This window comes from Ochotona curzoniae, unplaced genomic scaffold (assembly GCF_017591425.1).
Source record: "Ochotona curzoniae isolate NIBS_2020 unplaced genomic scaffold, NIBS_Ocur_1.0 contig_43, whole genome shotgun sequence".
NCBI lineage: Eukaryota > Metazoa > Chordata > Mammalia > Lagomorpha > Ochotonidae > Ochotona > Ochotona curzoniae.
In genome coordinates this window covers 27,951,705-28,240,062 of record NW_024466218.1, presented here as the reverse complement: position 1 = coordinate 28,240,062, position 288,358 = coordinate 27,951,705, and the positions used below count along the sequence as shown (strand labels likewise).

General features: G+C 44.7%; 1 protein-coding gene across 1 annotated transcript; it reads left to right on the top strand.

Moving 5' to 3' along the window:
* The first annotated feature begins 81,032 nt into the window (after nucleotides 1-81,032).
* On the top strand, nucleotides 81,033-277,039 carry CCBE1 (collagen and calcium binding EGF domains 1). Its single transcript, XM_040985072.1, has 11 exons — nucleotides 81,033-81,166; nucleotides 81,564-81,644; nucleotides 247,195-247,247; nucleotides 252,130-252,264; nucleotides 254,748-254,900; nucleotides 259,211-259,314; nucleotides 265,624-265,744; nucleotides 273,342-273,481; nucleotides 273,581-273,616; nucleotides 274,480-274,515; nucleotides 276,755-277,039. The coding sequence occupies exons 1-11, from the start codon at nucleotides 81,033-81,035 to the stop codon at nucleotides 276,950-276,952; spliced, it is 1,191 nt and encodes a 396-aa protein (XP_040841006.1). The 3' UTR covers nucleotides 276,953-277,039.
* The last annotated feature ends 11,319 nt before the right edge of the window (nucleotides 277,040-288,358 follow it).

Here is a 288,358-nt window from a genome sequence, read left to right as displayed (position 1 = left end):
CAGTTAATATGAGGGGCTTCCAGCTGTCAGTTTTTTAGTCATTTTTGCCAGTCAGTTGTTGTTCAGTCCTGTAACGCTCTCAACCTGAAAAGCCCCCATGGCTTCACTGAATCGTTGCATTGTCTTTCTGTGCCCTTGATGGGAAGCTCATGCATTTTTCAAAACCCACGGTGTGAAAATGACGTGGAGTGTTTGGTTATGAAGTTGCCTCCATTCTCTTTGCTTCTCAGTAATAGCCACTTGGAAGCCACCTGAGGGTGAATGTAGCCTTTCTCTCCTGGTGTTGCCTTGTAACACACTGTGTAGTGTTTAATGGGTGAGAAGAACTGTGCTGTGCTTTAAATGTTTGTGTCCCCTCCAAATCCCTTAGTCAAAATCCTCAGCCCTAAGATGATGGCACTGGAATATGGGCCCTTTGGGAGGAGATTTGGTCCTTGGTGTGCGCCTGCCTGATTGGGATTAGTGCTATAGGAAAGAGGCTGCCAAGAGTTGCCTCACCTCTTCCCCCATGTGAAGTCCCAGGGAATGCCAGCCTGGGGAAGCAGGCCCTCACTGGACATTCGATCTTAGACTTCCTAGGGTCATGAACTGTGAGAAATAAATGTCTCTTGCTTATTAGTTACTCAGGTTATGATGCTTTGTTGCAACAACCTAGATGGATTGCAACAGGCAGTGACCATAAACTTCAGGTGGCCATATACAGTGACCACCAATAAGACTGTCTTCTATGCTGCCTGCTCCCTCTGTGTACTGAGTATGTATTTTCAAACTTTCAGCACCACCTAGGGCATCTTCACTCTTAACAACCTTGCTTCTTACTTCTGAGCAACAAAGAAGCCATCAGAAGAGCCCTCCATATTTTTTTTAAAAAGATCTATTTATTTTTATTGCAAAGTCAGATATACAGAGAGGAGGAGAGACAGAGAGGGAGATCTTCTGTTTGATGATTTACTTCCCAAGTGACCAAAACAGTCGGTCCTGCACCGATCTGAAGCCAGGAGCTAGGAACTTGTTTCAGGTCTCCCACGTGGGTGCAGGATCCCAAGGTTTTGGACTATCCTCGACTGCTTTCCCAGGCCACAAGCAGGGAGCTGGATGGGAAGCAGGGCTGCCAGGATTAGAACCAGTGCCCATATGGGAGCCCGGCACGTGCAAAGCGAGGACTTTAGCCACTAGGCCACCGCACTGGGCCTGGACCCTCTACATTTTCCATACACTTCATCTGCTTCATCTAAATTGGTGCCTACACACTGCTTTCCTTCATCGTGACACCAGCGAGCTGTCCACGCTGTCACCACAAACACATCCAGATCTTTCCACCTTCCCTCAAAACACTGCGTTAGGGCTGTCCTCCTAGCTCTGCTGCAGTATCAAGTCTATTATGTTAAGTCTAAACTCAGACATTATTATCAGAATGCAATGATGTTGCTGCTTCTCCCAGCTGAAATGAAGCTCTCCTCCTTAGCTTGATGCCTCCCACTCAGCAAGCACCCTATTTCTCCTGTGGGGAAAGAGTTGGGAAGAGGAGTCTGCTCGTCTTCTCATCCCGTTCTTCCTTACATTCCCTCTAATGTGGCTCCCCTTCACGAGCCTGCCTTCATGAGCTTGCCGTGACCTCTCTGTTGCTAACTATAAGGATTTCAAGCTGCATGCATGACCTGTGCACAGCATCAGCACGGTTGATCATTGTAATCCCCTTTTCTGGCTTCCAGAATGCCTCCCACACCCTTGACCGGTCTCGGATCTGTAAGCTTTGCGGAACCAAACCTGTGCTTGTCTTCTCTGCAGCCTGTCCGGCAGCTCACGCGCTTTGCAGTTGACATAGCTTCATCCTTCAAGACAAAAGTTTTGGCGTCATCCATGACTCTTGTCACTCCACATGGGATCTCAAGGTGAATCCCAGCTGCTCTGCCTCTAAAATACATGCAGAACACACCCGACTCTCAGGAGTTCCTCTTTTACTGCTCAGCGGAGCGCACTTTAGGTCCTCATGGCTCCCTACCCGGTCTCAGTGATGCCCCGCGCTCCTGCCTTCTTCCTCTCTGGTCCCAGGATTGACTGCTGCCAATCCAGCCGTCACCTCCCTCCCCATCCCTGCCTTTCCTACCTCCAGCACTTCTTTGGTCACCTTGACCTTTTCGGTGTTTCCTGAATACCTGCCATGCTCCCACCTTTCAGCCCTCGTCTGGGTTAGAGACCCCAGGCTGCCTCCCCACAGCCCTTCTCACCTTTGCTCAGTTATGACTTTCTCAATGAGACTTCTCTGATAATTTTATCGCAACTTGTCATCCTTCCATTCCACCTGCTATTGATCACCTTTACTCAGTCCCACTTTGTAGAATACTACATAAGGTGTCTTTCTGATCAATCATGTAATGTCTACTTATTTCACAAGGATGCAACTGAGCTAGGCTAGGGCTCTATTGATATGTCCCTAACGAGGTCTCAACAAATAAATGTTAGGTAAATGAGTGAATAGAAGTATCCTCTTCTGTTCATTTCTTATTAAATCATTTTAATCAATTTGCGAGACAGAGATTTTTAGACAATACCTCACAAATTGAATTTAAAAGTCACGTATAAAGCAAGCCACACTCTAATTCAGAAAGCAAACTTTTATAGTTAATTTACACTTTTAATTAAATTTATACATGCACAGTTTTCCAAGTTAAATAGTTTTGTGTTGCTCAAAATGAGAATCTTCATTTCCTATGTGGATTCGCAGTCTTCTAATATTCTAACAACCTTGGTTATTTTTTCTGTTTCTGTGTTTTTTCTTATCGCTATACAAATATATTTTTACAATGCTAATTCCTGTTTAATATGTTTTAGATGTTCTCGGTGACTTCTTCATTTGCAAGATGAGGATTTATTGCTTTTCAGCTGTTTCTTCTTTTCAATATTTCTCCTCCCTGCTCCACCCTTCTTACTGCTATAAATATGTCATAGGTTTTGGTTAAATCAATATTTGCGTGCACAGATGAGGCATTTAATAGACTTTTCGTACAGCCTTTTATTTTCCTTGGAAATAAAAATGCCTCATTCTTTTCATTTGTCTCATGTTCTTTGTATCATTAATCTGCCCTCCAGCGCTCTGCCAGAAGAGTTCATCTTGCTTCAGTGACTTAAAACATCTCTCAATTTCTTGGTTTCTTTTTATATCATTATTATTTTTTTTTCACTGAGACATTCTTTCTGAAGCCCTTGATTCCAGCACCCTTTACAGGAGGCCTTGGGCAAAGCTGGATGCAGAGTCGTGGTCCTGGCCTCTTGCTTTCCTTTTGTTCTGGGACTTTTCTTAGCTTTTCTGCTGGGTTTGTCTTGTAGCCTGCGTCCTTTATCATCTTTTTTGCTTTCCTCTGTTCTGCAGGAGTTCATACTCCATGCCTCCTGGAAAATGAAGTGGGAGGTTAGTATTTTGAGATCCTTCATGTATAAAAATGTCTTTAATCTATCTGCATACGTGACTGACACTATTTTTTTATAAGAGTGAGAAAAAAAAGGAGAGTTGAGAGAGAAGGAGAGCGCATGTGAGTACGAAAGGTGGAAAACAGGGAGCAGGAGAGAGAAGCCAGATATCGTCCATCTGTCGGTTCAGTCCCCAAGTCCCTGCAACCACTGGGACTGGCTGAGGCCAAAAGCAGGAGCCAGGAGTTCCATCTAGGTCCCCCACATGGGCGGCAGGGCCCAAGCCATGGATTAGTGTTTGGTGTCTCCTGGTTACATTAATGAAAACTTGGGTTGGCAGTGGAGGCGGGCTTTTATCCTACACATTCGACGCAGGATTTGGGCATCCCAAGCAGTGGTTTAACCTGCAGCACTGCACTAACTGCTCCCGGGTCTTCTGTTATTGAAGAAGTTGGTAGTACCTGATGTAGCTGTTAGGATTCTCTCATCGCAGAGCCTGGATCACTCTGGACTTTGCTTCTCAGTCTAGCTTCTTGTTAGTCATGCCTTGAGAGGCAGCAAATGATGGTGCAGGTGCTTGGATCTGCCACACTCCTGGCACACCTGGCTTGGATGTTGGCTCCTGGCCTGAACCAGGCTTGAACCCAGCTGTGACAAACATTTGGGGTGTGAACTAGATTTCTCCATCTGTCTTTCTCTTTGCCTTTCAACTAAAAACAAACGAATAAATGAAAAAAATCTGAAGATGTCACCTCTTCTGGACTGGACTCAACTTTTAACCATCTTTCTCACATTTCCCAATATTTTAACTTCATGTCTTTTATGACTTTTCCCCAAGCCTTTTCTTCAGTTCTTTTATTGAATTTTCTTTTCTTTTCTTTTCTTTTTTGCTTAATACTTTAAATTCCCAACAGTATTTTCTTTATAATTGCTTGAAAATGTCTTTTTTTCTATAGGTTCTGGTTTTCGTTCTTGATTGCAATATTTGTTCTTGTCTTTGTGCTGTAGTTTTTCTGGAAATTTCTCCTTTTTCTGAACTTTCCCTCTTACTCTGACTCCTTTATTTTCTTGGTGTGGCCCTGCCCTTTTGTAAAGATAACATCCTCACATATTTAGCCACCATCACCTGTTTTTTCATAATTGGAGGGCCTTGAGAACGTGACTAGGAACTCTGTGTAGGAGCTTAAAAACCTATAATAAGGGCCCAGTGCGATGGCGCAAGTGGTTAGATCCTTTGCCTTGCATGTGCCAGGATTCCATATCAGCACCCATTTCTGTTCCAGCTGCTCCACTTCCCATCCAGCTCCCTGCTTGTGGCCTGGGAAAGCAGTCAAGGATGAGCCAAAGCCTTAAGACCTGCACCTATGTTGGAAGCCTGGAAAAATCTCTTGGCTTGTTGCTTCAGATTGGTTCAACTCTGGCCATTGCGGCCACTTGGAGAGTGAACCAGCGGAGAGGATCTTTCTCCTTTTCTCTGTATGTCTGACTTTCCAATAAAAATTAAAAATAAAAATCTTAAAATCTGTAATCAATTCTTTTTGTTTTGCAAGTGGTAGATTCCTTCTAGTATTTGGATACATGGATTATTAAGAAGGGAGTTAATAAGACATATCCGTTTATTCCCCTTCTAAACTGCAAAGCAGCATACAACTGGAGATCAAAATCAAACTTTCTTTTGGACAGCAGTAATTGGAAAATGTGACTTCAGAGACCCCCTTTAGTTGGAACAGCATGCATTCCTGCTAACCAGCACGGGTATAAAGCATGTGGGTGTTCCTCTCTCTCTCTCACCTCTTCTCTTTTCCCTTTTTCAGGTCTTTTCTCTGCACAGGAAAAGCTTGAGTGTAAATCTCAACACAAAGTGAAAAGCAATTCTCTGTATTTTCTTGGCAGAATGCTGTGGTTCAAGCAGGTCTCCCATTCTGTGTTTTGGAAAATCAATCCCTAAAGCGACAACATTGATAACAGGAGTCTGAGACAGGTGATCAGGCCATGAAGGGTGATGCTGTGGGAGTGGGTTCCTTGTTTAGAAAACAAGTTTATGAGTGAGGCTTTCTTTGTGTCCTCTCACTTGCCCTTCTGTCTTCCACCAGGGGATGAGACAGCAGAAAGAGCCTCACCAAGTATAGACCTGCAACCTTGGACCTGTTGGAAGTGCAAGAAATATATCTCCAGGCTTCATAAATCACACAGTCTTAAAAGTTATAACAGCACAGATCAGACCAAGGCAACTTCTGCAAGATTCATATACTCATGGTCCTCCTGTTTTCCAGCAAATCTTTTTTGGCTTCAGATTTTTTTTTTTTTAATTTGAAAGGCAAAGAGAGACAGGACAGAAAGATCTTCCATCTTCCATCTGATTCACTCTCCAATTCACTGCAACAGCTAGTTCTGAAAGGCATGATCCAGGAGTTGGGAACCCAGTCCAGGTCCCGCACATGGGAATGAAAGGCCCAAGGACTTAAGCTGTCACCTGCTCCTTCCTAGGGTGTACATTAGCATGCAATTGGAACTGGAAGCAGAGCTGGAACTTGAAATCACGCACTCTTATGTTGGATGTGGGCATCCTAAGCATCCAGTTTGAACTGCTGTCCAAACACCTTCCTCAAAAGCTTCTTGGAAAAAGTTATTATTAACAAACCCTTGCCTTAATCTAACTGGATTCTAGCTCAAACTGTGCTTCTATTGTTTCAAGCCAACGTCATCCCTTCAGTTCAAAGCATAAGAACCAACTTTTAAAGTTAATTCTCATGGCCCTTTTCAGGCTACAAGCATCCAACTCCGTGCTTTATTTTGATCTCCAAGGTCAATTACAGTTTTCTAGCCAAAAGCACTCAGATGTTGTTGAGATGTGAAAGTGCCATAAGTGTTTTCACCCAAATGAGAAACAAGACAAAGGAGACAAATGAATAGAGACCAAAATGTCAACATTTATTACGGATTGAGGAGATAGAGACTGTGATGTCACATCTGGTGTCAGATCCATCCAGCCAGGCCCTGAAAGAGAAGGACAGCCAGGGTTCCACACTGCGGTGAGCAGTGCACAAAGTGCCCTCACTGTTGGCAGACAGGTCTAAAAGAAAAATCCAGAAAAGACAGAGTTCAGAATTCATGCCAGTCACTCCTCTTCTCACCCAGATAAGGTCAAGGACAGAGAGAAGCCAGTCTTCCTCCACGCTTTTCCCATCTGGAGTGTGATGTAGAAATAGGTGGGGTAGGGAAGAATGTTACTGCTTATATATATACATCCTGGATTTTTCTCTAATTGAAATCAGATATAAAAACTTCATAAATGATGGTATAGAGGGACAGTCATGAGAGGGATTGGGAACTGTGTTGGTAGTACTGCAAGATGATGCGCATTTCCCAGAACTACCGAGAGACATTGGGATTCAGTGCTGCCTTGGGTTAGCAGCCTGCAATGATGGCCAGCGTATTTCCGCTACCTGGATTGCGGGGTTCTATTTCTAAAGCAGCCGCTCTCAGGCAGCCACACTTCTATGGCTCTTTCTCTCCACATCCTCTAGTTTTTCCATAATGAGAAGAGAAAGAGAGGAAAATAAAATTTGTATTTTAGTGTTTTGTATGTATAAATGAAAGAAAATTCAACCTGTAATTAATTTTCTGTGGTAATCTAAATATTATCTATTAAGAAAGATATGTTGTGTGTGTGCATGTATGTGTGTAGAGACAGAAAAAATGTAGAGTTTTGCAGTTATTAGGACAGCATAGCTTATTTATCTTTGTTCTAAATTTGTGTGGATCTTGGTCCTGGACCACATGAAAACAGTCCTTGATCAGCTACAAAGCCACCAAGAACCTATTCCCAGATGCTTAAAGCAAAAACAGTCTCCAGAAGGCTATTGACTATTAATACATTTTACAATTGGGGAGATTTTTATTTTCTTTTTTCATTTCCTGTTTCTTATCACAGGGTCTCAGGTTGAGGCCATTCCTTGGCCAGCAGCATGCATTTCTGCATGAGCTGCCTTCTGCCATTTATCAAAACTCTGTCATGACCCTTTCAGTAAATCAAAACCAGGAGGCAACAGTTCGCAAAAGGACAGAGCCTTTTTTTTTTTTTAACATGAGTCACACCGGGCGCCTGTGCAAGCATGTGTGTGCAGTGTATGTGTCTGTATGTGATTGTGAATGGTGTTGGTGAAAATATAAAGAAAATGTGTAGGGCCTTGGTCAGTGAGAATTAAGGACTTTTAACGTAGTGCCGAGGTAGCGTTGATCTTGACTCCTGGGGAAGCATTTGTGAGTTTCCAGACCTGGCAGGGTGACAGATCACACTAATGCTAGGATCCTTGATCACAATAATAAAGTTCAACAACATCAACCCAAACAACTATTTTATTATTGAACTTGCTTTGTTTTCCACTAAATAAAAGGAGGTGGACTTAAGCTTTCATTTGCGGTTTTCAAAAAGAAAGCAATGTGGCAATGCCAGTTTCCTGCTGAGTGCAAATACTTCATGCCATGACATGAACCTAGATTCATTCTCATCAGTGGGGGTTGCCATAGGTCAGCCAGGGCAGTCTAATGTGGCTGCATCAGAAGATTCCTGACTGGTGGCTGTGACCATAGTAACCATTACAATTCATGGGTACATTCCTTCCGGCTTAGACTATTTGGGGAACCAGTGATCACTCTGGAAAACAGAGCATATCCTTCCTTCTGAAGAATCCCTGATGGGTAGGCAGAGCAGGGGGACGATGATGCTCGTGAACCTCAAGGCATTCCCTTCAAGGCACAACCACAACACTCCGCACACAAAATGTCATCTATTTCTCCCAGCTCTGCCATGTTACAAAAGAGTCAGAGACATTAAACATCTTTCCAAGGTCATAGAGATGTTGGGGTTAGATATGGGAGTCTAACTTGGACTTATTGAAAGACTAAACACCTTGGCAGTGAGCATGGCACGTTCCCTACTGGTTACAATGCTTGCATCCCAGGTCCAAATGTCTGGGTTCCAGTTTCCCAGCAAGGCAGACCTTGGGAGGCAGCAAGTGATAGCACAAACACTTGTGTCCCTGGCACCCACACTGAAAGACTTGGACTGAGTTTCCAGCTTCTGGCCTCAGCTCAGCTCAGCCCCACTATTGAGGCCATTGTGGGAGTGAACTGATGAGGCATTTCTCAGTTTCTCTGTGTCTGTCTCTGTGTTTGCCTCTGAATTAGATACAAATGTTAAGACTGACTCCACACTGCCTTCTCATCCTGCTGAAGAATGATCATCATTTTCTTTCTTCCCCCGTTGGAGCCACATCACTCACTGGGGAACACACTATCTTGCTATTTCCCATTGGGATCATTGTACCACATCCCTACAGGTCTGCTTACCTTTACAGTCCTCCCTTTCAGGTTGTCTTGTACAACACTGTCAGAGCATTTGCCTTTAGTCACTGTAACATCCAATGTCCTAATTAGACACTAAGCATCCATTTTATGCCTAGCTTCATTCTGGATGGACTTCAGGCATAAGGAACTCATTGGCAAGTTCATAAAGTCAATCCTATATATTACCACCACCAGAGGTCTGTGTTTTCAGGACCATCCGTAATCCCATCCAATTCATGTACCTTTATATCCAGATGCAGCTCTCAGCCAACTAATCTACAGAGAACAAATTGATAAGGTTTAAATTTGCCAAAGTTATTAGTTACTAAAGCAGCACTTTTCACATTTGTGTAACAAATGTTTATTGAGTTCCTAACGTTTCTATTATTTGGTATTATATGTTTCCAATAATGTTCAAAGCTGTAAAGTCAAACAAAAATCTTTATTTTTTATATAAAGATTTATTTTTATTATTATTTTTTTCATTGGAAAGGCGGATATACAGAGAGGAAGATCTTCCGTCCGATGATTCACTCCCCAAGTGAGCGCAACGGCCGAGCCGAGCCGAAGCCAGGAGCCTCTTCCGGGTCTCCCACGCGGGTGCAGGGTCCCAAAGCTTTGGGCTGTCCTCGACTGCTTTCCCAGGCCACAGGCAGGGAGCTGGAAGGGAAGCAGGGCTGCCGGGATTAGAACCGGTGCCCATATGGGATCCCGGGCGTGCAAGGTGAGGACCTTAACCACTTGCGCCACCGCGCCGGGCCCAAAATCTTTATTTTTTAAAAAGATTTTTTTTTTTTATTGCAAAGTCAGATATACAGAGAGGACAGACAGAGAGAAAGAACTTCTGTCTGATGATACACTCCCCAAGTGGCCACAATCTCCAGAGCTGAGCCAATCTGAAGCCAGGAACCAAAAACTTCTACCAGGTCTCCCACAAGGGTGCAGGATCCCAAGGCTTTGCGCTGTCCTCAACTGCTCTTCTAGGCCACAGACCGGGAGCTGGATGTGAAGCAGGGCCACCAGGATTGAAACCAGCGACCATTTGGGATCCCAGTGCTTGCAAGCCAAGGGCTTTAGCCGCTAGGCCACCATGCTGGGCCCAAAATACTTCTTTTTAATGGAAGAATTAACCCATCATCTGTGTGCTTTTTAGTTTTGTTCTGCAGATTCTTTGGTGTCTCCCATCCTCCATGCCAGATCACGAGTATCTCTAGATCAACTTGGGACTCTTCTGCTTGTCTGGCTAAGCAGCAAATCTCACTTTTCTTTTTGCTACAAAAAATTGCAGAGTGTTGATAATACTTTCAGCTTACAGAAACAATGCAAATTTTTATCAAACCTTAAAGAAATAATTTACAAAAAATTAGCAAGGAAAATGGCAAAAGGCATACCGCCAGGTGACTCCTGGGACCATGTGACTGGGGCAGGACTCTAATGGCAGCCCAGGTCCCATCCTTGTCCTGTTAACTCCCTTCTCCTTTTTTAAAAGTTTTAAAATATTTTAAATTTAGCAATTTTTAACATTTTGTCACATTCACTTCATATGTAGACATGGTATACATACATATATGTACTACTTTTTCTTTTTTTTAAAGATTTATTTTTATTGCAAAGTCAGATATACAGAGGAGGAAAAACAGAAAAGAAGCTCTTTTATCTGATGATTCACTCCCCAAGTGACTGCAATGGCTGTGGCTGAGCCAATCTGAAGCCAGGAGCTTGGAACTTCCTCTAGGTCTTCCATGCAGGTGCAGGGCCCTAAGACTTTGGGCTATCCTTGACTGCTTTCTCAGGGCACAAGCAGGGAGCTGGATGGCAAGCAGGCCACCAGGATTAGAACTGGCGCCCATACGGGATCCCAGCACGTTCAAGATGAGACTTTAGCCGCTGGCCACCGCTCCGGACCTTATACTACTTTTTCTTTTTGTGCATCTTTAATTTGAACTCATGTTGGTCGCCCTGGTGTTCGCCTACATGAAACTGTGCACTGCAGATTCTGCAAAGTAAACAATTGGGTCAACATAATGCTAACATATTTCTCTTCTAGAACAAAGTGTTGAGAAGAGCTGCAAATGAGCAGAAGTTTACCCAATTCCCTATCAAATGAGTGCACTGTGGGTTCCTGGCGAGCTCAGAGCTTCAGCTGTGTTTCGTCAGCGCACTTCACTTACCAGATGAAGTGTTTTAGCAGTACCATCCCTTCCATCCTTGAAGCAAGGATTTGTCTTTTGTTTGGGAAATATGCGACTGTCATAAAAACAGAACACAATGTCCTTGGTTTAGTTGCTCTCTGGAGAAGTAGCTGTTATTGTAGTAAATGCCAACAATATTGAAAAGGGAAAAGCTGACTATGGTGGGCTTATTTCAGTCATGAGAGACTGGAAGACATTTGCGCAGACAGGTTAGGAGCATAAAAGCCATAGCTCCACTCACAGGTGCCAATATCCATGGGAGAAACCCCAGAAGGTATTCAATCACAATGCCTTTTTCTCATGTCCAGTGTTCCCTAAAGGTAGAACTGGCGAAGAATTGGGGACCGACCTCAGCAGCATGCTTGACTTACTGTTTTAGAGACCAAAAGTTATAGAGGAATTGGGAACTAATCTAGACATAAAACAGAACCTTTGGGTTTTTTCTCAAACTTGTGCAGTTTTGTGTGCACAGTTCTCTTTAAGGTTCCTTCTGGTTGGATGCAATCCAGACTAAATTTTCTCCAAAGAGAAGGAAGGACACAAGACACTCTGCACAGGCAGTGGCACAGCGGGAGGTGCAGAAGCATAGAAACCAGGGCTTGGGAAGTTCCCGGGGAGTTCCCAGGGGCTCGGAGCTGCCGCAAGGCTGTGGCTGGGGAGTGTAGACACTCAGAAGACACACACCTGAGGACTCCCGAGAGGCTGTTAGTACAGAAAGGGCCATGAAGGATGGAGCAAACAGCAGAAAAGACAGCGGCAACACTGTTGGGCACGCCCGTTGGTCGGCTGTAACTTTTATATTTTCTAAAACATCAATTGAGAAACAAGCAGAAGGATAAAAGCAAAACCCATGATGTTCCAGAAATAGTAGGCCCAACATTCCAATGCAACAATGACAATCAGAGCCCAGATTCCTTTCTTGTGTGTAACACTTTCATACTATTGGTGAATATTTAAAATGCAGTAGTTAAAACAATCAAGAATGATACTTTGAATTACTCGTGATAACTAATTGCATATTACCATATAATTAAAATACAATGAAATATTGTTGGAATTCTGTGCCAGCCAGGCTCAGCCAGGTATGCAGAAGCCCATGTCATCAGGTTACTGTGCATCAGCTCTGTCCAGGGACTGAGTGGTGGAGCCATCAAAAGCCTCAAATTGGGCACAACCCTTGACATAGCGTTGCCCATCACAGGAACTGCTCCTAAGCAAGACATTAAGAGTGTGTTATTTATGTAATTTATAAAGAGCAGACATTTCTTAGTTCCAGAGGCTAGGAAGACTAGGATTAGGAACTGGCAGTTTGCTGTCTGGTGAGAGTCCTTCCTTTGTGACCAGGCTGGTACCAGGGCTCTGTGTCGTCCATAGAAACACCTGCTCTGGGATTCTTAGTGGAGGAGGACGAGCCAAATTCTGGGCTTCTCTCTCTGGCCAGCTTGAATCTTCCATCAAGAATGCTTCAAATTTGATTTCATCTTCCTGTAGCCAGCAACATAGAAAACTAAATTATATTTCATACTTTTGATGTTTGTTTTTATACATATTAGAGCTTTTAATTCAGCATGGGCACGGAGTGAACACACTTACCTCTGTGCAAGAGATTGAAATATATTTGTGTTTCTCAAATTGTGTCCTAAAACCGAAAGACAGAAGAGGCCTCCAGTTGTACCATCTGCATGGTCATCTATTGAGACTACTTTGGGATCAGCTGCGTGAAGTCTAATAGTAATTGGCAGACAGTTTCATTTGCATCCTAGGCAGATTATTGAAAGCACCCTAATCAGGAAGCAACGTGAGGAACAGCTACATGCACTTCAAGTTCCACCAACAGTTTCCTAATCTGCCTGGAGTGGTTGAGATTGGATGGCTGAAACGTGTAATAGCAGGTAAGCATCAGCTGGAGCTTTTGTGTGCTTCCTGTGGGCAAGGTGTGTGCGTGGCAGGGATCTCAGTGGGCCCAGAAGCAATCAGATTCCAGAACCCTGCACTTACTCAGACCTCACCAGAGACTATCACTGACCCAGCTGGGGCACTGGCAGATCCTATTGTCAGAACGCCAGAGAATGATTCCGGAGCAAAATTCCTGTTGCAACCAGTTCAAGAGCAGGGACTTTGCAGAGCTCTCGGCAGTGGGTTCTGTGGCAGCTTTTGTCTGCTAGTAAACCAATATTTCACAAGTGGTGAAAATCAGCCTGCTGTCCCTGTAGCATACATCCAATAGATACCTGCGCACCTGTTGGTTCAGAGTCAATGGCCAATGATACTCCTACCCTAATCCTCAGAACCTGTGATTACAGCCTGCTTTATGAGCCTGGTGAAAGGGGTGCAGGTGATGTGATTAAGTTAAGGGGTCTGGCGTGGGAAGATTATGTTGGTATTCTGAGTGAGCCACTGTACTCTCCAAAGTCCTCCTCAGAGGTAGACGAGACAGTCAGAGTTAGAGGCAGCAACAGTGGCAGAAGCCATGTGGGGTCGTGTACCAAGCAACAGTAAGCATTTAGAAGCCAAAAAACCAGACGTGAACTCTTCCTGCCGGGCTTTCAGATGGAGGTCAGGTCTGCTGACTTGCTTTGGACTTTCAACCTCTGGCACGGTAAGGTAACGGGTTCTGTTGTTTTACGTTTCCAGGGAACTGACTCTTACGAACACGGGCCCTGCTCACATTTAAGCGGTGATGACTACTGACATTCATCAAAGGAGGACTTGGACGATTTCGTACCATCTGGGGCGACTTCTCCCTTGATTGAAACGGGAGGGAACATACCAGTGGACATCTCTGATTCAGTATCAGTGGAGCAGTGTCATTTACTAACCCTGAGTCCCACTCCTCTGGAAAGAGACCACATCACAGTATGACTGTCACCAAGCCAGAGATGTTGTTGGGGGCTCCTCTCTGAGGCACAGGTGAAAGCAAAGCCTTCTCCAACAACTAGTGCTCTGAAAAGCCTCCCTGAATATCATGTGTGTGGGGCCGAACCGGCTTTGGTAGGAGGTCCAGTAATAGAAGTTTCTGCCTGAAAGTGGTGATGGGAGAGCAGTGCAGACCTAAGCCACAGGAAGGTACTGTGTGTGTGTGTGTGTGTGTGTGTGTGTGTGTGTGTGTGTGTGTGTGTGTGTGTGTTGTGTGTGTGTGTGTGTGTGTATACATGATTAAGGAAGAAATGCTGAAAATAAAAATTAGGAGGGGGTGCTTTCAGCTCTTAAGTTCAGGGAGATTTTAAGGGGAAAAAAGGCATCTTGATCTTAGGTTTAAACTGTCAAATTTAGAGAGTGTGGGGTGAGAGTTATATTCAGTTTTTTTTCTTGATGACCAAAGGAAAGCATGACCTTTCCACAATGCAGAAACTAAAAGGAAAAGTTATCCATCTTCACATTAGTCAGATAATATATTTTTAAAAGTATTGCTTGAGAAAATCTTTAAAATAGGCAAAGCAGAGTAGCAGAATATAAACTTCTACACCCAAATTGTTGAATCAAATCTCCCCATAATTCTCTCCTTTCCAGTGTTGTTCCAAAGCTTATCACAGGCGTTACATCATTTTCAGTTGTAAATGCTTATGTGTCTCTGAAATAGAATGACTCAGAGAAAACAGCCACAACTGCACCATCACACCTAAGAATTTGGAATCTCTTCAGATCTTATGTTCAACTATCAAGATATGTTGTATGTCACTTGTAATGCCAAAGACCACTGTTTCTACTTGAAATCTGTTGAAGAGGCGAGGCTATTTGACCTGTAGGGTTTCCACAGTGTGATATTTGCTCTCTTTGCTTTCCCATGGTAGTATTTGTGTGTTCTGCTGGCCTTTGTGTTTTCTGTAAATCAGTTGTTAGTTTTATAGGTAGATCATGCTCAGGTTCAATTATTACTTTTTTAAGTCAACATCATGGATGATGGCATTTTCTGCCTTAAGTTTGTACCTACATGCTTTGTGTTATATTAGCAGTGATTGATGTAAGATTTTGGCCCAAAAGGGCATGTTCTAATGTTAGCATTATGTACTTATTTATTATGTATAATACTCCCAAGAAAAGAAATTCCTCTTGATAGGATATTTGGTGATTCATGATCGTAATTCTTACAGTATATACATGATAAATGTTTGATTTTTTCCCCTTCAGTCATACATGTTTATTTTTTAAAGTTTATTTTTTATTCAAAAAGCAGAGAGAGAGAGAGAGAAAGCTCTCTCAAGTACCGATTTACTCCCCCCAATCCTATAAGAGTTGGGGCTAGGCAAAAGCCATGAGTGTAATGCACATTTCCCATGTGGGACACAGCAGCCCGGTTGCTTGAATCACCACCTGCTACCTGACACAGTGTGCATTACAGAAAGCAGGAATTGGAAGTAGAGTCAGAGTTTGAACCTAGGCATTCTGATCTGGGCTGTAGATATCCCCAACAGCACCTTAGCCGCTGTATCAAATACCTGCACCAAATTGTAGATATTTAAGATAGGGAGATGGAGCCAGTGTCATACTGCCTCAGGTTGATATCCCATATTGCTGATATCCCATATTGGAGTTCTGTGTTTTTGTCTCATTACTCCATGCTTCCAATCCAGCTTCCTATCAATGTGCCTGGGGAGGCAACAGAAGATGGCCTGCTACCTGTGGGAAACCAGAAGGGAGTTCCTGGATCCTAGCTGTTGCAACCATTTGAGGAGTGAACCAGTGGGAGGAAAATTTCTTTCCATCTCTTCTTATGTCACTGTCATTCTCTCTGCGTTTAAAAGCAACCCTTTTCTTAAAAAAAATTGAGTTGTTCTGCATAGGGTGTTGATAGGTTGAATGGAATATTCTAAATGTGTTGGAGGTAAGTTGGAAGGTTTTGCTGGGTGTCCAGAGAAAAAGAACCAATACAAATCACACATAAACATAAATAGGTCTATATGTCTATCCCCCATTGATACCTATAAATAGATGAAAAATGATTTATTACAAAGAATTAGTCCATGGAGTTATGGAAATTGAGTGCCAAGACCTACAGTGGGCAGGTTGGAGACCCTGGGGAGCTGCCAATTTAGGAAAGGCCTTCACAGTATTCACACAGAAATGCACATATTTTAAATATATTTTCTACAATCTTCATGAAGTTGCCCCACAATTTCAGTCTATGTTCACAAGTCTGAAAGCGAGGAGTGTGGAGGGTAGAAGTTCAGGCCTGGCATGACTCCCAAGGCGGGAGTGGACCGGTCCACTGAAGGCAGCCAGGTGGAGAGTGCCCATACTTCCTTCACTCTTTTGATCTCCTCAGGCCTTCAGTGGGATGGGAAAGGCCCACACCATGGGGAGGGCCACCTGCTCTCCCCAGTCTACTGCCTGATGGCATCCAGATGTACATTCAGAAAAGAACATTCACTGAATCTCTGTGCACCCTGGGACTCGGTCAAGCGGACCTAAAGTAAGCATCACAAGCTGCCATGATAAAGTATCAGAGACCACATGACGTGAACAAGAGAGATTCACTTATTCCCAATTATGGAGGCCAGTAATCTTAGGGATTGGAATTTCAGCCTGGTTGTTGAGCATGCTACGAAGAAAATAGGATGAAGCATCATGCACATGCTGGCAAGAATACAGTTACATTCATTTTCAAGGTGCCACCCACAGAGGCAGTGAATATTGGGGATCAGGAGGCCGGGGGGTGGCTGTGGCCTTTAGCTTCACATTTCTTCTATTTTTTTTTTTCATTGGTGTGAAAATTAAAGACAAGGAACCGTGTACAGGTTAGAGCTGTTTCTGTATAAATCCCTGCAGCTGAGCTGGTGTGGAAGTGCAGAGAGCTGGAGTGGAAGTGTACAGAGCTGGAGTGGAAGTGTACAGAGCTGGGGTGGAAGTGTACAGAGCTGGAGTGGAAGTACATAGAGCTGGAGTGGAAGTGTACAGAGCTGAGTGGAAGTGTACAGAGCTGGAGTGGAAGTACATGCAGCTGGAGTAGAAGTGCATGCAGCTGGAGTGGAAGTACACAGAGCTGGAGTGGAAGTGTACAGAGCTGGAGTAGAAGTGCATGCAGCTGGAGTGGAAGTACATAGAGCTGGAGTGGAAGTGCGTAGAGCTGGAGTGGAAGTGCACAGAGCTGGAGTGGAAGTGTACAGAGCTGGAGTAGAAGTGCATGCAGCTGGAGTGGAAGTCATTTGCCAGGACTGTGTTCAGTGCCGTTTACCCTGTGGTCCATCGGCCCTGCCTGTGGGATTATACCTTAAAGGCCCCCATGCCCTTTGTCCCATGTAAACACTTTTTGTTGGATCCATAGCAGTCATTTGGTTTCAGCCTGGGTCAGCACAAATATTTCCCATTAAATCCAGAAAAAAAGAAAATCAGTAAGATAACTTTGACCATAGTGATTTTACAGGTCCCCTGATAGCATCTGTGCAATTTTCAATGTAGCACAAAGACACCAGTAAGGAGACCTGGTCAGCAGTTGGCTTCTGCCCTGCTGATCTCAGCACACAAATGACAACAGATGTTTCTCTTTAAGGTTTGTGGGAACCTTGCTCTCCTCCCCAGTCCACTTCTCCCTCACGTCAGAACAAGTGCCAACAAGGTCCAGCTATGCCGACTCTGCGCCTGGCCTCCTAGTGTTGTTAGAGCAGCCCAAGGCAAGACTGCCTATTGTCACACTCAAGCAGCAGACGCCAAACCCAAAGCACAGATCTGCTTTCATGCATACACTTAGGATACTGTGTTATGCTATACAGCTATTGTGAATTCCTTGGAAGCCAAAGGAGGAGTAAGAGTGAAAACAGTCAGACACGGGGAAGAGTGCTTTGGACTGGGATGTTGCTGATGGGTTCTGATCTATCCAGAGTGGAGCCAGTTGGCAACTGGCTTCCATGGGATCTCTGTGTCACTGTCTGGCTTTGAGCTGCACCATGGAATTAAGACTGGATTTAAAGATGAAAGTGCTTCTGCAAACTCTTTTTGGAAGGGGGGATTTATAAGGAGCAGCACACATCTCTTTGCAGGACTTATATTTCTAAGATGATTACTAACATAAAAAGCCACAGGGAGGCAGATTTATGACTTTTCTTCCGCCAAACTCCTTTAAAAGTCGTTTCTCAGTTGGTGATGCTAAAACAGTGGGAAAATGTATCATTAAGTCCAGAGAACGTGCATATTAGGGGGAGGGGAAGGGAGTTTTGAGAATGTGCCGACAGTTCAGCGAAAGAAGGCTGGTAAGGAGCCTGTAAGTAGGATGGGATGTTGGGTGTCACGGATAAGATGTGAGTGCCTCCATTCACTGTCCCAGTTCAGCACTTAACCCCAGTGTCCCTTCGAGGAAACAAGTGATGGCTGAGTGGCCAAGTCCCTGCCACCCATGAGAGAGACCTGGGTTGAGTTCTTGGCTCCTGGATTGACCCTGACTCAGCTTAGTATGTGAACGTTTGGGGAATGGACCTATAAAGACAAGATCCCCCCTCCCTTTGTAGTAAATGAAATACATTCCTAAAAATGAAAAAAAAAATCCAGCTCTTGAGAAAAGGAGCTGCTTCCTACAGTTTAGGACTGTGGGAAATGAAGTTGGAAGAATTCCCTTATAACACAATCAAAAACATCAGCGATAGACAACTACTTTTACAGACTGAAAGTAGCTCCTGCTGGGTATCACAGCAGCATCTACAGCAAGAGCGTGCGTTTCAGAGCTGGAGGTACCTGATCGCCCTGGCTTCCTGGCCCTCTTGGCTTCTCCACTGGGCACCTTCTCTCCCTGTGTTCTATGGATTCACAGAGGAATGTAGCCATCATAGGTGGCACACACGACTTTGTACTGGGTGAGAAAATGAAAACCAGGAATGCTCTTCAGGCCCTGCCGAAGTGCTGCCGGTTGATTGAAGGATAGGACTTGCTACCCTTCTGAGCCCCAAACACTGCAAGAAAGGACAGTAGATTGCAAGAAAGGGGCAGGTGCTTCCCAGAGTAAAGGTTCAGTGAGCTGTAGGTGAGGGCTTTCTGGTGGACCCCAGGTCTCTGCTGGCAATCTCTCCTCTTAGCTGATCTGTTTCAAATGAGACAGCTCCTAGAATCTACTGGGAGGCATTTGAGGGGTGAGGTGCCATCCATCTTTTTCAAGTTTTCATTTGAGTCTTTTGTTTTGGTATAAAATGCTAGCCTTTGACAAGGAAATGAAGTACCCAACCCATGTCTCATTTTTAGTGGCCCTGTAGTCCTTAATCTCCCCATCCACATACCCCGTCGCTCCATCTCCCCAATCCCTCCACTCACACTGGCCATCCTCATATCCACGCCACTTGCTGCTGAGTATCCAATGACCCATGTGGGTGGTCTCTGCTTTTGCCTGCCATGCCCTCCCCACACCACCTACAAGCAACTCAGTGTCTACTATGTTTTTTAATTTCCTGCTAATTAACAACTATTCCTTTCACCATTGGCTCAGAGTGGGAATAATGGACCAGACAAGGTATCAGGGAAACAAAGACTGTCCAGGTTTATATTGCAGAGATTGAGTCCAGATGCATGGCACCTGTGGTGACGTGGAGTGCAAACATGGCCAGATGACTGCCAGGAGAGGATAGAAGGAAGGGTCCTAACCAGACTACAGAGGAAGCAGAAGGGAAGGAGTGAATATTTGAGCCATCAGGTGCCATCTTGGAGCAACTGTTCCCTAGCTGTGCCTTTTGGTTTGAATGTAAATAAGCTTCTGGTACCAAGTTCCCAAGACTCTAGTAACATGGAATCTATCACACATGTATCTTCCTGAGAGTTATATGTAATTATACCAGTAATGTTTGTGTGCTCATTTTCAACGTTTTTCCTGGGTTGTGGCAACAGTTTGGATTTTTTTTTTAAGATTTATTTATTTATTGATTGATTTTATTTGAAAGGCAGATTTTACAGAGAGAGGAGGAGAGACAGAGAGATCTTCCATCTGCTGGTTCACTTCCCTAATGACTGCAACTACCAGGGCTAAGCTATCCAATGCCAGGAGCCAGGAGGCCTTGGGACCTGCACCCACTTGGGAGACCCAGAAGAAGCTCCTGGCTTCTGTCTTTGGATTGGCTCAGTCTCAGACGTTGCGGCCACTTGGAGGTCAGCAGATGGAGGTCTTTCTCCGTGTATCTCCTTATTTCTGCATATCTGCCTTAAATATTAAAAATAAAAGTAAGTCTTAAAAAGAAAAAACAAAAATGTGAAACCCATGCATTGTTCATTCATGACAACACTTCCCAAGAACTTTCTGAAGGTCTTCTGTACTTTGTAGATAGACAGGCACCAGCTGCGACCAACATTTTGTGTAGTGCCATGTCTTCACTGCATGCTACCCAAGGGCCTGACAATGGCAAGTACCAGAAGAAAACACAACCATGAATTTCCATCCGCCCTCGTTTGTTTGCTCATTATTTCCCTCTGTAACAGTTGTGTTCCCGCAGTAGCAGCAGAAGCCTGCATGGAACAGAGATTTCCCTTGACCCTTGATGTGACTGGGAAACTGCCTACCACCCCGGCACTAACCATCTCAATACACCTGCTTGCTATTTAATGATATATTTTGCTGACATTCATTTTGCAAAACTGAGAAACATAAAATGCAAGATAGAGACTTTCATCCTGGACAAACTGGGACTATCATGTGTGGTTCAAGGAGATGAAAATATCTGCTTTTCTCACTGTCCCTGCACCAACTGCTTCATAATTTCAGGGCAGCAGAGACTACGCAGCTCAATTTCTCTGTTTCAGTTTCCTAATCATTTCCACCTGTGGGCTTTGTCAGCCTGACCCATTCATGAGCAGGTATTGCAGCTGAGGCGATTCTTCTAAGCCATAAATTGTTCCTCACCTTGCCAAAGTCTGAACAACATGTCCTGGTGATTACCAGAGCAGGAAGGAATCTCTCTGAATCCAATATTGCCAAAATGAAACAGGGCTGAAAATGTAGAGCTATTTATTGCAGCAATAGCTACACAAGATCATTTATTAACATTTTTACTGTAAAATTTAGTCTGGTCTTGACGTATGTGCTGCTTTACATAATAAACGTATCTGATACTCTGATACAGTCTACCTCTTGTCCATTTTTCATTTCCGGATCCAATACTGTCCAATGCAGAGAGAACAGGCCATTTTGGTGGAAAATACTGATTTTTATTTTTAAGATTTTTCTGGTTTTTTTTTTTGTTGTTGTTTGAAAGGCAGATTTACAGAGAGAGAGATCTTCCTCCTGTGGCTCACTCCCCAAGTGGCTGCAATGGGTGGAGCTGAGCTGATCCAAAGCCAGGAACCTGGAGCTTCTTCTGGGTCTCCCACATGCAGGGGCCCAACAGTGAACTACTGTGCCAGCCTTGGAAAATAACATTATAAATAAATGCATAAAATGCATGAAATAATCTAAAGCCTTTTATGATTAATGTTCACGTAACTGACACTGCATATTGCAGCACTGAATGTTAGGACATGTTAAATGCAGATTCAGTATGACTAAAAATATGCCAAGATGGAAAAGCAAAATAAATGAAAAAATAGAATATCTATTAACATTAGCTTCAGAATATGAATTTATTTATTTATGTTATATTTTTATTTTTCATTTTTGAATTTCACGGTACAATTTCGTATAGACTGGGATTTCCCTCAAACTCCCACCCTCTGACAGATTTTCCCCAGGTTGTCCTTCATAAGGAGTCATAGTTCCGTCAGTCTCTTATTTAAGTGTGCCCCGACATTGCTGGTACTGACTATGTCAGACAGTCCTACGCGTTTCCAGAATATGAACTTATACAGTTTCCCTGCTATTTATTTTACATTTTTATCTGGGAAGGGTGTGGTGGCATTTCAGGCTAATCCTCTACCTACAGTGACTGTTCAAGTCCCAGCTGTTCCACTTTCCATGCAGTTCCCTGCTGATGGCCTAGGAGGCAGCAGAGGGAACCCAAGGCTTGGGGGACCTGTGCCCACCTTGGAGACCCAGAGCAAGCTACTGGATCCTGACGTCAAGTGAGCACAGCTCTGACAATTGTGATTGTTTGGAGCATGAACCAGTAGAAGGAGAATCTCTCGCTCCCTCTGTAACTCTGGCATTCAAGTAAAATAAATACATCTTTAATACTTTTATCTATTTGTGTTCATTTAATTTGAAAGACAGAGACAGAGAGGGAGACATCTTGCATCCTGTGGTTCCTCCCCCAAATGCCTGAAGTAATCGGAGCTGGGCGAGGCTGCCAACCTGGGTGGCAGGAACTTGGGTCACTGAGCCCTCACTAGCTGCCTGTCAGCGTGAGCATCTGTGGGCAGCTGGAACAGAAGTGGAGCCAGCATTGAAATCCACACACTCCAAAGCTGCGTCTGATCTGCTGCTCCACATGCTGTCATTCCAAATATATATAATTTAATATATATATGTCATGTGACTTCTAAAAACAGATTTGAACAAAAGTTGGAAAGTCTTTAGGAAAGGTTCAAACTGATTTCTCCTGGAATATATTATTTTTAATATATATACATATATATATATTTGGCATTGTTTGACATATATGTATACACCCCAGTTCCCTCCACAACCAGTAGGGACATGGACACTGAAAGTCTCCTGTCAAGCTGTGTGCAGCAACTGGGACAATGCCATGGGGGACACAAAGAGGTAGTTTCTCAGTCCTTCCATTACAATGGAAAGACCAAGTGCAGGTGGGAAAAGCGAGAACCCATTGGGAATGACACGGGCCGCCCAGGCCGTGAGGGGGCCTGAGTCATGCAGCCCTAGGCCTGGGGCCCAGAACCCAAAGCCAGTGGCTGCTGACTTGCTTGAAACTGACCAGTGGACTTACACAGGGCCTGTTGGCTTCCAGCCTGAGAGCAGTAAGGATGACTTCATGAATCACCTCCCACTTCTCCTCTCCTATGGACTCTGCAGTTCTGGGACCCATGATGGGGACGTTGGAGTCCATCCGGCTTTGAGTGGTGCCTTCTCTGAGGCTACTGGGAGCAGTACAGGCTGTTGTGCTCTGGCTTCTCTGCCCTTGAGGCAGGGCCCATCGTGGAGTCACTGCATCCTCTGGTCCTGAGTTGTGTAGTTTTTCCAAAGGTTGGTGTTTGGATCGTGGTTGAAGGGAGTTGAAGCGGATCCCGCAGGACCCTACAGCAGGCAGCTTTACCCATCATGTGTGCAGGCAGTCCTGGAACGCGACTCCCACACAGCCCTCTCCCCAGGGGAATAAGGCTGCCAGCTTCCAAAAGTCAACTCTAAAACCACATCTCTAATCTAAAACCCACTTCTCTCCAGGGTCTGGTTTTATTTGAACTTCAATAACCAGTATGAAGAATGCACAAAGTAGGCACTTAATAGAAGTTTCTGGAATGAACACATTACAAGAAGTAGGAAATTTTCAAATTGTAAATACTTGGTTTTAAATTCTATTTTGCTTTATATCATTCAAATGATTATTTCAAATACTAAGATGACTTTAATATTTTAAACAGAATGCTATTGCATTACTATTTATCTTGGAGAAAGCAAATCCAAAAAGTTAAGCCTTCTGAATTGAACATACAGGGAACTTGTTTTGAGGTTTGTTTTTTAAAAATATTATTTTGATTGGAAAGGCAGATTTTGTAGAGAGAAAGAGAAACAGAGAGAGAGATCTTCTATCCACTTATTCACCCACCAAATGGGTGTAACGGCTGGAGCTGAGCCAATTCATAGCCAGGGGCCAGGGGCCTCTCCTGGGTCTCCCATACAGGTACAGTGTCCCAGACCTTGGGCCATCTTCCACTGTTGTCCAAGGCTGTAAGAAAGAAACTGGATTAGAACTGGAGCAGCTGGGAAATGAATCTGTGCCCATTTGGGATACTGGCACTTCCAGATGGAGGATTAACCAGTTGAGCCATTGTGCCGGCCCCTTCTTTTGTTGTTGTTTTTAATTCATCTGGTAAGAAAATGCTTTTTCCCCATGTTTTTCTTCTATTTTATTTTTAATTTTATGATACAATTCCATAGGCTCTGGGATTTCCCTTGCCCTCTCCCCGAATCCCATCCCTACCCCATGCCCGCACTGGTTTTTCCCATAGTATCACAATAGTATAGTCCTTCATAAACAGTTATAAGTCCATCACTCTGCTATTTAAATGTATCCTGACTTTGCAGGTACAGACAATGGCAGACAGTCCAGCATTCTGTTGTCAATATATATCCAACAGGTTTGGGTTTATTTTATTTAATTAATTAATTAATTAATTTATTATTGGCAATGAATCCACAGAAAGGGCCGTACTATTCGGTATGTGTCCTCACAAATTCATTGCATACTATCTACTTAGGAGATAACCGATTCTGTTTATATTGCTAACTTTTTAGAAGGTGTTTCAAAATAGATTTATGTGTTTGAAAGGCAGAATGATGGAGAGAGATGGAGAGACAGAAAGAGAAATCATCTTTCAACCACTGGTTCACTCTCCAATTAGCTGCAACTCCAGGTGCGTCTTTCATGAGAGTGGCAGCAACCCTAGCACGGAGGCCATCACCCACTGCCTTCCCAGGTCCAGCAGGGGGAGCTTAGCTGGAAGCCAAGCAGCAAAGACCTCTTGACTGCTAATGTATGTGAGAGACTCAAATGTGTAAGGCGTGTTCAGAATCTAGCATGGTGTGTTTAGTCTCTATTACAGTGCCTAGTGATAAACAATTACAGAAGGGAGGAAAGAAGAAGCGGGGAGAGGTGGGCAATGAAGGGAGAGAAAAGGAGAGGAGCAAAGGGAAGAAAGTCAAGTTGATGGCCAAACTGAAGCTCATTGCCCTCCCAGACTGGATCTCTGAGGCTGCTAACTGTGGCAGCCACTCTGCCAAGTTCTCAAGCTTCCCCAGTTCCTTCTCTGCCATCAGAACTTGCTATGGATTCCCTCACGGCTCAGTTTCCCCTGATTTCTTCTCTGTCACCAAAGCTGGCCCTTATTCACAACGGGTCTCTGCAGTGTGACTTACTAATTTGGTAACCGAATGAGAGGCGGCGTAACTGACTGGTAAGATCGGCCCATCCCATCCAGTCACAGTTACACTCTGAGGCCCGAAATGCCTTGTTCACAAAGGGATGGCTCTGCAGGGATCTGGTGACCCGGGAGACCCAGTGAGAACAACACTGTGATGCCAATCATCGCTGGTGGCTGCTGCCGCTCAGGTGGGAAGCAGACACCTGCCTCTCCCAGAGCAGGCACTGGGTGTTCTTCTGAAGCTCCTCTGGGGATGGGAAAGCCACGGAACCACAGGCTTAATTTTCCAAGATTAATAAACCCAAATATTTAATTAAAACATCCTTTGAAATGTGAGCTCCATTTCTTCTGTTTATATCTCAGGGAAGCTGGTTAGAAACCAGACACGAACTTTCCCATTAGGCTCGCTTTGTTCATTTGAAGAGAATAGCTAAATATTATCCTCTCCAGGCAATCTATCCTTGATTTTTCATCTTGTCTTAGTCAGCATCCCTTTTGCACCACTTGCACGCTTTCCTAACCTTTGTCTGGGTTTGTTTCATTCTTCCATGGGATTCCTAAAGTGTTAGCTGTGCTTAGTTGCTCTGTTATTGCTCCACTGGGAAGCTAAAAGCCTGGGCAGTGCACATGTGGCTAACAGAACTGTCGCTCTGCACTCTGTTGTAGTCGGTTTGTTACTTTAACTAAAATGCCTGAGAGATGCTTCTTGGGAAAGGAAAGGTTTTTTTCCTGCTCACAGTTGGGAAGCGATGGGTCGGGAATGGGTGGTCCCAGCCTCTGACAAAGCTGGCCATGGAGGTGAAACATTAACAAGTGAAGAAGCGTGGAGGAAACTGACTTTGAATTGAAATAATGAACCATCTCCACAGACATACATCTAATCATCCAAAGACCTCTCACCAGATCCACCTCTCGGAGGCCCTCATTAGACCACATGGAACAGATGGAGAAAATCTGGACTCCAACTCCTTCATACTGATTACTCAGGGCTTAATCTCGTATTTCCGAGTCAGTTTTTTGAAAGGCTTATTTTTTTTTCCTATTTGGGAGATAGAGTTATAACAGAAAAATAAAGAGAAAGAGAGACAGGGAAAAATCTTCCATCTTCTGATTCATTCCCCAAAGAACCATAAGGGCCAGAGCTGGACCAATCCAAAGCCAGGAGCCTTGAACTTCTCCCATCTCTCCTACATGAGTACAGGAGCCCAAGCTCTTGGGTCATTCTTTGTTGCTTTCCCAGGACATTAACAAAAAGCTGAATCAAAAAATGGGCACTTGAACCAGTTCCCACAGGAGATGCTGGTGCCGCAGGCAGAAGCTTGGCTTCCTCCGCCCAGGCACCAGCACCTCATGCTCACTTTGAGTCAATTTTTTAAGCACCCGAATTATAGGTCAGGGGTGATTGTCTTGCATGAGAGCCACTGCTCTTGGGAGTGTGAGTTTGGGAGACACTAGAGACTCCTCACCATATTGGAGCAAGGTTATCACTTCCTCCAAGGGTGAGTTCTCAGAGTAGAGTGAACTTCTCAGCACATTCATGCATTCTTCCAGGTTCTGGGAGGTACAGAAACCACAGCAACTGCTTTGAGGAAGAGGTGAGAACGTGAACAAACATACAACTATGAACCATAGTAGAATGAGAAGGGTCACAATTTTTGATTTGTGGTTTCCTTCCTCGAGGTGCTGACTGTCTTTCAGGGGGCAATGGTTTCTGGTCCAATGCACCCATCACACAGGCTCCACCTCCCTGGGAGAAGCCTACAGGTTTCCCACTGTGCAACAGTGTTTAGAAACCCCAAGTCATATCACCTTACTCTCTAAAACTCCACTGTGGATATTCTTGAAAAAATAAAATACTCTCTTACATAACCACAGCACAATATCAACTTCAAACAAGTGAATGCTAATAGCGCTAATTCCGTGGAAGGCACCAGCTGAACGCCAGCGTTTGCTGCCTTCAGCGTGTCCGTCAGAGCTCTGCTCTTGCTTCGGCCTGGGTCCAGCCCAGGACCAGGACTGCAGATGGTTGTCAGCGAGTCTCCATTGCTCCATCCCAGGCTTCTTTGCTCTTTTTATGACACTGACATTTTGAAAAACACAAGTCACTGACTTTACAGCAACTTCCTGCAGGTAACTTTGACTGGTGTTGCTTTATGATGCTGGCCAAGTAGATCCTGAGAAGTTTTTCCATGGGAAAATCATGCACTGTTTTAATGTTTTCCCTTTTCACTTGGAATGAAATGTGCACCCTTTGCAAAGTCCCACATGCCCCCACAAGGTCTTCTCTGAGCTCTTCCTCACCTGTCCTTGCCGGATCCTCCTGCCTCACCTCTGTCCCTGTTCTTTCCATTTCCTGCTTCGTCCTTCTCCCAGGACCAGCGCTTTGGCTTGCTCCCTTGCTTATCCACATAGATTTCACAAACAAAATGATCTCAGAACCCCCTTCACACATGCTTTCAGTGATGGCAAGCCTTGCTTCTCATCAAACTGGTGACAGCGTGTCACTTTCTGGTCCTGACCCCTAGACTGCAAGTGTTAGCGAGGACTCAGACTCCGCTCTTTGAAACTAACCAGGTGTCACTTCAGTGCCTGGTGACATTCTATATTTAGGTGAGGGTGACATCTAGTGGATAGTGAGGACAGTCTCTGGTCCAAAGGCGGTCCAAGGAGAGCAAATCTGAAAACAATTACCAACGAGCCCACCCTGATTCCAGCCAGATCCTGATGTGAGATGCCTGTTGATGCTAGACATGGCCCGTGAAAGCTGAAGACATCTTCAAGCTCATGTTTCTACAATGTGTGTTGGGAGGCAAGAGAAAGATTAGAGACACGCTGGAATGTGGAACAGCTTGAGCCGCTGGATATCCATCTTCCAAGAGGCTGCTTTATCACTCAGAAAGCATGAAATGAGCGTATGCTGTCACTAACTAGCAGGAATGATTCAAAACTAAAGGCTTTTCTTATTGTCTTTTGTTGAGCGGGAAAAATCAGTGAATTTTCCTACTCATAATACATTGAAAGATAAGCACATTAAATGCTTGAATATTGAAATTTATCTGAAAATTCAACTTTAAAATGCAAAATATGGTGGCAGTTAGCCTAGCTAGAAGATACCTGTTCCCCCATAGGTGCTACCTGATTCACCTGCCAGCTCTGGAATCTGATTCTGGTTTCCTTACAGTGCAGACCTTTGCAGGCAATGGAGAAAGCTCAAGTAATTGGCTTCTTAACACATCATGTAGTTCCTATCTCGTGGCTCCTTCCTCAGTCCAGCCCAGTCTGGGGAGGACCTTCACGGAATGTGCCACTGGATGGGAGAGAGCCCTCTTCCTCGTTGTCTCTCTAATAAGGTTTAAAAGATACAAGATAGAGGAACATTTTAGTCATCACGAGTTCCAGCAATTTTCTGGTCCATGCATAATTTACAAAAGTACATCTTCCCCTCACATACCAGTAAATTATATTATTATAAAAGTCTTTGCTTTAGTATCTGTTTGATAAATAAAAGTTACATTATTTTCATTTTGCAGTGCTTCTATTATGTGTCTTATTTTAATATTGATTACAAAGGTGAGTTAAAGATGGTCAAGGCTGAGAGTTGGTGCTTAGGTGCCTAGGAACATCCTTCCTCCTTTACCATGTTTTGTCAGGCAGCTGTGCTATGACCGGGAAAAGTCTGTCCTATGCAACAATGGAGGAGACTTTTTCAAATACATTTTATTTATTTGAAAAGCAGAGTAACAGAAAGAGGAAGAGATACAGAGACAATTGATAGTTTATTCTGCAAGTGGTCGCAAAGGCTGGAACTGCACTAGGCTGTCAGGAGCCAGGAGCTCCCTTGGGTCAGCTTGCATTGCCTTTCCATCCATATTATCAGGAAGCTGGATCAGAAACATACCAACTGCCCGTGATGGAGGCTGCGGCTTACCTGCTGCATCACAGTGGAAACATTTTTAGTGATGCTTTCTCTACAGAAAGCTAGGCTGAGGGCTAAAGATAACAGCACATTTACATGTTTGCAAGGTCTTCAATTGTGTGCCAATTATTTCCTGCCTGTTATCTGAAAAAAAAAAAAGCTTTCTCTTTTGATTGGAAAAAAAAAGGGAAAAGTGAAATTAGTAGATTAAAGAATGTCCAGAAAACAAAGTAGGCAAAAGCATACTTTAAACATTTTCCCAAACATATTTAAGCATTTTATCTAGAAAATCTTCCCAGCATTTATGAAAGTGTCTAGCCATTAGTTCCAGCACTAACCTTGAATGTACAAATTTATAACTGAGTTGTGTGATGTGGCCAACTGGGTTGGGAATGGAAACCTTTTTTAAATGGCTTTATTGGTAAATTGTTCTGTGGCTGAATTATTTATCTGGGACTTGGGATTACTCAATCAATGAAGCGTTTATTGGGTAACCTGATAACCAATGGAGAAATTAGATGTGGATCATGTTGTATTCCATACTGTTGTGCAGGATACATGTGCATTAACGTGTAAAAGCATCTGAAATCACAAATGCTCATCTTTGCTTTGGAGTGTAGAGAAGCCAGTGGGCTAGAAAAGGAGATACATACACACAAGCAAATACATACTGAGAACATTTGGCAAATAAAAATCCACGTTCAATTGTCATCTCAGTGTCTATTTTTATTGTATTTACCCATATGGACTGTTTTTCTCTCTCATATGTCAATAGTGCCAATGACATCCATTTGAAATTGAGCTTAGATTTCTTAGAAAATCAAGCTTCAGAAATCAAACTTAGAAATCAGACTTCAGTGTATAATTAACTGTAGGAATAGAGAGTGTGCCAGAGACAGTAGACTCTATAACTCCTAGAGACTATAAGTCCAACATAAACAATGTGTGTGTTGAAAGGAGAATGTACACACATATGTTTTTGTTAAATGAGTGTTATGGGAGTCATTAGTGCTATTGACCGGTACATTACTTCTTCTGGAGACTGGGAAAATTTCCCTTTTTGCCCGTTTGTTTGGGGTGAGCCATCTGGCTTGCCTTAACCAATTAAATGTGAATAGAAATGATGAACAGATTCTCAGCTTCCATGTCCCTTTCCACCCTTCCTGGGTACTAGAGATGCTCAGGTGGGGAGAATCGTCCCACCTTGGGTTCCTGAGGGAGAATAACACACAGGCATGCTCTCCTCTGACCAGAGCTGGACACACGACAGAGAGGCAAATGATAAATGACTCTCAACTAGTGAGGTGTTAGTGTTGTTCTTTTCCTGCTGCAGGATCTTGCAGATACTAGATGATACGGACATTGGTGCCTGGACATGGGCTGCTGCTGCAACAGACGACTGAAGATAAGTGATACTGGCTTTCTGGTTGGACAGTGGGTGGCAAGAAACTGTGCCTGTAGGAATCTGGGGTGTGGCCTATGTTCCAGATGAACTGTCTCCAGGGGAAGATTCCTATTACAAGCATGTACTGTTTGTGGATGGCTGGATGGCTGCATTGGCAAGATGTCCCCCCCCTTTTTTTTAAGACATCCATTCAAAACAGAACTGGTTCATTTTTGAGCAGAAATGAAGGGAATAGAATTCAGGCATTTAAAACCTAAAAGAAGTCTCAATTCTAAATAGAAAAAGATAAAACTAAGGAAAAAAATCAATGTCAAAAACCAATGAAAATTCAACCTTGCATCATGGAAAACATGAAGAGTGTTTTCATCACAGCCATTGTTAAAGCCTGTGAGTAAGTTAAGAAGTGTCTCTACAGCAGTCCAGCCAATGTCCAAATGCATCCTTTCAAATACACATGATGGCTTAGCAGGTGGAACTGTCATGGAAGCCTGATAGCTACAAGGAATCAACATTAAACTGATAAAGACAAGCATGGGAACAAGAAAGCAAAAAGTATACATAGTAAATATGAGAGTTCTATCTCAAAACCTTGGCATATGGAGCTGATTAGAATAAGCAACTCTGTTTTTGACAGTTGTAATGACGACAAAAGGTATCAATCATTTTAAATAAGACGTGCCAATTGCTGAACACATGAAATCACACAGGAGCTCCAATCATCTGACAACAGGAGGTGGCCTGGCAGGGCCACCCATCCCAAGCAGGACACTGGCTCTTTGTCTTCTGTTTCGGTCTGTTCAGGCTGCCATAACTGGACACTGATGGACAGCAGATGTCCATTTATCCCAGTTCTGGAATCTGAGAACTCCCAAATCAAGGCACCTGCAGATTCTGTGAGAGCCCACTTCCTCATCGCATCATCTTGCTGTGTCCTCACCCAGTGGAAGGGCAAAGGCCATTCTGTGGGTTCTCTTTATAAGGCCATTGATGCCAATCAATAGGGCTTCACCCTCATGACCTGATAAACCCCAAGCAGTCCCTTCCCCTCATATGTGGCGACAGAGACTAATGAAAAAACAGCCCTTCAGAATGGATAACAGGGCTCTTCCCAAGGAGCAGAAGTGTGCTAAATCTGATAAAAGAATTTTCTGACTCCAGTGGGAACCCTAAAATTATTTGCTCACTGATATTTGGAACTCTGAATCAGTTTCTGTGGTGTTTCATCCTCCCTGCTTCCAAATGGTTGTCTTTAGGGTTAGCTATTCCTGTCCCAGTATTCAAGGCAGATTGATAGAATCATGAGGTCTCAGAATCAACAGGTGCCGTATCAAGACCTGATGCCCATGTAATTCCCCAATTTTAGGTTTAGAATAAAGCAGGCTGAGTGTACACTTGGAGGAGTGGTTGAGGATATTTTGCAATCAGAAAGGAAATTAAACTGAATTTTAATAACCCAAAGGGAAAGTTCTAGTAATCATTGGGACTGCTCATCAACACGCCAGACTGTCCTTCTTCCAAATCTCAGAAGGCAACAATCCCCGTTCACCTCTATGTTCAGTGGGTGCGTGTTTTCTATGGCCAATGAAACACAATGCAACATGTGCCTTTCAGAAGATTTAGAAATGTAATAACTGACTTGCCATTTACACTTTCACAGCCAGGCCAACCATCAGTGTTCTGGAAATTAGAGTCTCTGATTTCTCACACATTTCTGTTGAAAACTTTGTGAGTACAGAACCTACTATCTTGAATTGTTCCATTCTAGAACATCATAGATTCAGATATATGTTGATTCTCACTATCAAGTAACATTTTTTCCCCCACCTCCTGACTCTTGTATTAAACCAAGATTCAATGTTATGCTCTGTTGTTTTTGCTTCACACTCATCTACTCCAAGAAAGGGCATAAGTTTTTTGAGCAAGTCAGTTTTTAAATTTTTTAATTTATTTTTACTTTATCTGAAAGGAAGAGAGGATAGAGGGAGAAAATGATCTTCCATCTGCTGTTTACTCCTCAGATGTACACAACAGCATCTAGGGAGTAACTCAGTCTCCCATGTGGAAGGTAGTGACCCAAGTGTCGCCTGCATCCTTCTATCATGCACATCAGTGGATCCGGAACTCCAACCCAGGCATTCCAACATGGGATGTAAGCTTTTCAGCAGCGCGTCAGCCATGACGTCAAACTTCTCTTCTCTGCAACAACAACAACAAAAAGCCAAGAACACTTATTTTTATTTATTTAAGAGTAGAAGAAGGATTTCTTTCCTTCAGCGTTTGGTATGAATTAGATTTCTGCTATTGAGCACTAAATTGTCTCCAGGCATTGGGTTCTGATACTGTCCCTGAATGCACAAAGCAAGTGCAAAGATTCATCTAAGGAAAGTCTTTTTCAGACTGTGTATGGATGGGTAATGGGTAGCCTTGTCTGCACTCATGATTTTGCAAAAGATAGGAAAATGTTTTGTAAGTTGATGTTTTGTTCTCTCCTACAAATCTAAGGACACAACATTAATCTTAACTCTATGAGAACTACTCTGTGGGGAGTTCAGATAATAGAGTTCAGGTTGTGGCTGTCTGATGGTCTAATTTACTTCAGAGACAAGTGAACAGAACCTAGAGAAACACAGAAATAACAGATTAGTTCTACATTCCAGATGTTTCAGGAAAACTATTGGGAAGTGCTGAGCCACAGTTGGTTTGTGAATGAGTGCTTCTGGAAGTGTCTGAAGTGTGCACTTCATTGTCTTCTGTTCCTTGGTTAAAGCATGCCCCTTCGTGTCACCGCATCCACACCCAGGCCATAGGTCCAAGCCCTAAGCCTCCAGAGGATGGGATTTCAACCCTGCTTTTAGCTGCAGTTTCTCTTCCATGGCTTCGGCTGCCCCTGTTGACCAGCACCATCATGGCGCATCCTGCTTCTGACAAGTGGTTGGAAATAGCAGCTTAATGCCCATTACACTGCCTACATCATTCACCTCATCTCACCTCCCCAAGAGTCTGTTGGATCATCTCACATTATCAGGAGACGGGTGAGTACAGCACAATAAGATATACAGTTTTTGTCCTATGACCTATTCCATTTGTTGTTAGTTACTGTTTTTCAACTCTTATTTTACATAATTTATAAATTGAACTTTATGACAGTATGTTGGTATAGGAAAAGTTATATCTATTTAGGATACAGTACTACCCATGGTTTCTGGCATCCACTGGGAGTCTCAGAACCTAACCCCTACAGATTAGGGGGGATAATTATGTTAGAGATGAGTCTTTTGGAAATAATTGGGTTTAAATATTGTGTTAATCAGATTTTAACTGCTTCTTTTTAAACATGTATTTTATTCTCATTAGAAAGGCAGAGCCACAGAGAGAAGGAAATAAAAAGAGAGAGATCCTCCATCTGCTGGCCCAATACCCAAGTGGTTGTAATGGCCAGAGCTGAGCTGATCTGAAGCCAGGATCCAGGAGCCTCCTAAGGTTCTCCCACATGGGTGCAGGGTCCCAAGCCCTCTGGCCGTCCTGTACCGCCCTCCCAGGCCACAAGCAGGGAGCTGAATGGAAACTGGAGCATGAACTGGACATGAACTGGCACCCACATGGGATCTTGAGGCATACAATGTGAGGATCTAGCCATCAAGACAGGCCCCAGATTCTAACTACTTTTAAACACCTCAGGGATCAGTATTGTGGCACAGTGGGTGCAAGTACCACCTGCTATGCCAGAATCCCAAATGAATGCTAGTTCAAACCCTGGCTGTTCCACTTCCAATTTGGTTCTTTGCTAATGCACCTAAGAAGGCAGCAGAAGATGGTGCAACTAGCTGGGCCCCTGCCAGCCTAGTGGGAGATCTGAATGGAGTTTTCAGCTCCTGATTTCAGCCTGCCAACCCTGGCTGTTGAAGCCATTTGGAGAATGAACCAATGAATGAAAAGACCTCTTACTCTCTAGCCTCTCTCTGTCACTCTGTCTTTCAAATACAAAGTATGAAATATATATATGTATATATTTCATATATATATGATAGAGATACTCATGAGGAAGGTTTATTTCTGAGGACAGTTTGGAAAATGAATATGCAAGACTGGGTCAATCTCTGAATCTGGCATCTGATGGGAGTAATGAATTGTGAAATGTGTGCAGAGGAAGGATGACATGGATGTGCCTCCCAGATCAGGTCACAAGCAGGGAGCTGGATGGGAAGTGGGACAGGTGGAACACGAGCCGGAATCCATATGGGATCCTGGTGCATGTAAAGTGAGGACTTTAACCACAGGGCTACTACGTCGCGCCTGAGTTCACTCTTTCTGCCTCGTGAGGACACAGTGAGAAGCAGCCAGCAGCAAGCCCGGAAGAGAACCCTGAGCAGGAGCCATATCCTCTGGCACCATGTTCTTGCACTTCCAGTCTTCAGCACTGTGAGAAATAAGTGTCTGTTGCTTCATATCTGTGATTTCCGTTGTAGCCACCCAAGCTGACTAGGACATCAATCATCCATGTTTTTCCCAGGTCCAGCTAAATTGCTAATCCTTCTTGGAACATTTGATAGAGACATTAATGGTAATAATAGATTATCTTTTTATCAGGAGTAAAACAGTAATATTTAGGTTCCCATGTGTCTGATACTGAGTAAATGAGTTGGGTGATTATCTCATAGTTCTCATCGTAAGCTTATGACTGACTTGAAACTGTTATTATCCACATTAGACATTCTTTGGCTCAGAATTCCATAAAACAGACATGTTCTATTAATGATCCTTGCATCAGACGTCCACGGGTTGGATTTCTAACTTTAAAACTCGTTAGACTGGTGGGTGACATGAAAACATTATTTAGCTTTTCTACATGTTCAAGAATGAAAATATTAATAATAATGACAATAAACATAACAAGCCGTGCCACTGGGTTATTCCTTCATTAACAACCTAGGCTGCCTTGTCCCTCCCTTCCTTTAGCATTGCATCCCATGTCATCTCCGTTTTTGGCCTCTTCTTTGGGTTTGTTGGAACGTGTCCTCCAGATGCGTTCCGACAAAGTAAACATGAGCCAGAGGGTTGTGTTTATGAGACTTCACATGGCTGAGCTTTTATTTATTTGCTTCTTTAAGAGGCGCCTGGTGCCTTGTCTTCCCAAACTCTTCTGGGCTGCATCAATGCTAATCAGTTTGCTCTAGGTTTTTCCATTGCCAACATGAGCTCTGATTTTCCCTAGTTTTCCAAAGTAGCTTCTCTTTATCCCTGTAGTTCCTACCTTCTAAAATTGCATAGCTGACCTCTCCTTGCAGTCCTTGGACCTACGGTTGTATGCTTCTTTCCTAATCCTTTTATTGTAATGTGATTTTTTTTTGGGGGGGGTGGGCTTTAAGAAGGAACACAGTTGCCCACAACAACAATCTAACATGTTATACTTGATGAGAAGCAGAAATGATAGTAATCTTGACATGAGACTTTCGAAGAATGACTATGATTCTCATCTATATAGAAAGCCATGTCTCTTTTACATAAAGGTTAGTAAACAAAATGTAGGTTTGGGATGGGAAGTTAATGATTTCTATTTGGGCAAGTTGATGTTGAAGTTCCTAAGGGACATTCAAGTGTGGACTTCTTGGAGCCTTTGCAGAGAAGAGACTGTCCCTTACCAGATAACTGTGGGTTAGATAAGGATAGATGCAAGTCATCAGTAGGGAAGAGGCAGGAAGGAGCATGTGCAAGGAGAGCAATGGCTGGAGGACAGAGTACACTGAGTCACAAGAGCATTTTGTAGAGATTACTCCCCGAGGTTTTCTTTGGCTTTGCTATTTCCCCAGTTCCTGAGATTAGAGAAAATTAAAGTTCCAAATGCTCCTATTTTTAATTTTTTAAACAGACTTCAGTTTTTTAAAAGAACAATTTTAGATTCACAACAAAATGGATTGGAAAGTACGGAGAGCTCCTTTGATTGCACATACACAGTCTACCCAAGGCCTAACATCCACACCAGAAGAGAACATTTGCTACAACTTATGAACCTACGTGGACACTCAAAGTCCACAGTTTATACGAGGGCTCATTCTTGGTGCTGTACATTCTGTGCGTTGAGAAGAATGTATAATGGTGTGTATTCTCATTATACATGTTGTAAAAAGTATTTTTGTTGCCCTACAAATCTCCCAGGCTCAACTCTTCTTTTAAGGAGCAATATCACTCACGGTGCTCTCTGATACTGCTTTGCAAATCACGGAATGTGACCAATAGGATAACAGAGATGTGAAGGCTAAACTGGATGTGTAGTTACTCCAAACACTGTGAATGACCTTAAAAAGTCCAAATGATTTTCTAGCACATTGCTCAAACCATCTTCCTCTTTAAACACCCATAGACTATGAACAGGTTAGAACCAGCAATCTCACTACAGAAAGAGGTTCTGCTAACTTGTGATCCAATAAATCCTGACAGGAAAGACAAAAATCAACATTAGCATGACAGTGCTTCAGAATTAGTAGGCAAAGTCATGCATGTACTTGCTACATTCAAATACAGCATAAATAATGTCCTTTGAGGTTAAAAAAAAGTTAATAAAGAATAAAGTTAGGACTCATAGCCCATGGTATGGACTCTGTGGAAGAAATACAGCACTCTGCTGATGGAATATAAATGCTTTTAAAGAAAGAGTTTGGAGTCTGCATAGAGATGTGGCTACATATTCATATTACGAAACAAGAGCCAAGTTTGATCCAAAACAATTAAGAGCAAGTATTACCAGTTAGTTACCAAGATAGTAAGAAGATCAATAAGGAACCTTGTACACCACCTGATTTTGAGCAAGAGTATCTAACACATATACCATATCTCTGGTAGGATGTTGGTTTTCCATCTTGGCTGCTCACTGCAATTACCTGGGGGAATGTTCAATAAGCATTGGTTCTTCAGGTGCCATGGGTAGACTTTCAGTGTCTTTGGAGTGAGTGGGATCTGAGCACATCTCTACCCCGGATTTCCTTTCAGGGTTTCTGCATACGAGTAAGAATGAGACCCTCCATGTTAGTTGGCTTTACCTGTTGCCACAGAACCTGTATACAAGATCAGAATGACGGAGTCTGGGGCACCTTTCAGGCATCAGCATCTGCTGATAGAAGTGACTCCGTCACAAGATCACAATAATGTGATCTTGAGAAATAAAACTCCCACTACAGATAAAGAGCCAAGGCTGAGGGAAGTGAGGACTTTTGCTCAGATACTTGATTAATGTAGACACAAAAGGCAAGAGCTATACAAGGCTCAAATGAAACAATATCCCAGTGACTAGACTTGGTGCTTTTTATTTTTTCTAACATTTCATTCTATAAAATATGGCAAATGAGCTCTGTGAATAGGCTTCTAAAAACATGGCATTTTTCCACTGCCAGAGACTTCAGTGTCCAGGAGTTCCTAAGTGTCTGCAGGGACTTGTGTCATACAGAGCTGATGAGGAAAGCAGGGCATAACGGGAAGCAGCAGGATGGATGAGGATTTGGAACCTGCTGTGGCTTTACTTGTGTTATACTTTGGTCTTCCACAGGAAAAAAAAAAAGGTCCTAAGAAGAAGCTTCAATGTGAAGAAATAGGAAAATGATATAAAAAAATAATGGTTTAGTTCAAACAATTCTTTAATCTTAGAAAACAGAAAACTTTTAGTCAAGAAGTTAATAGATAGGTCCAAGTGTGATGGTCCAGTGAAAAGTAGCCTTTTACTCAGTTTCCATATTTTTACACTTGATCTTAGCCAAAAGACCGAGAAGTGATCAGTTTCCATATTTTTATAGTAACTACAAGAAGAATTTTAAAAACAGTGATACTGAGCATCCTGCATTAGTATTGACTTGACTAAAAACAACTATAAGATGGGACTAGCATTATATCAGGTGAACCTGCTGCCTGTGACACCAAGGTTTCATGTGGGCAATGATATGTGTCCCAGCTGTTCCACTTTTGATCCAATTCTCTGCCAAGACACCAGGAAGCAATGAAAGATGGCCTAAGTGTATGAGCTCCTGCCACCCATGTGGGAGACCTGGATGAAGCTCCTGGCTGTTGACCTTGGCCCAGCCCAGGCATGGCCATTAGAAACAATTTGGGGATTGAACCAATGGATTGGAACTTGTGCTCTCTTTCTCTCTCTCTCTCTTTCCCTCCATGCCTCTGGAATTCTGCCCTTCAAACAAATAAGTAAATCTTAAAAAAAAAACCCTTTAATGTTTGAGTGTTAAGGCTTTTTGTTATCAAGATGGGTCTTTTTGGTAAGAAATAAAAAGCCTACTTCAAGAGAGTAAATTAGTATTAATGAGAGCATTTAAACATCTGGAAAAAAAATCATATGCTCTATCTTATTTCACTTCTAAGAGTGAAATATTAATAGTTTTCCAAATGCCATTTTTCCTTGTGTTTCCAGGAGAGTTCATCTTGGTTGTGGTGGTGTATTCTTTCAGTACAGTTTTTGGGTTTTATTTTTTCATTTTGAAATAATGTTAAGTACAGAGGAAGTTGAAGACGCAACACAAAGTGGTCCCAAGTTCCCTTCACTTAGTTTCTCCCAGTGGTCACACCTTATGTGACTAGAGCAGAGCAATAAAATCAGCAACTTGACATTGACACAAATGAGTATATGCATTCCTTGTGCGCTCTGCTCTTTCATATTTTTCTTTAGTTTGCTAGTATTTTAAGCAAATTTTAATGGCAAAACACACATAACACAAAGTTGACCTTTTAAAATCATTTTTATTTGTGCAATTGAGTGATATTAGGTGCACATTTCATGTTGTCACTATCACCAGTAGCCATTTCCAGAACCTCTGTACCCACTTAATACTAACTCCATCCTGCTGCCTACCCCACAGGAACCACAAATCTATTTTTTAAAATGTATTTTATTTATGTCAAAGAAAGAGTTATAGAGAGAAGGAAAGAGAGAAAGATCCTCCACCTGCTGGTTCATTCCCCGAATGGCTGCAATAGCCAGAGTTGAGCCAATCCAAAGCTAAGAGCCAGGAGCTTCTTCTATATCTCCCCTGTGGGTGTAGGGGCCCAAAGACTGAGCCATTCTCCACTACCTACTGAGACCATTAGCAAGGAGCTAGATGGGAAGTGGAGAGACGGGGACATGAACTGACACCCCAAATGGGGTGGTGGTGCTGCAGGCAGAGGCTTATCTTATTACACCACAGTGCTAACCGCCACAAATTTATTTTTGTGTCTCTCTAAATGTGCCTGTTCTAATTCTTTCTCTGATACTTTCAATAAAAGTCCAGCTTTCCCCAGATGTTGCTCTTTGTATAGCTATGTCATTTCATGCCTTATCAAACATTGTTAGAGAATGTGTAGTTGTATAAACTGAACTTGGTAGTTTTCCACTGCCTTCTGCTTTCTGGAACAATATGTGTAGTATTGGAATTGCCTGTTGTTTGAAACTTAAAAGAAACCCCAAGGAAATATCATCTGGCCTAAATGATTTTAAAAAGTACTTTCTTAAACTTTTGTTGGGCATGATCCACACTTGAGTTAGCTCATCCCAGACATCGGTTATGAGAAAAGTTGGGTCGGAATGCACACAGGGAGAATCATAGAAACACTAGAAGTGTAAGCGGGCTAGGGAGGGGAGAGACCTCGGAGGTCTCCCTGTCTCATTTTCTGATTTACAGGCAAGGACTCTGTTCCTCAGAGAGGACAAGGGACTTTTTCCAAAATGGACTTGAGACAAACAACCAACACTCCTGACTGCCCTCCAAAAGCAGGATGTGCCATTTGAGTCTCCATCTTCCATGGAGGTGAGACAACATAATCAGACTGATGCAAGAGAAAGATAGTGTCAGAGGGTTTTCTTCCCCCTCACCCCAGGAATTTGTAGTTGTTTCTCCTCCTAAGAGTCCTTTTCAAAGGGCTTAAATGGTCTGAATTTCCCTTACCTGTTGAGAGGGAGCTTGGCCAAGGTCAGAGCCGTGTCAGGTTCAATGTCTTTGGCTCAGACCCCCTGAAGGTGCTGAGAGTCCAGACAGGAGCACCAGTGACCAGGACGTGGCAGCAGGCTAGGTAAGTCACATCACCTAGAAAAAGCAGAGTCAGCCGTGGAAGGCCAGGGAGACAGACAAAACAGCTGAGTTCTGAGAGATGCACAGCACAAGGTCTAGGGGGTAGGTAAGCAGAAGGGGGAGACATGACAGGACAGTGTGCTTGCTCATGGCGTTTAGGGAACTCCGTGTGATCACACCAGCAATAACCAACTCAGTCACCTGACTGCTCTCAGGAGTAAACCCGAGGCTGGGCCACACTGAGGGCCCCTCTCTTAGCATAACCTTCTTCCCCTCCGCTTGCCTTGGTCCATGTGGATTGGTAGGAGGTCCAGTCTGTTTTCAGCAAGAGTATTGCTGTCTGTGTCCTTGAGTTTTGATTCCCTACTGCAGCAGAATCCAAATGTTTTGGGGACTAAACTATTCATTCTCTTGAGAAAAATGTTGGCCTTGAATCAAAAGTGTCATTAAAATGAGATTAGAAAAACTTTTCAAAAGCATTGCAGAAAAGAACAAAATTATAAAATAAAATAGGGTAAGAAGTAGATAAAAATAAAAGTTCCAAAGAAATAGAAAGTTTGAAATAAAATGGTCAAGCAATGCACCTCAGAGAGCTGTAAGTTTTCTGATGGCAGGTAAGCGGACTGGATTTCCTGCCTGGAGAGAGCTCAGGGGAATGTGGGATGCTTGAAACTCTGGCTGTGGTCACTACCAAAGGAATGAGTCCCCAGGCCTGAGTGGAGTCTATTTAAGAAGACACAGGTTCTGCTGGGAGAGTCACTTCTAGCTGACCCCAGCTGATCCAGCAAGCAAGCAGTTCTTCCCTGGTGTTACGCCCTGACTTCCGCTTCACTGGTTACTGTTTGATTTAGGGGCCTCCATTCTTTCAGATGATGAAGATACAGTGCAGCACATGCAAGTATTCTTTATGATATAGAACATGTGCTTCCTGGAGCAAAGGGTCAAGGAGCTCCCTTCCAATCTGGAATCTCTGCTGTGTGAGATCCCAAGGAGGAAGGAATTCACAACCCCGGCTGCACGTTGGAATAAGCAGGGAGCTCTCAACAGCTCCAGCTGCCCGGGACTCACCACGGGACCATTAGATCAGACCTGCAGGGAGCACACAGCCTCAGGTGTCCACTGGTTAGGCTCTACATGAGAAGCAGGATTGGGAACCACTAAATCAGCAATCAGGAGAATTCTGGCTTGCGCTTTCACTGGGAAATGTGTGGTATGGCAGCTGGGGCTCACAGGCCGGTATTCTTTTCCTGGGGACATTCGTAGGTTCACGAGCCCACTTTCATGATTGGGATCTGCAGGGGCAAAGGGTCTGGGCGTGGTTGGGAGAGCGTCCAGGCACTGGGTGCCCAGGGCTCTCAAATTCACTACTCTGTGGTAGGTTCAGGGAGGCTCTAGTAGAGCTGTGGGCAGCATCAGGTGCCCCTTGCAGGTCAGGTACTGGCTGCCAGCAGTTGAGGGCAGTACCAGATACACCAAGACAGATTGAAACGAACAACCGAAAGTCCAAACGAAGCTAGCGCCTTGCTTATTTCTTTCCCTTTTACAAGAAAGAGATTTCGTTTCTCCTCATGCAGGTAGCTCGCTTGCATTTATCACTATCAGGCATGTCTCAAGCAGGCCAAGGGAGACATATCACATTCCATTTTTATGGGCTTGGAATTGATATGTAGCTGCTTTGCTTTACAAGAAAGTGGAAACTGTCCTATTGGTTAGCTGCAATAATGGCTTGTGGAAGCAACTTTAATGAATAGACACCAGAGGACAGTTTATTTACCCGACTCTGCTGTCCTAGGTTAGGGATCCTCAGGATTTTAGTTGCTTATTCAGTCTCATAAATAATGTGTGCTTTTCCTGTCCTAATGGCAATATTCCTCCTAGCTGTTTTATGACCCGTAAGGAGGACGGAACATTATAACATGGCTAGTATTTTCCACAATGTATTCCAATAGATGTTGTAGAAAAAAAGGAAAATTCTGTGGTCAAATACATTTGGGAAACATTGGATGAGGCACATTGAGACAGGTTTCTCTGCCACATGATTTTTCAAATACACCATGTGTGCTGCAAATTTCTGTTAAGTGGCATGTAGCCTGCACTTCTTCCACAACATAAAATTCCTGCTTCAAATGCCTCATAGAAAACAATTCCTTTTCCAAAAATCAGCGAATAGGCCAGGAGACTCTTTTTCAAGAACATACCTTCAGGAAATCAAAATTAGACTAAGAGAAAATAATCAACAAAAGACTATTTTAATGTGTTTGAAACCAGTACACTAAGTTAATTGACTTTACCAGTAATGTTAGATATTGGATATTAGAGGATATATTGTGTTGAAAATACAGTAGAAGACTAGAATATGATGCCAACAGAAAGGATTTGGCTGCTTAGTAACGAAGCAAAAAGAGCTGAATCTATCACTCAGATGTAAACCCATTTATAATTTTCCTGGGACTATAATAAAGCTGCATTATTGCATAAAACTTATACAAAGATTTACAACAAAAAGTTCAATAGATTTATTGACTTGGGTCTCACATTAGAAAAGAGGCACTTGAGGAGTTTTGTGAGCATCCTCAATAAATGAAGTAGAGCAGGTGTCATGGCACACTGGGCCAGCTGCTTGGGGCTCCTGAGTCCCATCTCAGAATACTGGTTTGAGTTCTGGCCATCCTGCTTCCAGCCCAGCTCCCTGAGGACGCACCTAAGGAAACACAGATGAGGGTTGAGCACCTGACCCCCTGCATCTGTGTGAAGGGCTGAGCTAGAGTTCCTGGTTCTTATCTCTTTCTCCTCCTTTCCTTCTTCTCCAATCTCCCACTTTTCTCTGCTAGTATACCTTTTCAAATAAATAAATAAATAAATCTTTAAGAGACCGTTATTAAAATAATTGAAATAAAACTTCTATATTCAGAAAATAATCACTGTTATCTAAAAGCAGTCCTTAAAAGTAGTAAAATGTGAAAGGTACTGTTGAGGCTCTTCAGACACAGAACCAACAACTTGCAAATGTAGAGAGAAAGAGAGTGTAGATGCATGAGCTGATTGACTTAGAGGAAGGGTCTCACATAACTGTGGCATGGCAGAGATGGCACTACAGGCAGGGGTGGCACTGCAGGCAGGGGTGGCACTGCAGGCAGGGGTGGCACTGCAGGCAGGGGTGGCACTGTGATGGCGAATCTGCTGCTAGGATGGCAGGTTGGAGACTCAGCAAAGAGGTAGTGATGAAGCTGAGCCCACAGTCTCCTGGCAGGAGTCTCTCTTTGTAGAGGGAGGTGGGAGAGGTCAGTCTTTTCCCTCCTTAAGATCTTGACCTAACGGAGGGAGGCCTATTATGTTGGAAGGTGTTCTGGTTTATTCAGTTCTGTGAATTTACATAGTAATGTCAACCAAAACATACCTTTGGAGGAATAACTAGCCAATGTTTGACCGAATATCTAGGCACTGTGTCCTGGCCAAGCTAACACACAGTGAACCACCCTAGTAACTTGTAAACTGCCAAAGTTACACAAGCCCCAAGCATCACATCAGCTTCCTACTGGGACCCTGAAGTATCTTGAAAATGAAAACAAAACAGTCAGTGAACATATTCTGTGACTCAGCCAACTATTCCATCGAATCATTTAGATAAGGAATGGACAAAGTGTGGTCTGTGGGCCAACTCCAGCCCTGTTTTCATATGGTCTGAACAAGAAGAATGAGTTTCACATTTTTTAAATGGGGAAAATCATCAATAGTAGACTAGCATTTCATAACCCAAAAAGACAATATAAAGTTCAATATAAATGTTTATCAAAATACTGGTCCTAGAATTCAGACACCCATGCTCATTCGACTGAATTCTCTGTGGTGGATTTGGATGGCCATGGTAGAACGGAGTGGCTTCAAAAACATTACATGGTTTGGGCCCGGCGCGATGGCACAGTGGTTAAGGTCCTTGCCTTACACGCCCGAGATCCCATATGGGCACTCACTTGGGGAGTGAATCATCAGACGGAAGATCTTCCTCTCTGTCTCTCCTCTCTGTATATCCGCCTTTCCAATAAAAATAAAATAAATCTTTAAAAAAAAACATTACATGGTTTGCAAACCCTAAAATATTTACATTTAATCCACAAAAGGTTTGTTGACCTATGGTTTATACGAAAACCCGATAAAATAAATTTTAAATATGTTGCTAGACTGAACAAGCACCTTATGTTTAAAGCATGAAGATAAAGTAGGTATAAGAGATTATTTCCAAGGGATAGTCTCCCTTTGGTAGGATAAATTCCGAAACACTGCTTTAATGCTATCTCTATGCTTTCCATCAGGAAGAGCAAGAAAAACAATTTCTTCGTCTGTTCATCATTTGAAAACAGAAAGACAATTATTGGGCTCTAAATGGTGTTCCAGAAATGCATGGGAATATTGAAAATTATGCCTTCTTTCATTAAGAAAGCACTTGAATAGTTACAATTTGAAACTGATCCACAGGAATGTGTTAGGAACTGCTGACAGAGTCCTTCAAGTCAGATCGTGACTGGGATGAGACAGGCAAGTCCTCTCACTATCCACTGCTCAGTGGATTTCTGAGAAGAATCCTAATATTTGTTTAAAGGACATTGACCCTCAAATTTGGGTGCTGAAGGCTGGGAAAAAAGAGGCAGCTTTTAAGAGGCATTTTCAGATGTAGAAGAGTTTCTGAAACTGAGGGGTACTAGCTACAAAGGTAAAGTTTTTCTTTTAAATTGCTAGTCAGTATTGAGGGACATTAATATAGAATATTAGTTTCTTATGTCAGTGTTCTTCACTTTGTCCAAATAACTGAGTAATAGACAATGGTATCAGCAATTCACAAGAATTTCTGGTTTGGCTATTAAAAATAATCTGTGTTACTTTTGCTTAATGCACTGTCCAGATGGCTGCGTTGCAGGGACAGGACCAAGAGAATATATTTGTTCTGCCTGAGATGAAGGAACCTATCCCATCAGATGAGCTGTCCTAGCAGTGCCTCTCCACAGGGAGCCACAGGTCCCTGATCCAGGAAGCACTTTGCCTTTCATGTGACAATGCATGCAAGGTGATGAGCACACTGCTTGGCACAGAGTAAATAGTAAAAATGAATGATGAGGAGTACCATATAGTTTAGTGTAGATGTGTTATGTGTGTGTATGTGTGTGTGTGTGCTCTGCATTGTTCAGTCTCTAACAAGCGCAACTGCTAGTTTCATTCTCTAAGCATTTAAAGAGACAAGAATACTCAGAACTAGAACAGGCTATCCTCAATTGCTTTTTCTCCTTTTAGTAATACAAGGGTTGCAGGAAATCAACTAGTGTAGAAAGTAAAACAAACTCCTCAACAGGTGCAGTAATTAAGGAAGCAAAAGCTAAGTTGGAAGTATACAAATATAAACAGGTCACTTTCTATCTCTGGGCCTTGTTTCTCTCATCTGTGCAAACAAGGTTATATACCAAATGATTCTCTAATCTATTTTAACCACAAAACTCTAAATAATATGCAGTAACAACAGAGAGGATAAAAGAGAGTTACTTTCTCATGTGCATTCATATTGTGAGGTATATTACAAGATACCATGGAGCATTGCCTAGTGCAATGCTTGGCACACAGTGAAAATCATCAGTTAAAAATCGAGTGCTTCCTAAAGGCAAGGCACTGTGCTGAACATCTTACATGCATTCATTCAGAGAAATCTTATAAATAACCTAGGAAGAAACTGTATCATCTCTAGTAGGTGAAAAAGCTGAGAATGTGCAACTTGGGTAAGTAATTTACTCATGTGGGTTATAAGTGATGCAGTTGAAAGTGTAGATGTTTGAAAATTATTTGTTAAGTGAATAGATAAATCAATTTAAGAGACCTGCTTAATTAAGTGAACTCCAGGCTATTAATAGTTAGATGCTTTCTTCTAGTCCAGCTAACCAATGGGGACAATAAAAATGATTCTAGCTTACCTGTCTCTCATTCTTATTGGCTGGTCAAGAAAGTAGGTTTCTTCCAAGTCAGGCAACTTTGTTGTGTCTCAGGCTGGATCTCCCAGAATCGGAGCCTCAGGCTGTGAGGCTTCTACTCATGGGAAGATGGCTGTATCATTGTGACTCAACTCTTTCTGGAATTGTAACATGTAAGTTGTTTGACTTGTTGGAGCTCTGGAAAGTGCCAGGTGGCATGCATTTACTTATTAACTGATGTTCATTTCATTTTGAAAAAAATGTGATTCAGTGTAATTTGGGTTATAAACATAGTTCCTTTCTGAACTTTGTTCATCTTGATCTTCTCCAGAAAGAACAATTCCTGCATTATTTCACTTGTTGGTAAAATTGATACACTTGAATGCATGAAGCCACATATTCACTTTTATGAGAGCATTTTTAAAATTTCAGTTCCTTATTGCTATCCTATGACAACAACACAGTTTGGTGTGGCTTCTTGCAGGGAGGTGAGTCACAAGCAGACTGCTTTTCAAAACCGAAGACTAACACAAGGCAGCCCCAAGACCCCGCTGTCGCAGGTTGTTTAACCAACTAGGCTTTCTGGAAAGACTTTTTGGCTCATCCCATTCTCCACCCCTGCGTTTTCGTGGAAACTAACACAATTCCTAGTTGCCCTGGCTCAAATGTTAAATAGGGTCTCTCAAAGATTTGGATGTTCAGCTAATTAAACCACAGCAAATGCTTTCACTCTACTAAGGATAAAGGAGACCCATACCAAGTACAAGGATTGTTTCAAACCTTGCATGAGTCACCTACCACATAGGATCATTTTTCTTATCTGTGAATGCAGAGAAGTGTGATGTGAAGGATAGCGTCTTAGCACAGCAGCACAAAATCCAGCTCTTTTTACAAAGTATTTTATTTAATGAACTGATTCATTTTAAAGGTGGAGTGACAGAGAGGGAGGAACAAAGTGATCTTCCATCCAGTGGTCCACACCCCAGATGACTGCAATAGGTAGGTCAGGGCCAGGCCCAAGCTGGCAGTCAGGGACTCTACCTAGGTCGGCATGTGGATGGCAGGGACCTAAATATTTGGGCCATCATCTACTGTTTTCCTTAGCGTATTAGTGTGATGCTGAGTTGGAGTCAAAGCAGCAAATGCTCCAACTGGCATGCCAACATGGCATACTTGCAGGAGTGTTGCAAGTGACAGCTTCACCTACTATGCCTCTATATCCAGTTCGTGACATGACAAGATACCTGAGTAAACTACCCTGTACCGAGGAGGATGAGGGCCGTGGAAATCCTTGCGTCTGAAGAAGCCAGGCTTAGCCTGAGCACAGAAACACCTTGGAAAATGAGATACTTATTTTTCTTGTAAGAGGCTTTAGACAGGAAAGGTGTTATATTCTCAAACATAGTTCAAGGGAAGACAGAGTAATACAAAGATAAGTTTTCATTTATTTTCACAAAGATTTTTTCAATGATCAGATGTATTTTTAAGAAATGATATGCACTGATGATGAGGTAGTTCATTTCCCTTCCCCCTCAGAAGGGCCATTTGAAGACAGTTTGCATGACCACTTGCAAGTGTATTTATATTCCAATAGGAGATAGGATTGAAAGATATTAAGATGCCATTTAACCTGGAAATTCAAATTTTCTATACCTGCCATGATATTTTTATTTTATTAAAATATGTAATTATGTATGAGAATAAAAATTTGGGGGCTATCAAGTGAGATCAATGATAATGATATAAGCAGCAAGAGAGAATTTCAAGCTCATGCCCATATATAGAGGTGGTCTGTGGTAAAAGTTGAGTGAGCAAAAATGCAAGCTGTAAAACAAAGTGCATTTGACAATTTGCACTAGTACTCCCAAAATTTGCAATTGAATTTGGCAGTCACCCAAAATGAAATGCTGTATTGTAAATCAAACAAAATACACACAAGACTTATATGAGGAGAACTACAAAACTCTGCTGAAAGAAATGAAGTAACAGAAATGGAGACATTCCACACTCATGATTAGCACAACTCAATATCATCCAGATGTTAGGGTTTTTTTTAAACTTGATCTATCAATTCAATATAATCTCCATCAAAATCTTAATGAGGAATGGGCATTTGGCCCAGCAGTTAAGACATTGGTAAAGATGTCTGAATCCTATATTAATCAGAGTTCTAGGTTTGAGTTCTGCCACTCATTTGCAGCTTCCTGCTGATGTGGACGTTGGGCAGCAGGAGGCAATGACTCAAGTCACCGGGTTTTCCCATCCACATGGAAGATCTGGATTGAGTTTCTCATCTCTGGTTTTTTCTTAACCCAGTCCCAGCCATGCTGAGCACTTAGAAAATGAAACAGAAGATTCTCCTCTCCCTCTCCTCCCATCCTCTCTCCATACCCAAGTAAAATAAGTTCCAGAGAATTATTTTGTAGATATTGATGAGCTAATTCTACAGTTTATATGGAGAGACAAATGAGCCAACCCATTCCTGATGGGGAAGAACAAAGATGGAGGAGTGGCACTCCCCAGTCTTGGATTTACTATAAAGTTACAGTAATCAAGACTGTGAAACTGACAAAAGAATAGACAGGTAGGGCGCTAAGTCAGAATAGAAAGTCCAGAAATAGATCCACACAAATAAGACTGATTGATCTGTGACAAGGGAGTAAGGGAAGAACAATGGAGAAAAAATAGTCTTTTCAACAAATGGTATTAGAAAACATCTATATGTTTAGAAAATTAATCTAGACACAAGTATTATTTTTCATGAACATTAATTCCAAGTAGATCATAGATTTAAGTGTAAGACACAAAACTGCCCAACTCCTTGAAGATAATTGAGAAAAATAGCTGAGCTTGAATGTAGCAAAGGACTCTTTAAACATGACACTGAAGGTATAATCCATTAATTTAGAGGGTGACTCGATCAAAATGAAAAGTGTCTAATGTGCAAAAGGGATCATCAAGAATGAGAAAACAGGGCCTGACATGATAGCCTAGTGGCTAATGTTCTTGCCTTTTATGCCTGGGATCCCATATGGCTGCAGGTTCCTGTCAAGCTGTTCTACTTCCCATCCAGCTTCCTGCTTGTGGCCTGGGAGAGCAGTCGAGGATGGGTCAAAGACTTGGGACCTTGTACCTGTGTGGGAGACCTAGAAGAGACTCCTGGCATGGATTCACTCATCTCCAGTTGTTGCAGCCACTTGGGGAGTGAAACAGCGGATGGAGGGTCTTTGTCTCCTCTCTTGGTATGTCTGCCTTTTCAATAAAAATAAGTAAGTTGCCTATGGAATTCTATCAAAAAAGAAAATAAATAAATTTTAAAAAGAATGAGAAAATACACCATTGACTGGGAGAAGATATTTGCAGAAGACATTTGATAAAGGATTGTTGCCTAAAATATAGAAAGATCTCTCAAAGTTCAGCAATTCAAAACAACTCAGTTCTGCAGTTGGGCCCACGGCGCTGTAGACAGGTTAACCCACATCTTGGAATCTTGGAATGCAAGTTAAAGTCCTGGCTTCTCTGTTTCTAATCCAGCTTCTTGTTTATATGTCTTGAAAAGCAGCACTAGATGGCCCGAGTTCTTGGGCTCCTGCCCGAGGAACACAGGAGACCCGGATGGAGTTCCAGGCCCCTGGCTTTGGCTTGACCCTCCCCCAGCCACTGAGAACATTTAGGAATGGGATCAGCTGATGATCTCTCTCTTTTTCTCTCTGTCTCTCTCCTTGTCACTTTGTCTTTCAAATAAACAGAAAAAAATCACTAAAAAAAAAAAAATGGGCAAGTCATCTTAGTAGCCAAATCATCAAAAAAGTCATTCAGATGGTAAATAGCAACTGAAAAGATGTTCCAAATCATATGTCTTCTGGGAAATGAACATCAAAACAAGACACACCACACACCTACTAGAATGCCCCAAATCCAAAGCACAGACAACACCAAATAACGGAGACAGAATGGAGCAACATGGAGCTGATTTATTGCTGATGAGGATACAAAATAGTACAGACACTTTGAAAGCCGGTTTGACAGCTTTTTACAAAACTAAACATATCTTTATCACACAGTGTAGCAGTCACACTCTTTGGTATTTATCCAAAGGAATTGAAAACTTAGATCCATACAAAACTCTGCACGCAGATGTTTATAGCAGCTTCATTTGTAATTGTCAAAACTTGGAAATGAGTTGATGTCTTTCAGTACGTGAATGGATAAACAAGCTGTGTTGTATCCACAGCACTGGAATATTGCTCAGTGCTACAATGCAACGAGCTATCAAGTCATGAAAAGACATAGAAGAACTTAAATAAGTATCAATAAGTGAAAGAGTTCAATCTAGGAAGATTACGGGTTATGCACTGTGTGTTGATGTATAGTAAGTGACATTCTAGAAAAGGCAAAACTGTGGGGAAAGCAACAGCAACTGATCAAAAGAGAGGCATTGAAAGAAAGAGTTCATGGAATTTATTCTATATGACATCATAATGGTGGATATATAGCACGGCCCTAAAGTAAGTTATGGTCTTTGGATGATAACAATTCAATGCAGTCTCACTGATTATGACCAACGTGTTGCCTCTGTGTGGGACAGTGACTGTGGGAATATTATCTATTTGTGCAATTGGTGGGGGGGGGTGGGCGGGCTAAGAGGGCCATCTGTGCTTTTCATTGAACTTTAGTATGAAACTAGAATTGCTCTGAAAAATATAGTCTAGTCTACTACAAATAGCAATCCCCACTCTTGCTTTGGTACCAAGAAATTGCTTCTACAAGAGAAAAAAGCTACAGTGTTTAACCACCAGAAGAAACTTGTCTTCGATATGTACATTTTTTAGGATATGGCTGGGAAGAAAAATAGGGAAAGTAAGACAGGATAAAGGGAAAGGAAGAGTCATCAATATTTGTGGAAAAAATGACTAGAACTAAACTCTCCCTGTAACAAGAAAGAACTCCTGGGTCTTGTCTTTGCTCTACTATTCAACGGTCAGCATTTAGGGGCCACAGAGTCATCATGAATATTCATGATGAGGAAGAAGCTGCGTTTTACCCATGTATTAACAATTCTCAGAGATCCCTGCTCAGGGCCCTGAAGCAGAGCCCAAGAACACATCCTACACAGAGCTGGCTAGTGAAGGCTCTTGGATTGTCACAACTCACAGGCCATGTGAGTTTTCCTTATCCATGTGAGTTTCAAGTGAGTATGTATTTTATACAGATGGCAAAAATATTAACGCAAACTTTAGTTCTGGAAACATTTTTGTATTTCAACAGATCTATTCACCATTAGGCAACTGATGTGTCACTAGCCTTGTCCAGCAATTAGCGTTCACAATTTCCTCAGAACAGTGACCACATACATGCAGACTCACTCAACTGGAGCATTATTTAAAGATGTGACATCTCACCTACATTGTGTCCAGTTTTTATTCTTATTGAAAATGTCAGGATGTCCCTCCCTGGTGGATAAACTCATTTGTTTGGACTACCTAGAAAAGAAAAAAAATTTTTTTGGCAAGATGAACAAAGTTTATGATGACTTCCATCAACTCTCCAACAAATTCTTATCCTGATGATAATTAAGAGTGTAACCTAATATCTGACCACTTGAATATGAGGCCAAATTGTTTAATGATTCCAGAAAACTCCTGTGGGCAACAGCTCTAAAGATGATGCAGAGATCAGGAAGCGAAAGACTTCAGACCCACGTCACAGACTTAGTTCAGCCTGGGAAATCACGGCCTTCAGCTGCAGAAACCCAAGAACAAGCACGAAGACCACAGCCAAGATGACTCAAAAGAGCTGATGAACAAGCCGAGGCTTAGAGCAGTCTTCTTTCATTTTCCAAATGAAGAAACATGTGGCCAGGAAGTGTTCCAAGCAGTCCAAGTCCATGAGAGACTGGAGTGAGGAAATAGGGAACATGGTTTTAAAAGATGGTAAACTTTGAAAAGGGAGAAAAATTCAGTACATGTTTATGATAACAATGATATCAATTTGAAACATGAAGCCCACGGCTTAGGAATTCCAATTTCTCTCCTAAGTGATCACTTGGAATCTTCCTCCCATTTATTTAGCAGAGATAAATCATAACCTTATCTAATAGAATTAGGGATGGAGACAGTGAGAAAAAAAACTGTTTAACACAAAGCTCTTCTCACCGCTCTAGAGACCTGCTTTATCATCTTCTGTGAGGGGACGGTGATGTGAGCAATCTGCATGTGACACAGGATAGTCTTGCCTGGCAGGGTAAATGTCATTGAGTAAGATTTGAGCTCCCAAGGGAAAGAGAATCTCAGAGGTCAGTTAAGGAGGGATTCCCTGACAGCTTTCAGGTACAAGCAGCCCCGCAGCTCCCTGCAGGACCACAGAACAGCCTGTGGATCCCGCATTTTCCTCTTCTCCATAAGGAAAAGAAATACAAGATCTCTTGGCTGAGGTTAAGACATCTCAAATACAATAGAGACCGATTGAGATGGACTCCCATAGAGCTTTTCTTGATCTGAAGACTTTCCCTCTCTTGCAACTTAGCAAGGTAATTCAACAATGGCAAAGCAGCAATCACACAGCCTTGATACTCCAAAAGGAAATGGTGGGAAAGGTGAGGCATGGGAATCAGAAGTTCAGCCCAAACAGCCATAAGGGAGAAAGATTTCCTGGCTGCCCTGACCACTCTGAGGAGCCAGTGATGTCAACATCTTGTAAAGCTCTTAGTGGCTTCTATAGGAGTAGTCCCGGCCACAATCCCATCAGTAAGCCCAGGAGCAGTCAAGAGACACCGACAGGGCTCTCGTTCAAATTGTTGGGCTGTTCTGGATCGTCCACAGAAAACTGTGGAAGACACAGCTGTATCCAGTGCAATCTCAAAGCTGCAAATGTGAGGTAATGAAAGAGCAGCATCTGTGATTGTCTGAGCTTCAGTTTCAGGCTAAGTAAGTGCTCCAGTGATCTCTAGCTCTGGCCTTATCCCAAATGTTTAAGGTTGAGGTGCAAACCTCATCTGCGTGTTATGTAAACTAGAATCATATGGTCATTGCAAAACCGGTCATGCAAAGTGCACCGTGTGTGGGATGTAGGCAGTGTTCTGACAATGGCAGGGATTAATGGAAGGAGAAGGGAGGCGGCCAAGTGAGCACGTTCTCCGTCCTGAAGCATAGATGGGCCACCTACCTTTGCTTTCTCGAACTCTGTGAAGGGTTTCAGGAGCATGGAACTAATTTACCAAGGGAAAGGACAATTGTGATTTATTGAACATGTGTCTCTGCCTGATTCTGTGGGTAAGATGAGAGAGAGAAAAATGTGTCTTTGGGAGAATAGTCTAATTTGTAACTTATGGTTTGGTTTGAAACATGACAGAAGACAAAATGGCTTTATACAAGTGAGAGGATTTAGGGGGTCAGTATTATATAGTGACAGAGGGCGTGGGTTAGACTCATAATGTTGGATCATGTTCAAGTTCAGGCTGTGTGGCAAGGGGAAAGGGAGAGGATTTGTGTGGCTGGAGCATAAAACAACTCATCTCACAAGACAAGAGAAGTCATTTGATTACAATGTTCCTATTGTAATTAGGATCATGGGTTTGAATTTGAATTTAAATCCTGGCTCCATTTGCTCATGGATGTGTGATATTGAGAAGTTATTTAAACTCATAATCTCAGTGTCTACATCTGTAATATGGACTGTATGAGGGGAGTTCAAAAAGCTCATGAAAAATGGTAGAAAAAGTTTATTTTGGTACAAGACATTTTGGAAACCATACATTGTGTGTTTAGGCTTTTATTTTAAATATACATGTTCCATTAACTTTTTGCAGACTCTTTCGCTCAAATTGGGCTGTGAGAATTGAGAGACAACCCCTGTTAAGTATCAAGCTCAGCATCTGTAAACATAATTTTGACTGCAATCTGTGTAAAGGTGGGGCTCTATCTGTCGTGTCATTGTTTCCTAAAATGGCACATAGTAGGTTGTCAATGCACACTTGAATTAAGGAAGAAGTGACTGAATAGAGGATGTGAGAGAGCAAAGAAACACAAGTGAACATAGCTCTCCTTAGGTCTCCATCAAGTGCACCACATCTCTTCATAGCTGTTGTCACGTTGATTAGGGTAGAGTTTCTGTGGGACTGTTTCCTCCTTAGGTCATGGGAAAAGCAAACAAACATGATACCAAGAACCTGATATCTCAGTGATGGCATCGTAAAGAAAAAGGGGCATTATCCAAAGGACTTACGCATGGTAACATTATCATGGTAAAATAAATCCCATTATTCATTTGTTAAAAGTTCTGTGTGTATTCAGGGTTCTCTATAGAAAAACACCAATCCTGTTCATTCTACAAAATCCTTGCTAATTTGTTCAGGCACACAATAGAGGGAGCTGTGACACAGTTTTAATGGCAGTATTTCTTTACTTGTACATGATGCCCCCTACAATTACAATTTGTTACAAGAGATTGGAAATCAAAGTGCCATTCCAATCGGCTGGTTAGTGATTATAACATAAGATCATTGGCATTCCATGACTAAAGTCTAACTCTAAGTGGGCTTACCTGGTGAATCCCAAGAAGTGTGAAGAATGTTCTCCTCACATTCTCTGAGTACCTCTTTGTTTTGTTTTGTTTTGATTTTGATTTACTTTTATTGGAAAGGCAGATATGCAGAAAGGAGGACAGAGAGAAAGATCTTCTGTCCGATGGCTCACTCCCCAAGTGATCACAACTGTGCTGATCTGAAGCCAGGCACCAGGAGCTTCTTTTGGGTCTCCAACTTGGGTGCAGGGTCCCAAGGCTTTGGGCTGTGCTTGACTGCTTTCCCAGGCTACAAGCAGGGAAATGGATGGGAAGTAGAGTCACCAGGATTAGAACTGGTGCCCATATGGAATCCTAGCGCGTTCAAAACGAAGACTTTAGCCGCTAAGGCACCATGCCAGGCCCAGGACTTCTGTCTTAATGTGTCAGGCACTTGTGGGAACTTCAATTATATTTACTCCTCAGGCATTCACATTTTATACGTGGAAAGGCCAGGAACAGGGCATTTAAGGGACTCACTCAAGGACTTGAGTGCTGTCTCCAGCACTCTCTGCTGGACCTGTCCACCCCCAGCTGCTCTCTCTGTGAGGATTGTGTGCAACCAAGCAGGTAGAGTAACAGCTCATGGATTTTTATTCATCTCCACAGTGAAGAATCAGAGACCGTTCCGAAGGAAGACAGACAGAACTCCTACAGGGGATGGTTCTGAGTCACCTTGTTAGCAAATGTCGCTGCATTTGAATCTTGTGGACATCTCATTGGGAAAGATTCTAGAGTTTAACTCAATAGGTCTGGAGTTGGATTTAAATGTTTATTTCTTATTGGTTCCACAGAGGGTGCTGACACATTCCATCCCTAGCCACAGTTTAAGAACTCTTGTCTAATCTGCTTAAAAATTCCCTCTCATCTTTCACAAATGGTTAATCTATGATAAATGTGTAGCTTTAAATTTTTCAGGACTACAACATTTTTTTTTTTTAAAGAACAAGGAACCCTAATTTAAGTTGCATGCCTGATATATCGCCAAAATTTAGATCTTGTACCCAGTGGTTGAGAGCCCTGTGTTGTGAAACAATTTATCATACATTCAGCAGCTAAAGATAACATCCTTTTACTCTCAGAGTTTTGTAAGGTCACATGTGTTAGTGGATCAAAGGGCTGGTTTGTGTAGGTCCCAAGGAAGCCAAAATCAAGATATTGGCTAGCTTGGGCTCTAAAACGGTGACTGGGAAAATGCTTGCTCCCAAGCTCACTTGGGTTTTGGAACTGAATCCCTCACACCTGTAGAATTAAAGTGCTTTTCCAGGCAGGCTGTCACTGAGGCCATCAACTCCCATGGACCCTTTTATCCTCATTGTGTCTGTCTTCTTACCAATAGCTGGGTGCTGATCCCTTTCAGGTCTCCCATCTCTCTGAGTTGCCCTGTGACCATCAGCTGGAGAAAGCTCTTGTAATTATTTGGGGACTTGGAGATAACCTCTTTTTGATTAGCTCAACATCGGCTGATTAATGAACTTAATTACATCTGCAAGATGTTTTTTGCCAGAAATGATATCTCATTGAATCCAAAGTTCTGGGGATTAGGGCAGGAAGTCTGGGGGGACCATCTTGGCATTATGTCTTCCATTAGCCCTCACTGTTACCCATGCATCTTGCTCATCCATTGTCTGTCTGCTGTCTCCACAGACAGGTCCTCTTTTATAAATTCTCTTTGCCTATCTTCTCCAGACAATGCTGGATTCCAGTCTCTTTGAAATTGGCCTGGACAAACATTCTAAAATCTATCTAATTTGTGTATCTTTAAACTATGCCCCAGATCCCTGGTTAAGAGAATTGAAATCATTATTTTGTTTGAAACACTATTTCACCTGACCTCATTATTAATCACAGAGTTATGCGTAATGAGTTTTTGAGTTATGATGTCAGCTTACTTCTCAGCTAATGCTATTCCATGCACCCCAAAATCATTCAGTTGATGCAAATTGGAATTGGAATTGGAAAAACTTTTGGCCAATTTGTAGCAGGTTTTCCAGAGAAATATTTTTCACTGACATTGTGGAAATCTAAATCGACTTCTCCCCTAGGATCCTTCTAAGAGTCTGGAAACATCAATCAGGCCTTACATTCAGGCCAAGATTTTATGTTTTCTGGTTTCTACAAGCTGTCGGTTTTGATTTTTTATTGAGCAACAAGAAGTTTAGTTGTTTACAGAAATAAACAAGGCCAGCAACAATTCTTTCCAAGGGCTTGATCTTTCCATTCACTTAAACTAAATAAAGTATTTCTGGTATGCCCCTAAGAGGCAGGCCCCAGAAAGAAAACACAGTGCCTCCCTGGGGTTATTTTCCCCTGATCAGTCTGTTTGTATTTTATTTTATTTTTCAAATACAAATTGGATACAAATTCTAATTCCCTTTTAGTAGAAGTGGAAGATAGGAGAGGAGTTGAGAACCCGTGACAGTGTCTTCCTTTCCAAAGGGGATAAACCTCACAGCAGTAAGAGCAAACAGTTTACCTGTTGTGAATATGAATACTGCCAGCCTGCAGAGGTGAGGGCAGGTGGAGAGAGGCTGTGGGAGCCTGGGCTGGTGGTCAGCCCTGGACGGTGATGAACGATTGGCACCTGGGCTGGTGTGGGGCCGGTGGTCAGCTCAGGCTTTCTCTTCACTAACTGAAGGGCTCATCCATCACAACCACTGGCATTTCCTTCTCCTTTGTTGAGTAATTTGGTAATATTAACATACAACCCTTCTCCACTTTTGTTTTAAGGGATTTTCTTTCTGCCTTCCTATTTTCTCATTCTTTTCTTTAAATCTGTTAATTTCCCAATGACAAATCAATGAAGATTTCGCTCTGCTCCCTTGCTGCCTCTTCACTGGCTCTCTTGAAAGACCTCCAAAGAGACTGGAAGGAATCACTCTGTCGGGTGTATGATTTGCTGCTTTATGTGAAGATCCTCTTGGGAAAGTTCTTCAAGCAGAAGTCAAACCTCATTAGAAGAAACTCCCCCATACTGTCTGCTTTGTTGTGTGGGATCTGGCGCTCACTGACAAATGAACTGTCGTGCGGCTCAAAGGATATTTTAGAGAAAGGATAAACAGCCCCATCCTCTCATCCAGCAGGTGGGGAAAAGTGGAGAGTCTAGTATTTTAATGAGTGTGAACTCAAATTGCAGTAAAAATTTAAAGTTTTTTTACACTAGTGTTTCCAATGTCAAGGGAATTGGATTGCAGTGAGGATTTGAAAAATTGTAATTTCCAATGCTGAACTCCATGAAAGTGGCGAAATCACGAAAGCAAGTGTTTTTCTAAGGCTTATTTTAAACACATGTCCCACAATCCAGTTTAACACTTAACTGGCGCTTACCCGCATTCCTTTTCAAATATATAAACCAACAGAAAATGAAATTTTTGCTTCACCCCTTTTTGGAGAGAATTGGAATCTTTGAGGAAGGTAACATTGCAAGTTCCTCCCTGAGGTTAAATGATGGATATTCCCTGCTCATTTGTATGAAGTTGGTTATCATGCTGTGCTCTGAACAGTATTGACCAGTTTATTGCCAGGCTGTTGCCCATCTCATTAAGCTGACTGTTAGCATGTGGAGCAGGGAAGGGTTGGCCTGACTTCAGAGTGGGTGGAAGTAGTTTCATAAATCTACCAGAGATACCACAAACACCTTTTTTGGCTTTGTCCCATATCTGTGGTTACCATTAACAATATACCTGTGGTTATCATTCACATAGGAGTTTTGGAGTTTAGGATTGTGTCTTTAGGATCTGGCTATTTGTACTCCCATCTGAATTATACTCTAGACTTTGCCACATGGCCAGATGGTCTCTCACCACAAATCTATCTCACCCAAACTCGAATCCCAATTTGCTCTAAAGCAGTATTTATGAACTCTGCATGGTTTGGCTTCTTCCTCACCTGTCTAGGTCCATCTAGAAGCAGCTGAAGATGTTTTTGATTCACACAACCAGTAGTGGTCATGAACTACTCTCATTGAGTGGGTAGAGGTTAGGGATCCTGTTAAACATATTATCATGTATAAGACAGTTTCCCCAGCAAAGAATGATCTGTCTCAAAATGCCAAAAGCATTGAAACCCCGGAACCTTGTTCTTAAAAAGAGAGAGAATGCAAGTTTGCTTACTAATGAGTAGTGTAATATGGCCAATATTCTTAGGGGAAATTGCCAAATAAACATCCACGATGATAGCCCTCACTATCATTTTTCTGTGAAAACCAGTGTATGCCATACTCAAAGATGTGTGCTTATTGGGTGTAACCAAAGGCCATAAGACAACTAAGTGTAAACACAGTGCTATATGGGGAGGGTCACTGCATTCACATTTTGCAAACAATGTGGAAATTGAGATGCATGCACACAAATATCCATTCATTAAGATTCAGTGGGTAATAAAGGGCTATCTACATTTTTAAGACACAATCCATGTACAAAGCAGTTTTCAGGAGGGTCTTTTTTATGCAGCCTAATATCACCAATGAAATTTTATCAGTTAGTTTTGCTGTATACTGAACCACCTACAAACTCAAAGCTGTTACCAATAGACATTCAGTCTTCTGTTCTTGGGCTGATTGAATGAGCTCCTTCTAGCCAGACTCAGCAGGTGGCTCTGCAGAACTCTTTCCTGTGGGCTGGAATCGACTTTGCTCCACGTGAGTTCTTTCTTCCAGGCTTTAGGAATAGCAGCTACTCTTGTGAGGTTCTTCTCAGGCAGGTGTGCAGGTCAGGGAACAGATGCTTGTATCTGTCACACTGTCACTTCTGTCCCTGTGTGTGGAAGTCACATGTGATATCAACTCAAAAACTTACTGGGTTAAAGTAAAGAAATCAGGAAAACTTGCAAATACAGTCACAGCTAGGGCATCTGTAAATTCATTTAATTTTTTTAGAAAGTGTATTTTTTCTCAATTTGAAGCCTTTAAGTATTTTTCATTGTGAAATTTAAGAATGTTAGAATAAGAGGAAAGTAAAAGTCTAAAGAAAAAGTCAGCCGTATTTTATAAGCTATAGATAATTGCTTTCTGTTAGATAAATTTATTTTTATTGTTTTTGGATTATAGAAGAATTTTTACCTATTTTGGGAATTTAGAAAACAATAAAAGTTATAAAACGTGTTTGAAATCCTGCAATATGATAATCTGTTAATATTCTTCCATATATAGATTTTGCTTTGGGATAACACTATATATGAATTTCTCTTTCTGATTTTTTTCCTCACAGAAATAGCTATTAAGCATTTCTCATGTTTTTAAATACACTGTGAACAAATGGTACAAACGAATATTCCACTATATAGTCATCCAATAACTATTTTTGTTTTCATCTTTTAAGCCTGCACTATTTTTAAAAAGCATTGCTTGAAAAACAAATATTTAGAGTATGTTCCAGACATTGTTAAAATTCTGGTTTTATACAAGTTTCACTAGCAAAAAGTGGAATTGAGACAACTTGTTTTTCAATTTTTAAAGTTCATATAAAGGGAACAAATTTCATGTATTTTTATACGCAATTTTAAGATCATCATGAAACATCCCATCCTCCCCTCACTGTCCCCTACCAGAGTCGATTGTTTCTAGCAAGGCCAACCAGGACAGGAGCCAGAATTCACCAGTGCCAACAAAAGTCCCCTTAGAAGTCTATACCTGGCTTATGTATTTTCCTGGAAACAAAAGTCAGCTTGATTCCAGTGATATTTTCCAGTGATTTCTTCTAAGGACAAGACAGTATGATAAATATTCCATTTGGTGGTTGTGTAGGAAGACAGAGACAAGCTAAGACTTTAAATCATACGGTTAAGACAGTTGACAAAGTCCATGGCATCCATTGTAAGTACTTCCAGGCCTGCTGCATGTACTGTTCTAAGGATACCCGTGAAATCAGCCCTCTGGGTGACCACCTTGGATGCAACACTACATATATATTGCTGAGGCTTAATGTGTTAACAGACCCAAATAGTTTAAGGATTAAATTTTGAGCATTTACTCTAACTAGCTTTCTGTATTCTCCAAACTGACACTGGATAGAGTTCAAAGGATTGTACACAGCAGGTAGATTTGTTTCCTAGAGCTGCTGTAAGGTACCACTGATGGGTAACTGGGTGACTGGTGGCTTCAGTCCTCAGTATATTATTAGTTCATAGATGCTGCAGGGACACCAAGGACCAAGGTGGTAGCATGACCATGCTTACTCTGAAATCTTTACTAAAAGACTCTATTTTTTTTGACATTTTCTGCAACCCTTGAGATTCCCGGGCGATGCAATGCTGTAGTCCGTCTGACATCTGTGTGTGCTCTTCTATGTGGAACATCAGTCATGTTGGGTAAGGACCCATCTCGCTCCAGTCTAACTTCATCTTAATGACCTTGTTTTTAAATAAGGCCACATTGTGAAGCACAAGGATTAAGGGCTTCAACATGTCTCTCTGAGGGACACAATTCAACTTCCTGACACTGGGCAATACGAAATTAAAGTCCTTTGTGATTGAAATACCCCCGATGAGTATTCATCCCTATTGCTTAGCTGGAAACAGTGAATACATAATGAAAACATGTTTCTGCAACTGTGGAATGGCTTTAATTAGCAGTCCAATGGAAAGTTCCCCTTTGGTGACTTACCAACACATATTTTGTTTAAATTCCATGCTTCAAGAACATCACATTAGCATTCGGAGAGCGTGACTTCTCTCCATGCGATGGTTCCCCTGTTAGGAAGGTAACCTGCAGAGGCAGGCATTGTCATTTGCAGATTCCCCAACTTGCCCCAAATTTCAGTACTTGTGACATGACTCAGCAGCTCTGTATGATATAGGCAGATAGGGTCAGAATGTGCACATTTCCCCCAAGCCCTTGTAGGATACTGCTTTGGCTGAACGAGTTTGTTTCGGTTGCAAATGAGCCAAAAGAAGATGTTTCCCAGAATGTGGCTTGATTAGAAAAGTCTGTCCCAGTATGTTTCAAATGCAGGCCGACTGACCAAGTCCTGAGTCACCAGAGCAGTGCACATGCGGGTTTCCTAGCCTTTCATGTGCTCTCCTCGCCATTGTTGGCCACTAGGGACTTCCAGTTCACTGATGGATTGTCTGCTGATAAATCAACTACAAGAAGTCATTGTCTGCGGCTGAATTATAAAGATTTATTCAATTATCTATGCTTAGAATACCCTGGTAGTATGAAGAATTTGTGATAAATACAACAAACTCATTGGTGACATGCAGTTATGAACCACTTCTAGAACACAGTCAATGTGGATGCTTACAAAGGTTAATGTTCCTCTTAAGATAATCTGTCTTTACATTAGGACTGATGATAGCAGAATGACATACAGAGTTCAAAATGTACCTTTCAATAGAACTTGAAACAACATATGAATGTCATTTAATTACCTCATCCTTGAAATAGGAACATCATTTTCTAAGGAAAATCTGAGAGACAGAAATGACCTATCTTCTTATGATCCTTGGACAAAATTAGGCTTATTATTTATGATTTCTGTAGTTACTAAGTATATACTCTCAGAAACCCACATCTAGTATGCCTAGCAAGAACAGGTTTATATACTCAATCTTGCAGGACTTTCACCTATTTTCTAACCTCATGGTAGTGGTATTTTTAAAAAATATATATATTTATTTTTATTTGAAAGGCAGATTTCCAGTGAAGGAGAGGCACAGAAAGAGAGAGAAAGAGATCCTCTATCCACTGGTTCAGTCCCCAGATGGATGGAACTTCCCCAGATGGTCAGGAGCTTCTTCTGTGTCTCCCACATGGGTGTAAGAGCCCATGTGCTTGGGCTATGCTCTGCTGCTTTCCCAGGCCATAAGCAGGGAGCTGCATATGAAGGGGAGCAGCCAGAACATGTAAGCATTCTTACAGGATGCCAGAGCTTAAACACAGAGGATTATTAAGCCACCACACTGACCCCTGTAGTGGCAATTGTTGGGATCCCTCTTTGCAGATCAGGAAACAGAGAACTACAAAGTTCACATAACTTGGCCATGGTCCCGAGCAGCATTGGTGTGAACCCCTGAGTAAACACCAGAATCCATGCACTTCTTAGACCTGGTTCATTCCCACAGTCCTGAATAGTATCTGTAAGTGGTGTTTTCTTTCCTTCTTGAAGGCATCCTCTAGGAGTATTTTGTGCCAATGCTCATTCCAGAGTTTTCCACTGATTCCAAGGTGAGCTTAGCTATGTGAGCAAACAAGGATGCTACAAGTAACGCTTCACTGGATCAGAGCCATCTGTCTCAATCCCAAAGCCTTGATAGAGATTGCCCTTGACGTCACTGCTGTAGGTCAAGGATGCCCAGAAGAGGGTGGCACTGGCTGAAGCACAGGCTCAGAGAAGTTTGTGTGGTGGAGCCTTTGTTTCGTAGCCACCCCCACCCAGAAAGCTTGTAATTTGGACCCAGATTGGAGGCGTAGAGGGGAGGGGGCAGTGAGTACCTTCCTCGCGTCCTCCAACCTGACTCCAGCAAGCACCAGTGATTGATTGCTCTTTCCATGCAAAGCAACCACTGCATGTGTTCCACGTGAGAGTGAGGATTCTGTGTGATTATAAATAGCATCCTTCCCCCACCCCTTCCATGAGCATATTCCAGGAAAACATGTTGGGAGCCTGGAGGAAGATGAGTAAGGAAAAAGCAACCTTGGCCAGCTGCAATGATTGCCAAAGCAAAAGTTTTGAGGTCAAAACCCTGCCATGGAACCCTGTACTGGTAAGCCGCAGTGAAGACCCCTGTTGCTTTCGGCCCTGTTTCTGACATGTACCATGTATGCACCCCCCGAAAGCACGATAGCATAGAAGAACCACAGCTGCACCTCGTGATTGCCTTATATGAAGTGTCAGAAAACTGTTTGGATAGCATTCCTTGATGGGAAACAAGAGCGACGGAGACAAATAGCTGACTAAAGCCATCACCATTAAATTGTTTTCCAGGCTCTCTCCTAGCATTTCGTGGAGGGTGGGGAGGGATGAGGAGGGTGGGGAGGGTGTCCACTGGCTCATTGACTCTGGAGGAGGGGGTAGTGCTGCTGCTTTCTGACACTCATAAAAGGCTTGTGTTATCTTGAGCCTTTAGGTGAGGCCAGGTCTCCCTAAGAGGCAGTGCTGCCTGCACAGGGGGTCGCCAGAGCTGAGCACACAGATGCTTCTGCCCCGATCATCCATGCTGCTCTGCTCCCCACAGCTACTGACTTCGTCCTGATTACAGTAACTTCCCAGTGGGGACCAGGCCACCTCTAACAACCACAACACCTCGTTAAGCCTTCACATCGAATCTCTTCCCCCACTCGGCTATTCTAGTAGGACTGTGCCAATAGGAAAACTATCTGTAGATTTTGGATCGAATTTCCTTTCTCTCCTTAGCCTGGGAGGATCTGATGAGGCAGCTCAGCTGAGAAGTACTTAGGGACAACTGGAATCTAGAGGGTCTTCAAATCCCCTAGCTAGTGGTCAGTTACATGAATGATCAATTACTGCCTGAGCCATGGCCACTGGCCCAATTTCATGGACAGGGGATGGAATCCTTGTAAGGTCTTGTCCTCAGAGCTGTTGGCAGATTGAGCATGTGTCCTGTGCCTGTGCAGAAGCCAGCTCTCTCAGCCCCTGCCTGAATGGAGTCCATCTTATATATAACTTACTACCCAATTCTCTACATTTCAAATTGATGAGCAATAATTGCATGTATTTGTGGGGTCCGAGACACTATTTTGGTAGACACCATGTGTAGGGAATAACTCATATCCATATCCCTAAATGTTTCCCATTGCTTGGAGATGAGCTCATCCAACATCCTCCTCTGTCATTATTTTTACTCAGATGGTACAATACTGTTACTTGTTATTGCCCTTCTGTCGCTGTCAACTTCTGCCTCCAGGGTTCTGTTGAGTCCTCTGACTCAGGACATCCCCATACCCAGTCAGCCTCCTGCTGATGTTTCTTCCTGGGAATTCCAGTTCTAGCTGGAGCTCTTCAGAAGATAGCTGGGTGGAAAAGACCGAGAAACATCAAAAACAGAAAGCTGAGCAAGGCAGCTGAGCCATGTGACAGCTGCCAGCTGCTGGTCTGGCTGGCCTGATATTCATGCAGCCTGTTTTCACACTAAGAGCTGGTCTCCTATCTGTAACAGTGATGATGGGGAGGAAGGGAAGAACAGTGATGATGAGATTGCATTTAGCTTCATAGCAGAAATGAGTACGATCTGACTTTGTCTCCATGATGGAAGCATTTCACAAATGGATATCTTCAGGTCTATCCTGGCTGAAGAATGCAAGAAAGTGAGAACTAAACTTTTTTTTTTTTAATTTATTTATCAGAAAATTCATTGAAGAGGATAGGTACAGGCCTCAATGAAACATCCAAAGGCCTAAAGTCCCAGCTCTTCAGTCTTACACGGGGGCTCTGGACTCACAGGGATGACTGGCTCATGCAATGACTGCCCTTTGATTCTTGGCATCAGGAATCACCCACCTAGGCCAACAAATCACGACTGGCAAGAAATCATTGCAAGGCATCGTGTTGAATGGAATTCTTTTTAACTTCTCTCTCTAAACTCAGCCTGTTTGCAGGTGAAACACAGACTGCCCAGCTGGCTGATCAGGCCACTAAGGCTCTCTAAGAGGCTGTTGAAGACTTATCAGTGATACAATAACAGACCAGGTAAGATTTCTTAGATAGGCCCATAGAGTAATCGAGCTGAATTGCCCCTTTGGCTCAACAAGGAAGCCAGTCCAGTCAGCTATGGGAGTAGTCTGGCATTCTACGTGCTGTCCCAGAGGAGGCAGTTTCTTTCTGATCCCAGATGCCACTTCTTCTGTCTATGTGAGTCTTGATAAGTCACTGCCATCTTATTCCTCAGCTTTGTCATCTATAAAATGGGAATAATGAATGGTACATAGACTGCAGGTTTCTTCTGAGAACTGGATGACAAAACATCAGTACATCCTTGGAACAGTGCTAGGGCTGTAAGGAACAATCATGGAAGGATGGCCAGAATTGAGACAGTTCAACCTGGATCCCTGCACCAGGTGATCAATTCTCTCCCCAAGAGCAAAGTAAGTCTGCAGAGTGGGGGAATGTGTGTGTGTGTGTGTGTGTGTGTGCAATCTACGGTCTGGCAGCAACACCCAGCCTGCCAATGGGCAATGGCATCATCACCAACAGTGACAAACCAGATGGCCATGGAGAAAAGACCCTTCTCATGCGAAAATACATGGTGATAAATGCTTAGGGATGAGAGGTTCTCAAACACATTTTGGTGTCAATTCAATCTTAGAGAAAAAACAAACAAACCCTCTCTCTTAACACTTAGTTTTCTGTACCAAAAGTCCTGTTGCAAGAATGACAGTGTTTTGAAGGTTTGGGCTAAATCTTGCTGTTTTCCTTAAATCTCCTAAACTATTGCTTTAAGTTTTCTTAACCCTGACCTTGCATTTCAGGGAATTCAGACCAGAAGAAAAATAAAGTCAACCTCAAAATAATTTCTGTAGGCTACACATTTTGTAATGTGGTAAGAGCTCTCTCTCCATGAGCTGGCATACCCTTGACTCGGTTCCCCAGGGTCATAGCTCCCAGGGAGGTGTGTGATGCTGCATTGGCAGAGCTGTCCATGACAGACATGAGACATGAGTGCACCATGATTGAAAATTGTAAATTGCTTGCTGATTGAGAGTGGTTTGACCTTCAGAGGAAGCAAATAATTTTCCATAGAAAGACTGTTTAGTTTAGGTACTCTAAGACATGTGTGCCTTCTGACCCTTCTCTTTGAGTCTTGGCTCAACGGCGATATTGTTTTTACAAGAAGTGAGAAATAGAGAGTAATGGAATTGTCCTAAGTGATATTGCGGCTTCTTAGGGTTGTGGTTGCTTTTGTACTTTGGGCTCAAAAGTAGGTACCTCCAGTTGCAGGGTTTTTTTCAGAATACTGGTCCTTGGCGCTGGTGTTAGGGGAGGGGAAGTGACGGGGGCACACTTGGATTCTTGTGGCCTGTACAATAAGATCCCTTCACTGTACAGTCCATCCATCTTTATGGGAGGGATCTCAGAGAAAGGACCGGCTCGGGGGAAGACTTGTGAACACTAAGCTCAGACTTCTCGGCCCCTTGTGCTGGCCTCTCCACGAAAGGGCTGTCTGCCATTCAGTCAGCGTGAGTGGCCTGCAAACATCCATCAGTAAGCTCTGCCCTAGAGACATCAGGGAAAATCCATGCACTTTGCAGTCCTTTTTCTTCCTTGCTCTGCAAAACCCTTCTTGCTCCTTCTTTCTTAGTAAACCCAGGAATGCAGAGGCCAACTTAACAATAGACCTGCTACCAGTGACTACCTGTGTATGGATTGCCAGGAAGAAGACGCTAGGTGGAAGGAATCCTGAATGCCCTCCTGTCCTTCCATACATTGTCTAGCCTATTCCATGCTCCCCCAACTGAGTCCTCTCCCAGCTCCTTCAGCTGTCACCCACTGCTGCTGCATCTTGTCATTACCATTGATGGCAAACAACCAACTGCAGAAAACTGTCAAAATTCCAGCCACTGGACACTCACCTTCTTTTTCTTTGATCATATAATCTGGAAACTGTGTAGCTTCTGTGTACTTTAAAAACAGCTGGGTGTATCAGGGATGGCAGCAGTGGGTGTTGTAGTGCAGCACGTTAAACCACTCCTGAAGCACCAGCATCCATCTCATATGATTCAGCTCTGTCCATTTTTTTCCCCCAAGACTTATTTATTTTTATTGCAAAGGCAGATTTACAAAGAAAAGAAGAGAGAGAAAGATCTTCCATCTGCTGCTTCACTCCCCAAGTGGCCACAACAGTTGGAGCTGAGCCGATCTGAAGTCATAACCAGGAGCTTCTTCCAGGTCTCCCACATGGTGCTGGGTCCCAAGCTTTAGGCATCATCTATTGTTTCTTAGTCACTAACAGGAAGCTGATGGGAAGTAGGGCAACCAGGACATGGACTGGCTCCCATATGGGATCCCGGTGCTTGCAAGGCAAGGATTTGCCCACTGAGCCATAGTGCTGGGCCCAGCTCTATCCACCTCTGATCCACTTCCAATCCAGCTTCCTGCTAATGTGTATGGGCAAACAACAGAAGATGGGCCCCTGCTTGGGCCTATGCCAAAATGTGGGAGACACAGATGAAGCTCTTGGCTCCAAGCTTCAGCCTGGATCAGCCTCAGCCATTGCAGCCACTTGGGGAGTGAGCCAACGGATGAAAGATATCTCTGTTTCTCCCCACCTCTCTCTGTAACTTTGAATTTGAAACAAATAAAATGAATCTTAAAAACAAACAAGCAAACAGTTGGATGGAGAGGTGTGTAGCCTAGCAGTTGAGAGGCCCTTGGTTTGACTTTCTGTTCTGGCCTCTGACTCCAACTTCCTGCCAGTGCAGCCCTGAGAGGTGTTTATGATGCCTCAAGTAGTGGGTTCCTGCCCGCTCATAAGAGACCTGATTTGCCTTTGCAATCTAGAGGGTACTTTTTAAAAAAGCCATGTAAATACTTAATGCTTGATAAAGTTGCCTGTTCCACTTAAGTACCATAGTCCTGATAATAACAAACACAACCCAGTGTTTATCACGTGCCAGGCACCAAGCAAAGTGCCTTATTTTACCCAAACTACACATTCTTCCAAAAAAGATTTCACTGTTATCTAAAAGTTTTGATTAATGTGTAAAATATGTACATTTTTGTGGTGTACAGTACAACTTTTCAACACATGAACACAGCATTTATCATTCAAGCCAGGCAACTAAATTTTTGTTTCCTCCTATTGTCTTTCTGTTTGGTGCTTACCAACTTCTCTCTTCAAGTTCCTCATACAGAACATTTTTGTGAACTACCGTCTCCCCATTATAGAGTGGATGGAATGCTGGAACTCGTTCCCAATATCTGACTTGGTTTTGGTGCCCATTATCTAATCTCCCTCCTCTACCTTTCCCAACCTCTAGCAGTCGCCATTCCCTTAAACATTTATTTATTTATGCTACTTGAGAAGTAGAGAAAAACAGAAAGAGAGGTTGCCCATCCACTGTTTTAGTCCCCCAAAGCCACAGCAGTCATCTGTGAGCCAGGCCCAAGCCACGAGCAAGGAGCTAAATCGGAGTCTCCCACATGACCAACAAACACCCCAGCAGTTGAGCCATCACCTGTGTGTTAGGAGGAAGCTGGAAGTGAGAGTGGAGATAGGACTCACACCCAAGTACACCAATAAGGGATGTGGACATGCCAAGCCCGGGGGACATTTTTAGTGTTGTCAAATGCCCGAGCCTCCCTGTTGAAGTTACTGTGACTAGTGCTGCCATAAACATGGGCTTGCAGGTAGGCATGTATATGCCATTGTACGTCCTTCAAACATACACTAAAAAACCTGTTTTTAGTTTTTGAGACAACTCCATACCGCGCTCTGTAATGCTGACCTAGCGTGCATTCCCACCAACAGTATGGGAGGGTTCCCTTTCTCCACATCCTCACTAGAACCGATCCTTGCCTTTTTGATAAAAGCTGTTCTCACTGGAATGAGATTCTGTCTCACTGTGGTTTTGATTTACGGTTCCCTGATGGCTGCTGATAGTGAACATTTTTTCATGTATTTGTTGGCCATTTAAATTTCCTTTTTAAAGAAATGTCTACCAGTTCCTTTGTCCGTTTTGTAACTGGGTTCTTTGTTGAGTTTTCGGAGTTTCTTATATATATTGTAGATATATAAAAATTTTTTAATTAATACTTTGAGATATTTTCTTCCATCCTGTTGGATCTTTCTTCATATTGTTGCTTATTTTTTGTTTTTGTTTTTTGTTTGCTGCTGGTTTTTTTTTTTGTGAAGAAATTGTTTAGTTTGATTTAATTCCAGTTGTTTATTTACCTTCTTCTTTTGTTTTGGTGTTTTTCACTTTTTACTTTTTTCTTTTGTTTCCAGTGTTTTGGGGTCTTAGAAATTAGTTGCCTGTACCAATGTTTTGAGGGTTACTCCTACTTTTTTTTTTTTTTTCACAGTTTCAGGTCTAACATTTAAGTCTCCCATCCCCTTTTTGTTGATTTTTATACAGGGTGAGAGGTAGGGGTAGGGACCAACTCAATTTTCAGCTCATGGATATTCAGTTTCTCAGCAGCATTTATCCAATTACTGCCCTTTCTCCAGTGTATGCTTTTGGCATTTTTGTGAACGATAAGCTGGCTGTGGATGTGTGGCTTCATTTCTGGAATCCTTGTTCATTCCATGGTCTATTTGTTTATGTGAATGCCAGTATTGTGCTGTTTTTGTTACCTCTGTAGTATTTCATGAAATCTGTTGTGATGTGGTATTCCAGCTATGTTATTTCGATTCAAAATTGCCATGGCTATTTGGGAGCTTGTTTGCACCCTTGTAAATTTTAGAATTGTGTTTCCTAGTTCTGTAAAAACTGCATCTGGTATTTTGATTAGAATTTTGTTGAATCTATAAACAGCTTTGAGGAGTACAGATGATGTAATATTAATTTGCCATGGAAGATACTTCCATTTTTTGATGTTTCCTTAAGTTTCTTTGGTTAGTATAATTTTATAATTTTGATTGTAGAGTTCAATTTATTCCAATATATAGGCACATATTGTGGCTTTAGTGAATGAGATTGTTCATATGATTACTTTCTTGGTGAATTCATTTTTGGTGTATATAATTACTATTGATTTTTTGTGTTGATTTTGTATCTTGTAATACTACTGGATTTTTAAAAATCAGATCTAATATTATCTTACAAAGATTTTAGGTTTATCTCTATACATAATCATGTCATGTATACACAGTGATAAATTGACATCCCAGTTCCCTATTTGTATGCCTATTGCTTCTTTCTCTTGATTAATTGCTCTGTTTAAACTCCTAGCACCATACTGACTATAAGCAATGACAGTGTAACCCTAGTTCCAGAAATTAGAGCAAATGCTTCCAGCATTCAATATGTTGTTGGCAGTGAGTTTGTCATATATGGCCTTTGTTTTGCAAAAGTATTTTTGTTTCCATTTCTATTTTCCTTAAGAGTGCTATTACGAATGGATGTTGGATTTCTTTTTTTAAAATTTATTTTTCTTGAAAATGCAGATCAGATTTACTGAGAGAACGAGAGACAGAAAGATCTTCTATCTACTGATTCATTTCCCAAATGGTCTCAATGGCTGGAACTGAGCAGATTTGAAGCCAGGAGCCAGGAACTTCTTCTGGGTCTTCTATGTGGGTGCAGAGTCCCAAGGGTTTGGGGTCATCTTCTACTGCTTTCCTAGGCTATAAGCTGTATGGGAAGTAGAGCAGCCAGGACACATACCAGTGCCATATGGGATCCTGGTACTTGTGAGGCAAGGTGAGGATTTAGCCATTGAGTCATTGCACCAGGTCTGGCTGTTGGATTTCATTGAATGCTTTTTCTGTATTTGCTGAGATTTTAAAAATCTGTTGATTGGATGTATTATGTTGATTGATTTGCAAATATTGAGCAGCCATACATCTCTGGGATAAGCTACATTTGATAATGATGTATGATCCTTTTTAAGTGTTACTGAATTTGATTGGCTACTATTCTGTTGAAAAGTTTTGCAACTTTCTGCCATCCCAACACACATATACACACACATGGACAGCCTTCCCACCACACCAAACACCTGTTAATTCACAGCCGGTGCTACCCTTGCTTTGCCCAAGAGTCCTTAAACACCCTGTTTTTTAACGCCAGTTTGGGTTCAGGGGAAGTTTTTGTCTCTCACAAGTAATGAGAGTTCTGTGCTTGGCTGAATCATAGTCCTCAAAGATGCCCTCAGATTAATCCAAGGAAACTGTGCCTGGATCTTGAGATGAGCAGTTATCCTGGCTTGTTGTTGGGTAGTCCACGTTCATAACTAGGGACTTTTTAAGAAGGTGGAATGAAAGTCAGACTCTGAGAAGGGAATGTGATGAGGAAGACAAGAGGTGGCAGGATACTACAGGGATGGGTTTGGAGATAAGTCCTAGGATCAAGAGTCAAATTACACAGGTGGCCCTCATCCTGGAGCCTGCAGAATGGATCAATTCAGACTCGTGGTGCTGATTTTGGTCTCAGAACTGTAACAATCTAAGCTTATATCTTGAAAGTTACTGAGCTTGTGGTTTGTTGCATCAGCTATGGGCAACAGAAGCCAGGTGGGGTTTTTAGCTTTTCTAGATCCCTTACATCAGCACTGTTTGGGTCTGATAAGATCTTTTTCTGTCTCTCCCCTGTACTTGGAATCACTTAGAGATGGTTTTCTTCTCTTAGTCTAGTTACTCCTACACCTAGCACTATGTAACAGATAGCAAATTACTTTTTATTAAAAACTTTTTTTGTTTTCTTATTGGAAAGATAGATAGATAGAGAGAGATCTTCTACTTCTTGGTTCACTCCCCAGATGGCCACAAAATCAGGTCTTGGTCAGGCTAAAGCCAGGAGCCCAGTTCTCCAACAGGAATGGTAGGGGCCCAAGTACTTGGGTCATCTTCCACTATTTTCTCACACACATTAGCAGGAAACTAGGTTGGAAGCAGAGCAGCTGGGGTTTGAACCAGCACTCCCACATGGGATGTAACTTCAGAAGTGGTGGCTTCACCTGCTGAGCCACAATGGTAGCCCTTAGTTATTCTTTCAATTTAATGAATAACACTGGGGTAATCCATTTCTTGCCTCTCCTTACAGTGGAAGAAGAGCTGCTGACCCTATGCCATGCCATAGCAAGCAGCACACAAACATCAACAATGGGCAAAGACAGGAGTGACCTCTCTGGCCAGCAGCAGGTGAGCAGATGAGGCATGGCAGAGAGGAGCAAGAAGGGCTAGTGCCAGGGCCTTGTGGCTACACAGGTCAGTCACATGAGATAAGATGGAGAGATATTGTCACCAGAAACACAGAGCTCAAGGGCTGCACTGTGTCTGGGAACACGGGGAACACAAGCAGTGTGCTAAGAAAAGAATTATCACAGGTCCTTAGACCGCCCTGGGACAACGGACAGAGAAGCTGGCTACTGAGTGGAAATGCAATCACAGAGGTGCAAGGAGCGGGAGAAGTCTTAGAGCTGAAACAGCAGGAAGAATAAACATGTGATGCTGCTCAGTTGGGAAGAAGTGCAAGCAAGAGCCACAGCAAGTGCAAGGGTGTCAGGTCAGGGGCTGGCTTGAGGAGGGAAAATATTAAGCAACTGGGGTTGGGAAATAGGAGACAAAAAATGAGAGTTAAGACTTGGATAAATGCCTGTGTGTGAGGGAACTCTCAGGGTGGGGCCCCATGGACACCTTGAGTCAGAAATGCTTCAGGGCATGATGACACCAGGGGTAGACCTGTGCCTGGGGAGGTGTGCCTACATCCTGCCCCTGTCTGCCTCACCGTACTCAGAGTTGCACCAATAAACAACATCTCCAGACATGCCGAACTGCCACAGGTTAACACAGCTGCCCCCTGGGCTGAGGAGCAATGGTTCAGTAGAAGAAGCAGAGTTGGAAAAAGATTGGGGCCATACTTTAAGGAAAAGTACAGAGTAGCAGAGGAAAATGCCAGAGGAGAAAAAGGGAAAGTGCCTGACCTCAGGAGGAATGACAGTCAAAATGATGGATGACCAGAGAGTGGTGGGGGAGACCAGCACAACTCAGGCACAAAGAAAAAGATCCAAAAGGAAATTGTGTTTGACCAACCCAGGAATAATGCCAGCCTGAAAGGGAAGCAACTTCAAACTGGATCACTTGGAAGGTTCAATGACAGGTTACTGACCCACAGGGTCATGGCTGGTTAGTCTGTTCTCAGGACATGGTGAGACAAGAGCCAAGTGCACATCACATGGCTTGCACGGCACGCGGAAACATCAGGCCTGAAAGTAGCTTTGGAAGGCCTTGCCTGGTGTTCTCATGAATGATGGTGACACTCTTCAGTGGCTGCAAACCAAATAAACCTCTTTCAGAGATCTATTCAGTCCAAACATCACAGATCAAGCAGGAAGAAAGTAAACAGTTGGCTCGATCCATCACGAACCCAGAGATGTGTGCCAATTAAGGGAAGCTAAATGAAGTCCACTTGTGTTATCTGGCATTCCTTGGGGATTCTGCATTGTTGCTCAAGATTAGCACTGAAGAATGCAAAACCGTGCTGATCTGAACCCATCCCCTGCCGACAAGCCTGCAACCTCTGGGAGCGGGGGAGGGAAGAGGGAGATGCAGAGCTTCTTCCAGCATCTGGAGCAAAGCTGGGTGGAAACGGACATCAAAGCATCAGTTTCCATCTGAGACGAGGCCCCACAGGACTAGGCTGGTCTTCCCCAGGGGTTCTCCTAATCTCCAAGTTTCCTAAGGGGTCCTGGATCTGATAAAGACATTTCAGGTCCAGGGACAGAACTGAAAGGGTGCTTTGTCAGAGCAGCAGAACTCCCAGAGTTTCGAAACCTCGTGTCATTCTTCTCATGCCAGCAGCTCCCACATGCATCAGCGGTGGGCACTGTCTGCCTGAGCCCTCGTTCAGTAGTCACAGCTCAGCTAGCTGCAAGGAAAGGTCAGGGACTGGCACACAAGGGCGGGGACATCCAGGACCAACTAGCCCCCAGCAAGCTGCAGGGGAGGACGGTGCCTGAGCATGGGCTGTGGCAGCCTTTTGGATTGTAGAGTGGTGGGACAAATGCGGGGCCTCCCTCGATTTTTGTTATGGATCTGGGCAAATCTACGGGTTGGAGTGGTCCCTTAGAAGCAAACTGCCCAGGCACTTCTTTCTCCAAAGGGCAGTTTAATGTATGCTAAGAGAACGGGCTCTGGGCCAAAATTGCCCTCTACCTCCGTTCTTACAGTTCATTAGAGCCACAGCCTCACCTGCCTCATCTTTAAAGTGCAGACAATATTAGATCCAGTGACAGAAGATTGCAGGATGAATTAAAGGACATCTGCAAAGGGCTTAGTGCATGTCTTACAAGTACCAAATGCTTAGTATTTGTTGCTGCTCATTATGCCAAATTTTAGGGAAATTTTCACCATCCAATAAAATCTTACAGGAGGTAAAGGTTAGCATTGTGGCCTAGCACGTTAAGCAACCTGTGATGCCTTCATTCCATGTAGGCACTGGTTCATATCCCAGCTCTTCCATTTGCAATACAGCTCCCTGCTAATGCACATCTGAAAGCAGTAGAAGGTAGCCTAAGGACATGGGCCCCAGCACCCACATGGAAGACAGGATGAAGCCCCCGGCTCCTTTGACATGGCCCAGTCTACAGCACTGTAGTGATTTGGGGAGTGAACTAGCTGATGGAATCTCTCTCTCTCTTCCTTTTTCTGTGTTACTCTTTCAAATGGATAAATAAATTTTCAAAGATGCAACTAAAACCCTCACCAGAAATGTGGCTTTCTTTGTATTGTATCTTGAATAGTCCGCTACTTTGGTTGAGAAATTGTCCATGGTTTTTCAGGATCTAGCAACCTGCATCCTGAATGCTCAGGTTTTTATTCAAAAGTGAACTGCTGTGTTTTCTTTAAAGTAGTAACTGCCCTGGGGCGTGCTGTTGTGATGTGGTGGGTTAAGCCCCTTCTTGGACACCCACATCACATATCAGGGTGCCTCCCCTGCTTTGGATCTAGCTTCCTGCTAATGCATCCTGGTCATAGATGGGTGTGAACACTGCAGCTCCTGAACACATTTAAATCAGATATAACTTGAAATGTGCCAAAGCCAAATCCAGCACTGGGAAGCACAGCTGTTCTCACAGAGTTGCACACGTTGTAGCTCATAGCACCTGCCAGCCTTGTCTTGGGCAGAACCTTAGTTGGCCCTGATACTGGTCACACAGAGTGGTGGACACTCCAAGGCCAGTTCTGATTAGACTGGGCTGCTGTATGGGAGGATCCTGGACCTTAGCCAATCATGTCATGAAGCCAATCATTTCTGGAATGCAGATTAGAGGAGCCAGGGAGGGTGACCCAGCGTAGCTGCCTCTTGGCTGTTGAAGAAAAACAACATCATACTTGCTGTCATGTATGATCTCTGACATGACAGCTGGTATATGTCTTGTTCACTCATCTCAATAATTCAAGGAGCTGGATCTTGTTATTCCTATTTTATTTAGACATGAACCAAGTCCCAAGAAGATTAAGTCATTTGATCAGAGTGACAAAAGTATTTGGTATATTGATTATAAAAATGTATATTAGTTAATTTGAACGGCAGAGAGATAGGGATGAATGGGAGAGAGATAGAGAGAACTCTTCTATTGATTGAGTTACTCCCAAAATGACCACAGTGGCTGGCCTCGCTTGAAACCAGGAGCTGGGAACTCAGTCTGGGTCTCCTACGTGGGTTGCACATAGAAGAACCGAAATGCTTAAACCATTACCTGTGGCCTCTGAGGATGCATTTTAGGAGAAACTTGGAGGCCCTCTGATAAGGTATGTGAATGTGCCAAGTGGTATAAAAGGTAGTATACCAGATGCCCATCCAGGTTAATTCATCTGGTTTTTTAAAAGATTTATTTTATTTGCAAGAGTTACAGAGACCTGCAAACACACGCACAGCTCCTCCATCCACTACTTCACTCTCCAAATGGTGATAACAGCCAGGGAGGGGTAAGGGTGCACCGGGAGTTTGTCTTTCGTGCGGGTGTTAGGAACCCAAGCACTTGGACCATGTTAAGCCGTTTTCTCAGTCACATTAACAGGCAGCTGTATCTGAAGTGGAGCAGCCAAGGGCTGGAACTGGCACTCAGCTGGAATCTTAGGTGGCAGTCCTGGCCCCTAAATCTAATTTTTAAAGCTAGCTTCTTCCCACTTCCCAGTTAGATTTCTTTCATCCTATGTTTTGAAAAAGGAGAATATAAGTTTGACCTCATTTCCAAAATTAAATTAATTATAGCAAGTAATCATGCTCTTATCATAATGTATGGATTAAATAGTAAAGATTATCTTGGCTAGAGTTGGCACTGTGGTATAGCAGATAAGGTCATGGGCTGCAATGCAAGCATCCTATATGAGTGCTGGTTTGCGACCCAGCAGCTTCAGATGACCTGAGTGCTCAGGCCCTTGGGAAACCTGGGGCCACATGGGAAACCTGAGCAAGCTCCTAGCTCCTGGCTTCAGCCTTGGCCAGCTCTCTCCATGTGGCCATGTGGAGAGCAAACCCGTGAGTGAAAGATTCTCTAACTCTCAAATATATAAACAAACCTTTTTTAAAAAAAGATATCTTGGCTCAGATAAGAAAATTTTAAATCACCATTCTGCTTGTAACTTTCAAGGTGACTTGACGATATATTGTTGAGCTAAATCTCTCCTAGACCTCAGTAAATATTAAATGAGTATCAAATACTTGGGGGATCTAAACAGGGTTAGCTCTACAAAAATAAAATGAGACATTCATTCAAAGGTGTTGACTCATAAATCTTGGGATAATTCTAAGACCATTTTCTTTTTATTTAAAGCATTTATTTACTTTGAAAAATCTCTTTTATTTGAAACAGATATTGAGGGTGGGGTGGAAGAAGGGGACACATACACATATACACACAGGAGAAAGAGAGAGAGAAAGAGAGAGAGAGAGAGAGAAATCTATTGGCTATTGGCTGGTTTACTACCCAAAATGGCTGCAATGGCCAGTGTCAAGCTAGGCTGAAACCAGGGGTTTTATTCAAGTTTTCTATGTGAATGTTAAGGGTTCAAACATTGGGCCATTCTTCGCTGCTTTTCCCAGGCCATTAGCAGGGAGCTGGATCCACAGTGGAGTAGCCAGGGAACAAGCCAGTGCCCATATGAGATGTTGGCATCGCAGGCAGAAATTAACCCCCTATGCTACAATAGTAGCCTCTTCAATGGTATTATCTGGATTTGCTAGAGGAGCCAGTGGCCTCATGCTACTGTGGGGTCATTACCTTTCCCTGTTCTTGCTTGGGGGGCCACAAGAGATGGAGCCATCCCCACTGCATACACCGTAGCTCCCCTTGGTTGCAGAAGAGTGTGTCAGATCACATAGCTCTAATTGGTCAGTGACACCCACTCACCTTGGTTGCTCCCTTTGAAACTTTGCATGCACGAGTTAGAATTTTCAAGAGCAACCATGATACTTTCATCATGTGGCTAGTTTTTCTTGATATTCTTGAGACATGCCACCAAGCAGCAAGCAGTTACTTTTGATATTGACTACACAAGTTAGCCTCCACCTGAGGTTAACAAATGTTTTTGGTTTACTTGCACACAAAATTGTATAAAACTTGTGTGTGATTTCTCACTAGGGACATGGAAATGAGACATTTCTTCTGTCGGGAGGAAATTCTAGAGATGCGTAGTTTCAACAAACTGTCAGAACATGTGCAAGTTGAGACCACGCTTGGTTTTGTGGGATGATATTATACACACCCAAACCAAGCCTTTAATATTTATTTACTGTATTAAAACCAGTTTAGATTCTTTTTGCCTCAAATTCTCCTCCCAGTGGCTTGGAAACTGCCTTACTTTCATGTTTCTAAGAAGTAACCCTAGTTTTCTAAGTCCTTCAGGTTTTAATCGAAAATGAAACTGGAGGAAAACTGTCGGGGTAACCCCCTCTTATTAGGGATATCCTGTTGTAGGTCTGAACTGGCATCTGAGATCTGAGAATGTGCTTGTCATCTGTTTTAATCACATGCATCTCTGCTTATAAGTCCCTGATTGTGTCAAGTCACCTTTTAAAAATATATATATTTACTTATTCAATGCTGGCATCACAGGTGGGAGGCTTAACTAGTTGCAGTTCTATGCTGGCCCTACTTCAGCTTTATTATTATTATTATTATTATTACTCAATCTTGATTTTTTTCCATTGCCTCCATTGCTTTAACTAATTTTTCCCTGCTGTTATAAAACAGCGCATTTTTGAAGGAGTCAAATCCTTTCTATAAAAAAAGTTGGACAAATACTGGTGAACATTTAGTGCATTTGGTAGTGATCTCCTTACAGACACGCACTCCTCTTTCCTAGCAGCATGTCAGTTCTCTCCAAGCCTTCACAATCCCTCTAAAGCGATCTCACTTAGGAAGGGGCACTGTGCCCTGTGGCCTCCTTCTCCCTTCCCTTCCTCCCTTGCACCCTCCTTCACACTGCCCATTCTGTTCTGTCTCCCTGGCTGCCCCAGGTGGCATGAGCAGGATTGTTGAGCCATGCCCGCTCCAAGAAGGGAAGCTAGCCTGGAACAGAGCGGATACAGCCGGGTCCCTGGGACCTGCTGAATCGTGCAACTCCCCACTGTCTGGCTTGTTTTAGGGGAATGGATGTGTGCAGGAAAAGTGTTGCCAGGAGTGGTACGTTGAAAAGAAACAATCCTGGGCACCTCCTGCGCGGAGCATATGCGTCCCTCTCATTAATCTGTGGAACCCTCCTCGAAAGGAGGCTGGAGGCCAGGCCTCTGGTGCCAGGGAATGGGGCAGATCAACTGGGGCAGGCCTGGGCTTGTGCTTGGTCCTGGCCAGGTCAGGCTGGGGGAAGGAAAGACTAGAGGCAGCCTCATGGAATACTCAGGAAGCCGAAGAGGTAAGCCACTTGCCGCTGGCACTCACTAAGGGAGGTACGGGGCCTGGGTTTGAATCCGAACCCAGGCTGGATAGTTTGGTTTTGCAAGATTCTGAAGTGCCTTCTCAATGGCCCAGTAAAAGTTAAGTGGCATGGAGTTAATCGGAAGAGCCATATTTTGTAATCAGGCCTCTTTCATGGTAGCTGCTCTCTGGAAGGGGTGTAGAAGAAATCTCACCCTACTGGACTGAAAGAAAAAAAAAACACGTTCATGAGATCAAGAGATACTCTAAGATCAAATGAAATGTGGATATGCAGATCTGAGCAAGACGTAACAGCTACAGTAAAAACACTATTGAAAATGCTTAGGCCTGGCGCGGTGGCCTAGCGGCTACAGTCCTTGTCTTGAACGCACCAGGATCCCATATGGGTGCCAGTTCTAATCTCGGTAGCTCCACTTCCCATCCGGCTCTCTGCTTGTGCCCTGGGAAAGCAGTCGAGGATGGCTCAACGCCTTGGGACCCTGCACCCGCATGGGAGACCTGGAGGAGCTTCTGGTCCGGCTCCTGGCTCCAGCTTCGGATCAGCGCAGCACTGGCTGTTGCGGTCACTTGGGGAGTGAATCATCAGACGGAAGATCTTTCTCTCTGTCTCTCCTCCTCTCTGTATATCTGACTTTGTAATAAAAATAAACAAATCTTTAAAGAAAAAAAAGGAAATGCTTAACATGTGTGTGACATTGGGCGGGAATGCTCACGTGACCGGAATTGTCTGCAAACGAGGCTTACTTCCTGAAGCGCACTCTAGTAATTTGTGTGCAAGCTCCCGAAGCCCCGTGAGAGGCGCAGGACCACCACGCACAATAAGCTACGGAGCCTCCCACCTGCCTATTTTTGGGCCGTGACCACCACTTGCTGGGCTTTGGGGTGCACACGGCTGTGGCCCCAGGATATTCCAGATGCTGGTGGTTTGTGCCCTCCTGTCCCGCTCTCCACGTTGCAAGTAGCAGGCCCCAGGTGTCACACCTGATGGACACCAGGTCTTCGCGTCTAAGACGGGCTATAGAAGCCGTTAAACTCGCCCGTCTCGCTGGAGCAGCGGCGGTTCTTTCGCCAATGAAAGGACCAGAGAGCTCTTTCGCAAGAGATTTCGTGAAATCTGCCCGTCCTGGTTCAACAAGCGCGCCCTGGGGCCGTGCCTCTTGTTCCCCGAACCCAGAGAAAACAAAAGCAGGGAGTGACGAGCGGCCCAGAGCGTCCCCCAGACGGGGAATCACAGAGCGTCCTCACCCCCGGACTTGGAAGTTCCTGTCACCCGGAAGGAAGCCTGTTAACCCCTCTCCTCCTTGCCTTCCCCGGGCCAAGAAACGGCTCCTCCTCCTCCTGTGACCCTGGTGCAAGATGCAAGCAGCCGCCTGCGGTCCCCACCCTGCGCGTCTCTCCCCGAGGAGGAAGAGGGAGGAGGCGAGGAGGGCGCAGCCCCGAGCCGCGTGCAGCAAGCCTGTCCCTTCGGCGTGAAGACCGCGAGACCCGGACTCGGGATCCTCCTCCTGCTCCGGCGCCCCGCGCCCCCCGTTTGCCTGCCTCTGCGCGGGGCACCCTCGCAGCACCCCGACTGCTGGCTGCGTCGCCGCCGACACAGCTCCACCTCGCCCGGAGCAGCCGCGCCTCCGCGCAGGTGCTGCAAGCGCCCCTGCCCTCCGGCGCCCCCTGCCGACCACAGGGAAGGCAGCCGCGGCGGCCGCCGAGACGCGGGGCGCAGGGCGCGGGGCGCAGGACGCCAGAGTTCTCCGCGCGCCGGAAAGACAAGCCGGGAGCGTCCCTCATGGTGCCGCCGCCTCCTCCGTGCCGGGGACGAGCGGCCAGGGGGCAGCTGGGCAGGAGCCTGGGTCCGCTGCTGCTGCTCCTGGCGCTGGGACACACGTGGAGCTACCGGGAGGAGCCCGAGGAGGGCGACAGGTAAACGCTGCCAGCCTCAGCCGGGTCCCCACGCCGCGCGCTCCTTCGGCGACCCGCACGCCCTCGCCCTGCCGGCCCCTCAGCTTGGTGCTGGACTCCTCCGGGCCGCGCTGGAGCCTGCTCCCGGTTAACAGCGCCCTCGCCTTCAGCCTGCCTCCCCCGTCTGTGGGTCGGGGCCCCTTGACGCGCGGCACGCCGGGTGCCTTAGCAGCGGGCAATGCTCGGGACGCTGGGGACCCTCGCTCCCTTGGCTTCTCCCTTCTCCCGAGGCTTGGGTGAGCCTCCGTGACCCTCGTCCCTGGCCACCGGCGTGCGCTCCGCGCTTGGAGACCCACTTTTGCACCCCTGGCTCAGCGCGCGCTGTTCTTAACTTTTCCTCTCTCCAACCGTTTCCCAGAGAAATTTGCGCTGAGAACAAAATCGCGACCACCAAGTACCCGTGTCTGAAGCCTTCGGGCGAGCTCGCCACGTGCTTCAGGTAAGGGTTCCGCGGAGTCCTGGGCCGCCCGGGAGGCGCTCAGAGCCCGGGGCGCGTGTGTCCGTCGGGCGCGCTGCTGTGCGTTTCTGCGCCGACGTGCCGGCTGGCGGTCGGGTTTACGCGTGGGTCGTGTGCGCCCAATTGCTAAGGTTTCCTGCTCGCTGGAAGGCTTGCATGGAGTTGCCGGGAGGGGAAGGCGTTGCGGGCTCGCCCAGGAGAGTGGACTGGGTTCAGTGTGAGCAGTGGGGGTGCAGCGAAGGCGCGTGGCTGCGTTAGCGTGTATGTTCTGTGAAAGTCCCGTAGTTTGGCGCTCGCAGGACTTTCTGTGGGGACGCAGTGTGTTACTGTCAGCGATGCCCCCTTGGACCAGAGGGTAGGGGCAGGACTGGGAGGTTGCTGGGGTTGTGTTGAGGGAAAACAGAAAACCAGAAGATGGAGACGCAGAAAGGGGGCGGTCTTTTTCAAAACGTGGTTCGTAGGTCTACCTGGTTACAGCTAAGGCTTGGGTAGACCAGCAAGCGCGCGGGAGGAGGTGGGTGGGAGGGGTGGGGGCCGGGAGATAAGAACAGATGCTTGGCGTGCCACAGAGGGAACGCTGCCAGGCTCGCAGCCCTCTGGAGGTGGGGACCGACTTGGTCCTACAGTTAGTGGAGGCACAAGCTCTTAGCGTTTTGCAAAGGACTGCAGAGGGCTTGGTTGGAGCGCCCACACCACTCTGAGGGTGCGCTCTGTTCAGGGCACTGAGCACTGGGCGTTCCCAGTCGGGCTCCCAGGTGAAGATGCTTTTGCCTTAAGAAAGTGGCTGTGATTTCTGCCAGTCCAAGCTTTAAGGAAGAGGTCTTAGTACTGACTGTGCCGCAGTTAACGAATTCAACCGTGCGTTCAGCGTCAAGATACTTTGTTTTATTTAGATTAAAACACATTTTATTTAAACATGTTCAAAGGTCAGTGGGTTATCCTCTAATTTGTGCTTTTAAATAGGCCATGGCACTGAATGACAAGACCACTCAGGTGAGTCAGTGGTCGTGCTCTTGGCTTGGGAGCAGTTGCCTTCTGTGGGCCCATGGTGGCACGCGAGGCAAAATCCAAGTTAGCAGAGAAGGAAGGAGCACCTTCACCTGACAGGTGCGGTGATAGGATGTCATGAAGTGAACTGAGCAAGATCAGCTGGTGAAATGGCCGTGGGTGCTGGCTGGTGGCTGTCTGCCTGTTTCCAGCCCTGTTGCACCTCCATGGCCCCGGTGTTTCTTCCCACAACTTGTTATCCTGCCAGCACAGGATCCAGCCTCTCTCATTAGCCTGCAAAATATCCCTGAGCTCGTTTCTTCGCTTGGTCAATCCCTGAAGGTTGGACTTGCCATAAATCAGTGACAGTTACAGAAGGCAAGTCGGACTTCTGGAAACCATTGGAGCCCGATGACTCTGCCTGCTGTCGTCTTTGCCAGTGAGTCAAGGGCAACGTGGTGTGTGTTTTACGCAGCCGACAAAAGGCCTGCCAGCTCTGTCTTGCTCTGTACTCATTGTCTCTGAGGCAGCTTAGAGGTTTAGCTGAGTGCATAGTCAGGAAAAGGGGAATTTGTTTTTGGAGAGTAGGTGAAGATGCTTTTGCCTTAAGGAAGTGGCTGTGGTCTCTGTAAATCCAAGAAAAGTTTTTATAAAGAAATTGAGTCCAGTGTTCATTCAATGGGTCTGAAGCCACTATAGCTTATTGGGGTCTTAAAGTCACTTGGCATTGGCTGCTTCCGTTTTCCTCTTGTCTCCTGTCATCGAGGGATAACCTGTGTCTGAGTTCAAATTCTGACTGTCAGTGACCTATAAACTTTTGATGCTGCAGGTGTGGTCTGTAGAACCACTGCGTGGTGTCCCCCTGGGTTAGGCTGGCGATTGTTGGACGCTTCAGCCCCTCCCTTGGCGTCTTAGGTCAGAGTCTGCATTTTGAGATGGGCATTCAACCTGGAGATGCGCTGACACCAAAACCTGTGTCCTTAATCCTGGCACGTGGTATTTTCAAGTCCCTGAAAGATGGGTTTAGTAGGTGGGGGTGGCTTCTGTCATTGTACACAAGTGGCCTGGTGGAGGAGCAGGGATCCTTTGAGAATGTTTCCGTCCTGGATCCCTTACCCCATTCTGTACTTTGGTTTTGATTGCTTTCACCTATGTGTTTTCTATCTGGGTTGTTGTTTTAGATATTAAGTGTCCACTTGACTTACCACTTGCTCACTGTATTACACACTCAGCAAACATCATCTCTAAACTTGAGATCTGCCTGCAGCATGTGTATCGTTTTGGGGCTGGTAGGAAGGAATCCAACTCTGGTGGGTTAAGTAACAGACTCCAGGTCACCAAGCTAGTGTATGCCAGAACCAAGGCTTTAGACCTAGGTCTGTTGGTCTAAAGCCTGGGCTGTTTCTTCATCCCAGAGGTGCCTACAGATGGGCCTAAATGCTCTAGATCCCAAGATCTAAGACTAAATTAAATGGGTACAAGATTCAGACTTTCATAGGAAGCGCCAGCAATTATCATAACTGCTGTGGTCTTTCTGAATTACCATTGCTTTTGAGGTCTGAAACAACTGATTTTATGTGTAAAATTGCTTTGTGTCCTTTCCTGGAAGGGTTTTTATCTGAAGTTTGGAAATAACAATCTCTCTGGATTTTTCCCCGCAATGTTCATGGTACCAGCACCCGACAAGAACAGTCACAAGTTGATGAATTTAAACAGAATGCACCTGCATGACACTATAATCTAACGCATGGCAAACTCTGAACAGCAGTTAACTTATGTGAGTTGAGGTGTGGCTTTTCTGAATTCTGCACTTATTGCATCCAAACCAGGCCCATAAAGTAGTTATGCTGTTAAATCCTCTTAAGGCTATGAAGGATTCTCCCAAAAGTTGACTCTCCTGCTTTCTTAAACCATGTGGTTGGAACAAAAGGTTGATTTACTTTTTCTTCTATCAAATTTTCCATTTGTAAAGGCAAATGAAAGGATTTCAGGAGTGTCCTTATTAGAGAAAAAGGAATAAAATGCGGTTTTGTTTTGTTTTTTTTGAGTGAAGATGCATCCAGTAAGAACCCAAGTTAGTTAGCTTTTCAACATGAGTTTTACTAAGCATCTACTCTGAGCTTAAAACTGTTAGAAAATCAAGTCTAAGAGTAAGGCTCATCTCTGGACTTGGATGCATAGACCTGACTTAGGAGCCAGGCCTTTAGAGTTAGAAATGATGGACTTCCAAGTCACTTAGTTCATGCTGCACTCCGACTGGGGGATGGGAGGACAGGGAGAGATTATCAGCTAGAAGTGGCCTCTTGGGCAAGTGAAGACTTGTCCTTGTTTGTGATGGCCCTGTAGCACAGGGTCTGATTTGTACTGGTCATGATGTTTGGCTCAAGGACCCTCGAGTGCAGATTGGGTGGTATTGATGTTGATGCTGGATCTTCAGCCATGCCCAGATCCTGGCATTTGTCTAGTCAGTGATGTCTTCCCAGGCAGAACTCATTCTTGGGATGGCTCATTTTCCAATGAGAAGAGTGACATGGAATTACCACAACTCCCACTTCTCTTAGAGATAAGGAATTTGGAAGTTAACATGTTTCCTGGAAACTGGTAGAGCAAGTGGCTCTTTCCAGTCTGGCACTACCACCATGTTGCCAGCTCTGAGGAAGGTGGGAAAGGCTGCAGGAGGCACTGCTTCATCCAGTCTCTGCATGCCCACGGGAGTCTGACATCATAGTGAAAGACAATTATAGAGACTTATTGTGGCTATTTCAATGCCAATTCTGTTGCCTACATTTGTGACCTTGAATGGTTTCTTAATCTCCATGTTTTAACTTTCTCCTTTGTAAACTAAGCCTCATGTTTACCTGAGGATTAGGGGAGGTAAGATAAAATGTTTTGAAAAGGCTGGGACACAAAGGGAGTGCTGAGTGACAGCCATAGTCCTCACTGCATCTGGCTAATTATGTTCAGTGGGTGCAGTAGCTGCTCAGTGAGCACTGGGATTTGTTTCATGAGATGCTCTTGAAAGAACAAGCTCATTCCACAGCCCTACGAGAGTGTGCGTGCAAGTCCACATTACTCATTGGTAGATGGCTCTCTGGGTATGTGTTTCCAGAAATTAGTGCCTTGCGAAAATTAGTACCTTTTTGCTCCCTGCTTTTCTCAGCTCCCCAGGTTGATCTGCTTGCAATTGTGAGAGCAGATGGGAGACTTGAACTGTTAGAAATTGAAGTTACCCATTCTATAGATCAACAGAAAGGTTTTGCTCTTTGCCTGGGGTCATGAAGGAGCTCATTGGTACAACCAAGACTACAGATCAGGCACTTGGCTCTGTTTTGGAATCTCTCCCCATGGTTGCCCAGTCCTTGGCCAGTGTAGCTGAGGACACACAAGGAGAGCAGTTTGGTGAATCATCAATGGCTCACTCAGGGCACAGGATCTCTCCTACCTTTATTTATTTATTTATTTTTATTGGAAAGTCAAAATCATAGAGAGAAGGAGAGACAGAGAGAAAAATCTTCAGTCTGCTGGTTCACTCCCCAAGTGGCCGCAATGGCCAAAGCTGAGCTGATCCAAAGCCAGGAGCCAGGAAGTTCTTCCCAGTCCCCCAAAACAGGCATAGGGTCCCAAAGCTTTGGGCCGTCCTCTACTGCTTTCTCAGGCCACAAACAGGGAGCTGGATGAGAACTGGCGAAGCCAGGACATGAACCAGCATCCATATGGGACCCTGGTACCTGCAAGGCAAGAATTTTAGCCACTAGGTTTCTGTGCCAGGCCCAGGGTTTCTCTTTTAAAGCATATTTGTTTTTATGAGCTGGCATACCTTGTCATTGGAGAGGAGATGATACAAAAATTGCAAAGGAGAGACCTGAATCACCTAGGTGATCAGTCACCTGGCCTGAACTGTCACCTTGCTGCACTGGTACAGTGTCTTCTTCAGAGCTTGCCCTATGTCTGGATGGAGCAGTAGTTTTCTGTGTATTTGTTCCATAACCAAGTGAGTAAGTATGTTACTACTAAAAAAAAATATTGAATAAAAATTAGCCTTCTGGAGTTCTTGTTGCTGTTCAAAAGTGTGCTTGGTGTAAAAGCTGAGATGGGCAGGCTCTTCTAGAAGCCTGAGATTGACGGCCCCTCTGTCATTTTGCCATCTTTTCATTGGTTCTGGCTCAACTTCAGTTACTAACATGTTGAACATGTGTTAGTGTTGGATTCTGACTTGGTGAAACCATTTCCAACTTGGTGAACTTGGTGAACATTGCATAACACCTACAATGTGCACATCTGTCCAGCTGTGACTTTGACGTAAAGAACCATAGTTGGAGTAGGCACCCGCCCTCCCATCCCAACAGGTGCTGGAGGAGGAAGGGACGGCAGAGCGTGTTAGCACGGGGTCTGTGTCTGTTTTCCCTAGGTGGAGAAACGATAGGAAGCGACTGAGAACAATGGAACTGTCCAAAAAGGCTGTGCTTTGACTGTGGTCCTTTGAGATCATATCCAGTTGCTACCGTTACTGCTACCTGACTTCCGATCATTGATCTCACTTCATCTTTTCTAAGTGGGCACATTGGAAAAGCCAAATGAGTCCTTCTTTATTCTAGATGCCTTCTTTTCTCAGGAGAAGGTTCGCATTTCATTCAGCTTCATGCTGAGGCTGCTCAGCTTCCTAACACCTGGCCCTGTGTGCAGCGGGACCCGGGTTGCCTGTGTCTGAGGCACAGCTGAGGGTCTGGAGAACAAAGATTACATTCTGTTTCTGTTTATTGCTGTTGTTTGGGGATGACAGAGTAAACCGCTGAGTACTATCTGCAGCAGCTCTTCTGCCAAGCTAGGTCTTTATCTCCATGAGGCCGTGTACTAGTTAGTGCTAAAGTCGTACCAACAAGGTCACTGGTCCATTTACTCAACCTTTGCCGAGTGCTTACTATTCAGCAAGCGGGGTTCCAGGTACTGAGGATGCATCTGAATGAAAGCAGATCAAAACAAACACAAACACTCTGTGCTCATGGGATTCTAATTCATCTTTCACTGAAAGGATTTCAAAGCAATGAGGCCCTTTGGGACACTTCCAAGGTATTTCTGGCAGACGGCCGATGAATGACACATTTAGGGGGCTAAGATTTGGAGAATTCCTGTAGCCCAGCTGTATCCTTTCAGCACAAGAAACCCCTGCTGGCTCTAAGAAGGGAGATGAAAACCCAGGGATGGCTGTAACCAGTGCTGGATGTGCCTTGGCTGCTAGCAAGGATGTGGCACGTGCCACCTGTTTATTCTAAGCATTATTGGAATGTGGAGGTGGAGCTGAGAAGAGGCTAATTTTCTTGACCTGTGACCTGTGATGTGGATGGAAGTACCAGAATTGCCACTGTCCCCCCAACCCCCACACGCACACCAAGGGCTCCAGCCCAGCTCTCCTTCCCTGGGACAGATCTGGTCGTTTCTGGCAGTGATTTTAAATAGGATGTTAGAAGAAGCCATACTCCTCAGGAGTTCCTTGGTTCCCTAATAATGCGTGCCACAAATGTGTGTGAACTTTTAGAGGCAATTCGTTTCCCTCTGAAACAAATGTTGCAGGTGGATGGTAGTTGTGGTATCTCCCTGTTTAACTCCCGTTGAGTTCAGTGGTGTCCTGTTCCAGCGTCAGCTGTGATCTGTGTACACCAAAGGAGCTTGGATGAAAGTATGCGATGCCTTCTTGCTTCTTATAAGAGAATGAGTCGGATCATTATGATTCATGGTTTCGGATCTATGGACCATATATGTTCTCGCCTATCCCTCACACCTATCTTCATCCTTTACCTCTCGGTTCTTCCTGTGGATTATTCTGTTGGACTTATTTGGAATGAAGCCTGCTGTCTACAGTTGGCAGATCTGGGGACTGCTCCATGGGAAGCTGCATGTGCAGAGGACTAGAAGGGAAACGAGGGAGCCCTCTTGGCACCAGGTAGGACTTTGTTCTGGGAGTTGGGTAGAGCAAAGATCAGTGAACAGAGCCCATAGTCTGTTATTGCCCTGCTGGTTATCTAAGCATAATTTTTACATTCTGAAAAAACTATGTTAAAAATCTAGAACAGCACCTTTCATTGTCTCCCAAACCTCAGGTACGTACTGTGTGGCCTGTTCCAATCTAACAGAGCCACTGTGTTCCAAGGATCAGGAGCAGGATTTTCCCTCCATGAACACTTGGTCTACACATCTGCGATCTTGAGGCTTTGGGAATGGTCACCGAGTTCCCTTTGTTGTGGGATCTTTGCTGTGTGGTGCTGCCTGACTTTGTTGGATTTGCATCTGCCAGCTGAGCAGCTTCCGTTGTGACCTGGGTCTCTGGGAGGAATGTCTCACAGGCCCTGTAAGAGCTGCAGCTTTTCAGATGCCTCATTCCCAGAAGGCTCAGAAGGGCTAGAACTAGCTGGGGTGCTTCTGCTGCAGGTGCTCTAACTTCTGCCTTTCCACATGTCACTGTGACAGGACTTCCTGTGCTTGACGGAGAAAACCCTGGGCTGTTTTGGCTGGCTTTCTGCCTACACTGTGAACTTGTTTGCTCATGGTCACACCCTGTGTTGACTCAAAGCCACCTTCCTGAGGCTGACATTCTTGCATAGCAAGTTAAGGTACTGCCTGCAGTTCCAGCATCCCCATGGGTGCTTGTCCTGGTCATGACTGCTCCGTTTCTGATCCAGCTCCCTGCTAATGCACCTGGGAAAGCGTGACCCAAGGGCTGGGGCCCCTGCACTAATGTGGAGAATCTAGATCAACTTCCCAGCTCTGGATGCTCCAGTCATTTGAGGAGTAAATTAGTGGATGGAAAATTCTCTTCTTCTTTTTCTCTAACTCTACCTTTCAAATAAATGATTTTAAATGTTACTTTACCATTTATTTTTAAAGGCTAATTATGAGTGTGGATGGTAGGAAAATTCTCATTCGTAAGTCAGATGGTATGGTATGTTTTGAGGAATACACATCTAGAATTTTTTTAAATTGAAAAGTATTTTATATTTTCATTCATAGCTCGAAACTATAATTACATATACTAGAAACTACTGTGCAGTTTCATAGACTTTAAGGATATATGAAGAAATTCATGGAGTGGTGGAATTAAAATATTTCTGGTGTAAAGTGAGTGCAGTCCGCGCATCATTTTTCACGGGAAACATTTCCATGAACTATGGGAAATCTTCAGGTATCACTCTTTCATATGAACTTAAAGGTAGGACTTCCTTTTTCCTGTGCCAACTTTTGTGATCCAAGCAATTCAGACACCTAACTGGTGATGACTTCTGACACTGAGTATCGGAGAAAAGTATTAGCATGATGGAAGAAGCCTCTGAGGAAAGAGAAGCAGAGTAAGGAGAATTTGACACAAAGGGAAATTGCTGGAATTCATTTGGTTTCTACTTACTCTGCCTTGTAGGAGGTTAGGATGAGGGCCAACTCAGAACCCATGGATTTGTAAGTGTCATTTTGTAACATTTCGCTTGTCTCCAAGCACTGCCTCTTTGGAGAGTGGAGGTCACACAATAGCCCTTTTCCCCCCCTCTGGTTACTGCCTCTTTGCTTCGACTTGGCATTGCTCTTGGTAAAGTGTCCATCCTTCATTTTGGAATTTTTCCTGCTGAGAAGTGGCTCACAAGTTTGAGGAACTGAATGGTTGATTGGAGGTTGCTTTCCTAGACACCCATGGGACCACATAGGCGGTGAACCTGCTGCAGGTGTGTGAGAGCTAGACACAGCTTTCCTTTGCAGGCAAGGTTGCTCAGTTGCGTTCAGGCAGAATCTGAGAGGTTTACGGTAACTTGGAAGGCAGTGTATTCATGGGCCTTTTTGTCTCTAAGAAATACTGATTTTAATATTAACTGGTGTATGTTACTTTTCTAGAGCTCCTGTTTAGAAAAAATTGAGAGAGTTCCTATTGGGCCATTTGCTGAATGTTGGTGGGAGCTGCTAACTTAATCAGGTATCCAGCTTATTTCAGCTGTCACTGCTGCCTGCTGTGGTCTGTTATGGCAGGATGTTGGAGTCGGGAGCCAGAGCTGGGAAATGCAGAATCAGACTTCGGTCCTTGTATATGGGATGTGGTGGTTCTTTCAGTTAGGCTAACCGCCTCTCCTTGGACATGCCTTTAATTAAAAGGCAATTGCTCTAGCCTTCTAGCACACAAGGCAAAGGGAATCCTATGCAATGGCCCTATACTAAAGTCTAATGACAGTTTCTGTTTGGAATAAGCTGAAAAGGAAGTGTTGGGGAGGCAGGGAGAAGATAGAAGCACTGAATTCCAAAACAGAGCTCGAACAATATTGATTGCTCTCAGAAGGCTTTGACGACCAGAATAGATAACAGTGTCGTGTGCTTTCCTGCAGCGTGGACCCCTCGGGTTGTGCTATGGTTTTCCTCATCTGCTTTGTTGGAGTGGCAGGTGCATGGCATGGCTGGCGCTCTGAGCCGGGCTGTCTGACTCATGGGCCTATGTTCCTAACCACAGGGTTCTTTTTAAAGATGGACAAGTGCTCCCAGGATCTTACTGGGGTTTTAGGTTGTTTTTTTTTTTTTTTTTAAGATTCACTTATTTTTATTGAAAAGTCAGATATACAAAGAGGAAGAAAGAGAGGAAGATCTTCTATCTGATGATTCACGCCCCAAGTATCTGCAACAGCTGGAGCTGTGCCGATCCGAAGCCAGGAGCCAGGAACTTCTTCCAGGTCTCCCACGTGGGTGCAGGGCCCCAAGGCTTTGGGCTGTCCTCGACTCCTTTCCCAGGCCACAAGCAGGGAGCTGGATGGGAAGTGGGGCTGCCGTGATTAGAACCGGCGCCTAAATGGGATCCTGATGCGTTCAAGGCGAGGACTTTAGCCATTAGGCCATTGCACCGAGCCTGGTGCTCTTAAAGACCTCACTCTTGTGGTTACTTTGTCTCCTCCCTGCTACACAGGAGAAAGGACAAATAGAAGCACTGTTGGAAAAGGAGCTGCCAGGCCCACCAATAAAAGCAAAATTATACAAACCATAAAAAGTAGACCCAAGAACCCACATTCAGACACACACTGGTACCCACTAACAGAGAAGATGGGTTTAGCCTATGCACCTTGATCTCCACCAGCATCTCCATACGACAGCAACCTGATTGTCTGATGCAGTTGTGGCCTGCAGCAGTATCTCCAGGAGATGAAATTCAACCTGAAATGGCATGAGCCTCAGGTACATTATATGTTTGCACCTTTCTACAGGATAATGCTGAATGTGTGAGATGTTTGTGAAATGCAGATACCCAGGCCCCGCCGTAGAACTGCAGAGTCAGAATCTGCATTGTAGTGAGGCCCTTGAGTGTCTCCCACACACACTGAACTTTGACAAGTGCTGTCCTGGGCATCACCATGTGACTGCAACGCCCCTACCTGGCCATCAGTATTACCTACCAGGCAATAGGCAGCAATGCTTAATGTGACCACACACCGGTGTCTTGGAGAGCTTTCCAGGCCAGCCTCAGGCAGTGCTGCAGCCCAGTCTGTCAGAAACTGGGGAAGACTGCCAGGTACTGGGGGCAGGAGCTTCTTCCAGGTCTCCCACATAAATGGCTGGGACCCAAACACTTGGGCCATCTTCTACTAGTTTCCCCTGAAGCTGGTTTGAAAGTGGAACAGCTGGGATAACAAATAGTGCCCATATGGGATACGGGTGTTGCAAGCAGTGGCTTTACCTACTACTTTACAAGACCAGCCCCGAACAGCCATTTCTTTGTCAAGCGCTGGGTGAATACTCCATTCGTTCTTGGCCCCTAAACCTGGTGACACAGGGGAGTAGGATGTCCTAGGATGGAGGGTAGGGGAGAGGATGCTTAAAGGCAGGTGGTGGTAAAGGTGCTGCCGGCTAAGCTGCCACTTGTGATACTAGCATCAGTCTTCAGAGCACTGGTTCAAGTTCCTGCTGCTTCTGTTCTGATTCAGCATCTGGGAAAACATTACCGGATGGCGCAAGTGCTTGGGTCCCATCAGCCTGTCAGACCAGAATTTGCAGGCTTCTGCTTTTGGCCTGGCTTATGCTGTGGCCACGTTTGGGGAAGCAAATTAGCATATGAAAGATTTTTTTTTTCTATCACTCTGCCTTTTCAGTAAGTTAAACCTTAGAGTGAAGGTGTGAATGGATGCAGGGGGCGCCCCTGGTGATCTGTTTCTCTGAACCCCTCATTCCTTTCCCAAATGGCACACATCTGAGAATTGTGTTTCTACCAAGATCTTAAGTTAACACATGTCAGAGACTTAAGGTCAATGAAAACAGGCGCATAAATGCGCAGAAATGCCTGCCCCCTCCGCGCCTGCTGCGGTACTACCTCATTCTAGCTGCCACTTTGCTGTGCTTAGAGTAGGAGAAGGTTCAGGTATGGGCACTCCTGAGGCAGCTCCATGGGCAGACAATGTTGAGGGAGTGTGCTCAGTCTGTGATACTCTGACATGTACAACGTCATGGACCACTCTATGCTGTGTGCCTGTTTCTGTTGTACCTCAAAGTCTTGCCTCTTTCGCAAATCCTTCCTTGACCTCCCAGAAAAAAGTAGTTTCCCTGCTGTACAGCCTTAAAGCAACTCAAGAAAGTCTTAGCATGTGTCTTCCTTTTGCTAGCACACACAACAGGCATGCTTGTGACACTCCGGCTAGGTGCTTGCCCTTGCTGGGTGCCCACCTTGCAGGGCACCAATGCACTCTTATTTGCTGAAGCTCAGCACTGGACCATACTTCTCCCTTAGCCTTGGGTGGAGGATGCTTCCTCCCCAGAGGGAGGTGCAGGGAGAAGGTAGCTTGTCTACAAGGTGTGGAGGTGCCGATCCGCAAGATAGGTAGGTAAGTGATCCTGCAACTCTACAGTTGAGGAGCCAAGATCCTACGGTTAATTTCCCTTCCTCTCTCAGGAAAGTGTACAGAGAGGACCACTTCATTTTTTTTTCTACCGCTCCTGGTGACCATATCTAGCTTGGACTTTCAAAACAGAGGACTAGTATGTATTTGGTATTTAAAAAAAAACTAAAGTTCAAATGTCCATTTGGAAGTTGCTGGGAGGAAAGACATGCAAGAAAGAAGCTGTTAGATACTTGATGTCTAAAGCTTGCCCCTTGACGTGGTGCGGTGTTTACTCCTTGCAAGTTTACATCATCGCCACGTGTGGCTTGTAGTTGAGCGTCCTCTCTAATCTCGCTTCTCCAGCAGAATGACTCTTAAGGGATAGGACTATATTTTTCCTTTCCTGCACACATCCTGCTGGCCTTAACGTTATCACTTATACCCTGGGTTTGCTCAGCATTTGCTTTTTCCTGTATTAACAAGTCAGGAGTAGTAAATGCTTATACTGGGTGCTAACTCATTTTTTACAGGATGGTGATTTCATTGTGGGCCTGCTTCTGAATTTATCTCTTCCTTGGGTTATGGAGAGTTACAAGTTCCTTCCAGGTCTGATGATCTAATCGTAGCCTGGATGGCAGGGAGCAGAACCAGCAGAAGCCTGCTTAGCCCGCAGCCCCTGGGAATTTGGTGTCCTGCAGGGACAGCATCTTAACCAAGAGTACTGGCAACATTCTGGACCACCTCTCTCTCTACTGAGCCTTCAGGACAGACGGTCATCCACAAGCTGCCACCAGAACCTGTTTCCTGAATGCCGCGGACAGTTTCTCATGCAGTTATTGGAAAGAAAAGGTGCCCACGTGCTCCAGGAGCACATGTTTGGAGGCTGTTGCTCTCTGCAGCCAGAAACCTACTGCTCAGCTCTGTGCGGCAGCACTAAGGCCCACTTGTTTTTCCTCCTGCAGCGGGCTAGTGCTGTACCCACAGAACAGGGGAGAGAGAGAGTGAAGGGTCAGCTCCTCTTAGGGAAGAGTCCTGGTCCTCCGGCCACCTGTTCCTTTGCTAAGAGGGAGAAATCCAGCTTCACTGGGGGCAAATACATGTGAACAAGCTTTCTCCTAAAATATCTTTCTTATGTTCCAGGCTTAATATTTGTCTCTTAAGTTCCTGAAAGTTTTTACTATAGACTTAACCTTTCAGCCTGCCCATCCATCCTGTGGGAGGTGATTGTCTCACAGTCGCAAGACCCTACCCCGTGGTCTCTGTGGGCCCCCGTGAAGGCTTCATGGATAGATTGGCCGGCCACAGCTTCCCTCTCATCGTTTTAATGCGCAGGTGTGATTCCATATTTGGCTCTGTTTAGAGAATCCACGGGAATAAGACAGTTAGCTCTATGATTTAGTTGTATGTTAACAAAGCAGGCTTTTGTTTTGCAGCCAGATGACCTGCATTAAAAACTGAGCGTCTCTTGAATTACCGGGATAGTTATCAGACCTGTTAGGTGAGCATCCTCTCCCGGAGTAGCCTGCTGGGGCTTTGCATTCGGTCCCCAGTGGAAGCTTGATATTTGAGAGTATGACCTTATCTGCGTGTTGATCTCTGCTCCAGCCGCAAGGACTTTTTCACGGGATTGGGTTTGTAATCTGATGCAAGAAAGTGAATGTCTCTGAGGCTTTTTTTTTTTAAGTGTCCTTCACTTGCATCTCAACATAACAGAATGGCAGATTTCCTTTTAGGGAAAAGAAAGGTGACCGTGTTCTCCCTGATGACGGATGCTTGAAATAAAAGGAGAGTGTAATCAGTTCTCGTAAATTTATCATGAAGACTCAGTTCACTGTGATTTGCTCCGTTTGCACTCTGTCCCCTGTGTCCTTTCTGCTGAAGTGTTCTCAAGCCTCAGGCACTTAAAAAAATCATGAAAAAATAGAATTAAAATGAATTTATTTTGGTGTAAGTTTACTTGAAATCTTTGCAGTCTCTTCATAGTATGCATCTTCCACGTAGAGAAAATTCTTTGTACCAAAATGTACTTTAATATTTATTCCTTGAGCTTTTGAAGCTCCTACAGCTCTGAATGTCAGTGTTTGTGGAATTTTTATGCAAAGCGAGAAATAGGGTTTTTTTTTTTTAAAGGTTTACTTCTTCATTTGTATTAGAAAGTCAGATTTACAGAGAGTAGGAGAGAAAGGAGAAAGATCTTCCGTCTGCTGATTCACTCCCCAAGCAGCTGCAGTGGCCAGAGCTGCACCGATCCGAAGCCAGGAACCAGGAACCAGGAGCCAGGAGCTTTTTCCAGGTCTCACATGCAGTTGCAGGGACCCAAGGCTTTGGACTGTTCTTGACTGCTTTCCCAGGCTATAAGCAGGGAGCTGGATGGAGGAGAAGCGGGGCTGCTGGGACATGAACCAGCGCTCATATGGGATCCCGGCACAGGCAAGGCGAGAACTTTAGCCTCTAGGCTACTGCTACAGGCCCGAGAAATACTTTTTTAAAAAAGATCTTTTTCTCCCTGATAATATCAGTTTGTTTTGTAGTTCTCATGTGTCATCAGTAATGAGCAGCTTGACGACTTATGTTAGTGTGCTTACCAAAGTGCTGTGCTGTGGCTCAGGGCAGCACGCTGCGGCTCTGTCTGACACAGAGTGAGTACAGTTCGTTGCTTAGATTCTGAGAGGCTGAGTTCAGTTTATATCATCTCAAAGACAGTTCTCCGATAATGTCATGCTTTAAATGGCACATTCTTACCAGATGAAAGTGTAGCTTTAGCTTCTAAGGGAAATCTAACATGTTTATACTTGTATTTTACTTTATGTTTAGAATCCTGTTGAATCCAAAAGAACATTTATTGGCATGTATCTTTTCATAACAAAATTGGATTCATTTGCACACAGCGTGTTAGTCTCTGTAATGTTAAACCAGCTTAGGGGTGGGCATTTGGCAAAGCAGTGGCCGTGTTGCTTGGGGCACCTTCACCCTGCATCTGAGCACCTTGGTTCTGTTCCCAGCCCAGCTTCTGATGCCAGCCCCCTGATAGTGTACATCCTGGAAAGTTGGCAGGGGATGGTTCAAGGAGTTGAGACCCTGCCACCCAAGAGGGAGACCTGGAGTGGCTTCCAGGCTCCAGGCTTTGGCCCGGTCCAGCTCTGCTATGGCATGACATCTGTTTGGGGAGTAGTGAACTACTGGAGGGAAGAGCTTCTTTATCTTTCAATTCTTTTAGATGTAAAAGTTGCTTAGCTATTTTGAAGTGTAAGATGCTTGTACCAATCTTTTAAAAAGATAGCCTGTGTCAGACATTCAGAATTAAAAGGTTTACTGTGCATGTTCAGTGCATGTTGTTTGCAGAGTTGCAGAGGGTAGAGTGGAACCCTGCAGCTGGTGAGACATCAGGCCTTCCCTGATAGTGTTAACCTCGTTGTGAAACCTGCTTTCCAACTGCGGCTTATTCTGGTTTTCACCTTGCAGATCTAGGAAATGTGTGTGTTGCTACTTGTGCTGGTTTTCCGCCTCCTCCTGTCTTCAGAAGGAGGAGAGAATTCGGCAGTGTTCCATCATCATTCACGTACTTGCATCTCATCTTGGCCTCCTCTTGGTGTCGTGACTATAACCAGGGTTAAATGGGCTTTCACTGTCCATGTTTATCACAAATGTGTGAAAATATCACAAAAGGAGGAGAGGAGAGAAGAAACCAGGCAGAGACTTTTAGAACTAGAGGCTGTATACCATCAAAAGCCGCAGACTTGCTGTGGGTAGACCCTCAGATCCTGAGTTCTCTAACACCAATGCAGAAAATATCAGTTCTACAGGTGCATAGGGTGAAGACAGCAAGGACCAGAGAGAAACTTAACTTGAGTGGTGTTGTGCAAAGTGTGGTCCGCAGAAGATGGTCGTCTCTATAACAGGCATGGCAGAAACTGTCCCCCTGCCTCTTTTTAAAGGATAAAATTGATTTACTTAAAAGGCAGAGTTACACAGACAGAGGAGACAGATCTTTTATCTGCTGCTTCACTCTCCAGAAGTTTCTGCTAGGTCTTCCACATGGTTGACGAGACCCACAGACTTGGTCCATCTTCTGTTGCTCCTGGAAGTGCATCAGTAGAACTCAACTGGAAGTGGAGCAGCTGGGACTCAAACCCAAACCAGTTGTCTATGTGGGATGCCAGTGCCACAAATAGTAGCTTGACCTACTGTGCCACAGTAATGTCAAACTTGAGCAGGTTCCCTTCAGGGCAAGTGCACTTTTTTTTTTTTTTTTTTTAGTTTTTGTTTCCAACTTGTCTTACTCATCCTGACACAATAACTGCTAAGAGCTACCCTTGCTTCCTCTGCTTGCTTCTGCTGAACATCCCACCAACCTCGCAGCTGTCCTTTCAGACTCTGCTGGCGATTCCTTCCATGCCACCCTGGGTGCAAGCTTCCCCCAGTAGCATGCGCTAGTGTGAACCTGTGGAGCTCCCAGTGTTGTGAAAAAGCCAGAACCTTCCTAGCTTAGTGATTGCCTTGTAACTGTGAGCCAGCTGCCTCCCTCTCAGTGTGAATTTCCTGTCTGTCTTCTAAATGTGCAGGGCTCACAGTCATGCTTGCACATTCGTCACAATTAGGATTCTAAAGAGAAGGTAGAGGAAACGAGAAGTTGTTCTCTCCAGTTTTGTAGCAAAGGCTTTTCCTGTGGGAGCTGTCCACCCGGAGGCAGATGGCTCAGCAAAACTCACTCAGAGGAGCAGAAAGCTTCCTGATAACGCAGCAGTCCTTTGTGGGAAACAGTAAGCTTGCTATAGGGTTTGCTTCTTCCTGCTTGGTTTTTCCCTTCACATGGCTCAGTGCAACCAGTCGTCGCACGTTGCATTGTTGGAGAAGCTGTGCATCATTGAGCTTGTCGAGTGCTGTGGTTAGGACCCAGTCCAGAAATTTCTCCTGCAGAGTAAGTTTCTGTGTCATTTATTTGTATATAGCGCAGATTAAGAAACATCATTTGTGTCACAGAGTTTGCTCTTGATAACAAAGCATTTGCTGTCTGCGTGTAGAAAGCTTGTGTGGCGTTTGATTGGGTTGCTAAGTGATTGGCTTTGGGTTCTTTAACTCTTGATGACTCAGGCGATGATTTAACTTTGGGGGTTTTGTTACTATCATATTTCTACTTTTTACTTTATAAAAAGCCAGAAGAATGTGTACAGGAATATTCAAGTGATGTGGAAGGAGACAGAAAACACAAAGTTTTGTTTTTGTTTTTGCGTAAAACCTGGTTATGATTAAGTGCTGGGTTGGCCCAGAGAGTTTTAGATTTTTAAAAGCTATTGTTATTTATTAAATTCTTACAGAAAATTTCTTGTAAATCTGAAACTTTATATACCCTAAACATCTTTTTCCTATGAGGCTAGTTTTAAGTTGTTGATTACCCAAGATTTCTTAGAAACACGAGTATTGTGTAATGGCAGAAGGGATTAAGCTTGTTAAACTTTTCTGGATGAGACCAAATAGGCACATAGTAAATTAACTTTAGATGTGCACAAGTATTCTTATTGACTTTGTTTTAATAACTGCAAGCAGCATGTATTGAATACTAAGTCTCATCAGATACTGTTAATGAGCATATATTACTTAAGCTTTAGACAATCGTAAATTATTTTCATTTTAATTTAACAGGTCATGTAGTAAAGATTTAAGTTTGTTAACATCTTGCTCAAAGTCACGTAGCTTGTCAGTAGTTGAGCCGTGGTGGAGTTGTTCCAATGAGCTTGCTGGTTTGCTACTCATTGGTTAGTCATATTCAGTATATCCTATATTATCCACTGGAGCACAGCAAACCGCCCCGATACCTAGTGGCTTGAAGTAACAAGTATTTTCTTGCTCACAATCCTATGGGTTTGCACCTTGGGCAGGTCTTCCTAGGGGATGGTTTGATGACATTCCTCATAGTGTTAGCTGGAATGGCCCAGCCAGGGCTGGAGAAGCCCGAATGGTCTCATGTGTCTGGAGTCTTGGTGCCTCTGTGTCTGAGAGCTAGCCCCTGTCCCCCTTGGTCCCTGGCTAGGCTTGGCTTCCTTTTGTAGTGGAACAGAAGGGGAAGCAGTCAGAATGGAAGACTGTAAGTCCTAGACGAACACAGACTGGAACTGGTTTAGGTCACTTTGTTAACCAAACAAGTGACGAAGCCCATCAGGATTTGAGGGAAGGGGCTGGCACCTTGGCTGTAAGTGCCAACATCCCATATGGGCACTAGTTTGTGTCCCGGCTGCTTTATTTCCCATCTAGCTGCTTGCTTTTGGCTTCAAAAAGCAGCGGTGGATGGTGTAAAGCCTTGGAACCCTGCCACCCATGTGAAAGACCTGGAAGAAACTCCTGACTTCAGATCGGCCCAGCTCTGGCCATTACGACCATTTGGGGAGTGAACCAGGTGGAAGATCTTTCTCTCTCTTTCTCTTCTCTCTGTAAATCTGTCTTTCTAATAAAAGTAAGCCTTTCTTAAAAATATAAAAATAAAAAAGAGAAAAGATTTGGGGGAGGTAGCCTGGGCACAGGAAATGGAGGCTGGCACACAGCCCTCATGGCAGGTAAGGTAGCGTAATCGTCTCTGTTGACGGCCTCTGAACTCCCGCACTGTGGGCTGCACTCCCTGGGGGATACCTTATTTTTCTCTCGACTGCTGCTGTCATGGTGCTGCTTGTTTTCAACCCAGCTATCCAGCCATTGTTTGACTGCATCTGTAGTCCCCTTTGCTTTTACTTGTCACATGCCATAGCTTCAAGCCCTGGATCCTACACTGTAATCAGATGGTACCTACATGAATCCACTCAAGGTTCTATAAATAATGCCTTCGGTTTGCCCTTGCTTGGTAGAAGCCCTTGGTACTTCTGTTCTTGCCAGTCTTGGGCAGACTTTGCGGTTCTTTAACTGAGCTCCTTACTGAACTCTTTATCTCTGTTACGGCTCATTTCCGGCCTTGCTAAGCCTGCTGTCTGGCACGAATGCTGGTCCCTTTCTTACCTGCCCATCTCCTTTCCTTTATCTAATCAAACCACTCCTAACAGCCTGGGAACATGCTTTTTCCTCTTCCCTTTGCCATTCATTCCAGGTTGTGTCACCTCATCCCTCACTTCACACAATTGTTCAAAGTGGCCACCCAGCCTGCTTTATCTCTTCTATCCTTTTAGTCTGCTAGGTTCTGAAAGTACCAGTATGAAATGTGCATATTCTAACATCCCACTCAAAGAGCTTCCTCCCAAGAGTCATTTCTTACTGCCGGGTCCTTGAACTGCTCTCTCAGTGTCTAGGAACTGTCAACACTGCTGCCTGCCTCCCTCAAAACTCCATGAGATTAAAATGAGAGGTCTTCCCCGGCCTCATTAAAACATGCCATGCAGCTGTTCTCTGCAGAGCTGTGCCTGAGGCCCTGCCGTGACATTGCTCTGAAGTCACTCTAAGGTTTGGATTTTGATGTTTTTTTGAAAATGCCTTGTGCAAGGGGCAGGAGGATGTAAAGTGATTGTGGGATGGTGGGGTGCTGGGCTAGAGTCCCTGAGAAAGGGAGAGGTATACAGGACTGCTTGGAAGCATTATTCTCATGGAGGTGGTTTTACAATGCAGTTGTCAATATGGATTTTCTTGTAACTAGGCACATGCATACATGACTCAGTCTGGATTATACAGGAGACCGATAGCAACTCTACCTTCACACATCATATACCTGTGTCGCTGCTTCTCAGACACTGGCTATCCTGCTTGCATAATCCTTACCTTCCTTTGAAGAGGAAAGAATGTATTAGCTCATGGCTTCTCACCATGCCACCCTAGCTCCCGTGCCTCAATAGAAGACAGAGGAGAGACTTGAGGGAGCCCTAAGTGATGCCTGGACTTATTTGCAGTACTTCTTCATGTCTGGTAAGCCAGGCCATAAGGCTGCTATGGGTCTTCATCCAGTTTACACCTTCTTGGTACCTGCTCCTCTACTGGACTTCAGGTTTGACATCTGCTTTCTTGGAGCTGTGCAGGTGCAAACAGGTCCAATGGGTGATGCCTTTTTGTTCCTGTTACCCTTTCTGGGGCCTATCCTCTCAACTGTGAGATGCTCCTGTTATTTCACCTCCCAGTACTGTGTGGCCATAGCCAGGGCATCCTGTTGATTCCAGGAGTGGGACTTGCAGGGTTTGTGTGACTGAGAATCAAATCTTAGGGAAAAGAAATGAAGATGGCTGTTATGGGTGGAGATACATCAGGTACAGGCAGTGTCTGCTTGGAGCAGGAGGCCTGGCTGTGATGGAACCCTTCCTTAAGAGTGTTGTCTGACTTGGGCCCAACTGAGACGATTATGCTTAGTGAAATAAACCAATTCCAAAAGTAGAAGTATTGCATGTTATCTCTGAAATAAGGCAACTTTGATGCAAAATACAAAATAGATATGTAGGTTAATATGTATGTTATTCTGCACATGACCATATAATAGAATGCTATTTAAATTAATAATTTTTTTGTAAAGACACTTATGTGGTAATACTTAAAAGACAGTTTATGGAGCTGCTGTGGTGGCTAATCCTCTCTTTGCAAGCACTAGCATTCCATATGGCCACTGGTTTGTCCCAGATGCTCTGCTTCTGATCTAGCTCCCTGCTTATAGCCTGGAAAAGCAGCAGAGTATGGCCCAAGGCCTTGGGACCCTGCACCTGTGTGGGAGACCCAGAAGAAACTCCTGGTTTTGGTTTGGCTCAGCTCTGGCCATTACAACCATTTGGGGAGTGAATCAGCAGATGGAAGATCTTTCTCTGTAAATTTGTCTTTTAAGTAGAAATAAGTAAATCTTTTTAAAAAGTAGTTAACACATAAAGTCATGTATCCATTCTGATGCACATAGGTATGTGTTTGTCATACCTACATTTTTAGCCAGGCTAAAGGAAATGCTTGTTCAGAGCCAGCATTTCTGTCATGTGGGGATGGGCTGATTGGGTTCAGCCCAGTCACTTGTTGTACTGACTGTTCTCTCCTCCTGCAGTGTCCAGGGATCCATGTCATGGGCTGACAGCCTTGCCTTGAACCTAGCAGTCTGCCAGAGTGAGGGGGAGCGGGGCAAGCATACTGTTTTCCCTCCTTCTCACTTTGTCTAGCCTGTGGGTCAGTCTCGGCTGTGAGCTCTCAGAAGCCACCACCCCCTCAGTGAATGTTGTGAATGGTTACAGCAAGTGCGCAAACAGATGCCTACTGGGGCCATTGACACTCTTGCTCTCGGTTAGCAAGCGGCTTTCCAATAGGTCACACCCAGGAAGAGCTTGGCATGGGCTTTGTATGTCGACGCCCATCTGTCAACACTGTTGTTTTTTGGGTTGAATATGTCTGGACATTACAGGTCAACTATTGTGTTTTCACAAGAACAAGAATATGTTTTGTTGCCTACCCAAGAGAGCTGTCTTGTTCTCCCATCCTAGTGATCTTGGGAGCATTGAGGTGTTGCAGTTGGATGTGTACAATACAAGCATAACTAGAAAAGTTGGTTTCTAACATGATATGTATGCCCTTGCTTTTAGGGAGTTTTCACATTTGAAAGTCAGTCATTTTAAGACATTCAGCACAACAAACATTAAGCCATTCTCCATCTTTTGTTTTGCTGTTGCATAACTTTGATTGAAGCTGATGTTTGTGTATCATTTGAGAGTATGTAAAACACATTAATATGCTTTCCCTGAGTCCATTGGCAAATCTGCCTACTTCCTAAAGCTTTGACTCCCAAACTAAAAGGCACAGGGCTTTGTTGTTTGAGGACACGTGCAGAGTTGTGAAAAGCTTGGGAGTCCCAGCTTGTGTGTTCTCAGGTGTAGGTGTGTTAAGAAGTCCCGTTGTGCTGTCTGTATAAGCCCTGCGATTCTCATATTTTTTAGTTGGCGATTTCACTGTTTGCAGTGGACCAAGTGTAGTGCTGAAGTACAGCCTAGCTGGGTGTGGGAAGGTTCTAGGGTGTCTTGCAGAGCAAGCACATACACAAGTACTACAGAAACTTGCTTAAAACCTCATGGATCAGTATCTGTTAAGTATCCCTATAGTGCTAAAGTTCTTAAACGCAAAGCAAGGTCACTCTGTTGACTGATAAAAATGTGATTGGGAGCTTTCAAAAATCTCACTGTGTTTTTCCCCAGGATCCTGCTTCATGCTCGCTAATAATGCTAAATGCCTGTGTAATGAGAATGGATTTGTAGTAGCCTCACTTCTTCAGTGGAGGGAATGAGGGTGCCAAGAATTTAAAGGGCTTGTATCAGGGCAGTCAGCTAATGAGTATAAACCTTGAAACTTTGCATTTGTTCAACAAATACTTATATAGCCTCTCCTGAGTCAGACACTGTGTATATTGAAGTCTCTTGATCCTTGGCCCCCAAGCCAAATGCATGTGAATGGTTTCCCGAGTTTCTCAGTAAATCATCATAAACAAAGAAGCTCAGTTGCACAAATCATCAAGCTCCTTTTGACCTAGAACAAAAATATTTACTGTGTGTTTTTGGTCTCCAGTCTGCAGGTCCACAGAGACGCCTGCAGAATGGCTGAGATGTTTTCTTTAGTTGCAAAATTTTCCAGATGAATTCCACATTGGAAGTATGTTAGCAGTATAGTGTTGGAACATCTCCAGGGAAAATAGCTTTGGTGAAGGGGCGAGAGAGAAAGTACATATTGAAAATCCCAATCTTGTGAGCAGTCACAAGAGGAGAAACGTCACCAATGTCTTTAGGCATTTGTCCCTAGCCCTAAAATCTGTCAGGTATTGGGTCAGCTGGACCCAAAAGGAGATTTGTAAACCTGTGGTTGACCTCTTGGCTATGGAATTACAATGTTACTCCAGTGAGAGGGAGGCATTCCAGCTGAGGGCTTGCCTGAATCAGTTTTGCTAAGCGTTTATGTGCTTAGTTTTGTTAGTTCACACTATCGTTGAGTAGCACATTGTGTTGGGTTTTCTTTGCTTTGTTAGAATCAGGAAATGGAAATAGAAACTTAGATGTATGTGGAAATGATTGCCTGTGAAGAAAACAATCAGCAAAGCACACACAACACAGTGTAAAAGCTGAGAATGTAGGCAGCATGGATGAAGTATGATTCCAAGTGTGTGTCAGGTGCATAACCAGGGACCCCAAAAGCCTTTCCTCTCTGTGCACACAGACCCGGGGAGCGTATTGCAAGTAGAATTTTCTGGAAGCACCAGTAAGGTGGGTGTCATTGTGATGTATGCACTGAGATATTAGTGTTAACCTCCTCCTGTTTGCCCTGTAAGCCTGTGTGAATAGCAGGTAGAGCTGGAAGACAGGGATTTTGAGCAGTTTATCTTTGAATGGTCTTAAAGTTGGTTTTGCTCACTCACTGGGCTGAGCAATCTTTAGTTAACCTAGCGGGAATGTGATGCTTCCTGTGTGTGAGAAGGTTCAGCTGCAGCTGGTGTGTTGAGCACTCTGGTTGTCATTGGGGTGTATCAGCCCTCCTCTGGGTGAACGCAGGTGCATGCCGGCTGGATTGCAGCCCCCTTTGATTCATTGAGCCGTACACCCAGGGGCAAGGGGAAGCTGTACCACCATGCACAACCTCCTGAGTGCTGGAGCAGTCTTGGGTGGATGCCTGAGAAGTGAGTGTGGCACCATGTACTGGGAGGAGGTAGGGCAGCCAGGACTTGGTGACACAAACTTCAACCTGGAAGGCCTCTGTGTGTTGCTCTTTGAGCCTCCTCACTGTATAGACGAGCAAGAGTTCCCGTTTTGTGTGTCAGATGCTGCAGCTTGAGTCTGGGAGAAGTCTCTGCCTCCACCCACTCTGCATGGATGTTCATCTCCTCCGTCTTTGTGTGACCCAGCTGCATGTCAGTGGAGACTGTTACCAGGCCCAGCTCTGTGGGCCAGGCACCCAGGAGCTCTGGCACTTCCTAGATTGGACAGACCTGATGTATTGTGTCCCCATGGCTTCAGTGTTGCATACAGTGGAAAAACTTGCTTAAACGTGCAACCAGGTTGCTTTTTACAAACTTCAGAATTCCAAGTAGTCAAGCTCTGCCTGCTCACTTCCCTACCTCAAAGTACCTGAGAGAAGGCACAAATCAGCAATTCTAAGGAGGTTTGTTGAAGCAAATGTAAGATATCTGTGATGTTGGAAGTAAGGGTGTCCTCACTGGTTGTTCATACTGGAAATGGTTTCTTGTAAAAGAAAGAAATCATATAAATGTCAAATTATTGACATTTATGGAATGTCCCTCAACTTCAATATGCGAGACTTCATTTCCTTGTAAGATTTCCCTGGTAATATAATCCTCCTTATTTATTTACTTGGTGACATTGATTGCTCCATAACCCTGGACAACTGTGTACCATGTGTGGAAGCTGTGCAAAGGACATGCAGTGTGCTGTTCATTTACTGTTGCTTAGGATGCTTAAGGAGAGGTGAGTGTTAGCACAGCAATTAAGATGCTGTTTAGGATGCCCCTGTTCCTTCCCAGCGTGCCTGGCTGGAGGCCCGACTCCTCTTCCAGTGCAAGTTCTTGCTGTTACACCTTCTGGGAGGCAGGAGGTAACGGCTCAGTCCTGGCCACCCATGTGGAAGACCTAGTTGGTGTTCCTTACTTCAGCCTGGCTCAGCCATGGCTGTAGTGAGTATTTGGGGGGTGAACCAGCCAATCAAAGAACTGTCTGTCTTTCAGGTAAACATAACAATAGCACTGTTGATGGAAATAGAAATTCTCAAGTCTAATTTAATAGCCCTAAATATCACACCTCATTTTATGCAGCAAAATGAGTTACAATAAAGATATTCAGGGACTTATGTGTTGTATGTTTTCCCTTCTCTGTGAGCTTTTAGGATCACTGGTAGCGTTGGGTAATATTGGCTGAGTGCTGCCTATGTGCTGGATGTCCCTCATGCTTCTTGAACAGTTCTAAAATTCAAAGGCAGGAGTGAATGACAGCAAGTCTCTGTGCTAGAAGTATGCTGGAATTCTGAGATTGTAGGGAGCACTTCCCTGATCAAGAATGTGTGAATGGTGGAAAGGACATGGTCTTTGGGTGGGGAGAGAGGGTCTCTGTTCTGTCTTCCTTCTTTGCCTCTCAGAATGTCTTAGTCCCATCACCTTCCTGCTGGCTGTCAGGTGCCTCATGCTGCAGAACTAGAAGCTTGAATGTGTTCTGCTCTGTTTGCACCTGTGCCTGGTTTAGAACTTATTCCCTCTGTGCTTTACCAGGTGGGGTTCAGCTGCATCAGAAGCAGTGTGAGTGGCAGCACGTGCTGTGATGGGCAGTTTTCAGAAGCAGTCCACTTTTTTTTTTCCGCAGAGAATTTCTGGAGAAGATGGGCCCCAGGAACTGATGGGCTCAAGGGGGGAAGTTGGTGACCCTAGGGAATCCTGGCCTGTGCTTTCAGCTTTCCTCCCAAGGCCGCCAGTCTATGAAGCCAGTAAACTGCTTCTCCAACTGCACGCTCACCCTTCTGTTGTAATGGCTTTGTCTGCCTTTTGCATCTCTGGGTTTAGCAACATACAGTGGTAGTCTCTGAGATCATGTTCTTGGCCCCTCAGTACTCTAGAATTTATGGTCGTGTTTAATATAAGCTAATACCAAGTAGTTTCTCTAATAGAGGAAGCCTGCAAAAGTAGCATTGGGTATACATGACTATGTAGACAAAATAAGCCTAGTGTTTACAGCTCAATCACTAAAATATGCTGACCTCTTAGAAATATTATTTAGCTGAACAATTATCCGCTAAATGCACAAGCAAATAATTAGACCCAGATGCTGGTCCTGACCATCAGGAGCTAGAGTTAATGACCTGGAATTCATGTCTTAAGAGAACAGTCCTTAAATTCTTCCTTTAAGACCAATTTAAAGCAGTGACTTTTCTGGAAGCTCAGCTAACTTTCCGTTTAAAATATATCATGAACTGGCAATGACCAAATACCCAAGAAAAGGTTCAAGTTGTTGGTCTCCTAAACTTTGTACCTCAAAATTCTTGAAAAGTTCTTCAGGGTGATGAGGCATACCAGGCATGCTTTGTACGGGTTTTAAGAATTCCTCACTGCTTCTTATAAACAGTACAAACTTGACTTGAGCTTTGTTGTTATTAGAAACCTCAGCCTTCTTGTTGTGCCCTCAGAAATCATACCCCATTCTTTTACAAATGAGCACTCTTCTCTCTTGGGCTCACTTGAACCAGACCTGCTCATTGAACACTGTCAAATTACAGCATGTGAGTTCACTGCCTTGGGAACAGTGAAAGGTTTGTTTGAAAGACTCAAAAGTAGAAATTTGAGATATTTCATCTTCCCTACCATTTCCTTGCATCACTCCATCATGTCTTGTGATCCCGGCCACCACACAGAGCAGAGGGTCACTCTGGGAATAAATCGCCAGACCCTGTTACTTACAGGTTTCTGACAGCATTCCATACTGCTATCAAGCTTCGTCAAAGTGAAGGTGGTTGTTATCAGTCAGCTTTTTGTTACTAAAGACCTGAGTTGCAGTCTTCCTCTCTGAAAAGGTTCACTTAGCTCTGTTTTGAAGGTTCAAGTCCAGCATCTGGAAGACTTGTTGGAGTGAACTCTGAGGAGGGTGGCAATGGTGATGCATGGAGCAGGATGGTGTGATCACAGGGTGAGCCAGGGAGCAGAGACCATGCCCAGGGCTCACACCGGTGTTACAGCCAACCCTCTTTTGAATGATCTTCCAAGGTCAAGCCTGCAGGGACCTAATGGCTTCTCACTAGGCCCACCTTCTAAACACCATATCTGAATTAAGCTCACACCCTCTGAGGAGTGTTCCCTTGTGACTGGTGGTTTAGATGTCTATGTGAGTTGGGGAACCAAGTCTCACTGTAGACCACAGCAGCAATGTTCTCTGCTTACACAATGGTGCCATGTTCATGTGCGGCTGGGGCTTTGGCCTCTGATGGGAGTGTGAGGTTATCCTTCGGAGTTGGGTCCAGTATACCTGCCATGAGACTGTGTGGGCAGTGGAAACTGTGCTGTCCTACTGACCTCTTGTGAAAAACTCAAATCTGGGAAAACTCTACTGGCTCAGGGGTTGGCAGAACCTCTTCATGTGTTGGGGCTGGCTGCTGGCTGCCTTTGTGTTGGAACACAAAGCACCCAGTCCCCTGTAGGATCCATGTGACTGCTTTCTGGTGACAGTGGCAGGATTGACTAATTGCAACAGAGATGATGTGGTGCTTATGGGCTGTTTAGTCTTTCGTTGGAAAATGTGCCTAATGAAACTCTTAGAAGAGTTTTGAGATCTTTGAAAGCTCTCAAGCTTTCAAGCTCTGTGTGGCACCACTTTTATGTCCTCATTATTTCCTGGCCCTATAGTTCCAGCAGCAGGCCATTTGTGGAACTCCATGTGATGGGAGAGGGGCTCTGCTCTCCAGGAGTATCAGACTTTGTGCTTTGGACATCCATGTTGAAGGCAGCACATCGGGATTGTGAGCACAGACTGACAGCACCTGAGTGTGGCGCCGACTCACCAACTCTCAGAACCAGACAGCAGCAGGAGCTGCTGCATTTGGAGGAGCACTGGCCTCATTGAGGAGGCTCAAGTACACCTCAGTCCCAAGGCTAGAAAGTGGTCCATGGACCCCTTGTTCCACTTGTCCTTGAAGCAATGTAGTGTACTGTCACCATCTGCGTCCAATCAAAGCATGGGTTGGATAAGTTTCATTTTGTGGTCACAATGTCCTTCCGTGCTATTTCGTCCCTATGTGATTGGATCACAGATGGGCCCACAAGAACTGATTGGTGCTCAGAAAGCAAGAATCCTGGCTATGCGGCATCTCCCTCTTTATTGTTTATACAGTGAGGACGCGGCCATCAAACAGATAAAAAAAGTTTAATTCTCCGTGTCAGTAATTACAATGCTAACTTAACTCCCAGCCTCTCTTAAAACATTGTTGGGCTGCTCTTTCTCTTGAAAGTCTTGAGCAGTGTGTAAGCCTTCTGGCTCTAGGGTAGCCTGTAGAATGAGTAGTTTGATGCATCATGGTGAAGTCTGTAGTTTTGCCTGTGATATGCTCATTATAAGCATTTACATTCTATAGATGATATGTGTTTATGAGAGAATTAATTTCTGATAGAACTTTTTGTCCTTGCCTCATTAGAAGGGTCAGTTATCAGGTTGGAGAGAAGCTAATATTTAAACTCATTTTTGATCTCAGATGATGATAAATAACCCCCAAAGTAGCAACACCATCTTCACTGTGAACGTTTAAGTTCTAAGTATCAACATGGAATCACTGAGCTCCAGGCAGACACAGCATTCCTGGAGAATGCTTACTGTATTATCTTGGGCAATTTTCTTCCTGAACTTTATTATCCTCACCTGTGAAGTAGAAACAGAGGTCCTGACCTCACAGAGTTCTTTGAGCAGAAAACTAGTAGGGTGGGTGAAAGACACCTAGTATTGGGGTTGAATCAGAGTAATGGTTCCCAGAAGATGCCTTTAAGCTGCGTGATTTGTGATGGTTCTAATTTGAATAACAGATGAGCCCTTGCACAGATGGTTTTTGCCAAGCAGGTGGATTTAAATAATGATCAGATAAAGTTGATTTCTAATTGGGCTTCAAGTATCCTGATGGCTGTTGTCGTTGCTTCAAGGAGGGACCCTCAGCTGTGCACCGGAGCTTTTGCAAGTTCTAATTTCTCACCAGGGCCCTGGGGACCCTGGGATGTCTGCCAGCCCTGCGGTGTCAAGGGAAGAATGATTTTGTTCTTGGAAAGCTGGAGGAAATGGCAAGATAGCAGTGGGAATGTTTTTGCTTTGTCCGGACTTATGCCACAAGATGACATGATGTTTTTGGATCATGATGAGAAGAGGAGCTGAGAAGTGAAACGGCTGATGCTACTGCCTTTTTGGAGAGTTTCCTGTTATAGCATCCTTATGCCTGGGCTGGCATCACACTGCCTTTGAATGGAAATTCTCTCCTGTAAGTGGAAGACTCCAGGTGAGAGACTGCGTGCTTCCCAACATTGCTTTCTGCCTTCCTGTTATTTTTATCAACCCAGTTTTTCGTAGAGGGCTCCACACTGTATTTTGGGCTCTTTAGAAAAGCATGTGATGTTTCTCCTGATGGTTGATGCTGAGTTGCAGTACCTCTTGATGAAGATTGAGCTGGGATCTGCACCTGTTCCAACACATCAGAGACAGGAGTTGACTGAGTTGTGTCTTAGTTTTTTGACTCCAAGATTGAAATTCACAGGAAGGGTACAGTAGGCAAAGGACAGCACTGGCCTTTCACTTCACTCCCATATGGCTGAAATTGATTTGCAGTAGAAGACAGGGGACCTGTCATGGCTCTAGTGATGAGTAAATTGAGCACTTTTCTGTTGTTGAGAGTCTTGCCCAGAAAAATATTCTGTTTAGGGCTGCAAAAAGAACTTGGTCCCTGCAAATGAGTGCAAGTCTTGGAAAGACCCTTTGCAGTGTTTTCAGGGACTGGGGGTGGGGGCTGCAAAGTCGTACCCCTGTGGAACAACGCCAGCTAAGTGTGCTCAGCAGCCGAGAGAACAGCACTCTCACTGAGCAGAGAACCTAGGAGAGGGAGGAGGAGGGCTCTGGAAAGTTCAGGGCGCTTTCTCTGGGCATCAAGAATGCTTTACAATTCAAATTCCAGCTGGGATAATAACTTCAGAGTGAATTGCATGGAGCATGAACTGCTGCTGTGGTTCTTTCTGAAATGATTATTGCTTACATTCAAAGGATTAGGCCCCCTTTAACCTGTTAAGGGCTTTCTGAGCCCAATCCCATGAGGAGGTTTCCCAGGGACTGATGAAAAACTTGTGGGAACGGGCGGAGGGGGGGTTAAATGTCACTCACATGGCACAACCTGGGGAGGAATGGGGCCACTGGGAAATTGGGAATGTTGGCTTTGAGTAGAGAGCACTTGGCTCTGCATTATGGGTGTACTGGTGTGACTCTCCCATCCTCCTTAGTGCCTGGACAGAGGTGGATCATGGAAGCTGGCCTCCGGCATGGAGTGGCTAAATCATCACTTTACAAGTGCTAGGATCCCACGTGGGTGCCAGTTTGCGTTCCTGCTGCTCTACTTCTATCCAGCTCCCTGCTTGTGTCCTGGAAAAGCAGTGGAGCATGGCTCAAGGTCTTGGCATCCTGCACCTACATGGGAGACCTGGAAGAAGCTCCTGGCTTTGACTTGGCTCAGCTCTGGCTGTTGCAGCCATTTGGAGAGTGAATCAGTAGATAGATCTTTCTCTCTGTTTCTTCTTCTCTCCGTAAATCTGATCTGCCTTTCCAATAAAAATAAATAAATCTTAAAAAAATAAACGTGGCTCAATTGTTGTGGGACTGGGTATTTTTAAAACAAGCTACAACTGCTAAGTTTAAATTAAAAAGAAAAAAAAAGCTACTTTATCATTCTGTAATCAGTGTAGTTCTTTCTATGGATAGAAGTTCTAGCCGTGGATTCCTCCATACTTCAAGTCAAGAGGAAGGGAGAAGACTCATTAGCACAGTTACCAAGATGAATGGACAAAGCTTGTCCAGACCCTCCACCAATGCCTTTTGCTGCTCTTTTGTGTTGGTTTCTGGCCACTGCGGCCCAGGCGGCCAAGAGGTTAAGCACTTGGACTGGATTGGCCTCTGCTCCATTAAAGGCACTCTGTGAAGGAAGGAATACAGGACCATTTCTGACACTTGCATTTCTCTGCTGTGAGGAACGAGTGGAAGGGCACTTGTTACTGTTAAGATTGCACAACAGCCTGCAGGGGCTGGTATGAAGAGCTGGGCTTTAGATTGAAAAATACACAGTATTGAGAGCTTTTGTAAGCAGGGATCCTTTAGCTTCTGTAAGGCTGTTTCCCCATCTGTAAAGTGATGACTGTGAGGGCAAAGTGAGGTAGTGGGTATCCGTGCCTGTTGTGCTGTTAGAGTGCTCTGTTAACAGTGGTGGTGTGACTAGACATGAACCCTAACTTATGAAACACTCACCCACCTGGCTACGCTGGAGGAGCAGAGCTGTGCATTTTTGTCTTGAATTTCAGCCTGTGCCAGCTGTCAAACATCAGGCTGATGATGTCTGCCTGACTTACAAAGCTGACCGAGGGCGTCCTGGTAGGGAGGGACAGGAGCAAGGGCCGAGCCAGGTGGCAGAGCCACCAGGTTCAACAGGGCAGTGAGCGGATCTCCCGGAAGACTGTTCTCTGGAAGGCTGGGGTGGGTCAGACATGTCCTGTGACTTTATAACAGTGCTTGCTGTGCTGCATATCCTGGCGTGCCTCCTACCTACCCTCACAAATGCACACTGAGCTTGGGGGCACCTGTCTTGATGGTCAGCCTGCGTTGCCCTCTTCTCAGGCACTTTACTTTCCCTGTGTTGAAATTCTTGCTGTAACTATGAAGTAGGTATCAGGAGGAATCTGGTTAAACAGTGTCAGCAAATAACAAAAATGAGATTTAGATTTTTTTAATAGGCTAATTTCATTATGCTTGGCTATATAAGCCTAAATGGGATTACCGAGTCATGCTGTAGATTTAATGTCCACATCGCTGTTGGTGATGCCTGTGCTGATGTGCATTCTCGTCGGCAGGGGATTCAGGGTTCCCATCTCCCTACATCCTCTATGGCTGTATTCCTCCCACCCCCCGCCTTATTATTATAGGCGTTTTGACTGACATGAAATGACATTTCATTGTGATTTGATTGGCATTTCCCTGATGCCTGAGAGCTTTGTCATGGTCTTGCTGGCCATTTATATTTTTGAGAAATGTCTTTTCAGCTCAATGGCACGTTTTCTAATTGGATTCTTTCTGGAGTTTCTTAGATTCTAGATATCCTTTGTCAGATGAAAAGCGTGCAAATGCTTTTATCCATTTTGTAAGCTCCTTTACTGTGTTAATCACGTGCCTTGCTGTGCAGAAGCTTCTCAGTTTGATCTTGCAGTTGTTTGTGCTCCACTAGGTCCCTTGCTGTTATAGCCGCACATCAGAGATCCCTGTACTCGTGTATTTGTTGTGTTTATTATGCTCAGTAGCAAAATGTCGCATCAAGCTAGGTGACCATCAACAGATCAGACGTAGGCAACATCTTGAATCTGCATAAGGAACATTCAGCCGTGAAGAATGAAGTGCTGTCCCTTGCAGTAACAGGGGTGGGATCAGAGGGTATTACTGTGAGATAAGGCAGGAGCACAGCATGTTCTCTACGTAAGCAGGAAAAAGTCCGCCTGAATCGAGAATAGTGGCTGAGGATTGGGGTGTGGGAGCTCCAGGGTGGGTAGCAGCTGAGTCTCGCTTGTCAAAGGCACTTCTCACGTCTCACTTGTAGCTTTGCTCAGGGGTCTCCAGCTCCCTGTTCTTATGCAAAGTAGAACTAAAAGCTAGGAAAGTTCTTGGAAATAAAATTAAAAGTTTAAAAAGTTTAGAAATCAATGTGTATGAAAGGTGTTCAAATATTCACGGAAAAGGAATATTATAAGAAAAATGGCTCATGTATTTAAAAAAAAAAGAAGCTTTTACACTAAGTCAACTTTTAGAACTCTGGTACGGGGAGAACCGACCTGGGGAGATGTGGATTTTTCATTGTCTTGACGACCTCCATCTACTTAGGCTGTGTTACATGTCGCATAGTTTGATGCAGGGGCTGCTTATATATTTTGTTTCTCTGAGTATAGAAATCATAGTACCAGGAATCTTCAAAAGCCTAATGGAAAATGCATATCATTTTATGCATTGCACACGGATTTCACATTTCTTTGTGCCAGTATGTAATTTCACCTTCCATTAATTTTTCAAGGACCCTTGTCTGTGAAAAAGATATATCAAATATTTTTGATAGTCTTTAAAAATAATTTCGCAGATTCCCTAATTTCCACCATCTCACCCTCTCTATCTTTACACATTAAATGATGTGAGGACCCTTTCAAAAGTCGTTTTTTATTCAATGCTTAAAGATGGGAAGTTTTATTTTCTTACTGAACTTCAAATGTATTTTCCATAGAAACAATTGAAATATGTACCAAATAAAAAATGTGCAAATCCTGCCTTTTCCCTTGCCCCCAAATACCAAGTTGGAAATGGCATATTTTCATTAATTGGGGCTAATCATTTGCAGGGAGGCAGGGACAGGTCTGTAACACCATGTGTGTGTTTCCTTTAGACTCTGCGCTCAACCATGTGAAGTAGGTAGAATTTTATTTTTTTATTGGAAAGATGTTAATCCCCACCTGCTTGCTCACTCTCCAAATGCCCTCACAGAGTAGGAGTGAGCCAGGTGGAAGCTGGAAGCCTAATCCGGGTCTCCCATGTGGATGGCAGGAACTCAACCACTTGAGCCACGGTTGCTTCTCAGGGGGGTATTAGCAAGAAACTGGAGTCAGGGGAGCTGGATGCAAACACAAGCATCCCAGTGGGCGACATTGGTGCCTTAACCAGTGTCTTGGTTACCATGCCAACTGCTTGTCTGCAGAATTTCATAAGAGGTAAGTATTTTCTTGCCATCCCACTTGTTAGTAGCAGCTTACTTGCAGAGTAAGTTGGATGCAATGGGACTGTGAATACAAAAGCAAAATGTGCATGTAAAATTTGGGAAATACAGAAAAAGTATAAACATTTTTCTGCCACAATTGCCTATGACAGATTACATTGCTTTCATGTACCTGTTTCTGATCTTTTTGCTGCCTGTATAATTAAGTTCTTACTGTGATTTGCGAGTATATATTATATTTGTTCTCAGAAAATCAGGTCATGGAGACTTCCTGTGTTACTAATTACATCAACTTTTAATATGAAACAATCTGGGAATTGCTTTTAATATACTCCGTTTTGTTGCCCAGTGTTTGAAGACTGGCTTCTGTTACTGATATGTATTTTTAGGCAGAAAAAAAGCCAAATATAAATAAGGGTTGAAGTCTGGGAAACCGTGGTACCAAGGGGTTTGCTGTTTGTTTTGAGTCTAGCATGTTCTTTTTTTGCCTTAGTCATTATTTCTATTATTAGATAAAGGTGACTCCGCAAATTCCTTCAGAAACTTTGATGTTCCTGTGCCTGGGCCCACAGAGCAACTAGAGCTTGCTGTGTGGTTTTGCTCAGGCTGGTGGTCTCCAGTGTAGGATTAGGAGTGCCCTCAAAACCGACATTGAAATGGGGAGTTGAGGGCTTCTTCTGTTTCGATGCAGCACTGGTGGTCATGTTCAAGCATGACTGATAGCAAAAGCAGACAGGGTGGCAGTCAGCGGGCAGCCAGGGGTTGGCACTTCATCAGCAGCACAGGCTGGCTGCTCGCCAATCCTTGTCAGCAGGATGGAGAGTTGGGAAATCATTGCCACATGAGACCTGTTAGGTCTCTACCAGGAGGTTTTATGGGAAAGGTTTCCTCCTGGGTGGCTCTTCCTCTCCACGTTTATGTCACAGACCCAGTGGAGGTCCTGAACAGCCAGAATGTGCACCTGAGACCCCACTTGAAACTGCTGTCTTGGGGTTCTGCTAAAGCAGGTGATGGACAATGTGTGGCTGAGCTTGTTTCAAAACCTGGCCTCTAGCTTCCTGACATCGTTGGAGGAGTTGTGCTTCCTGGCACAGGTTTGTCCCTTGTGGATAATGCCTGGGCGAGATGAGGGTGGCGTGTGTGAGCATCTCAGGCCGTCTTTCCCATCCTGTGGCTGAGAGGACAGCAAGCTCAGAAGGATGGGCTATGGCACAGAAGGCCTTTGGGAACAGGTGTTCTGGGTACACTGAGAGGCTTGGCAGGACTGGTTCTGAAAGGAGCATGGGTAGTCCTGAAATCTTGTTCTTTTTAAAATTTAATTTAATTTAATTTAATTCTTTTTTTTTTTTAATCAAGAAGCAAGGGGGACTTTGTCTGGTGTTGGTGTGACATCCTCCCTTGCCCCTCACCTGGACTGTATCAGATATCCAGATGTAGGCCCCTTGTTCCCAAAAGCCATCTGTGGGTGTGTTGCCAATCCGAAAAATGACTTAGTGTTGGGAGCCACTGGTGTGTTTCCATGTGCTGGGTGCATTTTTCATCATCATTGTTTATGTCTTAGTGAAAAAAGCAGAATCAAGAGGAAGAACTTGATAGTGTCTATTTTCTTTTGTACTGGTACCTTGTGGGAAGCGGGCAGATCTGTCCTTCAAGCTTTCGTTTGCCTGTAAATACTCCTTTTAAAAAATGAGGAATTGGTGAGGATGTTCCTCTTGGAGGTGGAGTATGTCACTCCCCACACCCCCAAGCCAGGAATTAGTGATAATATGGCAGGAGGAATGTGAGGAGTCTATACACAGACATATTTCCCCACATATTGTACCAATTTGAGATAAATTTTTCATTTAGCAAGTTGTTTCTAGGGTAAATAATCCTTAAAGAACAGATTAACTAGTGCAGCAATTACATAATCGATTTAGGTTTCCCCTAAGGGGAGTGATTCTGGGATAACTGGAGTGGGAAAGTTACTTGGCCGCGTGCAGCTCTTTACCAAGGGCGAAAGGAAGCGTGCTTCCCAGACCTGGGAGGGGCGTTTCACGAATGCAGTCAAGAGTGGGGAAGAGCATGGTGTGTGCGTTGGATCCGTACAGACAAGCAGAGAACCAGGCAAACATGTCACACGTCTTCTTCCATACACCAGTGGTCCTGTGGCACGTTGCAGAGGAGGGAGGAAGGGGCTGTGACCAAATAATGCCTGAAAAACTCTACTTGTATCACTGACTTAGCAGATCATAGCAAACGCAAGCATATGATAGAAGAGGGATAGTGGGCAGTGGGGAGTAGGCACTTGGCCTTGAGGCTAAGATGATAATTGGAACATTAGCATCCCCCATCGGAGTGCATAGATTTGACTCCAAGCTCCTGCCTACAGCTTTTTCTGCGTAATGCAGACCCACCCTGGGGTGCTGCAATGATGACTCAAGTAATTGGATCCCGGCCATGTACCTGTAAGCCACGAGTAGCATTCCCACCTGCAGCCTCGTTGGCCTCTGTGGGCACCTGGGAAGTGAGACATTGGGTGGTGCCCTCTTTCTCCCTCCCTGCTTATCTGCCTCTCAAAAACAAATTTTTTAATAGCATGTCTTTTGCAAACTTCACTGAACAAAAGGAGCGTTTATTTAAATTCCCTTCTCCCCCAGAATTAGGGCTTATTCATCTGGGAGGTTGAATGGATACCTTGTTGGAAGGCTCTAAACTTGTGTGACAACAGCTACCTTTCAAAATATAGCCAGGCTGCCTTCAATCCCATTTGCCCAAACCATCTCTTGGGTGCTTTTTTTTTTTTTTCTTTTCACTTGGAGGGTCAGTTTAAATATTTGAGGTCCAAATGAAAGGGAAATAGATCGAATAATACACTTTGGGGTGAGTTATATGAAATGTGCATTTGAGAATAATGAGCAGAACACAGAACCTTAAACAGAACACAGGGGACGAGGCAGGAAGGGAGACAAAGGGGATGTTAGCCCCGTCCTGATTGCTGCCACTCACTCCATCTACCCATGCTTACATTCACCAGTTATTAAAAGGGAAACCATGGTTTTTGGTGCCATCTCCCCCTCCCATGTGCTTCCCTCTTCAGCTGTGTTTCTAACAGTCAGTTTTGGGTGTAGTTGACCCATCCTCGCTGCACCATAGTATTCGATAGCATGCAAGTACAGCAGAGTGTTTTATTGATAGACATTTACGCTGCTGCTAGGCTTTTGCTATTACGGCTCTGTGGCTACAACCCTTCTTGCAGATACTCCCAGGTGAACACATGGAGGCTTTGCTAGGGGATCTCCCCAACGAGGGAGCGAAAGAGCTATGGGGAAGAGGGTTCCCTCTGCTAGAGGATGCTCTGTCCTCTGGTTGTGGCATCAAGGATTGAAGGATTCTGTGTCACACCACCTAGAATCAGGCAGTGTCTGACTGTTGGTCACATGCTGTAAAGTGATAGTGTTGTGGTTTTAATCTGCATTTCTGGTTCCTGCTGACCTTCCACCTTGCCGAGTTACTGCATCATTTATGTTTAACTCACAGTGAAATACCTTTGACCTCAGTGTTTCCCAGATGATATTTGTTTTGCTGATTGCAACTTTGTGATTTATTGTTTCTTGATTGGATCTTGATTTTTATGGCACTCCATCAGTGCATTGACCACAGAAACTCTTCTAGGTGTCTTTGATAAAAAAAGATTGACATTCCAATTGAACAGTATTTTTCCCTTGACTTGCTTTTTTTTTTTTTTTTTGTCTTAATATCCACCTGAGTTTTACTGGCTTGTCTTCTAAAACCCACCTGGAGTTGATTTAATATAGTTTGAGACAGGAATCTGACTGCTTTTTCCCCCTTAGGGAAAAATACTGTCAGAGCTTTACGTTTTTAATATTCTATCTGACCCTCCATGACATCACTCAGAAATCAGTTTCTCATATGTGAACACATCTGCTCTTGGCCTCGTGATTGTGTCCTGTTCATCTATTCGTCTGTCTCTGTGCATCATCACCCAACTATTTTGGTTCCCGTAGGTTTTTGTTATCTTGATATTTAGTAGAAAAGCATCCCAAATCATTGCTCTTCAGTGTCAGGACTCTGGCTGTTTGCATTTCTTTTTGAATTTTACAATCAGTTAAAATTATAGAAGTAAATAAACCTGAAGAGTCAAATTTAAAAACCGGTTCATCTCATTTTAAAGACTTATTTCCATTAATAGCATTTTTCCTCTTTTATAAGTGCTTTAATCTTGTTTTCCGAAGAACAAACTTCATTTAAATTTTTCCCCCTCATTTCTTTCCTTTTTTTTTTTTTTAGTATTTATGTTTATTGGAGAAGCAGATCAGGTTTGTGGAGAGAAGGAGACACAGAAAGATCTTCCATCTATTGATTCACTCATCAGACTGTCACAATGACTGGGCCAAACTGATTCAAAGTCAGGAACCAAGAGCTTTTTCCAGGTCTCCCATGCAGGTTGCAAGGCCTTGTACCATCCTCTGCTACTTTCCCAGGCCATAAGCTGGGAGCTCAGTGGGGAATGGAGCAGCCAGCACTTCAACTGGTGCCCTTATGGGATCCCAGGGCTTGCAAGGTGGGGATATAGCCATCGAGCCATCATACCGAGCCCTTCTGATTTCTTTGTATGCTTATTATTTCTCTTTCCTTCCTCTTTGGTTTGTATCCACTAGCTAATTTTGTGTTAATTTTGTCTACTATTTTTCTTTTCACATAAGATTTGTGTATTTCAAAGGCAGAGTTATATCTTCCGAGTGCTGGCTCACTCCTCAGATGGCTGCAGCAGGGCTAGGTCAGGGGTAAGCCAGGAACCTGAAACTCCATCTGGGTTTCCCACAGGGCACAGGCTAAGACCTAGGGCTATCTTCTGCTTCCTTAGGCTTAACTGCAGGAGCTGGATTAGAAACAAGCGTGAACAGGTGCGCATATGGGATTTTGGCATAGTAGATGGTTTAACCTTTGCACTGCAGTGACAGCCCCTAGGTTGACTGATATTTTAATATACTTCTATGTAATTGGTAGATAATCGATTAAGATTTTATAATAGTGACATTTGCTAACTTTAAGTTTTCTTAGATTAGAAAAAAATCATAGGATCACTAAACATTAGGATGTGGGAGATTGTGAAAAATTTGCACTGAAGACAATCAAAATTAATGAAAAATGAGGGTTGTTTCTGTTGTCATAAGACAAAGTGACCTTGAATTATCTCTGTATGTAAGTTCCATTGGTGTGGCTAAGATTTACCTGTTTTAGTTGTGTGTGAAAATTAATCTGTTGGTATCATTACTTCCCTACAAAAGAACCGTGAGAGTAACATGATACCTCAGGCTACAGCTCTAGTGTACATCAAATGTACTTTCTAATGAGGAATAGACAAGAAGACATCATTCATTCATCAGGACAAGGCGCAACAAGGAATACTAATATTGCTTGTTTTTATAGCTAAATGAAGACACTGTATCTATAGTCTCTTCTCACCTAGCGCCAGGATCACTACTTCCCATATAAATGCTATTCCTGTTTAGTATTTACATTCTTTTCAGCTAGCATGTTTTGTGTGTCCACATAAAAGCAGGCCACTATCTCACTATCCCTTGTTGTGTCTCGGACTTTTTATGTGGGAAAATGCATTCCTTTCCAAGGTACATTTTGTAGAAATCCCTGCAGTGAAGTTCTGCTGGTGGTTAACATTCAGAGTATGTCTCTAAATATTGACACACTATTGTGTTTTTGAAAAGAGACCCCTTATTTCTTGAAATACTATGAGCTCATGTTCCCTGGACCCATATGTGTGGGAATTCTGAAGGCCTGGGATGAAGTTGTTTCCTTCAGAGAGCCTTTCTGACCTCATCTCCAGATGCGAGACCTGGGACCATTTCAAAACAAATTTGCTACTCTGTGCACTTGACCCAAACCTGTTTGAGGCCAAGACTGGGGTTAAAATTGACAAAGTTCATTTTCTTTCTTCTTCCTGTGTAGAAGCAAGACATAAATGACTCTGGATCTTAAATGTGCCTTATGTTACTACCTCGTCTTTTCTTGTTTTTGTACAGATCTTCCCAACTCCAGCCTTCTTTTTATATATTCCTCTGTGTTAGCTATGTCTTTTATTGGGGGTATATAGTTAGGTTGAGTTTCAAAATCTATTGTAACCCTTTCTCAAAATGACATTTTTTTGAAGATTTATTTATTTTTATTGGAAAGGTAGACTTACAGAGAGAAGGAGAGGCAGAAAGATCTTCCATCTGTTGATTCACTCCCCAAGTTGTCACAATGGCCAAAGCTGAGCAGATCCAAAGCCAGGAGCCTCTTCCAGGTCTCCCATGCAAGTGTACGGTTTCAAGGCTTTGGGGCATCCTCTACTGCTTTCCCAGGCCACAGGCAAGGAGCTGGAAGGAAGGAAAGTGGAGCAGCCAGGACATGTACTGATGCCCATATGGGATCTTGGTATATGCAAGGTGGGGAGTTTAGCCACTAGACTACCATGTCAGACTCCAGTGACATTTGTTTTTAAAGATGTGTTTATTTGAAAAACAGAATTAGAGTGGAAAGAGACAGACATCTTTCCTGTGATGGTTCACATTTCCCAGATGACTTCAGCAATAGCCCAGTCTGGGTTAGGTTTAAGGGCCAGGAGCTCCAACCTATTCTTGTTCTTTGATAGTGGGGACCACAGCTGATTTTCATGTCCATGATCAGAAGCCTGGCTGGGAGTCAGTCAGCTGTCCTCTTTGGGATGGGACATTACCCATTCGGGTCTGACTGCTCATACTACCCTTCATGATGTGTTGTGCCCCAAGATGGCCATCCCATGCTTCCTCTGGACTGCCCACCTCACTTTAGGTACTGACCATCCTCTGCTGAGAATGTGATCTATGCCCCACACTGCCACATTCCTGCCCAAACATCGCACGGCACCCCTACTACCCTGGGGGTGATGCTGCATCACACAGCCGTGGAATTCAATTCTATACTTCCTCATGCTTCACCGGAAGAGGCCATCTTATTTGACAAGGTGAAGATCAAACTTTTGTAGTCTTACAGTTTTCACTTAATGTTAAGTCAAGAATTAGCCTTTTGTACCAGCATGGTAATGCCTGTACAGTTATTTCACATGCCGTTTAGAATCTTTCTTTCTTAGGATTATAAAGGATACTAAACACTGTGAGTAGATGTTTGCAAGAGGAATGTGGGGGTTGAGAGGTTTGCATTGTTTAAGGCCTTGACATGTATGTGTTGACAAGCTGCTCTCTACAAATCTGCTGCCAGTCTGTGCAGCCAGCAGATGTTTCTGCACACCTTCAGACAGTCTGCCCCCTGTGAAACAGATCTCCTTATAGTAAGTCACCCCCTTAGTTGAGTTTGGGTTTCTTTTATCATAGTGCAGCCTGGTCATTGACAACACACTTGACGCTTCCCTTATGACCTACAGTTTGCAGTCTGGGCTCATTGTCCAGGTGCAGCGATGGTCTGGAAGAGAGCAAGTGTTCATCTTCTGAGAATGAGGTTTGGAACCGAAACCATCCAGGTCACAAAAACTCCTCGAGCTTACAGTACATCTCTGAAATGAATGAATCTTAAAGTATAATTGGGGCTGACTGTGATGGTAATGTGTGGATGATCCCTCAGCGAGACAGGGACCCGATGTGTGACGACTGAGCCGAGAAAGATCTGAGAAAGATCAGGACACGAGGAGGCAAGGTGAGTGAAGCAATGCACACTTTATTGAGCTCAACAGAGTGTGTGTATACTAGGCAGGTTACCTAGGCAACCATGGAAAGCCCCTCTGAAGAAAGCCAACAAAGAATGCAGTATCACTGTAAGGCCAAAGGAGTAAACACATTTTTCAGGAATGGATTCTAACAACCAAACCAATTAACTGAGGAAGGGGATACGCTCAGCTACAAGCAACTAGTGAGAAAGGAGGCACAGGGAGACACTGCTCATTCCCAGCCATGCTAGGCCAGCGAGGCAGCCACAGTGCCACAAAGGCAGCCTGCTTCCTGCTAACACTCTTGGTCTGCTGAGAATGTGTGAGTTCTGGGATCCTCAGGCTTCTGATGGACTGATTCAGAGGCGCACTTCCACAGTGATGCTTATCGAAGATGTGAATGGGTATCTGGAATTGATGTAGGTTTTATTTTGGCCTTGCTATTTCACTAGGTGCTGAGTGAGCTGGATGGACCAGTCCCTGACAGATCACACCTGCTCCTCTCTGCAGGAAGCCAACCCCTCCCTATTTCATTGCTTTAATGTTTCCTAATAGTCTTCACTTCATGGTGTCCATTTATGTCTCGGCTTTCTTTATATCCCTAATGTATCTGCCTATCAAATCAGTAGTTGGTGGGAGGGAGGGGGGAGTGTGTGTGTAAATTCAGAAATTCCCAATAAGCCAACCTGAGTTTGCCTCAGCATGTGCGCTGATCAGTTCTGTGGGTTGAGGACAGGAATTCGTGGACCTTGGTCTTCCTGGTGGCATCCTGCTGTGTGAAGCTGGATGTGGGGTTGTTGGGCTGGAAATCTAGTACTGCATGGAAACATCCGTGCCTAGAGCATGAGGGTGGGCCAGCATCTGGGCTGAGTCGGGTCTGTGGAGTCAGGTGGGATGCAACAGGTACACACTTCCACATCCACCAATGTTTATGGTTGTTGAGCCATAAAATCCCATTCCTATCCTTCCATCTGGTTTTTAAATAACTATGATGTTCTTATCATGTAAATAGTAACAGAGTTGTTTGTATTTAGCCAGTTCATAGGATAAAGTGTTAGATCTGTCTTTTGCCTAGGAATGATCTGGAAAAGCTGCTAGATCTGGGAGCGCCTTGATCTGAGAAGTGTGGGAATCTGTATTCTGATGGTTCTTAACCATGTGACTTTTTTCTCCTGTGGACATTTGCTGGTTACTATTGCTAAATATGAATTCCATTGTCTAATCCAGCCCCAGTGATCCATTGGCACACTGATGCCTTCTTGGTCTTGACAGTTGTATTTGCACATGATCGCTTTACTGTCAAAAATGAACACACAGGGATAGAGCCATTTGACTGTAGGCCATTTGAAGTCCAGCATGGCTGAGCCACTGTGTGGTCATTGGCCTGTGACTGGTGAGAGGGGCATCCTCCAAGTGGGTCAGATGGAAAGCCACTCGCTCGAGGTGCAGCTAATGAAAAGCAGCTTTTCCAGCTCTGCCTTGTGTGCTGGTGCAGGTTTCAGTTCTCTCAGTGCCTTCCTCTGGCTGTGTCATGCTGCCTTTCAAATAATAAATCTTGAAAAAAAAATGAGGGGAAACACATTTCCAGCAATTTTTATCTCTTCAGAAAGATTGCAGGAGAACCTTTCCCTTCTTCAATTTGTTAGAAAATGTTCTTTGTTCATACATTCCAGTAGCCTCAAGTTGCAGTTCCTCTAGTAGTCTTTTCATTTGAATTTTTTTAATATATTTGAGAAAGCCAAGGATAACTTCACAAATGCTGATGTGTTGGTTAAAGGAGTGTGTCTTCAAGAGACTTCTCAAGAAAAGCTGAGATTTCTATATCTGACGCCTGGCAGCAGGCCCACCGTGCCACCCACAGCCTGTTTCTTGCTTTCTCTAGCCCTGCTTGCAGGATGAAGGACAGTCTTCCCTGACCAAGGAGGCCCCAGGGACATCTCTGACCACAACCCACTGTGCATGTCAGACTTACCTACAAGAGGTCCCCAAGACACTTCCCAAACCAGACATTCACTGCTTCTCACAGAAATCCTCAGTATATCTCGTCCCTGGAACCTGTGTTAGCAAAGCCTCCTTGCCTGCTGACCTGCAGCCCCCATGGCTGCCATCTCTCTCTTCAGATGCCCAGGATTTGGACAAACTGAAAGGCCCAGAACTGGAATAAGTCTCCCAGAGGGACTGCTCTATAGCTTAATTCCAGAGCTCCGAGAAAAAACATCAGCATGAGAATGCCCAGACATGGCACAGTCATGTAGGGAAATTCAGCAGTACAGTTAAGAGGCCCAAGGCCCTTGGGAGCCCCAACCAGGCCACCTGTGTGTCTCCAAACAGGGTCTGCTATTGGGACCTTGTGTGGGTACCTTGGGACAGGATGTACTCATACTGCCAGGATCTGGTGTTCCCAGTGGACAGGGAGCAGTGGCCTGTCTTAAAGGAAACAGCCACATTGCTGTCAGATGTGGAAGAAAGGGTCGTTCTCTATGAACCATCTCTCTTCTCCCAGAAACATGGACGAGAAAATGAACAGGGGAAGGGGAAAGGCTCCATTTCCACAGCTTCCCAATGTGGTGCTGCAGGAGGAGATGCTCCAGGCACCCACCAGCACTGCTCTCCACTCAGTTGTGCCATGCCAGGTAGCCCTGGCAGGTGCCCTGTGCTCCTGAAATCTCACTGAGAGCCCCTAGGTACTTGGCATGCCTTTGCCCTCTGCCGAACCAAGGCCTCACATTGGACTTGCCAGGCACATGGCAGCATGGACTTCCTGCCAGGCAGCTGCTTGAGTCCATAGTTCATGGATCTTACACGCCACGATGTCAGGGTCCATGGTCTTGGGCAGGGGTCGGGAGGTGCAGGTCTTGCTCTCTGTTGACAATTGGGGGACATGTGATGTGAACATTCGCTGTCATGCCATAGATGTCGGATCCAGGCCGTGCTGGGCCTGAGGATCTGTGTACCTTGAGCCCTTCTTCCTTGCTCCTGCTCTCCCCGACCCTGTCTCTGGGAACCATCACTCTATTCTCTACTTTTCTGAGGTAGGCCATTCTGGAACCTCCATCCAGGTGAGGCCAGACAGCATTTGTCTTTCTCTGGTGATCCACATGTCAATCAATTCAATGGGACTTTGCCAGGCTGTGCACAGAGACCCAAGCATCACATGGGATCCAGCCCACATATACAGTTAGGATTTTATTCGTGAGAAGCATTTGCAAAGCCTCAAAGAAAAATAGCAGTTCAGCTTGAGACCACCTCCTTTTGCTTGCCCTCCATTAGTCTACAGGGCCACTCACTGGGGCTGGCAATATACAGCATATCCTCAGGAGAGACTCTTGACCCCTGCTGGCTCTCCGTCTCCTCCCCCACCATGGCTGAGGTCCCAGCTTCTGGCTCTGTGTCATCCTTGCTGTTCTGGGCTAAGACCACAGGGACTAGCTTGGGCAATGGGCTTGGACTAGTGCCCCTGAAGTCAGAGCTGCATGTGGACCAATCACAGCTGCAGATTATCTACAGGAGTTCCCTCAAGAACCTTCTTGCATGAAGCAAGGTCTCTCAAAGCCTTTTATTGAGATTGATGATACAGATTGGGTATTTATTCTTTGAGAAACTGAAACGTGCAAGAGGTTTTCCATAACTTTTTCTAGTTTTGACAGTGATAGCTTTTGTCTTTTGAAGACCTCCTAGTGTATATGCTCAAAATATTCCTTGTATTTTAACCCCAGAGTGACAAGTCTCAAAACAATGGTACAACTTCTTTAGTATCACACCACTGCGGCAAAGTGTTCTGTCACCTCAAACACCATCAGATACACTGTTGATATTGACAGAGCTGAGAGGCAGGCATCATTCATGATCAAACAATTCCCTCTAAGATCATCATTGGATTTCTCATGGGGAACCTTGAGAGACCAGAAATTGATGCATCTGAAAGCAGTCGATATAATCCAGGTGTGGAAGGTCAAATGATTGTCAGCCAAGAAAGGCACATCCTCCACAACTGACCTTGGAGCAGCACAGAGAAATCCAGGCTGTTTCAGATGTCATCTTCTATAACAAACACCCTGACCTGGAACCGACAAGGAGCAGAAACTTGTTTCTCAGTGTTCTAAGGGCTGGGAACCTTACGATCAAGGCACTAGCATATTTGATATTGTGGAAAGAGCTCACACTCAGCTTTTAAGATCATTCCGCCCTTACAGAACAGATAAGGAAGTGGGAAGACTGGTGGCCTGCTGTGGTTGATCAGAGCTCTGCATGTGTGCTATGAAGTTGCACTGTAGCCCTTCAAAAGTGTTCAAGTACCATATCTTAATCCAGAACGTGAAAGTAAAATTTGAAAGGATGGTGCGTCCGTGGGGTGTCTTCAGATAGTGGGAGGAAAGGGCTCACGCCTTCAGTCCTTTTACTCAGGCAGCATCTTGGGGGCTAGCATTGCCATGCAGCGGACTAAGCTGCCACTTGTGACACTGGCATTCCATACAAGTGCTGGTTGGAATTCCAGCCACTCCACTTCCAATACAGCTCCCTGCTAATGCTGCCGGGATAGAAGCAAAAGATGGCCCAATTCTACTACCATACAGAACACCCAGAGGGAGTTCAAGGCTCTTGGTTTGGTCTAGCCCAGCTTTAGCTGTTGCAGGTTTGGTCTAGCCCAGCTTTAGCTGTTGCAGGTGTTTTAGTAGTGAATCAGCTGATGGAAGATGGAACATCTCGTCTCTCTCTCTCTCTCTCTCTCTCTGTCTTCCTTGCTCTAATTCTGCCTTTCAAATCTATTGATTAAAGACACCATAATTTTCACCGAGTTTAAATAACCTGTTATTTCTGTGTTGAGTGAAGGACAATGCTCAGAGACAATCCTAGGAGAACTGACTGGTGGAGGGCTGCAGATGTGTGTGATAAAGTCAAGTTCCAGACTGTGGCTGATGGCAAGTGAAATGGTTGAGGAATAAGCTGGCGGAGGTGCAGACAGTATTAGAGGTAGGAGACAAAGGCAAGAGGGTTTTCCAGTGAGGGAGGAATAATGTGGAGATAAAATGCTCAGGCTTGAACAGGACAGGGGTTCAGGGAGGCAGGCATGATTTTCCTGCCTGCCCCCAGTTGTGCTGGCTCCCCGGCTTTCTCTCATATGCTTCATGTCTGTCTGCTTTGGGATCACACAGTATTCGGTCATGCTCTCTGTGCGCCCTAATTCATGCCTGCTCGTTATGTCTTTCCCTCTCAGCATCTCTCTGTCCATACAAGACTCCAGATGTCACCTCCCCTGAGCTGTATCAGCAACTGTTTAGGGGCCTACTCTTAGCTGCTTGCGGCCACTCAGAGGTGTCTCCACTATGTGGAACTGACACTGTGTAACCAGGCAGTTAAAGCTCGCCTTGAACAGATTAACACCCACCTTTTCAGGACACATGCTCAGACCCCACCTCGTTTGTGTATCTGATTGGGGTACCACTTCCTCACTTATAGAAAGGAGGAAAGCAAGAGAGAGGTCTCTTGGGACAGAGTTCTCCCACTCTGGCTTGGAGAGAGAGAGAGTTTTCAGCTTGTCTTTCTCACTTATGGGCCACTCCTGGCTTCAGCCTGGGCCAGCCCCAGCTATTGTAGCCATTGGGGCGAGTGACTGAGGTCACGCTACATGGGTCAGATTCTCAAAATAACTCATTACTTAACATGCAGATGCCTACACTCTAAAACAAGTCTGAGGTCTTAAACACATCTGATCCCATTTTAATTAGAATAAGGCTGTTCCACATTTCTTAAAGCATAAGGTAGGCCACATGGAGAACTCCTTTCATCCATTCCACACGTGGGAATGCCATGATAGATAGGCTCCTGAGGAGATGTGCCTTAGAGAAATGTGGTCTGGGAAACAAGCTCTCCATCCCCCACATTCTCATGTCCTTGTGTTCCAGTGAGCAGCCGTGCATTCTTAAGTGGAGTCAAGTCATCACCTACCCAGGCTGTTGGACCTTTTTTGTTGGTTTGTTTGCTTGTTTATTTGCTCTTATGGTTTTCCCCTGCCACATAGATGGGAGTCTTGTGGTCAAGTCTAAAAGTGAGTTCATCCAAGTAGGAGTAAGATTAGACTGTGGCCTAGGAAAATTTTGAACTCATGGCGTTATCTAGACACATTTGGTGATGAGGGCCAATTACAAGTTATTTCTGAAGCCTATTTGGAAAGCAGCAGAACACGGTTTGCTGTTTCCCCAGCTGCTGCCTGGGGAACTTTAAATTGTTGTCAAATCCTTAGCCTGCCTCTTCTGCTTAATGCTTTCCTTTGAATCCACTTGATTTTATAATTGAAAAAAACTTCAGATAGCTCCTGAAAATAATCATGCATATTTTTTGTCATAGAGACAGTAGTGAAAATAAATTCAGTGGAAATAAAACTGTGGTCACTTCCAACAGTTTAATGAGGCTCACTGTTAAATGAACATCAGCAGGTGTTTTTAGAAGCCTGGGGTACAATGTCTGAAAAGCCCAGCAGAATTGAATGGGAAAGGCTTGTCAGCACAGAACCATCTAAATCAGGGTCCCCAGAGTAGGAACCCTACACCCTGGGGGTTATTGGTGGGGGAGGAAAAAAAAGGCAAAAAAAATTGTGTTCACACCCCATCCTCCACCCCTACTGTCCACTCACAGCTCCACCTTGCACAGACCTCAGGGTCCACACGTGTGGAGTCAGTATATGCTTGCTTCTGTCCCATGGCCAAGCACCAGGGCCCTGGAGCATGGCCTGCAGGCAAGATCTTAACTGGAGGGCAGAGGGGGTAGTTGGAAGCAGTGAAACCTCAGCTCTGACTCAGGTGCACTAGCCTCCCAGACAGACCCGGTCACAGCTTGCAGGACTTGGTAAGATGGCCACCACCAGGCAGGACCTCCCCCTGGAACCCAATCAGTGGCATGTGCCAGAACTACTCTTTGATGGCCAAGGGCCTTTGCTTCATGATCTCCCTGCACTTAGGCCAGGCTGAAAAAGTTTCCTCCTGTCCAGGCCTCTCCAGCCTGGGGAGTGATGCTGCCCTCCCCCAGTGCTGTTGACCCAGGGCCTCGGGCTGTGATAGGCCTCAGCCTGCTCAAAGCAAGGGCAGATCACATGCAGAGGGTGTAAGATGCACAGCATGGGTCTACTCATGCAGGTGAGGGATGAATTCAAGACTTTGTTTTCTTTGTGCTTGTGAGTTTATCTTTTGGAAATACCTTGAGCCCCGAGTATACAAAGCAGTCTTTGATGGAAGTCAGGAGATGAAGCACAGGATGGCTCTGACCTTGTCATAGTAGGAAGTAAACTTGTGCCCTTTGTGTAACACAGGACAGGCCAATTCTAAACAGCATGGTCCTTCTCTCCTTTCCCAGAAAGGATTTTCAGTGTCGGTGGTGAACAGGTGCAGGAGACTTGAGGGGCAGGGGAAGGAGATTCTGGAATCTTGGGAGGGAGGAAAGAAGAAGTCCTAGTGGACATCGTTGTTTTTAGAAATTGTGTCTCCTCCCCTTTTGAGGACCACCCCACCTCCCTCCCTCCTGGGTGCAGTTGCGTTGTGAGAGCATTGCGCTTCCTGCAGTGCGCCGTCACTGAACCGTCCTCACTGGTCAGTGACTGGCTTCAGGACAGCAGAGCTGATTGAGTCCTATGAATTGAATGTCAGAGTGTTTTAGAGAGAAGTGGCCTCTGTCAGCTCCTGCCCAGTTATGCTGCTGTAACAAGTGGCAGTGGTTTGCAGCAACTACGACTTCTTCTAAAGATTTCTTTGTTTTTTATTTATTTATTTACAAGACCAAGTGAGAGGAGGTAGGTGGTGGAGATGGGAAAGGGAGAGATCTTCCAGCTGTTCATTTGCTCTTTTTTTTTTAAGATTTACTTTTATTATTTTTTTATTGGAAAGGCGGATATACAGAGAGGAGAGACAGAGAGGAAGATCTTCCGTCCGATGATTCACTCCCCAAGTGAGCACAACGGCTGATACTATGCCGATCCGAAGCCAGGAGCCTCTTCTGGGTCTCCCACGCGGGTGCAGGGTCCCAAAGCATTGGGCCATCCTCGACTGCTTTCCCAGGGCCACAGGCAGGGAGCTGGATGGGAAGCGGGGCTGCCGGGATTAGAACCGGCGCCCATATGGGATCCCGGGCGTGCCAGGTGAGGACCTTAACCACTGCGCCATCGCGCCGGGCCCCTCATTTGCTCTTTAAATGGTCCCAATGACTGGGGCTGGATCAGGTCATGGCTTACAACTTAGAACTCCATTTTGGTCACGCACGTGGGTGGCAGAGGCCCAAGCACTTGGATGGTCTTTCCCCACTTTCCCAGGTGCATTAGGAGGGAGCAGGATCAGAAGCAGAACAGCTAAGGCCTTGAACTAGTGCTCTTATTGGATGCCAGGATTGAAGTGGCAGCTTAACCCACTACACCACAATGCCAGTCCTAATGATACTTTTTTTTAGATTTTATTTTTATTGGAAAGTCAGATATACAGAGAGGAGGAGAGATAGAGGGGAAGATGTTCTGTCCAATGATTCACTCCCCAAGTGGCCACAATGGCTGGCGCTGAGCTGATCCAAAGCCAGGAGCCAGGAGCCTCTTCCAGGTCTCCCACATGGGTACGGGGTCCCAAAGCTTTGGGCCGTCCTCAACTGCTTTCCCAGGCCACAAGCAGGGAGCTGGATGGGAAGTGGGGCTGCCGTGATTAGAACTGGTGCCCATATGGGATCCTGGCCGGTGCATGCAAGGTGAGGGCTTTAGCTGCTAGGCCACTGCACCAGGCCCATTGATACTTTTTAAAAACATTTCCATGTCATTTTGTGCTTTGTTCCACGCTAGTGCTGGTGCTTTTTCAAAAATTCTACCTTTTTTGTAAAATACATTTTTCTTCTCCCTTATCAGATCTAATAATTGCATTTCTAGTCCTCAGTGGTTCACTCTTAAAATCTGAATGTACACCTTCACCTTCTAATTAATTGCTAATACACATCTATTTCCTCAAATAATGTTTTATTATAACATTTTAACTTTGATTATCCCTTTCTATTATAGCTTTCATTTCTGATCAGTATTTCAGATATGTGTTTGAATTCTGAAAACTTAGTAATAGTTTAACTGTTTTTTATAATTTCACTTATTTGTGTGTGTTGGCTTTTTCCCGACTGACCTCAGGTCTGCATCTGAGATAATTGCGTTTTATGACAGAAAACATCCGTTAGCAGTTCGTTGGTGATGAGTGCACTGTTCCATCTTCTGTTTGTTAAATCACTGTTTTGGCTTATTTCTAATCTGAGTTCAGCAGTGCACACAGTTCTAGATTGATGGTTACTTCCTCATGATGTTTTGAAGTTGTGATTGCATGGCCATCTGGCCTCCATTTGTATCTGCTGAAATCTAATATCAAACTGCCATGGCTTTGAAGTGATTGTCTTTTTTTTTCTCTACTTTTAAACTCTGCTTTGTATTTGTATTTGTGTAAGTCTCTTTCCTTTCCCTCTCTGATTAGAATTTGTTGTGCTTGTAGAAGCTCAGGATTTGTGTCTTCCATTTCTGGGCAGCTCTCAGCTGTTTCCCCTTCAAAGGATGTTTTCATATTTGTTTTTGTTTGTTTGTTTCAACTTGGATGTATGTTAGACCTTACTCTGTACCCCTCTCAAATTCTCAATTTCCATTCTGCAGACTGGGATGTTCCTCAGAGAAGGAACTGATTCAGTAACTGTCTGATTTAACTCATGTTGAGGTTTAAATGGTGGTGGTGGTGGTGACACATTTTGGAGTTGCGTTTGGTTTTCGCTACCCCTAGCCCTTTAGCTCCCATGTCTTGCTCATGGTTTAACTTGAGCTGCCTTTCTTTAGATAAATGATGTTTCCAGTTATATTGTGCTCATGCTGTGCATTTGAAGCTTCCTGGCTGATCTCCGTGGTATCTATCCTGCCTCTCTTGCCTCTGTGCTTTGCGTTGCCTGTTGCAGCACGAGGAGTCTGTTTTCTCTTTGCTGTGTTCCATGGGGCATTCATGTTCCCTGCATCATCTCTGAGACTCTTGCCTTTCTGGCGAGACTTAGGCTTGCCATGTACCCTGAAGTGCCTTCAGATTGTGATTATTTGTGATTACCTTCATGATCCCAGTTCATGCAGTTAGGATAAAAACCAACCCTGAAGCTGTGTGTACCCAGGTGTGTGGCTAAGGATTCCCAGAGATGGAGACTTTTTCTACCTGGGGCTAGGGCTGGGACTCGAACATCGGAGTTTTCCTGTTGTTTTGTTTTGCTGGCCATCATGTTTTTCTAACAGCCTTTCCTTGAGAGTGGAACCCTTGGAGAGCCCTGTTTCCATTTGGCAGAATGATTGCACCTGACTTCTGCTGCATGTGTAGCCCATCCCCTCTCTTCCCCATTGTGCTGCCCAGCTGCATTCAGGTCCCTGGGATAGGGCAGGCTGTTGAAAGGCAAAATTATGTAGATGTTTTTCATTTCGTTCTCGTATCATTATGATTCTTAGAATTTTGCAGGCACATCCCCAGGCCTGTTGGATTTCCTGTATTGGCCTTGTCTCCCTCGGGGTTAGGGGTGGTCATTCACAACTTCACTAACACTTGCCTATAAGCCAAAATAGGACTTTTGGCTTTAGTGTTTGTGCACTTATAGACTGTATCAGTTGTGTTTGGATCCCCGTTCCAGTGGAATGTTGAATACCACAAGAGAATCTTGAAACTTCCTTAGCAAGTTTTATAGATGACTTCTTAGAAAAAATTACATTATGCAAGAGCATGCCTCACAGGCAAGCACAGCCCATTTTCAGATAGCTTGGCTGCCCTTCCCTCTCTCGGCGATTTAACCTCCTTTGGATAATGTTCTCAGTATTTGTCTCAAGGATCATTTCTGGCTAGGTTTCCTTCAGCAGCTGCACAGGGGACCCAGTGGAGCCTGGAACTCCGATGAATGAAATACCCAGGTGATGCTGACAGAGGGACGGCAGAGGCAGGAACTTAACAGCAGAAGGGAAACTCGCACTATCAGCAGTAAATCATGGAATGAAGTCATGTGCCTGAATTTGGAGAATGAAAATGAATAGGCCTTTGGGAAAAGGATCTGCAGTAATTCTCAGAGCAGTCACTGTAGGGAGAGAATTAAACCCAAAGAGGAAAAATTGACAGCAAGATACTAGGAGTTCATCATAGCTGTGTGCAACTTATTGGTCTAAACAACCAGGGGGAGTACGGAAGTTTCCACTCTTCTTCAATGCTGTGTCTCTTGTGAAGCAGCAGCAGCAGTACTTCTGCGTTGCTTGCCTGCTTCAACACGGTTTTCTATAAGCATTACCCGAAGTCACTTCTGTACTAGCTTAGGTTTTAGAAAAGAATCTGCCCATGAACTCTGGGCATTTTAGGAATTACTACAAGTTGAGTCTAGGGAACAGGGGAGCTGGTTGGATGCTCCTCTTCCTCATGGAGTCATTTAGGAACAGAGCCCTTCAAGCTAACTTCAAGATCCAGTGTTCTCCAGACTGAACATGTGACCCTGTGGTTCTTTCCTCGGTTCACCCCATGGCCTTCTACTTTGTGAAGTTGCGCCCATGTATATCATGTATCACATGTATACCATGGACCATTCCCTGTCTGCTCAGCCCTCAGTCTCCTGTGATGCTGAGGGCATTGTGTCACCTTTGGGGGCCACTATTTGTTCATAGTGAAATGAATAGCTTGGGATGCCTCTTGGAACACATGTCTAATTGTCCTTTGGGTCTATGACGTGCCATTCAGTGATTGTTCATTCTCTTGTATTAGATCTCCAAGCTTTGGCAGGTTGCACTTGGTTTCCCAATGAGATAATAAGAATTCTTAGGACATTGATATTAGATTTTATTTACGTTCTTAGGGACATCCTTGTTAGATTTTACTACAGAAAAATGAGGAAACATGGCAGTGTAGCACAGATCACAGAATAGACCACCTGATACTTGCCTTCCTCGGTGTTTTCTGAATCATATATTCTATTATTTTCTCGCCCTCAGAGCCCATCTAAAGGGCCAGTATCGTACTTTTAAGGGTCCTGATTCTAGACAGTTTGTTACTCTCCCCCCAAATTCTGCCTCATTAGTGCAGGGGTGCCACCTGGTGGGAAAAGCTGGTTATTATAAACTATCACATGCCCATGTTCCTTAGCCCCACGTCCTTTGACTGTGTTGAACTAGGCAGTGTGTCAAGAACAGCGCCATGAGCTAGGTTATTCCACACTGTTGTCTCTAAGCACGGAAGAATTCAAGGAGGAGACCTAAATGTCCAGGAAAGTAGGATTTACTTAACAGACAACATTTTCATGAGGAAAGAAGGACAGCTGCTCTCACTAAAGTTGGGATCATCCTTTACAGGGTGTATGTGTGAAGGGGGTAGTGCCCATTTGAATATTCTGACAGAGTGCTCTTTGGGGTGGAATTGAGTACTCCTGGCTTGTGTGTACCTTTTTAGGGAATCTTGGAAGTGGCATGGTGTCTCTCCATGAGCTAAAGCACACACATGGTCATAATGGTGTCACATGCCTGGGAGGAAGTGAGGCATGTAATGCGACATAGGTGTACTGAGCCTGCAGTCATGTTGTATGGGCACAGAAGGGGCCGCAGTACAGAGGCTGCTGGCAGTCTCCCAGCTCCCCCTCATTAACTTCCTGTATGTCGCACTGAAATGACATGAGCCATGCTACTCTTGCATGTATTGCAACCTGCATGTTGCAGTTCGGAGGCAGCTCATCTGCGCTCTTCTATCCAAAGGTCCTCACCCAAATGACCTTTCTTGTCTAATGTTAGATGTTTATTCTGTCAATACCTCTTTGTCTTCTACAACATACTCATTGTTCACAAAAATCATTGTGCCTTCTATTTTCTGGTGTAAGTTGGGAATCTAAGAGCTAAGTGAGAGAAACCCAACTTAGACATATTGAGAGCCAAAGAGGGAGGTACTTGGCTTAAGTACCTGTCAGTTTTAGATATGGGCTGGCTTTATGCTTGTGGCAAACCATGTCATCAGGATTCAGCCTTTCTCATTTTGGCTTTTGGCTCTGTTCTTTGATTTGGCTTTTGTATGTTGCTATACTTGGTACTCCCTCTTCCTTTCTCCACCCAGCATGGTTGCTTCATCCCAAGCATAGGAGGAATTGAGATTTAATTTTCATTGGGCCATGTATTAGTGTTTGAATCAGTTGCAATGATGAATGTGTTTTTCTTGGTTTGGTCTAGGTCATCTGCTTCATTCAATCACAAGAGCTCAGAGAGGGAGAAAGGATCATTCCTAAACATGGAAAGGGAAGGGCTCTCTCCAAAGGCAGGCTTGGATGACAGACAATCAAAACCAAAAAAGCAACAGATGTCTCATTAGCTCTCACTGCTGAAATCCTGCTATTGGCTTTCATACCTGCCAGTGTTGTCACATTGCTAGACATCTAGGATGGACTTAAAAATGAATGGCTGCGTGACTGGGCATTGCCAGGAAGGGAGGTCACAGTATATAGAAAATCAGATGTGCTATGCAACTGACTTTAGGACCACTGTGTTTAGGTTTCAAAACATGGTTTCTTGAGTATTTTGTCACCCATGGACAAGGGAGATAGTTGTTCCCTTCCCATTAATGCTGGTGGGCTGGGGATGGCCTCACATGGATAATAACAGAAGTGCATACTGCACACCTTGTGAGGATAGGTCAGGAATACACTGTAGCCTCTCTCATTCATCGGGGCACTGGATCCTGCAGTTTAGACCTGCCGTGGAAGATGTGAGACCACCAGGCTGGCAAAGCCAAATGTACTTGCTTAAACAAAGTCAGCTGAGCTGAACTGAGCTGAGTGTTACCAGAGCTATCCTTGCAAAGGATCCTCCAGACCAGTTCCCCCCGACCCGCCCCACCTGATGACTGAGTGATACTATGGAGTCTGTTGATGCCATGCTGAATGGAAGAACTGTCCAGTTGAACTCTCCCTGAATGTCTCACCCATAGAAGGGTCAGATTTGATGAAGCAAGCCTATCAAGTTTTGAGATCATCTGTTACCCACAGATACAGGGAGCAAACTGACCTTTCATCAGTACCTTAATGAGAAAATGAAGATTAAACATGTTTCAGATTACTTTAACTATGATCTTAGCTCAAATGTGTTTATAGAAAGACCTATTATGAAAAAAGAAAGATCAGTGACTGTTTTCCCAAAGGGCTGTCCAGGAATGAATTTGTCTTTGTCCTGCCAGCAGCTTGTTGGCGAGCTTGGTCCTGTTATCTTGGGAAGGTTAATGCAACACAGACAAATGGTGGAGGCCAAAGTCCTGCTTGTCCCAGCCCTGCTGCGTGTGGCGGCTGCCTCCAGGTCCTCAGGGACCTGGAGAACTTCTGTTTCCTCATGGAGATGAATCTTAGTGGAAGGTGTTTTGCCCCTGATACTGGGAGACAGAAAGTAAGCTCCCATACTAGAAATTCTATTTTTCTATCTGTGCCTGTAGATGTACATCCTGTCCACTGTCTAGAACCTCATTCATATCTGGACAGGAAGAGAATCCGAGAGAAGCTTGGGTTGGGCCCAAACATTGAGCCCACTGCTATCCTCCACCTTTTGATCTTCCCTAGCGACTTCTAGTCCAAACGCACCATCTCCTTTCACTACAAACTTTTCAGAACCTTTTTCATTTTTTTGAGAATCTATCATCTCCCTTTTGGGAGGTGGTTTCTAGCTGTGGCTTCTTGAGCCTACTGTTAGAACATTGTGCTGTTTCATATATTCCTGACTTCTCGGGTAGAACAGCAAATGAATTCTTACTGGAAAGAGTGTCTTGAGATGATAACTGCTCCATTTTCTTGGCTTAGTCAAATGTTCATGAAACTCCTTCTGTGATGAATAGTATCCTCCATATTGGGAGTATGTGTGTGAACAAAGATCTCAGTGGCTGTGAATTTTAAGTTCTTGCAGAGAAAAGAGAATAAACCATTGGCATAATCAGTATTGAAATCAGCAATAGAGAACTGGGAGAGAAAAAGGATGGTTGTGATGAGTGGTATGGTCCCAAGAGGTGTTGAAAGGATGGTGTTTGAGCCAGTGCTAGGAAGATGGAAGAGAGTTGGTCCTGTGGTATCTGAGGGGAAGGTGGTTCTGGAAAGAAGAAACTCTGAATGTAAAGTTCTTATATTGGTAGCAAGAAGGCCTGAGAGTCCCTGAAAGTATTCAGTACATGAGGCCAGAGTGCCATGGGAGCAGTAGCAGGATTCCCACTCCCAGAAGACATTCAAGTTCCAACAGAGAGGGTAATGGGACCTGACATTTCAGATGGCTCTGGCCACTGGGTGTAAATATGCCTAGGGACCGTAGTGTTGATGGAACGCTGAAGGAGGCTGCTGCCAGGAGAGAGGAGTTTGGGGCTGAGCCCCCAGAAGTTTGCGGTAGAAGATGTGAGTAGTGGTTGCATTCTGCCTGTGTTTTGGAGGTGGGGTACCAACAGTTACTTCTGACACAGGATGGACAGAAAAGAGGTCAGGGATGACAATGAAGGTTTTTAGTGTGTGACTAGGTGGGTGAGAGTACCTTGGAAAGCAGATCTGGGGAGAATGGTAATTCAGTTTGATGGTGATGCAATTGACATCATCAGAAGCGAGCTTGTTTCTTTGGAGAGAGTGAAGAAAGATCTTTCTGTCATCTCGTGTCTCTTGGGGCTAGGGGAAGTGGTCCTTGAAAAACAAGCGGTTGGGAAGGATAATATTTATTTCTAAGAGAAGCCAAAACAAATAGTGCTTTGTTTTTCTGTCAATACTCTCTTGAAATGAAAACAGTCACTTTCATTTGGTTGATCCTTGTGTAACATTGGTTACTTTAAAATACTTTAAAATATCCTGAACAACAGCATTCTGGTTCTGGTGTGTGGAAGCAATTAGAAGAGTAATTGTAGCATGCCAGTATCTGTCTTCTAGGGCTGCTATAACATGGTGTCAAAAACTGGGTGGTTCTGAGCAGTGGAGGTAGGGAAACTGAGTCACCTGTTCTCCCTGCAGGTTCCAGAAAGGGAAGTTCCTTGACCCTCCAGCTTCTGATGGTGGGGGGAAGTGCTTGGGATCTCTGGACCTGCGGCTTCCTCACCCCTGTGTCTGCCTTTTCTGTCACCTACCTGGCCTCTCTATGTGCCCAAATTACTGTTTTGCAAAAACACATTTGTTTATGGTTCACTCTAATCATGCGTGACCTCACTTTAACTCGATAATGTGTGCAAAGACCCTCTTTCCAAATAGGAAGACATTCAGGTGCCAGGAAGCTAGAGCTTAAACTCATCTTTTTGAGGTTGACGATTGTACCGACTGTTATATAGAAGGGAAAATAGGTGAAAAATCAGAAAGTGCTATGTAAACAGAGGAAATAATGCTCTCACAACATAAGGCAAGCAAGTAAACAGCAATGTTGTGTTTATTTCTTTGGAAAGATTTAGACAGCATTTAGCTGCTTTTCCTAATTCTTGAGCTATGAGCCAGTGTAATGATACTGGGAGTAAGAGAAGCACACTTCAGTGCATGTGTCATCCCAGGAAACAGAACAAGAGAGAAATCTGCAGTCTTCACCCAGGACACCTGCGAATTGCTTTGCCGATGAACGACTGAAGCTCTTTGTGCTTTGGTATTGTTCATTCGGTCAGTCTCTGTCTAGGAACAAATTGAATGTGTATTCAAAAGTCAGGGCAAGGTTGAGATGTGGGCAGGCTGGAGACTGGTGGGACCAAGGGGCATAATCTGGCTCAAGCTAGTTCAAAGTGAGCACTGACAAGGGCTGTGGAATAGTCCCTTAGCCTTCCTAGGCTTCCGATTTCATGTGGGATGGGGACAGTACATGAGGTGGTTTCTGGAAGTTCAGAGAAAATGGTGTTAAAAGATAAGTTTGGTGCAAAAGAATTTGCAATCATGTAAACAAGAAGTCTCCCCGGAGTTCATGAAAATGGGCATGATGAAAACCTTGCATGGATTACAGAACAGTTTTATACCAAATTAAGCTTCTTTTAATTCCATGGGTTTTTTTTTTTTAATGAAGTTTTTAAAGTACCTGCCTTTTGCATAAAGTGAGGAGAATGATAATGCCCACGGATTACCTGTGTGGTGACTGTGTGAGTAAAATAGCCAGTAGTAAGAAAATTTCAAGAGCAACGCCTGGTTTGGAACACATGCTGTTGAAGTGTTTTCCATGAGAGTACTGACTGAGGGCCAGGACCATCACAAAAGTTGATACATGGTACTGGATAGCCACTCACCTTGGTATCTGCCGTAATACTCCCTACAACTGCCTAACCATTCCTTGTCTAGATAGCAAAGAATGCAACTTAGGGGAAATTTCGCCTTAATTTCACTTGAATTTTGAAAACAATATGCTTCCCTTACTCAAGGACTTACTGTGGGATTCTTGAAATAAACTATGAGATAATCTTTATGTATAGAAGTAGTTGTTAGGTCGATTTTCCCCAGGAACGTACTGCCCAAAGTGAAGTAGATAGAACAGGGCAAACCCAGGATCCTCATCTCCTCGGTCCACCATGCATTCTACATGTCTATTTCTGTGCTTCGGCCATTGGAATACTGAGTAGAAGAGTTGCAAATTTTGTCCTGTAAGATGTTAACCTCAGTCCACTTTCATTGCTATAGCATGCTTGAAACTAACAAAAGTCTATTTGCAAGCCTGTTTTCTCACAGCCCTGGAAGCCAGGAAGTTCAAGATAAAGGCTGTCAGGTTTAGCATCTGGTGACAAACCTGTCCTCAGAGATGGCACCAGCTCTATGTCGTGCAATGCATGACATCTGTTCACCTTATATAAATAAAGTAACTTAAAGAGGAATGAAAGGAGGTTCCCTCTAGCTATGTTTTAAGGCGCAGCCTCTTGGCTGAATCACCTCTCCCTCTCAGTAGCATCACCCTGGGGATCAAGTTCCAACACAGCGTTGAAGGAGGAGGGTTGGACTTGGCAGTTGTCCCAGAACGCCAGAAAATATGAGTTGGAAGGTAGGTCTGAAATCTCCAAACTCCTACTGTAGATGGTTCTGTGTTCAGGAACAGGCATTCTCTTTTTCTTTTCTTTCTTTTTTTTTTTAAGCTTTATTTTATTTTTATTGGAAAGGCAGATATACAGAGAGGAGGAGAGACAGAGAGGAAGATCTTCTGACTGTGAATTCACTCCCCCGATAACCACAATGGCTCGAGCTGTGCCATTTCGAAGCCAGGAACCCTGAGCCTCTTCCGGGTCTGTCACACGGTTGCAGGGTCCCAAGGCTTTGGGCCGTCCTCGACTGCTTTCCCAGGCCACAAGCAGGGAGCAGGATGGGAAGCAGGGCTGACAGAATTAGAACTGATGTCCATATGGGATCCTGGCGGGTGCATGCTAGGCGAGGAGGACTTTAACCACTAGGCTACTGCACCAGGCTCAGGGGTTCCCTTTTTTAGTGCCATCACTCCCCTTGCTGACATCCCAATGGACTCCTCAGTGCTAGTTCTTACTCATTTTCTAACACATCCGTTCTTACTCATTTGCTAACACATCCACCTTTGAGCTGTGGGCAAGTCTCCAAAGCTCCCGCAGGCATGAACTAGGTGGTACAGGCATAAAACTGCACTGATCTTGCCTTCTCTGCATAGCAGGGGACTTGAGGTGCATTTGTGACATTGACGTTCAAACTTAATCACACACCTGAGGAACGTCTAAAGCAATGAGTGACTGCTTTGAGTCTCCTGCCTCATCCTCCACAGATTCAACTGTGATTTTTAAGACTATCTAACAAATACGCCTGCTCAGCTCTGGTTAAGCAGCATCAATTTTATAGTCATAATTTTCTATCACTTTTTTTTCTGTGACAATACATCATTTGTCTTAATGTCTGTTAATTTTTTTTTAAAGCACCTGTGCAGATTGTTATAGGGGCGGCTGAACTTTGTTGAAAAGTGGTACAGTTGGAAGGAGCTACCTGGCCAATGCAGAAGTCTACCCCTGAGCTCATCCAAGACTCTAAGAAATTATTTAAATCTAATTATTCAAATGGGGATTACTTAAAATTTTGCTGCACCAGGAAGCTTCTCATGCTTGAATCTTTGAAGGACATGTGCTTTTCACCGGCCGAAAGCGGAAGCTGCCCTGGGACCTGGCTCACCCTGCTCTGTGGCCACTGCCTTTTTGACAGTATCAACTAATTCCACTTTGCCTAACTCCTTATGGGGCAGGAAGCTGCACATAACTGCAGATAACTGCATTCCGTTATCCTAGCCCCTAGAGTATGTCCAGGTTGGAACGTTGCATTCATCAGATGCTGATAGTTACAAGAATGACAAGCAGATTTACTTTCTAAAGTTTTAAAAGTCCACTGTACCTCCCTGTAGTGGTGTCTGCCTTTTCCACTCCCCACCCTTGTCCCTAACTAGTCCCCCTGTCTGAAGTCTAAGACACTCTTGCATTTCCAGCTGGGTCCCAAATGTTCTGTCATAGCCTTGGAATGGTTATGTCAGCAGCCAGAGACTTCCAGACTGAAGTGCTCAGTGCTGGCTGGTGACGAGGAAATGTCAGTAAAGCTGCTGGCCAGCCCTGGGGCCTTGCAGGGAGGATCAGGGCAGCTGGAGTTGAAAGCAGTCTTTGACCAGGAGCTGGTGGGCAGGCAGTAACATGTCTCCAGTTTGAGTTGCATTTCTAGTGGCGTCAGCCATGTGCTGGCCAGACCACCCTCCTTTCTGTGCAGAAAGGTGATTCCTGCTACTCAGTTCGGCTACCACACCCGCCTTATCAGCTGGTTGAATTATTCCTCCCTGTCTTGTGGTTTGGGTCTCAGTACACTGGGGAACAGACTTAATGAAAAGCACACAGTTCCTTTGGACAGGCTGGGCTCATCTCTCCCGAAGTGAGGGGCTGCTCGTGACGCTTTCAGTCTGGTGTTCTGATTGCAAAATCAGGCATTCCTTGAAATTCGTGTGTCTCCCTTAACAACCAGCCATGTTTGTGGTAGAATGGACCCTCCGCTCCCCCTGGCTGCTGCTGGACTTGTTTATCCTCCCAAGTGTAGGGAGTGGTAAGGTGCATGCCTTTCCTGCTCTCATGTGAACATAAAGACATAACCCCCAAGGTGCTGCTGTGCACTGAGGGGTGCTAGCAGGTGTGCATGGGATGAGGGACTTTAAAATGAGATATGAATTTATAGTCAATCAGTCACAACAGTTTTACTTAGGGCTTAAAAAAAAGTGTTTATCTTGGTTGAACGGCAGAGTGCCAGAGTGTCCTCCTATATATTTACTTCCTAAATTGCTGCAGCAGCCGGGGATGGCGAAGCCAGTCAGGAACCCAGCGACAAGAGTCCAAACAGTTGTCTTCATTTGCTACCTCCCATGATGCATTGTCAGGAAGCTGGTTCAGAGGTGAGTGGTCAAGACTGGAGCATTGATGCAACTGTCCCAAGAGGCAGCTTAACCTGGTACAGCACAGCACCTGCCCCTACTTGGAGTTACTGATGCATGCCTGTCTCCCACATGGAAGGGTGGGATGGCTCAGCGTCTCCCGTGTCTGGGTACAGTCTCCCTGAGTGACTTCAGCAGTGTCAAGACAGGTGGTCAGGCAGTACAGTGGGTGTATTGGAAAGGAGACTGTTGCTGGCTTGGGCCCTGTCCCAGAGGAGGGAGGGGTTGATTCATTTTGTCCCAATGCAATGTCACCTGCACACTTCAGGATGAGCTCCCTGTGTCGTGTCAGTCTCTAATTATGCATGGGGGTTGTTTTCAGCTGTTCAGAAGAAGGTCCCTCAGTGAAGAGTGAATTATTTTCCAGAAGTCCCCAAGACCTTAGTCACATGCTGTGTTTGGACCTGCAGACCCTGGATATCATTCTAATGAGAGGTATGGAATCCAAGTTCTGGCACTCTCAGCTGTGACTCTGGTGGCCAAGTTGGACTCACAGAGTTCTGTCATTTCCTTCTTCCATGGTCCCATGTATATGACATTGATTTAGCTTTCTCCGTAGCAAACAGAAGCCCAGTGGCCCTAGAAAGCCCTGGCCAACACACCAACATCAGCTTGGCAACCAGTCTTGGATTCTGCTCCGTGCTGTGCTAGGGTTAATATAGTCCCACGTAGGTTAAAGGGGACTCACTTCAATAAGGAGCTCACCTTGTTCTTGGGCAAATTGCAGAGGACAGGGCTGCAATGCAAAGGGGCAGAATTGCAGCCCTGTAAGCTGCCCCTCTGCCGGCTCCAATAGTCTTTTTTCAGCCAGGTGAGTATCTAGAAAGCCCTACACTATATCCAGAGTACTGCTATCCCTGCAGTACTCTAGATTCCAAGGTCAGAGAAGAAGGAGAAACACCATGTAGGTGTTGTGGCTCTCACAATAAAGCTGTGAGCTCTGCCTGTGTGTCTATGTACGTGTATGCCTACTCCCTGCCTTTCCCTTCTGTCCCCTTGTTTTCTGATAAATGCTAGAAGCTGTGGAAATGCTGAATGGACAGGGATGCTTGCCCTCGCTCTTCCAGTTCTCTGCCATAAATTTCACCCATTTGGCTGGTTTGCATTAAATATGATTGATGTCTCCTTCCTGAATCATGTAGGTGACAAGGAGTTTGTGAAGCCTGTTTTATTAAAACTGAAATTAGGTACGAGTTCAGCTGGATGGAATGGTTTAAGTCCTCTCCCCTTAATCGTAACTGAAGGAAACTTTTGAAAATGGAAGAGGTTGAAAACATCTACAACTCATCTGGGACTATATCCAGTGAGAATATGAAAGAAAATTCCAAGTGAGCAGGGTGAGATGTGGCCAGCTTGAGCAGATAAAAGTGAATTTAGCTATGTTTATTTTTAAATGAAGTGTCTTGGCCAAAGAAAGCAGTTTCATGGAAAAGGATAAGTCATAGAACTTTGAGAGAATATAGTGTAAAATAAAGCAGGTGACACAAACCAATGAAAAAGTGAATTATTTAATGTGTAAGCTTAAGACAACAAACTTTCCATTTGGGGGAAAATTAGTGTCCCTCACCTGGATAATATAAGCAAGCCTTGAGAAATGCCATATTTTGAAGTGTGCAGTTATATTTTGAAGTTTTCCAGTCCACACATAATTGAATCACATCTCCCATCTGATAATTTAACTCATGTTTGCTTTTGAGATAAACAGACACTTCAGGTCAATACCTATTTTAAGACTTTAAAAGGATGCAAAGAGCTCGTAGAAAATGAGCATTAGTTATTTATTTAAAAATGTTCTATACCAAAATAAGCTTACCCTATTCTGTTTTCTACAAACTTTTGAAGTACCTTCGTATTTTCTGTTTTGTTTTTTTTGTGAATTCAGCAATAAAATGAAACAGCAATGTACTACAAAGACTTTCTTTAAAGAAATTTTCACAGGCACATGCTCATACATAATAAATCCTGAGCGCTTTCTTCCATCGAAGTAGATATAATTTTTTTAGCAGCCACAAGGTTTCATTGCAAAGAAGCATAATTGGGTTGTGTGTCTGGAGCTAGTTTGCTGCTGCAGACTGTAAATGGCATGCACAACACCATCAAATTAACAGAAAATGAATCATAGTTGCCTGTGTAATTGAGTGTAGTTAGTTCATATTGATTGTGATTCCTTAAGCTTATAACTTCTTCACTCTGAATTATGAAATTTATCCTGGGTCCCCTCATTCCTGTCTTGTTGAGGCAAGTGGCATGATCTGTACATTAATTCACAGGTCTGGTGACCTCTGCATGAATGAAAGCTCTAAACTGGCTGGAGTAGTTCAGGCACTGAATTGTCCATTCAGAGCAGGGATGGAGCAAACAGAAGTGTGTTCAGAGGGTGGAGGTCGCATGACAGGTGTGGCCTCAGCTCTGGCCTTAACCATACAGAGGCCTTACAAGCATAAAAGTTAAAAACCTGCGTGTTAAATTCTTCAGGAAAAGGTGTTGAGCTGAGTCAAAGGCCAGCTGGGACACCTGGACTTTGCCTTTAATCCTCTCGGGCCAATCTTCAGGAAAGTGGTCCCACGGGGAGTCTGCTTTGTCTTTCATCCCAACCTCCTGCCCTGTGATCTGCTATTGACCAGACAAAGCCTGGGGCAGTTACCTACCCTGGTGAAAAATTCCATTTCTCTGCATTTGGGAAAAAAAAAATGACCTTTCTCACATTTCCTGATCTTTGCCTCTAACGCTGACCTTTGAGCTAGGAGCTAGGTTTTCAGATGATGGTTTTTGCCATGGGCTGGGTTTGTGGTCATGCTGGTACCATCTTCAAAGGTAGTTTGCTGGGGCTAGCTAGCATTTCCAGCTTAGATTTGACATCAAAGGAGAGCCTCAGGTCTGCAGGTCATGATGGGAAATGCACAGGCAGCCTTAATCCCTGTTCCTGGGGAGTTTACAGAATGACTTTCCACCCTCAGTTCATAGGCACCTGCCATCCAACGATGATCCTGGTCAAGGCTGCCATGTTAGTGTTGTAATTCAGGGAGCTGTAGTTTGCTGCTTTGGCTGCTGAGTTGAGTCACATGGGAATTTTTATGGCCACTGATGTCTCTGAGCAATTCTGAGGTTGAAGCCTGGATTGCTACATTTGTGTGGTCACGACTGAGAAGCAGAGCCCTTCTGTAACCCTTAGTAACAGGGTGAGACCAGCAGCCTCCTCGCCACTCCGCACACGAGAAACCCAAGGTCTGTGACGAGAGAACCTGCGGGCCCAGGGTGTCACCATTAGTGGGTGGCAGAGTTTGGGTGAGAAGCAAAGCTTGCCTCTGAGTGTGCTTAAACATCAAGTTTGCAGCTCCTGTTTCACGTGATGAATCTTGTGTGAAAGGATTGTAACATCAAGATGCTGTTCCTGGAAAAGTGAGTGCTGCTTGTCTGGCACTGGATCACCTGTCCTTGGAAGAGGCGGATGGGCAGTGGGCTAGGAACACCTCAGGGAATGCCCCAAGTGACAAATCCCAGCAGTGATGGCACTGCCTCCCTTAGCCTGGGAAGACAAGTTCCCTCCCTGGGGCAAAGGTGGCTGCTTCTTGTGCCATGAGCTTAGTGTCAGTACTTGGAGTTGGTCTTCCCTGGACAATGCTGGTTAGCCTGGAATTGGTGACCATACTTGCAGTCTCTCCCGTGAGTTCTGTGGTCACGGTTTTCCAGGACTAATTCTGGTGCCCTGTGCTTGGTCTTCTACTTTGCTGTCTTTTCACTTAAAAATGAGCAGTCCTCAAACCTGTCACCTTTAGATCTTTTTCCCTTCATCCATCAGTGACACTGGGTTCCCTTGCATGAGCCCCACAACTGCCTTGCCTGCTTGACAGTCGGATGGAGGGAGGAGGGGCAGGATGCCTACAATGTGCAGTACAGGAGGAGGCCTTGGGGCTGGTTGCTGGGCTGCAGCAGGGCACGGCTGCTCTGGCCTCCATGACACTTTGACATTTTCCTGTTGGTCTCAGTCAGGCGGAGGCAGAAATGCTGTACAGAGCAAGCTCCATCTAATAAGACTCCTCTTTCCTGAAAGCAGACTTCCAGTCTTTCTGTTCCATATCCTTATCTCCTGCAAATGATCATCGCCTGCGTCAGGCACTGTTCGAGCTGTGCCAGTGAGCAAGATGGAGGTCCCCTGTGCCTCTCCCCTTCTGTGGTCACGAGTGTTGGCATACAGAACAGGGGAGGCGTTAATTTAGCACCTATTTTCTGCCAGGAAGAACTTCATATACTTAACAGAGCATGGCAGCTGGTTAAATTGCATGCCAAGTACTGTGTTGAGGAATTAAACAGCTCCTGGCCCTATTCTGCTAGTTTATTTAGGTGCAATAAGCTTGAGAGACTAATAAGATCAAGATGTAGACCAAAAGCCATAAAAACATGTAAAAGAGGTGATTTCTTTTCCCCTCAGCATCTCATCAGTGAAAACGTGGCCAGTGAAGGTGGCATTGGAAATGATCCTGGCGTGAGGCTTGGTGTCCAGTGGTGGATAGAGAAAGCTGCTGCTTTCAGAAGGATCCAAGTGGGCAAACCTACAGTGTATGTATGAGTGCAGTGTTAGGGAGCAAAGAGGGCGAGGATTCTGGGTAGAAAACCAGAGGAAAAGCTTTGCCGAGTGTCTTCAGTGGTGGCTCTGGGGATGACAGGAAACCAGGCCAGGTGTGGTGGCTCCTTGTTTCCCAGGATGGCTTTGGAAGGGTGGAAGGAAGTGGGCAGATGAGGGGCTTTCTAAGCAAGACATAGGAGGCTCTGTCTCAGCCGAAAAGGCAAGTAGAGAAGAGGGCAGGGCACAAGGGAACCAGACAGTGGGCTGCCATGTGGCTGAGCTGGATGTGGTAAGAAGTCACAGCAGTCTCCAGGGCTTCTGTTTGGGCATCTATTCACTAGGAAATGGAGCCGGGACAGGGGCGCGGGACACAGTGAGCCATGATACAGACACACTGCCTCCTCCATATTCACACTGATTCGGGAACATGCGAGACTTGGGTAACACCACCCTTCCTATACCCAGGCAGGAGGGCGGTGTCAGCTTAGCTTCCGAGTTGTGACCTCAGAAAGCCAGATGGGTTAGGAACTAAAGGAATGAAGAATCCAATCCAGGTGTGAAACAAATTAGCTCCAATTCTGACGATCAGACTGCCTGGGATTTAGAGTTTCCCAGCTGTGTGTGAGGGCTCAGAACATGCTTCCCGCAGGATGGCATTAGCACACCTGTAACATGGGCTCTTTCTGACAAAACTCCAGCTGCCTGCCGCTCCAGCTTGTGGGCAGTACGCAAACCCAGACACCTCCAAAATTAGTTGGGAGAGGAAAATCCGGAGTTACTGGGGGAGACATCATAGCTTCAGAGCATGCGTTTTTAAGTTAGAACTAAGTGAAAAAATGACACTGAACCAAGCACTACCAGTTAAAGATTTAGTTATGGGCAGTTGTCATGTAAATAATAATTACATTCTTATTACTAAAATAATTACTAAAAACATTACTCATTAGAGAAAGATGTTTACCCCCAGTACTTTAATTTTTTAAAGGTAATTAGGAGTTGGACACGTAAGTATACAAGTGTGAGAATGAAGAACATTCAGAACTAATAATATTGACATATAAACAAACCCTGTGAATTATTAGACACTTGCAATACTTTAGGTAGAACATGATGTTTTAAACTTCTGAATATGGTAAAAAGCACAGTCATTTGTGAAAGTCTCCTTTAAAATCCTTGTTAAAATTCACACCTACAGAGTGAGTTTCATAACTTGAATTCTTCAGAGACAAGTGGAGATTTGAATTTTAACTTCAAAATACTGAATACTGATTGTAAGAACTGGGTAAAAAGCTTTTGAAATATTGTCTTTGTATACAGAAATGACTTTAACGGATATAAAAAACACACTGCTTTATTTTCATCCTGACATTGCCTGGGATTGCTGTGCCCTGCCTGTCCTTATGTGGTTGTGCGGCCCCCTGAAATCACCGCTTGTCATCCATGCAAGGAGAATGCACGCTGTAGTACATGCACACACATACCTACGTTTACCCCCATCTGCTGCATTCCCTTCCCCATAAAGGGCAGGTCTTTGTCCTCCCTGCCCCTCTATCCACCTGTAGCCCCTGCTTGGGAGCTTCCTTAAGGCCAGCTCTGAATTCTTTCAGGTTTTAAATAACATGCCTTGTAATTTAGCACATAATTATACGCCCTGGAGTTGCACTCGCTAATTCTTTCAGCATGTGGAAGTCTTTGCAAGCTGACCAGGAATTCTCTCGCTATAGTCCCCACATCTTGATTCCAGCTAGACATCTGATTTATTTAAGAAAGTGAACAAAACACAGCCTCTCATGGACTTTTTTTTTTTTTAGAATTGGGTGAATGACTTTTTATAAGATTTCTTATTTTATTTTTAATTTACATTTTAATTTTATTTTTTTTAATGATGATTACATGGTTGATTAGGGTGGGAAGGATCGAGGCTTAGGGAAAATTGGGTGAACGCATTGCTTCCAAATTTGTGATTTTTTTCTTGTTCTTGGGGGAAGGAGAGAGACAAAGGGGGAAACCACTCATGACTTGCCACACTTTCCAGTACCCAGGGATGAGGAACCACCACCTTGTATCAACCCAGAGTCTCAATGTGTACATATTCTGAGGATTCTGTCCAAGGGGTTCGGATAGTTCTGAAATGTTGCAGTTTTCACTAATCCAAGGATGATGTCACCCTCCTAATATCCATTGGCTCCATTCACCAAGATTTTTTGTTTGGGGTAGTTGTCCAGTTTGTTCTATTCTTCTTCTGCTACAGCACCAAATGTGCTGCCATCTTCTCTTACAACAGGGCCTTTGTCCACTGTTCCACCTTTTTGATTAAGTAGGACATGTTTAAGTACCCAGGCCAGGCATCCCAAGCATCACTGGATCCCCCTTCCCTGGGGCTCCCAAACCTAGCACCCACCTAATAGGAGGGCCCCCCTGGGGCTCATAAACCCAGTACCCACCTCACAGGTTGGCCCCAACTTCACCCCAGCAAGGACTTCTCCAAAAAGTTTTGAAACCTGGTGTTGTGCTTTCTGCAAACTTTGATTACTGTGCTTTTCCGGATACATGATAGTCTGCAGCTTTACAAGAAAGGTGACATTCTTGAAGTTATAAACACACTCTGCTCCTGACTGGTGACAGCCTCACAGAGAAGGCAAATGAGACCCTGAATGTGGCAGCCGAGAGATGCCTGATACATTACGAAGAGTGTGTCATGAAGGTAGAACTGCAGCATGACATCAAGTCTTGCTTGTCCACATCCTGGAAGAGTCAGCCGTAACACTGGTCAGCTGATGGCATGGCATCGTCCAGGGGCAGTGAGTTTGTACAGACACTTGCATTATCCCTCTTCACTGAAGTGTGGGGTCGCATATGGAGAGAGCAGTTCAGAAGCTTAAGTCACCTGACTCAAAGCATTGGCTTAGGTCATCTCAGGGGTTGACTGCAAAGTACCATGGGATGTTGTGGGTTGAGCCCATGGTGGACACTTGCCTGTCCGCTGTTGGCAGCCCAGGAATCCCCTGGGGTTTCGGTGGAGGTGATAAGAACCATATCCTGAAATTCACTCTGCACATGGGCTTGTAGAGAATGTGCCATTTCACCTCTGGATTTCCTTAAGCCTAGCTCTGCATGACCCTCCCTGGGGGGCAGTCGGAGTGTGTTATTTTGTAAGTGAGCCTTGGAGCCCTCCCTGGAAATGGCTACAGGCCCCAATGTCTAAAGGCAGGTCAGGCATGTGCAGTTATGTAAGGCGCGTAAAACAGAAGCCCTTCTCAAAATGAGCCCTCCAGCCATCTGGTTCAGATACAGTCTGCTGGAGTCCAAAATATGTTATTGTGAAGCTTGTTTTTTTATTAAATCAAATATTTCTTCAAGATAAGATTTCCTTGTCAGGAGTCTGGCAACCGTTTTGGGTCCAGTGGTAAATTGGACTGTTGCTTTATTTAATGTTTTTGTTTTTTGTTTTTGTTCCGAGGGAAGAGGTAAGGACAGTAGATCCAGGATGATGTTAAGTGTTCTTTATACAACAAATTATTTCTGAAATGAAGTACTAACATCTGATACATACAGAAATATAAGGAAACATGTAACAGAAGCACCTGGGTCTCTAAACAACTAGCTCAAGATACAGAACATTTCAGTGGAGATGATTAAACAGCATGTTCCCAGGAGCTGCCCTGTGCACTCAGCAGCTCCTCCCCATGAGTGCTGTTTTTAAAAATTTAAACTTAATTAAGTTGCAAAGGCTTTTAAAATGTTTTTACTCACCATAGTAGGATTTAAAATATTCAGTTCATTGTCACATTTTAAGGATGTGGTATCCACGTGTGGCTGGAAGCAGCCTCACTGGACATGGCAGGTGCAGACTGCCATTACAGAAAGTCCTGCTAGCCAAAGCTGCTCTGGAGACCTCCTTGAGACCCTGCAACAACCCCTGCCCTCCCTCTGGGCCTCTGGGTTCCTTTAAGTGAGCTGTCTACTGCATATTTATTCACAGCTTCAGTTTTACCTTTACAACCCAATAGCCAGATCTGTGTCTGAATCACAGGAATGCCCAATAAATGGTCATTGAGAACTCAAGTGAATAAATGAAAACTAAGTGAATAAGTGGATACACCACCCTCTTTCCGAGGGGGTGAAGGCCGTTTGATGTGGGTTCTTTAGGACTTGAACGAGGCTGTCATCGATCAACACTAAATAAATATGTTTTATTATTCATATTGAAACTACATTTGAAATCGCCATAGTCCAGTGTTCAAGGTTCCCACTTGTAAATCCTTGACTTTGAGTACTTGGTAAGTTGAGCTTTGGGTGAAGAACCGCTTCCAGGTCATTGTTAATAGGAAAAATTGAAATTGGGTCGTATTCCTACACTCTCTCTGGAATGCTGGAGATTCCAGAGAAACTGAAGGTTGCTTTCCTCCTTAGAAATGCAGAAATACTATTGCATAGGAGTAACACTGGATAGTTGTATCCTTTATGAAGACTGTGGTCCAGGTTTGTGGTTTCTATTGCGCACAAACAGAAAGTAGGCTTCTGGCAGTCTGGAACGCAAAGTGGCTAACGGTGTCCTCTGACCGTGAGAAAAAAACCATCTTAGGAAAAGAATTCTCCAAATAATAGCTAATGCTTGTTGAACACATGTGTCAAACAAAGTACTCAGTAGCTTCTTAGGCACATTTCTCTATTTTTTAAACACAGTCCCACACCTTTACTCTCCCCATTTCTGTAGGTGGCTGCCCCCCATCCTGAGATTGTGACACACACGATATGGTGTGGATTAAGATCACCGAGGCTGACTCCAGAGTCGTGTCTAACACCATGTACCCCCTTAGTTCCCAGGCCCCATTACGGTGTGCTGCAGGGGTGACTTGTGAGAGTCACCAACGGCAGCTGGTTGTGGCAAGAGAAGAGTGAATGCTGGAATCTGACTAGATGCAGTTCCTTTTTGCAGGCATCATCTGTGGGTTTAAGTAATGGTACCCTAGTTTTATCTTTATGACAAGTCCCCAGCCAATAGAATTGAGCCTTGTGGCTCATTGCATGTCTGCTGATTGAAGTTAAAAGAATTCTGCAAATGGAACTACACTGTCCGTGGTGGTTAGCTCTCTTGGAGTCTGCACTGGTCTGTCCTAAGGCTGGTTCTCAGTTTGTCAGATATTGGGTTCCTGGAGTACTGGAGCTTTCCTCTTCCTCTTACTCAGTCATATTTGAAGATCAATTTCAAGTCTGCAAAATCAGGGAGCAGGCTCTGCAGTTGCAAAAATACTGTGCGTGTCCGGGTTTATTGGAAAGGATTTGAGGGTCAGCTTTTATTTTCCAGAATTAAGTATCATACTTTGTCTTTCTTGAACTAGGTGTTTTCATTCATGTTCTCATTGACTGCACATGTGTTTACTAAATGGGGTTTTCTGAGCAACTGGCAAAATGTAAAGAAAGAAAAGAATCATCCATGTTGCAAAAGGAGGGCGAACCCATTTTGGTTGAGTAGTAGCCTTGCTCCAAGTCAGATTTTTTAGATAAAAGGACTTATTGGGCTTTTTATCTAACACCCCCCCCCCCCATTTCTAACACAGAGTAACAAAAGAACTAGGATTAAAACAGAGCCTCCAGAGATTACTCCTGGTATGTTTCTTGACACCCCTCCAAGGTTTGTTTATATTGCCCTATAACCCACTGGATATGTTTAATTTATAAATACTGATTGAGTGCCAAGACCCCCAAATGGCAGTGACAAACATGTGGAAAAGCTAAGTCATGTTTACTGCTTTGTTTAAAGACAGCTTGAAACGGGATGTCATAACAAGCTTGTAGGGCACGTGGATCATAAAAAGTCAGATTTATATTTTGGAAAAAGGAAAGCAGGGGAAAGTGAGTGGGGCTTCTATGTGGGCTTGCGTACATGCACTCTGAGGTTGGCAGTGTGCACATTTCCTGGTCACAGGTGTCTTTCTGCTTTCCTTGAAAGTCACTGTGTCCCAGTGTGTCCCATCTAAGGAATTCCATCCTGAGGAAGTGAAAACATCAGAGTTCAAATGCCTTTAAGTTCTGTCATGTTGTATGAAAATGCCTGCAGGTGAAACTCCAAACTGAATGAGCAGCTACTAGATGGGCTTGTGTTAGTACAAAAACCAGAATGGTAGATAAACTCAACTTTGGGAAAAGCTGGAGTTTAATCCACAAGTGCCCTAGGACTTGAGAGCATGAGATTGCTTGAGGGCCAGGAACAAGGTTCAAGTAGAAGATTGGAAAGCTCACAGCTGGAATGGTCAAGCCTGCTGATTCCCACTGGAAGGAGGTTTCCAGCTGGGGCCTGATGGAGTAGCTCACTGGCACACTCACCTTCCCCTGACCCGAAACTGCCAGGAGGACAGGTTATTCCGGCTTCCTTCCCCGTTGCTGTCCAGTTTTGTCCTCTTGTCTCTGGGGTCTCCCTCTGGGTTCTGTTACCCAGCGACAGTCTGAGCGCATCTTCAGTTTGAGGATTTGCTGGAAATACAAAGTCTTTCCTTATCCATGCTGGAATGTTCCAGTGGGGTAAAGTGAGGGAGAGTAGCTTTCCTGTAGGCTCCAGGAAGGCTGTGTTGGAGAAAGAAGAGCTCCATTGTCACCCATGGGTGACCTGGTTTCCCAGCAAAGTCTCAATGAAAAATGATCTAAGTAATTATCCAAGATGATGGGCATATGGAGAATCCCGAGCAACTAAGAAGTTGTCAACAAGATGTGGTTTCCTCTGTCTCCCAGCACCTGCTGGACTGTTTTTGTCTTTCAGAGCTCACTTAGGGCTTGACTCCTTGCCCTGACACAGGGCTGCATCCCTTTAGGCTGGCCTGGAGCCCAGAGCCCAGCTGGCTGCAGCTGTCAGCCCACCTGTTATCTGAGTGCATACACCTTGTCTTCATCTGGGCATCTCAGCATCTGACGCAATGATCAGCCTTGAGCAGGTGGAGAAATGATCAGGCTGTATGATTCCTAACAAGAATTTGGCGTTTTACCAATGACGTATTCCGGAAGCTATTTTTATCAAAAAGACCCCAGTTCCTGTTACTACCTGACTCAGCCTCTTGTCTCTCTGCCCCTGCCTTGCAGTGGCTCCCCTCACTGAGGGAACTGCACCAGCTCCTACCAGGCAGATGTTTCTGCAACACAAACTTCTCCCAGCCTGGGCCCTCCAGCTGGGCCACACCTCATATTCACAGCTGCTTTCACTTCAGGTAGGGTAAGTGGCAGTGACTCTGGGTATGGAGGCTCCTTTGCAGTCTGAGGCTCCCTGCTGCTCATTTGATAAAATGGGGATCTTATTCCCGTCTACCTTTCGAAGCATTGTACCAATAACTGACCAAGAGGGAACTATGATTTAATAGTTCAGATGTATTTCATAATGCACATTTAATGCCGCAGTGTCAAATTTGATAGTATCTGCTGTGGTTCAGATTCTAAGAATCAGGCATTCTGGACAAACATCTTGAAATTATAGTAAAGAAAAAGCACTTTTAAATTTGATAGTACAGAAAATGACTATTGAAAGAATCTTGTACAATGCAATTGAAACTTTATTCTTTATGAAAATTCCCTTGTGAGCTTATTTGACATGTTTTCTGTTATAAAAGGAGATGAAGAGGTGAGCAATTGGTCTAGCAGTTAAGAGCCTCATATCCCATAAATGAAAGATGAGTTCGGCCCTCAGCTGTAACTTCTGACTTTCTATTCATGAAGACCCTGGGAGACAATGATGTTGGCCCAATTACATTCATCTCTGCCACCCATGTGGGAGACCTGGGTGGAGTTCCCGCTCTGACCTTGGCCAGACATGACCCCATTGCAAGTGTTCAGGAGAGAACTAGCAGATGGGCTTGTTGCATCTCTACCTCTGTGTCTCTGCTTCCCTTCCTCACTTTTTTTTTTTTTAAGGAGATGAAGAAAGAAGTCCCTGTGGGAGTTGGAGCTGGTTACTGAGTGTGTAAGCTTCTATCCAGCAGTGGTTCACTGTGGTTTGGTTTCCTCTGTGGCCAATTTGAGGCTCACATTAGCTTCTCGTTAGAGCAAACAGGCAGTTGGCTTTGCATACCCTTCCACCCTGGCTCTAGCACCAGCAGCAGTAGGCTTCTTGCTGGATGCTGCAGGGTCCTGTACTTCACTCATGCAGCTTCATGTGCCCTGTAAGCAAAGGAAGCTCTTTGAGAACGTGAAAGGACTCCATTTGGATGCACTTCCCAGTTTGATCTGCCTTCTTTTCCCCTGGAGTCCATTATTTGCTTGCCTCAGAGCAGATAAAATGCCATAGAGAACTGAAAAAGACTTCTCCCCACTTTCCAGGTGATAAATAATATTCATGGTCACACATGTCACATGCCAGGCTTTCTACCTGATGGTTGCAGCCAACTCTCCGAACCACACCTTTTCCACTGGGGAAACTGAGGTACACAGGACTTGAGGACGTTTCTGCTTGAGGGAACCAACTGGAAGCTTGCGCTGTCTGCCCTGGCACCAGGCACTGCCCTTCATGCCCTGGGGGTCAGAGCTGCCTTGCTACCTCGGCCTCTTGGCTGCGATCTATTAGCTCGCTCCAGATTCCAGGCTGTTAATAAGGGTGAGAGATTCTGTTTCTTTAGGAAAATGAAGGGAGGGTTTTCTGGGGTGAGAGTGGGAAGGATCGGCTTCACAGTAGAAAGAGAATGCTAATTTCATTTTGTGATCTTGCTGAAGTTAATAACAACACAGGGACAGTTGCTTGGGAGATGATTCTGTGAATACCTAGAGAAGAGCAGAGCTGGAGGCAGCCAGAGACCATCCTTAAGGCCGATGTTTTCACAGAGAGATGAGCTGTCTTTATCTGCTGCATGCCAGGCATACACAGGAATGGTTGTGTTAAAAACAGTAATACAAACTTTGTTTACCAAAACCTTTGAGCCAGGAACCTGATGTTAAGTCACGAATCCACCGACCCTAAGCTTCCCTTCATTCCTTCAGCTACTTAATTTCAAGCCCCAAGGACCCATTCCACTCCCTGATATTTGAGGCTTCTCCCTCCCAGGGGTCATGCCAGAATCTTTGGCTCAAACAGTGTTTAATGATGGCGAACACACACCCTGGAGGGTTTTTTTTTAAGGATTGTTGGGAAACTAGATGGTGCCCTGTTAGTTTTCTAGGTTTAATGACCGCTAACAAATGGAGTGTGTGCTGTTTCTGGAAGCACGTGAATGTGGTTCAAGCACTGTCTCCCAGGTCCCACGGCTGTGCTGTGAGCTCGGTGCTGTTGCTTCATTTTCCAGGTCCAGACAGAGAGACACAAAGGGGCACAGACACCATAAAGATGGGATCAAATTTTGAGTGCAGGTCTGTCTGACTTCACATCTGAGTCCTTCACCATTGGGTAGCACCCTCTTTGATTTTGCCAGACCACGTTCTGACTGGGGACTGTAAACATGGCCTCCTGCCATGGCCTCAAGATATTCTATCACTGCAGGCTAGGCCATGCATAATTCACTGTTCTGAATGTTCAGATCGCTAGTGTCTCTTCGGGGTCCCCTTTGCTGGCTCTCCTAGTCCTCCTGATGTTTCCAGGATACCCACAGAGCCCCGCCCCATGACTCTTCCAGCCTACGGTGGTCACACCTGCTACAGGGTTCTTTGCACCAGAACTATCACTTTGGACAGTGCCTTCACACACACACGCAGCTCCCTTTCCATATAACACATATCTCCTTTTATCCTAGTGTGGTGGTTTCTTTACTAGGTCCAAGAATGTGAGAAGATGCACTCCTTTCTCCAGATAGTGGCTTTATGTTGAAACTGTGTTCCCTTCAAAATTGCCAGGGATTAAAGAACACAATGTGAAGACGAGTGCTTTGAGTCTTTATCATGGTCCAGATGAGTTCTGATGGAAGATGGAAAGAACAAGTAAAGCAAGGACCACACGAGGGGAGCAGTGACACTTGGAACAGGGATACCTCTCACCCAAGGCAGTGGCTGAAAGTGAGCAGCAAAGTAAGGGAAATTAGGTGAGAATCAGTGGGTTTTGCGGCTCTAGCATCTTCTTGCCTTCCTGTAACCCTGAAGAAGGATCATCATGCCAAGAGTTTGCATCTGTTCAGCAGTCCCATGAAACTAATGAAAATTTGTTAGCCTGTGGTCACTTGTACATACCAGGTACTAAAGTAAATCAAGGTAGATCCCTCTTCCATAGTTCTTATTCCAATCTTGTTGTGTTACGTCTAGTTTTAAATGTTGACATTTTGTGTTTTGTCCATATAAACAAGCTGACCAGTTGTTGAATTAGGTAATTATTCAAGGATAGCAAAGTGAAAACAAAAGATTGTCTTTAGTCTTTTGAAAACCGAGCCCTGCTGCCTTCCAAGGCACATTATCAGAAAGCTAGGTCAAAAGAGGGAAGGCTGAGATTCCAGTCAGTGCCCATGTGGGATGCTGGTTTTGCAGGCAACAGCTTAACTCATTTCACCACAGCACTGGTCTGGCAAGTTTCAACAAAAGTAGCAGGGGAAGGTGTTGAAACGTGTGTCACAGGGAAGGGGGACATAGTTTCTTCTGATGTTCCAAAGATTTAATGAAAATATATTGTTTTAACAAAAGCAAAGTGGAGACTGGTGCTGTGGTGTATAAGGCCAAGCCTCTGCCTAAGGCACCAACATCCCATATAAGCGTTGGTTCGAGTCCCAGCTGCTGACGTCAGACTTGAAGCTTTTCATCTCATTTTGCATTCTGTTTTAGCCAAATTAACTTCACTGTCTTCTCAGTTCAAGACTTTCACGATGGTTGGTATCGACTCCAGCCTTTGCTACGTGATAGAAGTAGACAAGGGATCTCTAAGACCTGTGTTGTCTGGATTATAGCATGAAACAACAGGAGGCACAGCTGTGAACTCTCTTCTCTGCCATCCACTCTAAGAACCTGGGCTTGGGGCAGAGCTGGGGAACACCGGGCTTGGGAATTTGGCTTCTGTAGTAATACTGAAGTCATTTCTCATTCACCATAGCCAAGAACAATTTCCTGCCAGCATCTCAGTGTGCTTCAGAAACACTGTATTCTTTCATCTAGAACTCTAGTAAATGATCCACAGAAATGTTTCCAAAATGGTCCATTTACATAATAAATACTCCCACATGCATCTTTACTGTTAAATGAGGTAAATGAAGGATTGGTAAGGAAAATTAGCTTGTGAGAGGAGGCATCTGTCTGCCCTTGTTATCTGGTCCCCGCTGGCCTGGGAAAGGGATGTGAGTACTTCCCATGCAAGCATCTGCCCCTCCGTTGTGTCTGATTGCACAATGCTGAGATGCTGGGAGCTAGGCTTTCACAAAGGACTTTGCGTCCTTTATAGAAATGAGAAGAAAGTTATGGGGAGGGGAGAAAGCACTGTACTCAGACTTGTTTATTTACTGTATTCTTTCTGCATTTATTTTATTCCAGCTTGTTCACACAGATTTGCCATAGCATAAGAGTTCCTATGAACATATACTGCTGTGTGGAGTACCTTGTAGATATGTTTTTGGTTTAAAAGACTTAGATTTGGGGGATGGAACTTAGCAGGGAAATTAGGTCTTCCTACATTCCAGCTTGACTTTTTCATCATTTACTGGAATTGGGGAACTCATTGCAGTTTAACGAGGGCTGCCACAGTGGGGCTCTTGGGTAAGACCTCAAGCACTCAATTATACTGAAGCATGGAAAGTAGTTTCACATTTGGAAGTATGCTGCACTATATTTATTCACACATTTACATTTAAAGTTATTCTTTCATGTTATAAACTTGGCCTGAGAATGGTAGTCAGTTGCAGGAATTTGAGTTGCAGTTACAGTGCAGCCAAGGGGGTGGGAAGGATATTTAAAGATGAAAAGGAAATTGCCCTGGTTTCTAGAGGGACTCAGGTGAGGATGATAAAAATAGGAACCACTTCCTGAGAGTTTTCAATGAGCAGGCTCGGGGATTAGCAGTAGTGCACTAACTCTGCATTCTCTAGTTCATCCTCGCAGTGACCAGATTGGTCAGCATGACCATTACTTCCATTGCTCAGATGGCAGAATCAAGGCAAGGGAAAAAAATCCCACAACAGTCCCTTTCCCACCATAAAAGGGCAGGCAGGGTCCAAAGGAAATCCTTGTACTACCAGGACCAACGGAGGAGAATCCAAGTTTTGTGGAAACTTATAAAGTTGTCTAGGGTGTAGGGGGTGGGTGCAGGGCAGGAAAAAAAAAAGACATGAGACCTTGAAGGAAGATACCTGGGAGCCTCCCAGGGAAACTGAACCCCAGTCTCTCCCTAGTGCTGCATTCAGGACTGGACATACAAGGCAGGCTCCCATGCCTGTGTAAGGCGAGGCCAGAGTGCACACTGGGTAAAGCAGGCAGCACAGAGGACATGGGCACCTGCTTTGGGGCTAGTGGGTAAAATCAGTCTCACATTCTTTAGAGAGAACAGCTATGGTGATGAGGAACTTGCTCAAGCAGTTTCATTTTGCCAACAGTTACCTTCTGTCCTTTTAATCTCTAAAGCACTATACGTAATGGAAAATACGCTGTTTTAACCAGTAAGTCAGCAACTCCCTGACATGAAATATATTCATGTGCAACCACCACTTCCATCCATCACCAGAACGTGTCTTCTTCCCCATTTGAAACTGTCCCTTAAACAGCATGCACTATTTCCTCTCACTCCAGGCCCTGGTGACCGTCCTATGTTCTGTCTCCATGAATTTGGCCACTCAGGCTCTGCTTGTTCTTTTAAATGTTGTAACTATATCTCTACCTGCTTGCAGGAATTCAACATGCACTGTTTCAGAAGCCCATTTGTAGGGTTTTCATTAGCGGGAATAGTAGTAGTAGAAGAAGAAGAAAATACATGTGGGGGGAAGACAGTGGGAAAATTATCAAAGACTCCATTAGGGAGAAAGATGGGGCATCAGACTTCCTTGGTTTGGGACTCCAAGGTGGCTAGAGCGAGTACAGGAGGGAGCAGTGAGTATTGTTTCAGGTGGTTGCCTTGGCATGTTTTCTGCATCTTCAGCCAGGCTTCTGGAAACATTGGGAATGGAGGGAAACAGTCGTATTGTGTGTGACTGTATTGGGGTGCAGGTAGGCACGGTTCCTGGATATAGATGAGAATGTGTGTAACACTGATTGCTATAATAGACCCACAGCCCCGTGGGAAATGGTCCCAGTCAGTCTTATGGCCCTTTGTGCCTGGAAGTGGCCACTTACTTCAGTGATCAGTGAGTTGTCAGCCCATGTACTAGACTTCATTGGTTAAACTTGGTACAGCTAACTGATCGAAAGTGGATGATGTGCGCAGCTTTGATTTTTTTTTTTTTTTTTTTTTTGCTTGAAATGTCAGCACACATTCAGAATCTTCACATTACTCAAACCAAAACTGCCTGTAGCCAGGATTGAGAGATTAAAAATGTGTCCGTGGAAATCCCAGAACTTCAGCCCTTATCTGACACTGAGCCATTGGGCCTCTTTGACCTTTTCTTGGGCTTTAAGAAAGCAAGGTTATGTTTCTGTTATCTAAGCAGCCAAAGGAGGATGACAGTGCTGATAATCTGAAACAGCTGACGGAGCATCCAGCTCAGAATTTATGGTCAGTACCGGAATGCATCACACAAGTTATTGTTGGCCACACTTAAAGCATCCTATTGGCATGGCTGTGGAGCTAATCTGAGTATTAGCATGCTCTCTCTGATCACACACTGTCCACTAGAATGTATGGTAGTCAGCAGCAGAAAGCTCCTGGACTTGAGATTGAATATGCAACACACAGACAAGTGAGCAACAACCTTGTGTTTGCCCTCCCTCGTCTGCCATCTTCATATTGTACAATAAAACACTGATTGAGAATACCACACAGGTCAACTGTAGCAGCTTGATGAAAATCAGAAACCTTTATAGCCACCTCCCAGATCTAGGACAACTTGCTCAGCAGCCTTAGCAATTGCTCCCTAGGCTGTGTCCTAAATCACCACTGTCTTGACTAGCATGGCCTTGTGTTTCTCCATGGTTTTCTCCCATATGTGTGCATCCCTGATCCTAGAATTTTCAACTTTGAAATGTTTTGTGTCTTCTTAAATCTACAGTTGCTCACCCCATCCATTTTATTTTTCTTTTGAAGTTTTTGCATCGAAGAACCTAGACCCTTTGCTCTGGACTCCCAAAATGATTGAGTTTGAAGATTGCATTCTGATAGCTATTGAGGTGACTTTGGGGTAGTACATCAAACGCTAATGTAGTTCTGGAAGGCAAAATTTAGGGTATCACTTGCCACTTCAACCTCTTTATTCCATTTCTGATCCCCATCAACGTCTTTAGTTTATCCTCCCTGTGATTTTTTTTTTTGCTAAAATTAGCAGGAGTGTGTGTGTGTATAATTGTTATAAATAATATATGTACATATAATGCTACCTTTGTTGTATGAAGTTAGCATAGTGTCTCTTATACTCTGTTATCATTACTTACCAATGTATCGTGGAGATCACTTTATGATAATCTTTCTTGTTTTCTGCAGGTACAAAATATTTCATTGTGTGGTTATGCTGTCGTTTATTCAACTTGTGTTCTGTGTGTATGTACTTATTTGCAGATATTTTGGAATCAGTATTTTTGTCAATGTTGTTTGTCTTGTGTACTGGTATTCTCATTTTCTTTGAAGCCTGCTCTCCTGAGAGTGGAGCTGCAGGAGTCAAGAAGTAAATGCATTTGTAGCTGTTTGTCCATGTGTTTTAGATACTGCTCACACTTCCCCTCTGTAAGCTTTGTGTCGATCTGAAGGCCCATGAGCGATGTGCGAGCCCATCTGTTTCTCCACAGCCTTGGTGGTAGAGTGTGTTTCAAACACTTCAAGTTTTTCAGATCTGGAAGATATTTCAGTACAATCTTAACTTGCTCTTTTATGAGTAAGCTTGGACGTCTTTCCATACATTTGAGAACCATATTTGCATCTTATGAATTCTGTTCATGAATTTTATCCATTTTTCTCTTGAACTTTTGGCCTCTCTCCAAGTTTTGAGTTGTGTGTGTGTGTGTGTGTGTGTGAATTTATGTAACAAATAAATAGATAGATAGATAGGTAGATAGGTAGATAGATATTAGGGGTGTCAGCTTCTTGCACTGTATGTTAAAAACTTTTATCATTTCTCATAATTTTGTTTATGATATAAACGAAGGGATTGATTCTGTTTTTATGTAATCGGTTAAAGTACTAATACTAACAAATGAGAGCTAGAATATATCATACTTGGAGGCCACAATTTACACACAGGTTACAGCAGAATTAGCCCACATTGCTTGCTAGCATTTTTGTGGCTTCAATTTTTATGTTTTCATGTCAATTCCACTTTATGGTGTTGAGACAGGGATCTGTTTTTCCTGTTTCATAAATGGCTACCCAGTTGTCCTAACACGACTTACTAAACAATCCACCAATGTCCAGTGCCTTGAGGGAGCACATTGCATTTACTGAGTTCACAAAACCATGAAGCTCATGTGTGGCTTGTCTGTTGTATTCCATGGCTGTCTCTGTCCTCGTTGTGTGTCAGTGCCACCTGGTTGTTTTCTGAAGAAACATCTTCCCCTGGGCTCTTCCCCTGGTTATGCTGTTCCATAGTGTTTTCACTATTCTTGTGCATGTGTGGCTGTGTGCTCTCCACATGAACCTCAGGCTCATCATGCTGCGTAATAAACTAGGTAGTGACAGTTTTATCGGACTAGGTAATTTTGCTGGTGTTTTTAACTTGGGGAGAACCGACATCTTTATATCCCATCCAAGAACAAGGAATGTCTTTGCATTTGTTCTGGTCTGCTTTTCTGCATTTCAGATGGATTTTCAAATATTCTCGATAGAGGTTTTGTGGCTGTGTTAAGTTTATTTCTGAGTGTTCATCTGTTCTGATCATAATCTGGAACATCTGAGATGCCAGACTTCCATTCCCCCTGGGGAAATGTCTCTATAGGAGAAGTCAAGAGCCCACATCAGGGAGGGTTTCGAGTAGTTTCAGGTGTGCACACCATTGTCGCATCCTGAAGGTGGGGCGAATAGGTGGGAAGGCACTGTTGCATCACCTGGGAGTAACCCAGACAGGTGTCCAGAGGCCTGTGCCTCAGGCTGAGCAGCCAAAGTGGGGAGCAGCCACCACACAGACACAGAATGTTTTCTCTGCAGCAAAGTGTGTCCTCAAGGAGTGGGGAGTCCGAGGGGGAGCTGCAAGGGGGCAGGGAAACGCAGCTGTGGATCAGGCTGCAAAGTTTGAATGCTAACACTTTTGAAGTCTTGCTGGCTCTGAAGGACAGCCTGTGTGCAGCTGCCTGCAATGATTCTCTGTAGTTTTCTTTTTTTCTTTAAATGTTCTCATTTCAGTTGAAATGAGCAAACAGCTACTGACCACAGTGATAGATATTTACTTTCTAATCTGTGAGGGTATTCGGAAGCTATACAGAAATCATGTATTGTGAAAATCCTCTGCAGGGATTTAAACATTTTTTTGGACCAAAATACACTGCTTTTAATTCCCTTTTTCCGTAAACTTTTTGAAGGACCCTTGTATTTATGAATGCAGTTTATTTGCCTCTGATCTTTAAACTCATAGAACTGTCATGGCACACCTAAATGTTGAGGCTTGCAAAAATATGTTAAGCCTGTTTGTGATGTCTATGAAGTATTAGCTCACTTTTCTGTTTGTTAAAGAGATTTCCTTTTTAAAATGTAGATGTCTTTTAAATAATTACTAAAATCTTTTCACAATTACATATTTTAAAACATATTTATATTTACCTTACTAGGTAGGACACAAAGATTAGTTCTCCTCACTAGGGTATTAAAGATTTCTTTGCACATCTCTCCTAAAACTGTTCTGCACTTAAACTGTTAACAAATATCTTGTTAGAGTTATAAGTCAGTCTAGACTACCCGGAAAAAAAAGCCAGGTTTAACAAAATTATGCTTCAACGCTAAAATGCTAAAATGCTAAATACTATAATGAAAATAGACACGAGACAGCTGAATAGTATAGTAACCTATAGCCATTTTAAGGTATATAGAACCCGATTGTATATAAACTAAGATTGAAATGTCAATGAAGAAGTCACAGGATGTGATTAAGAACTTGCATTTTTTTTAACATATTGGTTACTCAATACTATGTCATTTAATTCCACAACGTTATAAATTGTTGCTGATGTTATTTTGGGGATTTTAATTGATCGGGATGATACTCTGCTGGCTCTACCTTCAGACCAGAGAAAGTCTCCCCAAAAAGCTGTTGAACTTATCTGGACAATAAGACGCTGGACTCTATGCTTGGTTAAGGTGGAGGAATCCACCAAGGGGGGAGGGTTTGGGGAGAAGTGGGGAGGTATATTCCACGTGCTTGTCACTCTGCCAGGTACTAGCAGCAGCTGCGGTGGGGTAGGAGCCTCATGCCAGGAACTCAATCCAGGGCTTTCGAGTGGGTGGCAAGGAGCTAAGTACTTCAGCTATCACCTGCTACCTCTCCAGGGCTCACATCAGCAGAAGACTGGAATGGGACGAAAACCCTGAACCCAAAACCATGGAGTATGGGTATTGCAACTGCTACACTGAAGGCCTGCCCTGATATGTCATTTTAATAATGAATGACATCCAATCATGCATAAATATCACGTTTTCTGGATTCAGTTGTTGGTGGGCACCTATGTAGATTTCCTGCCTTGGTTAATGGAAATAACACTGCAATGAACAAGGGAATGCAGATACCTGTTTTTATATGCTGATTTATTGTCTTGAGGTACATAATAGGAAGTGAGATACTTGGGCCAAACTACTATTGTGTATGCTATCTTACTAAATGCTTTTACTGTGGAGATTTTTGTCATCACAGCTTAGTTTTTCTAGGTCTGTTCTTATTAACATCCACATAGAGAGACTTCATTTCCCAATTCCTGTGATTCTAGTTGATATATCTTGTGTAACTGAGTTGGCTAAGCAGAGTAATGTACAAGGGGAGGGTGTTAAATAAGGAGATAGCATCTCTGTTTTGTTCCTGAGAGTAGTGGAAATGCCTCTGATATTTCCCTGTTAAGATGTTGACTTAGGGCTGAGGTGTTTATACATCAGTTCCTTTTTATTTGAATGTGTGTGTATATTTTAACCAAGAATGCATGCTGAATTTGATCAGACTTTTTCTTCCTGGCACTGTGGCAGTAAGTTCAAAGTCTTATATAGAGAAGAATAAATAGATCTGCTGATAATGAACATTTCCCACTGTTGAGCCTAAATGACACTCTTAGAATGCATCTCTATTTATTGTGATTTTATTAGATAGGATTCTGTTTTCCACTAAATCTTCTGCAGTTTAACACGGATATGTGATTTTGCTTCCACTTCTCTGATGCCATTGATGTTCCCATGTTTGGCATGTTGGAGCTGTCTGGTCTTTGTCATTTAGTAGAACACTCATCATAACAATGTTGGCTTATGAACTAACAGAATGGAAGTGTCCATTATCCCTAGAGCTGAGAACACAGATCAGGAAAAACATGCCGCCACCACCACCACCCCCCGGCCCCCAGCCCCAGGACTGACTACCCAAGATGGGGCTCCAGAGCTTGTTGGAAGGAATGTGGTTGTTGGCTCAGTGGGTGGCAGACAAGTTGCTAAGATGCTCTTCCTGTAGAACTTGCTGGAAATCCTTCTTTTTGGGGTGCTAGGGAAAGTCATCTGTTGGAAAGTGGCACACATTGGAAATTACTGTATGCACAGCCACATAGTGTTTGGCTATTAAGCTACCTGAGAAGGTACCAGCTAGCATCTCTGAGGCCTTCCAGGTGACCTCCCATTGCCAGATGCCACAGGAGATGCTGGGTGCTAGTGCTCCCTTGGTGCTGCTGAGAAATAGCTCACTGCTGGAACTGACACCAGAGGAGCTGCTGGAAATAGTGTGGTCTGCAGGAGCCTAGCACAAAGAGCATGCCAGGGCCAAGGGGAGACATACGGGAATGTCCTGCTAGCTCTTAGAAAAAGAACCCTGTTCTTCAAGTGTTTTAAGTCAGTCAAAAAAGAGAACATATTGTCTAGTCTGCAATTTACTTTCAAGTGTTAAACTACTGAAAAAAAAAGTTTTAGTTCATTTTCTGATATAATCAAATTGAATCAATTCTCTTCAGTGGCTACTTCACTGAAATATTTTGTCATACTCAAATGTTAAATTATGTGAAATATATTTTGATGTTCAGTGAAATTATTGAACATCGAGAGTACCTCTAAAAAATCAGGGGCAATTGGAACTAAAGAATAATATATTTGGGGTGAAAAGTTTTGAAACCTATGTCTACAAAGTGTTTTCAACACATGGAAAACGTGTCTTATGAAAAACTATGTGTGGATTTCAGAATTTATCTACCAAAATAGACTTAATTTCATGTTTGCTTGTCTCTTGAAGTATTCACCACTGCCTTTTTGCCTTTAATCATGACTGTGACAAATTATATTCATTGTAATCATCTTTAATACAGTTTTCTGTTTCTGAAATTCTAACTTGTTGCAGTAGTCTTTGTCTTTGATTTCAGAATGCTAATGTTTGCTGTGGGGTGTTCACAGTGATGTGCATGAGTGAGATAAGCTTATTTACTCATAATTTATTCCATAGGCTTTCTGCTAAGGTCTATTCAGACTCAGAAAGGAATTTTAATTTTCTCTAAGAGTTTCCGTGAAGTTAGAATGGCTTACTGTCCATGTTTAATGGAGTTTGCCAGCAAAGCCCCTTAAATTCTTCCTCGAGTAAACTAGCTTTTATTTCTGATGAAGTAGCTCTCCCTCTTTAAGAAAATGTTTTCATGTCTCAGGTTTTCATTTGGGTTCTGTTTTATGTCTGTCTTTTGACTAGTCTGCAGACTCATTAGAAGTTTGCTACTGCTTCTCTTTTTGGGAATGGGGTGTTTGTTTTTCTTGAAGATATTTAAAAGAGGCAGAATGAGAGTGAGTACAGGAAGGATGGGGGCAGAAAGAGAAGAGAGAAGAGAAAGAGAATATCATTCTCATATCTTCTGCTTTACTTCCCAGTGTCCCAAACAGCCAAGAGCTCTCTGTCTGGGCCAGGTTGAAGCCAGGAGCAAGGAACTTCATCTTGGTTTCTCACATGTGTGACAAGGGCTCGGACGCATTGACTATCTTATCCCTTACAAGGTAGATGAGCAGGAAGCTGGATTAGAAGTGGAGCAGCTGGGACCTGTATCTCAAACCAGCATTCCAATGTGAGCTACCAGCATTACAAGTAGAAACTGAACTCACTGTTTCTGCAGCTTCCTCAGCCTGTCCTTTAGGGTTGCACAGCAGTGGGTGGTCTTGGACTTGTGTTGAGAGAGGTGGCTTTGTCATCCCGAAAGAATTTCTGGATTCCAAGTTTAGTCGTTCCTAGCAAATGTCATTCTATTCCTAGCTCAGTACTTACTCCAGGGAGCTTGTGGCCAAGCACCTTAGTGAGGGTGCATGGCTGTGTTTCCTGGTATAACTCTTTACATGGGACCAGAGGGTTTTGGCTCCCACTGTTGAGCTTTCTTCTCTGTTTTTTGTCATAAAATGTCGTACTTGCTTCCAGGTCCTGGGTATGTGTGATCTTCTCCAGTAAACCCACACAACAGTGATGTATGTTGTGACCCTCCCTGGGTGTATGAGATGCAAGAAAAGGGATAATATAGGAACTCCTAATCTTATCAGTGAGTACCATGACATCCATAGTGTTTATAATTTTCCCTCTGTGTGGATTTCAGATAGCTCTAGGTGTTATTTTTACTGATTATTAACAAAGGGAAACATTTTACCAGCTTTGCACCCCTACAAGGTTTCAGCAGATGTTAATAGACTTGAATTCCATATGTTGTCAGCCACCTGGGCTTGGTATGGGAATCAGGGGATAGCCCAATGTGATCCCTGCTGACAGGAGTCTATGACCTGAATGGAGAAGTCAGAAGACCACAGAAATGTAACATGGCCATCAAACGGCCTGGAAGGACTGTGAAAGAGATTCCAGGGGTTGTGTTTGGCAGAGTCTGAGTTCCTCGGGAAGTAGAATGACCCCCAGGAAAGGCTTCCTGGAGTTACTGGTGCAATAAGAGGAGTGAACCAGGGTGTTGGATATGGAGGAAGCAGTGTGTTTGAAAGGCCTTGTGCTGGAAGGAGCAGAAACTGGCAGCACCCAAGGTGGCTCACCCCTGAGGTGTGGGTATAAGCAGTGTGTTTCTTGCAAGACAGCTGCAGGCAGAACACATGTGCTGAGTTAGATCCTTTGTCTCCCTGTCCAAGAAAACCATGAACTTGCTGATCAGCAGCGGCAGGAGAGGGAGAGAATGAAACCCGCTTTTGGGACGGATTGTCTCGTGCTGCAAAGGCCAGAGCCCAGTAAGAGGGAGTGCGGTCACATGCTCACCCAGGGACACAGCGTTACCCTTCACAGTGTGGGAAGGTTTCTTCTTGGACTCGAGAGTCCCAGACACACCAAAAAGCTGCAGGACAGCCAGGCATTTGGCTGTAATTTATAGGGGAGAAACATTCGCCATCACTGTAAATCTTCAGGGCAGTGTGTTACAAGGTTGTTGGCTGCTGGGTTCAGAATGTGAGGCTAAACCCACAGGAGAGAGCATTTGTCTTCCCTGTGCGGCTCAGCAGGGACCAGTCCCACCCTCTGCCCCTGCAGAGAGTGAGTTAGGGTTGGTTCCATGCAGACACCTGAGGACTAGTGAGCAGTGAAGCAGACCTGGAGATCTACCATGAAGTTCCCCCCTTTATCCAACCAAGTCTCTAACTTCACATCCTCAAAAGCACCAAAGAAAGGTTCTTGTGTGTTGTTTTGTCCCATGGACTTAGAATTCAGGCAGAAGGCATTAACTTCAATTGATTACAAATGCTGAACTCAAATGTTAACCTGTGCATTGAGGTCAAGTGAGGGATCCCATCCAGGATTAGACCTCACCCTCAGAATGACTGGAACAGCCATTGGGTACAACAGTTAAGGTACAACCTGGGATGCCCAGAGCTGCATCTTGGTCCCTGGATTCAAGGCTGAGTCGCACTTCTCATCTCAGTTTCCTGCCAATGTGCACTCTGGGAAGCAGTAATAACGGTACAGGTACAAGTGGCTGAGTTCCTGCCATCAACATGGGAGACCCCGTTGGCAATCATGGCTTCTACCTGGCCCAACCCGGGCTGTAGCTATCATGGGCATCTTGGGGGTTGAACCAGTGAATGGTGTGCTGTGTGCAGCTGTGTCTGTCTATCTATATGTCTCTCTATGTGTGTGTTTGCCTTTAAGAACCATGAAATGAATGGTTAATGACGTTTTTCTTTGTAAAAATCCAGAATTATTTTATAGCCATCCAATTGACTATGAACATCTACCTGTTGTAAAAGCTTGCTTGCTCTCCTGAACAACGGGAAGAAACTACTAGGATAGCCATCATCCAGGACTGCTGGGAGATTTGTCTGGCCACAGTTCTGTCCACTGACCCTGGGCTGCAGGCTGATTGTGCTGCTGCTGAGCTTAGCAGTGGCCCCTTCCACTGTTCCTTCCATCTCTAGGGAATGGAGATGCCAAGTTGAAGTGCTTAACTTCTCATGCCAAGAATCCCTGGCCTCAGTCAGTGGTGAAAGTCTTCCAACAAATTCTCAAGGTCTGTTTGCACAAAACCTGTTGTAATTCCGGTCTTTTCTTATCGAAGTCTTGGCATCTGCAATGGCCCAGTGCTAACAGTCAGGCTGGCCTCTGCCAGGACCACAAAAGCCTCATTCTGGGCTTTTTCCTGTGGGGTCTAGGAGTAAGAATGCCATCAAAGGATGACACCAGAGCCTCCCTTGTCCTGTGACACCAGGAATTTTGAATTTTGATTCTTCGTGAGAATAGAAACTGAAAGCATCATGAAGAGATGGTGAAGAAAGCGTTCATGAGGGAAGTTGCTTTTTTACTTGGATGTTCAAGGATGAATTGAATTTAGCCTGGGGGGGAGGAAGGAGAGCTTTATCCTAAGGAGCAGGGGCAGGTCAGATAGCAGCTTATAGGAATTCTCCAAGACCGAGGTGGGAATATGAACCTGGAAGGTGTACTGGGACTGCATGCTAACTTATAGTTGTCTCCTCTCCTTTAATTATCACCTCCAGGCTGTGTGATAAGTAGAGTTCCTATTAAAGACAAGACTTCAGTAGAAAGCCCAAAGCATGGAATGAGACTGCCAGTGAGGTTGCAGGGACACATCCACATAGTCATTTTTTTTTTATCCTTTGGTTTTCATAGAAAACTCTAAGTCAGGTGTGATTTGCTCTCCAACTGTGGAGAACAGAGTGGTTCAGGATAACCCTTTGTTCTGCTATCTGGGACATCTCTCTTCTATTTATATGCTTCATATGACCAACCTGGAGAGTGCTGGCAGGTGCTAGAATTTGCTGCCAACCAGTGCAAAGTCAGGTCATTCTGAGCTGGCAAAACAGTGTGAAATCTCTAGAGTAGGAAGCAAGCGCCACCATCAATGATGGTCCTGAGGACCTCTTGCTGACAGGAGCACTGATGTAAAAAAAATCCCAAGTATTTCCTCCCATTTGGCGGGTTCCAGGCTGGTGGCTGCCTCTCCAGCTAAGTTTTGTGAGGTGCAGCTGTTTTTCCTATGAATGTAGATGCAGGCCTTATAAAGAGGGATCCAATTAAGATAGTCCCAAATTGGAGCCAAGTAACAGTGGTTTCCAACCATGACTGCATAGTGAGTGAGGGGTTTTCCCCCCAGGGGGCCAATGCCCAGGTGACTCACCGAACATTTTAATGAGGGTCTTGGAGGCAAGGAGCCAAGAATCTTTTCAAAAGCTCCTGTGGTTCCAGCATTAAAGCAGTGCTGAGCATAGCTGTTTCGGGCGCAGAAGCCCTCACTTTATTTGTGCAGTTGTAGGACTGCAAACTGTTCGCTGATATCTTGCCATATATCTTTGGATCTAGCCCGTGTTAACAGACACGAGGACTGACACAGGCATTTGTCAAGTGGGCAGTCACGGCACTTGTCAAAAAAGATGACTCACCTATCAGGGCTTTAATGAGGAGCTTCCTAGGTTTTAAGAAAAGTGGGCTTGATATCATCTAGTAGTCTTCTCTGGGAATCTGAGTCAGTGATTTAGCATTGGCCTCAGCCACATTTGTATTGTGGGGTTTTTTTTTTTTTCCTCCCCATAGGCTTATTTGAAAAGCAGACACAAATACAGAGTTCTTGCACCTGCTGCTTCACTGCCCGCAACCACATGCCCACAGCAGCAGGTGCTGGGCCAGGCCGAAAGCAGATGCCTGGAGCTTAGTCAAGGTCTCCTGCATGGGTGCCAGGGGTGCCCAAATACTGTAGCCATCACCTGCTGCCTCCCGGGTTGCACATTAGCAAGAAGCTGGAATAAGGAATAAAGCTATGACTCAAAGCCAGGCACTGCTTTGTGGGATTCGGAGATGCCAAAGAGCATCTTAACACCGGTACCCATCCCATCCTATGATATTTATATCATTGTGTTTATAAGAAAACCAAAGACCTTTTGTCTAAACCATTTCAGCTCAGTAGATTGGCTCTTTCCTTAGTGACCAATTCAAACAAATCATATTACTGGTTTTTTTTTTCAGCTAACAGCAGTTCAAAATTTAATGTGTTGTGTTGTTCAGTAATGTACATGAAGACCTCAGCAAAGCTATGAGAAATCTAATTAAATGATGTTTATTTTAGTATGAACATTTTTGGAAGTCCATGCGTAGCTCTCATAGTGAGCATGTTCTGTGAACTTTTGAAGGCTGCTTGTACAGAATGTGTGTGTCGCTGTGTGCAGACGGGCCAGCATTACGTATCTGTGCCCACTGATGCGTCGATACATGTGGTTTTGATTCCTAAAAGTCCACAAAGTCACACTAGCTCGGCTTTCTACCGTCAAACAAATTTGAGCATGTTTTCATCAAATGTGAAGTGAAATGATTGAGTTTGAGACACTGGGGAATATCAGAGCGGGCCTCTTTCCAGGGGGCTTTCCTTTTATTCAATTAGTCATCCACCCCCACCACATGGCCAGACTCTTTTGTTGGAGAGCAAACCAGTTCCAGCTGGAGCTATTGCTCCTGGTGCGAGAGCACCTCCCAAACAGAGCTGCCACAGTGGCTGGTGACCCCATAAACTCTCCAGCCCCTGCACCTCCCCCAGTCCAAGTGCCTGTGGGCCCTCAGCCTATGGGGAATGTTTACTCTTCGCTTTCAAACTTCACCTTCACTTTCCCATCTTTTGCCAGAACTCAGGCAGTTAAACAGTCCCAAGCACGCATCACCCTTCTCACCCCCACAAATGAGGACCCTTCAAAAAAGAAACTGTGCTATTGGGTTTCTTGAACGTGCCAGCCAGCCAGTCTTGAGCCTACCACCAGGAATTCTTTTGGTCCTGGACTCAGAGGCCAATCTGCAACCAGAGAGGAGTTCAGAGAAAGAAAAGGGGTCAGGGAGGAGCCAGAAACAAGGGTTTGCTGAGGTGGCCGCTGTGCAGACTGCTGGCCACCACCAAGGTTGCAGGAGACATGGAGTGTGTATGTGGTAGCAGGAGTCGGGGCACAGAGCAGAACAGATTCCTCAGCAGATGTGTTGTGTGTCGACTCCTCTGTGCTGCTGGAGGTGATGGTTCCTGGATGTGGCACAAATACAGAAGCCCTGCAGAGTCATTGTGGTGGGGGACAGCAGCAAAGGGGAGAGCCAGGGTAGGTGCCTCTGCCCTGGCCAACTCCGAATCCTGCAGTGTGGCGAGGGCCCCAGCAAGTGAAATCCCGTGTGCAATCAGAAGTGAAACCCAGGCAATAAGAGCTTACTCTGCTGGCTTTTTTGTGTGAGTTCTAACTAGATTCTGAACAAACCTTAGCTGTCTTTCTATTGAATAAGGATGTTTGTAACAAAACTTAACAAAAAACAAACAAGCAAACAACACCACACACACACACACACACACACACACACACACACACACACACACACAAAACAGGCTTTCAAAAAGTTAATGGAAAATGAAATTAGGGAAAAAAAAAAAGAAAAAAAATGAAATTAGGAAGGTAAGTTGATTTGGGTCCAAAGAATTTTTTAAAATTGATGCTTATGAACAATCTTCATGAGGCTCATGGAAAATGCATTTTATGGAAAAATGGTGCACAGATTTGAAAGAGGGCTTTTTTTTTTTTGCACCAGAATAAATTTTAATTTTGTTTGCTGGTAGCCTTTTGAAAAATTTCATTTTGACTAACTGTAGAATTTGTCTGCATGTCAAGTGCAATATGGAGCCCATGTGAAATAAAAGGAGAGAACAAAGCTACTTTAAAAGAGCCATCTGCTGGGCTAGCATGGTGGTACAGAGGTGAAGTTGCCGCCTATGACACTGGCATCAAGTATCAGAGCACTGGTTTGAGTCCTGACTATTCCCCTTTTGATAGATTTTCCTGCTGATGAGCCTGCCCCTGCCACCCACGGAAGGGACTTGAGTGAAGTTACTGACTGCTGGCCTTAACCAGGTGTGGCTGTTACGGATAGTGAGGAGTAAACCAATAGATGGAACCCCTCTTTCTCTCTCTTCTTCTCCCTATTTCTTTCTTTCCCAATCTCCTTCTAAAAATCTCTCTGCCACTCTGCCATTCAACTAAATTTAAAAAAAAAACTCTGAATGGCACAGACCTTTTGGGGAAAAAAATTGACATTTTCCTACAACGGTTAATCCTGAACTAATTGCGATTCAGCATTCCTGCTCTTGAAATTTTGCTCACATGAAACAAAAGCTCCGTGCCAATGCAAAAGCCCACATGCAATGGTTGACACTGACTTTATTTATAATGTGTAAAAACTAGAAATCTGCCCAGTGTCTTATCTAGGAATGCTTAATGCTGTATCCATGGAAAGCTGCCTGGCAGTAAAAAGAAATGACTTGACACATGGAAACATAAATGTGTTTCAGACCCATTATGCTAAATGTGAAAAAAGCCAGATTCACACTGGCTGCTACCTACTCTAGAATATCGTTGATAGAATATTCTTACACATTAAGAGTTAGAAAGCAGATCAGTGATTACCAGGGACGGGGAGCAAAGGGGTTAATTGTTGCAGGAAGTTAAATAACTCTGCAGGTTGTTATATAATGGAGACTAGCCCAGGGAGTGTTAAGCCGTGAGAGCTACCCCAAGAAACAGACTTTAGACATTCTCTCTCTTCAAAAATAGAGTGTAGAAGTTGAAAGGTGCAGCTCATGGTGTCTTATGGGTAGAGTTAGCGTAACTTGTAAGTTTGTGAAAGTTGTTAGTGGTTTTGACCCACTTTTAACAAGTCCTATTTGGGTAGTAGAATTCCTACTTCAGTGTTGGAAATAGACCTCGTTTCTCCCTAAATCCATCATTGGCAGTTCATTTCCTGTGGGTGTGATTTATTGAAAAGGGGAATATTTATGGGGCAACTGCGAGCTGTTTCCTATCTTTGGTTTACTTCCACTCTAAAGTTCTGGAAGTTTTACAGCAAAGAGACCTTGGGCAAATCATCCTGGTGTGAGTTCTTGGGAAATGTTGGTCCCAAGTCAGTCTCAGAAGCCCTATGGTGCAACCAGGACTCACTGAAAAGGCCATAAAGTAGTGTTACAGTCAGGTGGCATGGGAAACAGTGGCATGAACCCAGTCACCAGCCTCTTCAGAAAGTCACAAGTGGTTCTCTTCCATTTGTACCTACAAGCCTAGATCAAGCAAGGAAAGAGGAAAATGAGAAGGACCAAAAATGCCAGGGTGTAAATTTTGTGTGAAGATGTTTTGCTTTCTTTCCAGGCATTCCCTATCCTTGAGGATACTCTTGAATGATATGAGGAAGCTAGGTGTGTATATGAATGCATTTCTCTGTATGCTAAGTAAAATTGTGGAAGGACAAGGTGCAGATCTGTGGAATTCCGAATGTTGGAGGCAGTTGTTCTAATATGTAATCATGATAACACAGCAACTGCTTCATTTTCTGTTCATCTTCATTCCTTGGTTTATTTTGCAATAACTTCAGCCAAATTATTTCAAATGAAAATGGTCTTCAGAGTAAATGTTGGGGGCACCCTAGGTATAAAGAATTGGGCCTTGGGACTGTGTTAAGTTTCCTCAAGAAATAGAACAAATAGGTTGTGTATCCAGGAAGGGAAAGAAAAGTTGTTTTTCTGAGATTGATTCACACAATTGGCGTGGCAACTTCAAGGAGGAGGTGAAAGTTGGTGTTGCAGCCTTGAGTTTGAATGCTGGGGATGCAGGAGGATTTCTTCTTCTATAAACGTCACTCAGTCCTTCTTGTCAAGGTCTCTGATTGGATGATGCTTCGCCATGTGGTTAAAAGTAATCCACTTCACTTAAAGTCTACAGCGTAGATTTTAATCATACTTAAAAAGAGAGAGAGAAAAGAAAAACTTGATAGCAAAATATGCACCGCACTATAACCAGGTTGACCTGAAAGCCGAGCCTTTACAGGGCACCTGTGAATACCTTCACCGTCATGAAAACACTGCATCCTGGATGAAGTGAGGATGCTGAGGGGGATGCCAGTTCATTGTCCTGAGCTTGGAACTGCGCTCTGCTTCACCTGTCCATGCTGAGGTCCTGGGTTTCCTGCTTCCCTCGCCAGCAGATAAACCCACTTGCTGAAGCAGAGAGTGAATGAGATTCATCCAACGCAGCAGTGTAAGTCATCCTGGCACGTCTACATACTTTCACTCTTTCATGAAGCAGATTTTTGTTGGCTCAATATGGTGTAAAGCTGTGGTACAGAACATTGAGAGAGAAAAGTGCAGGCTCTTAACCTGAAAATTCAGTCTGAGCTCCCACAAAATCCAAAATTTGTAGAACCCTCACATGAGGCCACAGGTAGACAATTCCATGTGTGACTTAATGTGACAGACCATTGTGGAAATTCAGGTTCATTAGCAATACTGCTTAAAATTATTTTCAAAATTATATTGTAAAATGTATATGAAACATAAATGAATTTTTTGTTTAACCTTTGACTCTAACGCCCATGAGAGCTCTACTTATACATCCAAATATTACAAAAGTAAAAAAAAAAATCTGCAATTCTTCTGATATCACGTATTTTGAATGAGGGATATCCAACCACATCGTTGTGATTTTTCTTCCTTGAAATGTGTCTCATCACTTCAGGGTAGTCTGTGCCGTACCATGTCACATGGGTTTAATTAGGTTATATAAAACCCATATGATGTTGTGTTAGCATCGCAAAAAAAAAAAAAAAATCAGCCTGTAATAACAGGAAATCCGGGACCTTTTCATTGAGTCTTTCTATAACAACAATTGGTTCCAGCTTCTCAGAACAAGGAAGAAAGCCTGTAAAATTTGTGCCAGCTACAACAATACTGCTTCAGCTCCATGGAGCTCCATGGGCACACCTGTGATGCCACAAGACACACACACGCCCACTCACTGTTCCTGGCATCACAGCTTTGTTTCCTTTCATGCTTGGTGAACATGAAAATGCCAGTAGTGATCAAGGTCATACCAGGTTCTCTTATGTCCTTGCCCAGATATCAGCACTGCCCGATGATGCGTTAGTGTGTTCACCTTAGGTCGTTCTGAGGAGCAGAGGGTATGCTTGCGTCTCTGTGGTGACTAGTCCCAGCATCTCTGGCAGTCAAGGCATGAGCGTGCTTGGTGTCTAGACAGCGCTTGGAACCAGCTTGTCCAAATCCAGATGGCTGAACACCACCCACAGCCTCAGTCAGTGAGCCTGGGGTCGGAGCTAAGAATTTGCATTTCTCATGCAATTTCCAAGTCTGGGCCACCTTCTGAGAACCACTGTCTTATGTAAATGAGAAACCAAACAAATGCACTTTTTTTTGTCTTCAAAAAGCAGATTTACAGAGAAAAGGAGAGGCAGAAAGATCTTCAATCTGCTGGTTCACTCCCCACATGGCCACAACAGCCAGAACTGAACTAATCTGAAGCTTGGAGCCAGGAACTTTCTCCAGGTCTCCCATCCAGGTGCAGGATCCCACAGCTTTGGGTCATCTTCTACTGCTTTTCCAGGCCACAAGAAGGGGGCTGGATGGGAAGTGGAGCAGCCAGGACAACGAACTGGCACCCATATGGGATCCCAATGGTTGCAAGGTGAGGATTTGGCCATTAGGCTATCACATCAGGCCAAAAATAAATAGACTAAGAGAATGCATCACCCTTATTATAAACCCTCCCTAATTCTGATTATCCATTTTATCCATCATTTAATGTCTCACTAATTAGTTGATGATGTAGATTTAAAATAAACTCCCTGCCCAAGAGCCTATCATCTGCTTTAAGAAAAAAAAAAAAGTATAAGGAAAAGTTAGAATAATACATGTATATGATGTCCCCAGCTGTGTTAACCTTTCCTGATGCTGTAAGCAAGCCTGAATGTAAAACGAGATCAGTTGATCCCAGCTGGTGGCAGTGGAGCACAGGGGCCCCCCCCCCATTCACTTCTTGGGGCTCTGATTATAATCAGAAGTGCTAGGCTGAATGTCTGGCCTGAGCTCATGTATTGCAGCTCAGCAGTCGACTCACTCTTCTGATGGAGCATGAAATTAAAGCAATATGGCCCCCTCGCTGAAGGAACCGCTCTGTAAGATCTGGGCCTGGAGCCCTGCCGGAGGACTACGTGAAAGACAGAGGCCATGATGCCTCGATTTTCATCCTGGTTGGTGGGCAACCCCAGGACATCCGGCTCTCATGGAGCTGGCAAGCCTGGGATTCCACTCTGATTCTCTCACCCAGCAGCAGTCTGTCCTTTGTCTTTCCTTTAAGAAAACAAACCCTGATACCAGAGCAGTTAGAATATTATTCTCCTGAGTGCGTTGGGCCCCCATGGAGGTCCTGACCCCACAGTGTGTCCCCAGAGATGACTCCCTTCCACTTTCTGGAGGTCTCTGTCCTAGGGCCATGTCACGTAGGACTCTGTCCCGATGCTCATGATCCTGGACACCTGGTAAGAACCTTGCTTGCAGCTGTCTCCAGCTGAGGTCAGTTCCAACAGAAATGTATGCAAAGCCTCGTAGAAGCCAGAGTGTTGCAGCCAGGGAGCCAGGGCCAGACACGCTGTCCTTAAATGCCGTGGCCTTGCCTGATCACAGACCCATGGTTCACTGTTCCCAGGCCTGGCTTTGACAGCCCCTCCCTGTGGAAAAGGCTGGCCTGCTTTGGAGGGTAGCTCTGTTTGGCCCCATGCTGTGTTTCATGTTTTCTTTCTTTGTTTCTTCTTCTTTTTAAAGATTTATTTGTTTTCATTTGAAAAGCAGACTTACAGAGAGGAGACAGAGAGAAAGATTTTCCACCCACTGGTTCACTCCCCAAATGGTGACAACAGCCAGAGCTGAACTGATCTGAATCCAGGAATCAGGAACTTTGTCCAGGTCTCCCATACGGGTGCAGGGTCCCAAGCACTTGGGTCATCCTCCACTGCTTTCCTAGGCCACAGGCAGGAAGCTCTAGGGCAAGTGAAAGCTCTAGGGCAAGTGGAGCAGCCAGGACACAAACCAGTGCCCATGTGTGATGCTGGCACTTGGAGGCAGAGGATTATCCAGTTGAGTCATCATGCCAGCTCCAGAATTAGTTCTTTTTTAGCAGGGAACAGTCCAGCCAGCCTTTGCTCTGTTAGCAGATTCTACAACCTCTCAAACTGGATTTACTTGAAGCAGGATTGAGAAGAAAACCCTCTGCAGAGAGAAAATTTAAAAGGGAAGCAGGTTTGAAAGCCAGTGGGAACAGCCACTGATGGACAAGGTCCCTGCATGCAATGAGTAAGAAAATGCTGAGGGTGTCCCAGTGTGGAGAGAGGGCGAGATTGGCTAAGTGAGGATAGTGCTGGAAGGGGAGAACTCATTCATGCCTTTTCCATACCCTATGCATGAGTCAGCTTGCCATGGGTCTTCATGCTGCCCAGGGCAAGCACCTGCTTCCCTTTTGACAGATGAGAGAGCTGTTCAGAGGTCCATGTGGGCCCAGCGAACTCACTGCTTAGTCTGTAGTCAGAAACAGAAACATGTCTGTGTGAAGGGCTGTATGGTCATGGCTGTCATGGGCCGGCTTCAGGGGTTTTCTGCCTGGTCTGTGCCTGCTAGAACACCCAACCCAGGTTGTTTCAGGTTCATTCTCTCATGATTAAAGGGAGAAAGGAGGAGGCTTACGTTATCAGAGGGTTCTTAAGGCTTTGCTGAGTGCAAAAGTTAGATGGTCATGACTTGGTGTTTTAGGAGGCCTGCGGGAAAAAAGAGCTGCTCAGAAGACTGTTAACAGATATTCTGTGATTTCTGTATGTCAGGAAGCTCCTGGGGAACTGGGCGGGGTTTTCAGTCAAACCTGTATGGCACTGCCCCACTCCACCCCCACCCTCACTGGACTGTCCTGGTTCATTGGCACAGCTGGACCCAGGGTGGGGTTGTCCATCATCTCCCTCCTTAACAAGCCAGTGAGAAGTTGCAGTTTGCCCTGCCCTCAAAGGCTGACTTGAGCATCCTATTTCCAGTAGCTTTTTGGAGACATCAAGATTGGAAGGGGATCCACATTCAGAAAGAACCAAGTAGACTCTCGGAGACCCACTTTTGTCTGAGAAGGGTTTCCCTAACTGGTTCTTTCTAGAAGAAAGCACAAGTGTCTGCTGTGGAGAAGGACAAGCACGGGGCACCCATGACCACAGAAGCATCGGTCCCCAGTGAAAGTCACTCGTTCATCGCTGGGAGGTGGGGGCTGTGGAAAACCTAGGGCCTCAGTCATTCACTTCACCTCCCCCTCCTGCCATCTCCCCTTTAGCTGGCTTGCATGTCTGTGTCCTCAAAGAGGCACGCAAGTGAGAAATGCCTAATAAAATGAAGGTTGGGAAAGAATGACAGAAAATACATCTAGGATCTCATTCTGTAAACCCCAGAACATCAGGACAAGGAGGAGCTTTGGAAATTGCTTCATCCATTCGCATGTTGACTTACAGATGGGGAGGAAAGAATTTGCAAGATGATTTGTGGCAATAGCAGGGTAGCCCTGTGAAGCTTGACTTGAAAGCACAATCTGCATCGTTTATCTTAACTGCTGCTTTCACCCTGCTGTCATTTTTATTCTTTGTGTCTCTGAGGCTTTTAAGGATGGTTAGACATTCCAGGGAGCAGCCATTGGGTGTTTTTCTTGAGTGTTCTGGGGTGGGAGGGGTAGCGACACCAGTTCAGATGAGGCAAGGGTTAGCCACAGTGTCTTCCTGGAGTGGGGCCGGGGAGCTAGTGGTGGTAGGGACCTTAATAAGATGTTCCAAGAGGGTTAGCAGCTCTGCAAGTGTGACCTTTGGCTGCCCATAGCAGAGTGGAACAGCTCTGATCCTCTCTGACCACAGCCAGCATCTCTTCTCTGCCTTATTACAGTATTCTTGGCAATCACTAGCCTAGAGACCCCAAGTCAGGGTTTTAAATTACAGTTGTTTAAGGATGTGGTATTTCCCTCATCTTAGGTTAAATTTTTTTTAAGTGTTTTCATTTTATTTGAAAGGCAAAAAGAGACAGTGTTTGGTCGTGTACTTGTTCCCTGTCTAAATGTCTACAACATCCGGGCCTGAGCCAGGCTGAAATCAGGCGCCTAGAATTCAGGGCAGGTCTCCCACATGGCTGACAGGGATTCAGTCACTGGAATGTCACCTTCTGCTTCCCCGAGTACACATCAGTGGGAAGCTGAAATTATGAGCAGAGCTGGGCCTCAAATTAGTCACGCAAGGTGGGCATCCCAAGCAGTGTTGGCACTGCTTCACCAAACGCCCACTCCAGGTGAATGTGGCCTCTGTTTTGCTTAAACTTTATTGCATTTCTAAGGGCAAGTTTCACTGGGGCAACAGATTTATAAATGTGCCCCTGTTAAGCAAAGCTGTTTAGTCTTAAGGGCATTTCTTCATGAAAATGGCTTCTCAAGGATGGTCCAAGACATGTGACCATAATGAAGATAGCAATGTTGCAAATGGATCTAGAAGATAGAGTGTTCTGAAAAATACACTCTGAGGGAGGGATTGGCACTGGTGCTTGACTGAGCTTGCCTGTGTCCTAATGGCTGTTGCAGTTTGTGTCCTCGGGTTTCACCCTCCTGTGTAGATCAGGCGGCTGCTTGTGTGTAGGACAGAGAAGCCAAATCTACAGCCTTAAAACTGTGTCTTTAGGGGCTCAGTAGGTGTAACTCAAGGTCCTTGGTGATGCATGTGTGGGATACAGCTGAGCTGGCGTCTCAGTTATGATCTGTGTATTGGCTCTAAGCCCAGTGCTTGGTTAACATTGAACTTTTGTCTTCTTAAAGAGAAAACCTTTTTTCTATGAAGGGTCTCACTCTGATTTTGCACTGGGTTATTAAGCAAGTTACCAAGCTATTCCTGTGTGTAGTCTCCACCTAGCTCAAGGTTTTAGGCCATGTAGGATGTGCAACAGGCCTCAGTGGGGTCTCCAGCCACTTTCTGTGGGAGTGGAGTTGTGCATACCCAGGGCTGCTGTACTTGGATGGATTTTGTATTCCCACAAACTTGAAAGCTCTTGTCAGCCACTGCCCTTGGGGCGCTTGACACTATACCCCAGGCCACTGTCTGGGATCCTGTTTTGAGTAAGACAGATCACTGAGAACTCAGACACAGCCCTCTCCTATCCATCCCTCATTTCGCCTGCCTTATGACCTGTCCATGCTCAGAATTAGGTATTCACAAATTGGATGCACTCTAGTTGGGACTGCTGGTTCCGTGCCATAGGTTGTCTTCACCTCATTCCTGGGGCCTGTGTTAGCCACACCTGTCGTGGGCCATTACACCACATTGGTCACCCAGTTCTGTTACCTGTACCTGCTGGATCTTTAGCTCTGACTCATGACTGGTACTCCAACTTGTATTTTGAAGACACTTTATGGTTTGCTTTTAGAATGCTCCCACTTCTGTTCATGGTACCCTACCTCCACCATCCTGGGCCTATCTCATGACTTTACCACTTTGACCTTGAGTTGCCAATGCTCAGCCTGTCTAAGTAATCTCCAGTTTCTCCTCACCAGTTAACCTCATTTGCCTTTTAGCCTGACTGACTAGCTGTTCAGAAAGCTGCTGTGTCCTACAAGGGACACAAAGGAGTTTGAGACCATCCTAAACTCTTCACAGTACAATTGGTGAGGGCAGAGAAATGATGATAATAAAACCTTGTGAAGACTTGGAAGCACAGTCCTATTTAATGAGGACACTGGAAAGAATACAATTAGTTGAGTATGGTAACATAGAATGGATTAGATTACCATGACATAGTCTTACAATGCATTTCAAATAGATGAGTCTATGTATTGATCATGGAAAATACACAAGATACACTAAATGAAAGAGAATACAGATGGGTATGTGTATGTAGTACCTCATTTGGGGCTCTTGTTTGCACCAAGTTTTGTTAGTCTATGCATTGGAAGTTTAAAATCTGGAGGATTACAGCAAATGACTGTTATATCATTTGTGGATAACACAGAAGGGGAATTTTCCCTTTGTTGTGTGTTTGAATTTTGTGTAGTTTCATGTATTACCTTCTTGTTATCATAAGTACCTAACAGAAACTTCTTGGGAGGGATATTTATTTTGGCTTACATTTTGGACACTCACAGTTCAAGACTGAGCTGGGTCTAGAGGTGTCTAGAGGAGACTGACAGTGGTGGAGCATGTCCAGAGGAATGATACCCTGTGAGCCAGGAAGCAGAGGGAGAAGGCTCTTGCCTCTCAGGTGAGCAAATCTCTCCTGAGAAACATCTTCCAAGGGCAGTCGTCCACCTGCCAGCCGCCATCATTAGATCAGGTCTTCAGCTGTTAGTGTTAACACAGGAATCATTCAAACAGGACTTTATAGAGTTTAGTTGTCGGCATGAGTTTGGAGATGCCAGTCCTGATCAGCGCATATCACTTTGTGTTCAGTTTGTATTTTGAAATGGAACACTTTAAGAAGTGTGTTAAAAGAGTTAGAAGCTGGTCATTATAAGTATCATCTTTATGGTGTTTCTCCTGCGGTGGGACTGCCCACTCAGATTTGCCCTGCCCTTCACATCCCTACTGATCCAACTTTCTGAAACTTGACATTCACTTAACACAGGTTCATCACTCCAGATGGCATGGTTTGTGCCCTCTCCTTTCCTGATAATCCTCACTTTCTCTTCTTTCCTTCAGATTTGCAGTCCATCATTTTCTGTCCCACTTAGTCCAGCCAATGCTGTTTCCTGTCTAAACACCAAGAAACCAATGATTTGGGATGTTGTCTTCAACTTTATACCTTACAGACACTTGGTGAGAACTGGATTCTAATCGTCTTTCATGTCCTCAGCAGTGTGAGAGTTCTGTATGCCTGGTAAGCATTGAGCAAGGAACTGGTGATTGAACTTGGAGCCCAGGGGAGCTTGCAGGTATCCAGTGCAGGAGTTTAACTTAGACCAGCAGCAGAGCTCCATTCCACCAGGTCCACAGCTCCACAGTCTCCAGGGCTTATGGAGCTGGCTTGCGGACATTAACAGCCAGAATCAGCAAGGGCATTATGAGGGACCTTCAGAAAGTTCATGGAAAATGCATAGAAACTGCATATATTTCAAAAAAGTGTTGACATCAAAATTAACTTCTTTCAACTGCATTACCAATAAACCTTTTGAAAGTACTCTTGTATTTTCCTGGTTTAGAAGAGAAAAAGATAAGACAGAATTTTGGTGTATGTGTTTCTGCAATCAAAAAGAAAATATCCTAGCTATTTAACACTGATTTTCTGTTCAACGGTGTTAGCTAGATGGTCAAATGAATGCACAAGTAGGGAGTGGCGCTACTGAAAATTACCAAGGACGGCTGATGGTGTTTATTATAGTAAATTGATTCTGTTTTCCCTTCCCACAAGACACACTGACACACACATTCAGCAAAGCATTGAAATAAGACCAAGTCACACTTGTGTCTCTGAATCAGCCCATGCTTGGTCTGAGTGTGTGCCACTCCACTTGGCAACAATGGTTCTGAGCACCTTACCCAAAGTGAAGATGAGGGGTGCTGCTCCCCTGTATTACCGTGACTGCAACTATAGCTGCAAAAATCAGCTAGAGAACAACACTATGTCAGGATTTCTGAAGACACACCAACAGTTTTGTTTTTGCTTTAACTTTCAGCCATGCATAAAATTGATTTGTACGCAAGATCCGTTCACTTAAAGGCTGGCACTCACTTAGGGAGGCATCAGCAATAGAACTGTGGCTGCACTGAAACATCTGCAAACACGGCACCCTAGGCTCACTGGTGCTGGAAAGGCAGTGCAGACAGACATGGACTGCCTCACACAGGGAGGTTTTGCACTGACTTGGAGTGATGCCTGTTGACATGGGCACAGCAGGGCTCTTGGTGGCCTCCCTGTGGTACACAGGAGGGGCGTGACTGCTGCTGAGTAAGTAACTCTCAAGTCTGGGACTGGGCAGGCATGTAACAGGAGTACCCTTTGGTTCTAACCAAAGTTCATCTGGCTATTAAAAATAAGTCTTGGGGCTGGCACTGTGGCAAGATGGTCAAGCTGCTGACCAGCAATGCTGGCATCTCATAGGGCATTAGTTCAAGTCCCAGATGTTCTACTTTCCATCCAGATCCCTACTGATGGACTCATGTGCTTGGGCCCCTGCACCCATGCCAAGAGACCTCGGAGAAGTTTCTGGCTGTTGACTTTGACTTGGCCTAGCCCTGGCCATGTGGTCATTTGGGGAGTAAGTCAGTAGATGAAGGGCTTCTCTCTAACTCTGCCTTTCAAGGAAATAAAAAATAAATCATAAAAAATCTGACTGAATAGTTTATTTAGAAAGTAGTTTCATTATTGAAAAGACCAGGGGACTATTAGGAGAACAAAGTGCAGGAGACATTGGATCCCATGGAAACTGATACTCCTCAGGTCCATTGTCACATCCCTTTCCCTGGTCCATCAGCTTCTCTCTCTACTATCCTCTTTGTGCTTGTGTCTAAAAATGCCTGCATTTGGCTGTGATGGGAAATGGCTTGACTCTCCTCATCTCTACCTGGTATATGGCTCCATAAACTCAGTTAACACAGATTGTCTTCCACCTGCCAGCATGAGAAAGTGAAACAGGTTCTTCAGAAGCTGTACTTGGAGTTGGGAGTTGTGATGTGTTCCTGGGCAACAATGTCACAAGGAATACCATAGATTCTCTGCAGTGTAGTGTGCAATGCCATACAACAGGTGAGCCTAATGCATTTTCAGTTTATGTGATTATTTTTAGAAGTGTATTGGATGCAGTTCTATCAAAACTCTGAAAAGAGATTGCTTTGTTTCTGAATTACCATTGAATTGGTTTTCGTGGGGCAGGTGTTTGGCCAAAACTGGTGTGCTTGTGGTTGTGCATGTACATTTGTGTACCTGCAAAAAGGGCCAAGGTAAAGAGTGAAAGGAGCAGGAAAGAATTGGGTCTTGAATAACATTTTATTTTAACCCATGATCTTTCTGACTTGGATGAATATTCTTTGAAGCGGTAATTGCCACTCCAGCTTAAAAATAAACCTAGGTCTCATTTCTCTGCCAACATATTTCATGGACCAAAAGATTCATGAATAAATCTATGGAAACTTTCATGATAGTCTTATATCCAGAGTCTTACGTACCTGTTTTTTTATGTAGCAGAAAGACATTGGGCAAGGAATGTGTTTCCTGTGAAGCCAGACGCTTAGCACAACTCCACATCTTGCAATGTAATGTAATGTAAAGGCTGGTGCTGCAGAGCACCTGGTCACCTCTTGCAATGCCAGCATTCCATATTGAAGTACAAGTTCAAGTGCTAGCCCCTGTGCTTCTGATCCAGCTCCCTGTGATGCACTTGGGAAAGCTTGGAGCATGGCCTAAGTGCGCGGGTCCCTGCCATCCATGTCGGAGACCAGGATGGAATTCCAGGTTCAGCCTGTCCTAGTTCCATCCATTTAGACAACGAATGAGCAGATGGAAGACCACTCTCTATCTCTCTGCCCTTCTTTTCTCTATCTGTAGCTCTGCCTTTCAAATAAGCTTTTTATTAAAAAAAAAAAAAAAGGCTTTTAAGAAACACCAGAAACTGCGTTAAAAGTGTTTTCAACTTTATTGCAACATAGATGTATTCCTGTGCAAAGCTAATTCACTGACTTCATTAACAAGATGATCATGTTTAGGCTAGCAAATTGGGGGATAGTACCAAGAAATGTGCATTCTACTTGCTTTAGGAAGGAGACACAAGGATCTGCCTACGTCACCTAATACAAAACAACCTTCAGTGTTAGGGTAGTCTTGAGGGTTCTTTTCCCCCAGTGCATACTGTGTTTTGCCTTTGAAAGGAAAGAAAGATCATGGTAATGGACATGGGCATTAAAAATCCTTTATTTATATCTATGTGTCATTCCATAAAGCTGTGTGTATCCGGGAACTACAGAAACAGAAACACAATGACATGTGATTTATTACAGGGCTGTAACCTTAGGCAGGTGTGAGTGCTGGTGATAAGGTAATCTGTTGGTGATCTGTTATATAGCTGATGCCCTGAGTCTGCTGCCAAGTCTTGGGTCAGCAGCAAAAGAGGATAGATGTGCAGTGTGAAAGAACATGGATGAGCTGGGACCTGTGACCAGTCAGGTGCCAGTGTCTGGCTTCTGCGTGTGGGTCTCCAGCTTCTATGATGCATCTCACCTGCAGGCTGCACAGGTGCACCTACTGACCTGGTGTGCAGACAAACACAGAGTGGGTTGGGGGATCTTTGGGTCTAGCTACTTCCCCATGAGCTGTAGCAGTGTCCTGTAGCCTGCACTGACCTTGACAGCAAGCAGACCAGGTCATCGCTGTGCACTGCCTTCCAGATGACATGAAAAATGGCCTTGGTGGCCAACCCTGTTATGGAACATGGCAGGAAGAGGGTTTCTGAGAAATGCAGTTCCAGCTTAGCTGGGCTGACCCAGCATAGTGCAACAAGCTCTGAAAATCCATACAGATCCCAGTGAGTGATGCAAGCTGCTCCATCTTGGCTTTCAGCTTTTCCAGCTTCCCATAAAACTTCCTATCTATGGAATCAGGCTTTCATGTCAGACAAAATCTGTGTGGTTTGGAAACAAAGACTGTAATAGTGGATTCTAACTTTAGACTCATGTCTGAGTAAAAGTGGTTGGTGCTCCGAGCAGAAAGGCGCCCTCTTAATTAAATTCCAACACCCAAGGTCATTGTCCGCCCCTTGTACTTGTACTCTGTCACAAGGGTTCTACTTCCAGCTGCTTTTAATATTGTACAACCCTTTGTCATCTGCAGCTGGGTCACATTCAGAGCATAATTGCAGCATATCTGATTAGGGTCACCCTCAGAGCTTCAATTCATCATGCACAGGAAGGAATGTTGGGGAGGCCAATGTTACTGCAGGTCACTCACGCCTGTCCTGCTGATCAGAGCCTCCTCACACTCTGCAGTTGATTCTGACCTCCCCTTTAATCACTCCTGAAAGACGAAGCACAGCCGAGATGAGCACCTTAGGGGATTTGTCCGTGACTGGAATTTGGCTCTGCTGCCATCTCTGGCTCTTTGAGGACAAGATGCCTTGTCCGTGTTCCCTGTGTTTCGCAAAGCAGCTCACAGCAAAGCCACAGCGGATGGCTCAGCTGGGGTGTCTCTCAAGGCAGGAAAACAGGCAGCAGGTTGGAGGTTCTGGGTCATTTTGTTTGGGACCTGGGAACTTGCAGGGCTGATTCCTGGATTCTTTTCTCCAAGCAAAATCTGAAAACAAGACTCTGACTGCCTGGGGGTCTGAGGAAGTGAATTTTTTGACCAAGGCAGTGGCGGCAGAACTTTCAGCATGGGCTTCTTTGTGACACCCCCAAGTCTCTGCACTGTGGTTTTGCTGGCAGGGCAGGACAGCACATTTGTTCATAACGAGTGGAGGGTTTCTTCAGGATATCCCAACTGTGTGTACAACACAGACCTTCTCTTGCACATTATCAAGAATGGCCGCAGAGGCGTTGGCTTGCTGGCATGACATGGCAGCGTTTAAGTTGAAATGCACTGAAGGCTTGTGCTGTGTGTTGGCTCCTTTACCATTCCTTTCCAAGGAAACTCCAAGGCTGCTCCAAGTCTGTGTCTTCATTTCTCTGGACTAGAATTCCAAGGATTTGGCATAAGAATCGAATTTTTGAACCATGACAGTGCACCTGGACTGCTGAAGTGGAGATGGAACCTACCGCCAGCAGAGACCGAACTCAAAGACGCACTTCTGCAGCTTGATGGCTATCATGGATCTGTTAAGGTTGGCCACCATATTACCTCTTTCTCAAGGGGAAGTTCTAAGGATCCCTAAGTTCTCCTTAATTTTCAAAGCTGGACAATTCACATTTCTGCCTGGTAAAGAAGTTTTAAAACGGCACTGAGGAAAACACTGAAATTCTGAAGCCATCGGTCTATGGCTCTTTGTTTCTCTGTAGGAATCTAATGAGTGCCATTCCCAGTTCCTGTATTGAACTGTGATGAAAACTCACATGCCTGCCCAAACAACAGATTATTGAGAGAGAATGAGATGAATGTTGGAGCCACAGGACAATGAGAAAACATGACCTCCAGTTGCCAAATGGAAAAGCCGTTGTCATCCTTGGTCCAGGTCCAGTGCTGGCTGCTGACAGAGGACTGGATGCTAGACACTGGGTTCCCATTCCAGCCCCCTCCACATTTGACATGGAACAACTTTGTTCTCTCCAGAAATGGGCGATCCCACTGGAGATCATGCTGTAAACAGACTTCCAGGTAGTGAGTGGGTTGGGTGGTAAGGGCTATGCCCTCCCCAATGGAACCTGTGACCCTCTAGTTACCTCTACAGGGCAGTACTGTCCAGCCTGAAGGAAGCTGATGGTCCCTGATTCCCTGGAGATGCCTTCTCAATGGCTCCTCATAGGCACTCTGATGTAGCGTGGAGAGAAGTGCTCTGAATCTACAGGTATACTGCAGGTCTAACTTTTGAACCCTCAGAATTGCATTTGGGCCTTTGAAGCCCTACTGGAGCTCCTCTCTTATGAGAAGCTCCCAGTCCCACCCTCCCTACCTTTTGAAGCCCAAGATTTAAGAAGAGTGGGAAGGGCATAAATTCAACAGGACTCTTTGAGAAGCCCAAAGTGACTCCTGGCTCACAGGTGGAATCAGGAATGCCTGTTGGTGCTGGATAATCTAAATATAAGTCAGAAAGTTGTGTGTCAAGACTGTAACATAAGATGGATGCAGGCTTTTAAAATCAATGCAGGGTTGAGCATTGATTGAGCATTACCTGGGTGGAGTTAGGCTTTTCTCCTTACTGAATATTATTCAGCAACCAGACTCCTCTTCTAGACACTGATCATGGATAGCCATACCTTAACCCCCTGGTGAAGCCCTATGATCCCACACATGTGTTTGATTCATGCTTTTGTACTCAGAAGATCTGTGCTACCTTGGACTTGGAAGTCAGTGTAGTAGTAGGGGAGGCTTCAGGGATGCAGGAAGATGCATGTAATCTGTGACTGGCCAAAGTTGCTCAACACAGGAAGCTACATTTCTATTGCAATGGTCTTATACTAAGTAGCAGAAGGTTGCCTTTTGGGCAATGCCTGCCCACCCAAAACACATGTTCTTCCCGAATAGGGATGGAGCAGTGGTTGATGTGAATTTTTACCCCAAACCTTCTCCTCTTTGTTTCAACACAGGAATAGCGGTGGCTTAAGTTTATAATGCTGTTGGAATTGTTTGTCCCAGCAGCCCATCTGATATTTAAAGTGGAGTGGTCTTGGCATCTAGGCTATATACTCCTGGACTGAGTAGTGATTTTATTAGGAACAGTCTCTGGTTGGGTGTGATAGTAATGGTGCCTTTGCATTATCTTTTCATATTTTTTTTATTATTTCAGAAGAGTGAAGGGATAACAGTAGGAGGAATGTAGGGTACAACAGACTGAGCCAGGGCACAAAGAAGGGATGAGCCTTAAGTGGGAAACTAACTCATTCATAGTGAAAACACTCAAGGCAGCATGTGGGAATACAAATGTATGTGAGTGTGTGCGGCAATTTTGTCATTTTCTTGTAAGATCTATTTACTTTAAAAGCATAGTTCTTTCTCTAAGACTGATCTCTCTACTAGTTTATTCCCCAAATAGGCACGACCACCAGAGCTGGACCGAGTCAAAGCCTGGAGCCAGGAACTCCATCAGGGCCTCCCACATACTTGGCAGAAGCTCAACTACTTGAGCCATCTTCTGCTACTTTTACAGGCCAAATAGCAGAAAGCTGGGTTGGAAGTGGAACACCTAAGTGTTGAACCAGCACACATATGGGATGCCAGCATCGGACTAGCTCCCATTATCATCATCTTTGAATGGTGCTCGCATTTCTGAGGACGGCAATGTTCTGCAGGCTAATGCTTTGAAAAACTTGGAGTTGTACTGATTGAGCTGTAATGTCTCTAATCATTCCTTCTCTAATGAACGACTGTGATTAAGTGAGCAAAGACACTGAGTTAGACCATGGCTAGCCTAGGCACTGTTGATGAATTGTGCCTCATCAGTTTGGCCAGGGTTCTGTCGCCTTTACAGATTGCAGGACTGGGGTGTCTAGGCCCCAATAAGCTGTGATCATCATGGCTATGGAGGCTACCTCCTGCCAAAGACAGCAGGAGTGCAGCCTGTGGTGATAGGAAGTTCTTCCCCTTCTTGGCTGTATCTCCCCAGCGTAAATGGTCTTACATCTCTATGTCAGTCAACACGAGTTAGGGGTCAGGGGAAGGTCATCACAAGCCTGAAGAACAAGTCCATACCCTTAAACAATTCTAACTTCATTTCAAGGGCACAGATGTACAGTGTTAATATTTTTCCAAGTCATGAAATACTTGGGTCATTTCCCTATGGAGGAGGGAAAAGACTACCATCACATATTCCCAGGCTTCTGTTTGACATCATTGTTTGTGATGAATGAATTTGTTTGGTATTTGTCTTTATGCAACTTAGAATGCTAATTCAATCTTTCCAGGTTTCCTGATTGAACAAAGTTGGTGCTATTGGCAACATTAACAGACGATATTGACATAATTAAGTGAGTGAGTGGATACTAGAGGAAGCTGAACCTGAGGGGATGCTAGGTTGTTTCTAGATGCCACTGAAATAGGATACACATCAGGAGAAGCAATGTCGCCTGTGAGACACATAATCCTGACAAAAATGAAAGATAAGACAAATTCCTTGTTCACACCAGGTAGTTGATGGACTAGCCCTCAGGTAAAACACTTTCCTAGGGTGCCAGCACCCTTCCTAACAGCAGCACAAAAACGTGAAGATCCTGGAGGAGATAGGGCCACTGTATTACATTGCATCAAGAGGCAAAGGACATTTCTCCATCCCATGTGCCTTCCTCTGGTCAATGAAATGTGACAGAAATGAGACTGTGTGCGCCATGGGTCTGAGGCATTGCAGACTGTACCTTCCCCTTTTGGAATGCTCCCATCCTCACATCAGGATGGCCAGGCTACACAACTGGAGAACATGAGGGCCATGAAGAGAGAACGTCTCAGGGCAGCCAGTACCAGAGCAACAGGTGTGTGAATAAAGCTTTCCTTTACCCCTAGCCTGAGGTTCTCTGAGTTGGAGCATCTCCCCTGCTATGGGTGCTCTTTTGGTAACTGGGGTTTGTAGATGCTGCCTGCCGTGGCCCAGCACTTAAATGGCTGTCACATTGCTGAGCCCAGGCACAGAAGATGGAGTTCATTTTTACATTATTCTTAGTCAATGTTGTTAAATACTATGGGCTAGTCGTTTGATTTTCCTTTGGGAATTCTTTGGGATCCCTTGGTGGGGATCATCAACATTTGCTGCTTCAAATCTGGGCTTGATTGATTCCATTGGAATTGTTTTGGCAGTGGCAGAATAAGAAACACAGTAAGAGGGGCTTAGCTAAAACCTGCATTTGGCACAGTGGGTGATTTTCACCAGTATTGTATTTCTCAGCCATTTCCACATTCCAGTCAAACACTGCTATTTTTAAAGTGTGGATTATTTTTAAGCCATATATGGAAGCTGTCGTGTGTATTTCCAAGAGCACAGAGGTGCAAAGTCTGCCTTTTGATGCTGCTCGTGGTTTGACGGAGTTTGTGCGACTGTTCTTTGAGTCTGTAACCTCATTTTCCATGACAAAAGTGCAGAGTCTATGGGGACAAGGCTGAGCTTTGTGGGTTTTCCCTTATATAATGGTTGCCTCTCAGAAAGGATTCAAAGAAACCCACCATGCCCTGCAGTGTCTACCCACCTTCCTTCTCGCACTTTATAAGCCTGGAAAATCAGTGCTTTCTCCTAAGATTACCTTTGACGTGGTCCACAGTTCTTGAGTAAGGGAAACCAGAGCAACCTGCAAATATTGATACAGTTGCATTGGTTTCCCATCTGTGCAAATACCCCTGAGCATCAAAACAAGAACAGCTTCCCAGATGACCCGTTAAGCAGCCCTGTGATCTGGGGCCTCGCTTGCATCATGAGCACAGTGAGGATATTGCCGTCAATGAACCTCAGTCTTCATTAGCACTTTTCATCCAGTAGATGGTTAGTCACGAAAGTGTGACCATGGATACATTTGTTGTTTATTAAAGTGTCTCAATTCTGCTTGTGTCCCACCCCGTTCTACCACTGGGGAACAAAAGTATAATGTGCCAAGGTGAAACTGCAGAATCCTGGCAGAGATGGCGGGTGCTGTGGTCAAGCTGCCCTTTATCACAGGATTTCAGATCTCCGCTATTCTAACAGCTATGGCCCATGATTATACGGCCTCCCTCCTGCACGCCTTCAGGTGATATATCTGTGGGCAGTCTCCGCACAGCCATCTTACTTAGAGGACAAGGAATCCCTGGAAATCTCGTGGTTAGCATTATTTTTCCTTGTCTGGATGTTTCTAGTGTGCCAGTGAATATTGTCTGCGCTTGGAAGACCACAGTGGTCTTTAACTGGATGCAGATATGTTTGTGTGTTGACATGTGCATCAGTTGTATGACCCAGGTCCTGTTAGCACTTTCAGTGAGCTGTGAAATGTTTCTCATCTGATATGACCTTTCTTTGAGATTGGGGCTCCCTTAGAAGTCTTCACGCCTGTCCATTCCCCTGGAGCCAGTCTTGTTGCTAGTGCTGGCACCAGCCACATTGAGCCCGAACTCCCCATCTTATGCTCCAAGTCAGATTTCCCATATTCATTTTCTGCCAGGATCTCTGTCGTTGTCGCCAAGGTGGACTTGAGCTTCAGAGCTGTGACTGCTGCTTCCCATTTATCAGGCTCACACTTCCTCAGCCACTTTCAATTCCAGGTGCCATCTTCTTGTCCCCAGGAGCCTGCGGTCTCTTAGTCTGCTCTTGTCAGTACCTGCATTGCATGATGGCCTTTGACCCCACTCTTGGATTGCTTTCAGCTTTTCTGCTGGAAATCCCTCATGGATTTCTTGAGTCAACCCTAATAAAGGTGAACATCTATGATGTTAAGGTCCTGGAGGTTTTACATGCACATGATGTAGTATAGAAATGTTTTTGGTTGTGACCGCTTGTGTGTCCTTAAACCTTATCTTTCAACATAGTTTCTGTGCTTTTCTTTGCAGTGGCAACTTTATTTAAAACACCTTCCAGTGGCCCACCCTATCTGTTGTCTCAGATTTCACTCTTCCCCAGCACTCCCTAAATTGGCTCTTTGGATTTGCTTTCATTTGCATATCGTGTAAGCCATGACTTGTCTGCTTTGGTAGCTGGTTAATTCACACTGACAAATATCAGATATTTTGCAGTATAACAGCCAGTAGGATAGTGCTATAAATTATAAAGCAGCGACACATCCCAGCCCTTGATGAGCAGCTGGTACCTTTTGGCTCTTAATACAGGGAGCTTCAGGGTCTGGATTTTGTGACTTTGTGACTCCTCTCACATCAGCCTATTCCTGGGCTTCCAGAAAGCTGTTATAAACTGAATTTGCCAAGAGTATTTCCTTTTTATTGTAAGGACAGCCTCAGCTAAGTTCAATGATACTGATTTTGGTTACCAGGTACGGAACCATAGGTTTGGCTTTTTTTTTTTTTTCATTTTTTGCTAAGAGCCCCCAAGGTTGCCTTGTTCATGGTCTTTGCCTTGAAACAGATACCCCAAATCCCTTGCCTTATCTTGGGATAGGAAGACACTTGCCAAAAGGAGCAACCCTTTGGATTGGAAATTGTGATGTTCAAACAATCACAGGTGTACATGCAGGGAAGGAATGTAGGACTGAGATCTAGACAAAAAGATCCTGCCTGCTTTTAGGCACCACAGGATGAAGAGAAAAAAGGAGTCATACATGGGAGAAGAGCAGTGGTACATATGAACCCCAGCAATAGTAGGGCCCGGGAACCTCCATCCCCTCATTTGTGTCTCTTTGGCTTTTACCCATGAGTGTCAGAGCTGTCCGCAGAAGCGACGAGCTGGGTGTCATTAAAACAATTCCCACAGCAGGAAAGATTTATTGCCAGTTGACTGGTGCTTCCAGTTCCCACCAGAAGAGAAGACCTGACCACAGGTCCTTGGCTGCTTCTTGACTTAAGCAAATGCGGAGCCCCCTGGGAGGGAATAGTGTCATCTGTCACTGTGTGGAGATGCACAGTCCCACCGAGGGGCTACCTACTCTGACAGAGGGCTGTCCCTCTCTTGTGAGTACAGCTGATCTCTTTGACCTGACAGGGAAGTTGCTAGCAGGACAGGAATCTAAAGCAGATACAACGTGGCTGTCACATGTGCAGATGTCACAAATGCACCTTCACCCCAGGACCCTGTGCCTGGGGTTCCCTTGTGTTCATGACTTGCACATGTCCCAGTCTCACATCCAAACACCATCTGTACCACAGGTGCGGCATGCCCAATGCCATCACCTTGGCATACCTTGTGGCTCCTCCACCTCCTCTCTCCTTTGCACACTGACAGGGCTGACTTTGTGTAGATGATATCTTAGTTTGTCTGGCACATGATCACTGTGTGGTCAGAGCCCATGTTTTTAACGCTCTAGGAACCTGGCTTAATCCTAAAACAACCTATTCATAAGTTCCCAAAGAATAATTATTGAGTAAATAAAGGAAATTTTCATTTTATTCAACAGAATACTTTAAATATGCTTTTAAAGCCTGTGATTTATGGATTTTATAGGTACTTGTATCTTTAACTATCTAACGTACCCACAGATGATAACTACTGTGTAAGCTGGATGCCATGAGTGAGGGATTCCAGGTGATGTGCAGGAGTGTCACTTCCCCCAGCCTCCAATAAAGTAAAGCTTTTAGGGTGTTTTCTTAGAAAGAGAGGAAGGGCTGGTGATGTGGTGCAGAGAGCTAAACTGTGGTCTGCATTGCCAGCATCTGCTGTCATTTTACCAGTTGGGTCCTGGCTGTTCCACCCCTGATCCAGCTCATTGCTAAAGTACCTAGAAAAGTAAAAGGAGATAGCCAAATTACTTGGGCCCCTGCCACCCACAGGGAAGTTTGAGGTTCCTGGCTTCAGTCTGACCCAAACCTGTCTATTGTGGCCATTTAGAGAGCAAACTATTAGATACAAAATCTCAAGATCTCTCTCTCTCTCCCTCACTCACTCCTGCTCTCTCCTCCTCCTCTCCTCCTCCCCTCTCCTCTTCCTTTTCCCTTCCTCTCTCTCTCCTCTTCCCTTTTTCTCTCACTCTCCCCTCTTCCCTCTTTTCTTGTCTTGGGAGAGGGAGCTGTCTCTGCATTTAAATCCTTTAAAGTAAATAAATCTTTTATTTAAAAGTTCTTCCCATTGTGGCATATCAGGTTAAGCCAGTGCCTGCAGCACTGGCATCCTATAGAGGCACTGGTTCATGTCCCAAATGCTCCATTTCCAATCTAATTCCCTACTAATGGTCTGGGAAAAATAGTGGAGGATGGCCCAAATGCTTGGGGCCCTGCCACCCACAAGGGAGACCCAGAGAAAGCTCCTGACTTTGGCCTGGCCAAGCCCTGTTCATTGCAGGCATCTGGGAGTGGACCAGCAGAAGGAAGCTCACTCTTTGTAAGCTCTAACACTTTCAAATAAATACGTACATCTTTCAAACAAAAGAGAAAAGAGCAAGCTCTAGAGCTGTGACTGCTTATGAGACACTCTACTATTGGAATAATATAGGGGAAATCAGAGGAGAGAGAGGATTTGGGAAGGAGAAATCCCAGAGCCTGTGGAATTGCATTATAAAATAATAATTAAAAAAAATAGTCACTTAAAAATTGGGTAAAACAAGATTGTTGTGAATAACTGGACCTTCTGTTAACTTTTAATGCTTAGACAAAAACCTTGAAGATGAAAGGTTAAATACACAACCTTTGCCATGTAGAAGGCTTATGTTCAAAATACAAATAGTGTTCCAGATCATTTTTTTCAACAGCAACAGGCAGCTGCATTTTGAACAATCTTTTTTTTCTTTTTCAGATTTACAGAAACTCACTTTATTTGAGGAAAGCAATCCTTTATCTCATTACTAATATTTTCCATTATCTGTTATTTGCTCTGATTGCTCCTGGGCTTTCCAGAACACGTTAATAATGCTATCAGTGTTCCAGCACCATTATGCACAGTGCATAAAGCAGTGTGTGCCTATCAGTTCATTCCAGTTACCAGCTGAGTGTGGAGTGCTAGAACATTAACAATGCCTGTCAGCCTTAACTGAGGTGAGAGTGATCACTTCATGAAGTATATGAGCCATGACCTCCTGCCTTCATGATGCATCAGCAGGTAGTTGGATTTGAATCAGAGAGTAACCAGGCCTTGAACCAGTGCTCTCCATGGAACAGGGGGCAGCCCAAGCAGCAGTTGAACCCCCTATACCACACCTGCCCTGGAATTCACCATCTTTTACCACTTAGCCAAACAGTGGCTTCTCGTCACCTTTGGTGAGAAGTGAGTCACTGCATTCAAGGGCAGAGGATTACATGAGGGTGTCAATATCAAGAGGGACCAGTCGCTGGGTCCCAGTAGAAGTCACCAGTCACAGACCTGTAAGTTATTTCCTGTGCGGCTGATCAACTCTACAAGAAGAGAAGTTGCCTGTACGTGCCCTAGGAGCTACACAACATGCGCACACATTTAGCATTGTTTCATCCTACCTTACAAGAATCAATAATTTTCAGAGTGTTGTGTGTGGCATCCTTTGGCTCGTATTTCCCAGTTACATTCAAAAAATGTAATGCTGGTAAACATGTGTCTTTTATAACAAGAGGGGAAAAATGACAGATGTGGTAGACAGCAGCTGAAATATTTGATTTTTGGCATTGTTCCATTCCCTTTGAAAGGATCCTGATAACAAGTAAAATTGTTGATGATTATATTTAATGGAGTTCCATTCTGTGGACTAAGCTTTATGGGAGTTGTTCGGGTTAGAAATTAAGGGGAAACAAGTGTGCCGTGTATCTTGGCAACTGAAGATGAACACTCCTTTGAAGTTCTCAGAAGTTTAGGATGCATTCAAAATTTACTGTGGAGAGGCTGAGGATGATCTCATATGTTTTATAACTTTTGTAGCTATTCTATAGTGGATTTAAATGTGTTCATACTATTTTGAAAGACTTGGTTTATGGGATCATAAACCTTTATGTGCATTACCTAGTGGATGGACTTGGTGAAAAGCAGGGAATTTTGCTAGCTACTACTATGTTTTAACAATGTAGCTCATTTATAAACATTGTGTGTGTGTGTGTGTGTGTGTGTGTGTGTGATATTTACCAGGTGCCAGGCATTTTTCAAGGCATTTGAAAATAATTCCATTTCTATAACACACCAGGAGCAAACACTATTGTCTCCATTTTATAAATGAGGATGGTGACAGGAAAGATATGAAGTGACTTTCCTGCAGGGACACAGCTAGAAAGGGGTAGAACTCAGTGAAATACTGTTAAGTTGTATCATGTATTGAAGTCTGGTGAGATTTTTAAAAAAGTGTTGACAACAGAAGGGTTGGCCAAGACCATTTTGAATAGACATGTCAAATGCTGTGTACATCCTTTGCTTGACAAAGAAGCTTTGCATTCTGAGTGCACCTTGTTTTGGTGGCATCGAGGCAACAGTCTAGGCATATAAACACAACACTCCCCAGTTTGAAGTTATGGAATAGAAAAGGGTAATCTGGACAATGGGACAGAACTAACACAAAATGGAGATGAACTGCTGGCAAACCCTAGCCCCGTGAATACTTTGAAAGCTCTTAGTTGATGAGTTCAAAGTTGTTGCAATAAACCCAGGATTGTGTACTAAGAACTACTTTTTTCAGCTCATAAACTCACAAAAGCAAAACATAATGTGGTCCCATTTTCTAAATTTATCCTCCTAAAGGCAGTGGAATGAATTTAGTGAAAGTTTGTTGGCTATTCTCCTCATGTGCTGGACCATAACCATGGCCAAATTGAGGCTCTTCTGAAACTTATTTTTACCTGCAATGGGGTGGATGGACAATGGACACTTTTTTCAAGCCCCCATTTTTCTTTGTTTTTATATCAGCTCTCCTGAATTGTCTTGAGTAATTCAAATACAGACCACTTTGTTGCACACAAGGAATATGAAGGAGTAAATAGGTGACAAGAAAGAAGTTAGAGATGGAGTGATGATGCAGGAGAAGGGGAATATAGAGAGCCCAGAGGAGGGATGCAGTGATTTTCCACCTGCTATGCATCCAGGCTCTACACAAATGTAGAACATCTCACAAATGATCCAATAGCAAGCCCTGGAAACCAGACCTCATAGACACTCATTCCCTGTTGCTATTAATGGATGCAAGTGATAATTAATGCTCTCTATTCACGTCTCAGTGTGATTTTTTTTTCAGTGAATCATTTCAAAATTTTTTTTTTTTTATTGTTGCTTACACTGTATTGTGTAGTACAGTTTTATAGGCGCTGGGGATTCCCCCCACCCCTCCCCATACCCCTCCCCCCATGGTGGATTCCTCCACCTTGCTGCATAACCATAGTTCAAGTTCAGTTGAGATTCATTTCTTGCAAACACATGCCTAGCATAAAGTTCAGCGTCTTATTGTCCAGATAAGTTCAGTGGCCTCCTGGGGAGACCTTCTATGGTCTGAAGATAGGTCTAACAGAGTAAAGATCCGGTCGGTTAAAAGCCCCAACAAGGCCTCAGTATCAATATACAACATTATGGAATTAATTGACATAGTATTGGGTAAACAATATGTTAAAAATAATGCAAGTTCCATTCTTCGAAACATCTGGGTTGAGACAGCATCAATGACACGTTCAAAAAATAACAAACAACCAAACAATAAATTACAGGTTAAATCAAGGCGAACATGTGGTATCTAATCTTTTGGGATTCACTCATTTCCCTTAGCATTATAGTTTCCAGTTGTGCCCATTTAGCCACAAAGAACTGCATTTTGTTTTTTTTAACAGCTGAGTAGTATTCCATGGAGTAGATGAACCAAAGCTTTCTTATCCAATCTTCTATTGATGGGCATTTCGGTTGCTTCCATGTTTTTGCAATTACTGATTGTGCTGCAATGAACATGGGGATGCATGTTGGTTTGTCGTAAAACAGGTGTTTTGGATATATTCCTAGGAGTGCTATTGCTGGGTCATATGGCATGCAGATTCCGAGTTGTTTGAGTGTTCTCCAGACATCATTTCAAAATTTAACAGAGGTGTTACCCTAAGAAACTGAGCTCAATTGAAGTTCTCTGTTCCCTCTTCACTCTCAGCTTTCCTGTCTTGCATATGTATTTAGATAGTGTGTGCTTTTTGTTAGGTATTGTAAGGTATCTACAGGTGATGGGAGGTGTGTAAAAGAATGTGTATAGATTATATGTAAATGTTATGATGTTAAGAGACTGAGCATCAATAGATCTGGGTATGCATGGGGTATAGAAGGGAGCCAGTTATCCATGGATACAGAGGAAAGAATGTACCTGCTACCTCAAATATAAATCACAGTATTTCTCATAAATGCCCAAACACTAACATATACTTATGGCTTAAGCAATAAATGCTTGCTTTTCAAGCATATAATCTTTGACATAAATGACGTGACTGAACCAATTCTTGCAGTTTTGTTTTACACCATTAAAGTGTGTTTCATTTCTCCTCCTAAGGCAGTTTATATATCCGCATATAGATGTTTCTTGTTGATTGACATCCAAATCTGACAGCTGTCAAAGCAGTGCCACAGCTGTACTTGATTTTCTCAGCCTTTTCATCCTCACTACGTGAGAGCTGCTCAAGTCAATGTCACACTTCCAACTTGAAATTGAGTGTGTGTTATTCTTGAGAGCACTAACACTGCCTTGGAACAGCAGTGTATGAGAGCCTTTGGGTGGTACCCAGTCATGTCGGGCTTCTAGGTTCCTGCCAGTCTGATGAGAAATACCTCACTGTGGTTTGAATTTGAACTTCTGTAGTTGCAAATCACCAAAAGACCTCATGCTTACTAAATATCATCCTGTCAAGTGTCCAGCAAGGTCTCAAAATAGCTAGTCTGAACTGTCCTTGCCTCCCCAGCATCATGATATAATTACACTACTGAGTCATCGTTCTTGAAGTCCGATGATAGGATGCTGAGTTGTTTGTCCCAGGTCAAAGAAGTCATAGTAGGTTTCTCATCTTTTGGTGTGTTAAACAAGTATAGCATTAGGTTACCACTCAGGAAAACAACTATAGTGTAGACATGCTATGGCGTAACAGTTTCTGTTACCTTCCTAAATACTAGAGAAAATTTTTTCCCAATTTATCAGTGAAAAATAGGGGAGAATTAATGTTCTTGAAATCCTTTGCACCACGCTGCCTCCTTTTCCCCTTCAGTGGGTGCTCATGGAGTACTTAAGTGTGCCTGGGTCATGGAGAGGTGACCAGGAGAGAGGCCCAGGCTAGGAAGTGATGTTACACAGCTCCATGTCTAGGGTCAGAAGTTCTGCACAGGAGTAAGGGGAGCTTTCTGGAAAGTGAGCAGTGCCCTGTTCTCTAGACCTGGGTAAAAAGTGCCTGGCTCTGCAGGTGTGGGTGGTATAGAGATGCTGACAGGAGGGACCACATTTTGAGAATCACTGCTTTAGGTTAATTTCCCACAGTCAGGGAGATGATGCACAGGAGAGAGCTGTTGGATTGTATCAGAGAGGGTCCCTGCGTGTACTGCAATCCACCGTCCGGCTGGGCGCGTGTGGGGATGACTTGTGTTTTTTTGTCCTTTTCAGGCTGTCTCATTGTTTCAGAAAGCTTGTCTTTAAGTATTAAGGACAAGACTAAGACAGAGAAAAGCTTCAGAGCCTTCAGAAGGAGTCGGTTAAGAACAGATGGTTCTTGTTTTGTTTCTCAGTTTCTGATGCGTATGAATTTATTGGTTGAAAAAATTAAATAGTGATATCATTTAATTTGAAATAAACAATTCATCTCATCTAAACAACCTTATTCCAAGAGTTTACAAGTTCACATCTAAAACATCACACATGAATTATGAAATGTCTCTCATTTATGTAAATATGAGAGTAATTTCAGAAACTGTAAAAAAAATAGAGTTAAAAGATAAGTTCCATACTGTAGTAATAATATAGGGGAATGCAGTGGGGGGGAGAGGAGCAGAGGAGGCAAGGTGGTAAGGGAAATCCCAGGGCCTATGGAACTGTATCATAAAATGACAATAAAAAAGAAGGAAAATGAAAAAAAAAAAGTTCTGCTTGTACAAAAAAAAAAGTGAGAACCATGGAATTCATGCCTAGTATGTAATATGTGTGCTCCGTGAACTTTTCCAGGGTGCTTTGTGTGCGTGGATTTCAAACTTACAAGATGGTTCTTATTTGAAATTTGAGATTTTATGATTCTCTCAATGGTATCAGCGCATGCTACCAATGTTAGGATGCACTGTTTTCAGTTCTTTTGGAGCACCAAGCTTGGCAAAAGGCAGTGTTGTCCAAATGGACATATTCCATTTCCATTGCTTTTCTTAAGAGGAAAAAATACATACTCAAAAGTCACTGTGTTTATATATGTGTGAATATAAAAATTGAAAAACCATCACCTAAAAATTATACAAGATAGTGTCACTCTCTTTATAAGCTGACTTTTTGTAAACAACTAGTCTTGCATAAGATAATCTATTTGAAGTGTCCTAATTAGAAAATTTGCTTAATTTAAGTTTGGTCTTATTTTTTCTATTTCTAAAAACAGATTTGTGCACTGTGGCATTTAACAGAAATTTAAGTTTAACACTCAGTTTCTTTTGAACTGACTGTGCTCAGAATTAAATGGAATGTCTTGCTGTGGTCTGCTTTGTATTGTCTCTAAAGATTTTGCCTGAACATATATGAAAAATAATGGAATGAGTGCCAAAAACAACCTGGAGGAGAGGGAAATAAAGAAGGATCAAAGTTTCAAAATATTATGTAAAGGAAGTAATCAAATGCACCATTTCCTTTGGTGTTGATCTTCTCGTTCTGGCTCCCCACCCCCTGGCCTCCCTGAAGTGTTCTGAAGCCTGGGGCCCCTGGGACCTGCCAGACAGTGGCCGTAACGACCCGACACACAACACCAGCCCTGCGTATCCCTCACGGCATTGGACAAAGAGGAACAACGACTGCATGTAATACTTAACCTTGTCTACTTGTTCTTGGGAAGAACTTGTTCTTGAAATCAGACATGCAGACACCCTTTCCTTCTCCTCGTGACTGTTACAAGTCAAGTTCATTAGCCATAACACCTGTCAGGGTTTCTTCAGGGTGTACAGTGGGTGACACAAGGAGTCGCAGAATTGGAGCAGAGGAGGGGGAAGAATGTGAAACAACGTACAAGAGAGTGAAACAAGTTACGGATGCTCAGCAGATGTTAGTTCTGTCTGCTTCTGTCCCACAATGGTCTTCGCTGTGTCTTTGCCGGTGTGAATTAAGCATGTTCCTGGTGTGGGCTCACGTTGCTTAGTGCCATCCTTTAAAGGGCTGAATCTGATATGCTGCTAGTCTTTTGATCTAGTTCCTACCTTCTAGTCATCCCCACCTAAAAAGACAACATTAAGCAAAGAGATACAGAGGTAGTCGTGAATGTATTTATTTGGTGTCCAGCAAATATGAATATGATGTAGAAATAGATTTTTAAAGAAAACTCACCTGTGGGGAAAAGGCTGATTTTGGTAGCCAAAGTGAGAGATGTCACACGTGCCGAGTGCTTTCAAGAGACAATGAGTAAATTGGCAAGCACAGTAGTTGATGCTTTTCTGTCTTGCCTTCTTGAGTCGTTGCCTGTCACCATCCCCTACCCCCCATCTTCTTGGTGTCCAAAATTTGCTGCTCACTTGTCACTTCCAATATAGTACCCAGGAAGTGAGTAAATGAATTGTGTACAACTGAGTGAACAGATGACTAACAGGCTTGCTCCACCGTGTGTGCGTCTTTCTGTCTGTCTAACAGGCTTGCTGCATTGTGTGTGTGTGTGTGTGCATCAACAGGCTTGTTCCAGCATGTGAGTGTGTGTGTCTGTCTGTCTCTATATTGTTCCAATTTTAGTGTATGTGCTGCTGAAGCAAGCCCCTGTCTGTCTCTAATAGCCTTGCTCCACTGTGTGTGTGTGTGTGTGTGTATACTACAGCTGTGTGAGTCCTCCTGAAGAAAAATCATGTCTGTGGAGGCCAAGTGAGGAGGGACTCCTCCCAGGAACAATGTCTGGAGACCTCAGCCTTCATTGCTTCTGTGTGTTATTTGCTTTTTCCATTAAGTGAAGAAACAAGGCTTCATGGACCCTCAGCATGTCATGAATTTATTGCATCTAAACTGTGAAAAGCCACTAGGTCACCTGCTTTAATGAAGTCACCAGTCAGGAATGGCTGCAGAAAGGCTACACCCTGCGTGTATGTTAGAAGTACCATGTATGCATGTATGCAAAGACAGAAATGAGACCCTAGAATGCATGACAGAATATCCTTGAATTAGTATACTGTAGTTTTAGATGAGACATGCACCACCATGAGATTTTTGTAGGTGCACTTCTGACTACCAAATTCTTACTCAAACCCCAAAATAGGGTCCTGTTGACTTGAGTCATACATAAAGCAACTGCATACTACATAAAGCAACTGAAGTAATTATTAGAAATATATTGTAGTATATGACGTTTTGGAATATGTGTTAGACACTTGATATTGTGATGAGATTTTTCAAAAGCTTTGTCATTTTCTCTTCAAAATGTCCCAGCAAGGTAAAGAACAATTGTGTGAGACCCTGCCTGTTAGAACTGTCATGCTAAGGACTTGGGGTTCTCTGACTGCACAGTGCCTGAGTGTAGTCCAAGCTCAAAGGGGTCAACCATGGCAGCATTGGGACTCTAACTCCAGCAGTCACCCTGAACTCCAGTGTTCTTTTCTTGACACTTCATTGTCCTTAAGATTCTCTTTAGACTTGTCTCTTTACCTAACGTATTTCTGGGGACTTATTAGGACAGGATAAAGAATAATGCTACATAAAAAGGGAGTGTATTAACTACTAGAATCACCATGCCAACCACACCTCCTCAGACTTCACTAGCATGCTGTCCAAGACCCGTCAGTTGCCTGTGCTGCATCCTCCTATTGTATCTCCCACCACTCTTTCTTACCTAGTCAGGTTGGACAAATCTCATACAAGACAGAGCTTGCCCACTCTCTTGAAATGCCATTTGTGTCACTGATTTTCACTCATTAAGCCAGGCCCAAGTTTGATCCCACCCCTCTTAATAAATCTTGCTTGACCACTGCCCCAGTCACCTCACTGTTCCCAGAAACTATAGCTTTTAGGATCTTGGTATTCATTTGCAGACTGTAGGCTAGACCAGCTCCCTCTGGAGTTGCTATTTGCAGGTGTCACTTTGTTGTACACATAGTCTCATACACACAGAGTAGGTGTTTGATAGTTTTTTAATTGCTCGTGGGGACAATTGGCTTTTTAGAGTTTCCCTATCACATTCATTTTTCTCCTATTCTGTCATACACATCTGATTTCATAGCCCATGAGATCCTTGGACAGAAGGAAAGAAAAATCACATGAGGTTCGAAGTAAATGTGGTTTTTATTTTGTTTTGCACATCTCTCTTCTCATCTTTCTCCATGCCTAGGGCACTGATGAGGCAGTATTTCCGGAGTCTGGGTCATTTTTTTTTTTTGGTTAATGTTGGTTGTTTTTTAGTTCAGTGATTGTGTGGCCAGCACATTGATTTGGAGAATATCAGATCATTCAGTTCACCCTGAGATTCCTTGCTAGGTTGGAAGAACACCGAGTACTCAGATATCTTGAGAAAGACAGTCCTCTCTAGAGGATGTTCCAACCAGGTTTGGGGGTAAGTTTTACCAGTTTTGAGCCTCTCCGTGTGGGGCCTTCACTTAAGACAACTGATGTTGGTCAGACTGAAAGAATTTGCTCAGTGTTATCAAGAATCTTATTAAAATATGGTGCTTAAGAAAATAAACACAGATATGAAAGAGATAATTAGATGCAGTGTTAGGGTAAGACAATGTCAAAATACTTGGGAAAGCTGCTGTCTGCAATAACAATAACACCTAATATTGTTGCTAAGGCATTTACAAAGAAGTGTTTCAGAACAGTGGGCAAATTATGCTTGAGGAAATATTTTTTCCTTTTGTAAAAAAAAAGAAAAAAGTGTGCTACTCACTGTTATTTGTTGTTTCCTTCAGTTTGTATCATAAACCATAGCTTGAGCCAGATTTTCCAGAAAATTGCAGAAGTTAGGCAAACTTAAGGACTCCTTTGCATAATTCTATTTGAATGTGATTGTCTTTCTTACACTGCAGCCAATGTAAACCTGAGCAAATCTGCCTATCAGTTTAGAGAAGGGAAAGAACATTTTGTTTCTAGTCCCCTTGACAGGCCCCACAGGTGTGTTGAAATTGGAAGTTCTTTGAAATAATGAACTGTGGAGTGAGGTTCAAGAGGATGTGGCAGAAGGCTGTGAGAAACATGAGTGCCGTAGTGATGTGGCCGACCGGGATGATACACGGGTGTCAAGGCCACCCTAACCTGGAAGGAGCTGTAAGTGGCATCCCACTTCACAGCTAGAATCCTACCATTTTGCTTCATTTTTTCCTGTCACTCAAGGATCGATAACTTAGTTAGTAGATGGTTCAGGTTGCCCCAACCACTGCTCTGTGCCCAGAGTGGAATTTTCCTCTTAGGCTTCTTGATCAGAGATCCCAAGCACTTGGAATCCAGAAATAGAAATGTTGGTTGGATATAGGTGATTCACACAGCTGACCAAAAGCATAGCCATCACTTGAGAACTTCCTAGAACTGCCAAGTTCTTGTCCCTTGTTATAAGCCCCACTGACTCAAACTCTGGGAATGGCTCTGAAGTTGGCTTTAAGGAGTTTCTGAGCAGTTCTCATGGGCGCTACCACACGTTCTAGCCCCAGACACTCAAGATGGTGTGAGTTAGCTTGGAGAGCACAGCTCTTCCCAAAGGCTTCATGCGATTTTAAATTTTAAAGGCTACAGCTACTGAGAAACTGTCAACTGAAAGCCAAAATTTCAGGGCTACTTATTTGCATTTCTTTTACATATACTTAGCCTTGCAAGTTTCAAAATTAATTTTTGCTTCCATCCTTCTGGTTGAAATTGGACAATGTTTATGGGAAGTTGCAATTCTTGTTTTCAAATTTCATCAAACTCTTCAAAGAAATGTAAATGCCCCCCCCCTTTTTTTTTTAACATTTTAAAGATGTACTGCATCTAAGGTTATTAAAACTTAAAGACCAAGACTTTGACAGTGTGTTGAATTATTAAGGACAAAACAAGAAATAATTTAAAGATGATAGGGTATGCAAAGCATGTACAAACCTTCCCTAAGTGACTTCCCAGGGAACAAATTTGGGGAAATTGAGTAAAGAGTTTATTTGTTTAAGAATGCATGAGCATTATTTTGAAGTCCTTATTTTAATAAAGCAGTATTTAAAAAAAAATCAAGATGGGGTAATATGGAGAATGCCAACCGTAAAGACGAGGGCAGTGACCGAGGGTTGGAGTCCAAGTCCCCAAAGCCTTTGACTCACTCCTGCTTCCTTCCTCGAAGATTTTGTTCTATTGGCTGTTTCTGTCCTAGACCTTGCCTTCTCTTTGGCAGCTTTGCATGTATAAAACATACTGCAGCACTCCTGTTGGTTATGGTCAGTCTCTCACTGCCCACAAGGTACCCAGATTTCTTGAAAGAATTGTCCATGTTCACTGTTGCATCAGAATCATTTCTGTCCCTGGCCCACCCTCCCTACACTTTTGAAATAATTCTTGGGGTCAACAAAAAACCCTTTCACTGTGTGCAATGTCCTTGTTTCTCCCAGAAGCCTTCTGTGCTGGCCCATTTTCTGTTTTTCAGGGACCTTTTTTGCACAGTGCCCTGGTAGTTGTTCCCACACGACTGTCTCTTGCTCACTGCCCTTTGCTCCCTGGTGGCATGTCTCTTGGGATTGCATTCTCAGGTTCATTTCCCAAATGATTCATTTCCCAGAGCTGAGCTGATACAAAGCCGAGGTGCTCTGAAACCCAGAGCCAGGAGCCTGGAACCATTTCTGGATTTCCCACATGGGTGCAGGGTCCCAAGGACCTAGACCATCCTCTGCTGCTTTCCCAGATCAGAAGCACAGAGCTGAATCAAAAATCAAAGCCAGAACACAAACCAGTGTCTACATGGGATGCTGTTGTCATGGGGCAGAGGATTTAGTTCATTGTGCCAGGGTACTGGCCTCAAATTTACTGCACTGAAGGTAGAATTTCTTGCGAACTTTTCATTCTGAGAAACCTAAAGATATCCTGTAGCATTTTGTTCATGATAGCTTGGCTTGGATTGGTAGAAATGGCCCATGACCTTATCTGATGGCTTTTCATCTGCTTTCTCATTCAAATCTGAGCCAGGTAAGCACAGGGGGAGGAAATACTTGGCTCTCAGGAGCAGCCAGAATCGAGCCTGATGTAGCCAGTAAATGTTGCCGATGCAAAATAGAAGCAGCTCCACCAAAGAAGGGTTGGATCCTCTGCTGTGACCAGGTCCATGTGCTTTCCCAAAATCCTCTTGGAATTCCCTGCTGATCCCTGCTGTTGTGGGAAATGTCTCCTTAGGGGCTGGGGGCAAGATGTTTTCCATCCAGACTCATCAGCTGCTCACATAACTCATGAATATGTTTCTTCATTGTCACCACAATCAAGAATGAGGGAAAACTGCACTGAAAACACAGTTGTGTTGAAATCATGAATTAAATCCAAAATCATAGTTTTGCTACATCTCCGTATCAGAATTGAGGGGATTTTGTGTGAGTAATGCCTTGTAGAATTTGGCTCTAAATTTTCAGCTTGATAAAAAATTTTTGTTTGCTTAAAATAGTCGACTCCCCTCTGATGGAGCAATATTTGACTGCAAATGCAACCCAGGAGTTGAAGATTCACGACTCCACTTAGGACCGTAAAATCCACACTTCTGGCTGAGCCGTGAGGACAGATGGATTGAGTAAGTAACTGGGGAAGCTCAGTACACAGTTATCTTTCCAAGACAGAGCATTGCCGTCCTTTCATGACTGATGAAAACCAACCAAAATCTATGAACTTTTTAAAAACTTCTCATCTCAAAAGAGCAATTATGGACACAGAATGTACATAGCTAGAGTTGAGAGTCATCGTGCAAAACTGAATCCATTTGCTTCTGGTCTGTCAAAAGCACCTTAAAGACTTGATAGAACATGCTTCAGAAAAAGAAATAATGCTCATTTTAGTAAACAACCAAACATAACTCAGAATCCCAGAGAAAGGGTCTCTTCCACCAGAACCATGTCTATCCAGCCAAGAATTTTGAATTGAAGTGTACTGAGTCTTAAAGTCCACCTTATTTCCTTCATGTGATTTTGTCTGCTGGTTAGTATGTATGTGTGAAAAAGACAGACAGACTGATCTGTATCCCTTCCTTTGTGGATACCTTGACCTTCATCTAAAATTTACATTGCAGGAAATTACTTACTGACATTTCTAATACATATTTAGTGCTTAAGTCATTGTAACCTAGAAACGTATCTCTGTTGATAGGCCAGTTTGCATTCAGTCCCAATAATGATGTGGATGGTACAAGTTCTATGCACCGTCTTTGGAAAAGGCATATGTTGGCTTGCACAAGAGATGGAGCAGGACTGGCCCAGCAATTTTTTTTAAAATTGCATTTCATTTCATAACATCGTTTCATAGGCTCTGATGTTCTCCCATCCCCTCCCCGTGCCTTTCCCCCATGGTGGATTGCTCCACCTTATTGCAGTATTACAGTTCAAATCCAGTCTTGTTTCTTTCATTGTAAGCATGTGCCATGCATAGAGTCCAGCATCTTATTGTCCAGCTCAATTCAACAGTTTCTTGAGGAGACCAACTCTGGTCTGAAGGCATAGCTGGCAGAATATCATTCCGACCAATTAAAAGCCATAACATAACATCAACAACAGTGTCCATTATGGGGTTAATTAACATTGTATTGAGTGACTGATATGTTAGAAAATGCGTGACCCAGCAATTTTAACTATCAGTGTGGGCCTAGGCTGAGATCAGCTCAGATGAAGTTTCTCTGGGGATCCTCCGAACTGAACCGTTGGACTCAGAACTCCAACCGTGGGGAGAATTGCAGGATCTATGGACTGACCATGGAGTGCATGTGTCAAAACTGGGTCTCAGTGGCTAAGGCAGAGCAGTGGATGGCATGCCCAAATGCACAGGAAGATATGGCAGTCCATTAGGGCCTGCAAAGAACATCTGGTACCATAGCAGAGGAAGGAGGGCAAAACAAATTTTACGATGATCCCAACCAAGCGTTGACAGCAAATATCTGGACTAATGGAGACTCTAAGCTGTACTATGTCAACCAATGGATCTTGGAAGGATTTCCTTAACTTTGGATTGGTGAGATTGACAGCATTTCAGAACTATCGAAACCACTTACTCAGAACACTAGGAGAATGCTGCACTTCAGGGACCCTGGGATGACATCAGGTGGCCATTCCCCATCCCCAGGTGCTGAGGCGGTTGGGAGGCTAGGTGCAGCTTCTCCCCTTAACTCCTCCTTTCTGCCAGATACAGGAGGAAGAAAAAGAAATTTTGGAAACAGTAATCTCACCCACTTTCCCTGATCCTCATGCTTTTCCTACCCTGATCAACCATATAAACATCATCAAAAATAAAAATAAATTTAAAAATTTAATATATTAATCTGTGAAGATAAAGAACAGCCTTATACAGTAGTGCATCAGAGACTGAGAAGTGACAGTATGGGGAAACAGAGAAAGATGGGATAACGGGTACCAAACCAGAGTTAGATTAAAGGAGTAAGTTACCAAACATAGTAGGGTGACTGTACTTCCCAATAATATATTTGAAAAGCAAATAGAAGAAATGAATCCCAAGACGGCAATGCCAAAGAAGGGAAAGTTACCCTGATATGACCAATATACATTGTATAAATGTTTTGAACTGTTGTGCTGTATTCTGTGTAAATCCTGAGTTATCATTAATGACCTAAAAAGAAATGCTGATTAACATTTAGATTGATAACTTGTGGATATCAAATCAAATTGATAATTTATATGTAATTTATGATCTCCTTTCACTTAAAACAATGATAACCTCTTGCTAAATCATTTTGTATTTCATAATTTTAAAAACCGAAGCCCTTAATTATATATATTATATCACTAATTTTTGCAGTGTCTGAAAGTTGATCATTTACTACATTTTTCTCTTTTTTATTTTTGATAGTAGTACAGAGAACATTTTTTAAATTTCATATATATTTATGAAAAGTATAAGAGAACAAATTCTTAAATGTTGAAACACCCAGAGTCTCAGAGAGAACCAAGTTTTTAGATTTTTCTGCCAAGTTAGTCCCCAGAAACTTCAGTTAATGTGTGCTTGACCCAGTGTGGTGTCAGGTGGCGGCTTGTTTCTTCACCCTCTTGTCTGCAGTGAGGGCTGCTGTTTGAGAAGAGGCCCTTTGAGCCGTGGAGCTCTAACCTGTGCTCTGTGCAGTCAGCTTCCTACCCAGGACCCTCTTTTCTGAGGACAGACTCTCTGTCTGCCTGGCATATAGGAGACATTCAGAAGAAGTTATATGTGTGAGAGATTACACTGAAAATTTGCAGTTCAGTCAGCCTGAGAGGTTTGTGGCGAATTATCGACAGCCATGAGAAAGATCAGGATGCTGACTCCCTGGAGCCAACGGCACAGCTATCTCACGCACACACCCTATGTGTTGCTAAGTGATGATGGAATGTCGCTGTCACCACCACTCAGCTTTCAACGGAGAGAAAACTGGGTCTCATTCTGGAGGACCAAGTCGATTTCCTTTTATCCCTTCTTTTTCCATTCCATTCTAACAATTGCGCAATCACATGAATGCTATTTAAAAATTAAAGCCATATGTTTGTGTAAGGGCGCATTTTTCTAACTAATTTAGAATTTCTCTCACAAGGAGTTTAGGAAACTCAATCATCCTTATAATTAGTACAGACGGTTCCCAAGTTATGATGGTTTGACAGGATTTTTCAACTTCATCATGGTTCAACTGTTCTTCACTATCAGTACAGTAGTCAATAGATTACATGAGCTAATCAACACATTTGGATGAGGCAGGCTTCGTGTTAGACCATCTCACACAACTGCACATTAGTGGAAATGTTCTGAGAATGCTCCCAGCAGGCTATACTAGCTATGACACTCATTAAGTTAGTTCACTCAATGCATTTTTGACTTTATAATGTTTTCAGCTTTATTGGGATACAATCTTACTGTAAGTGGAAGAGAATCTGTATAAGATTAGTCTGCAGCCTTGTGGAGCCTAGATTTTTCTCCTTCCCCTTTTATTTCTCTCCTCTTAACACTGCTCATTTCTGAGGGAATCCAGATTCCAGAGCTACTACTGAAGCTTTCAGTGGAGGAGACCAGAGCTGGACATTGACTGTGACGCAAGGGAAATCCCTTGAAAAGAATGTGAGGATTGAGCCAATATTGTGGCATAGCTGCTTAAGTGCTGATTGTAGTCCCAGTTGCTTCACTTCTGATGCAGCTCCCTGCTGATATGCCTGGGAAAGCAGCAGAAGCTGGGCCAAGCACAGGGGCCTCTGCCACCATGTGGGAGACCTGTATAGAGTCCCTGGCTTCAGTCTGTCTCGGCCATTGTAGCCATTTGGAGAGTGAACCCATGAGTGGGAGATCACCATGTATGTGTTTGCCTGTCTGTCTGTCTCTCTCACTTTGTTTCAAATCAATAAAATCTTAAAGAATGTAAGGAGAATTCTGCTTGCTTTAAAGACATCTGCCGCTGGTCTGCTCCAAGTGCTCTGTTACAACATAGGCGTATTTGGCTATGGGTTTTAATTTGGATATCACAAGAAGCAACATTGAGGCATGAATTTGGGTCTATGTTTCTATAGTTTATTTGGAAGGGAAGTGAGACAGAGAAGACCAGCAGCCACCAGAGGGTATTTTCTGCTAAAAGGAGTGACCACCCTGGATTCCTGGAGTTCTATCCAAACGGAAACTCTGGGAGTAGTATAAAAGAAGAGCCAAGGGGCCAGGCGGCAGTCAGTCCCAGAGAGGTGTTAATGCCCTGGCACTTCTCTGTCTCTTGCTTGAGGCAGCATTGCCAGCTGGGATGCAGGCAAAGTGATAGTGACACTGGCTGTTGAAAGCTTGAGGGTGGAGTGGCCTGGGTGGGGCCCCATCCTGTCTGCTGCAGCGTGTGTCCTTGTAAATTAATGTCTGCTCCATCCTTGGGCCATGTAAACAAAGTCCAGTGTTAATGGAGAATTGCCACCTTCTCCTCCTCACCTCCCTGCCTAGTAAAAGGGGCAAGTTTAACCCATGACCTCAGTCTACAGGAATCACAGTTGAGGGCACGCATGATCCATTAGCAAGCGAGTGAGAATTGTGTGTATAGTTCCAGTCTGACTGGCATATTTTCTTGTTATTGAACTTACATCAAAGCATATGTTACACACATGCATGAAGAAATCACATGCTATCCCATAAATCTTACAGTGTTTATGTCAGTAAAGATTTTTTACTAAAAATTTTTAGAAGAAAAAAATGTAAATACCTACTGACTTCTGTGCCCACTGCAGCATGGAACCTCAAAAAGTGACGGTGAACAAGGTTCCAAACCCAGAGAGCAGCTTTTCCTTCCCTGTCACATTGATCCAAGGTGAGTTGCTTCCATCCCAGCTGCCTAAAGAAGCACCCTGCTGGGTTCAGAACCACGGACAGTGACCAGAAAAGGAGACACAGGCACACACACTCTCACTTATTCACTCATTCACTCACTCTTGTGCCCAACAGTCTTGGATATGTTGATCCTGGGACAACTCTTGCTTCTTACCCTTGGAACCTCACAGTTCCCTGACTTTGTAGGTTGAGTAGGATGATACTGGTTATCCCTTCCAAATGCAAGGGATGTGTCTCACAGTGATGATGGCCTTGAACCTCTGGCCAGTCAGTTGGTGCATGACCACTCAGAAGACTGATACTGCTTTGTTGTCTCATTGTTACTACATCTGGTTTTAAGCCAGATTTACAACTAAGTCTAGGGAGAGAACTGATGAGTTAGCTTCATGAAGTCAATGAAGAAAGCCTGTAGAATACCAAATGGTGTGTCCTTAAGGCCAGAGGATTTAGAAGCTGTTGGTTATCAAAAAAAAAAAAATGGGCCTGGGGTGGTGGCCTAGTGGATAAAGCCCTCGCTTTGAACGTGCTGGGATCCCATATGGGCACCAGTTTTAATCCTGGCAGCCCCACTTCCCATTCAGCTTCTTGCTTGTGGCCTGGGAAAGCAGTTGAGGACGGCCCAAGGCCTTTGGACCCTGCACCCATGTGGGAGACCTGAAAGAGCTCCTAGCTCCTGCCTTTGGAATGACTCAGCTCCGGCTGTTGTGGCCACTTGGAGAGTGAATCATTGGACAGAAGATCCTTCTTCTCTGTCTCTCCCCCTTTCTCTTTCTCTGTCAGATATATATATAATATTATTATAATATAATATAATACATTATCATTATATAATATATGATATAAAGTATATGTATATCTGACTTTGCAATGAAAATAAATAAATCTTTTTAAAAAAAGATAATGGCATGTGTGAGATGGGATCCAGTGATCTTTGATTTAGGGTATAGGTGGGTTACATGAAGGGCATCATCACAGGATGCCATTTCCTTGTTAATAATCCTATACCTCACACAGAGCCAGCCCAGTTACTCCTAACACTTAACTTTTTAAGCACATAAAGTCTCAGGTGAAATTCTTTGTTTCCACTTTAAAGGGCACTTTAACTTCAATGTAGAAAAATATTACAAGGATGCCATATATCATGCAAGATTATTTAACAAAAATATATAAATATCAGTAGCAGTATTGTAAAGTATTATAAAATGATTGCTTGTTTGTTATTAAGCAAATGAAGAAGTTCACTCTAAGAATAGCCAGTTGGATGCCACTTTCTCTCTGCTTCCTTTCCTCAGGAGGGCCTTGTCAGTCTCACCTGCTCCCATTTTTTAACAACAGGAAATAGAATCATAGAAATGAAATAAGCACATGGCACCAGAACTTTTCAGTGACCTGTTCGATCCACAGGGGAAAAGTGCATGTATAATGTATGTTTCTGGCTCCTTTGGTTTGAAGTCTGTGGATAGGAGGAAAGATGCCAAGATGTTTAAAAAACAAACAAACAAAAAAAAAAAACAAGCAGTATTCAGGCAAGTCAACTGTCACTACAAAGCTTAATGAGTATTCAGTTTGTTTCAAGGTGATATTAATGGGAATGACCACATAGCACTTTCTAAGGGAGATGCAAGGGAAAACCGTGAGACTAGACCAGGACCATCCTGTACCTAGTGCTATGCACAGCCTTTGCTGATCCCAGCTCATGCTTGCCCATTGTCAATGCTTGCTGTGGTTTTTCTGGCCACCTGTGGGATTTCCTGCACTCCGACCATCTGCCAAAGCTTCTCTGAGGACAGAGAGCTGGCTCCCAAAGAACCTGGCATCTCAGGAACCAGGTCCCCCCAGTGAACACCAATTAAATTAAAATGTGATGCGCAAGCCAGGAAGGTTTGTGGTAATGAGCCAAAACATCCCCAGAGAAGAGAAACAGACCCTGAAAATGAGTCCTAACAGGACGGTAAACACAGATAAGCCCTAGTGACCCCAACTCTTCTTTTCAGCACAGATATTTCACTCCCTATCAGTGGAATGTTAATGACTCACATCCAACCTTGAAATAGTTGCAACAGCAAACACTGGCAGCTACTATCAGCCACTCGCTGTGCTTGCTGGCCTTTCTGGTTTTCACTGGCTGACTCCTATCCCTAGGTCTTAATGAAAACTTGCAGATAATTGCATTCCCAGCAGGAGGGAGGAAAAGGTCTTTCTGAAAGGAAAATTTGTGTTCTTGTCCCCCATTCCTTGGCAACGTGGCTTCTATGAGTAAGAGAAGATTTTCTCTGTAACGCTAATGAGGAGGAAAAGTGCTCATGTTTACTGAGTGCTAAGATTTGGCAAACATTCTTATTTTTTAAGATGTTTAAGACTTATTTGGGCCCAGTGTAATAGCTTAGTGACTAAACTCTCATTTTGCATGCGCCAGGAAACTGGTTTATGTCCCACCTACTCTACTTCCCGGCTTGTGGGACTCTGCATCTGTTTTCTGGCTCCTTGCTTCGGATCAGCTCGGTTCCGGCAATTGCGACCCCTTGGGGAGTGAACCAGCAGATGGAAGATCTTTGTCTCTCCTCTCTGTAAATCTGCCTTCCCAATAAAAATAAATAAATCTTAAAAACAATCTATTTATTTGAAATGTAGAGTAATAGGGAAAGATAAAGAAAGAGGTGTTCCATTCACTGGCTTACTCTCCAAGTGGCCTCAACAGCCAGGCTTGTGCCACATGGAAGCCATGAACCTGGAATTTTTTTATGGATATCCTACAGGATGGCAGGAGTCCAGGTACTTGTACCATCTTCACCTGACTCCTAGAAACATTAGCAGGAAGCTAGATTGGAAGCAAAGCAGCTCCGACTTGAACCTGCACTCTGACGTGGGGTGCTCTTGTCAGAAGTGACAGTTTAACTTGCTGTGCCATGTCACCAGACCCAGCAAGTATTCTTTTAAAAGTTTACTTGCTTATCCCTCTCTCCTTAAAACCTGTAAAGTGGATCTTGTACCCCTTTTCTGATGAGGAAGCTGTGTCTTAGGAGATGAACCTGAACAAGCCACAGCTGGGAAGAGGAAGAGGTAGGAATTGAACCAAGAGAGCCTGACACCTCGGCTTCTCTACCACCTGCCTCGCGGTACAACTTTATGAGGCTACCAATTCTGGGTGAGTCACCCAGAGCTACCTCTAAGATGATATGTTTCACTTGAAGATCATTCTTCTTAATCGATTTTCATCTAACTGAAAGATTGTCCTAAGATCTTCTAAGCTCAGCTGGTGTGCATAATAAGCTTTCTCTCAGGAGGGTGTGTCAAGAGTGGCAAAGACGACAGCTTCCAGGCTTACAACAACAGCAGTGGTTTTCCACCTCAGAAGCCTAAACAGCAGCACAGGGAGGCTCTGGGCAAAACAGAACCTCTGAAACCTATTTGGAAACAATATCTCTTACGAAGGTACTTAAAAATATTGATGGGGAAATAAAATTAAAGATAAGTTTGTTTTTGGTGCAGAAATGTAAAGTTCAGGCTTATTTTTTTTTTCAGAGTATGTTTTGTTTTCCATAAAATTTTGGAAGCACGCTTTATATGAACAAACTGTACCTCAAGGCTGTTCGTGGAAGTCCCTTATCAAGGTAGAGAAAGTGTTGAATACTGTACTTGGGACGTGGTAGGTGCTTATGTCTTAACATAAATAATACAATTATTATAGTTACTCCTTAATAATCGGCTTTAAATAAAATAGGGCTATCAGTCGTATAATACCACCTACAAAATTTGAGACAAAGGAGAGGCTTGTCATAGGCAGTGTACCAGCTGTAACAAGTACACACTTCTGCCTGGGACTACTGTTCTAGTTTGACTTCGCCTTCCTGACTCTTTCTGGAGCTCCAATGCTGCTTATTCTTGTTTTCATGTATTTTCTGTTAATTTACACTGACTTAGATCATCTTTAGAGATAAATTCACACATAAATTCAAAACGTAAACAGAGCTTCTGGAAGCAAGTATTGTGGCTCATTGGGTTACGCTGCTATTTGGGATATCACATTCCATTTCAGAGAACCTGGTTGGGTTCTCCCCTTCTGCATCCAGCCCAGCTGCCTGTCAATGCACATTGTAGGAGGCAGCAGATAATGGCTCAAGTGTTTGGGTCCATGCCACCCATGTGGGAGACCTAAATGGAGCACCTGGACTCAAGTTGGCCCAGCTCTGGCTGTGGGGAGAACTTTGGAGAGTGAACCAGTGAACGGAAGAGTAATGTATTCTCTCATAAAGAAAAAAACATTAGAGCTTTGCAGCTATTAAAGTGGAAGTATGTATCTGAACGTGGCCTCTCAATTGTTCCAGACATCATTTGAGTAAGGATCAGGAATGTCAGAAACAGTAATTAGATTTATGGAAAACCAGTGAAAAACTAAGGAGCTGTACCCAAAACAACATAAAATGTATCTGTTAAAATTGATGACTTTTCCCCAATGTTCCAGTGAGTGAAACCAAAAGGCATTCTGTCCCGTGGCAAGGGCGCGCTGGGGCAGGCTTAAGTACTTGTGCCTAACGCTCAGCAGATGCCACTTAGCTAGGACTACAGTCTTGTTTTTTAAAAAATTCTTTGAAAAGAGGAAAACATGCCTAAACTCCCCAAGGGAAGTCCGTATTCCATAAAAAACAAAGTCCCGGCCAACAGCTACCCTTACACACACAGGGCTCCAACTTCAGGGTCCGAGCCAGCGGAAAATGTCACTCGTGGCTTTCCAAGTCAGAGGAGGCTGTGAGGTCACTGGAGTAGGCTGCATTGAAGACTGAGATGCAGGAAAATAAGGTGCTAGATCAAAATTGGAGGCAGGGGAGACCCCTGTGTTGGGAGAAGCTGGATCCAGGGAGCTGAAAGAGCCTGCATGGGAATTGGCACGTGGTCTGTGCCACTGTGAACTGTACCATCCCAGTCAGCTAGCAGCGGTATGTTCACATGGGCTTTCTAGCTCAGAGATGAGGCTCTCCAAGCTCAAGTTTTCTGTAGAAAGTATAGAATTGATGTCTCACTCATTTGGAATAGGCATGTGTGAGAGAGAAAGAAAACGGGAGAGTGGTCATAGTACTGCTGCGGTATCCTCTCTCCCGTTCCCTTGAGCTTAACTGTTCTTAGCGGCCTCTGCAGGTCCCTGGAGCCCCTGAGAATGGCATATGGGCTGCCTTCTCCTCGCTTCTTGGGGCACAGGGTGCTGACACAGGAGTACCATGACTCGGAGACTGTCAAGCCAGAGTGAATTCCATTCATTGAGTCTCAACTTTTTGTCTCTGCGAGGGGGTACACAGCTCTCCATGAGATGGGGCCCACTGAGCCAAGCATTGCCAAACCTCTCCCCTTTTCTCTAAGTGTAGCATTTGCCACTTAGCAGGATAGCCAGTGGTGTCTTCTCTGCCAACTGCAGATTCACAGGCTCTCTCTCTCTGCCACCAAAAGCACCCCAGCTCAGGCTGCCCTGTAGCCTGCTCTGTTCCCTGATGAAACTGAACATTGCCCGCAGTCCATACCACACTGGCCCCATACCACACTGGCCTGTCAGGAGTTCTTGGCAGGAGTTAGGACTGGACTGCTTTGGGAATGACCAAGAAGGAAGAGCAGAACTGAAACTTGAAGCTTCCTGGATGGCTGGACTGGAAAGGTACTCAGGTGCTTGGGTGCTTGCTACTTCTCACATTCTTCCCAGTGCCTGCGTGTGCACCTGCTTCAGGGTGACTCCACAGCCTTCAAAGCAGAACTCATTGTTTCTGTTCCTGAATCTCCTTTCCCAGAGGGAGTCCTGGAGTCAGCTTGGGGAGTCCTGAGGTGTCCCTGTCTCCCTGGTTGGGTGGGGGAAGGATGGGACTCAAGAGAGAGATGAGAGGTAGTGGGTTCTTCTGTAAGACATTGAAGCCAATGACAGTTGTGTAAGCTCTTTTGTAAGAGCTGGGGCCTTCTCTCTCTTTCTCTCTCTTTCTTTCTCTCCTTCTATCTCTCTCTCTCTGTAGCCCTGAATCCCTGAGCACATTTCTCAGTCTTACTGATATTTCAACTCTCAAGCACCACCCAGTTTTCTGTCCTCTTGGAGCAGGCATCTAGAACAGTCCCTGGAGGACGGACTGCTGTGGTGAGCTGAGAACACCAGGCTTGCCAATGTGTCATGCCCACCCTGCCCACCTGGCTAACAGGGAAGGAACTCTAACATTCCATCTGTCTGGTGGTTGAACTTGACGTTGGTGGGGTGTCCAGCTCTTGCCATTGCTGCTGAAAACAGACACCCTGTGAATATGTGAATTGGCCATTTAAATGCATGCAGAGGAATCACAAAAGCCAAAGGCAGACAGTCAATTACACGGGAACTGTGCATGAACAAGAATTGGAAAATTAGGGGCTAAGATTGCATCCACTATCTCTTTGTAGCTTCTCTCAGAGGCTGTTCCTTTCTGCATCTCTTGAGTCATCTTCCAGAGCTCGCTCAATTTACTTAGATGCCCCAAGGGCTGCCACAGAAAGGTACTGGGGGTTGAGTCAACATTAAGCTCCTCTCCTTACAGCTACCTGGTGACTTCAGCCTCATGTCTGGAAACTCCTAAGCAGATGTGGCTTACTCAGCCCAGCACTGGTCAAGGTTGATGTCTATAGGTAGAGCAGGATGGGGTTCTGAACTACAACACACTGAAGATCCTTTCAGAGGCTATGAGAAGGCCAAGTTTATGGAAAATAGGACAGAATACTCATGTTAATCATGAGGACCCATGGCTCCCTGGCAGGTGCTGACCATCCACCAAGGCTCACTTCATGTCTGCCTCATCACTCTCTCACAGAAAGTAGGTCTTAACAATGGCAGGCTGCTTCAGGTCCACAAATGTCACACAAACCACACTCATCATGACAGCCCAGATTGATGATAATTTCTGTATCCAAGATTGCCAACCGTCATTACTTCCAAGGAAGCATATTTGACACTCTTATTGTGGTAAAACTGGCCTGCCCAGTGTCTTATGGGTCTCTGGTCCTGCTCGTTGTCTCCCTTCATCTGTGGTCCAGCTAAAGAACACATCCTCCTGACAGGCGATTTAATCAGGCTAATCTGTGACACACCGATGCACTAACACACTAAAGGCATCTTACACACTAAAGGAACTGAGGGTGCCTCTCACTTCCAGACAGGCAGGAATCACCATCAAAATGCAAACCTGATGGACAGAAATGAGGCTGTCAGCAGCAAAGCCACACTGTGCTCCCTGATCCCAGGGAAACACGAAGATCAGCGTATCGGCAGTAAAAGAGACCCTCTGATGTGCCAAGTGGATGATTTGTGGATCCTGGCAGGAATTGTGATCTGGAGAACTAACTGCATTCAAACCTGTGAGCCTGGAATATATACAAACATCAATGTCTACAGATCTTGGATTGAGAAACCACCCATCTCATCTACTGAGCATTCTGCTACACCCTGAATGGACTTCTTGGAACTCTTCTGTTATGCTTCTGCTTCTGATTTTTCTGGGACCCTTTGACTTCCCTGAGGTCAATCTGAAAACAAGATTCCCCCTCCCCAGAGTAAATATTTGAGGTGAAGGATAACATTTATATCCCGAGTTGTACATTTCATAATATATGAATGTATTGAATACTACACTATACCCCATAAAACCTGAGAAATGTGCTAGATTCAATAAAAATGCTCTTAAAAAGGAAAAAAGCAAATAGTCTCAGCTAGTGGAAAGAAGGTCCCAAGTACGCTGGAACACTTATAGTAACTTCTGGCAGCCAAAATATCATGCATAGATGAAAATTCAGTGCCTTTCACAGCATGTTCAGAGGTGGAATCAAATACAAGAGCTGGCATTGGGGACTGGGACCAAGGCATTGGAGCGCTGCTAGATTGTCGTCTTCAGATGCTGTGTCAGCAGAGCTTCAGGTGGTGTGCAGCCTGATGTCTCGTGGTCAAGCGATCAAGTACAGCAGCTTCTGACACTCAATACAGGGAGAGATGCACAAACATCTGGCTTGATGGTCAGTGGCGTTTCTGGACCCACTTAATCACCTGTTTTGTTTTTCTCTCTGTGTCCATGTGATATGTAACAGTGAGTGTCCAATGCAGATTGAAAGAAGTACCTTAGTGAAAGAATTCATTGCCTGGGCTAAGGTTGTGTTACAATAAATTGAGCCACTTCCTGCGATGCCAGCATCCCATAGGAGTGCCACTTTGAGTCCTATCTTCTTCCACTTCTGGTCCAGCTCCCTGCTAATGAGCCTGGAAAGACAGTGAACAGTGACCCAGGTGCTTTGACCCAAGTTCCAAACTCCTCACTTCAGCCTGGCCCAGCACTAATGTTTGTGGCCACTTGAAGAGTGAACCAGCAGATGGAAGATCTTTGTCTCTCCTTCTCTCTGTAAATCTACCTTTCAAACAAATTAAATATCTTTATAAAAAATAGAAAGTAGGGTGACAGAGTCTCGAGAGTAACTGTAATTCAATGTGAATGGGATTCTTCTCAACCTTCTTCCTCCCTCAGGATCCAGCCCCAGTAGCACAACCTGAGCCTGCTTGTGAACTGGCCCTCAGCAGCTCTGTATACCTTAGGGAAGGAAGAGGATCTTTGCCCAGCTAGGCTCCCAGGTGGGAGATGAACTTGCACTCTGCTGGGAAGTGGTCTCAGGTTTCACAGTTCCCTGGCTTTCTCTGCTGACACTCAGCCTCTGGCAGCCAGGCCTCCTTGTCTCCTGAAAACATGCAGTCACTCTGTTCCCCAGACGTCCCAACTCCATTGCTTCAAAAACATGTCGGGTCATTTAAACAATTTGCTTCTACACCCGGCTCATGAATAATGGCATTCAGTAAATCAGTGGTATCTAAAAATACCTTCCAGAGCGAAGAAGCCATCTGGATTTCAGGAAGGTCATTACAGAGCACACATGGAATACTTGTCTTTTAATTCCCTCCTGTATGAATATGGCCAGTGGCCACCAGGCTCCAAAGTTCCCCTTTGATGTGGTGTGTTGCTGTGAACTTGAGAAATGTGCTAGATTGAAAATGTGTCCAACGTCTCATTGTTCCAGTATGTGTCCATGAAGTGTTCTGGTGAAGAATCAAGTTCTCTGTTGTTTTTCCTCTCTTTTTTGTTCCCTTGTGTCCATTGCATTCATGACATAGATGTTAGCATATTCTTCATATGCAGCATCATTTATGAATGCGCCGGAATTTTCTAAATACCATGAATTTGCTTTATGTGTTAAATGGCAGTAGTTGATATTTTGATGGGATCATTAAAATTCTCAGCCAAACTGGCTCATGATCCTCTGCCACTACTACATAGACATGTAACATTTTTTATTCACGTGTGCATCCTTAAGTGGATCACCTGTTGGCAGCTTTCGTTGTTGACTGTTCAATAGTGCTCATGAGGCAACTATGACAATGTTGGTAAACATGCAAAGCATGTGACATGCATTATTTGCTGTGCCCAGGAAATCTGTTGAGGACACAGAAGAGAATCAGAAGCAGCTTCAGGTTTTGTGGTTGAGAAAAGCTATGGTTTACAAGCTTATTTAAGTTTATTCTTGGGCCAGTATAGCTGAGCAAAACTATAGGCTTTAGGCAAACCAGGGGAATGTGAGTGGGGAACGCATGATGTAACCAGTCGCTCACATCTGGGCTGCATGTGTTAGAATCTACACACCATTGGCCTTGAGGGTGTTCCCTGTCTATGCTGTCCACTGTTGATATTAAGAACCTAACTTTAGGCCTGTGCTTTGGTAACCACTTTATATAAATTACCTCTCCTTTCAACCACCCATTTGACAGATGAGAAAGCTAAGTCAGACAAGAGGAAAAGAATTTGTTAAGGGCCACCTGAACACTATTTAGGTGAGCTGGAATTTTACCTCAGGTCTATCCAAGCTCTTAGTCTTTGTGTTGTAACATTTTCCTTGCTCCAGAGAAGTACCAGTTACTGGGACCCTTGGGGATGTAGGTTCATCGTGAAAATGAACATACATGGAGAGAGGAAAAATAGTGTGACCCAGTGGGTAAGCATGTGTTGAGTGCCCATGGCATTTTAAAATTTTACACAAATTTTCCCTGTGCAATTGACTTGCAGTGGACCGTGGTTTCTGAAGGTAACAGCTCTCATGAGATGAGAAGCAGGTGTGAGCACCATGTAAGGATAGGACAGCAGCCTGACCACAGTAAGATCCTTGCGGATACAGGCTGGGAAATAGATAGGAAAAGTCAAAGTCAAAACACCAAGATCCTCTTGAGTTGGAGAGAATTATGGGCTTGACAGTAGAGGACATGAGGCAAGATCAGGAAACACATGACTGGGCTCCCTTGTGGAGGGTGGCTGCAGGTTGGCATTGTCCCCTGTCCAGTACACATAGAGTAATGTTCTTGACACACTATTTTTATTTTCCTAATGATAGATCTCTCCCGCTTTGTTTGGTGTATGGTGATGGTGAATCAAATTGCTAGCATTGCCATTGTAGATTACCTCACTCAGGTGGGTTAAAAGAGCAGAAATTTATCCTCTTACGTTTGGGAGGCCAAAAGTCTGAAATCCAGCTGTCCTGAAGATTGGTTCCTCCTGGAGGTAGCAGATGGCACTGTCCCTTCACTCCATCCTTCCTTCTGGTGGTTCCAAACATCACTGGTGGTATTTGGCTCCATCGCCTGCTCACTTTGTCTGTATCTCCATGTTCGTTTTGGTCTCTAATGAAGACATGAGGTCTAATGTCGACCCACACCCAAGGTGAACTCATCTCACTCTTATTTACATCTGCAAAGACCTCATTGCCAAATAAGGTCACATTCCCTTAGGTGGACATTTGCTGAAGAGGACACTGGTTGATACACACCACTGCGCTTGGGCAGTCCTGGTGATCTGCCTTTGCCCCCATAGTTTGCATACGTCCTGTCCACATAGTTGTTACTTCCTTTCTAAACAATTCCTCCTTGAGTTACTGTGTTGTTGGTGTGCCACCTCTTTCGGGCTGGGATTCTGAGTGGTAAGAACACCCACTTTGGGTGTCCTTCCTTACCTCCTGTACAAATCTATGTGGAAACTAACTTATCATGTCATCTTTTTATGATCAGAAGCCAGGAAAATGAGCCCACAATGCAGTGTTCAACTGTGAGATTCTTATAGCCTAAATTTCTGCCACTTTTCTCTCTTGTACTAAATGATTGTGTTTTGTTTTCATTCTAATGTCTTAATAAATTCTTTGAGAGGGTATGAAGTTGTGTAACAGAAAAGTGCTGATGCTCCAAGTCTCTGTGTTTTTTTTTTTTTTTGCCAAATTGCTTAAAGTTCATTCTCAGAGGAATAGAATATGTGCACTTCTTTTTTGCATTTTTATGGGGTGTTTAGTGCCTAATGCAATAGTGTGGGTTTTCAGTTCTCACTGGCTTGTCATGATGGAAGAAGACACTGAAGTAGTTGCTGTGCAGGACTCCCTGTGTGTGTCCAAGCACAACTTGATCGTGATGAACATTGTGTGGTGTAGTGAACACAATTGGTGACATCCAAGCATCCAGATCTCTGTTTGAAACTCTGAACACTCTCATTGGAGCCCAGAGTTCTATCCTGTGCTGCTTCTTCAATGCCGCCAGGGAGCTGTCAAGGATTAATGATGTCTGATGTTGCTCATGCAGTATTAGAGTTGGCAGAAGCCTTGTGACCGTCCCAGCCAACCAAATGGCTGCCCTTATTTTCCACTGTGATAACCAAAGTCCACAGAGGTGACTCCTCCTCCCAGTACCCGTGATGCATTCAGGTGAAAGCAGTGAGATTGTCCCAGTTTTATCCTCTAAGAACTGTATCCTTCCAATGTGGTTGGGCGCATGTGCAACTGAGTGGCTCAGAGAATAAGAGCTGGGAAAGCTTGGGAAGAAAGGAGGTTGCTGCCTGCTTTATAGGGAAGGCATAAAAAGAAGGAGGTCTAGATTAAAATCTCGAGTGTGGACCGAGATTGAATGGGTTCCATTCCATATGGGGAATAGAGGAGCCAAGCCCAGATTCCAGCTGCTTACCATTTGCTGTAGAGTGTATTTGTAAAATGCAAATCTTTAATCCTTCTCAGGTACACCCACTTGAATCTTTTGGTCAGCTTAATCCAGACACAAGCCTTAACTGAAACAAGTGAGAACAGTAGTCACAATCCTCAGAGAAGAAAGAGAATTGCACTTGGATTAAGAGAAAACAGTAGATGTTCTAGGGTCAGATTCTGAAAATAGCTTTTACTGAGGAAAATGGTGTCCAGTGGTGTAGATCTAGACTGTGAGATATGTACAGCTATAATCTGATTTCTTGAGGTTATTCTAGAGATACATAAAATTGTAGAATAGAAGTATGGAAATTAAGCCTAATTACACTGAATGAGGACATTACAGTACAACAGGTTAAGATATCACATGTGCACCGATACCCCACATCAGAGGACCTGGAATCAACTTCTGGTCCAGTTGCCTGCTAATCATACCCTGGGAAGCAGTAGATAATGGCTCGAGTTCTTGGTTCCTTGTCATCTACGTTGCAAATGCAGGTGGAGATCTACGTTCCTGCCTTTGACCTGGCCCAACTTTGGTTGGCGGGTGACATTTGGGAAGAAGACTAGTGTACTGGAAAATTCATTTTCTCTCTCTCTCTCTCTCTCTCTCTCTCTCTCTCTCTCTCTCTCTCCCCTTCCTTCCCTCCCTCCCTCCCTCCCTCCCTCCCGCCTGCCCCCACCCCTTCCACCTTTCAACTAAATTTACACTGGGACTTCATGCATGTAGTTATCAGAAAGGCAATGCTCTGTGATGCTCCCCCACCTTTGAGATTGTGTTCCATGCATCGTTACATTGGGTTGATAGTGTGTGCTGAGCTTGGGGAGTGCTGAAGGTGGATAAGCCTGCTGTTGCCCCCAGGAGCTTGTGGGTAGGATGGAAAGACAGACAGCAAAGAGGAGCTGAAGGGATCTCCACACAGGGATCTTCAGGGTTGGATCCCTAGGCTGAAGAGTGAGGAGTGAGCATACAGCCCTCAAGGAATACATGGATGTGTCTTGTTTGTGGATCCCAGGCACGATAGAGAAAAGCCCTGCACAGTGGAGTGGAGCCGCTCTCGCTTGCCTTAGGATTTGCACACTGCACTTGAAAGCAGTGTATACCAAGAGATTATATTAGGCAGGGTAGTAAAAGAGATACATGTTTTTTTAAATATTTGTATTCAGTGGGATAGGAAGCAGTAGTGAAGGCAGGAAATTGAGTTAAGTGGCTATAAAAATGATGTGGGTGAGCACTTGCTCACTCATAGGGGCTGAGCTCAGCTGGCTGGCTGGCAGTGGGGGAGGAGAAGGGAGCTGGATGCAGGCGATGCAGGCACATCAGCCCTGGGCCTTGCCAGAAGAGCACCGTGAGGAGCCTAGGCTTTGGAGTTGGGGAGATCTGGGCACATGTGTCAGCCATCACTTGTGGTGAGACGAAGTCAGGCTGCTCAACCTCTGGGACGCTGTTTCCTGCCAAAGTCACAAAGTCATGTTGCTCGCTGGTTCCACAGTTCCATGCAGCAGGATGCACTTTGTGAAGAACAGCCACTCTCGCTGCTGATGCCACACCCCCAGCCATCCTGCCTGCCGCTGTTCCAAATACATCCCATCACTCTGATGGGAAGGACGCTTAGTTTCAGGTGGGCAGTTCTCAGCACTCACTGCACGGCTCCAACTGCAGGCTGTGCGGTGTCCATACCCCAGGGCTGGTTCATTCAGGGAGCAGCAGAGAAGCAGCACATGCTATACTCATGAGCAAAACCCAAGCCTCACACAGGGAGGCGCAACCCTGCTCTGCTCTGCACTCACAGATGGCTGTGCAGCAGTCTCTGTTCCCCGTTTGCAGGGATTCATTACTCACTGGCGAAAGGGACTATTACTCATCCCAGAATCGGGGGGACTGCACAGAGCTGGCAGGAATCTGCGGGGAGCCGCGGCTGTTTGATAGCAGCAGCCTAGCGGCACCACCAGCTGACAAGCACAGCGTTCCTGCAGCTCCACGCTGGCGCGCTTGTCCTTGCTCAGATGGAATTTATGACTCTGTACCTAAAGTGCCTTTTTTTTCTGGAAAAAACTGGATCTACAAAGACGAGTCATATAAGCTTGAGAATTCCAAGAGCTCAAGTTCATCAGGCGAGTGTTGAGTGTTGCCCTCTGGCTCACCTTTGTTTAGCTAAATAATTGAAAATGTGCCATCTGCCAGGCCCAGGCCTGCGAGGTGCACATTTGTCTGCAGAGAGCTCGTTAATTGAAAGCAGAAGATAACTGACAAGGCAGCCCGACTCCTGCTGAGCTGGTGGGTTAGAGTGCAGGCATGCTGGACTTTGGGGCAAGCAAAGAACTCTTCCTATGAGACAATGACACACAGGGACTCTCACCTTAGAAAGAGAAAGTAGAACACATGCCTGTATCTCCCTTGAGGTGGGAGCTTGGGCTGTTTAGACATTAAAGCAAGGGTGCAAGTTCTCATTCAGCAGACACTTGGTGAATGTGTTCTACCTGCAAGGTCAGACCTGGGGTCTTGCCCTTGAATATCTTAAAAGGGAAAATGGGGGGAAAAATCCATGCTCAAATTCCAAGGAGTATAAGTATTTGGCACAATGGTTTAAGTCACCCCTTGGGATGCCCGTATCACATATCAGTTGGCTCCTTCAAGTCCCAGCTACTCTGCTCCTAATTCTAGCCTGGCTTCCTGCTAATTGCCCCTCCACACAGGCAGTGGATGATGTCTCGAGTACTAGAGTTCTGCTCACCCACATAGGAGACACAAACGGAATTCCAGGCTCCTGGCTTTGACCTGCCTAGCCTTGGCTGCTGTGGACATTTGGAGAGTGTACCAGTGGATGGAAGGTCTCTCTCCACCTGTATCTCTGTCTCTTCCTTTAAAAAAATATACAAATATACAATATGTATGAAGAAAAATATACATTTTTAAAATGCCAAAGTACTACAGCTGTGTTTCTCAAACTTGACTATTTTTCAACGTTGATGCCTGCTTCTAGGCCCAGACAGTCATTAAACCTAAGCATACATAATTTTTCCATCCAGAAAAAAAACCATTTGGAACATTCTCTAATGGATTCTAGCATGGAGAGCCACTGATGTTGAACTCACCTCCTTCCCTGCCTCTCAGATGGCATCGCTAGTGAAATGGATTCTTGGAGCCAAAGAAGATTCTTCCCGGTGGACTGTTCTGGGAAGGCTTCCAGGAGGAGGGAAAGCTGGCCTCAGCTCCAGGGAGCAGATGAGAGATGGCTGGAGTCAAACAGGAGGACTAGTCGCAGTGCAGCCAGCAGCGTCTTCCTGCATGTCACACTGCTGTCATAGACTCCCACAGAATGGGTGATGGGTGAAGAACAGAAGCATGCTTGGCTCCCAGATTCTGGAGGTTGGGATGTCCAAGGTCAAGGGAGGAGCTGAGTCTGGTGAGGGTCTTCCTATTGTGACAGCTCCTAGAGAAAGACCACACTCCCTGGAGGGTGGGGTTACTGGAGCTCATCCTTGAGGAAATTGTTCGCAATACAACTGACCCACGCTCATGATTGACAAGCCTTGATCCATCTGGGAGAGCAGAGCAGTCATAACCTGCTCACCTTTTTGTTAAGATTTGCCATTTAAAAGACAGAATTAGGAGAGAGACCTATCAATTTTCCATTACTGGTTCACTCCCCAAATAGTTACAAAGGCTAGAACTGGACCGGCTGAAGCCCGGAGCCTGATACTTTAATCTAGGTCTTCTGTGTGGGTGTACTTGAGCCATTCTCTGCTGCTTTGCCAGGTGCATTAGCAGGAAGCTGGATGAGAATTAGAGCCATCAGGAGGGACTCAAGCCATATGGGCTGCTGGCATCGCAGGTTCCAGCTTAACTCACTGTGCCATCACGTTGGCAGCCTACCCACCTCTTAGAGGTTCCTTCCCTCCATGCTGTTCTATTGAGGGTTCAATTCCTGCCACGCTAACTCAGTGGGGATAGACTCAGATCATAGCAATGGATAAAGACTTGAAGACTTTTCCCTCCCCGTATGTCCCATCAGGTTTTCGGATCAGTTTTTCCTTCACTTTGACCCTGGCAACTTACCTTTGTTGACTGCCACAATCCTGACTTTCATAGAAAGCTTGAACTGGCTTTACCCAGATTCAGTCCCACAGGCCCAGTGCTCCTCCTTGGAGCCATGGGAATAAGAGGAGAAGAGGGTTCTGGCCCCAGAAAGGAGACAGCAGCCTCAGAACTAGGTCCCCAAGAAGCCACATCAGCCAGACCCTCCATCTAGGCAAGCTTGGTGCTCATGATGGGTGGCAACTTGCGCATCTGCAGCCAGATCTTGTTAGTGAGCTACTGTTCTAAGCCAAACATTTGGTCTACACTTTGGGGAACTTAAAAAATATATATTGTAGGTTTATCCTTTGTTTACCATATGACCTCGGGCTACATTCTTGAACTGTTGTGCTCCATTTCTTGCTCTATAATTCTAGAAGCTGCCTTACAGGAGGGTGGGAGACTCACTGACAGTTGTATGCAAGGGTAGCAGCTCATCAGCTTGACAGTGAGCTTCTGCAAGACCACTGGCAGCCAAACGCTTCCCCACCCTTTCCATATTTCCCCCATCACAGGGAAAAAGGACCTGCCAGTCATGCAGTCACAGTCTTTGGGAAAAGTCCTCAGGATAAAGTTGACTTTTGACTTTTTTGAGGGCATGGTGGTACAAGGTCAAGTGTACAGAGAAGGAGTAATAAAGGCTGCTCGCCACTGTTACTATTCAGCTGTTACCACCACCACCACAACTCTTCCACAGTGAGACCCTTCCATGCCTATCTCCAGGTTTCAGCAGAAGGTAGGTTTAGGCAGAGCCACCTCATTAAGAAGGTGGAATGGTCACATAGAAGGATGTCCTTGACAGTATGCTAGATGAAGCTAGCTGCCATCTCTGGCCTTGCACCTGCTGTAGGTTGATCCTGGAAGACAACCAAGGGCAACTGAGGGCAACTGAGCCTTTATCAGAAAGAAGCCAACAAGTCAAGTCTCACATACTTCGTGGCTGCCTGTGCTCCTTCTGAAGTCCTTGCTGTTAGAGCTGTGAAAACCAGTGCTGTGGAAAAGGGCTAGCCAACAGTCGTGCCCACAGAGGCCTCCCAGTGCTGAGTCACAAGATGGGAAACTGCCCTTTGTGGGGGCCCTTGGGATTCTGCCTTGGGCCTGGCCTGTCAGCATGAAGTGCATCAAGACCCCATTGGAACAGGGCTCTGCTCTGGCAGCACGCACGGGTGTTCAGACTTGTGGGTGGTCCCAGTGGTGTTCAGGACAGTCTTGCTAACACTCCTGGCAGTTGATTCAATCAATCCCTGCTGGGGATCAAAGGCCCCACGCCTTGTGTAACTAAACCATCTCAGAGAAGTGGACCCTGAATTCCTAATATAGATATACACACCCTGATGGCCTCATCCATGGTTGTCCACACTCCTGGAGCTCCAGTCCCTGGTCATGGGGCTCCTGTAGCCAACCCTTCTCATCCGTACCCATCCTCCAACTCCCATGCCTCTAAACACTGGAGCCCCTGGAGAAATCTCAAAATCTCCCCAATGGTTGTGCCAGAGAAGGCATTGTTTATCTAACGTCATTTATCAGGCTTGGAAGGCCCACTCTCCCCCTAGTCCCTCCCCCCACAAAGTCATCACACCCACCATAGCATCTGGAATTCCTCATTACAGTGCCAAAATTCCAGCCAAAAGTTGCATCATTTGTAGAGCCAATGCCCTAAAACCGTGGTGTCTTTGCATGGAGTCTGTCCCCGCTGTGGAGGCTTGTTTCACTCTTCCCTGTTAGCTGGACTTTCCAGCAGGTCTTGGGATAGACAAGTCAATGGAAGCCGCTCTGATGAGTTTTCAAGGATAATGTGTATCATTGAATCCCATGGCACTCTCTGCTATTTAAATGCTGATTTGGAAATAGGGCAGAAAAATAAACTGCCATCTCCAAATTATGGAGCTGCTTGGCTCCAGGGTGCGTCAGGAGACCAGATCAGAAAGGCGTTCAGAGACCTGGGGGAGGTGGATCTGCTTCTAGTGAAGCAGAACGGAGCCATGAGCTTCATGAAACAAATACATTTCGTTATCAGTCCCATCACTCCTCCCTAGCGGAGCCCCCAGAGGAATTGCTTTCTGGCTGGGAGCCGTTAACATAGCTTGGAGAAAGTGGAAGGCAGCAAGCATCAAGGTACTGCTGGTGAATTGTACACCAAATTTGCTGAAATTGTGGAATGTCAGTGTTATTTAAAGCAAGTTCAAGTTCAAGTTCATAAAACTTGGTTTCTTCCCATTTTGTTTGCTTTGCTGTGCCTGGCACAATTGTTGTCTTGTGTAAACTCAGACTCTACCTGATTGTCAAGGTTAGCAGTGAATAATTCACTAATGCTACAAAACACCTGGACATGTAAGTGCTCTTAGTAGAAAACCCAGAGTGATTGAAATATTTATAGATAGGCCTTCTGCAAGTGACTTCTGTCCCTAAAACAGAAACACAAGCTTTTGATGAAAAACAGGGTACCGTGGAAGCTTGTGCTAAGATTTATATCCACATCCAAAGCCTTTAACTGAATAGTTTACAAAACTTGGGTCTCTTCTATGATACCAGGAAAAAAGAACAAAATCTTAGTTGTCAAGAGCAGAAACAGCACATATGTTTAAAAAAAATCAAGTGAGCCTGGGGCTTGGATACCAGTACAATGAAATAGGGAGCTGGCCTACTCATTCAGAAAGTCAGCTCCCCAGGATCCGTTCAGGTATGCCACCGCAGCTTGGTCATGCTCCCTCAGCTGATAGGCCCATCACTGGATGCCTGTTAGTGACCATCCTGACAGCCCTGGGACTGGCCTGACATCTTGATGTGTCCTGGAGCCAGGTCATCTGGGAGACGCCTCTCACTGCTTTCATCTCAGATGCTTGTGGTACAGAGTCGGGCTGTCCAGCCGTCTCTGTCAGGAAGGGACACAGGTGGGCAGTTGCCCGCAGGTGTAGTGACTGATGGGATCAAAGGATACCTGGGAAATTATAGACTTAACCCGTATATTGAGGAAAGTCAGAAGAGAGTAATAACTACTGCCGCTATTACTATTACTATTACTATTACTAGTAATCATTACTACCCTTTACTGGATATTTATATAGTGGCTACTATACTGGGTAATTGATACTTGTCATATAATATTCACAGTAACTTGGAGTACAAACTAATGGTCATTTTATAGAAGAGGCTGAAATGTTAGCTATGTAACTTCCAACAATTTATGGAATTAGTGGTTGAAATGATCCTAAATGTTTGTCTTCTTGTCTTTAAAGAGTCCTTCTATTGCCATAGTACACTGTGTCTCTACATGTTCATGCTTGTCAATACTTTGCATTCACCTGGGTTTCCTGAGCATGAAAGCCTGTTACCACACAGTAGATATAGTGTCTCAGAATGGCTTCTCAACTTGAAAAAGTTGGCTGGGGTACCAGAAAGTGGCTGGATTGTGGACTAGTCTCACCACCAAGCAATCTGGACTGCTTCCCATGACCACCTGAAATGTATAGTGCTGTAGTCCAAACAGCAGAGTTCATCATCCCATAGATCAGGGGACCCACTTGTTGTTACTTCATACAAGAAACATTTTGACCTCATACTGTGTGCCAGGCAGCTTTGTGTCTGACCACTGTGCTTGCCAATTTCTACTCTTTCTATATTTTGTAATATAGAAAAGAAGAAAAGAAAGGAGATGGAGAGTTCACTGGAGAGGGAAAAAGAAATAATGCAAGATGGAAAAGAGAAGGTCATAATACTTTTGTAAATATTGTTTCATATAGGTTCTTTCTTAGAAAAGAACTGGAGCCAACTTCAGCTCAGCAAAGATAAGAATGTATTAAGCATGCGTGATCTTTCAGACCCTGGGCCTTGTGCTTGAGATAACTGAGTCTGGACCCTTCCTGTCAAGGAATTCATGGTGATTCAGAAGAGACTGGTAGATTATGGCTACAGGAGGGTAGAGAGGTGTATTGTGCATGTCCCATCATAACCCAGAAGGTCCTCTCAGGGAGCTATTGGGTATCATGGAGCCCAAAACTTATTGTCATCAGACATCAGGCTTTTTGCTCAAATGCACATCTTTAAAATCTGCAAGATGGAAAAAATAATCAGGATGCATGGTAAAGTTCACAATAGACTCAATATTAAAGAGATGAACACAGCTCCCAAATGATGTTTTGGCCATCAAGGAGACTAAGTTGTTTTAGTGGATGCACCCTTCCCAGAAGCACCTAGTCCCAAAACGTGAGGACTGTTGTTGAGTTTTGCACTGTATGGACCAACCCACGATGCCCTCCGAGCCCCCCCACTTGGGTGGATGTGTCTGCAGACCATTACTACCCAAGAGCCACAGGTGTTGGGAACGCCAAGGCAGCTGCATTGCTCCTGCATGTCTTTGACTGTCATAAAGAGCCCACTGCACCTGCCCACCAGTGGTATTTATTGTGAAGCATTTTCAAGTTACATAACTACTTACTCACACCAGCATCTGAAGTGGTTCAACACTGACAACCAATTCCTTCTAATCCATATATTTTTGGTCTAAAGACTGAAGATGTGTATGTTATAGATTGAACATAATGTCAATAATACTCATATTCAAAATGAATAGTTATTTAAAGCCAGGGAATTTTTGTGTTGGAGGAAACCTTAAAGATGATTCATGTCTAGGATCTTTTTTTTTTTCTTTTCTGGACTAGAAGTAGAGATGTAGGGAAATGATTTGTCCAAGCTTATAGTCAATTTTGGAACTTTCTTGCTTTCCATTTGCTGATAGATGCTTCTCTTGGTCTCTCTGGCTTCCTTACCATGCCTAGTTCTTCCCTGTTCACCTTCATGCCTCTCTCTACACTGTCTTAAGCTCACCTCTCCCCTAGACCTGACCTTTGAGCTGCCCAAAGCCTCAAAAAAAATATACAAACTGAGTAGATTGCCTTCCGGTCATCCACAGTGTGTTGTGCTTTGAAAAATCTCTGCTCTCCTTTCTGATTTCAGCAATATCATTGCAGGGCACCATTGTTCCCGAACATGGCACTAAAGTGTCTGGTCTTGGTTTTTTGTAGTTTTCTTGTTCTCCACACAGTTCCTTAGGAAGATTGCTCTCCATATTGCAGTTATAAAATCTACCCTCTTGTTTCAGTTCCCACTGTGGTGCCTGCTGAAGACCCTCTTCATCTTCAGGTTGAAGTATTTAAAAGTCTTTTGAACCACTTCATCTGTATGTGAACTTTGTTTCACAGCCTGATCTTTAATCATACAGTGTAGCGCTCTTGAATACAAACTTAGATTTGGGAAACACATCCTAAGGGTTGTTTAAGGATGCCTGAACCAAGGATGGAAGAAATTATTGCCCAAAGGGAAGGTGAGGCTGCAGAATGGAGGAGCTAAATTTGGACCACGCTGAAGGGGCAGGGCTGGTAAGGGTGGAAGCCCCTGATGTGGAGCTTGGCAGAGGAGGGGTCCTCCCAAGATTTCTAAGAAGGTGTGTGTTTTAAAAACGTTTGCACCAGTTTCAAACACTTTTTTGTACCCAAATAGGCTTGCTTTCTGATACTAATATTTTAGGAAATGTTTGAAATCTCCTCCTACTGTTGCAGAGCAGAGGAATTCCTACCTGCTACCCATTCTGCTGCCCCATGAAATTGCATGAATACTCACCTCTAGTGCCTGCATTGCTGTCCTGTATCACACCTGGCCGTGTCCATGCATCTTTCCCACACGGATTGTCTTTGAGGACCAAATAGAAACTTCCCTCACACCACAATCTCCTGGACTGTCCAGTGGAGAAAAGAGTTGGCCTCTGGAGCCTCCATCCATGCCCTATCAGAGCTGCTAATTTGAACAAGTTCCATGAGTGCTCTGTGCTTCTGTTGCCTATCTGCTTAAAAAAAAAAAAAAAAAAGAAGTGAAAATCAAATCTATGGAAACAGAATCACTTCATCTATACAAAGTCTGTATGAAGTGTTGGTTAAATAAAGTTGAACTTAGTGCTTCCAGCTTTGAGTTAATCCAAGCAGAAATTTTACTGCAGTATTTGGTCATTGTATAATGTTCAGAATTTAAAACAAATAGAAGACTCCTGCTCTCATCTGTAAATGATTTGGGAATAGACATGTTGCTTTTAGTCTCAGGAGTTTCTCCCTCCAGCGATTTACATGTGAATTCATGTCAGTTGTATTTCATTTTCCTCAAGGGTTTTATCCTTGTGAGGAATGGGATGTGTCACATCATGATTAATGAGCCTAAGAAAGATGAGCTCAGTTCTATCACCTTTGTGTCTTCAAAGTTGTGATAAGTGAACCTAGCACTTTCCAGTTTGGTTACCAACTGACTAGAACCTATGGGGTGGGGCGGGGAGGGGAGACATAATTACATTTCCTATTTGCTGATCCACTCCCCACATGTCTGGAACAACCAGAGTCACGGCACAGACCTGCTACATGTGCAGCGGCTACACAAGTACTGGGGCCTCCCAGAATGCAGATTGGCAGGAAGCTCAATTCAGGAAGGAACCAGCACTAGAATGTGTGCACCCCAATGAGATTTGGATTTCCCGAATTTCCTCTTTTTTAAAAAATATTTATTTATTTTCACTGGAAAGTCAGATTTACAGAGGAGAGACAAAGATCTTCTGTCCACTGATTCATTCCTCAAATGGCCACCAATGCCAGGACTGTGCTGATCCAAAGCCAGGAGTCAGGAGCTTCTTACAGGTCTCCCACACAGGTGCAGGGTCCCAAGGCTTTGGGCCATCCTTAACTGCTTTTCCAGCCCACAAGCAGGGAGCTGGATGGGAAGTGGAGCAGCTGGGACACAAATTGGAGCCCATATAGGATCCCAGTGCGTGCAAGGTGAAGACTTAAGCCACTTAGGCCCCATTGGGCCTCCAAATAGCATCCTGACTGCTGCACCAGATGCATGCTTCTGAGCAAAAAATTGAATCAGCCACTTGCATTTACATAGCCCTGCACTGAGATCTCTCTGGAAGTGACTCATGTGAGTGGTGAAGTCCAGCAGAAGGGGCTGAGATCACAGAAGCTCTGCCCACCCTGCAGTGAAGGGAGGGACAACAACCCTGTGTGCAAAAAGTTGGTATGAGGTTTGCATAGTTCACAAGGAAGGTTCCCGACCCTTGTGTTTCAAGGATCAATATTTCCTTAGACTCAAGAGCTCCATAGAAAGGCCTTGTCTTCCCTGGGCCCCATCGGGTTTATTAACCTTGCAGTTCAGTAGCCTTTCTCCCTTGGAACAAGACTTTGCATATATATTAGACTCCTAGAACTAAAACCAAAAATAACTTGAACAGCGTGGGAGCTTTTCCATTCCGTAATACTATCAGGCATCCTTACCTGACATGGTTAGTTAGCATGGTGACTGAGCTGTATCATGGGCTCAGGTACGTTGGGTGTTCAATTGCTCAACGCTGAAGTGGCTCAGCACTGGCAGTCACATTCCCACTAAAGGTGGAAGGGGATGGAACGTCATGTAGCCTTCCTGTGGAAAGTCACCACCTGAAGTCACACACACTCCAGGAACCCCCATCCTCTTGGCCAAGCTAATTTACCTGACATTACCTGCTGTGATAAAGGGCTAGGTGCTCGTGTACTCAGCTTGTTTTAGTTAAGTGTCTTGCTTTAGGACAAAAGAAAAGGAGGTGAAGAAAACAATAGCAACCTAAAATATAGCTATGTGGTTGACTGGGGTCTTCTACAAGGGAGAACGGGAACAAAGGCAGTATTTGAAATAGGCTTGTGGGGCATTCATCTTAAAACTCTGGCCTCATCGTCAGTGTTACTCTAGTCTACCCTGACAATGAGCAAAATATTAATATGCCCAGATGTTTGTAGTTGGAAGTTCATGAGCATAAACGAGTTGGACCCTGAAGAACAGAGCTTTTCTGTGGAGAAGTAGAGGAGTGAGGAAGCAAGGAGAGGAAATCTGGAATGAGATAAGGTGGCAAAGGAGCAACAGTCAGGAGCTCTTGGCAGCCATCATGCATGACTGCTGTTGGGTGGGTTGGTGGGTTTGTCGGGTGTCATGAATGCGTGAAGATAGGCTGTTCTGGATGAATGCTATCAGCATTATTAATGACTAATCAGGTGTTCCCAGAATACGTCAAGTAAAGAAACAGGATGTCTAGGACTCTGGGCTGTGGTCCACATTATTACTGCTGTGCAGTAAACCCTGTTAACACCAAGAACAGGTTCCACGTGTCCCTTCACTGTCCTGGGTGATGACCGCTGAGTAAGATCCAAGATTGTCAGTGTTGACAATAGTTAGCACCTGGGGCGGTAAGCAAGCACAGGGACCCCTTTACGTAAATGTGTCTTAAACGAAGAAAACTACTCTCCTTAAATGTCTTCTGAGGCAAACCTTACTGAACTAATTATTTCAGATGAAATTTAAAAATGAGCATCTTTGTAACTGATACCATTATTTTCCAGAGCAGTCTCTCCATGATTACTGTATATTGGTTCCATGTGACCTGATGAGAAGCAGTGGGGTTGAATCCTGATTGTCATGATAATGACTTTGCTGCATTGTAAATCCTGGATCTCTGGATTCGGTGCAAGTCCTGACTGTCTGCAGTTAGCTCAGAGCCGCCCCGCTGAGCGTGGTCCTTAATCAGATTTCAAAACTAGAAGTTTGTAAAGCTGTGGCTAAGCTTGACATTAAACATGGGCCAAAGATTCTGGAAAAATGTTGGCCCTTTTGTTTTATGACTCCATATATTTTCAGTTATGACAAAATCAACTCAAGTTCATAATGGAAAAAGTAGAAAAACCCAAGAACATGAGGAACCTCTTTCACCTCATCCACACACCTTGGTGGCTATCTAGCCTGATCTTCATTTTTAACGTAAAATATCTCAATTTCACTGTACATGAAGCCATGTGCGTACATGTAACTTTATTACCTTTTTTGCAAAAAGATGTTTGTTATGTTCCATATTAAGTTTCAGAAATGATCGACTTCTCATCTGAACTGGGGGAAAAGTAGCCAGTAAACATAATCATCAAGATTATGGCAGAAAACTCATCTGGGCAGGTGAGGAAGGGGGGAAAATAAGCTGGAATGGAGGCTCATGGACAGTTCTACAGGCCAAGGGGCTCGGCCTCTGGTTCTTGTCTCCAAAGCCCTTGGAACTGCAGACAGCCGTCTGCCGAGGGCATTGACCTTCTGTACTCCACGTGGCCTGAGAGGCCAGGGAAAGGAAGGGGGTGTTTGAAACAGCAAGAGCTATTGTTGGCATCTCCTGCAAATTTCCAGGCCAAGTCTGAATATTTGAAGATCCCCCCATAGGCATTTTATATGAAAGGCAGTGAGGTGACATATATATATTCTGTTCCTTGATTCACTTCCCAAATGTTTGCAGCAGCCAGAGCTGGACCACTCTAAACCAGGAAACTAGAACTCCATCCACATCTCTCAGTATAGCTGGCAGTGACAGGACCCACGTACTCAAGCCATTGTCATCCATTGTCCCCATGGTGTACATTAGCAAGAAATGACAATTGAAAGCAAAACTGGGACTTAAACCCAGACCTTCAGATCTAGGAACTTTATAGATGTTCAGGGCCACACTGAAACCCTCAGCCCTTTGAAACTAGCCCTCAGAGACCCTGCCTGGACGCCCTGCTCCCCCAGGTGTGGCTAGAAGGACAGAAGTAGCATGTGGATGGAGCTGCTCTAGTGTTGGGCTGTGTATTTCAGCTTAGGACTGAGTGGTTTGGGAGATCAGGGGAAGCCCCACTATGGCTTGAATTTAGGGGCTGTCATCAGGAGGGGATCATTATTTTGAAGTGACACTAAGTTGAAGCAGTTCTTTAAATGTCTGGAGATGTGCCCGGATGGGATCATCCGCTCGTGCACATAACTTCCACTCAGTTGTATGGTTTAGCATGCAGAAGCTTCAACTTTTTGGGAAGAATTTGGCAGAAAAATTCACCTCTTGCAGTGGTGGACAAAGGCCAGCAGGTTAGCACTTGGCATCGGGGAGGTTAAGTTTGAAGTCACTGCACCCTGTAGATTCATGTCCTTTTTTCCATCACTTCGCCATGCTCATTCATTTTGGTTGAGAATTAGAAAAGTCTTCTAAACCCACGGATTGTGAGGTTTAGGCATTTATTTCCTATTCTCATTATTTCAAATTAATTTGTGAAAGAAGAGAGGGGCTTAGAAATATTCCTTTTGTGGTCTTCAAATCAGAAGTGTCTTCCCTTCTCCTCCCCATTTTTGGGTTTGGAATATGAGCCTGCCCCCAAGGTGAGAAGTGAGAAGAGGGTGGTGTGACAGAAGAAGCTGGAGACAGGTGCATTGGCTGTTGACCTGCTGTGCTCAGGAAGCGGACCCCAAAGCTGACCCTGTGCTAGGCATTCACAATTGTCTGCATCTCTTACAGTGATCTTGAAAGGCAAATATTATTTATCCATGTTTTATCTGTAGAAGTGTGAATTTGAGCCAGCTTCCACAGGGAAGCAAGGGTCACATTCCATAGCTCTTTGCATGAGAGTCAAAATTGTAAATAAACCAAAATTGTTGAACCCCAAAGTCAGTGCCCCATCTACTATGCATAGGCGGAAACTAAAAACTAAAATAGTCTTGACAATGCCATTTTCTAATTGTTTTCTTTTAATCAGGGAGGCTGGAATTGTGACATAGTGGGTAAAGCTGCCACCTAAAATACCAGCATCCTTTATGAGTGCCAGTTCATGTCCCAGTTGCCCTGCTTCTCATCCAGCTCTCCTCTAATGGTCTGCTAAAAAAGAGGAGAAGATGGCCCAAGTACTTGGCTTCCTGTACTCACATGGAGATCCAGATGAAGCTCCTGGCTTCTACCCTTCGACTAGCACAGTCCAACACTGGCCATTGTAACCATGTGGAAAATGAACCAGAAGACTGAAGATTCTCCCCTCCTCTCCCCTCCCCTCCTTTCCCTCCCTTACTCCTTCCTTCCACCTTTAAAAAGCATCAGATATGTCTAGTGTGTGAATAGGCAGCTATACATGGGAAACCTCAAATGAATCGTAGGAAAATTTAGCCTCATTTGGAAGTGGTGTTTGAATATTTGTCTCCTGATTCATTTGCCCTTGGAAGGCCCTTGTAGTCCTCTGATTCCGTGGGATGTTTGTTCAGGTCTTTTCTTGACTCCGTATCAACTAGCAGGCAGTCTGACACTGCTCTCTCTGCTGTCTTCATCTTCCTGATTTAGTGATTTCTCTTCAGAAGTCTTCTAATACACCTGACTGGTAGGGTGTGTTTCCATTTTGGCCTCATTGTTATTTATGATTTTTTATGTGTGATAATATTCAGGAGCACCCAAGGGAAACCTCCACAGACTGTCTTGATTAACACATGTCTCCCTTTCTATGGTACAACCATTTAATCACCATGTCTGCTTGCCAAGAAACGAAAAAAGCATTTGCATTTGGAAAGCTGAGCCGCGCCACGTGAAGCCTGTTAAGAAACGCTGCCTCCCCCGAAATCCCCTTGAGTTCTCCCCCTTTTGGTTTGTTTTTCTTAAAGATCAAAACCACACAGCGGTGTTTGTAGTTAGGCCTAACAAGTGCCCGCGCTTGCAGAACAAGATTTCACTCTGGCGGCCTCAGCTGTGTTGTACGTAAATTTTATTGTAAGTAATCTTTAGAACAGCGTAACATGTGCAGCCAGTGTTTGCTTTGCTGCACTTTGGACTATTTCCTTGTTTTCAGTGTGATTTATGATAGATGAGCATTTAGCATGCCAAACACTAATGTATTCCCAGGAACTCTGGGAAGGACCAGAGAACGCTCTGGAGTGAGCATGTGCTCCTGTTAGCCGAGCACCAGGGACACCTCTGTAAACCAAGCATAAAAACTAATGCTACCTTCCCCAATCTGAGTGCTGGTCCAAGTGCTAGATGCTCCACTTCTGATCAGGTTCCCTGCTAGTGCACACAGGAAAGCAGCATGAGACGGCCCAGTTACAGACCCAAGGCCAGCCATGTGGGAGGCACAGATGGAGTTCCAGGCTCCTGGCTTCAGCCTGGCCCCACCCTGGCTGTTGTGGAAGTGAACTAACAAATAAAGTTTCTCTCTCTCTGTCTCTCTCCCTCTCTCTCACTCTTTCTCTTTTCCCTTTCCCCTTTGTCCTTCCCCCCTTATCCTTCTCTCTCTCCTTCTTAACTTCCTCCTTCCTCCATCCTTCTCTCCCTCCTCTCCTCCATCTCTCCCCTGTCACTCTGACTTCCAAAGAGATTAATAAATCTTGGGCTGGCACAGTAGCATGGCAGCTAAAGTCCTTGCCTTGCATGAGCCAAAATCCCATATAGACCCTGGTTCTAATCCCGGAAGCCCTGCTTCCCATGCAGCTCCCTGCTTGTGGCCTGGGAAAGCAGTTGAGGATGGCCCAAAGTCTTGGAATCCTGCACCCACACAGGAGACCAAGTAGCAGCTTCTGGCTCCTGGCTTCGGATTGGCTCAACTCCAGCTATTGTGGCCGCTTTCAGGGAGTGAACCATCTGAAGGAAGACCTTCCTCTCTATCTCTCCTGTCTATATATCTGCATTTCCAATAAAAATAAATAAATATTTCTAAAAAGAATAAATTAGTAAATCTTTTCTAAAAAGGGAAGGAAGGGAGGGAAGGAAGAAGAGAGAAATAAAGAGAAAGGAAGAAAAGGAAGGAGAGGCTAGGCGAGGTGAGATAGAAATGGTGAAAGTCCAGAGAGCAACTTAATTCTTAGCTGAGCAAGTTCATGTCCATCCAGAAAACTCAGATACTGGCCTGACAGAATTCTGTGACTTTGTGCAAGCATGCCAGATCATTTTCATTACCATCCAATTTAATAAAAATATAACTGACAGATTGTACCTGGCTCCACGGTGTGGACAGTCCAGAGGCCTTGACCCTCTCAGAACTTGAGATCTTGGATGTGGTGAGAGAGCACAGGATCATATCCATTTGTATGAAGTTTTTAAGTGATTGCAAACCTCTCAGAGGCTATACATTAGGCATAGCTTTTAAACCGAAAGAAATAGAACCATATGTTGAAATGTGGCGTTAGGCTTGACATTTGAGTATCAGAAACACATGTTCTTCCTCTCTAACTTGGAAATGAATCACTGGAGTTTTCGAATCTTCTGGGACACTGCTAGTCCTCTGCTTGCTTTCTGTAGATGGCTCTGTAGGTAACAACCTCAACATTGTAACCAATTCTCTTTTAAGCCACTTTTCTCTTTTTGCTGTGGGGAGCTCGGATTTCCTGAAACCACAAAAAAACCCAGCAACGGTTAAGTGTCATGGAATAAGAAGATGGATTCCCGATTATAAATAGTAATCATCGTCATAAATTTATACGAGTTCTCTTGGCAGGTAAGATTACTGTTTGGATGGAAATGTTGGGAGATTCTGCATGATAGGAAGACTACAGACATGGATGGCCACACAGCATTCAGATCAGCATAGAGGGGATGGTTGGTTTCCTTTTAACACAGAGTGTGCTGGAGAAGGATTTCCGTTTGAGTCTGTCTGTGGGACTAATGCAGGCAGGCCGGAGGATAGTTTAGGAGGATGGGGAGCCACAGCTATTTCTGATCTGTTTGAGGAGCAGCCCCAGCACCACAGCTGTCTTCATGAACATGGAGCAGGCAGGACTCAAATCAGGTTCTTATAGAATGCCAGTGTCACATGAAGCAGCTGTACGCACTACAGCACAACAAAAGCCCCCTAAATTATTCTGCTAAAACTTTGTGGAAAAGTATATTTTAAGGATATCAACTCAAGAGTTAGTCTTTTGTAACCTCTTTGAGGGATTCTGATCATTTCACAAAGATAATTACTTTCTTTAGGACATAAGTAATATATCAATTCCATAATCTGTGATTGGCATGGCTTTCTCCATTACAACATATAAGTCGTGTGTTCACACTGGTGGTCTGATGAGCTGAAGTGACATGCAGTTCTCAGCTGGTAGATTACTGCCTTTAAGTTAGTTTGTGTTCTATCTAGAAAGCATGTCCAAACACGAGAGTGACTTAGCAGTAGAAATAACCTTTAATTTTTTATTTTTATATTGATAAAATTTTTGAAAGAGATATTATGATCATTACTGTTTACTTGGAATATGAAAAGGGTATATTCTCAAGATTTCCACATTCAGTGAATTCTCTGCCTCTGATGAATGTTGCTGGAAGTGGGATAAAGAGATGTTTGCAGGGTATCTAGTTAGATCGGAAAGGAAGGGAAAGCAATGGAACAAGAGCCATTGAGAAGCACAGGGAAGCTTTTCCAGCAGGAAAGTCAGTATAGTACTGTCTTCCATAAAATGTAGAAACTTTATAAATGTATCGGTCCCTTTGCCCCTGCCATTTTGTCCTGTAGTCATATTATTTATTGCCTCCACTTGTATCATAAACCTTGCAAGATGATGTTACGATTTTTGCTATAACAACATTAAAAGATGGTCATAAACCTAAATGTAACACCAGAGACCATGAACCAAAAAACCAGGAGATACACTTCAGTAAGATCCCAAGAAGTACAGGCAACAAAAGGAAAACTAGACAAATGGGATTATGTCAAATGCTGAAGCTTCTGCCTAGCAAAGAAAACAATTAATACTGATAGGACATCCAACAGAATAGAAGGAACTGTCGCAAACTCCGTATCTGATAAAGGCCTAACATCTAGAATATACCAGGAACTCAAAAACTCAGCAATGAAAAAGCGGCCAATCTCATTCATAAAACAGGCCAAGAACCTGAAAAGAGAAGTCTCAAAACAAAAAAATACGAATAAACAATCAGCATGTGAAAAAAGTGCTCAGTATTTTTAGCCAGGAGACTGACAGATCAAGACCATAATGAGAGATGCACTTTGGAATACCTTTCAGCCATTAAAAAGGATGAAATCCTGCCATTTGCTGCAAAATGGATGAAATTCAGGGAACAGAATGTAAATTGGTGGGGGGGGGGGATAAAATGACAAAGAATATCTTCCTGCAACAATGGGAACTGAGGGAAAAACAACTCAATCTGAACACAGAACGGTAATTTCTAGAGGCTGGGAGGAGGTGGACAAGATTTGATCATGGATAGCAATTCAAAGTTAGATTGAAGGAATAAGTTCCCAGTGCTACACAACGTAGGGGAGAAGCTACAGTTCCCAGTAACCTAGTGGTGTGTGAACAGAGGAAGCCCCATGCCGCCAATTATAAAGCAATGTCAAAAAGAAATGTTAATTACTCTCCTGATTATACACATGTATAGAGATATTACACCATAGCCCAGCAACATATAGTTATCAATAATTTATAAAAATCTGAGAAGATGTGAAAATCAGGAAACATGTGCCCAGTCAGTTATGACATGGGATGTTCCCCATCTCTTCCTGAGGATGGTATCATGGCCTTCAGTGTGTCAGATAAAATTTCAATTTGCTTTTATCTGAGATGTCTTATTTTACCTACATTCTTACCCCTGGATTTAGGACTCGGGGTTGACAGATTTGCTTTCTCAACACCAAAGAATGTGTCATACCACTGTCTCTGGTTATTATGCTTTGCTAATGAGAAGTTCATGGTCATGAAAATCATCTTTTCCCTGGCTTCAATCAGTGCTATCCTTAGTGTTGAGCGGTAAGACTATGATGACACTAGGCTTGTGGGGGTGTATTTAATCTATGAAGCATTTGCCAAATTTCTTTACTCTGTAACTTTATGTTTTTATCAAGCACTGTTGTTAAAAATAAGATTTTAAGAAATCCACCAACTCACTGTCCTCCTGCTGGAATTCCAAACACCATGTCTTAACTCCTCTGCTGTTGGCCAACAAGATGCTCGAGTCTTCATTTATTTTCTTCGGTCTTTTTCCTCTCTCTTTGTCAGATTGGATACTTTCCATCTACATGTCTTTAAAATTCACTCATTCTTTCCTATATCATTCCTCCTTTCTCTTGTTAAGTACAGCCATTGTATCTGGTTCTGATTCTGTTTTAATCTTTTAGAGGCTTCCACTAACCTGCTGAGATTTATTTTCTTGTTCTTTCTGAGCACAGTGTCCTTTATGTCACTGAGCCTAGCTAAATAGCTACATTGAAAGTCTAGTCATTCCAACACATGAGTGATCCTTGAGTTGGTACCCTTTGAGTGTCTTTCCTCTGAACGAGGGTTCACTCAGGTACATATCCTGTCCTGGGCATCCCATATCCCAGCTTGTTATACAAGCTTCCTTAGAAAGTTCACAAAGGATGTGAACTATGCAAAGTTCCCTGCGGGTTTTTCCACCCCACATTGAGCTTTCACACCATGTGCTTCTTGGAATCTGCTCACAGCTAAAGACTTAAAAGCAGAACACTTGGCCCCGGCGTGGCCTAGCGGCTAAAGTCCTCGCCTTGAACACGAGGATCCCATATGGGCGCCAGTTCTAATCTCAGCAGCTCCACTTCCCATCCAGCTCCCTGCTTGTGGCCTGGGAAAGCAGTTGAGGACAGCCCAAAGCCTTGGGACCCTGCACCCGTGTGGGAGACCCGTTGCGCTCACTTGGGGAGTGAATCGTTGGACGGAAGATCTTACTCTGTCTCTCCTCCTCTCTGTATATCTGACTTTGTAATAAAAATAAATAAATCTTTAAAAAAAAATAAAAGCAGAACACTTGCACTGTGTCCTTCCTTCGCCCAACTGTTGATGCTTGGATTTGTTTTGTTCTGTTTGTTTTGTAGTTCTGCTGGCCCTCATTCCTGCCACAGAGCCTTCAGTGGCTGCTTACTTGTAGTTTGAGACGGGTTTGTAGTTAGCTTCAGGAAACCTGGTCTCAGAATCGCACAAGTGAATCTGTCCAGTAGAGATAACCCATGGCACCATTCCTCATCTCTGGGATAGATGTCAGTTTACCATTTTTATAATTCTGCTAATTTGGATGTCTTTCAGTCCATTGTTTAGTACAGATGTTTTCCTGCACTTTCTTTGAACCTAAATGGAAATCACAATGCTTGGGTTCCAGTCCCAGTTTTGACAATAATTCAACACCTAATTATTGGAGTTAGGAAGCACTGTACAAGGAATAGTTGATTATTATAATTAGTTGTTATTTTTAAATGGGGACCATATGATTCTTCCCTTTACAGGTGTTTTAAAGTCTCAGAGTAAATTCATTTCATGGTTGGTTCTGTATGCGATATGGCAGAAAGGAGGCCTTGGCCTTGCCATTGTTGTTTATAATATCTTTCTTTTTGAATCTCAGGTTACCTTACAAATAGTACTCCCTTACTTTTCTTGTATATCAGTTTTTCTCAGGCACAAATTGTCTCATTTTAAAAAGGTAACAACGAACAATTTAATGTTTAACCTCACATCACATTGAAATTGGTTTTTACTTTTTTGTTTCTTAGGAAAAAGTGCTGTGAAGGGTACAAATTTGTTCTTGGACAGTGTGTCCCAGAAGGTACGTAACATAGTCAGTGTCTCCTCCCTTTCATCATGGCTTGTAATCGTTAGACATCTATATGGGTCTCATGTACGCAGTTGTTAGGTGTGATCCTTTCTGTGCCTGGTTATCTGTGCACCCGTGTGTGTGCCTAGTGCTGCTCAAGGTAGTTGATTCTTGTCATTTGGCTACATACAGGGTGCTCTGTTACAATTATTATATTATACAAGTGTATTAAAAAGTTCTTAAATTCAAAGCTTTATCCATAAGAGCTCACAGCAGAGACTAGAATGCCTACTAAGTGCTTCGTAGCCTATTAGAGTGCAATGCCTTTCCCTGTCCCCTCTACTTCTGTCTACCTTTTCTCATAGCTGTGCTTTCAGCCCCTTACCACAACCATCAGCAAACACTGAGTGCTGAGCCCAGCCCTAAAGATACCAAGAGCCAGCCCTCCAGCTGTGAGCATTCAGCAAGGAGACAGGGTCACGTGGTACCAGACTTGAATTTCCATCCTGCCTGCACCTCCTGCTATAGGTGACCTGGGACAGAACACTTGCTAAACCTCTCATTTCACAAGCCAGAGTTAGTACTTGGGTCATTCGTGATGGTTACAGGGATTTTATATTGAGTACCTGGAACAGAAGCTGGTTCTCATGACATGCCACTGTTGCCCCTGTCATTAATCATCACTGCACATGTGCAGTAGATACACACACTGCTGTAGGTATTCATAGGGGACACCTAGCCTCAGGAAGGGCCAGAACAGCCAGAGGTGACCCCAAAAGGAGGGGAGACTTGAGTTGGTTTCTCAAGGCCACCAGGACTCTCACTAGAAGAAGAGGCTGCACAGGGACGCCAAACAGAATGAGGACTCAGCAAGCACCGAGGCTTTTTGGACAGCGTGGGATTGCTTTGAAGAGGAATGTAGAATAGTTTTCTTCAGTGTTGAACCCTTGCTGTTTGTTGCTTTGTTCGGTGGAAGGATGGAAGAGTTCATTCCTGTGACCTTGGAGAAAGTTACCATGAGGGAGTTGATTAGGCAATCACTCTGCGTGTGATGGTTGGTGTGGCCTTGGGCCTCTCTAGGCTGAATTTCTCTTTGCCAGCTCATTCTGTTTATTAGAGGCTGATGTGGGGGGAAAAACCCACAAAATTCCAAAGAATTGCATGCTTTTATAGGCATTCTTTCTCAGTCACCAGCTGGGTCCTTGGTATTGACAGATGACAACAAAAATGAAATTTACACCAGTCACTTTACCACCCTCATTCAAGACCTTTTCCAGCCTAATTAAAAACACACTACCAATCTCTGTCTCCTAAAGGGAGACTGCAGCCTGGATATCAATGGGACATAGCACTCTGTGTCTGCAGGAAGACTGGTCTTCAGGGCCCAAAGCTGCTTTGCCGACACACTCTGTCCACTGACGTTCAAGTGGGGTAGTCTTTGACTCTGACGTTTCAACTCTGTAGGGATAGATCAGTGATTGTTTCTGGTATCAAAGATGTCTTCAGTCATAAAGGCTTCTGTCATCCAAGAATGCAAAGTGCAAAAGTAGGATTTCAGAATCTGATAAGCAATATGTGTAGGGTGTGTGTGTGTGTGTGTGTGTGTGTGTGTGTGTGTGCAGAAAAAGAGATGGAGATTTGGGCTAAGAGATTGGCTCACAAGACTATAGAATTGTGAGTCCAGATTATTCAGAGCTAACTTGAGCTATAGCTGTCTTCTGAATCTTCAGCCAGCTTACAGGACAAGTAGGTGTTCCTGGAGGGGAAGGTTGGTTTCTTTTTAATGCCTTCAGTTGATTGGATGAGGTGTGTCCACTTTATGGAATGTTGTACGTTTCATTCAAGGTCTACTGATTTGTGCCATCTGAAAAAAAAAAATGCCTTTGCAAAAACATCTAGAATAATGTTGGACCAAATAGTTAAGTCCTAGTGAAACTGATTTGCAAAACATAACACCTGTGCACATCTCCTTAAACCACACTTTATCACCTTTCACCTCACATGACCCAACTGCCTTGTGTAAGAACCCGCCAACTAAACTCTTCCCCAGAAGAGTATGCAAAGCACTGGAAGATGCTTGTTCTGCATCAGATGATATGACTTGAAAGCTATGGCGCAAAATTAACAATATATGTATCTGTGTTATAAAATCCATAGTTCTGAAGAAGTGTGAAAGTATAGGAAAGAGAAGAAGGACAGAGGTACTTGGGCACACATATACACACAAACCTATTCATGAGAAAATTAGGAAGATATACATACTCAACTGGCACATTGGCATAGCTGGTAGTCCTACCTGCTTCCTCCTCCCACCCATTTCTTATCCCGTTTGTCTTCATTAAGCACCTCACCCAATGTGGTCCTTTCTTCACAGGTCTAAGACACTGACCTGCCTGAATGGGGGGATGGGCAGGCACTGCTAGGCTTCCCTGCACTTCAATCACAGAGCATGGCCATTACTTCTGCGTGGAGTAGCAGGACAGTTTTCTCTTGGCAATTAGATGCAGCTGCCGTGGTTAGCATTACTGTCAATTTAGCTGTTGATTCAGAGGCATGAGTTGTCCACAGTGGCCTGAAAGCAGTTCTGGAGGAAGCGTTGCTCCTGCAAGAACCAAGAGCTCCAGGTCAACAGTGTAACATTGTGCAAAAACATTGCTACAGATCAGTAGAGGTAGTAGTGAATGGTAACATGCCTTTTCCACCCCTTGACCCCTGGACTTAGGAATTCTGGTTGTAAGAGGACCACACCATCTGAAGAGTCTGCAAAAAAGTTCATGAAGGAAAAAAAATGTGTATTATGAGAAAAACTATTCAAAGATTTCAATTTATTTTAACCAAATGTACCTGTAGTTTATTTTCTCCCACAAGCTCTGTAGGGTGCCCTGCTACACCAGGTGTTGCTTTGGAGCATCTACAGCATCATGATGAACTTTGACTCAGACCGAACATTGGGGTGTTGTGGCCTTGCCAGATTAGCCACTGCACATGGCATTGATAGGTTAGCATTTCTAAACAAACATGGTAACTAGTTTCTGGAAGCTGCAGATTTTGAAAGCATTGCTTCCCCTCTTTGTCGCTGTAAGTCACGGTCAGTGACATATTTGTTCTGTAGCTAAATTTGATCCCACCTGTACTGCAAGGAAAGTCATATTGGCATATGACCATGCTTGTTCAATTTTGACTTCTTTTGCTCCGTAGTGGCATAGAGTGCAAAACCTTAATACAGTCTGGCCAGAGAAAGTTTGCTGAACCTATGTGATAAATGATATTTGATTTGCCAAGTGATAGAGTGAACTGATTTATTCTAATTCAACAATTATGAATTGATCATAAGCTGTAGGGTGGGAGTTATAGTGGTTAGTCCAAGGGGCACAGTCCCTACCAGGGAGCCAAACTATCATGAGAATCAGCAGCAAAAGAAATAAAAGTCTAGACCAAGCTATTCCTATAGAGTAGGCACTGCACTAAATGCTTCATCCAATTTCATCTTCATAAGGACCATGGACAGGGGAGGGGATGGCATTGTGACACAGCAAGTTAAAACTCTGTGTGCGTCACCAGCATCCCATATCGCAACTCTGATTCAAGTCCTAGCTGTTCTGGTTCCAATCCAGCTCCATACTGATGCACCTAGGATGGCAGCAGTAGGTGACCCAAGTGCTTAGGACCCTGCAAACCATCCAGGAGACTTGGATGGAGTTCTGGATTCCTGGTTTCCACTGGCCTGCCCTGGCCACTGGGGAGAGAACTGGTAGATAGATTTGTTTATTCATATTCATTTTTTCATTCATTCTCTCTCTGTCTCTCTCTCTCTCTCTCACTCTCTCTCTCTCTCTCTCTCACACACACACACACACACACCTCTTTATGCCTTTCGAATAAATAAATAAATCTTTAAAAAAAATACAGGGATCGATATTGCTACATATTATACTATTTTACAGGCAAAGAAAATGAGGCTTGAATAACCTGAAATTACAAAGATGATGGCCATGCTAAGGAGAACTTGTATTTGTCACCATAAAGCTCCAGAGCTCCATGAATATAGAACCTGGCATAGACAGGCATTCAGTATACATAGAATATACAATATACAGCAGAACTTGCCAAGTGGAAGATGGGAGTCTTGTGGCCACTGGTAGGATCAAGCTTAGTGCAGGAAACCAGGGAAAGCTTCCAGGAAGTGTGATATCAGTGTTGAAAATGCCATTGGAAACCAAATACCCAAGGGTATAAAGTGCTGAATAAGGGCAGAGGGAATTGACTTGGTGTCATAAGAGGTGAAAACAGAATAAGCAAAATTGCAGACTTAAGAAAGCTTGGTCATTGCTTCAGTGTCAGAAACTCAAGAGTGCGGAGCCTGAACTACAGACTCAGCTCAGAACCCACGTCCCCACAGAGGCTCCTGGACCCCCAGTTGATAAGAACTGAGTCATTGTGAGTAGTAGATCATCCACCCCAATTGGCAGTCACAGAGTGGCAAGTGATCTGCCCTTCCTCCTGGCACTGGGACACCAGCACTGACCTCTCTTTAGTATCCTGTCTTCCCAGCAGCTGGTGAAAAAGAGAGAGGGTCCCCAATGAATGACTGCTGAGAGCTGGACTTGCAGAAGCATCTTTGCTGACAAAGCTATCAGGACGATGCAGTGACCTTAGGGAGGGAGCACAGTGAGGTTTGCTTCTCATCATGACAGTGCTGCAGGCTCAGGTTCCTGTTGTGGTGCCCTTGAAAGGCACCCCGTATCCTGCACTGGTGAATGCTCCTCTACCTGTAGCCAGTCATGCTCACACATGACCTTGAGTAGTATGCAGCCCAGAAAGCCTGCTCCAGATCAGGGCCGGGTGACCACACTGCCTCCAGTGACTGATACAAACTGTCCCTGTTCTTTTTCAGATTATGATGTTTGCTCCGAAGCTCCCTGCGAACAGCAGTGCACAGATAACTTTGGCCGAGTGCTGTGCACCTGTTACCCAGGCTATCGATACGACCGGGAAAGGCATCGCAGGCGAGAGAAGCCCTACTGCCTGGGTGTGTTGGGAATGCTGTTCTCTTCTGGCTTGTCTTGCTCAAATGTCTCTGTCAGCAGGGCCAGCTCAGGGCAGTCACTTTGGTCTCTGGTTTCTTGTCTTAGATCCTCTGGCTTGCCGATGGAGCCATATTTGGTACCATCACATGGCTTGCTCATCCTAATCACTGGATCCCAGCTGGCAGTCAGATAAAAGCGCAGGAGGAGTGACACATTGTCCCATGCAGGCTAAAAAAACATAAAACAAAAGTAACCAGAAGGACATGCTCAGAGAGAAAGAAACAAGAGCCGTCTCCCAGAAGACAGCTGGGGCAGGGTGTGTGCGGATGGAGGTGATTCGGAGAGGCTGCCTAGACCATCACTGAACAAACACCACCACCAGCAGCCCCCAGCTTCTTCCCAGCCCTGCTCCCAGTGAGGGTCTCAGGAAAGTTTGTAGCCAGTTCTCCGTGAGAACCGCATGTTGGGTTAGAGAGATGGAGCTGGGAGAAACTGTGGTTAGGACGTCTCTGAAATGGTGCTTTCCCATTCCCACCCAGAGTTTATGCTGGAGAAGAGAGGCAGGGGCTCCTCATCACCATGACTTTGCTGTCCACTTGGGTGGACCGGGGCCTCCAGTACTGAACACAACAGTGCTAGGCAGTGGGTAAACACGCATCTCCACATCCATCCTCAGCCCCGTGACTCAGTGGGTCTAGAGGGGAAGCCTGGAATCTGATGTTCTTTAGAAAAGATGCACTTGTTTATTTTAATAAATATGAGAGGGAAAGAGAGAGAGGGAGATTGAAATCTGCTGGCTTACTCCCTGAAGGACCCAACAGCAGAGGCTGGGCCAGCCTGAAGTAAGGAGCTAGGAACTCTGTCCAGGTTTCCCATATGGGTGGCAGGAGCCCAAGTATTTAGTCTGGCATGTACTGTCTCCCCAGTGCATTGCTAATAGGAAGCTGGGGACATGGGTCGTTGTGCCCTGTGCAGGTCCCAGGCACGAGCAGGCTCATCATGCGAGAGAGTAGCCATGCGGGGCTTAAGCACCTACCAAACCACTACTAGGAGTTGAATCAATTTCTCTCTCTGTTCTGATGGCCTTGTTGCCTCTCTGGACAATACAGCCAGTTTGGCCCTGAGATATACAGGTCAGGGCCAGCTAGGGAGAGACTGAGGCATTGTAGAGGAGGGTCTGGGATGATACTGGGGTACAGACAACATAGTGCATACTGCTGGAGGAACAGCCAGGGGGGCAGGCTTGCCTTGGTACCCCAGGGCCTGCCAGGGTTGAGTGCTTGGCACATTGCCTGGGGAGGGGTTGGGAAGTTGTGCCTGTCTTCAAGCTGGGGGGCTGGGTTCTCTCTACCCACATGTGTGCAGTCTGGAGCCCTGCATCCTGCGCCCCCTGCACATGCTGCTCTTGGTGTCTACAGCCAATGACGGGAGCTGGACTAGGGCCTGCCTCTCCTGCCATGCTGGGAAACAGTATGGTTCCATGCCCCTGCAAAGGAGCAGGACCAAGAGATGCACCATGAGCTCTGGCCCTGAGCGCGGCTGCCTTGATGACTTCGTCCCCACCACCGCTCAGCCATGCGTCGTTGGTGGCTGCAGAAACAGTGATTTCCTGGGGAAATCTAGTGCTGTTTTACCCTCGATTGGAAAATGACCTTTGGCTTGCTGCCAGGCTCTGTGGAACCTACCGTCATCGAAGGGAACTTCAGTATTACAGTAGCCAGCATTACAGCACAGCTGATTAAGAGACTGTGTGTCATGCCGGCGTCTTATCTGAGTGCCAGCTCAAGTCCTGACAGCTCAGCTTTCGATCCAGCTCCCTTCTGATGCACCTGCCAAAGCAGTGGAGGATAACCCAGGTGCTTGCTCCCTGCCACCTATGAGGGAGACTGGGATGGAGTTCTAGGCTCCTGGCTTCCTTAAGATCCAGTTTTGACTGTTGGGGCCATTTGGGGAGTGAACAGGCATAGGAGAAATATCTTTCTCTTTGCCTCTTTCTCTCCCTCTGTGTGTGTGTCTGTGTGTTGTCCCTCATCATTCCACCTTTAAATAAATAATACAAAATCTTAAAAAGAAAAACCTTAGTACACTAGGGTACTTGCTCCCAACCTCTACCCCACACACACACAAAAAAGGAAAAAATATTTACAGTTTGTTTCTTAGAGCAAACTTCGTTTGCTGCTAAGCATGTTGTCAAGCAGAGCCTGGCAAAGTAGGCAGAGCAGGCCGTGCAGTGGCTGCTTGGTGCTCGCCTCACTGAGAAGGCAAGCAGCACCCAAGCCGCCGAGCCACCTGTAACATGCTCACACTGCCTCTGCTGCTGCTGCCATCAAACCCAGCCCGTCCCTGTGGCTCCTGCTGAATTCAGGGCTTCCCTGCCCCGTGTCCAGCAGACGGGATCAGAGGCGCCCAGCCCAGCATCAGCCGAGGTGCAGAAAGTGAGTGCTCGGCACCTGCCTCAGCAGCCTCTGTATTTGGTCCCCAACAGATATCGATGAGTGTGCCGTCAGCAATGAGACGCTGTGTGCACACATCTGCATCAACACTGTGGGCAGCTACCGCTGCGAGTGCCAGGAGGGCTATGTGCGCGAGGATGACGGCAGGACATGCACCAGGGCGGACAAGTACCCCAACGACACTGGTGAGCGACCTAATGCCCTGCTTGCCTGGGCGTTCACTGTGTCTAGATCACCACGGGGCGGGGGGGAGTATGTATTACACACTGTAATTATTTAATTGTGTGCTTATGTAGACATGCATAGTGCATGTTAGGCTGTTATATAATGGTATTTCTTGTGTTGTATAAGGTTCCTAACTACTCAGGTGTCATAATGTTTGTATGTATTACGTAAATATAATGTGTATAAAACATATATTTTATAATATTACTACTTAAATCATATGTGTTAGGTGGAACATAGATTGCATACAAATATACCTGGGGGTCTGACCACATGACTTGGGGATCATTGGCCAGGAAGCGGCACTTGTGTGGATGGCAAGTGGGACCTGGACAGGGGCGTCTGGGTTAGACACTGGAAATGGCAAGGTGAGCCTGATGCCAGGAGGGACCGGCCAGTGTGCAGCCAGAGGCAGGGATGCCCCACCAGGCAGAAGGAGAGAAGAGTAAGGCTTTGTTAAGTGTTTGGACGACAGCGGGATGAGCAGAGCAGAGGCCAGGCGCACTGCGATCCCACGGAGAAAACAGATGCAACATGTCCTTGTAAGGGAGCAATCCCTATGAGTGCTACCCCAAGTCCAGGGCATGCCCTGTGCCTGTCCTCAAATATTTATTTCATTCGTGACTGAATAAAAACAAAAATTGAGAATGTTTAGAAACTTTTATGCCAAACTGACAGAGGAATTTTGTTTAAATCCAGAAACCAATGGTTGTATATTGTCTTACGTCGCTTAGCAAAGCATTTTTGTGTGCTGCACAAGTGTCAGCCCACAGTAGGGGGATAGGTTCTGAACACTGCCCCTTCCGGTCAGCATGGAGGAGCTGGTTTCCCTTACAGTCACCAATTCAGCAGAGTCAGTATGTCACTCGACCATGCAGTCCCCCAACTGGCTGGTTTGCATGTGTCTGAAGGAGAGCGGGCAGGGAGGGGAGACCAGGAGAAAGAGGCTCACACAGACACCGCACTCGGATGCAACGGCTTCATGTGCAGAATACCCAGCATTCATGTGTGAGGCAGCGCTGATCTCCCAGCCAAGTTAGAGTTGCCTGCCCAGGGTTAAAACCTGAAATGCTGCCCCACCTGGTGTGGTGGTAGGGGCCTCCAGCCAGAATGAACTTGAGAGCAAGGTGGGCTTGAGTGACCATGCATTGTTGGTAGGATGAGTTCCTTTAGAAGGTCTGGGACCAGGTCCCACATGACCATGGACTCTGTCCCTATGTCATGTTTCTAGTGGATCCCTGGCTGGAACATTATTCCAGCTTCGGCTGCTGCAGCTACTTGGGGAGTGAATCAGTGGATGCAAGATCTTTCTCTCTGTCTCTCCTTCACTCTGTAAATCTGACTTTCCAATGAAAATAAATAAAATCTTTAAAAAAAAAATACACCCAACTTCCAGGCCCTATAAGCAGAGCCACGGCAGCATCTGGCAGGTGAGCTGCGAGCTGCACGGGGTACCACCACCTCAGAATCAGCTGTGCGCTGTCTATTGAACCAATTCCTAAGCCCCAAAAGCCAGCAACATCATGATGGAGATGGCTCTGTGTCAACATGTGATCCACGGTCACCTCTCCTGTGCCTGGTTTGCTCTTCATTAACTCCCTGCGTAGCCTGATGTCTGTGATGTTGAAGTAGAAGGCGGGCAGGGGTGATTTGAGTGCAGGAAAGGGCGGGCACTGAGACACCCTATGAGGACTGCCAGACTGCCACCCACCTTGCCCATGCCAAATGATTGGAGCCAGATCAGTCACTCTAGAGAGTTTGTGGAGCCCCTCTGGAGAGAGCCTCTCTGGGGAGACACTCTGGAGAAATGTACACTCCTTGGTAATGCACCTGCTGATCTTTATTTTCTGCCTATTGTTTGCTTTCCAAGACTGTGAAGCGTGGCCTAAATGCCACTCCTCAGGGCGCAAGGTGTTGCATGGCCAGGTGCTTTGGCTTACTTTCAGCTGCACTCTCCACTCAGCCTCAGAGTGCCCCAGGGAGCATTGTCAAATGCAGCTACTGTTGCTTCTCCACTCCAGATGGGAAGGGAGCAGCAGGTGCAAAAGGCGTGGGTGAAGTCCCCCAGATGATGATCACACAGCACCACTACCTGGGTGCCAGTCTGTGCAGCGAGCTTTCCACCACAAATATGCCATGCTCATTTGCAACCCTGCCTGTAAGAAAGAGTTTCGGAGCATGCTTTGGTTTTTCTAAGTGGATAAGAGGTTGTATAACAGCTAAGACGCTAAATTTCTGCTGCATAGTATGCACTGGTCTGCTCTGCTCAGTCAGTAAAAATTAGAGCTTCTCGCCCCCATGTGGTGCATCAGTGAAGCTGCACCTTTGAAATGGGAACATATGGGAGAACCACTGGGCGTCCAGGTCAGCTCAGATGCCTGGCCACAGCATTTATTAAAAGAACTAAAAATTCACAGATGTCCATCTAGGTTTCTACATAAAGGAAGGTCATGTGCATTAGGTGGTTTTAAGCTCCATATTGACTATAAGCAAATTGCAAGGTGAGTTGCAGCTGTGTGGACAGGTTGCATGTCCCAGTTCTGCACCCACATAGCTTGGGCCCTTGTCCCTGCTCATACCCTCTGAGAGTGAGTGCCCTTCCTCCCTGAACTAGAACCCACAATACCAACCATGACAGGCGTTGAGGTGTGTGGAGCAGACGGTGTGGATTGTTATTTTGACTCTTCCCTCCAACTCTAAGTGATGGAGTCATTCTTTCACCCTACAGGGAGCAGATAGCCACAAAGGCTGTGATTTGCCCAATGTCAAAGGCACTGAGTACTAGCCTCAGGACTAGAATCTTGGTTCACAGAGCCATAAATTCCCCCCACCTTGTCCTTACACTATTGCTGCATGTCCCATGCCAGCAGGTTCCAGTCTGCTGGACAGCATGACTCCTCTGGGTGCCCTATGTGCCACAGAAGCACAGAAAACAGCCCAGGCGTTTGCATGAAAGGACATGCCCAGTGGGAGACATTGGGTACCCATCCTACCTCACTCCAACTCATATTGTGTCTACAGTGGTCCTGTCTCTAAATGAAGTCACGTGCTAAGACTCCAACATGACCTTGGAGGGAGAGGCCCCAAGTCTGCTCACAGTGCAGTTCCACCCCTGAGCCTCCACCCTGAAGGGTGGGAGGAAGCAACACTACACTTCTTATACTCTGCCATGCGCACTGACTCACACGGAAGCCTGGAAGATGTGGCATGTGCGGGATGCTAGGGAGATGCCGCCTGACTCCACGGGACCCCCGTGCCTGCAAAGGAGGAAGAGGAGGCACTTTGTGGAACACTCAGTTGAGGTTGTGGGAGGACTCAACAAGTGGAGCTGAGAAAGAGCACACCACTGCAGGGAGGAATGACAGATGAGCGTGCAAGCCAGGCAGTCTAAGTGATGATCAGATGATCAGAAGGTGGTTCTGTCACAGGATGCCTGGCCCAGCCACAAAGCCCTGCTAGGCTAGGACAGTTCACGTAGCCATGCCTCATGCCAATAGCACATACTCTGCCCTCACCCATTACCCACTCCACTGCCACCTTCTGCGTTGAATTTGACTTCAGTGTCTAGCCTCCCAAGTGCAAGGCCATGTGGCCTGTTCCAGCACCAGGAAGATTGCGTTCTCACTGACTGGCCCTATTACCATGCATCCTTTCTTTCTTTCTTTTCCTTTCTTTTTTTTTTCTTTAGTAGAACATCTTCTGGACATTTACAGAATGTCTTAGAGTACCCAATATGCCCTAGGTGGCCATTGCAGCCTTTCCCAGTGGGTTAGTGGGGCCCCTGGTGCTGGTGTACAACCATCAGGCCAGGTTGCCCATCCTCACGTCTCTTGCCAGTGATCCATCACCTGGCCTCACTCCTGCTCCTGCTGGAACCCTGGATTATCCAGGCTGTAAAGACAAGGCCCGTTTCCTGAGCCTGCAGGGTATTTATGGTGTGTGAACGTCAGCCCAGCAAAGGGGAGCATAAATCATGTCATTTACAAAGCCTGCCGTGTGGAAATGTGCTGATAAGGGCTGTGGCACACAGGGAGAGGAAGACCAGAGTCTTCCTGGATCTCTAAGTGGTAGCAGCCGAGACTCAGGGGAGGCAGGGACCTGCTGTCCCCGTCCTTGACCCAGACAAGTGTGACAAGTGTGAAAGCAAAATCCTTCACACGTGCCACCCTCAGCCGCTGTGCCCAGACACTGACATTCCTGATGCTTGCGAGCCTGATCTGCGCTTTCTCCAGCCTCCTGCCTGGAGGGCTGAGCCTGTCTCCTTCCACAGGGCGTGAGGAGAAGTCTGAGAACGCGGTGAGAGTCGGCACCTGCTGTGCCTCATGCAAGGAGTTCCAGCAGGTGAAGCAGACGGTGCTGCAGCTGAAGCAGAAGGTATGTGCAGAACACGTGGGGTCAGGGATGCGACTGGGAAGCAGTGGAGGCAGATTTAGGAGTCAGGAGAAAGTGACTGCTCTTCCACCTTCCTGGCCATTAGCAGGCAACTGGATGGAAAGTAGAGCAGCCGGGACATTGAGCCAATGCCTATATGGGATGCTAATGCTTGCAGGCTGGGGATTAGCCAATTGAGCCATTGCACAGCATCCACCACTGGGCTTTTGTTACCTGATAGTCTACAGGGACACGCCCCAGTGCTCTAAGGAGTTTCCACCCAGGCCCACCTCTGAAACACTATAGTTGGATTAGTAAATGTCCTCTTGAAACCATTGGCTTCTGACTTTGGGGATTTAACATCTGCCTCCATGGCAGCCACATCCTATTCAAAGCATAGGCACGGGAAGGGAAGGGTAAAAGGAGGTGATTCCCAGAACAACCCTGAGGGATTGGCACTGTGGTACAGCAGGACTAAGCCACAGCTCGAGGTACTAGCTTTCTGTGTTGGAGTGCTGATTGGAGTCCCCGCTACTCCACTTCTGATCCAGCTTGCCACCAATACACCTGGGAAGTCACCAGATGATGAATCAGATGCCTGTGACAGCGAGGAGACCCAGGTAGAGCACCTGGCTTCAGCCATGGTCAGCCCTGGCTGGTCAGGGCCATTTGTGGAGTGAAATGGATGTAGAAATCAACCTCTCTTCTCTCTTTCATCTTTCAAATAAATAATAAATCCTTATCAAAAAATAAACATACACTGATAAGGGCTTAGATTGAACTGTGATGACTACAGCCTCTAACCCTGTATGCATGGTGCTCTGAGGCAGATTGATGTAGCTCCATTTTTCCTGATGTTGCATCTACATTTGCTCTCCAGAGAACATCCTCGCTACGCAGTTTCCTAAACTGGTGGTGAGTTTCTGCAGCTGAGTGATTTCTTACATTTAAAAATGATATTGCATGCTTTACCTGGGCGTTGTGCACCCAGGATGGCAGCTCTGTGGGTGCCTCATTTCGCCCAGACTGAGAACTAGTCACCTTTTATGATACTTCACCTGTGCCTGGTAGGCAGTGAGCTCACCCAGATGTTTCTGCTGTGAGCATGCCCTGTGATGGAGCCGGTGACGGACCTTCTGCAAACACTGTCCTGTACCCGGATAAGCACGGTCTGTCAGAGCTGACGGCAGTCGGTGTGTCAGTGCGTCGACAACACAGAAGTTGCTCTGGCACTGATAAAACATAAACTTTTCGGTGTGTTTATTTAATTCCTTCCACTCAAGGCTCTTAGGACATCAAAGAGGTGAATAGAATCTGTTTTGCTGTGATAGCCAGTTACTCTACAGGGCAAAGGGTAAGCACGGGACAGTATCTCTTTTCCATATTCAACAAACATGCAACCAGCCCCTAATGAGAACCACAGCTGCCAGTTAAGCAAACAAGGCCAAGAAGTGAAACGCTTTTGCAGGCCTTCCGGACGTTATTGAAGATGTGACCAATGTAGGTGTTTGCATGGTGTGTGTTAGTGAGTAGAGCGTGCATCTGACCCGAGATCATCCGGGGTTTAACAGGGGCATTGAGGCAAGAACATATCTATATAAATACACAGCTGTAAGTAAGGACTTCTCGCAACAGTACCTCCCAGGTTGAACTTGGATTGATATCCATACTTAAAGAACAAATCCAGGAAAGGGTTCATGGAAGAAGTTGCTTTGCTTTCTGCAGGGGTGGGGAATGTGCAGTCCTTGGGCTGTGCGAAGCCTACAAAATTATTATATTGGAACCTGCCAAGGCAGCAGCACATGGGACTCAAATTTCACTAAGTCTATAGCAGGGTAATTTTTGTTAAGCTGATAATTTTGTATGACCCATGAATGATGTTATCAATATGCACATGGCCCTTGGCAAGAAAAAGGTTTTTCCACCCCTGGGAAGTTTGCAGCTTAGGGGGAGTCAGTTGCTCTGTGTCTCAAGGCGTAAATGCACCCACCATTTCCTACCCTGTAAGTAATCTACAGGTTCTACTGGCAAGTGTTTTTTGGTCCAGAGCAATCTTTTGGCTGTTGCTGAGTCCTTGTCTGACCTGTCTTTCAGCTCCTTACAATCTTTATCATCTGTGAGAAAAAAAATACTGAAAGAAAATTGAAAGCTTGTGTCAAAATCCCTTCAGCCACACAGACCCTGCTGCTGGAAGGGCATAGAAATCCACGGGTGGTTTCAGTGTCCAAGTGTCATGCAAACTGGGTTGGCCTGCAAGAGAGCAGACTTATAGCAAAGCTAAGAGCAAACATTGACATGCAAGGAGTGTGAGAAAGAGCAGTTCATTTTCAAATGCATCTATTAAAAGGTGCTGCACTTGGTAGAACAGTTTCATATTCCCAATCATATTTGTCACCATACGCTGTAAGTTATTCTCAGACTTGAAATAACTAGCCAAGGAACCAGAGCTGAAACCCAGGCCCATTACCTTTTACTCCTGGGCCAGTGTCTGACTCATCAATTGGTTATTAATGCCAGCTTAATGTTGCTAATGCCATCTGTTCTGTGCAGAAAAGAATGTAGGACGTGTGCCCAAATCCACACTGGCCAATAAGTAGGTGCCGGATGTGTTGGACCATGGCCAACCCCACAGAACTAAACAATGTGCAGACACGCTGGGCTGTGCCCTGATTGTGTAGTCAGCAAAACGCCAACTATGGGAAGTACCCCCAGGTCAGCTTGGTTTGCCAACAGCTAATTCATGAGGAAATGAGAAGTGAACCAGCAACCTGCAACCTGTCGGTTTTCGTATAGAACTGACCAGACCAGACAATAGTGCTTTGGCTTGCACGGCTGGGCAACATGTTACCTTAGGAAGGATATGATTAATTTTTAAAAGTCAGGATAGTAGTTATTTTATGAGTAAAGTGAGGAGCTAGAGCATCCAGAAGGGATCCCACATGGAAGGGAGTCCAGGTAGCTAACAAAGCTGTTGCTGATGATTTAAGTCAATGAGAGTCCTTGCTCTCTAACATTGTCCCAAGGGACGTCTACGTGTGCACATACGCATGGATCTTTATGCAGATTCTGTGCTTTGTTTCCAGTAGAAGTGTTTTTATCATGGTAGGCAAACTCTGGTGCCTTTGCCTTTATGAAGCTCCACCATTTTTTCTGCAGGATAGGAAGAAAGATGATTTGGTGACAAAGGAAGTTTGTTTATATAACACCTGTCATTTAGCTGTTAGTGACTCTTGATCCTATTGAGCCTTCAAGAAAAAGCAGGGCCAAAGGAGCTTGCTGATGGTATGAGCGTGGCTTGTGCATCTGCTGCAGGGACAGCATGATGGGTGAGAGGAGGCTGCCTAGGCCTGGGGAAAGGATGACCCCAGAAGAAGCGTGTGGGCCCCATTACAGTCAGAACTCCAAGTAGGAAAGCACAGCCTATTGAGGGGCCACACTAGGCTCCAATAGCATCCCCACCATAACGCGAATGGGAAAAGGACCTCTTGACTCTGAGCGAGTCTGACAGATGATCCTGCAGGTGTATGGGGAAGTTGAGGCAGGAACAGCCCCATGGGTTTCATGGGTCAGGTGTTCTTCATGCCAGGGAGTGGGGATGCAACAAACACCCTCTTGCATGTCATAGTGGCTTTTCCTTGTAGAACATTCACAGGTGCTTGGTTACAGAGTTCGTGGGGTCCAGGACCAGGGCAGTTGCCTCACAAAGAAGCTGGAATGATTTGTTTTGTATGAGATGTACCAAGTCAAGCCTGTTACTGAAGTGCAAATTGCATGTGTGGGAGGACTCTTGCAGGTCAGAGGTCATGCATGTTCTCAGAAAACTATGCATGGATTTCAATAATTTTTTGAAAGTAAAATAAATCACAATCAACCTTTTTTTAAAAACTCTATTTTTATTGGAAAGTCAGATATACAGACAGGAGAGGAGAGACAGAGAGAAAGATCTGTCTGATGATTCACTCCCCAAGTGGCTGCAGTGGCTGGAGCTGAGCCAATTCGAAGCCAGGAGCCCAGAGCTTCTTCTGGGTCTCCCACGCAGGTACAGGGTCCCAAGGCTTTGGGCCATCCTCAACTGCTTTCTCGGGCCACAAGCAGGGAGCTGGATTAGAAGCAGGGCTGCCGGGGTTAGAACCGGTGCCCATATGGGATCCTGGTGTGTGCAAGGTGAAAACTTTAGCCACTAGGCTACCACACCAGGCCCAACCACGATAGACTTAATTCCATCTTTCCGTGATGTTTTTGAAGCACCTTCATGTTACCTTGACATTTGCTTTTCATTCATGTTGGATTTCTTCCATTGACAACAAGGTTTATACCTGTTACTAGGAGAAATCATCGACTCTCAGAGCTGTATGGACTGGCTCCAGGCCCGGCATCTGCCTAGCAGCAGAACAGGAGCTGTGCTGGAGGTTGAACCGTGTTACCCAACAGGGTGCTGGATTCAGACGTCCTCTTGGACGGCGAATCTGTAGAGCCCTTCGAGTGCACCTGGGGTCCTTCACTGTCAGACATTTGGACTGTCATCCACTTCCTTCATCTTGCTGTCTCTCATGGGGTTTCCTCAGGCCTCTGGTTGAGAGGGACAGAGGTTCGTCCTTGACTCCATTACCCTGTTGTGGCACTGTCAGGCCAGGTGACCTATTCTCTGAAATGGTACCTTCCTTATTAGAGACCCCTGCAGGCCCCGTGCTCCCTGGGGTGCCCGTGAGCATCCTTTTATCTGCAGCCCCTTGTGGGAAATGGAAGACACTCCTGAAGAAGCAGACCGGAGGTGACAAAGGTCGCCATCCCTGTGAAGGCAGGCAGTGAAGACCACACTGTTCAAATCAGTATTCCATTGTAGACTCATTTCCTTCCCTCTAAAAGTGGTGCTTCAGAGTTGATACTGGCCTTAGAGAATGAACTCTGTGCTATTTGTAACTGAGTGCTCTGTGCTGGAATTGAACCCCACAGGGTAGGGTCCCACAGTGGCCTGGTGACCTCTGACCATGTCCAAGCAGCAGAAGCCTCTCAAGGGCACATGACCCCAGTTGGGCTTAGAGCCTGCTACCCAAAGGCTGAAATAGAATTTGCTCAGGGCCTTCCTGAGCCTTGTGATTCTGTGGGCAGGAGATGCCCAAGCTGGGTATTGTCCAGGAGGATGAAGGGACAAATGAAAGGGGCTCAAGAAAGTCGTGGCAGTCTCAAGTTTGGAGTTCTGGGTTTTGATCCCCTCGGATATGCTTCTGGAGGGAGAAAGGAGGAGCTCCCATTCACTGAGCACACAGCTTGCCCAGCATCCTGGGCTGGACACTTCTCTGTCCTCAGTCCTTCAAGCCTCAGTGGTTGGTGTCCCTGCTCCCTGTTCCCTGCAGGTCTCACCCAAGGCCTCCTAGACCCATAATTGGCCTGGCTTTAAAGTGAAAGTTACTTCTTCATGCCATTCCTCTAGATTAGAGTGAGTAGTGCAAGAGAACCAGCTTTGAACACCTTGCGTAGTGAGGCCCAGTGGCTGCACACAGCCACCTCTGTCCCATTCTGTTCATTAGAATTTACATGGCAAACTCCAGCCTGCCTTTAAAGGGCAAATTCTCCAAGAATTGGCAGGCATATTTTAAACCCATTGTGATCACTACTGCCTGTGGGCTGCAGGTCACTTGTGGGGTGTGCAGGTGAGCTGTCAGCCACATCTGGGTCCTGGATCACAAGTCGGATTGTGCCTCAAGGGCAGTGTGCATATCTTGGTCATCGAGCTGAGCACAGGACCTGCACATAGATCTTCAGGAAACATTTACAACATAAAGCAGTTAATTAGCAAGTGGGGAGGAGGAGCAGGTGAGGTCACCTGTTAGGGTCACAGCGGTTGCAATGGTGTCTGCCAGTCTGGAGTCTCTCCGGATTCCAGCTGCGTGATCTCCTGCATGTTGTTGCTAGGAAGCTTCTAGATTTAGAAAAAGAATCTCTGTAGTTCCTTCAAGTTCTTTTCCAAGGTTCTTCAAGAAGTTCATGATGAAAGAAATCTTTAGTTTTGGGGTGAGAAACCTTGAAATCCATGTATACAGTGGAGTCTTGAAAATGTTGTAGAAAATTGGAATATTAGGAGAAAGCTACGCATGGTTTTCAAAAATGTTTGCACTAAAATTTATCTTTTAATTCTGTTTTACAGTAACGTTTTTAAGTACCCAGATGTGTGTGTTTGCATGCGCATGTGTGTTGTTGTGGGGAGGGGTGTCAGGAAGAGCTTTTGCAGCCCCTGTCAACAACACAAGCTCAGAGGACCTCCCTGTGGTGCAGCTGCTGCTTCCTGACCAAGATCCCCTCTCCTCTTTGCAGATTGCTCTGCTCCCCAACAATGCTGCTGACCTGGGCAAGTATATCAGTGGCAATAAAGTGCTGGCCTCAAACGCCTACCTTCCAGGACCTCCTGGCCTGCCTGGGGGTCAGGGTCCTCCTGGTGAGTACAGAGAAGGAGGGCACAGGCGGTGATAGTCACCAACTAAGACTCGCCATGAGCTTAGGGCTGGGGAGGGGGAGGGGCTGGGGAGGGGGAGGGGGCTGCCCTGGGTTGCCTGCTTCCACGGGTGAGACCTGATGCAGAATCCGGGCAGCTGCTACACATCTGGGCCCTGCAGCCAAGAGACCTTTATAACTGAGAGCCATTTAGGAGAAATGGGATTGGATATACTTCTTGGAGATCGCTTCCATTGAAAGAGAAAGCAAGTAAAGATGGTTTTATAACCTCATTCTGGAAGAAAAAAAAAAACAGCATACAGAAGCCGAAGGGCATAGTACATCCCAGGGGGCTTCCTTCCTCAGATCTAACCTGTAGAACTGGCCTCCTTTGCACTGCTCCCCAGTCCTCTGTCTTCTCTGGTTTAACTCCTGCACTTCTGTGTGTATTGTTGTGCTAGCTACAGAGTTACCATGGTAAGTGTACTGTATTGAGACACAACTTGTATGTAGTAAACTGTATAACCACGTAGAAGGCATTTTGAGGAGTTTTGACAAATGTATTCTTCCATACATCCATCACACTGTAACTGTGCCAAGATACTGGGGATTTCATTGTTCCAGAAAGTTCCCTGTTGACTATTTGCAGTCAGTCAGCTTCCCCAGCCCCAGCTTCGGGCAAGTGCTAGCCTGCCTTCCTCCACTACACTGTTTCCTGTTCTGAAATTAAGGCTCAGTGGGATCTTTTAACATGTTAATCGTTTGTCTGGCTCCTTTTATTCAGTATACTATTTGGAAAATTCACTGTATTAGTTTGAAGTTTCCAAATATTTTATTATTGCATTAGGACATATACAATGAGAATTTTAGAAAATTAATCATGAGGTATTTTTATTTTCATTCCCTCAAACATAAATGGGTAATCAGCAGCTGTTTTTACAGCAATAAAAAATGGCATTAGTGTAAGTAGGTGCCTCAGAACCATCGAGTGTCTTGTCACTGATTCCGTTTGCCCAGATGTCAGGAAGATCCTCCTGAAAGTCCCACTGGAAAGACAAGACACCCAGAGTGAATGGAAGTGGGCAGAGCAACACTCACATGCGGCCAGGGAGGCATGCCAAGGCTGCTGTGGGAGCTACAGGGGAAAGTCACCACCACCTGCACTGGTCGTGTTGGGATTTACTCTGGCCAGGGAGCACTGGTAGAATAGATCAATGCAGACATGTCATGAGCAGGTTTTAGCTGGGGAAGTCAACAAGAAGAAAAGCTTGGGGTTCTTCCCATAGGCTTTAAGATGTAGTTTCTGTCCACCCTCTGTGTGTTCGACTCCTGATTTCCATGCAATGCTAGTGACCTGAGTCCGTGCAGAGAATAGAATGGTCCAGAACTATGGCTGGTTCTCATTCACCCCCGTGGCCTTGGGCACAGTGAGTGGAAGTGGGCTTCCCTCCAGCAGATGCTTCCCCCAGGAAGTTTCTCACTGCCTCTAAATACAACAGGGTCTCTGCTTGTGAGTTGGTTTCTAGCACAGTATTGGCTTTTCCCTAAGGAAATGTGCTTGATTGGCTTCGTGGGAGGATGGTTGTCTCCAAGCCAGTCTGTTTATCCCTGATGGAAGGACAGCCTTGGGAACAGCAGGGCCATTGGCTGGCTGGCTTTCCCAGTAAATGGTTTCCTGCCTCTCCTCTTCTCTGCCATGTGGTTTATAACACATTTTGAGCTGTCCAGGGTCCTTGATGGAGTCAAAATTGAGCCTGGAGGACCTTTGGTAATGGATGAGGTGCTTGTGTGAAGGAATTTCAGCCCTGGTTCCTTCCGGCTCCTCACATCAGTGACCTGCTCTATTGACATGCATCGAGGCAGCTAGGAAGCTGATGGTATTTCTCCTCTTACATACAAGTCCAGCCCATAGCTGGTAATGAGTCCCAGACTGGACCACTGAGAGGTTTGGGATCCCTTAGTTTTAGTGGTAGGGGAAGTTTTATTGTATATAATGTATAGTAATATGTACATCTAAGCCCCTGCTTTTAAAGACTGTGACCTCGGAAGTTTTGAACCATCCTTCTGGTATTGGAAATGCAACATTAGTGACAGGAGGCACTAATGTTGCATTTCCAATACCAGAAACTGCTTTGGGATACACCCAGCGACCGGCATCGAGGCATGGTTGGATGCAGCATTAGCTGGCTTTAACTTGGGCTTAACCTACAACCTAAAGAAAGCCTCTCTAAAAATGAAAAATCTAAATTCTTTGGTTAGTTTTGAAAGTCATGCTCTGCTATTACAGTGCTCTGTCTTAGTAGGGCTAAGATTGGAAAGCAGTGACTGTGCATTCAAAGGACGCACAGACAAATTGTAAGGAAAGAGCGGCCATTTGGCAGTCTCTTTGGGGCAGTCATTTAGCAGGAAATGTTGACTCAGCAACCTGTTCTAAGCCTGGTCCTCTGAGAAGGCAATCCTGAGTACAACATGATCAGGACTCTTGCAAGAGCTGGTGACTTGGCGTAGCTTAGGACTCAAGGGATTTCCATGTGCAAGAGAATGGAGGCAAAGAGCCCAGCATAGTATCCTAGTGGGTGAAGTCCTTGCCTTGCACACTCCAGGATCCCATATGGGCACCACTTCTAATCCCAGCTGCTCTACTTCCCATCCATCTTCCCATCCTGCTTGTGGCCTGGGAGTGATGTACTGGACAGCCCAAAGCCCTGGAACCCTGAACCCATGTGGAAGACCAGGAAAAAGCTCCTGGCTCTTTGCTTTGGATTGGCTCAGCTTCAGCCATTGTGGCCACTTGGGGAGTGAATCAGAGGATGGAAGATCTTTCCTCTCTGTATCTCCTTCCCTCTCTCTATAAATATGACTTTCCAATAAAAATAAATAAATCTTTAAGAAGAAAAGAATGGAGGCAAGCTCTTATGAATATCCTGTATAGATATGAACTCAGAATAACTTCAGGATCTACATGTAAGACATGAAACTGAGGCCAGCACCGTGGCATAGTAAGGTAAGACTCCAGCTGCAGTGCCAGCATCCCAAATGGGAGCCAATTCAAGTTCCAGCTGTTCCACTTCCAATTCAGCACCCTAATAATATGTCTGGGGAAGCAGAAAAAAACCCACATTCTTGGACCCACGTGGGAGACCCCAGAAGAAGTTCATGGTTCCTGACTTCAGACTAGCCCAATTCTGTTACTGCAATTTGGGAAGTAAGTAATGGGTGGGAGTTATTTCTGTCTTTCTTCTTTCTTTTCTTCTTCCTCCTCCTCCTTTTTCTCTGTGTCGAATAAAAATAAATTTTTTAAAAAAGATAGCACAATGAAGAAAATGTGGAAAACAGATCTGTGACATTGAGTTTGGCAGTAATAGGTTGGATGTGAATGTGATCCCGAAAGCAAAGACAATTTTAAAAGATAATGCATGGGACTATACCAACCTGAAATACTTCTGTATATCGAAGAAAAGGATCAACAGTGAAAAAGCAGCTTACGAGCCCGGCGCTGTGGCCTAGCAACTAAAGTCCTCGCCTTGAACACCCCAGGATCCCATATGGGCACCAGTTCTAATCCCAGCAGCTCCACTTCCCATCCAGCTCCCTGCTTGTGGCCTGGGAAAGCAGTTGAGGACAGCCCAAAGCTTTAGGACCCTGCACCCGTGTAGGAGACCTGGAGGAGATTCCTGGCTCCTGGCTTCGAATTGGCACACCACTGGCTGTTGCGGTCGCTTGGGGGGAGAATCATCGGACAGAAGATCTTCCTCTCTGTCTCTCCTCCTCTCTGTATACCTGACTTTGCAATAAAAAAAAAATAAATCTTAAAAAAAAAAAAAGGAAAAGGCAGCTTACAATGAGGGAGACAATTGTGTTGTGTAGTCATCTTAGGGAAGGTTAGTGCTGTCCACCAGAAGTGGGCAGTACGTCAAAGACGTGAAGGACTTCAATAGATACTCCTCCAAAGAACATGTGCAAATAGCCAACAAGCACACTAAATGATGCTCAGCATCACCAGTCATTGGAGAATGTTAAACCAGAAGTACCATCATCTTGAACCCTTTAGAATGGCCACTACAAGAAGAGAGAAAACGAGTATGAATGATATTGCCTGGGATACAGAGAACTTGGAACACTTGTGTCCTGTTGGTAGGAATGCAGAACTGTACAGCTGCTGTGGGAAACAGTATGAACTTCCTCAAAAAATTAAAAATTGGTAAGCATGCACCCAGCGCAATAGCCTAGTGACTAATCCTCTCTGCATCAGCCAGGATCCCATATGGGCGCCAGTTCATCCCACCTGCTCCACCTCCCATCCAGCTCCCTGCTTGTGGCCTGGGAAAGCAATCGAGGATGGCCCAAAGCCTTGGGACCCTGCACCTGTGTGGGAGACGCAGAAGAAGTTCCTGGATCCTGGCTTCAGATCAGCTCAGCTCTGGCTGTTACAGCCACTTGAGCAGTGAACTTTCTCTCTATAAATCTACTTTTCCAATAAAAATAAGTAGGTGAGCATGAGGTCCAGTAATCCTGCTTCTGGATACTTATCTGAAAGAATTTTAAGTTGGAGGTAAAAGATATTTGCACATCTGCATTCATTGTGTTCATAATAGCTAAGAGGCTGGTGTTATCTACGTGGCCATCAGTAGGTGAGTGGGAAGATAAAATGTGATGTGTGTGTAAAAACGGAGTATCATTCAGTTGGAGGAGGGGAATCCTGCCACAGTTCACACATGTCGAACCCTGAGGACATTCCGCTCCTATGACTGGAACTGGTTAAAAACAGATGCTGTGTGAGTCCACTTACGTGAGGGGAGGTGTCTAAAATGGTCAGAGTCACAGGCGCAGTGGGTAGAGTCGTGGTTCCCAGAGCTGAATGGAGAGGGAGGTGGAGAAGAGCTGTTCAGTGGCTGAACAAGAAAGTTCTAGAGGTCTGGTCAACAACCACGTGAATGCGCCTAATGCTCCTGCGTTGCACATACAAAATACTTCAGACAGGACGTTCTTTGTGCTTTTATGTTAGAAATGTCCCCGGGGCCTGCTGTCGGCTTTCTCTTCCCCCTGACTTGCAGAAGTGAACATGCTGACATCTGCACCAAGGTGCTGCCCGCCAGCTCCCCCCACTTCGACCCCCTGGAAGAGCCAAAGAGGTGTTTTCCAGAGCCCTCCTTGTGCGGCAGATGTGCTGTGTCCTGCACAAAAGGAAGGGGGTATCCCCAGCCCAAAGCACCAAGTGGGTGTCCACACCTCTCTGTGTGGTGGAAAGTAGAGGGGTCAATTCACCAGGCATGCACAAAAACAGTCCCATCATTTCTTCTTAAACCCCTTATGGTCCCAAAGCTTGGTTGATTTAGGGATTTGAGAAAAAGGAAAGGAAACAAAATGACTATCAATAAGGAATCTCAGCCATAAAAACAATTCTCAACAAAGACAGATAAAAAGAGCTGGGGGTAAGAGAACAGAACCAAACCAGGAAACACAAATGGACACGGCCTTCCGTAAGACTAGTGAGCTGTGCCAGCAATGGAATTGTGGCCCAGAGTTTAGTCCTTCCTGTTTTCAAACAAGCCAGAAACCTAGATTTTTATATATCATAATGTTTAAATGTCCAGAGGGGGATGCTGTTTATAAATAGCATACATGTACTGTGCATACACACACAGCATCATGGCACACCAGGGAAAGAGTTGTTAAGGCACTTTTGAAGATCTGTGGCTTGTGGAGATTGCAGTACGATGGAGACAGAGCACGTGGGTGGTCTGCTGTGGCTGATGTACTATATAGCATGGTTTATTCAGGTAGCGTGGAGGCTGAGAAGTGCTTGGAGAGAAAGATGAGAAAAACCGGGGTCCTGGAGTAAGGCGTTTGAGCCCTGTTCTGCATGCTAGAAGAATTCATTGCATGGTTTTCTTTACCTCCTTGATTTCCATTGCCCGGATGTTAGACTGATGCTGTCCCACCTCTTTTAAGTCCTCTAATTTTTTGGTTTGTTTCTCTTTTTTGTTCACTTAGAATCACTTCTGACTTTGCCCTTTATTTTTTTTCCTCAATTCAATCAATCTATTGAGAAATCTGCTTGTCACTGACATTGCGGAATTCCCTTCCATTTGGCAACTTTTTCTTTCATTTCTGTCTCCCTACTAAGGTTTCTCATCTGTTCATTGGAGTTGCCTTTCTTTTCCACTGGAACCTTTAGCACATGAATCATGGTTATTTTAAAACCCCTGTCTGACAATCCTGACATCTGAGTTACCTTGGAGTCCGATTGCTCCCTCGCTGTAACACGCTGTGTTGTTTGTTTTTGCTTTTGCGTTTTCATGTGCCTCAGCATTCTTTATTCAATGCGAGACATCGTTTGAAAAGGACCAGCAGAGACGGAGGTGCCCAGTAGTGACTCTTGCAGATGGATATCCTCCTTTATGTCTTGACATTGGTGTGGGGAGCTAAGTTGATGTAAGAGGAAACATTGGGTTGGGTTTGGGTTTTATGGTCATATTTACCTTTGCTGTTTGGAGTGTTCGGATTTTTCCAGGTTCTCCATTGGTGGGATACTATTATCTCAGGACTAGTAGGAGGCTCATGTGCTAATACCTTCTCCTCGGTGTTTGTACCCCACTTCAAGTTTTTGGCAGCACTTGTACACCCATATCAAGAACAGGCTACCTGCCTGCCTGCCTGCCTTACTCCAGTGTTGGACTGTCATTCTAGCACAAATACATCTTACTTTCTACTCTAGGCTAGAGCTGTGGGAATAGGGAGTGATCTGACCCAGCTACAGTTGTAAGCATGACCTGTGCATTTGTGCCTTGGAGTAATGATCTTGCCCACACTAATCCACTTTGGCATGCCTTGGATCTGAAACAAATCTAGGACGATGTAGCAGCAATTTATCTGGGTCCTACACCATACAGGTTTTGCTGCTCCACCTCAGTGATCTGGAGGCTTTTGCCCCCAAAGGATTAAAAGTGGGGAAGTTACACCTCACATTGAGCTTATTTTTAAAATAATGTTTATATGGAAGTGTAAAGAATACAGAAAGCAAACAAGGCGGGTAGGAGGTAGAGGGAGTCACTTTGAGGCAAGAGTTGAAACCAAAAGAAGGAAAAAGTATGTAATATGTGTTCATCTAAGATCTCCTTTTATTTATTTTCATTTTATTTAAAGGATAGAGAGGTTCCGTTTTCTGGTTCACCTTCAAATAATTGCATCAGCCACCAGGCCGAAGCCAGGTCCCCTTGTGGGCGGCCAGGACCTAAAGCTCTCGAGCCGTACCTGCTCACCCATGCCGCTGCTGAGCAAGAGAAGGAAGCTGGAAAGGCGGCAGAACTGGGACTGAAACCCAGGCACTTTAAAGGATATGGGTGTCCCAGCTGATATCTTAACCAGTGCATCCAACAATAAAAGATCATGAAAATATGAATTATGAAAAAAAAATTCGCATGGATTTCAAAAATGTTTTGTACCAAAATAGATATCTTTTAATTCTGCTTTCTACAAATGGTTTAAGGCAGCTCACGTCTGAATGACTAGTAATCCCTCAAAAGCGGAAGATGGAGAAACCATTAGGGTGATGTTAGGTTTCAAGTTCATTTGGTTAATGGAATCTTCTTTATTTACAGGCTCACCAGGACCAAAGGGGAGCCCAGGATTCCCTGGTATGCCAGGCCCTCCTGGACAGCCCGGCCCCCGGGGCTCAATGGGACCCATGGGACCATCTCCTGATCTCTCCCACATTAAGCAAGGCCGCCGGGGCCCTGTGGTCAGTATCGTCATGGAGACCCGCTCACTGTTGGTGGGGAGAGTGTAGTCTGATCTCATGCCTTGGTCTTCAATTAAACCAGGTTCCTCTGTCTTCTAGGGCCCTCCAGGTGCGCCAGGAAGAGATGGTTTGAAGGTGAGTCTCCTGTATCCGCCGAAACTCAGCTGTTTCCTCACCCTGGCTTGCAGGTGGCAGCAGAGTTGAGGCAGACAGTCAGGCTGAGCATCCCTCATTAACGCTTGCTGTCTTGGAGCACCAGCAAGACACACACAGTGACTAACGGTTGCGAGCATTTGGGTTTCAGATGTCTGGGTTAAGGATACTTGATTGGTACAATATACAAAATTCCCAAATCCAGAAATCTGAAGTAATTTTGACCCCAAGAATTTGAGGTCAGGGATACTCAGCCTGTACTTTCTCCTGCCTCTCCCTGCCCCCACAAGACCCATGAAGAAATTGTCCTCAAGTGTGAAACTAACCCTAAAAACAAAGACAGCCACCAAATCATTCCTGGGAAAAAAGAACTACAGATGTTTTTAAAGCTTCCATATTATGATAATCACATCTGTGGGGTTTTTTTTTTTTTTCTTTAAATAGTGTGTTTTTGCACGGCTGTTCTTATTGTCCTATTTTTTGCAGACTCTTAAGAATAGAAGTTTCTGTCTGCATGTGGCTGCTTTCATATTGAGAGCTGCCTGCTCCCTGTCTCCTAAAGAAGTCAGCGTGCATGTCTTTCCAAAGTGTGTGATTCCACACGCTACTTGGAAATGCAGACATTCCTCTTGTCAGATCTGGATTGAAAATATATGGCCTTGGGAACATCAGGATGAGGGGCACTTGACCCAAGCAGCTCTGCTCACATAAGCGGTCCCCAGAGTCTTGTGTCAATCTTACCTACATTTCCTAATGGAAATATGCATTGTTTTGGGCAGGGAGGTGGTTACAGGTGGTGGCATCTGTGTGGCTCAGGAAGCTAATCCTGCCCTTTGTGTTTTCAGGGAGAAAGAGGAGCACCTGGACCCAGGGGCTCTCCAGTGAGTAGCACTAACTTGCCTGCTTCCCTGTGGGAGTGTTCTCTATGGCGATTTATGGGAGTCTGCAAATTGGTCTTAATGGCAAAAACCCACCCCTTTCAGCTGTCACTCAAAGCAGCCAACCAGGGCTGTGCAGTTAGGAAGAAAATCAGGCAACCTTTAGCAACTAGTTTTGACTTGTTTTTGTTTGTTTGTTTGTTTTCTGTTATTAAGGCTAAAAACTTTTTTTAGATATTCTTATTGAAAGATTATTTGGAAGGCAGAACATTAGACAGAAAGGAGAGAATGAAAGAGGGCTTCATTCCATGGTTCAGTCCCCAGAGGCTATAGCAGCCAGAGCTGGGCCAGGCAGATGCCAGTAGCCTGAAATTCCATCTGATTCATCGATGTGGGCAGCAGGAGCACTAGTACGTGGACCATCATCTGCTGCTTTCCCAAGCTGTTAGCAAGGACTTGAAACAAGTGTTTTGGTGTGAGATGCTTGACCTGCAAACTACCACTTACCTGGATGCACCACAGTTCATGGACTCAGTGCTAAATAAATATATATATATATTTTTTTAATTGCATTGTGGGACCATCCAAGAGGCACAGTAGGTTCAGCCTCCGCCTAATAGTGCTGGTATGCCATATGGATGCTGGTTTGAGTCCTTCTGCTCCACTCCCAATCCAGCTCTCTGCTGCTGGCCTGCAACATCAGCAGAGGATGACCCAAGTCCTCAGGACCCTGCACCCATGAAAGAGAGCCAGAATAAGCTGCCGGCTTTGGACAGGTGTAGCTCTGGCCACTGCAGCCACTTAGGAAGTGAACCAGCAGATGTAAGATCTCTCTTAGACTCCGCTTCTCATTCTAACTCTGCCTTTCAAATAACTAAATGTATCTTTCAAAAACTGCATTGAGAGGCAGATAGGGAGAGTTCCCATTGGCTTGTTCACACCCTAAATTTCTGCAACAGTTCTCAGCCGTAGCTGAATCTGGAAGCTAGGAACTCAGACTGGGTCTCCAGGAAGGGTGGCCAAGGCCTTCCTGCCGCCTCCTATGAGGAACAGTGGCAGGAAGCTAGAACTGAGTTAGAGTTGGTCCATGGACCAAGGCATTGGATATGGGATGAGGGTGCCCCCGGTGGTGATGTAACTACATTAGCTGCCTGTGTAACATGGAAGGTTAAACAGGACACGAGCAATATTCGAAAGGACAGAAAATCCAACTCCCTTGCTTCTAACCAAGTCAATGTCACTTCCACAGGAAGACCACAAGCCACGGCTCAGAGGTCACAGCCCAAGTCCCCACGTTAGTCCTCCCACCTGTCAGCACGCTAGGCACTTGTGCCTGTCCTGTGCAGTGCCCACAGCGGAGTCTGATCTGCTGCAACCCAGTGGCTATTATGAGGGTCAAATGATCTCAAACTACCACATAGATCCCTATGACCTCTGTGCTGTGAGCTGCCACTTCTAGCTACGTAGAGAGGTTGGAAAGGGTGATCATGATGTCACTGCAAGCTTCTAATAGGCCCAGGACATACGTGTCTGAGTTTTAACCATGCCCTGTGCATGGAAATCAAACTTAGTAGACATACTATACATTCATAATTCATAATCAAATAGATCAGAAAGCTTTTGTTTATACATTCTTAGTCAAACAAAAACTGGTGTCCTTACAACAAACTCACAGCTTCCTTTAGTTTGCAGTCAACTCACAAACATCTTCATTTCTAACATGTAACATTTTTTCATGTTTATTACCTAAAGACATATATTCACTCATTTAAATCCCCACCTAGGAACTTCCTGAACCCCTACATTGAGTTAGGACTATTATTTTCCTCATTTAGGGCTTCAAAACCCAAGGCAATGCAGCAGCTTGTCCAAGGCCACCCAGCTAGGAAGCAGCAGAGCTGGGATTCAGAGGCAATGGCATGGAGGCTTTGAAGCCCTGCTCTGCTGCCTTCCTGAGGAGCTCTGAGACCTCTTTAGAAAGACGCCTGAAGAAATAATTGTCATTCTCTCATCCAGATTTGGTACAACCTCGAGTAAGGAGGGTGGAGGGGTGAAGCTCTCACTGGAGCTGCTTTGTGAGGTGGGAAATTAGAAGACCACCTTGGGCATTCCCAGGGCTGCTGCAGTAGCCCTTGAGGCCCACCCGTCTGGGCGTGGTGCAGGGCAGGTAGCAGGACTAGCAGGGCGTGCAGCCACACGGAGGCACTGGGGTGTCCCAGCTGTGATTCTCCCCTGTACACAGGGCCCCCCGGGCTCTTTCGACTTCCTGCTCCTCATGCTGGCGGACATCCGCAACGACATCGCCGACCTGCAGGAGAAGGTGTTCGGACAGCGGACTCACTCTTCAGCAGAGGAGTTCCCTTTACCTCAGGAATTCTCCAGCTACCCCGAAACCATGGACTGGGGCTCCGGAGATGACTACCAGAGAAGAACTGACTGAGACACCAGACTTAAGAGCCCCCCCAAGAGACTTGTATCTGCCACCATGTCCCGCCATTGTCGCATCAGTGGGAGAGCTGATAGTCTTGACCTGCAACTCATATAAAGAAAACAGATACCACCGGAGGCCTAGAACCAATCTCTTTGCCCTGCCCCTTGTTCCTCTTCCAAACACTGCTTCCAGAGCCCCTGGGAGACCTGCTGTGCGTGAAGGGGGAGTGGTTGATGCCCATGCTTGCCCCTGGTCATCCACTGGGATAGTCTACCTTGGGACTTCTCTTCTGCTTCCTACTTTTTTTTTTCCAGAAACTTTTGGATTTCTGACTTAAGCACTCTGATGGCAGCTTAACATATGGCAGACTATCAAAAGGTGGGGGGGAGGGAGTGGAATGACCAGATGAGCACTAAAGAAATGTGAGGCTACTTTAAAACAAACAAACAAGCCCAAAGTGATGTGTTTAAAATAGACTACTACTTGTCTCCTCTTGAGTTATAAAGAATGAGATGGATAAGCATGTGGAACCTTCCTTGTGGGTAGTCTGTTTCCTCATCCAGCTGGTAGATAACGTCTTCTGCCCTCTAACCATGCTTGTTAGCTAGATTTAGTTAAAGGAGAGACTTGAGGAGTGGAGATTGGTAAAGATGGGAATTTCAGCCATGTGCTTGTGGTCATATGTGCCTGCTAGGGGTTTATCTCCTGGCTATTCAGAGAAGACAGTTACTCCCACCATAGGAGTAAATGTTCCTGCAAAAGGCAGCAAGGCAGTCAGATGCCCTGATTCACATTAGAGCGGTGGGCTGCTGGTCACCAGGACATTTTAAAGCTATTTGATCTAAAGAGGGACCTGTTCTGCCAATGACACATTATTTGTTCAATAATGGTGACTGACTCCAGAAATTGGTGTAGAATTTTTGTCTCTGACCTGATGCCCAGAAGATGCCAATAGGCCATGCCTCAGGTAATCGATGTACAAAGGGGCTTGTGGTTGGAAGGAAGGTGTTATCTTGCATTGTGGGAGCCTAGGACAGAGACCCCACTGAAGGCAAATTTACAGATGCGGGTAAATTCTCTCTCTTTAGGTGTGGCCAGCCTTGCTTGCGAGCACAGGGGGAATAGTATACTATAGAATGTTCTTTTAGCTGGGGAGGAACACAGAACAGCTTGGGTTCTTTGTATCTCCTAGTGGTCTGTATTGGGCTTTTTGTTTGGTTTGGTTTTTTTCCGCTCTCCTTTCAGCCTGCCTCCTTTAGCTCTGTTAGTGTGAAAGCTTCTTTGAAGAACATCTGTGTTGGTTCTTGGTTCAACGTGGTTTCTTATGCCACCTGTCACTTTTCTTCCTTAAGAGAGAAAGTGGGGATGGGGAGAGAAGAAAGCAAGAAAGGGAAGGAGTTGAAGTTCTGTGTACCAGTCCCTCTGTGTAGCCTGCCCTCCCTCCTGCCTATCCCATTAAAAACACGGGACTCCAGGGCGTCAGTCGGTGGCTAAACTCTTCAAGGGCAATTGGCTGCACTGCTTCTTATGCACAATGCCCAGTGTCTGTCCGTGTTTCAGAGACACTGGTGTATTTCCAAGGCTTCCTTTCTCACATCCTTCCTCCCCGTGCCCTTCCTCCCAGCCAGGGACCTCTCCTGCCACGGGTTGATGAAGAGATGGACTCAACCGCTGAGTCTCACCTGGAATATATGAAATGTTTGCCTGCTGTGGGACATTATTTAAAGGGTGTGGATGTGTGAATGCTTTACAAAAAAAAGAGAGAGAGAGAAAAGCTATGCCCAATGATTAGATACATCTTTGATTCTTCTTTTTAACAATGAGTGATTTCATTGCCTTTTCTTTTTCTTGATAGTCAACTATTTAGAAATAAAATCTCTGTTGGCTAATGCCCGTAAGATGCGACCAAGCTATGTGTTTGGCCAGAAACGATCACAATGTATTAAAATAATGGACTGAAGGAAGTAATATCTAGGATTCATGAAACTATTCTGCATATTTCTAACAAAGCACATACCAGCCTGTATTTTAATATTTCAATCTGCACTACCAGTCAGTGTAGGAAATCATTATTCTCAGATTTTCAAAACTTGGACTACTGCTAGACTGTGATCTCAGTATGCCCAAATTACATTTTTCAAAGATAGGATACAAAGTATTTTTCTTTCCAATAATTTAGTTATGCATGGAACCCAGAGCTTCCTCGTCTTGCAGGACTTGTTGAAACCTAATGGGAAAGCCTCAAAGGATGAAAATCAGCTACAGTTTCACTGGATCACTTCCGATTTCCCAGGAAGACTTTTTTTGGATATCTCAACCCTTAAGCAGAAATGTTGACTTTGCCATTTGCGTATTCACAATAAAGCCACTCTAAGTTGCCGCTGTTTATAGAGAATAATGGGAATGAAAATCTCTTATTGAAATCAAGACAAGTGGGACGTGCGCTTGAGTTTGCCAGCTCCCTCTTCCTGGTGCCCAAGTGAGAACGCGTAGGCTCTGCTTTGTCAAAAGGCAGCAAAGGATCAAAAGAGAGCACTGCCTTTCCTCCTCACCTGTATCAATTCCTGACACCTGCTGCAGAATTCATTGGCCAAATGAAGTTATTTCTACTGCACGAACTCAGGTAGATCCATAGCCAAACAGGTAAGTAGTAAGTGTTCATTGGTGTGGGAACAGAGAGGGAAGTATCTACTCACCAAATACCAGGTGAACGATGCCTCATTCTGCCTCGGATCCTGAAGTTCACAGCTTTGAGAGCTTTGTTGCCTTTGAGGGCACCACACCCAGGTGGGCAGGAGAAGGCCTCCTGCACAACCAGGTACCAGAAATCACCTCCTGGGTAGCATTCCTCACCCTCAATACCCCTGTCCCAACCTGCTACACAGACAGCCACAGCTGCCTAGTTCCACCTTGTTCACATTTTTCAAGCAAACTTTCTGAAAAGGAAAGTTATTTGTAAATATCTGGGCCAAGCAATTAGTCGCAGAGCCATCTAAAGTTATGAACGAATTCAGGAAAATAGATGGAAATTTTCCTGGCACAGTCATCATGTGTGTGTCACAACAAGTCAAAAAATAATTTTCCATTTGGAGAAAGGACAGTGGCCCTAACAGTAAAGCAGAAACGCTTGGCCTCCATCTGCTCCTTCAACAATCAATGTTGCTGGCTCCACAGGCAGCATAGAAGAGGGCTCTTCTGGGCACATGCATTCCCCACTCTCAGGGACCCTCACATTTTTTTTTTAAATCAGTTCCTAAAGCAAGGACTGAGCGGTTTCATGCGTGCCTTGAGTTTGTATCTCCCAGTGATTAGTCATAGACTTCAGTAACTCTGGTGTTTGTGAACTAAGACAGTTCCGTATAGCATCTGATTTAGTATCCAGACACTTGCAGATGTAATACTATGAAGTAGGTTTGATATGATTGCATATGCTTCATAACAAAGTTATTTTCATATGTGGCTCCACTGTATTTTGTCTCGACACCCATTCCTGTGGGAACAACTTTTTTTTTTTTTTTTGCCAGTTGGATGCAAAAAGATGGGGTGGGATCCTTTTGTGTGAAGAGCTAGCATCTACTTTCTGAGTCGACCACTCCCAAGTCTCGGTGTGTGTGGTCCAAACTCTGGCATCTAATTTGAGGTGTGAAAGCCCAGGTACCGCTGAGTCTGGGTCTTGGAGGCCGATACCCCAAGGGAGGACCTTGCATGCTGAGAATACTTCAGGGTTCCCTGGAGGTGCCAACAAAGCTCATAGTACAATTGCTTTGTGTTGGTCTTTGCTCCGTTGTGGGTTTAGAGGTCCACATGAGATTTCTTTATCAGCTGGAGGCACTTTTGACTGCACAATGTTAGAGAGCTGGGACAGAAGGCCCCACACCTTTGACTGCTAAAACCCTTGGTAAAGATCAGAGGAAGGGGAGTCTGACCAGTGGGGCTCCAGGGAGGAGGAGTTGTATGACAAAAATAGGAGTTTGCTTCTGCAGAATCTCAGTAGTCTTGGTGACCTTGATTGAGCCCTCTGTGCATCATGAGTATTGGTCAAGTGCCTGGCATGGGCTGGTCACCGTGCTACGCTCCACAGAAGTAATAGGGAGAAACACAATCACACTTGTCTGCCTCCTGGGTTGTTTGTTTTATTTTGTCTTGTTTTGGCAGAATAGGAAAGGATCTGTCCAGAGAAAAACGTAATCATGTAAATATGCAATTATAAGCAGTGATAGGCACTTTCAAGGAAAGAGCTGGGTCACAGGAGCCAGTGGCGAGTTCCAGCTGTGCTCCCCTGGGCACTCCTTGGGTGGTCACAGACAGCAGTCGTGCCAGACCTCACGGCCCCTCCACGAAGGAAACTTCACGAAGGCTCTGGGTGAAACAGGGACAAGGAGAATTAGGGAGGCCACGCGTCATTCTTCCAGCCCTCTGCGTGCAACAACACCCTTCCCTCATGACCTCTGGAAGTCCCACTGGGCAGCTTGCTGGTAACTTCAGGTACTGCAGTCTGGAAGCTAGCGGGTCAGAGGCTGTTTTCTTGCCCACAAGGACGTGTCCACCTTTGAAAAGGCTTTTCTGCTTCAGAAGCCCGAAGCTCAGGGAACAGCCCAGCTCAGCCCAGGAGTGGGTTTGCAGTTGCATCCATGGGTACATACACAACTGCGGGAGGCCCTGGGCTCTGCAGGAACTCAGGGCGACTGGTAGAGCTGATACTTGTGGGGAATGCACAGAGATGGACAGGAGGCATGTTTGTTTCCAGCAGGGTGATGTGCTCTTCCACCGTTCTGGAGGGTGCAAATACAAAATCCAGGTGTGAGCAGGATGGGAGACGCCATCCCTTGCGCCCCTCTGCAGGGTCTGGGGGTCACCCACAAGCTTGCCATGCCTTGCTTCTAACATGGTGTGCCTGCTCGTGTGCTCCTGTCGCTGCACGATCTCCAGCGTTGTCCCTTCTGACTCTCTTGCCGATCGGGACCTTTCAAATCCAGTGTGACCTCCACAACTTCATTAAGACTGCAAAGACCTTATTCCTATTAAAGTCTTGTTCTGAGGAGCCATCAATTTGGAAAAATGCTATTCAGCCCGGAGAATGAAAGAAATTGTCTTTCTGTCTCTTGGCTTTAGTCACCCAGCTTATTCCCTGTAATAGGAGTCTTTGTAACTTGGAATTCTTGTTTATGTCATGTAGAGTTAATAAAACATTAGGGCCAGGGGAATGCTGACAGAAACACTGTCATGGGTGACTTAAAGATGGCATAATATTAGGGACAGGGGGTCAGCAGATGAAGCTTAGATAAGCTAAGCAGATAAAGCTTAGAGACCACTGTTGTGATACAATTCAGCATTGACTGGGATAGTGCCTGCAGGCATGTGACTATATAAGCCAGGACTCTCCAGAGAAATACAAGGTGTACGTACTCATAGAGACATTGAGATGTATTGGAAGGAATTGGTTCACACAATCATCAAAATAGGGTGTGTCAGCAGGCTGGAGACCCGGGAGAGTTGATGTTCAAGTCCAAAGACTCTGTGCTCAGTCTGAGGAAGGTCAGTTGTCTTTTTCCAATACAGCCTTGACTGGCTGGCTGTGAGTCCCACCCACACTGTGGAGGGTCAACTGCTCTAAGTCTGCTAGTTTAAGTATTTCATTTAAAAATACATTCACAGCTACATGAAATATATTTGTCTAAATATCTTGGCACAATGTTCTCGCCAAGTTGACTCATAAAATTACCCATCACAATCAATCAATACTAGTATTTAAAATGGGGGGCAGTGGCTAGATGAAGAGTAAAAACAGAGTCAGGGGAGTAGGAAGATCTAGCTTAAGCTGAGGTTATCGGAAAGGGTCCCACCAGTACTGGGGTCGTGTGGCAATAGGTATCCAGAGATGGGCCATGTGTTATGTTGGAACAAAACCCTGAGGCTGGTCTGTTTATTCAAAGAGGATAACCAGGGTAGAGATGGATGGAACAGACTCAGTGAAGGGAAGAGACTGGGCATGGCCCTGAGAGACGGCTAGAAGAGCACTGTGAAAGGACTTTACATCTCCTGATGAGCACATGGATGTTCTGGGAGAGACGCTGGTCAGCAGGGAGATCACCAGGGGACTCAGAGCTGTGTGTTTGCAGGTTGACTGTGTGCCAGCGTGAGCACTTGCTGTTTGTTCTTCCTTGTCGCAGTAGAAATGCTCAGTTCAGCCACAGAAACGGGTTTTCTATCTGTTCCCAGTGTCTGCTTCTGTAACAAGCACGTGATGGAGGCTGAGTGACATGTGACATAAGACATTGGGTCTCCGCTAAGCTCCCAAAGTAGGTACTTCTATTATTACTGATCTGTATACGAGGGGTTTCTGAGCCTTTGTGGGAAATGCATATGATGACCAAGCTATGCATGGATTTTGATTTTCTTGTGTTCAAAAAAATGTATGTTTTAAAAATTACTTGAGGGACAGAGTTCCCATTTTCCAGTTCACCCCTCAAATGCCCGCAGCAGCCAAGCTGGGCGGGAGCTAGAGCTGAAAGCTGGGAACTCGACGCTGGTCTCACGTGGGTGGCATGAGCCCGTCTGAGCCATCGTCGCCATCCAAGTTCTGCACTGACAGGAAGCGGAAACTGGAGCCAGGAACTAAACCCAGGTAGCCCAGTGTGGGATGCAGTGGCCTAACCACCAGGCTTACACCTGCCTCCAAACGTCTTTTAACTCCATTCTACACACAGTATTTGAATCTTCCATATCTCCTTTTGTCACAAAGCTAAAAGATTCCACACAAAAGATACTTCAGGGTAAATATTAACTTGGTGCCACTTTGAAGCATAGGCTAGACAAAGCAGACTCTCAACCCCACATTCTCTCTGAGAACCACAGCTGCACAGACAGAGCCCCAGGATAATCACAGCAAGACAAGCACCCGGGCCAAGGCCGTTTGTTTTCCCCTTTCCAACTTTCTCATCTACTTTGGGTTGGAATTGTTCTGACTTTCTGCTACAATGTGACTGGTAAATGCATAATGAGACAATTAAGATAGTCTTCTTTTTTTATTTAAAGATTTATCCACCTGTTTACAAAGACAGAGAAGGAGAGACATAGAGTGCACTTCCATCCTCTGGTTTGCAGCCCACAATAACCAGGGGTGGACCAGTCCAAAACCAGGAGTCAGGAACTTCTTCTGCATCTCCCATGGGGGTGCAGGGGCCCAAGCACTTAGGCCAGCCTCACTGCTTTCCCAGGTGCGTTAGCTAAGGAGCGAGATTGGAAATGAGACAGTAAGGACTTGGTGTCTATATGGGATGCCAGCGTCACTGGTGACAGTCTTACCTCCTACACCACATCGCTGGCCCCTGCAGTCTTCTTTTCAGTGGAAGGAAGCGGAAGAATAAATCCAATAAAGCTAATATAGTTACTCTTACATTATGCGTGGACCACAAATAATTGGGAATCAATACTCTAAAAGGAACAGATAACACTTTACCTAATGGAATGAATAAGCTCTTGAGTGTGTTCTAGAAGGACTGTGTCGTTATTGCATTGTCATTTATGTAGTTATTACATAGTGATTGACCAACATGGGGTTCTTAGAAAGCTTTATGCTAAAAGAAGTCACGTAAGGAGGCACATTCTAATGCAAGTTGTCTGTGCGTGAGGGTCAAGTTGATGAAGTAATGATCTGATGGGTGATTTCATTAAAGGATGAAACTTAGACTGCCTTGAGAGCCAAGGGGCCAGCCATGTTATAAGACACGCAGACATGTACATAAAATTGAAATAGAAGTTCCAAGATGCCTATCCTTACTATATAGGATCCACTCACAATACTGGTCCCAACTGTTGAATTGTTTATGAATTGCTAATGGGTGCAGCCCACAATCTGAAAACCACTTGCAGGACTGGCATTGTGGCACGGCAGGTTAACCTGCAGCCTGCAACATCCCATACAACCACCTATTCAGGTTCCAGCTGTTCCACTTCTGATCCTGCTCCCTGCTAATGTGCCTGGGAGGGCAACAGAGGACGGCCTAAGCACTCAGAGCTCTGACCCTCAAGTAGGAGAGCTGGCTTGGTGTCTTGACTCCTGAATTCAGGAGCAAGCATTTGTAAAGCGAGGCAGCAGATGAAAGCACCCTCACACTCTGTCCCCACTCTGTACTTCTGCCTTTCAAAAAAAAAAGTCTTTTGAGAAACTTGCTTAGATCACTGTCGCCCAAACTTTATCGTACATAGCAATCATCTGAAGATTTTATGAAAGTGAAGAGTCTGGGCAGGTGTTATGCTGCAGTGAGTTAAATGCCATTTGGGACATTCCCATCCCCTAGTGTAGTACCTAAGATCAAGTGCTGCCTTCACTTCCAGTCCAGCTTCCTGCTGTGGTGCACCTGAGGCTGCAGATGACGGTTCACGTGCTGCCACCTAGTGTTGGTGCTGCTGTACGGCAAGCCATGCCTGCAGTAGGCGACTCATCCCTCAGGCAGGGCAGTCCACTCTGGACTTTGAACAGCAGTAAGAGAAATCTTTACCAGAACTGTACAGGGGCCAGGAATTCACGTATGACTAATACCTCACTCAGTCTCTTGTTCCTCAATTCGTTTTTTGTTTAAATCTATTTGAAAGATGAAACAATCTACTTGGTCAAATTCCTGAATGCCCAAAATAACTGGGACTGGGCCAAATCAAAGCCAGGAGCCAGGCCCTCAGCCTGAGGGTCCCAGCTGCTTGGCCATCACCTGCTACCTCCCCGACTGTGCACCTGCAGGAGCAGAGCAGAGCAGAACTGAGCCCACAGGCTCTGGTATGGGATGCCATCATTGCACATTATCTTAACCACAGAAGCAAATCCTGCTCTTCTCCGTGTTTTTTTTTTTTTTTTAAGATTTACTTATTTTTATTGCAAAGTCAGATATACAGAGAGGAGAGACAAAGAAGATCTTCCGTCCGATGATTCACTCCCCAAGTGACCACAACAGCCGATGCTGCGCCAATCCAAAGCTAGGAGCCAGAAGCTCTTCCAGGTCTCCCATGCAGGTGCAGGGTCCCAAGGCTTTGGGCCGTCCTCGACTGCTTTCCCAGGCCACAAGCAGGGAGCTGGATGGGATATGGGGCTGCCGGCATTAGAACCGGTGACCATGTGGGATCCCAGCACATTCAAGGTGAGGACTTTAGCCGCTAGGCCACGCCGCCAGGCCCCTTCTCTCATTTTTTAATTTAAATAGTTCCCCTAGAAAATGGTGCATTGTAAAAGGACAACAAATAAACTTTGCCTCTCCATTCATGGCATAGCAGGGATTGAGTTGCTAGCCAGCTGAAGAGGGCAAAATAGGAAGGAAAAAAAAGAGGACAGGGAAAATTTGAATGTAACAAACACAACCTTTGCTCATTTTATGGGCACCCACTGCAACATGGCCTTGGCTCGCTGCCAGGGAAGGGGTGGGGGCAGAAGCCAGGTTCACTCAGCACCTTTGGTGTCTTCCTGTGTGGCAAAGTTGCCACCTGCACCCCCTGGCAGTTCCACACCGATTCTCATCTGTGTTTTGGCAAGGTGACAACATGTGTCCTGAATCCTCCCTTTCCCTCCTGTCTGTGGCCTTTGAATCCTTTTCCATCTCTTAACTTCACTACCAAGCACACAGGGACCGGGAGCTGGGGCTTGGGGGTTGAATGACTAAGCCTCAGGAAATTCATACCTGTGGAGGCTGAGGTTGCTTTATAAATAGCTGTGACATTGAAGGATGGCGTGGCTTCCAACATCAAGGGCTTTGGGGTTGATTATTTTCTTTTGTATGGCACATTCTTGGGTCTGCCTTCCCTAAAATGGTCATGGACCTGGCTGGCCTCATCGTGGACCTGGCTGGCCTCATCGTGGACACAGCCATCAGCCTGTCACCCCCCAGTGTTCTGCCAATGGAGCACAGCCCCTTGGGAGGTTGTTTTTATACACTGCAATGGAAGGCCCATGTCCTGGGAAAGCAGCTCCTGTGTGCTGACATACCATTGAGCTACAAGTCAGAAAACAGCCAAGACGGATAACTGCATACGGGAACTGCGGGGAGTCAGGTGTAGGTATGGCACACTTCAGTGTGATCGAGAGCCAGGTGCCACAAGTCGAGGCAAGAAAGGAAAGGACAGCTATGGAAGATTTCAAAAGGAGGTCTCTCGGAACGGCCTCCCAAGAACAGTAGCCAAGCACATCTGTTTCTGCCAGGGCTTGCTTGTTCTGTGAAGCTGTCGCTGCCACACTCTGATGCCACCAGCCACACTGAAGCATGCTCTGTGTGTCAGCATCGCCACGGGGTGGCTGCTGTGCTGTCCCCGCATCTGTCTCACAGAGAGATCCAGGGGTGTCCATCCCCCAGGCAATCAGCTTCTGTTCTCAGGGGCAGTTATCCCAGGCTCCTTCAGGGCTTAAGGGGGAATAGGATGGGGAGCTTGTGGGCGCCTCTCTGACGGGATGGGCTGGGCAGGCAGTGGCACCCACTGGCATGAGTATGTGCTGGAGAGTGGAGTAGGTTGGGTTGAGTTAGGCTTCAATGCCCAATAATGAACATGAGATCTCAATGGGGTGTGGAGCAGAATGGACCAGTCCACTGCATATGCTGGCAGGCACAGGAACCAGAGCTGGGGGCCCAGTCGGTGACTCTGGGCTGCAGCACCCCCTGTGCTACATGGGGGCTGAGCGTGTGTTGGGCAGGACTGGGCTGGGCCACAGCACATTGGATTGCTGTGGATGGAGGGCAGAACAACTGATCAACTACCCCGGTGAGACTTGACAGCAAATAGCTTGGAGGTGGACTATGACACCAGTCAATCTTGGGAGGATTTCCTCATCCTTGGAGTGGTGATACCAGCAGGAAATCAGGACTGTCAAAACAACATGAGCAGAACCTTCAGGAAATGCTCCACAATGGGGACCCTGGAATGACACTGGGTGGCAGTCCCCCATCCCCCGGGTAATGTGACGGTTGGGAGGCTGGCCGTGGTCTCATTAAAAAAAAAAAAAACTGGTGTGGAAGCTGCAGGTGGCAAGGGGTCTGAGGCAGTGACCTCTCAGAAATAAGAAATCTGCCGCCAGCAGCCCCAGATCGCCCACCCTCCTGGGTGCCCCCTTCATGTGGGAAATTCACACTACTCAGCTCCCTTCTTAGGCTCATCTGCCCCGGCTATATTCTTCAGTCACAAGGGTGGGCCCATCCATCAGCCAGCAGGTGCACAGAAAAGTTACCTGACTCCATGAGAAGACCCCAACCGAGTCATTCAGAAGGAGTGGGGGAGACGTCGCAAGGAGGGGGAGGCAGAATTACTCGCCCAGCCGATCTTGGCCAGAGTTATTTGTTTGTTTATTTATTTATTATAGATTTTATTTTTTATAATGATTATATGGTGGATCAGGGTGGGAAGGATCGACATTTAGGGAATATTGGGTGCACTCGTTGCTAC

Bases quoted from the DNA above. Each gene is read 5' to 3' on its own strand.
- CCBE1 (XM_040985072.1), top strand. From the start codon at position 81,033: ATGGTGCCGCCGCCTCCTCCGTGCCGGGGACGAGCGGCCAGGGGGCAG. The intron at 252,265-254,747 runs GTGTGTTGGGAA...GGTCCCCAACAG, and splicing joins AGAGAAGCCCTACTGCCTGG to ATATCGATGAGTGTGCCGTC. The intron at 274,516-276,754 runs GTGAGTAGCACT...CCCTGTACACAG, and splicing joins CTGGACCCAGGGGCTCTCCA to GGCCCCCCGGGCTCTTTCGA.